This window comes from Stegostoma tigrinum, chromosome 18, assembly GCF_030684315.1.
Source record: "Stegostoma tigrinum isolate sSteTig4 chromosome 18, sSteTig4.hap1, whole genome shotgun sequence".
Classification (NCBI taxonomy): domain Eukaryota; kingdom Metazoa; phylum Chordata; class Chondrichthyes; order Orectolobiformes; family Stegostomatidae; genus Stegostoma; species Stegostoma tigrinum.
Window position 1 is genome coordinate 34,430,037 of NC_081371.1, and position 268,630 is coordinate 34,698,666.

Genomic DNA, 268,630 nt, shown 5'->3' on the forward strand with positions numbered 1-268,630 from the left:
TGTGTTGTACTGTTCTAACTGTAGTTTCGATTGTCCACATTCCTTACACTTTATCTGCGATTGGGCCTCATGAAGACTAACCTTGACGTGTCTAGTGGTTGCTCCAGCCAAGGTCTCGAGTGGATGCAGGGTGACCAGAACAGAGAGATAACATATCATTGTGAGAGATTGGATCTCATTCTCATCTCAGTAGGAGAGCCTGGAAATAATTTTTGTCAAGAGGAACTGAGAATCAGATTGTGCCCTAGAAGGTTGGGATGAGTCACTTCTCACCAATGTAATTTGGAATCATTCATTGTCCCTCTGAGACTGGCTAAGTTCCAGTCTGTGTTAAACCAAAAATCGAGATTGTGGCTTACAATTCTATGCAGAAATGTTCCCTTTTATTTGAACTGTTCTAACCCAACTCAATTCGGTGGAGATTATTGCATAGCGTTCCATTTGCAGCTTCAGTAACAAAATGTTCCATGCCCAAATGCAGCATGACTTGGTCTGATCAGTGCAAGCAACATTTACACCACAATGGCCATCTCCAACGAGAGAATTCCCCTTGATATTCAATGGTATTACCATGACTGAATTTCCCCATTATCAGTATCATGGAGGTTACTGTTGACTTGAAATGGAACTAAACCAGTCGTGTAAATTCTGTGTTCTCAAAAGCTGGGAATTCTGTGGCAAGTATCATTAGTGTCCCCTCACAAATGAGAATTACACTCCTTCACACAGGGTCAATCTATAGGTGGCTGTACAGACTATTGGAGCTACTGCAGGTGTGTTACACTTGGAGTAGAGGGTGATCATGAGAAGGTGTGGATGAGGCATTGGTGTGGCAGTGCACTCCTCTTGCTGTTTTCACCTAGCTCTGTGTTTTTCTGACAGCAAGCCACAGGTGCTCAACTCCTTCCCTGAAGCTGCTGTTCAATTGCTCTTGGGTTCGTGTTTCCCAAATGTCTGTGGTAATGCCACACTTTGACAGTGAGGCCTTAAGTGTATCTCTTATGCGCTTCTACCCACTGGGGCTCACCTGTTTCAAAACTGGGAATAGAGCACCTGCTTGGGGAGCCTCGTTGGTCATGTCAGTTTTTTGAGTGTGATTGTGAAAGATGCCACCACATTTCAGAAAGAACAGTCGAGTCCTTGACGAGATTTATCTCTAACACAAAATTGACTGGTCTTTTGTCTCATCACCTGGATTTTGCAGTGTGTGATTGCAGAACCATTTGGTCAAAACACATTGAAAGTCATCCTTTTGATTTTTAAGGATTTTGGGAAACTTCAAAGTGAACAGTCAGACGTAATTGCAAATCCATTTTTATTCTGTACTGAATAAGTACAGAATGCACTTACCAATGTAATTATCTAAAGTCTTAATCCTCATTGAGTTCTTCTATGGGAAGTGGATGTTGCTTGAAGGCCGGCATTTGTTACCTGTCCCTGATTTGGCCAGGCCAATTTAGAGTCCATTACACTGTGTAGACTTGTGAACCAGACCAGGTAAGTATGGCAGATTTTCTAACGTAAAGAACATTAGTAAACCAGATGGCTTTTCATGAAATTCAATGATAGGCATAATGATGATCATGAACCTAGTTTTCACATTCTGTTGTATTTAAGTTTCACCAGCGGCTGTGGTGTGATTTGAAATCCTGCTCCCCGAAGATTAGCTTGGACCTCTAGATTACTAGTCCAGTGCCATTCTCTCAACAAAACCGTCTCCCCTAATGGTGACAATGTATCTTGTTATTTGCCCTGCTGCTTTATTTATGCTGTCATAGTTTTGTATTTCTTGCATATTTATAGAATTTTGTTTATTTTGTGTGCATGTTAACATGTATACAATCTGAAATGTTTTGAGTCTAAAACCTGGATTTTATTTTATAACAACCATTCCATTTCCAGCCTGCGAAGTTCCTATTTATAATTGCCCATCAGTTTTCTATTCTCTATTGTCTATTGCTGTTGGTGGTTGATATGGAACCTTCTCTGACAGTTGAAGTAAATCTTCAGTGTAATTCAGAGTCCTGTTGTATTCTGGATTGTACTACATGGCTATCCAAATAAGGCATAACATCTCTCCATTTATTTCCTGGATTGTTATGTTCTAAATTTAAGTGAAAGATCAATGCTACAATTAAATTTGGTGGTTATTAAATCCATAGAAATGGATCATATGTTTTACTAACCAGAACACCCAGAAAGATACTCATATTGAAATCTGGTTTAACTAAAATAAATGGGCCATTAAGATGGAAGTTATAAATTCTAAATTTTGCTCTGTTTGCTTTAACTTAGATGGTGATATAAGAACTGGACCTAGTAGCATGTAGATGCCATAAGTGAATAAGGCGCAGTTTATTACAAACTTATATCAAACCAGATGAGGGAGAACATAAACAATCCAATTCTCTCTTTTTTTTATGGGATGCAGGCTTTGCTGGCTAGGCCATCATTTATTACCCATCCCTAATTGCCAAGTAGGTAGTTTAGAGTTAACGACATGCTGTGGCTCTGAAGTCAGATGTATGCCAGAGAAGGACAGCAGATTTCTTACCCTAAAGAGCATTAGCGAACCACATTTTCTTTTTAATGACAACTGACCATGGTCGTATTTCAGTTTTAAGTCATTTCAAATGTCAATATCTGCCATGATGGGATGCAAACCAGTGTCACTAGAATATTAACATGGGGTCCTGGATTGCTAGTTCAGATACATTGCCGCTGCCGCCAACACCTATGTTAAAGTAGTCTGCATAACTTGGTAGGTCAGATGACTAAAAGAACTAGGAAATAGCAACCACTTCTGAGTCAAGCAGGTGTACCAGTCAATTAAGTTGCCCCATGTATTTATTCTGTCTTTGAAAATGTTGTGGCATTCGTATCTCTGGAAGAATGTGGGTTGCCAGCACCGCCTTTTTACGTTTGTTCGAATAGTCTATTCAAATTGGGAGGTCAGGCTATTTTCAGGAGTTGCAATACCTCAGTTCTTTGTTATTGGGCTAGCAATATGGCTTTCAAATTTAATCAGAAAATGAATTGACATGTCAAGGGAATCTGGTTCAAGAGTGCTTAATCTTATAATGCGAGGTTGGCTGTTGCACACCAGCTGCCCAGTCAATTGAGCTAATGTTATTAGCATGGGTTCAATTTTTGCAGTGACTGAGGTTACTATGAAGGTTCTACCTTCTCAATCTTGCCCTTTCCCTGAAGTGTGGTGATGCTGAGGTCAATCTCACCAGCAGTTGTTTGCTTGCAGCTCTACGATCCCCTGGGATTGTGGTAACTTTATTTTGAGGCACAGAAACACTACATGTAGTAGAAATTTGAAATAACTTTTCACAAAAGACAAGGCTGAGAGAATTGAAATTTGAAAATTGAAATATTGAGATACCTCTGGTAAGGGAATTATTGGTGGACATAGGGTAATGGTGGCAAATGGAGTTGAGGTACAAATTAGGTGAGGACTAATAATGGAGCAGGTTTGGAGTGGTATATTCCTCCTGAGGGCACAGCTCCACCCTATGGTTTGAAAAGGAAATGTATAAGTTAATTAAACATAACTAAATAAATTAGCATTCTATAAGGAGAGTTATTTCCCTTTTAATTACAGCAATTTCTAATTTATTCCCATATATTATTGTATTCAATCTTCATTTTACTAGATCTTGGCAGTTCACTTACAGAATTACAGATGTGTTTTAAAAGCCAAAATCTTTAAATGCAGCTTTCTGGTGTTTGGAAAAATTGAAGGTTTGTTTTTCCTGATGTTCAACTGCTGGGTTCTTGCTCCCTAGGTTGCATTAAACTTGTATAAGTGAAACCAAGTAAGGAAATTAATCAGCTAAGGTTTTGTTTCTATAATGTACAAATGCTCCTTGCATTCATGGCATTGATCAAAAGTATTCACTAAATCAAGGGCCAAATACATTTCTAGAAAAACTAACACTTCAAATGTCCCCCGCAGAAGTTGACATGGAATCATTTTGTCTTTAACCCATTCAGTTACGTTTGAATCTTTCCTTGTTTGAATGGAAAAATGTCGGAAGAACTGAAATTTCAAATGAGTTTCTCCATTGAGTTGTGACCGTCGGGGCCCTCAATACGGCTTACAAAATATGATCTGGATGGAAGTCTGATTCTTGGGTATAAAATGATCTGGGAAATAATGAACCTGACTTAAGCCTATTTGACAATCAGTATACTGGAAATGATGGTATAGTGGTTAACACTGTCTCAGAGCACGAGTGACCTGGATTCATTTCCAGCCTTGGGTGACTCTGTAGTTTGCACACCATGCCACTGTATGTCTGTGAGAGTCTCCACAAGGTACTCCTTCCTTCCACAATCTAAAGATGTGCAGGTTAGGTGGATTGGCCATACGAAGTTGCCCCATAGTGTCCAGGGTTGTGTTATAGGACTAGCCTTGGTAAATAATAAGGTGCCACTTCTTAAAGATGTTAAGGAAAAGCCAGGGAACTGTAGATTGGTGTGCCTGACATCAGTGGTGGGAAAATTGTTGGAGGAATCTTGAAGGATAGGATTTGCATGTGTTTGGAAAGGTACAGACTGATTTTGGGATAGTCAGCATAGCTTTGTGTGAGGAAAACATCCCAGTTTGTGTTTTTTTTTTGAAGTAGTAACAGAGGATTGACGAGGGTAGAGTGGTAGACATGATCTGTATGGACTTTGGTAAGGTGTTTGGCCAGGTTCCTAATGGCAGATTGGATAGCAGGGTCAGATCACACAAAGTAGAGGGAGAGCTAGCTATTTTGGATATGGAACTGGCGACAAGGTGAAGGAGGGTTGTTTTTCAGACTGATGTGATCATCGGTGTGCCATAAAGATCGGCACTGGGCCTGTTGCGCATTGTCATTTCTATAAGTGATTTTGGAAGTGAACGTAAGAGGTATGGTTAGTAAGTTTGCAGATGACACTAAAATTGGGGTGTAGTGGACAGCAAAGAAGGTTACCTCCAGAGTACAAGGGGATCTTGATCAGATAGGCTAAGGAGTGGCAGATGGAGTTTTTAATTCAGATAAATGACAGGTGCTGCATTTTGGAAAAGTAAATCCAGGCAGGACTATACACTTAATGGTAAGGTCCTGGGGAGTATTGCTGAGCAAAGAGACCTTCCAGTGCAGGTTCATAATTCCTTGGAAGTAGAGTCACTGGTAGATAGGATAGTGATCTTGTCCTTATTGGTCAGGTGTACAGGACATCGGTTAGGTCAGGATGTTGTGAAACTTGTAAATCTTTTCTGACCCTTTTCAAGAATGTTGAGGGTTGGAGGGTTTGAGCTATAGGAAGAGACTGAATCAATTTGAGCTATTTTCCTTGGAGTGTCAGAAGCTGAGGGGTGACCTTACAAAGGTTTATAAAATCATGAAGGGCATGGATTAAGTAGACAAGGGCTGTTCCCCAGGGTGGGGAAGTCCAATACAAGAGGGCATAGATTTAAGCTGAGTGGGGAAAGATTGAAAGGGACTCAAGAGGCAACTTTTTCCACAGTGGTATGTGATAGAATGTGCTGCCAGAGGAAGTGGTATAATTACAGCATTTAGAAGGTATCTGGATCAGTATATGAATAAGAAGGCTTTAGCGGGATATGGCCAAATGCTGGCAAACAGGACTGATTCATTTAGGATATCTGGTCGGCATGGACGAGTTAGAAAGGGCCTGTTTCCATGCTGTGCATCTCTATAACATTAATTTCTCTAAACTGGCTGTTAAATGTGATTGTGCCCAATTTTTTAAATGTAGAAATTCAAGTTTTTTTCTCCTATTAAGACTGCATAAAACAATTGAGTGCTACAGGTTTTAGAAAGTTGAGATGCCAAATAAATTCAATTACGTGATACCTGTCAGAAGTACTAAAGGGTGGTCAGAGATTTATAGGCTGTCTGTGGTGATAGTGCTGCGTGCCAAAGCAGTTTACTCCTTGGATTAATTAAGGACCTGATTCAGGTTTCAGTTGAGAATGAGTGCTGTCAATATATGCTATGCTTAAATTAGCTAGACTAGTGGGGCCTGCAGAGGTTTCCACACCACTAACCTGAGTGTGAAACTGAGAAAGTGTTAATCACCCTGAACCTCATTCTTAATTAGCGCACTGTTTCTTGGAGAATAGTGCCATCTGCAAACCAACAGCATTCCTAATGGTGCCTCTCTAGCACAAAGTTGAGACTGCTGCCACTAGATTTAGAACATAGAAAGGTACAGCACAGTACAGGCCCTTCAGCCCACGATGTGCCGTGGAATAATCCTAATCCAAAAATAAAATAACCTAACGTACATTCCCCTCAATTCACTGCTGTCCATGTGCATGTCCAGCAGTTGCTTAAATGTCACTAATGACTGCTTCAACGACTACCCCTGGTAAACTATTCCATGTGCTCACAACTCTCTGGGTGAAGAACCTCCCTCTGACGTCTCCTCTATAACCTTCCTCCTAACACCTTTAAAACTATGACCCCTCGTGGCAGTCAATCCTGCCCTGGGGAAAAGTCTCTGGCTATCGACTCTATCCATGCCTCTCATTACCTTGTACACCTCGATCAGGTCACCTCTCTTCCTCCTCCTCTCCAGAGAGAAAAGTCCGAGCTCAGTCAACCTTTCGGCGTAAGACAAGCCCTCCAGTCCAGGCAGCATCCTGGTAAACCTCCTTTGCACCCCCTCCATATCTTTCCTATAATAGAACGACCAGAACTGGACACAATATTCCAAGTGTGGTCTCACCAGGGTTTTGTAGAGCTGCAGCATAACCTTGCGGCTCTTAAACTGGATCCCCCTGTTAATGAAAGCCAAAACACCATATGCTTTCTTAACAACCTTATCCACTTGGGGGGCAACTTTGAGGGAGCTAAGCACTTGAACACCAAGATCCCGCTCTTCCTCCACAATGCCAAGAATCCTGCCTTTAATCCTTTATTCAGCATTTAAGTTCGACCTTTCAAAGCGCATCACCTCACATTTACCCAGGTTGAACTCCATCTGCCATTTCTCAGCCCAGTTCTGCATACTGTCAAGTCTCACTGAAGCCTGCAATAGCCCTCGATACTATCAACGGCACCTCCAACCTTTGTGTCAAACTAAACATACTAACCCTCCCTCAACCACCTCAGTCATTTATGAAAACTACAAAGAGCAGAGGCCCAAGAACAGAGCCCTGTGGGACACCACTCAGCACTGACTTTCAGGCAGAATACTTACCATCTACAATACTCTCTGCCTCCTGTCAGCCAACCAATTCTGAATCCAGACAGCCAAATCACCCTGTATCCCATGCCTCCTGACTCTCTGAATGAGCCTGTTATGGGGAACCTTATCAAATGCCTTGCTGAAGCCCATGTACACCATATCCACTGCTCAACCCTCGTCAACCTATCTCGTGACCTCCTCAAAGAACTCCAGATTTGTGAGGCATAACCTGCCCCCCTCAAAGCCATGCTAACTCCCTTTAATCATGCTATGCTTTTCCAAATAGTCATAAATCCTATCCCTCAGAATTCTTGCCAAAACCTTGCTGACCACATATGTAAGACTGACTGACTGGTCTGTAATTTCCAGGGATTTCCCTATTCCCTTTTCTTGAAAAGAGGAACAACATTTGCCTCCCTTCAATCTTCCAGCATGACTTGCGTAGAGAGTGAGGACGCAAAGATCTTTGCCAGCAGCTTAGCAATCTCCTTTCTCGCTTCCCAGAGCAACCTAGGATAAATCTGGTCTGGCCCTGGGGACTTATCAATCTTAATGTTCGCTACAATTTCCAGCACATCACCTTCCTCAATCTAGATCTGTTCAAGCATGTTTTCCTGCTCCTCAAAGTTCTCATTCACAACAAGGTCCCTTTCCTTAGTGAAAACCGAAGCAAAAAACTCATTTAGGGCTTCCCCTATCTGCTCAGACTCCACGCACAAATTCCCTACGCTATTCCTGATCAGCCCTACCTTCTCCCTGATCATTCTCTTATTCTTCACGTATGAGTAAAATGCCTTTGGGTTCTCCCTAATCCTTCCTGCCAAGCCTATTTTGTGCCCCCTCTTGGCCTTCCACAGTCCACATTTGAGATCCTTCCGAGCAAGCCTGTAATCCTCGAAAGCTGTGCTGGACCCTTTCTTCCTCCACCTTACGTAAGCTGCCTTTTTCTTTTTGATGGGAAGCACCTCTGTTCCTGCCATCCAAGGCTACTTAATCTTACCCCTTCTTACCTGTCTCAGAGGAAGAAATTTATGCATCACTCACAACAACTGCTCCTTAAACAGCCTCCACATGTCTGTTGTGTCCCTTCTGTGGTACAATTGCTCCCAATCTGTACTTCCCAACTCCTGCCTGATAGTGTCATAGTTTCCTTTTCCCCAGTTAAATATCTTCCCCTTGTAACTGCTCCTTTTCCATGGCTATGGTAAATGTGAGGCTGTTGTGGTCACTGTCGCCAGTGTTCTCCCACCGTGACACCTGACACCTGCCCTGGCTCATTGCTGAGCACCAAATCCAAAATGGCCTCCCCCTTGTCGGCCTGTCCACATATTGAGTAAGGAAACCCTCCTGAACACAGTTGACAAAAACGGCTCCATCCAATCCATCTGCGCTAAGGAGGTTCCAATTAATATTGGGAAGAAGTTGCCCATAACAACAACCCTGCTACGTTTGCACTTTTGAACAATCTGCTGGCCGATGAGTTCTTCGATCTCCCTACTGCTATTTGGGGGTCTGTAGAAAACCCCCAATGAGGTGACTGCTCCCTTGCTGTCTCAGTCGACAAACCTTCCTCAGTAGATGAGTCCTCATCAAAAGATCTTTCAGCCACCATTATACTGTCCTTGATGAACAAAGCCACACCTCCCCCTCTTTTACCACCTTCCCTGACCTTAATGAAAGATCTAAACCCTGGAACCTGCAACCTCCATCCCTAACCCTGCTCTATCCATGTCTCCGAAATGGCCACAATATCGAAGTCCCAGGTACCTATTCAAGCTGCAAGCTCACCTACATTATTCCGGATACTCCTGGTGTTAAAATAGACACACTTCAACCCAGCTTGCTGTCTGCCAGCACACTCCTGTGACAGTGAGGTCCTGTCCATGTCCTCCCTACTCTCATCTTCCTGTGTACTAGGACTACACCTCAGTTTCCCATCCCCCTTCTGAGCTAGTTTAAATCCACCCGAATAGCACTCAAATTTCCCACCCAGGATATTAGTGCCCCTCTGGTTCAAGTGGAGACTGTCCTGTTTGTAGAGGTCCCACCTTCCCCAGAATGAGCCCCAATTGTCCATGTACCTGAAGCCCTCCCTCCTGCACCGTCCCTGCAGCCACATGTTCAGCTGAAATCTCTCCCTGTTCTTTGCCTCGCTATCACATGGCACGTGTAACAAACCAGAGATAACCACTCTGTGTTCTAGCTCTCAGCTTCCACCCTAGCTCCCTGAAATCCTACCTGACATCCCTATCCCTCTTTCTACCTATGTCGTTGGTGCCAATGTGGACCATGACTTGGGGCTGGTCACCATCTCCCTTCAGGACCCCAGAGACATGATCGGAGACATCACAGACCCTGGTACCTGGGAGGCAACACACCAAGCATGAGTCTCTTTCATTCCCAGCAAACGTTCTGTCAGTCCTTCTAACTATTGAGTCCCCAGTGACCATCACTCTCTTCCTATCCTCCCCCCCCCCCTTCCCTTCTGTGCAAGAGGGACAGACTCTGTGCCAGAGACCTGCACCCTACTGCATGCCCCTGGTAAGTCGTCCCCCTGTTGTGACCAAATTTTGGATGCAAGCCAAGTGGTAGACCAAAATGTCACAATACTCATTGGCTTATCCTCTATACCCAATTTACAAAGTTTCCAACAAGTTAAGTGCACAAAGCTGAACAGCTGAAGAATAAAATGTAAGATGTAGGAACTGAGAACATGAGGGGGATTGCACAGTAATTTGCTGAATAATTGGTGAAACCAGAGACAAAGCAATGGTGAGATGTTTTGGAGGGAGTCGTTCAAGGTGGAATGGGAAGAAAGAGAATAACAATGTTGGATGGCTTGAAAATTCAAGTTATTGAAAAATGAACAGACTAATGCAAGTTTAGACATGGAGAAGAGATAGTAGGAACGGCAGATGCTGAAGAATCTGAGATAACAAGGTGTAGAGCTGGATGAACACTGCAGGCCAAGCAGCAGCATAGGAGCAGGAAGCCTGATGTTTCAGGCCTTGATCCTTCTGGTGAAGGGGAAGTATTTTTTATTCTTGATGTATTTTTTACTTTTATGGAACACCTCTGGTAGAACATGTGATGGAACAATAAAAGTATCAGTTTGATTTATACATGCGAATAGACACATGTAAGGAACCTATTATCATGAGTCACTTTCTGGTCAACATTGCAATGCTTAAAATAGAAGTTTACGTGTAACCGTCCATAATTTAATGTGAGACAATTGATACTTACCGATCAAAACTTTGTCTCAAATCATGAAATCAACCTTTTTAATGGGGTTTTGATAGCTGACTCACTCTTTCTTTAGTACTTTCTAAAGACAGTAGATGTGCACAAAATTTTTATTACTTACATATATCATTACGCCTGACTCAGCTCAACCGTAGCACTCAGCCCTGAATCAGAAGTTTGAATTCAAGTCCACTAGGCTAACAATTCATGGCAATACTGCAGGAATACTATCTTTTAGGTTAGATATCAAACTGAGATCCTGTATACGCTCTAAGTGGCCACAAAATACCTGTCATTCCAAGGCCAAGGTATATACAATAATACAGTAATAGTGTTGAGTATGTCAGGTGTGGTCTTACTAAAGCTCTATACAACTGCGGCAAGACCTCTTTATTCCTATGTACACATCCCATTGCAATGAAGACCTTAAACAAGCAACAGCTTCCTCTCCTTCCCAAAATCCACAAACCTGCCTGCCCTGGTTGACCCACTGTCTCAGCCTGCTCCTGCTCCTGCTCCTACCCCACCAAACATCACCTATCTGGACTCCATTTTCTCCACCTTGGTCCAGGAATTCCCCACCTACGTCCATAACCCCATGAGTGCCCTCCATCACCTCAAACTTCCAATTCCCCAGTCCACAGCACCTCATTTTCACCTACACACCTGCTTTCCCCATGCAGATGGCCTAAAAGCCCTCTGCTTCTTCCTGTCCCACAGGCCTAACTGATTTTCCCCCTCCGCCAACACCCTCCATCTGTTTATCCGAACTCGTCCTCACCCTCCACAACTTCTCTTTCGATTCCTACCACTTCTTACAAACAAAGGGGGTGGCCATGGGTACCCGCACGGGCCCATGCTATGCCTGCCTCTTTGTAGGTTATGTAGAACAATCCCTCTTCTGTACCTACACTGGCCCTAAACCCCACCTCTTCCTCTGTTACATTAATGACTATCGGCACTGCCTCTTGTTCCCAAGAGGAGCTTGAACAGTTCGTCCACTTCACCAACATTTTCCACCCCAACCTCAAGTTCACCTGAACCATCTTCAACACATCCCTCACCTTCCTGGGACCCCCCTGTGTCCATCTCAGGCAACCACCTCTCAACCGATATCTATTTCAAGCCCACCGACTCCCACAGCTACCTACAATACACCACCTCCTATCACCTTCCTGCAAAAATACCATCCCCTATTCCCAATTCCTTCAACTCTGCTGCATCTGCTCCCAGGATGAGGCATTCCACCCCCTTACATCTCAGACGTCCTCGTTCTTCAAGGGCCACAAATCCTCCCCCTCCCCCCGCAGTAGTCAAGATCGCCCTCCACCGTGTCTCCCACATTTCCTGCAACTCATCCTTCACACCCCGTCTCCGCAATAACTGCCAAAAGAGAATCCCCTCGTATCGTATGCCACCCTACCAACCTCCCGATCCAACGCATCATCCTCTGACACTTCTGCCATCTACAATCCAACCCCACAAAAAAAGACATTTTTCCATCCCCACCCTTGTCTGCATTCTGGAGGGACCACTCTCTCTGTGACTCCTTTGTCCATTCCACACTTCACACTCCCCTCCAACCCCACCACACCCAGCACTTTCCCCTGTAACCGCAGAAGTGCTACACCTGCCCCCCTACCTCCTCCCTCACCCCCATACCAGGCCCCAAGAAGACTTTCCACATCAAGCAGATGTTCACCTGTACATCTGCCAATGTGGTATACTGCATCCGCTGTACCAGGTGTGGCTTCCTGTACATTGGGGAAACCAAGTGGAGGCTTGGGAACTGCTTTGCAGAACACCTGTGCTCGGTTCGCAATAAACAACTGCACCTCCCAGTCGTGAACTATTTCAACTCCCCCTCCCATTCCTTAGACGGCATGCCCATCCTGGGCCTCCTGCAGTGCCACAACGATGCCACCCGAAGGTTGCAGGAACAGCAACTCATATTCCGCTTGGGAACCCTGCAGCCCAATGATATCAATGTGGATTTCACAAGCTTCAAAATCTCCCCTCCCCCCACTGCATCCCAAAACCAGCCCAGCTCATCCCCGCTTCCCTCATCAGTTCTTCCTTTCACCTACCCTCTCGTCCCACCTCAAGCCACACTTCCATTTTCCTGCCTTCTAACCTCATCCCACCCCCTTTTTAACTATCCATCCTCCCTGGTTTGATCTATCCCCTCCCTACCTCCCCACCTACACTCATCTCTACAAGCTCCAGCCCTGCCCCTTTTAACTTGTCTGTCTCCTCTCCACCTATCTTCTCTATCCATCTGCAATCTGCCTCCCCCCTCCTGCTACTTATTTCAGAACCCTCTCCCCATCCCCCTTTTCTAATGAAGGGCCTCGGCCTGAAACGTCAGCTTTTGTGCTCCTAAGGTGCTGCTTGGCCTGCTGTATTCATCCAGCTCCACACTTTATTGTCTGAGCTTCCTTTGGTGTGTTTTGCATTGTTTGCAACTGGGTCCAAAGACTCTGGCTTTGACCTTACCCACTATTCAGTTGGAGGAAATTTCTGCTAATCCAGTACAGAATATTAGACAAACCATTTGATGATTTGACGGCAGTAGAGAAGTCACAAAATGGTTGTGTAATATCCAAATACTTGTGAAAAGTAATTCTTCTTGTGAATCCTGCCACTAAGGGGCAACATATGTAGGTCCTCGGGGATTACTGAAGAACAAATTGATCTCGGTGTACAAGTCCATAAACCCTTGAAGGTATCAGCACAAGTAGATTGGTGAAGAAAACATACATCAACAAACACACAGATCTCAATCCCTTATATGCTCCATTGAGAAGGAAAACCGGAAGTAAGGTAATCCAGCTCAACGGGCTCCAGAGTTTAAATACCAGGCGGGAATACACCACTGCACTTCATTGGAGGCTGCACTGATGATGTAATGAACTGTCTGTGGAACAACAAACCAGCTCGGTGAGCCAACCAACTACACCATCTTTAACAAAAGCTACAAGTCTACTCTAGAACCTTAGAGAAGACATATATGATCTTTTCCTTCATTAGCCAGGGCAAAGAATATAAGAGCAAAGAACTCTTTGTTACAACTTTATGAAATGTTGGGTAGGCTACAAATGGCATATTGTGTGCAGTTCTGGTCGATACACTGTTGGAAGGATGTGGTTGCACTGGAGAGGGTGTTGCCTGGGACAAGAAGTCTGATATGAGGGAGACACAGGATAGGCTGGAGTTGTTTTCCTTGTAATGCTAGTGACTCAGGGGCTACCTAATTTGAGGTATACAAAATTGAGAGGTGTAGACAGAGTAGCTAAAGAATCTCTTCCCCAGGGCAAACATGTCGAAGACCAGAGGACATAAGTTTAAGATGAGGAGAAAATGGTATAGAGGAGATGGGGGGATTTATTTTTTCCGCTCACAGAATATTAGAGATATGGAATGTGTTGCCTGAGGATGGAGGAGGCAAGAACACTCTCTGCATGTAAGAAGCATCTGGATGAGTGCTTTAAAATGCCAGTACGTAGGACTGTGAACCAAATGCAGGTATAAGGGATTTGTGCAGCGTGGTCTTTGTTGATCAATGTAGAAACAAGCCCTTCAAACCACCAGTCTGTGCTGTATTGATACTCCAAAAGACGCCGCTTCAAGTGATATGCTGGCTAAGATTGGAAAGGTCATGAAGCTGGTTAAATGCTTTTTTGTCTGGCTGGATGATCAGAAACAGCTATTGGAGGAGAATGGTGTAATCAACACTATCAAAGGGTGCTGACAGGTCAATAAAGATAAGGAGTGACATATACATTCATCGCAATCACGCAAGATATTGTTTGTCCAGGGTTTATTCCTCAACCAAAGCATTAAAATAATCTGTTTTACTTCCCTACCTTGCCACAATGACCTGTCTTGAAAATTATTTAATTGGCTGTGAAATGCATTGGACTACCTGAGGTCATAAAAGATCTACCATGTGTACACAAGTGTATGTCCTTTCCTTTATTACACCTCTTAAAAGGTCTGTAAAACGTGCTATATAAATATGAATTCCTTACACGCCAAAGTCACATTAAAAGTGACATGATTCACTTATATCTTGTTGGACATCAATACTAGTTGACAAATGACAAATGCACTTGATTGTAAGAAGGAAACAAAGTTAATTGTTCAGAATTGTCTTTCCCAATAATGGACATTCCACTTAGTAATAACCCCTGTCCTGTTGTTGATGCAAGGGTAAAGGTTTCTCTGACAGAAAGACAAACTACAGCAGATGCTAGAAAACTGAAATGAGAGGAGAAAATCTGGAAATAAAAGGACCTGACAGCAATGGTGGATAGAGAAAGAATTTACATTTCATGTTGACCATCTATCTTAAGAATTTATGAGATCTTACAAAAAGTCAACCTAAAACTTTGTTTCTCTCTCCCCACTGTTTAAAGAGAATTAAAGTTGCCCTGCTATCAGATTTGCAAAGTGATCATAAAACCTGACAAGATTTCACACGGTATTTAGTGTGTTCTGTATCAATCAGTAAAATAATTCTTAACAGAATTTTTCCAAACAACACAGTACATGAACTTTTTTAAAATTTACTGTTCTTCTGTTTTCTTGGGATGCTCAGATTTACTAGCATAAGAAGCTGCTAGGTAACTTGCAAAAATAAAATAATGAGCTGTGGCAATATTTGGTCCTGATGGTTTATTGAGACATTGGCTTGGCCAATGTGCTTGTAATGACATTACTGTGGTAGTTGCCAAAGTCAAATGGGTGTGGGAGAATAATCTTTGTCCTCAGTTCTTGAATGCTCAGACTTGGCTTACTTTGGTAAAGAAAAGAGCCTAGCAACAATGGCCAATCACAGGCGTGAACTTAATTTTACATTATCATGGAGCTTGTATTTATATATTTATGTTGAATGGTATGTAACCAGAAGAATTGAGACTTGATTTGTATGTTTGGGGTAAGTTTTTAATAGGAAAGAGGGAAATTGAGACAGGCAATTTAGGAAGGACTTAGAACTGAATGAAAGCAAATCAGGTAATACTGAAGAGGCCAGGTTGAACGAAAGGCGGATTCAGTGTGGACGTGGAAGTGGCATTAATAAAGTAATAGATTTATAGATGGGAATGTGGGTTTTGATGTCAATAAATAAAGGATGCTAATGTAGAACTGCAAGAATTGGCAAGTGGAGCTTTGAACAGGAGGGCTGGTGAAAGTTTGCATAAGTTTTCAGAAAGCAGAGCTTCAGAGCCTGCTGAAGAAGGCATTTGAAAAGACAAAAGAGTTTAAGCTGCACTGGAAGTTACGAAGATGTTGATATGTGTGGAGTTATAGAGAGGGAGGTTAAGATTTTAAGATGGTGAGGTATGGTTAGGGGATCTGATATTCTATCCTTGGGTTGAGCATCATTCCAAGGTTAAGCCTGGGTCATTAAGTATATTCAAAGCTGAGATAGCTTTTTAATCCATGAGGGAATCAAGGGTTATGAGGAAAAGGCAGGAATGTGGAAGCTGAGAGTTGTCAAATCAGTTGTGGTCCCTCCCAATGGCAGAGTAGACTCAATGGATTGAATGGCCTATTTCTGTTCAAATGCATTACAGTCTTATTTATGGTCTCATGAACTGGTTCACAGGGCCACAGCAGGGAATTTAGGGGGAAGATGGAATGAGTGCTAAGAGTTATTAGAGTTTTATGTACTGAATGTGATGGTTTCTGTCTTCCCAGTCTTCAGTTGAAGGTAATTCTGCTTCACTCATGAAAATATTCTGACAAAACATAAAGGTAGCTTTGGATCTAAGGCACGTGGTGAAAACATAAATGATGACTATTTTCAGCTTATAAATGGTAATTGAACTTGTCCCCACACATAATATCACTGCAAAGTGATACAGAGAAACCAAGGCAAACAAAAGGAGTCAATTAGCTACTCACTCTGTTTCCAACAACGTTATCATTTTCTGTTTGTAGGAAAGAACGATCTGAAGGCCATCAATATAAGATAGTCGAGAAGAAGTCAAAGATTCAGAAAAATTCTTTCACCTTGAATAGTGAGAATTTGAAACTTGTTGCCATTGGGAGTAAATGAATCCAATAGCACAAATTCTTTCATGATGAGGCTAGAGGGAGAAGGCATAGTAGGTTGTACTGATAAGAGTAAGCAGAGGAAAAATTAGGGGAGGCCGAGTGCACTAAAGTGTTGGTAAAGACTGATTGCATTGCTTCTTTGCTGTATATTCTACCTAATTCAAAGTTTTCAATTAACGTACACTTTTATTTCCTGTAAATTTATGTTTTGATGTCCCATTATGAGAGATGCTTTTACACCTGAGGGAGATACAAGATCATTATATTCAACGGCATTTGCTTTGTCTCACCGATCCGTAGAGCTCAAACTGAAAAGATGTCCGAGGAGTTTGGCATTTTGGCCCTCAGACAGATGATTATCGTGCAGAAGGCACAGTGATAGAAACTCACACAGGTCATGTGCTGATCTCCAAGTTTGATACCAGGGATTAGGAGCATTATTGGCTGGTCCATGGGAATGTAATTGCAGGAGGAGGGTGTTTTTAATCATTCTTCCATGAGATGTGGACATTGCTGACGTGGCTGGTGTTTATTACACATCATCAGTTACTTTTGACGTGAGTGACTTGCTAAGTCATTTTATGGGGCAGTTTAGAGACACAGCATTGTGGTTGACTGAGAAGCCGATATAGAAGCTCGAGAGGGAAGAATGGCAGATTGCTTTCCCTAAAGGACATTAGTGAACCAGGTGAATTTTTTTTTGGTAAATTGATGGTTTCTTGGTTTTAATTGTGAGGACTAATTTTTGATTCTCGATTTTATTGTTGAATTTTACATTCCATCAGCTGTGAGGGATTTGACCCAACACTCCCAGACCATTATCTTAGACCACTGGATTACTAGTCCAATGACATTAACATAACAGTTTCCATCTTGGAGATTGATGACAAAAATTGCCATGATTTGCGGCATTGTAGGGAACAGCAGAATATGAAAGGGTGCTGGGTCTAGGTGGCCATAGGTGCAGATTATAGAGATTTTGCTATTATTGGAGGGCACAATCACGGGAGCTAACAGAGAGGTCAGAATCAAGGATGGGATTAGAGATTTCAGGTCTGTGAATTTCAGCAGTCAAAGTGAGGTCCAATCCTCCCTCCACCCAACACTTCTTGCTACTTTGTGTTGGCTTTCCTGGAGGCAGTCAACACTGGTACTGGCAGCCTCTGGCCTAACCTGAAATAATAAAAGGGAGCAGAACTAGATATTAGACCCCCATTATTTGCAAATGTCAGTGACCTAATGCTTGGTTCTCATGGGTAAAGAACATTTCTCATTTATCCTTTACTAAAATCACTTTGGGATGTGTGCTGAGCCAGAAATGTGCATGTAAGGTGCAGATATCATCTGGTAAATCCAATACCGAGGCATTGGAAACCAGGGTGTTACAAAACATGGTTTCTAACATTATCTTTTGCAAAGCAATGCAATAAAAAGCAACATAAGTTATCTTTTTACTGAAATCCATATTAATGAGTTAAATTAATATACTTTGATTACTGGCAAACTGGATAACCTTTCAATTGCATAGAAATACAGAAGATAGTAGCAGGAAGAGGCCATTGAGCCCAATGAGCCTGCTCCACCATTCTTCACAATCATGGATGATCATTCAACTCTATGGCCTAATCCTACTTTCCCCCCATAACCTTTTGATCCATTTCATCCCAAGTGCTATATCTTGCCATCTCTTGAATACATTCAATGTTTTGTCATCAACTACTCCTTTTTGGTAATGAATTCCACAGGCTGACCACTCTTTATTGAAGAAATGTCTCCTCATCTCCATCCTAAATGGTCTACCCTGAATCCTCAGACTCTGGACACACCCACCAGTTGGAATGTCCTCCCTGCATCTGACCTGTCAAGGCCTGTTGGAGACTTTTTGAGATTCGCCCCTTACCCCGCCTCCTCTGAACTCTAGCAAAAACAATCCTAACCTAGTCAATCTCTTCTCAGAAGTCTGTCTTGCCATCCCTGGCATCAGTCTGATAAACCCTCATTGCACTTCCTCGAGCAAGAGCATCCTTTCTCAGAAAAGGAGACCAAAACTGCACTAAATATTACACTGCTGGTTAATTTTCCAGTATGTTGACATCATTTTCAAATCCTTAAGCTTCAATAAGAACTTACTGAACTGGTAAGTTTCAATCTTTTGGTATATTGAGAATCCTCAGACTAGTAAATGTGATGAAGTAGCTGAATGTACTAAATATCCAATGGTTGCTATCATTACAAATTGACTTTGCAGTAAATGCAATACTTATTACTTTTACTGGCTAAACCTTACACAACGTAGAAATGGGCCACTGCAGTGATTTCTGGTAAAAATTATCTGCAATACTTTGGTATGCAACTGCTTTGAAGTATGCAACTGAGCATGTCCAAACAGGAAATGATTCTTTTATGCCACTAATAATCCAGAACAAACAGAACTAGTTTCTTGACTCAAATACTACTTCCAGTATAATATGATCCAACTACTTCTCCATTAGTTAACTCCTATATGTTAACCCATGTAACATATACCACAAAGACTAGATCCTTGTTAAGACAGATATCACGAAGTTTATCAACCACACTATTTGTACTTTTATAAGATCTCAGTTTTACACACAGAGTTCTTTAGTTACTAATATTATGGCTGCATGTCATGACTGTATCAATGCATCTGGCTGTCTCTTTGACTATACACTGCAAAGACTTCACTGCACTGAACTGTGAAGATGAGATAAGGGCCTTTTATACCAGAATATTAAACATAGTGATGGCATCCACCTTAAAAGTGCACTGCCTGGCTGGTCAGGATTTTGTGCAATTATACAAATAACGCAATAATTGTTATTGACAGGAATTCTATTTGTAATTGTGGACTTTGAAAGGTTTATACTATTTGAAAATTAACTACTGAAAGTATTAAAATTGAGGATTTTTTTTGAGCATCAACTATCCATCTGAATGGAGGCAGGGCGACTCCAATTTGCCAAGACTTACAATTACTGTTATCAGTAAGTCCTTACTCAGTATAACATTTTCATTGAGAATTTACAAATTCGGTGCATAAAATCTGAGAAAAGCCAGGAAAGAAATCTGCTCCATATTAAAGAACAAGGATTCCATTGAGACAATTGTATAAATAAACTATATTGAAGGCTTTTTAAAAATAAAACTGGAATTGTGGGGAAAAAAAACAGTTTACATAATTAGTGTGTGCCTGAAACTAAATGTGATCTGAAAATGAGCAATCTGGGTTTGCATGATGATAATTAAAGTTGGATTGAAAATTACAGCTGAGCACTCATGCTTAATCACCATCTCAACTATGAGGTGCAAAAATATGATTAAAATAAACTCACAAAGAGGACATGCAGACTGGTCAACAGATTTGACTGATGACAGAAGCCTCTGAAAGTCACTAGGTTCATCAATCTTCTGCTAAGAGCTCTGTTAAAATAAGGCTTTTGCAATGCTGTGGAGTTCTCAAGCCAGTTAAACACTGGAACAGTTTGTTCTTTAAACTCATTGAAACTTGTTACTTTGGCTGACAAAGGTAACCTTGTTTTGCAGATGACAACAGTATATCAGTCAATGTGAAAACTTTAACAAAGTTTGGTTTGTTTTTATTGTTGGAGTTAAATGGAATGGACAAAAAGTCTGTGTGGTTTGCTCTTAACCACATCATTTCATTCCCAGTTGGCAAAGACAGTTCTAAAACTGTATTGACAAAGCTCCTTTGACTTTTCAATTTGTTCTATGGCTTGTCACATTTGACTCGGATCTAGGCATCAAATTGCAAACCAGCAAGTACTGTCAGATAACAATAAAACATGTTAATTTAGCTTTAAATTTGCAGAAAGCAGTTAATTTAGAGGTCCCTGTCTGACCTTATCAGTTTTCCGCTCCTCAGCTACTTACTAGCTTGATCAAAATATCACTCCTAACTAGTCGAAAGCAGTTCAGCGTTAATTTAACTAAATAACTGTCATGATGATAACTTGCAATTACAAAGACACAAATTACATTGTCAAAGTTTCCAAAAATCTTAAGTTAATAAAAATAATTTCCTCCACTAGTCTATGCCAGAATTTTAATCTTCTCCTTTTATGAATATGCACATATTTCTCCAGGTCCGCGGGAATCTGGATGTATAGACTCACAGATTATTGAAGGTGGCAGGACAGGTGGAAAGAGCAGTGAATGAAGCATACATTGTTCTTGGCTTTATTAATAGGTACATTGAGTACAAATGCAAGGAAGTGATGTTGAACTTGTACAAGATTGTTAGACCTCAATGGGAGTACTGTTTACAGTTGTGAGTGCCACCTTATAGGAAAGATGTAAATGCATTGAGAGTGCAGAAGCAATTTGCTAGAACAGTTCCAGGTATGAGAAACTTCAGCTTTGAGAATAGATTGGAGAATTTGTGCCTATTTTCCCGAGAGAGAAGGCTGAGAAGAAATCTGATTGAAAATTTCAAAACCACGAGCTGGATAGATTCAGTGGATCAGGTGAAGTTGTTTCTGTTCGTAAAAGAAGTAAGAATAAGAGGATGTATATTTATTGTGATGTGCAAATGAAGCAAGGGTGGTGAGAAAATAACTTCTTCACACATTGGGTCATTAGGGTATTGGAATATGGTGGACGTAGGTTCAATTGAAACACACAAGGGAGCATTGGATGGTGTTTAGGATGGTAATGGCATGCAGGGAGATGGGGAAAAGGCAGGAGATTGGCACCAGGTAATACAGCCAGGCTAGATAATAGAGTTGGTGCAGGCGTAATGAGCCGAACAGTGTCATTCAGCCATGTAATAATTCTGTGATTTCAATAATTTTCTGGCAGCATTTTAAGAGATAAAGACAATGTTGGAAATACTGAGCAAGTTGGGCAGCATTTTTAGAGTGAAGAAAAAGAGTCAATAATTTAGATTGATGGCTTTCAGCATGACTTTGACCATTTATTGCAATTACATACACAAATTCAAGGTGAGAATAGTCTGTTGAGTATAAATGTTCCTCCTAATCAATAATGCGTCTTCTTTTCCTATCATTCCAGAACAGCTCTTTATACAGGAATATTTAACAGCAAATTCTTATGTTCCTCAAGCCAGGTGGCTATCACTTAAACAACCATATTTCCTTGGGCTATCTGTATCTAAGAATTGATGAGTCAATGTGTTGAACACTGTGCAATCGTATATATGCAATGTTATTTTAAAAAAGTAATGAACTCTAAATTATGTGGCACTCATCAAATGCTGTTCTATTTCCTACTCCAGTCCTCCCAATACTATTTGACCTTGGTACTCCTCTCTGGTATTATCCCTGCCAAATTCATTTAAATCTTCCCTAATAGCATGAGCAAAACATTACAAGCAAATGGGTCCCAGCTTTGTACAGGTGCAACACATCTGGCCTGTAGAGTTCCCATCTCAACCAGGACTGACTCCACTATCTCAAGAATATAAAGCCTTCATCTTTTACCATCTATCCTACCTTCCAGTTTTTAACCCCTTTTTATACTTTAGTTTTACATTTAACTATGTCTGGTACCATGAGTAATCTGGATGTTACCTCTTTTGAGTTCCCGCTTGCTAATTCTTTCCCTGATGCACTGTTCTGTATTCACATTTGCAGCTGCAGATGTACAGTCTATTCACCTAACTATTGAATCTGCTATCAACAGTGCTGTTCCAGCCTTCTTACTGCATGCTGCAGATGAACTATCTCTTACATCAATATTCAGAACTGAATACTCATTAGAGAGTGAGATGTGTTCAGGGATCTTCTCATTACATGCTTACTTCTTCTTGACTGCCTAGTGGTTGTCCATTACTTTTCTCCCTGTACACTATTAAGCTGTGGAGTAGCCACATTTCTAAACAGAGCTTTCAATTGCATGGATCTATTACAGAAAAGCCACCTGCTATTCAAGTTCCAAAATCTGCAACTAAAAGTGCTTCAGCTGACAACACTTCCTGTACATATGGTTATCAATGGCACAGAAAATTTCCTGGAATTCCTACATGGAACATGATGTTCAGGGATTAGAGCTGCACAAAGAAGCATTTATAGCATGGCAAATTGCACAGATAAATGTAATGAACTCGTAGCCATTACTGAGATGTGATCGTCAGTGACAAGGGTTGTGAACTAAACAAGGCCGTGTATTTGAGTTTTAAAAAGATAGGCAACATGGAAAAAACATTGTGAGGTACTATCATAATAAAGGCAGGAAGGAGAAAGGATCTTGGTCCAGATAATCAAGATATAAGTTTGGTATAATGGATCTAAGAAATAACAGAGCCAAAAACACTGTTGGGATTGTGTTAGATGAAGAAATTAATAGAATATGTCATGTAAATCCTTGGAAACTTTAGCTTTCTGTATAGGATGGTGTTAACAATTGTGGTAAATATGGACTGTTGAACTTTAACATTCATCATCTGATTGAAACTCTTATGTACAACAATGAATAAAGTGGTTTTAAAGTAAGCAAAAATAACAAAATAGTTGTCATGACCACCTGACCACATATTGAGACAAGTCCTGGAATCATGTGAAAATATCTCCACTGAAATTATTACTTTATCTAAAGACAGACAAAAACCAGACAATTGTATCAGCCTCAAATTCATACTTTCTTTTTTAAATTCACAGTTTTATGATAATTTTGTAAAATGGAAACAAAATGTTGCCTGTGGGGTATCCAGTTTTGAGAGACAATTTGGTCAGACTCAGGAACCCACAAATGAATCCTATTTCAATTGCTACTTTTGAGCAGTGGAAAAGAAAGCAAGAAACATTAATTTGTGACAATAAGAACTACAATTCTTGCTCACTCCCTCCCTCCCTCCCTCTCTTTCTATTTCTATTTCTTTTGCTCTCTCTGCCCTTGCTTCTGTCAGTCACTCCAAAGGTGACACTTAATGAAAAAGCAAATTGACAAAACCAAGAAACTGAAAATATCTACAACTTGACCACTGCTAAGGATGCCAGTAGGGAATTAAACAACTGTGATTTTAGGGTAAAAATCTAACACACTTACCAAACCAAGGACTTTTAAACTGTATAACTTTTATCTTTCCTGTCTGTACCAGACACTCCCCTTTTCCAATTTAGTACTTGTGTTTGTGTGTGTTTGACATCATGTTTTATTCTTTTTCTTGGGATTAATGGAGAAGAACATCACTTTTTCTTTCACTTAATAAAATATTGCTCCTTCATTTTGTCCTATTTAACTTCACTTTGCATATTGGTAGCTGTGTACTGAAAAGATACATGTGGTGCCCAGTATGGGGGGGTGGGTTAAAAAGGGGTAGCTGAATCATTCCTCCTCACTTGATTGCACCACTGGGTAAATTAAATTGACAAAAAAGATTCTTGGAGGATGAATCCATGGAATACATCTGAGTGTCGAGAACAATATGCCAAACAACCAATTAGAAAACTACCTATTTCAGATCTAGTATTGTATAATGAAACAAGTATTAATAAATAACTTTACAGTAAAGGATTGTCTAGAGAACTATGATTGAAATATGATGAAGTAGCAAAGACTGCAAAACATATGATATCAAGTTAGTATCTTTATTGTGACAATTGAGTACTGCTTTAAATATTTGTTTATAGTTAGTAGTTTCTAGTTTCTATTTCTATTTTTATGGACTTTCAAAGAATCAAAACTTCTCAATCTGGAAAAGTTACACAAAATACTTTGCATAAAAACTGGCCTCTAAACATCAACAAAAACTTTATCAGAAGTCCAGCCATATAATTTGTTTACAGTCATACACGTATGAAAATTTATTTGGAAACTCTTGCCTCCTGACCTGAAAGTAAACACACTTTTTCATGGGAATCTTCCTGTTATAAATTGCAGTTTCCGAACTATCAATCTTTGTCATAACAAAGTCCTTGTTTAGGATTCTCATTTTGCAGCAACGTGCTAAGTTGTTTGCTTGAGTCTAGGTTTGTATGGTGCTATACCTATTGGAGTTGGATTGTTATCTTCTTCACCAGGAAAATTAATGTTGACCTGTTCATTTCATTCACTTGATAGTGGGGGATTTGGTTTAGCTGGTTGGGTGGTTTGTAATGCAGAATGATATTAACTATGAGTACAATTCCTGCAGTGCCTGATGTTACCATAAAAGGATTCTCCTTCTCAGTTTCTGTTCTTCCTCAGGTATGGTGATCCTTAGGTTAAGCCACCATCAGTTGTCTGTCTGTAATGGAATAGCAACTCTGTGGTCTGATAATACAATGGTGACTTTACATTTTAAAACAACTTCATTCAAATCTAATGATTCTTAATGTTTAGCACAAAATATATTTTGAATAATAAGTTGTATCAAATAATTGTTTTGGCCATTTTAGCAGCCTTAGCCAGTTCTATAAAATCTTCCACCTCTCTCATGCTATCTGCTCTGTCCTATGCGCTGCTCATTTTATTTCTTCCATATCACTCATGCCATTACATTTCCACTCTTTTCATCCCCATCATCTCATCAGTCCTGTTCCATTCCTCATGGAAACAATCTCTCCCGGCAGTTTTCACATGATTAAGAACAAAAAAAAATTGTGGATACTGTAAATCAAAAGCACAAACAGAAGTTTCTGGAAAAGCTCAACAGGTCTGGCAGCATCAGTTCTGAGGAAAGGTGACTGGGCCCGAAACGTTAATTTAGATTTCTGTTCACTGATGCTGCCAGACCTGCTGAGCTTTTCCAGCAGTTTACATCTGATGTTGGAGCCTCTTTACGTTCGGTTGGGTTTGTTCATATTATAGCTGCCAATTATTGGAATTTGCATCTTCATCAAGTGGTCCAGTTTTCTGCACATCCCATGTGCCTCCACATGCATCAAGTACCTCACATTAAAAAAAAAATCCATCAACCCCTTCAAGCCGTCAATCAAAGCAGTCTGCACAGGGAACAGCAGTATTACTATCATGTATAAGTTTCATATCGAACTTGAGAGCAACATGGTTAATTCCATAACTAGCATCTTCAAATTAACCAAACAATTTCTACGCAGAGGATGGTTTACAGTGAAATGAACTTCCTGAGGAAGCGCTGGATGTGGGCACAATTACAACATTTAAAAGACACTTAGATAAGTAAATGAATAGGGAAGGTTTGGAGGGATATGGACTAGAAGCAGACAGATGGGACTAGTTTGATTTGGGATTATGCTCAGCATGGACTAGTTGACCGAAGGGTCAGTTTCCGTGCTATGTGTCTCTATGACTCTAAGTATGACAGTGATTTGGTTGAGGCAAACTGGAAAATTTGCTTAGAGGATATAATGGTAAACTAGCAATTTCAAACATTTAAATAATTAATTCATAATGTTCATTGCATATATATTCTCCTAAGTAAAGAGTGGTAGAAACATGGTTAGCTCAGGAAACTAAGAATGGCATTAGAATTTGAAAAGTGGCTAAGTGTTGCTCAAGAGTGCAGTAATGCTGGGGATTAGGAGATTTTAAAGAAAAAAAGTCAGCAAAAGGTGGCAAAGAAATTAATAAAAACAAGAAAAAAGTGAGTAAACCAGCAAGAAATATATAAAGTAATTGCAGCAACTGAAATAAGTATGTAAAAATGAAAAAAGAACTAAATGTGGAATCCTTAGAGACTGGTGTTATTATAATGGTGAATGAAGAACAAGTCTAGATATTAAATGTCTTATGTCAGCCTTCACAGTAGAAGTCAAAATAATGTACTGGAAATTCAGGCAAACAAGGATTCTCATAGAGTAAGGATGTTAAAACAATTATTATTAGTAAATAGAAGGATCTGGATAAATTAATGGGACTAAAAACCAACAAATGCCCTGCGTTTTAAAAGAAATGGTTGCATATGGTTTATCTCTTGTGATGTGTTTACTGGCTGCTATAAACTAAAGTGAAACAGGAGCAGTAGAGATCACATTACTATGACATGTCAACCAGTGCAAATACTTCTTTAAAAAAATCCCACTTTTCATTAAAAACAAGTTGATATGTACTATTGTTTACAATTACAAGTTATTCAGTATTCATGCTCAAAAAAAACATTAATTAACCAACGTGTTAATTCTAATTAGTCCTACTTTCTTTAGTTTCTGCTGCTTTAAATCATGGAGTTTTCTAGTTCTATCACACTTTTGTTTGGTTGTCTGGAATTTGCTTATTCCTGGGGCGATGTTCTTTCTCCAGGAAGTTTTGTTCCCATGGTCAATGCATGATGTATGTAAGATGCTTGACTTTCAATTCACTGAGCAGAATCTTCCCAGAAGATGTGGATATTAACAAATCAGACCAAAAAATGTTGCAAGATCAGAAGAAACAAGCTTTACGGAACCATTAGAGTGTGGAAACAGGCCATTTGGCCCATCAAGTCCACACCAACACTCTGAACAGCATCCACCCAGACCTATTCCGCAACAATATTCCTGTAACTCTTCATTTATCATGGCTAATCCACTTAGCCTGCACATCTCTGGATATCAAATGAAACATAGCATGGCCAATTCACCCTAATCTGCACATCTTCGGTCTGTGGGAGGAAACCGGAGCACCCAGAAGAAACCCACACAAGCACAGGAAGAGTATGTAAACTCCACACAGACTGCTGCCTAAGGCTGGAATTGAACCCAGGTCCCAATCACTGTGATGCAGCAGCACTGACCCCTGAACCACCCTTCTTGATATTGAGTAAATATAGCCTGATTCTACAACCAAGTGTTGAACTTGAGGTCAGAATCTTGCTATTCAGTGGTGAGGCATTTGTTTGCATGTATTGTTATCTAATTTTGCCTCTTTGATATTCAGTTTCTTACTTTTCCAGGTGCTGTATAGAAATAGGCAGTGATAATTCTCAGTGTGAGAGTCAGAGCATGTACCTGGCAACTGCATCTTGTTGCTTGCACCTCAAGGCCACCATCTAGGATAGCAGTCACTAATATCTCAGGGCACGCTCGGGATCCAGCGACAGCTCACAGCCCCTTCCATGGAAGATGACTTTGGACACCTACCAGCTTCACCATACCCTCATGACACATCTTGAATATTGTGTGCAGTTTTGGTCTCTTTATTTATGAAGGATGTAAAAACTTTGGAGATGTTTCAGAAGAGGTTTTCTAAATTGAAAGCTAAAGTGACCGGTTCTGTATGAGGGTAGATTCGATCGGCTGGGCTTGCTGTCATTGGAGTTTAGAAGAGCAAGGGATGACTTGTTTGAAGAGTGTAAGATCCTGAATGATTTTGACAAGGTGGATGTGGGAAGGATGTTTCTACCTTTGGAACAATCTAGAACTAGAGGGCAATGCTTTAAAATGAGGACAAGGTTCTCTCTAAGGATTGTGTGACTCTGGAACTCCTCAAAAGGCAGAGATCTTAAATATTTTTAAGATAGAAGTGTTAAGATAGATTATTGTTAGGCAAGGGGCTCGGAAGTTATCCGAGGTGGATGGCAATGTGTAATTTGAAACACAGAGCAGCCTTGATTTTATTGAATGATGGAACGGGCTTGAACAGCCAAATGGTCTACTTCTACAACTATTTGAAACCACTTACAGAAGCTAGTGACATGACTATTAAGCCAGCCAGTACACTACGTACAAACACATTTCATCAAACGTAATGAATACATGATTTTTGATCTTCCAGAATTCCCTAGATTCTGTAACAGGCAATGCGTAGAGTCGCACTGTTTCGCTGCATCCTCTGCACCTTTCCTTTCCGATCTCTCTCTGCACCTTATTGCTGCTTATAGGCGCAGTTACACGCTTCTTCCTGGTCACTCGCACTTTTTGCATCTTACTGCTGCCTGTGGGTTGTTACACTGTTCTAGCTGCACTCCAGCTCTCTCAGTCTACATGCTGTGATGACAGTGTTGCTCTTGCATGATTTGAGTCATGAGGCAGGATTGATCCCAGAATACACTGTGGGTTGGAGTTGAGTTTGAGCTGACAGTAGCAGCTGGAAATGGCTGAAGTGGGCAGCAGTCTCTTAGAGCAGCTCAAATCCTGTATCGTCTGGTCCTGGACGTACTTGTGGACGCTGTGGTTTTTTCTGATGCTTTTCCTGGTTTACATCCTGCGGGTTCCTCTGAAAATCAACGACAATCTGAGTACAGGTAAAGGAAGGGGAAGGCTCTGCTACTCCGCTGGGGGGAAGAGAAGTTTAATTAGTTTTATTTTGTCCTTTTCTGGCAGTATTAAGTGTGAAATAGAACCGAGAAAATCGCGCCCACTTACTAAGCTATACCCGGTCATGCAATTCGCTAAATCACCCCCTTTGGACACAACACAATTTCACTGAAACTCTCGGCTTTCACAAAAACAAAATCGTGGTGAAGATTGATACAGTGCGCAGAATGCAACTAACTCGTCACTGGGTCCTAAAGCCTGCAACCTGAATGATCACATACTCTCTCCCTCTGTGTCCCTCTCCAGAAACAATGTAATTACAGTGAGGGGCTGAACCCACCCACTTTCTCTTTCACAGGACCTGGAAACAACACGGCACACACTGACTCTCAAACCTCTGCTCCGAATGCTTTTATTTCAGTTCAGGCTGACCTGAAATAATTTGCTTTGCAAAATGTGGATGGCAATTTCTCCTTTGTCAGTTATGTAGGAACTGGATACTATGTTTCAGGGTAATTTACAAGGGACTGCTGTGAATAGATTTTTAACCATTCACTGGAACCTCTGGTCCCCATTAAAAAAAAATTCTTCTTTCTTTTACCACTTTCTCACTTTGTGCCTTTGTTCCCTTGTCGACTTTTTCTGTACCCAGCGCATTTTTACATGTCTCCTCTTTTCTCATAATCAAATTTATTAATTCCCTCTTTTTCTAGCACGATTTTTATTTCATTCGTTCCTCTTTCTATTTTTGTCAGCCATTTTTATTGCTGATTTGTCTTTGATTAAGTTTTTTTGTTTTCATTTGTTTTTTTTTCCCTGGTTAAATCATATTTACTCTCTCAGGCTTGAGTTCATGTATGTTTGAATAACACTGACCGTTGTTGAGTTAATGTTTGTGTGTGAACATGATAAACTGGTACTGTGGGTCACAGACTTCTCAACATTAGAATTATGGAAAAGCTGGACAAAATGCCAGCAGAAATGTTGCAGTGCAGCAGAAGGGAAGAGGTGCGTGAAACAGTTACTGAGTGAGTGAGAGTGAAATTTTTCAGCTTGGCCTGAATCCCACATTTACAAGAAAGTGTTAGTGTACCTTATGTTCTACAGATATGTTGCCACATATAATGCACCAATCATAAAATCTAATTATGAGGATTATTGGATTTCCTGCAAGTTCTACATGGAAAGCCATATTGTGCACTGTTTGAACAGAGACATTATATCGTACCAGGCATTGAATTATGCTGCACACTCCTGCCAGGTTTTGCCAAATACAAAGCCTAATTCAGTTGAAACTGCTGCCTATGTATCATCCCAATAGTAATGACAGGTCATTCATCATCTCATCCTTATGCACATCCATGGATTCCATGACGTCAAATAGAATTACTAAATTCAAAATCCTTGTCCACATTTGCAGCTCCCTTCATGACTCATCTCTTTCATGTCTGTAACCTCTTCCAATCTCTTATAAACGTCCCGAGCACCTCTGTTTGCCACATTCTGAGCACCTGCTCCTCCATTCTTAGCGTTATCTACAACTCTGCTGTAGAGTTTTTATTCCAGTGATTTTTGCCATGTTACTTCTGACTTCAGCTGTAAAATACACCTTTTCAACTGAGCACTCAGATGTCTGATTTTATGCAATTGGTTTTCTACAGCAACTGTTTCTTCTCTGTGGAGTGTTCTGGGATTGATTTCTGCACAAAAGGCACATTTCTGAATTATTGCTGCTAAATTGGAACAGTATCAAACTAACCTAAACTTTTTCAAGCTCCAGAATCTAATTACAATACTATAAATGTTGTAGCCAATTTGAGAATAATTTTGTGTGATGGAGGTAGTGTTGGCAGTTGCTTGTAAATATCTGGGTTTGGGTCAGAAAAAAATAAGAATAAATGTTTCTTTAATGTGAAAGTTGACAGTTCAAAATACAGCAACTGGAGTGTGACACAAATAAATTGTAGGACATATTATCTAAACTGTATAAAATAAAAGTACCATTAGCAAAATGTTTTCAAAAACTACAAATATTTAAATTGTATGAATGTCTATGTTATTTCAATCAAAAAAGTCATGTTATTGTGTTGTGTTGATAATCTTACTGAAGATTCAAGATATTTTTGTTAAGAGTTGTAATGATTGTCTCACCATTGACTGTCCTTTCATAAAAAGCATGTTATGATCTTAAAGCACTGCTTTGTATTAGTTAGGCTTTGCGTTGAGAACCAATAAAGGAGAAAGTCTCCAAATTTTGATAAATGTGACCCTTTAGATCTCAGTTGGTATGTTATGGTATGATATCTAACAAAACGTGAGACAGACAAATTCCTTTCATACATGCATTTAAAGATGAAGAATACTACAATTGTAACAATTCCATTTAAAATTGCTTAGCCAACGGATACGTCTAGTTAATATTTTTTGATCAAATTATTTTTTAAATGAAAACAATGCTCGGCAATTGAACGGTGCTTTTGTTAAAGCTAATATAAATCTATGTTTCTGTAATTAAAATGAAGAGTGGAAATTGTTTTGTATATTTATTTCTCACATATGATACCAGATTACTTTAATGTATTATGTTGCATCATGATCCTTTCAGTAAGTTGACTCATATAATCATTGTCAATTACAGCATAGAGGAAGGCCATTTTGTCCACTGAGCTTGTGCCAACCACAGTGTATCCATCCAGACAAATCTCACTTTCCAGCTTTTGGTTGATTGCAGCAGCTCAATTATTTTTTAAATGTTACAAAGGAGTGGTAGAGGCTGACCTTATCAGCAGTGAGTTGCAGATCCCCAGCAAGCTCTTAGTGAAAAACTCTTCTTGAATCATCTGTAAACCTTTGACCTCTTACCCGAAATGTATGACCCTTAGTCATGGACCTCTGAACCAAGGCGAATAGTGTTTTCCTATTCTCTGTATCTTGAGCCCTTACAATTCACTCACCATTCTAAACTAGAACCGTATTGCCGTTCTTTCACTTTTCCTGTGCCAAAAGTCTGGAACTAGCTTCCTAACAGTGTGAGTGTACTTACACCAGAAAAACTGCAGCACATTAAAAAGGTAGCCCACCATCTCCTTCTGCAAGTATGGGCAATAACTGGTGACTTTACTGGCAATGACCCTAAGACATAGGAGCAGAAGTTAGGCCATTTGGTCCATCAAGTCTGCCGCACCATTCAATCTTAGTTGATAAGTTTCTCAACCTATTCTCCCGCTTTCTCCCCTTGATCCCCTTGATAACCAAGAACCTATTTACCTTTGTCTTAAATATAGCCAATGACCCAGCCTCCACATCCTTCTGTGGCAGTGAATTCTATCGATCCATAACTCTCTAACTGAACTAGTTTCTCCTTATCTCCGTTCTAAAGGGTCTTTCCTTTACCCTAAGGCTGTGCCCTCGGTTCCCAGTCTTTCCCACTAGTGAAACATCTTCCCAACATCCACTCTGTCCAGACTGTTTGGTATTCTGTAAGTTTCAATTAGATCGTCCCTCATCCTAAATTCCATCATATATGGAACTAGATACCTCAAACGTTTCCCATATGATAAGCCTTTCACTCCTGTGAACCTCCTTTGGACCAGCTCCAGGGCTAGTACATCCTTCCTGAGGTATAAGGCCCAAAATTGTCCATAATACTTCAAAGGTAGTCTGACCAGAGCCCTATAAAGCCTCAGCAGTACATATCTGCTTTTATATTCTGGTCCTCGGGAAATAATTGCCAACATTGTATTTGCCTTCCTAACTACTGACTCAACCTGAAAATTTACCTTGGAAGAATCCTGGACTAGGTCTCCCAAGTCCCTTTGCACTTCAAATTTCTGTGTTTTCTCCCTTTTCAGAAAATAGTCTCTGCCTCTGTTATTCCTGCTAAGGTGTATGACCTTACGCTTTCTCATGTTGAATTCCATCTGCCACTTCTTTGCCCACACTCCTAACCTATTTAAATCCTTTTGCAGCCTCCTTGCCTCCATTATACTACCTGACTCTCCACTACCTTTGTATCATCTGTAAACTTGGCCAGAATGCCCTTTGTTCCTTCATCTAGATCATTAATGTATAAAATGAAAGGCCATGGTCCCAACACTGACCCTTGTGGAACACCACTTGTCACTGGCTGCCATCTTGAGAAGGACCCTTTTATCCCCACTCTCTGCTTTCTGCCAGACAGCCAAGCTTCTATCCATGCTGGCGCCTTCCCTCTAACACCATCAGCCCTTATTTTACTTAGCAGCCTCCTGTGCAGCACCTTGTCAAAGTTCCTTCTCGAAGGCCAAGTAGATAACATCCATTGGCTTTCCTTTGTCTAACCTGCTGATTACCTCATTAAAAAGCTCTCTCAGATTTGTCAGGCATGATCTCCCCTCGATGAAAGCATGATGGCTTTTCCCTATTTTGCCATGTGCTTCTAAGTATCCTAATATGTCACTGCCTCCTAAGGTTTTCTTCATCTAAGCTCCCTTATCGACTCTGCCTCATTGCACATCACTAAATCCAGAATTGATTGTTCTCTAATGGGCTTCCCCAGAAGCTGCTCCAAAAAGCTACCTCATAGATATTCCACAAATCCCTTTTCTTGCGATCCACTACCAACCTTATTTTTCCCATCCACCTGCGTATTGAAATCTTCCAGGATCACTAACCTTGCCTTTCTTACATGCCTTTTCTGTCTCCTAGTTTGTCGTGTGTCCCACAACCTGACTGCTGTTTGGAGGCCTGTACGTAACTCACATTGTGGTTTTTTTTAACCTATGCTGTTCCTCAACACCACCCACACAGATTCTACATCATCTGACCCTACATTGTTTCTTGTAATTGATTTAATTTCATTTCTTACTAGTAAGGCAATCCCACCCCCTCTGCCCCTGGCCTGTCTTTTTGATAGAATACATACCCTTGGATATCTAACTCCCAGTCCTGATCCCCAAACAGTCACATCTCTGTGATGCCCATCACATCATACCTGCCAATTTCAATCTGTGCCACAAGCTCAGATACCTTATTTTGTACACTGTGTGCATTCAAATACAACACCTTCAGTCAGAATTTACTGTTCCACTTCTCATTTTCATCCCTTTATCCAGTGTGCTTGAATTTTGATTCCTAACTCTTTCCAATGCTCACATCTCACAAATGAAAATATGCAAAATATTATGCCTAGATCTGGTCAGACTGTCCTCACAGACTGCATTCAGTTTTGTTTAGACAGAGCACTGGCTCCAGGTCTGATCAAGTCCATCCCAGCACTGCATCCAGTTCTTGGTCAGACCAATTTTGAGCATTTTGTCCAACTCTGCTCGTAGAGATATCCACTGGATCACTGGAGGAAAAACAAGGTACAACCATGGGGCTAAAGTCTATTGACAGGAGTTATGAGGAAAGACTGGAGACACTTGTGCTGTCAACCAGGAAAGGCAACATGTAAGGCTTGATCTTGAGATAATATCTCATTGTAAATTAGATGGAAAGAATTGGGATAACAGATTAATTCTCCATCTGTCACACTGTGACAAGTGGTTCTCACCAGGTTATATGTACTGGCTATTCAGGTTTTCACCATAAGTGCTAAGAGGCATACTTCAGTTATATGGATGGGAGCAGAACATTATAAAAGAATGTAGACAGGTTAGGTGAGTGGATAAACTGAAGTAGATACAACTTATGTGGAGAACTGTGAAGTTCTACTTTGGGTTGAAAGAGATGCAATGTTTCTTTATGTGGAGGGACAGAACATAAAAGCTGTGGCAGAAGCAAAAGAATTTAGGTGTACATGTTCACAAATCACGAAAAGCCATAAAAAGAATTGGAAACATCTAATAACTGTTGCTTTTTATCTCAGAGGAGTTGGTGTACAAAAGTGAGGAAGTGATGCTTTAATTTTACAAGTCTTCAGTCCTGTCCCACCTACAGTACAGCTAATGTATTCAGTTTTGACCATTGAACTGCAGTGAAGGTATATTGGCCTTTAGGCATTTGCCAGAATGCTTCTAAGGCTGAGAAGGTTAAATTATGAGGCCAGTTCATGCATGTGTAGAATGAGGATAGCACTTACTTATGGCAAGAGCCTGTAGGTGTAGAGTCTTGTAGATATTTTCTAATTAACATGTTCAGGGGTGTTATCACATACCTCTGCAGCAGGCAAGATTTGAACCCCACTCTCCTGGCCCAGAGGTAGGGACACTGATGTGCCTCATCTGTGAAGTTAAATAAATTTAGTATCACTGAATACTTTAAACTGGAATGTATGAAATAAGGCAATATTTCTGAGAATCGTATTCCTTTTAATCTTTGAGCCAGTTGTTGAATCTGATGTAGCGTCAGCGAATTAACTCTGTTTAGATTTTCATAGTTCCAAAAGCAGTCTTGTGGCACAGTGGTAGCATCCCTGCCTCAGAGCCAGAAGATTTGATTTCATGTTCCATTCCAAGGCTTGATGACCATAGAAGATGCATTCATAATCCAGTCAAATGTGTTTGGTAAATTCTTCCAACATGTGCCAGTGACAGGTGATATAAGTGGGGGTGATTCCTGGTCAGTCATGTGGTAGAAAGATTGTTGGAACCTTTACCATCATTATCTGTAGCTTCAGAATACAGCATGTACATAAAACTCAAACTGCTTTGGGAGCCTGTTGACTGGATGGCAGATTGGATTCGATTGAGGCCAATAGAATTCGATCCCAACAGACTAGAATGAGGACCTGCCCCCTTGCCCTGTCTCTGCTGAAGGGGCAATGGCTTGGACCTACCTGCAGACAGGTAATTGAAACAGTTCCAAAAGTCCTGGAGCATGCAAATGAAAGTGCTTGCCATCTCTTTATTCAGGGTCCATTTAAACAAAGACTGGATGTCAGTCCTAGAGTCATACAGCACAGAAAGAGACCCTTTGGCTCAACCAATCCATGTCAAACATAATCCCAAACTAAACTAGTCTCACCTACCTGCTCCTGGCCCAAATCCCTTCAAACCTTTTCTATCCATGTACTTATCCGAGTGTCTTTTAATCATTGTAATTGTGCCTGCTTCTACCCATTCCTTCTTCATTCTACGCATGAACCACTGTCTGTGAAAAAAAAATTGACGCCTTTTTTTAAAATCTCTGTCCCCTCACCTAAAAAATATGCGCCCTTGTCTTGAAATCCCCATCCTAGGGAAAATATACCTACCATTAAACCTTTCTATACCACTCATGATTTTACAAACCTCTATGAAGTCACACCACAACCTCCTATGATCCAGTGAAAAAAGTCCCAGTCTGTCCAGCTTTCTTTATAACTCAAACCTCCCATACCTAGTAACCAACTGGAAAATCTCTTCTGAACCCTCTTCAGCTTTATAATATCCTTGCTGTAATTGGGTGACCAGAACTGGGTGATTTACCACAAAGGTGTTCACATTACTTTATAGAACAGCGAACATAGAACAGTACAGCTCACTACAGGCCTTTCGGCCCATGATGTTGCACCAAACTTTTACCATAATCCTAAGGTCTAGCTAACCTCCACCCTAACCTTATACTATCATCCATGTGCCTGTCAAATAGCCGCTTAAATGCCCTGAACAAGGCCGCCTCCACTACCCTCTCTGGCAATGCATTCCACACCCCAACCACTCTCTGAGTAAAGAACCTACCTCTGACATTTCCCCTCACTTTAAAACCATGCCCCCTCATAATAGCTACCTCCACCTTAGGGAAATGTCTCTGGCTGTCCACTCTTTCTATACCTCTGATCATTTTGAGCATTTCTATCAAGAGACCGCTCATCCTTTGTCATTCTAAAGAGAAAAGCCTTGGGTCTTTCAGCCTTCCCTCCATTCCAGGCAATATCCTGGTAAATCCCCTCTGCACCTTTTCCAATGCCTCCACATCTTTCCTGTAATGAGGTTATCAGAACTGTGGTCGAATCAGGCTTTTGTATAGCTGGAGCATAACTTCACAGTTCTTGAACTCGATCCCTCTGTGAATGAAAGCTAACACACCATATGCCTTCTTAACAAATCTATCCACCTGGGTGGCACTTTGAGGGAACTGTGAATATGAACCCCAAGATCCCTCTGTTCCTCCATGCTTTCAAGAATCTTTCCGTTAACTCTATATTCTGCTTTCCTTCCAAAATGAATCACCTCACACTTTTCAGGGTTAAACTCCATCTGCCACTTCTCAGCCCAGCTCTGCATCCTATCAATGTCCCTTTGTAACGTAAAATGCAGGTTACATTTATAAATGTCACTTATGTGGTAGTCAACATTAGCTTGTCATGTCAGGCTGTTTATCAGATATCCAATTTTCACTGGATAAACGTTGGAGAGACTTGATCTCGTCTTTTATACTTCTGCCATAAACTCTGTCACCCCGCTGTGGGTTTGATTCCCCAAGCCAGACAGTTTCGCGTTGATTCAGTGATAGTAGGAACTGCAGATGCTGGAGAATCTGAGATAACAGGGTGTACAGCTGGGTGAACACAGCAGGCCAAGCAGCATCAGAGGAGCAGGAAGGCTGATGTTTCGGGCCGAGACCCTTGCTTCAGAAAAAAATTTTCACATTGAATCAGGATTTCAGTGCTTTCGTGTCCTAATCAATTTTAAGATAAATTTCCATCCTCATGGTCTCCCTCATAAACACCATCTTCTTCCATTTCCATCACACCTGCCTTAGACTGTGGCCATCGCTTGTGCACTGATGAAATCCTCAGCTATAACTCCATTGCCCTCTTACACTGTCATCCCCTGTGTTACAGAAACATCAGTTCATCCTCTATCAGCTGCAAAGTATACTTTAAATACTTGAAGTGTTGGAAATGTTTTAAAGGAGGCTGATCCCTTATGTAAGTGGAACGCTGTGAATAAAAGGGGCTAATCCATATCCTATTTATTGTCATACTATTAATGCAGGATAATGGGACAGATGTGCATGCTTGTAAAAGACACTCTAGAGTTCAAGACTGTTAATTGTGTGGGAACATTGTTTCTCTCATAATTCAACATTCTGCTTTTGATCTGATTTTGTATCTCTTCAAAGTGAGATGTCGCAGATGGTCTCAAGATTTTAAGGTCAAAGACGTGAAATGCTAACTCTGTCCCTCACTCCTTATACGCTGCTAAACTTGTTGAGTTTTCTGGTTTTGTTTATAATCTCAAAGTTGCTTGTAATTTTTGAGCGAAACTCATCCACTTAGCTGCCCCAAGAGGCTAGTTTGGAGATTTAAGAGGATATTAGAGGGAAGGCAGCAGCGTCTCCTTATTATACGCTCTCAACCATCAAATGTCCTCTCCCGCCAAATAAAAAAGAACAAGCTGGAAAGTGCTTAAGTAAATCATTAGGAGAGTAGTTAAGTGGTAAATTGATAATTTGAAAGAGGCAGTAGAAAATGTGATGAAAAAAATCAAAGAAAATAAAAACATTTAATTATGAATAGCTGAAAACTTGAAAGTTATGATGCAGGTAGAAAGGGAAGCAGAAACAATTGTCAGAGTAGCACTGGTTCCAGGAATGTGGCAGAACAGAAAAGCAGCAACACTAAGGGTGAGGACAGTCCTGCAAATAAAACATTCCTTTGGGAGTCCCCACACAATAACAAATTCCTTTCCTCCCTGCAAAACACCAGCAAATCAACAGCAGTTTTATCCGACAATACAGAGGATGTTATTATTAAGGTTTGAATTTATTGAAATCTGTATTAAGTAGAAGGCTTTATCTCAGAAGATGAGATGCTGCTTGTTAATGTTTTTGAAATAATGTGTCAGAGAGGTCAAAATGGGTGCCTTTTGAGGAATTGAAGGGACAAGCAATGGTGCTCAGAGTTGTACTTGTGAAAACATTATCTGTATTTGGTTTAACTTTGGTAGCAGATACATTATGGAAGCCAAACAGAGACTGGGTGACCAGTTTTCAGTACTCCTTCATTCTGTTTGTTTTTTCATTTAAACAGTTCTGCACAATTGTATCAAAATAGAAGTAAAAAATAATTCGCATATGAAGTGGATTAAATTCTCGACTATGCCCTGTGGCAGCAAAACTGGTATGTGTAAAGTAAGAACCAAATATTGAAACTTACCTTTTTCATTGTCTTGAACCAATCCCAATAGCTGTTTAATTTTAGTCATTTGTATGTGGTACATCTTCCAAGAACACAATTTTTTAAAAATTCAATACCTCTTCCTTGCAGAGAGAGATGGAGACATCTTTGTGAATATTTATCCTGCCACTCAGTGGCACAGTGAGTTAGTCCATCTGGAAATTAACTACCTTCTGTGGATCAGGGAATATCCTTTAATTAAGCTGAGCCTATGACTGAAATTGAACGTCAATATATTTCAGTTTATCAGTTGATGCGTACCTTATAATAAAGGAAATTCAGCTCTTAGAGCATTCTGACCTAGGTTACTCATTCACAGGCAGAATCCTCTGGTGAGTTTTTAAGATCCATGGAGATGATGACGTGCCTTCAGTAATTAAATTGTGAACAGAATGAGATTAAACAACTATTATGAAAGACAAAGGAGGCAGAAAGCCAAGCAGAAGTATTTTCACTGTCAAGTAATTCCCCACACATAGTTTAAGAAAATTAGATCAAATTCGGAGACATCATTGATGACACATTTTATTTAGATTAGAAAGGGTCCATTTGAACAGCAAGCAACATGGATTACGTATGGAATTTGGAATCATTATCCAGCATTTCCATAGCTCGTAGAAGAAGCCTGGTAGAAGATCTTAGCTGCAGAAATACAGTAGTGTTGAACAGGTCTGAGGTGGACAGTGAGGCACTGTAAGTTGAACATGTGTTTGCTCATTGGTACGAAGCTGAAGGACAGGACAGAATGGATAGAAAAACTTAAAGAAAGAAAAGGGGCCCAAATGGCATCTGTGTTCACTGATAAATTACTGATAAAGATAGAATTGTATTTAAGATTTTACAACAGGAGCTAGGCGCCAGGTTGTTAAACAGAACCTCAATGGCTTGCACTGGATAATTTGGCATGATAGTATGAGCAAAAGGGAAATGGATCAATGGGACTTAGGGGATAAGTTATTAAGCCAGGGGCTGCTGACAGAAATCAGAAAGGAGTTAACAGAAGCTTTGGTCACAGTTTTTAAGAAGTCTCTGAATAAGAAAATTATGTGAGGGAGAGTATATATTGTTGTACTACCTACTTACTATACTTACATACTTATTATATTACCTACTTATTCAAGAAGGATTAACTTGGTAATATAGAGCACCAAGTCTAATGTCAACTGGGCAAAATTCTCTTAGAATCCACAAATCAGTGCCAGTTTAGGGAATTGACTGATGAAATGATAAAATTGAACAACAAAATAACTTCATTTAAAATTGGAAAGAGATATACTGAATAAATTAAACAGATTCAAAGAGCAAAAAGTCCCAGATGGATTGCAACTACTTATTTTAGAGGAACCTGGGGAGAAAATATCAAAGGTGTTGTCCTTCTAATTCATTAGAGAAAGGTGCACTGTCAGAAGCCCAGTAGATGTCTCATTTAATTCCCTAATTTAAGACACAGTGCTGGTCAGTCAGCTTAATGTCAGAGATGGGAATAAGAATGGAATCCCTCATAAAGAGAAAAAGTAGAAGAATATCGCTTGCTCCCCAGGTAATGTCCTGACAGTCCAATGATTGCTAGTTATGGCTTATGTCATAATATCACGATGGGGCAATGTGAGGAGGCAGGCCCTGAGAATTACCTCACTTGCTACAGGGTTTGACATGCAGGTCAATGCTGCATTTTTCTGCAGCACATTTGAACCAACTGAGCTAACTGATTCCATCAATTAAACATCAAAATGAAAACTGTAAAATAGAATCAGTATAGATTTCTAAATAAAAAGGTTTATTTGATCAATCCTCATTGATAATGGTAACAATCAGCAATCTCATTGAATGGTGGAGCAATATGGGTCAAAAAGCCTACTTCTGTCACCACAATAAGATTATAGGAGGAGCAACAGTAGGCCATTCAGCCCATCCAGATCTCTCTGCCATTCAGTAAGATAAGATCTGATCTGATAATTCTTGACTCATCTACCTGTCTTTTCTCTTTAACCATTACTGATTAAAAACCTGTCTACCTCAGCCTCGAACATACTTAACAACCCAACCTTGAAAACCTTCACAGTCATAGAAACGTAGAACTATACAACGCAGAAAAAGGCCCTTTTGCCCATTGAGTCTGTATCAATATTACTAACACGAAAGGTACACGAATGCCAATTTCCTGCACTGGTCCCATATCCTTGAATGTTATGATATTTGAAGTGCTAATTTAAATATTTTTTAAATGTTGTGAAATTTCTGGCATCCACTACTTTCTGAGGCAATACATTCCAGATTCCTACCACCCGCTGAGTGACAAAGTTATTTTTCCCAAATCCCTTTTGAATCTCCTGTCCCTTACCCTAAAACTATGTCTCCTTGTGAATCACCCCTGAACCCAGGGGATTAGCTGCTCTCTACGTGCTCTGTCCAAACTTCTCATAACCTTATATATCGCAATCACATCACCCCTCAGGCTTCACTGCTCGAAAGAAAACAATCCATTTCGACATCTTCTTATAGTTCAGTTTCTCCATCCCAGACAACATCCTGGTGAACCTCCTCTGTACTTCCTCTAGTGCTGTCACATCCTTCCTGTAGTGAGGTGACCAGAACTGCACCCAATACTCCAACAGCAACCTAACCAATGCTCTGAGCAATGCCAACATTACTTCCATGTTTTTATACTCCATGCCACAAGAAATAATGGCAGGTGTTCCATACACCACCTTAACTGCCCTAGTCATGTGCTTTACTGAGTTCGGGGATCTTTGAATAATTTCCCCAAGATCCCTCTATTCTTCTGAGCTACCCAGTGTTCTGCCGTTCATGAAATACTCCCTCATCTTGTTTCTTCTTCCAAAATGCATCACCTTGTACTTATCAGGGTTAAGTACCACCTGCTACTGCTCTGCCCATCTGACCAACCTTGCACCTGCAAGTGCACCTGTTTATTCTGGATGTGCCCATTCCTGCTGGTGCACTTGGTCTTGCTGGTGCTCTAGTTACTGCCGATCTTCCAGGTCTTCTTTTTCTCCTGTTCTTGCTGATGCTCTTGATTTTGCTGGTAATCTAGTCCCTGCTAATGTTCTAGCTCCTCCTCTGCTGTTTTCTTGCTGATGCTCCTGATCTTGCTGGTAATCCAGTCCTGCTGATGTTCCAGTTCCTCCTTTCCTCCTGTTCTTGCTGATGCTCCTCCTCTGTTCATGCTGTTCATCTTGGTTCTCATCTGAGAATCCAAACAAAATAACATTATCTGTTCCCATGTGGATTTGATGGATTGGAGCATCATGTGGTGAAAAGATATCCAGACCTCCAAAGTATGTGATGTAATCTCTCAGCAGAATCCTGTGAGCAAAGTCTTTCACACAATCATTGAAGAAGACAGTGTGAAGTTTCAGTACTCATTGACATGTTTCCCTGATGTGCTTGCAGCCCTCTCTGTTGCTCCATGCTCTTGTTTCAACTGACTAGTTCCAGGAAATCCCGGAAACCTGTGGGTACACAGTTAAATTTTATAATTCTTGTTTATGTTGCTGTAATTGAGCAATTAGCAGATTGAAATCAACAACCCGCCTGTCCTGAGGGACTTTCTCACATACAACTGGCGAGACCTGGCTTCCTGATGTTGTCCAATTTCCCTGCTTTTAAACCACCCCTCCCTACCCCAAACCTATGCACTCCAGCATATCGTTACAAATATTTGTGAAAGTAGGTAGGTAATATATTTTGCATTTTCTTGTAATGCCTCTGTGAAAGTCCTTGGCAATTATTTTTACATTCAAGGTGAAGTATGATTGCAAGCAGTTGTTTACAAATATATACAAAGAGAGCAAAGAATGAAAAATCATAATTTGCACAATACATTGGTCAGGCCATAGCTGGATTGTTCTGCTATTTTGGGCATTTATTAAAAAGAGCATTAAAGGTGTGGAGAATGTCCAACATGAATTCATCAAGATGATGCCAAGGATAAGACCTTATAGTTAGAATGAGATTTTGAGACACTGAAAGTTAAGGTTTGGGAGGTTTTTTATGATTTATTTTGTGGGATGTTTGTGGGTTTTATGACATTACAGAAATAATTTAGCAGTAAGACTTAAGTTGACTCAATAAGTCAGACGGCTGTGTGCAGTGATTGAAGGTTTGTAATCAATACAACCATTCTTAACTTATGATTTGGAACTGGTATTTTCACATTGTCCTATAATTATGTGAATTACTAACCAATAGCATTCCTATAGTTTGTTTTTTTATAAAAAAAGCATCACGGGATGTGAGCATTGCTGGCAAGGCTAATATTTAGCTCCCTTGAGAAGGTGGTGAACCGCCTTTTAAACCACTGAAGACCATTTGGATAAGCGCGCCCAAAGTGTTGTGAAGGGAATTTGATCTAACAGCAGTGAAGGAGCAGTGCTACACTGCAGCATCTTATAGGTGCCTGAATGCTGTAGGCTACAGCGCAAAATCTGTGAGAATTACACGAGAAGTCGAGTGAAGTCGAACTCATAGCTCCATAAGGAGTTCCAGATGTTGAGACACCGATTAAGGGGGATTAATTGCTTGTTTTTAGCCTAATTAGCTACAGAGCTTACCTTATTGATATGCAACCTCCCATCCTACAACCTGTCACGAACAAACTAGATGCTGAGAAAACTCAAAGTGGAAGTCTGAGTGGGTACCTGGTGACTCCAGCTTGCTGCTTGCCCTGCCTTGGATACCTGCTACCAGGAACTCAGGGCACGATCTTTGGGTAGTGGTTGCACGTAACCCACATCCGTAGAACTTGGCATTGGACACTTGCCGGCCCCTCTGATTCAGTATGGCACATTCCCAATTCACTTAAAGGAAGCTTCTGCACTCTACAGGCCAACTCGGGACACACTGGCAAGCCTCATTGAAAGATTGATGCAGGGACAGGCAGCCAGCTAATGGCTTGGACCAGGCTGTCACTTAGTGCTCAATCACTTTGTGCCTGTCTGGATGCTCACAGCATCTCTGTCTTGCCTTTTTGTGCCTTGGACTCTTAGCCAAAGCTACCTACCTGATAATACTTCTGCACTACCTTGTTATTTAACACAGGCACAAAGCTGGGGAGCTTGTCGTGGTTGTCAACATGCCTCAGTCAAATCAATGGAAACAGCCTTCAGTCAGGAGACCCTGCACAGCGAAGGACAGCTTCAGAAACCAATCCAAGAGCTTGAGCATTGTCAGTCAGCTGTTTGGTATGGTCAGGGTCAGTATCCTCTTGGTGTAGAGGTGAAGAGCTGAATTTTGGGTGGCCCTTCTCCCTAATGTTCTTTCTGCCCTATTGTGGGCTGTTTTCTCCCAAAATGAAAGACAGACAGATATTGAAGGAGATGAAAGTGGCTGGCACAGCTGGTATAAGTTGGGGGAAAGGTGGGAGTTGTCCTGAGTGAGTGAATAGGCAGCACAGAGACCATGCAAGGTTATTGGAATGAGGGTGAGTGACAGTGAATGAGGGAAGATGTTGCATGTAATAGTGAGAGTTATTCAGCATCAGGTTTGGTGGGAGGTCTTTATGGTTGCAGACAGAGAATGACATATTTGTGCTGCAGATCCAAGAACACTATTGACCTACTTCCTACAGTCTTGTGCTTTCCTTGAGATGGCTGGGACTGCACTGAGCAGGGTAGCAACTTCAGACCAGACTGGCATTGTCTGGTGTTGTCGTCTCCTCTGGTGGTTCTGGTGCAAGGTCCTTCAGGTCCCTGTCCGTAAGGCAAGGCATCTTGTTCCACATCTCTGCCACGTGCAGGCAACTGTCATGAACCATGCAGAGCAGCTCCAGACTGACAATGCTGAAGACCATAAGTTGTAGGAGCAGAAATTAGGCCATTCAGCCTATCAAATCTGCTCCCCCATTCAACCATGGCTGATAAGTGTCTCAACCCCATCCTCCCATGTTCTCCCCTTGACAATCAAGAACTGATCTATCTTTGTCTTAAATATACTCAATGACCTGGCCTCCACAGCCTTCTGTGGCAGTGAATTTCAGAGACTCACCACTCTCTGGCTCAAGAAGTTTCTCCTCATCTCCGTTCTAAAGGTCTTTCTTTTACTCAAAGGCTGTGCCATCGGGTCCTAGTCTCTCCTTCCAATGGAAACATCTTCCCAACATCCACTTTGTCCAAACTGTTTCGATTTGTGTAATTTTCAATTAGATCCCCCCATATCCTTCTAAATTCCATCAAGTATGGACCCAGAGTCCTCAAACGTTCCTCATATGTTAAGCTTTTAATTCCTGGGACCATTCTCATGAACCTCCTCTGAACCCACTACAACTTTCCTGAGATATGAGGCCCAACACTGCACACAATACTCCAAATGTGGCCTGACAAGAGCCATATAGAGCCTCAGAAATGCATTTCTGCTTTTATATTCAAGTCCTCTCAAAATAAATACCAAAGTTGCATTTGCGTTCCTAACGACTGACGCAACCTGCAAGTTTACCTTGAGAGAATTCTGGACTAGAACTCCCAAATCACTTTGCACTTCAGACTTCTAAATTTTCTCTACATTTAGAAAATAGTCCATGCTTCTGTTCTGCTTACCAAAATGCATGACTGAACACTTTACCACATTGTGGTCCATCTGCGATTTTGCCCACTATCCTAATGTCGTCCCGCAGCCTCCCCACATCATCAATACTATCTGTCCCTCTACCTATCTTTGTATTATCTGCAAACTTAGCCAGAATGTCCTCAGTTCCTTCTTCTAAATCATTAATTTATAAAGTGAAAAGTTGTGGTCCCAACACTGCCACTTGTCACTGGCAGCTATCCTTTTATCCCCACTCTCTGCTTTCTGCCTGACAGCCAATTTCTTATCTATGCTAGTACCTTGCACCTAATACTTTGTGTGGCACCTTGTCAAAGGCTTTCAGGAAGTCCAGGTAGATAACAACCATTGGCTCTCCTTGGTCTAACCTGCTCATTACTTCCTCAAAGAATTCTAGCAGATTAATCAGGTTTCACCTTCTCTTGATGAGGCCATGCTGATTTTGCCCTGTTTTACCATTCACTTCCAAGTATTTTGTTTGGGTATGCAATGGCCTTTGAAAGTTAATGCAGTTGACAGGGGTGCGCGTCCATGTTTTGGAATATCGTTATGATGGTGAGTTCTTCTGACTACAGTGCACGGGAGAATGGTCCTAGCATCAAACAAGAGGGACGGAATAGACAGTTATGATACGAAATGGGATGATATTGCAAGAGAAAACTCCCCAGACTTCACAGGGAGAAACTGACCATGAAACATGATGATATTCTCACTGAGTGAAGAAGATGAGATTCACTCCTTCATTCCAAATCAGGATGGTGTGTGATCTGGAGGGAAAGATGCAGGTTATGATGTTTCTATTCATCTGCTGACATCTCCTTTGAGATAGACATTATAGGTTTGATTGGTGCTGTCAAAGGGACCATGGTGAGTTACTGCAGTCCATCTCAAAGGTGGCACCCGCTGCTGCTCTTCTGAGCCAATGGTGGAAGGAGTGAATGTTTAAGGTGGTGGCAATGATTAAGCGGACTGCTCTGTCTCGGATGGTGTCAGACTTCCCAAGTGAGGTTGGAGTTACACAGATGCTGGCAGACCTGCTAAGCCTTTCTAGCATTTTCTATTTTTGTTGGAGCGGCATTCACCTGACAATTGGATAGTATTTTGTTGCATTCCTGAATAGTTGATAGTGGACAGGTTCGGGGGAATAAGGAGCTGAATTACTCGCAGCAGAATGGCTAGGCTCAGACCTGTACTTGCGTCACAGTATTAATATGTCTGGTCCAGTTCAGTTTCTGATCAATGATAATGCAAGGATTTTGAGAGTGGAGGAAATCAGCATTGTAAATGTCATTGAATGTTACGTGGTGATGGTTAAATTCTCCATTAAAAGAACATACCCTGGCTGCTTGAAATCTGACACAAACATAGAGATTGCTGAACAAACAGAAAGAAAACTCACCAGGTCTTATGAGGGGAGAGACACAAACAGAGTTAACATTTAAAGTCCTGTATGACTCTTCTTCAGAACCTGAAGTTTTGAACTGGACTCAAAGCATTAACTCTGTTTCTGCCTCGACAAATATACCCAGACCTGCTGAGTTTCTCCTGTGTTCTCTGTGGTTAAGTTCCATCTTGTTGGATGTGGTTACTGCCAGGTATTTGTGTGGTTTGAATGTTACTTGTCACTTAACAGCTCAAGCCAGAAGGGTCTAGGCCCGAAACGTCAGCTTTTGTGCTCCTGAGATGCTGCTTGGCCTGCTGTGTTCATCCAGCCTCACATTTTATTATCTATTAAGCCAGAATAGTGCCCAGGTTTTGCTGCCTCTGGGCATGGACTGCTTTCAGTATCAGGAGTTGCAAATGGCACTGAGTGGCACTGATGTATCCATCAGTGAACATCTCAAATTCTGACTTTATGATGGAGGGAAGTTTGTTGATGAAGCCACTTAAGGTGGTTGGCCAACAACACCACCCTGAACAACTCCTCTAGTAATTTCTTTCCATTATGGAATTTTATGCACCAGTGGGAGTGAGTGATGGAGTGTGAAGTTGGCTCCAGACCTAGTCTGTCCCATTGTTAATCTCAGTGCATGGTAATAGCTTCTGTAAAACTCTCAGTTATCTTTCACTGCCTTAGTACCGAATTGGTCTTACACATGAATTGTTGATGGGACTCTAAGTAGAGTGTGCCGCAGAGCAATATCTTGACCAACGCACTGCCCTGGATGAGACTGACAACACAAAGCAAGTGCCTGTTAGTCCGTGTTAGCTGCCACGTACTTCACATCAATTCAGCTTCTGAGGTTGCTGGAAATCTGCCACCGACATAGCTGGAATGCTTTGTGGTCTCGTTGCACTGTACATACTTGTGTGCTTTCAAAAAAAAACACACTGGGTCAGCGTATAGTCTGTGGTTCTTGAAGCTAATGGATGTCATGGCTGTCTCACAATTAATACTTAGCAGCACAGCACATTTAGTCGTGTTTCAGTGGGATGTCACGTAATTCTCAGAGGATTACAGGAGCTTCCGTAAAAGTGGGTGTTTTCAAGTTGTAACTGAAAATCCATACAGTAGATAAATATTTCCATTCTTAATATTCTAGAAATTTATTTACTGGAAATTTATTTACTGGAGATCTCCTTAATGAACTAGCACATCAGTATGTTAATGTTGAGCTATTTTTTAGCAGTTAAACCTCTTTTAAGTTTGCGCTTTTTACTGAGTTTGTTGATCTCAGCTGGTAATGGTGTTTTCAATGGCTTGTGCATTTCCATTTTTGGGGAGGGGGAGGAAAACCTTTGTGTTAATTACTACCCAGTGATGAATGAACCTTTTAGTTTTCGTTTTGCAGTTCATGGCCAATTTGGCTTAAGTCTGAATCCTTCATTTTCGTTTGCATACTCACTGACTTACAGACCAATATATGTGTGGCTTGTGCGGAAACTTTTCAGCTTGCTATGTGGCCACACAGCTCAGACAGAACATTACCCGACTTTGATGGGGGATTAGATGTTGATGTCAGGTAAGAACATGTCGACACGTGATGAAATTTGTCGTTAAATAATCTACCCGACCCTTGCTGTAGGAGATGAGGTCTGTGAGTTACCAGATACAGAAGAAAGGAAAACTAATCTCTCCTTTTTTTAAAAAAAAGCACATTATCTGTATTACTGTAAAATGTTGTGAATGCTATCAATGCATTTACTGCTCAGCTATTTGCTGGCTTGGCATTGGACATTTTACTTTGGAGAATGTTTAATATTAAAGCTGTCGATGTAAGCATCTAAAATAGAAATATCATGTTTCAGCCGTTGCCTGTAAAATTGTAGTTACGGTCCCTGACCAGTGGATGGTGGTGTGAAGCGATTTTCCTCAAGTCACAGTCCATTGCCGTCTCGTAGGTTATAAACTTTATATTTATTCAGTGAGCATGCAAAATGCCAAAGGCAATTTACAAATTATGACAAAATATACCCTGGAATGCACTGAGAGTGTTTGCAGATTTTTGTTTGTACTGCACTGTGCATTGGGTAACAGGAATAACCTGTGCATTCCGAGCAAAGCACTACCTCTTCAGCAACTTATGTCACTGTCTGCCAGGATACACGTTGTTACCACACACATCTAGTAGACTCTCCTGTATGACATGTTCGCTGTTCACTTGTACAGCCCTTCTCACGATCATGAGGGAGAATTTCTAAACATAAATAAAAAGGATTTCAAAGTACTTGGGCACTTGTGAGGTGCAGCGGTTTGGGTACATGTTACTGTTTAGAAAAAGTGTTAATATTTCTCAAGCATTTGCCAAACCCGAATAGTATTCTTCTGGGATAATGGGAACTGCAGATGCTGGAGATTCCAAGATAATAAAATGTGAGGCTGGATGAACACAGCAGGCCAAGCAGCATCTCAGGAGCACAAAAGCTGACGTTTCGGGCCTAGACCCTTCATCAGAGAGGGGGATGGGGGGAGGGAACTGGAATAAATAGGGAGAGAGGGGGAGGCGGACCGAAGATGGAGAGCAAAGAAGATAGGTGGAGAGGGTGTAGGTGGGGAGGTAGGGAGGGGATAGGTCAGTCCAGGGAAGACGGACAGGTCAAGGAGGTGGGATGAGGTTAGTAGGTAGCTGGGGGTGCGGCTGGGGGTGGGAGGAAGGGATGGGTGAGAGGAAGAACCGGTTAGGGAGGCAGAGACAGGTTGGACTGGTTTTGGGATGCAGTGGGTGGGGGGGAAGAGCTGGGCTGGTTGTGTGGTGCAGTGGGGGGAGGGGATGAACTGGGCTGGTTTAGGGATGCAGTGGGGGAAGGGGAGATTTTGAAACTGGTGAAGTCCACATTGATACCATATGGCTGCAGGGTTCCCAGGCGGAATATGAGTTGCTGTTCCTGCAACCTTCGGGTGGCATCATTGTGGCAGTGCAGGAGGCCCATGATGGACATGTCATCAAGAGAATGGGAGGGGGAGTGGAAATGGTTTGCGACTGGGAGGTGCAGTTGTTTGTTGCGAACTGAGCGGAGGTGTTCTGCAAAGCGGTCCCCAAGCCTCCGCTTGGTTTCCCCAATGTAGAGAAAGCCGCACCGGGTACAGTGGATGCAGTATACCACATTGGCAGATGTGCAGGTGAACCTCTGCTTAATGTGGAATGTCATCTTGGGGCCTGGGATGGGGGTGAGGGAGGAGGTGTGGGGACAAGTGTAGCATTTCCTGCGGTTGCAGGGGAAGGTGCCGGGTGTGGTGGGGTTGGAGGGCAGTGTGGAGCGAACAAGGGAGTCACGGAGAGAGTGGTCTCTCCGGAAAGCAGACAGGGGTGGGGATGGAAAAATGTCTTGGGTGGTGGGGTCGTCTCAGCCTGCTCCTGCCCCACCGAACTCATCTCCACCTATCTGGACTCCATTTTCTCCCCTTTGGTCCAGGAACTCCCCACCTATGTCCGTGACACCACCCACGCCCTCCACCTCCTCCAGGACTTCCAATTCCCTGGCCCCCAACACCTCATATTCACCATGGACGTCCAGTCCCTGTACACCTGCATTCCGCATGGAGATGGCCTCAAGGCCCTCCGCTTCTTCCTGTCCCGCAGGCCCGACCAGGCCCCCTCCACCGACACTCTCATCCGCCTAGCGGAACTCGTCCTCACACTCAACAACTTCTCTTTTGACTCCTCCCACTTCCTACAGACTAAGGGGGTGGCCATGGGCACCCGCATGGGCCCCAGCTATGCCTGCCTCTTTGTAGGTTACGTGGAACAGTCCATCTTCCGCACCTACACAGGCCCCAAACCCCACCTCTTCCTCCGGTACATTGATGACTGTATCGGCGCCGCCTCTTGCTCCCCAGAGGAGCTCGAACAGTTCATCCACTTCACCAACACCTTCCACCCCAACCTTCAGTTCACCTGGGCCATCTCCAGCACATCCCTCACCTTCCTGGACCTCTCAGTCTCCATCTCAGGCAACCAGCTTGTAACTGATGTCCATTTCAAGCCCACCGACTCCCACAGCTACCTAGAATACACCTCCTCCCACCCACCCTCCTGCAAAAACTCCATCCCCTATTCCCAATTCCTCCGCCTCCGCCGCATCTGCTCCCACGATAAGACATTCCACTCCCGCACATCCCAGATGTCCAAGTTCTTTAAGGACCGCAACTTCCCCCCCACGGTGATTGAGAACGCCCTTGACCGCGTCTCCCGCATTTCCCGCGACACATCCCTCACACCCCGCCCCCGCCACAACCGCCCCAAGAGGATCCCCCTCGTTCTCACACACCACCCTACCAACCTCCGGATACAACGCATTATCCTCCGACACTTCCGCCATTTACAATCCGACCCCACCACCCAAGACATTTTTCCATCCCCACCCCTGTCTGCTTTCCGGAGAGACCACTCTCTCCGTGACTCCCTTGTTCGCTCCACACTGCCCTCCAACCCCACCACACCCGGCACCTTCCCCTGCAACCGCAGGAAATGCTACACTTGTCCCCACACCTCCTCCCTCACCCCCATCCCAGGCCCCAAGATGACATTCCACATTAAGCAGAGGTTCACCTGCACATCTGCCAATGTGGTATACTGCATCCACTGTACCCGGTGCGGCTTTCTCTACATTGGGGAAACCAAGCGGAGGCTTGGGGACCGCTTTGCAGAACACCTCCGCTCAGTTCGCAACAAACAACTGCACCTCCCAGTCGCAAACCATTTCCACTCCCCCTCCCATTCTCTTGATGACATGTCCATCATGGGCCTCCTGCACTGCCACAATGATGCCACCCGAAGGTTGCAGGAACAGCAACTCATATTCCGCCTGGGAACCCTGCAGCCATATGGTATCAATGTGGACTTCACCAGTTTCAAAATCTCCCCTTCCCCCACTGCATCCCTAAACCAGCCCAGTTCATCCCCTCCCCCCACTGCACCACACAACCAGCCCAGCTCTTCCCCCCCACCCACTGCATCCCAAAACCAGTCCAACCTGTCTCTGCCTCCCTAACCGGTTCTTCCTCTCACCCATCCCTTCCTCCCACCCCCAGCCGCACCCCCAGCTACCTACTAACCTCATCCCACCTCCTTGACCTGTCCGTCTTCCCTGGACTGACCTATCCCCTCCCTACCTCCCCACCTACACCCTCTCCACCTATCTTCTTTGCTCTCCATCTTCGGTCCGCCTCCCCCTCTCTCCCTATTTATTCCAGTTCCCTCCCCCCATCCCCCTCTCTGATGAAGGGTCTAGGCCCGAAACGTCAGCTTTTGTGCTCCTGAGATGCTGCTTGGCCTGCTGTGTTCATCCAGCCTCACATTTTATTATCTTAGTATTCTTCTGGGTTGTTTCTGTAACTCAGTCAGTTCTTGCAACTCTACCAGTTTGCTAATTGATTTCTGGTGGGAGATTTTGTGGCACACTCAGTAGTGTCTGTACCTGCCTCGAAATAAAGGAGAGCAGATTTAGGACTGAGTTGAGGAGCAACTTCATCACCCAAAGGGCTGTGAATCTGTGGAATTCCCTGCATGGTAAGGAAGTTGAGGCTACCTTGTTGAATGTTTTTAAGGCAAAGATAGATTTTTGAACAATGAAGGAATTAAGGGTTATGGTGAACAGACTATTAAGTGGCTCTGAATCCATGAAAAGATCAGCCATGATCTTATTGGATGGCAAAACAGGCTCAGTGGCCAGAGGCCTATGCCTGCTCCTATTTTTTATGTTCTTATGTACATTTGAACCAGAAGCTCCGGGTTCAGAATCCCAGCCCAGGCCTTTTTGGCCAGGGTATGTTCATAAAACAGGTTGCTTTTCAAACGGAAAACCCTTTCATTGTGATGGAAAGAAATGGGAGCCTCCATCATCACTATCCACAGCTCCAGACTACACATGCAACACATACACACCAATTCATGTGAACCATAACCTAACAGGTCAGACAAAAGTTAAGTTGTGTGCAGTTTTGCTGGGAGTTTTCCTTGTGATTTGAACCTTTTTTTTGTCAGCCCTTTCCCATGCATGGAAACTTGAAAATAGACTGGCAGTGGCCATTTTATACCTGCTGAATTGTGTGCTTCTCCTTTTTAGGAGGGCTATTGGTCTGTGAGTTCTCCAAGATGTCACAGGCAACACACCTAAGATGGATTCATCTGCTGTGAGGTCACAGTTAAACTCACACCATGAATGGGATAATGGATCGACTTTGACTTAATTATCTTTTGAAAAGTGCCCCATTGAAATTGGCGGATCATGTGAGGGAACATAATTCCTGGGGAAATTACAAAACAAAACAAATCCAAGCACTTTCATAGGCAGATACAATATAACTGCTAATGGGCTGATCTATATTGACACACTCATTAAATCACCAGCAGTGTTGTGTTACAAGACATTAATAGCTTCACCCTTTCTTTAGCCACTCACAGGGTGTAGAGAGAGACAGCCCTACAGGCTCCAGTCAACTTGTATTTAACACATAAGGCACTTCTGCAATACCTTTCCTCACTCATATCAAAGCACAGCTGATGCTGAATGATTTAATATCTCCCTTCTAAAGGGATTACAGAGTGTCAGATGGCAACTGTAAATCACTGCCTTTAGGGACATTCTAGCCTTAGGTATGGTTCACATATGCAGTTTTTACGGGTTAGCTGGAATTGCGCCATGGGATTACCATATACACAGTTCCACCTTGGGCCGAAAGTTCCAGGGTGGATGGCTTTCCTACCCTAACCCATAGAAGAAAAGTCAGCAGTGAGTCAACAGACTAGGAACGAACCTGCACTGCAGCCCTGACACACTGCTATGGTAGATAGTAGGACCTCCAATTGTCACTGGGGTGCTGGATCTACTTGCCCAATAGTGCCAAAGCCCATTAGTGGACGCTGCTGGAACTGCAAGTAGTTCCAAGATAGAGACCCAATGGTCCAAAGCTGGGGGTCTTTGGGCAATGTGGGGGGCACTGCGATCCAAAGGAGGGGCATGATGGGGAAGAACGTTGAGTTTTAAAGGATGTGCTTTCAGAATGAAAAGCAATATTTTCTTCAAAAGGTACGAGAAAGAGAACACTCTGAAGATACTAGCATCCCCCTTTCTGCCTTTTTTAAAATCTTAAATAAAAACGGACTGCTCCCTCCTGTCTAGTTGCCCACACTAAAGGTTTTATGCCGACTCTCTTCAGGTGACTTTGCAACAACAAATATGTGCCACAACATTCACCATGAGCAGAGATGGGTTACTGCTGAGACATGTGCTGTGCGTAAGTCTGTAAACCAGAATGGCATGTCTTGATGAAACATCCAGATTCCATTCACTCCCACTAGGGAAAATGTTTCTCTACTGAACCTATCCCACATCCCTAAAGCTGAGAGGAAAAGAAAGAGAGAGAATGTTTACGCTGTTGCAGGAAGTTAATACATCAACACACAGCGACAACTCAATGCCTCGAATTGTTCTCAAGAGAAAGGCAGTTGTATGTTAGGAGGAGGAGAGGAAATGTTAGCTGTTCTCTGTTGCCTTAAATAATCAAATGCCCTATAAGACTGTTTTGCCTCATGAAATAAACTGAACTGGTTTCTTGCACAAAGACCACATGTTTATCTGGAATATCATTTTTATATCACTGAAGGTGTGCTGTTTTTGAAATAAAAGTGTAGAATGCTAAAAATACAGAATAGACTTGTAAATGTTTCATAATATTCTCTACATCATGTCCTTGTCGCTGATAGAAATTAGGATCAGAAGCAAACCACTTACTTCTCAAACCGTTCCTCCTCAATAAGATCAAGGCTGATCTCAGAAACTTGCGTTTGCCTGACAACCTTTTCACATCCTTGCTTATTGGGAATCAATCTATCTCTGCCTTAAAAACATGCAAAGACTGCCCCTTCACTGACACCCTCATCCGCCTAGCCGAACTCGTCCTCACCCTCAACAACTTCTCTTTCGATTCCTCCCACTTCCTACAGACTAAGGGGGTGGCCATGGGTACCCGCATGGGCCCCAGCTATGCCTGCCTCTTTGTAGGTTACATGGAAAAGTCCCTCTTCCGCACTTACACAGGCCCCAAACCCCACCTCTTCCTCCGTTACATTGATGACTGTATCGGCGCCGCCTCTTGCTCCCCAGAGGAGCTCGAACAGTTCATCCACTTCACCAATTCCTTCCACCCCAACCTCAAGTTCATCTGGTACATCTCCAACACATCCCTCACCTTCCTGGACCTCTTAGTCTCCATCTCAGGCAACCAGCTAGTTACTGATGTCCATTTCAAGCCTACGGACTCCCACAGCTACCTAGAATACACCTCCTCCCACCCATCCTCCTGCAAAAATTCCATCCCCTATTCCCAATTCCTCTGCCTCCGCCGCATCTGCTCCCACAATGAGGCATTCCACTCCTGCACATCCCAGATGTCCAAGTTCTTCAAGGATCGCAACTTTCACCCCGCAGTGATGGAGAACGCCCTTGACCGTGTCTCCCGCATTTCCCGCAACACATCCCTCACACCCCGCCCCCGCCACAACCGCCCTAAGAGGATCCCCCTTGTTCTCACACACCAACCCACCAACCTCCGGATACAACGCATCTTCCTCCGACACTTCCGCCATCTACAATCCGACCCCCCCCATCCAAGACATTTTTCCATCCCCACCCTTGGCTGCCTTCCGGATAGACTACTCTCTCCGTGACTCCCTTGTTCGATCCACGCTGCCCTCCAACCACACCACACCTGGCACCTTCTCCTGCAACCGCAGGAAGTGCTACACTTGTCCCCACACCTCCTCCCTCACCCCCATCCCAGGCCCCAAGATGACTTTCCATATTAAGCAGTGGTTCACCTGCACATCTGCCAATGTGGTATACTGTATCCATTGTACCCGCTGTGGCTTCCTCTACATTGGGGAAATCAAGCGGAGGCTTGGGGACCGCTTTGCAGAACACCTCCGCTCGGTTCGCAATAAACAACTGCACCTCCCAGTCGCGAACCATTTTAACTCCCCCTCCCATTCTTCAGATGACATGTCCATCATGGGCCTCCTGCAGTGCCACAATGATGCCACCCGAAGGTTGCAGGAACAGCAACTCATATTCCGCTTGGGAACCCTGCAGCCCAATGGTATCAATGTGGACTTCACCAGTTTCAAAATCTCCCCTTTTCCCACCGCATCCATAAACCAGCCCAGTTTATCCCCTTCCCCCACTGCATCACACAACCAGCCCAGCTCATCCCCTCCCCCCACTGCATCCCAAAACCAGCCCAGCCTGTCTCTGCCTCCCTAATCTGTTCTTCCTCTCACCCATCCCTTCCTCCCATCTCAAGCCGCACCTCCATTTCCTACCTACTAATCTCATCCCACCTCCTTGACCTGTCTGTCTTCCCTGGACTGACCTAACCCTCCCTACCTCCCCACCTACACTCTCCTCTCCACCTATCTTCTTTTCTCTCCATCTTCGGTCCGCCTCCCCCTCTCTTCCTATTTATTCCAGAACCCTCTCCCCATTCCCCTCTCTGATGAAGGGTCTAGGCCCGAAACGTCAGCTTTTGTGCTCCTGAGATGCTGCTTGGCCTGCTGTGTTCATCCAGCTGCACACTTTGTTATCTTGGATTCTCCAGCATCTGCAGTTCCCATTATCTCTCAAAGACCACCTCTACCACCTTTTTGAGGAAGACGATTCCAAAAGCTCATGATCTGCTAAGAAAACATACGAATTTCCAGAAAATTAACCTTTCATTGCTGGAAAAACAATGACATTGTTGAGACACAAAAAATGTCGCACATTTAAGTATGGTGGGAGCTGATCTGTGATAACAGCTGTCTTTCTTCAAATTTCACAATGGAGCCCAGCATGACCTGCCTGCAGGTAGAATGGAGAATGGCAGCTGAAGGTCTCTCAGAAGGAAGGGAATAATGAGGCAGTAGGAGAGGGTTCTTGTTAGAGAAATGTTAGATTCATATTTCAAGTTGACATTTCATCAGAACTGAACAGACCTTCATCAGTTTAGACAAAAAGTCAACTCTCGAAAATCTAACATGTTTCATTTCCTTTTTTTGAGATGATAGAAATGCTGTAAGCTACAACATTTCTCATAGATTCATGCACAGATAGACACCATTCAGCCTGTGCCATATTGACTCTCAGGAGAAGTTGCATCCTTCTGGTTTATCTGCAATTCTGTACATTCTGCAGCACTCAAACATTATTCGGTCTCTTTTAAGATGATCCCTTTTTAGATGCTAACAGCACTGTGAGAAAATATCTTCTCATCTTCCCTCTAGATCTTTTGCTAATAATTTTCAGTACGTGAACTATTCTCAAGAAGCAGTAGCTTTTCACAATCAAAACCTCTCACCACCTTGACAATCTCTAAATCACCTCTTAATTGAGGTATACAAGATAATGAGAGGCATAGATAGAGTTGTTAGCCAGAGACTACTTCCCACGGCAGAAAAGGCTAACACGAGGGGTCATAGTTTTAAGCTGGTTGGAGGAAAGTATAGAGGGGATGTCAGAGGCGGGTTCTTTACACAGAGAGTTGTGAGAGCATGGAATGCGTTGCCAGCAGCAGTTGTGGAAGCAAGGTCATTGGGGACATTTAAGAGACTGCTGAACATGCATATAGTCACAGAAATTTGAGGGTGCATACATGAGGATCAATGGTCGGCACAACATCGTGGGCTGAAGGGCCTGTTCTGTGCTGTACTGTTCTATGTTCTATGTTCTATGTTAAACTTCTCTGTTTCAAGAAGAAAAGTACTAACTTTTTTCACCGCCTTTCAAAGTGAGAGGAGGAACGTTTAAGGGAGATATGCGTGGAAAGTTCTTTACACAGAGGGTGGTGGGCGCCTGGAACGCGTTGCCAGCGGAGGTGGTAGACACAGACACGTTAGCGTCTTTTAAGATATATTTGGACAGGTACATGGATGGGCAGGGAGCAAATGGACACAGACTGTTAGAAAATAGATGACAGATTAGACAGAGGATCTTGATCGGCGCAGGCTTGGAGGGCTGAAGGGCCTGTTCCTATGCTGTAGGTTTCTTTGTTTCTTTGTTTAAGGAAGTCTTAATGTCTAACTTAGTAAATCACATTGTTTTACTAAAGGGAAATCACATTTGACCAATTATTAGAATGCTTTTAGGTTATAATCAGCAGGACAGATAAAAAAGATAAATGCAGTGTATATTTGAATTTTCATATAAGTGGTGAATACCCATTGTAAGGGCTCATTGAGTTCGGGGTTACAATAAATGGAGAACAGCAGATCAAGCAGCATCACAGGAACAGGAAAGTTGACATTGTGGGTCAACTTCAAAATTCTGAAGAAAGGTCCTGACCCGAAACGAAATTTCCTGTTCCTATGATGCTGCCTGGCCAGCTGTGTTTGTCCAGCTCCACGCTGTTTTATCTCTACAATTACATGTGGTTTTGAGTGAGATCGTGACTGACATACCCTGTGCAATTTGACTCCACAGCTAAGGGAAGAAGGATATACTTAACTTTGAGGTAGTTCAGTGAAGGTTTTCTAGCTTGGTTCCTGGGATGAGATGTTGACCTCATTGGACCTATACCAGAGCTTTCCAAATCTTTTCACCCGCAGTGATTCTGTTCAGAGAATAGAAAATATTCATAACCCGTCAGTGAGAATTGAGAGAGCAGCGGCCTGTTCTCGCAGAAGCACTGCTGTTGTAATTTTGTCCAAATTCCATGGCAACTATTAGTGCTTCAGATCTCATAACCCCAAATTTTCAGCTTGTGACCTCACCTGGAGTCCCGACCCCGACTTTGGGAAGGCCTTGCCTATGCTCTCTGAAGTTTAACACAATGAGATGTGGTCTTGTTGAAATATGCAAGATTCTAAAGAGGTTCGGAAGGATGGGCACTGGCAGATGTGTTTCTTGTTCCCGTGGATTCCAGAATACAGGAGCACAACCTCCGGATGAATATTTTGAACTGGGAGCAGGAGAGATTTCTTCACTCAGAAGGTTGTGGATCCCTGGAATTTTCTGCCTCAAAGGTTGTGGATATTTCACTGTTGAATGTTTGAAGATTGAGAGAGTCAGATCTTTGGTCTTTTGGAATTAAGGGACAAGGACAGTGGGTGAGAAAGAGGAATTGAGACAGGAGGTCAAACATGGTCAGATTGTTTGGCAGATCAGGCACACCACACCATACAGTCTCCTCCTAATACTTATGTTATTATTTCCTTTTCTCATAACTGAAGTTCTTCACTCTGGTGACATTCTGCTCAACTTCCTCTGAACCTTTTATGTCGTTCCTGATGTATGATGACCAGAATCTTGCTGCTGTTGCCTAACCAGTAATTTATAAAGCTCCTGCATGATCTCTTTGTTGTGACAGTCTGTTCCTAACCTTGTAAACTCAACTAACGTTCAGTTTTTTTACCCATCTTTTCGACTTGCCCTGCCACCTTTGGCTGTGTGGATATTCAAGCTCTCACTGCTCATATGCACTTTTCAAAATTGTGCTTTTTCTGGTGTACTGCCTTTCCACATCAGACTTTCTCGAGGGCACTACTTTTAATGATTTTTCAATTTTTATCTTTCTTTGAGCCCTACAATGGTTAAGAAAGCAATAAAGGCAGCGAATCTCCAACTGTTACTAGCAGTTTCTATGGTTTATCATGCCTGCTGTTTAAATGTATTTATAACTAAAATTCAAAAAATGCCTTGACTAATAAAAGGCCCTGTTCTTATTTCCTTCATGACAGAATTTGTTGGCAAATTAACAGCTACTTCTCTTATCGCATAAACTTGAGAAAATGCATGACCTTCATTTGTGAGGACAGGAGCCTGGCATAGATACATTGGATTAAAGAATGAACTGTCAAAGAGGAAAGTGAACAAGAACTACTGGCCTCATTCCTATTCCAATTACAAACTGTTTTAAACTACTGAATTTATAAAGCATGTACATCATGTTTTATTCAGTGTATGTGCACAGGCTTCCTGAAACGTATCAGTGAAAAGAAGGCTTGAAGAAGTGAGTAGTTAATGTTCTGAGCTGTTGACAGGCAAAAAAATGTTAAATACTGAGGTAGCGGATGTCAACGATGGTCACCTTCCATGTGCCTTTCACAATTTGTGAGGCAGGTCAGCATGAGTGAGCTTGTTGTTTTACTGGGACTCGACCAAACTGTCATTGACTGGACATACAGTAACCAAGATGTCTCCAGACCACCCTAGAATGTTCATCATCCAAAAAGGATTCCATGCTGTTAATGTACAACTCATGTGTAGCCACAGTAAGATCTGTATCCATGACCGTGCTCGAGTCCCAGCGAGCTGCCATGGTGTTTTCATTTGTAGCAGTTCAGACTCTTGGGCTCCCTGGAGATCAGGACTGTGAGTGAAAATGTAGTTGATGATACCTGTGAGGACCCCAAATAGTAACACCAGGAAAGGTACCACCACAGCATTTATACAGCAAGCAGTCAGAATGCTGGAGATGTACTTCTTAGTCAAGGGCAGTTTGGGATGGGTAAAATGGTGGACTTGCCAATGACACTAATATCCCATGAAAGGATATGGAAAATTCTGTGGTGTAACTACAAGTCCTTTTATCTTCCTTTCTTGATCATTCCATATCCTACATGGTTGCTACCTCTGTGATTTCAGCAGAACTAGAGGCAGTCTGTTCAAACACTATATTGAAAGGACATGAATAATCATATTCATCTTGGATTTTTGAGTACTTATGGAAATTTAGACAAATCCATAATGGGGTAAGCCATGAGAGTCTTCCTCTGTTTGTAATGGAGTCACAATGCTAGCTGTAACAAGGCTGAGATAAGCAACTCCTTTACAAATCAAGATGTTGATCTGGTAATATTTCATGTTTAATTTGTTTCTCTTGAATGTAAAGTATGAGAGGTCTCCAGATGGCCTGAACCTAATGCGGGCATGATTGATGCTTTTGGTATACGACTCTCGGCTTTTCTTGTCCAAACTTGCTTTCAGTTCCCCTTCTTGATGCACATCTGTCATCTCCTGTTACTTCTAATTCACTCAAACTTACTCACAGACAAATTTGCCTGCAGCGGTACTTCTGAAAAATAATCTGGCAAGGTTTTGAATAAATGGGCAGGGAACAGTCCTGATTTAATAGGGATTGCAAGAGTTCTTTGGATAACTGACAGTCAAGAGCTGGGGGGTAGCAACACGTCTGGATGGTAATTGACTAATTGAAAGGAATTGCCTTAGAGTTTAATTTCATTGATGATTTACAGATGATCTGATAAATTAAAGTTCATAGACCTTTCTCCAGTTGCACGTTTCAGCTGCTCTTTCCAATAACCAGTTTATCCATTAGGAAAGCTGTTGCAATCAGATTGTTGCTGTCGATCATGTTATGACTTCTTTTAATAAATCATGCTCATTAGTGAGAATGGCTTCTTTTCAGGCTTTTCATCTGAATTTAGTTGTGCAGGGAGTAATTCCATGTAAAGTATGCAGATTATTTATAGTAACTGTTTTGTTACTAATTCAAAATAAGTGTTCCTAAGTATAATTTTGGGGTGGAGGGTGGGGGGCAAGTTTGAAGTATTACACAGCATGCAATACCATCAGGATTGTTATATCACTGACTTTTCGCTTGAAAACTTATGGGGCGTTGTCATTCTCTTGTAGTATTTTGGACAAGCTCGAGTTGTGCTCCAGCTTCTTTCATAAAAGCAAGACTGCTCTTTGTGTTAGAAAAGCTTGCATGAGTGACAGGCTTTTTAAAAATTGTGAAATCAGTGGCAGAAATCATTGATGTGGCCACAGCCATCAAGGTGATAACTATAATTGTTTTGAAATATCTGGTACATTTATCGCTTGGAGGTGTTTGCTTTAATATGGAAAGATGGTTTGAATTTAGAGTATTAACTAGTACCCTTAGTTTCTGTCAGTTTATTAATCATAGGATCTAGCCTTGGTTCCAATGGGAAGTTTCAACACTAAAACTAGTTGTATTAAAAAAAATGGAAATTTAATATCCATTACCTGTTTTGCCATTGAATGGAATTACTTAGAAATGTATTAATTTGTACAAAAAACTATAGTTCATATTTGCACAATCACAGAATCACATTGACTGACTTTACCCTGTCTCAGCTTGTTTGCTGCTAAAGCCACTCATTTGTGACCTTGGCTCTAATCTGGTGTTGTGAGATTTTTTACCTTATTTTTTGAATTTGATTTAATCCACAAAGTCTAAAATGGCCTGGTCTTCCACGGTATGTCATGGTTTAGGAGCAGAAGTGTATGAGAGCTGGCACTCAGCCTCTGCAATGTAGAGGTCAGTATGCCAGACAACAACAGCACCACACTTATGAACAAGGCTTAATTACAAAGTCAGGAGTGCATCTGAGTACAAGGAGTGCAGTCAGTTGAGAGGTGGATAGGTTTGAATGGGTGAGGGCGGCTAGAGATGACTGATGTCACATTAGTAGTTCTCAGCGAACAGGTCGAGTGTGGGTAAAAGGACGATTAGTGCCACAGTGATGAGTAGTCATCTGCTTTTAAAGAAAATGCTGGCTTTAATCACAATTTTTGTTTTGAAAAGTAAACTCTTTACCAAAGTCACCAATATCCATCTGCCTCTATATTGAAGTCAAAATGCCACAAAATGAAATTAAGTATAAATTTTGCACCATTTATCACAATATAGCTGCCAGCTTTAGTTTGCATCAATTGAATTAACACGAGAGAAAAACATACTCGACCAATCCTTGTTTCTCTACTGCTTGGATTTACATCTCAATGTTGTGCAAAAGACTTGTACACCAGAACTAGTTGCACCATTGGCCACATTATACAATACAGCACAACACTGGCCTCAACCCCATAAAATGGACAACTGCACAGGTTTATCCTGTCTTCAAAAAGCAGGATCTGGTCAATTTCCACCTCATCCTCATCAATAAAGTGATAGAAGGTATCATTGACAGCTTAGATATTTTCTAAACAACCCATATAGAGACAGTATTATATACCTCCACAGCAGGTGGAACTTGAACCTTGGTCTCTTGGCTCAGGGTTATTACTACTGCAGCTCAAGAGCCTTGTCATTGATAATTTAATAGAGTGAAGCTCACACTCCAATAAACCGCTCTCCATGTATACTACCAGAAGCACTTAGCTCCAGACTTTATCATAGCATTATTTCAAATAAAAAAGCTTAATTCCGGACTTGAGGTGATAGTGACTGCCCCAACATCAAAGTTGCATTTGATCGAGTGTGTAACACTTTTATAAAATGGAAGTGAGTGAGAATCGGGACAAATGTTCCATTGGTTGGAGTCATTCCTAGAACAAAGAAAGATAGTTGTTGGAGTCAATCATATCAGCTCCAGAAAACCACTGCATAAGTTCCACAGCATAGTGACCCTTGCCGAACCATCTTCAGTTCCTTCGTCGACTTTCCCTTCATCTTAGGTCAGAAGAAGGAACGTTTACTAATTACCCAACATCCAGTTTCATTCACAACTCATCAGATTATTACAGGAGTAATGATGTTGGAAATCTGAAATAAACACAGGAAATGACAGAAATTCTAAACAGTATCCATGGAGAGGAAAAACACCAAATTCACATTTCAGATTGCTGGCTTTTCATCAGAGCTGAGAGGGAATATAGGAAAGCAGCAAAATGGAGGACTGTAACGAGGTGGAAAATACTTGTGATTCATTCCTGAAGGAGTAGGGCTAGAAAATTACAAGAAGTAAAGATGTGTTTTAGAGTAGAAGTACATGACAGAGTCCAGCCAGTATGGATTCAACCTGTTGCAGTAATCCAAAGAAGCTCAACATAACTTTGAGGAACATCTTTTCATCTTTCGATTAAACAGTTTAGTTTTCTGAGCTCATTGAATTTAACAACTTCAGATCATAATCAATGACTTTTTTTCCCTGTTTTCTTTGCTAATTTTGTTTTTCTCTTCTCTCTCTTTTGGATGGCAGTTGTTAATGATTCTGCCAATCGCTCCTCCAAATGTATTTCCATTTGTGCCATAATCAAGTTCTTTTGGCCTGGAATCATGAACTCTTCTGTCATTTAATCATTCCTGCTTTCCACCCTTGCCTAGACTTTCTATTCAATTCTTTTCAGGAGGGAGTGTGTTGGAGGTCTGTGGGATGGGGAGAAGACTGCTGTTCAAAGAGGACAGAAGAAGACTTCAATGTCATGTCTAGCCAGAAATTCATTTAGATGAGGGACAAAACTAAGTACGGTTTGATTACAGAATATTCAGCTATCCCAGTTGATACTTGGGTAGTTAAAGTCACCTACTATCACTGCTTTATTATTTTTGCACTTAGAACATAGAACATAGAACAGTGCAGGCCCATTGGCCCACGATGTTGTGCCAAACTTTTACCCTAAACCATAATTTCTCTCAAATTTGATTACAGTATGATTTCCTATATCTCCCTCACTGTTCGGGGGCCTACAGTACTCAGCCAAAACTGAGTTCATTAATCTGGAGTTTATTTTCATGCTACCAATGTCATCTCAATGCTGTTTTCTGCTGCTGAGATGAGTCCTAAACGTGGGGTTGTCTGCTCCATGCAAGGGTTAAGGACATCCCTCTGAACTGGAGAGGAACGTGGAGTGGGAGGGAAGTATCCAGTCATCAAGTTTCAAATAGTACTAATTGCATAAGTAGGACTGGGAAAGAGATTCCACAAAAGGAATATGAGCACGCAGGAGCAAAATTGAAAGACAGAACCATTAAAATAATTTTCTCTGGATTGCTTCCTGAGCTTCCATCACTTTGGCATAGGATAATTATCATTAAAGAACTGAATGAATGGCTCAAAGAGTGGATTGGATCAAACAGGTTTCAATTCTTGGGGCACTGGCTTTGGTATCATTGGTATGGCTTTCATCTGAATTACTTTAGAATCAATACCCTGGTGAGTTGTGTAACCACAGCTGTAGAAAGCACCTTAAACTAAATGCTGGGATGAAGGGAGTAAAAGGTTCACTTAAGAGGAAAATTGCAAAGGTCAAAAAGACGAGGCAGTAATGCAGTGTAGTGATATGTGTAATGACAACCAGAGTGTGACTGGATGGCTGAATGTAGAAGTGCCACAGCAACTATATTCAGAACAGGGAACGCGGTTATATAAAAAATAATTAAGGCCTCTTTATTTGAATGCACACATTTGGAAAAATATGAGTGAATTAATGGAACATATTGAAATAAATAAGTAAGGTCTGATAACTATTATAACACATTTTTTAAAAGAACAGGGAGAAAGGAAAAAGAGGTTGGATAGCTATTAATAAAGGAGAAGATTAGAACAATAGTGATAAATGATCTTGGTTTGGAGGTTCAGAATTTGAGTGAAGATAAGTAATATCAACTGGAAGACATTGGTTGCAGTTGTTGGTGGATCCCTAAGAGTACAAATGAGTAGGATTAAATTTAAATATAAAAGTGCTGCAACAGGTTGGATTAATCAAATTTGCAAAGGTATCCTGGAGGATGAGTTCATTGAGTGCATTCTGGATCTAACCAGAGCACAGAGTGTGTTAGACTTCTTAATATGTGATGAGAAAGGATTAGTTTCCTCATAGTAAAATACCCTGTTGGGAGAGTGGTCGTAATGTGATAGAAGTACGCATTCCATTTGAGAGCAAGAAATGTGGGTCTAAAACAAAGTCTGAAATTTCATTAAAGGTAATTACGGGAGTATGACGACTGGGTTGACTGTAACCTATGTCTAGGAAAATAGGCTAAAAGGTAAGATGGTAAATAAGCACTGACAGAAATTTAAGGAGATCATTCACAACTCTCAACAAGAGAAACACTCATTGAGAAGGGTGAACCATCTTTGATTATGAAAATTAAGAATGGTATCACTTTGAAATAAAAGGTTTACAATGTTCTAAATATTACTGGTGGGCCAGAAGACTTAGGAAAGTTTTAGAAACCAGCAAAAAATAACAAAGCACATAATAACAATGAAACAAGTGAGATTATGGGATAATTATAGCAATTTTTTTTTAAATGACAGTAAATACTTCTCCAAGTAAAAAGAAAATGAAAAGGAAGAGAATGGCTGAAGGAAGTGTTGGTACCTAAAAGGATGAGACAGGATAAATATTGGAAACAAGGAACTTGAACAAGTATTTTGCAGCAGTCTTTACAAAATGGACAAAGCATGTGCCAAGAATGTTGGAAAAACCAGGAGGAAAAGTGGTGGGAGGAGTTTGAAGCAATCATAGTAACCAGAGTAAAGCATTAGGAAAATGGGACTAAAAGTCATCATATCTAGCCATTTGCTGACTTGCTTCCAGGGTCTTGAAGGAAGTGACAGCAGAGATAATGGAAGCATTGGTTGTAATTTTCCAAATTCCCTAGCTCTGGAAAAATCCCAGCAGATTGGAAAAAGTGACCTCATTATTCAACAAAGAGGAAGACCAGAAAGTGGTAAATTATAGTCTAAATATCTTAACATGAAGCATTGAGAAAATGAAGGAAGTAGTAGTAGGTATGTTAGACAATCATAATTAATACAATCAAAGTAATATATTTTTTGAAAGGGAAATCATGCTTGACACGTTTATTGGATTTCATTGAGGATTTAACAAGTTGGGTTAATAACAGGGAACGAGCAGATGAAGTGTATTTGGATTTCTGAAAAGCATTCAATATGGTGCCACTTAAAAGGTCAGTACACCAGTTCACAGCACATGGTGTGGAGGTGATGTATCAGAGGATTTGTTAACTAACTGGAAACAGAATTGGGATCACCGGGTCATTTGAACTTGGTAAAATTTCACTAGTGTGGTGCTGAAGGGATCAGCACTGGATTTGCGACTATTCATGATTTATATTAGTCGGACACAAGAACTGAGAATATTGAAGCTACATTTGCTGATGATATGAAACTAGATTGAAAAGCAAGTTGTAATGAGGATGCAAAGATAAAAATGAAAACTTGGTAAGGCAATAAAGAAAAATTAGCTTTTTTTTTGCTTGATATAATTTGACCAGTTTTGATGAGCTGTCATTATGGTGGACCGCGCAACAAATACACATGATATAATGAGGTGTGGCATTTATGCTGTAAGAGAGTTTGGTCTTCTGTATAATAAAGGTCTTGTATTGTCACTTGCAAATTTACCACTCAAGGAAGGAAGAATAGCTGTCTGTGACTGATAGCCTGGCTAATTGAACCATTCAGTACATGTGCCTTTGCTATGAAAATATTTGTTTAAGAAATTGTAAAGTTGAAGCAGAGATAATCCCAGTAATTAAAGGCTGGTGAGCCTGATGTCAGTGGCTGGGAAGCAGTTGGAGACGATACTGACAGACCAGAATTATTCACTTTTGGAAGGGAATGGACTTGTTCATGATAGGCAGCATGAGTTTGTGTGGGGAAGGTCATAGCTCACCAGTGTTCTGAGGAAAGGACAGTCGACCCAAAATGTTAACTCTGAGTTCTCTCCACAGGTGCTGCCAGACTTGCTGAGCTTTTCCAGGAATTTCTATTTTTGTTGCAAGTCTCACCAATTTGATTGAGTTTTTTGAAGAGGTGACAAGAATGATTGATAAGAGAAGGGCAGTGGATGTTGTCTACATGGATTTTAGTAAGGCGTTTGATAAGGTACCTCATGGCAGGCTAGTATAGAAGGTAAAGTCTCATGGGGTTCGGGGTGAGCTGGCTAAATGGATACAAAACAGACTTGATCTTGGAAGACAGAAAGGGTTAACACAGTGTGGATCTGGAGGAACACAGCAGGCCACGCAGCATTAGGGGAGAAGGAAAGCTGATGTTTTGGGTCAGGACCTTTCTGAAGAAGCTGACCCAAAACGTCAGCTTTCCTGCCCCACTGCTGCCTGGCCTGCTGTGTTCCTCCAGCTCCACACTGTGAAATGTCTGACTCCAGCATTGCCAGTTCTTACTATCTAGTAGCAGAGAAGGGTACTTTTCAGAATGGCAATCAGTAACAAGTGGTGTTCTGCCAGTGCTGGGACATTTATTGTTTGTGATATAAATATAAATGATCTAAATGTAAGTGTAAGTGTTCTAATCAGTAAGTTTATGGATGACACCAAAATTGGCAGAGTTGCAGATAATAAGGAGGTTTGTCAAAGGATACAGTAAGATGTAAATAGATTGCAGGTCTGGGCAGAGCATCGGCAGATGGAGTTTAATCTGGACAAATGCAAGGTGATCCATTTTGGAAGATCAGATTCAGGTGCAAATTATAGAATAATGGCACAAGCCTCAGGAGCAGTGATATACAGAGGGTTCTGGGTGTACGAATCCATGAAAACACTGGTGGATAAAGTAAACAAGAGGCATACAGCACACTTGTCTTTATAGGCTCGGACATTGAGTATAAAAGTTGGGAAGTTATATTTTAGCTGTACAAAACTTTAGTTTGGCCACATTTAGAATATTGTGTGCAATACTGGTTGCCTCACTACCAGAAGGGCGTTGATACTTTGGACAGGGTGCAGAGAAGGTTTACCAGGGTGCTGCCTAGTCTGGAGGATTTTAGTTATGAGGAGAGGTGGGATAAACTCGGAATGTTTTCACTGGAAAGACTGAAGCTGAGGGGTGACCTGGTAGAGTTCTATAATATTATGATAGGCATGGATAGAAGGATAGTCAGAGGCTTTTTCCCAGGGTGAAAAGGTCAATTACAAGAGGGCACAGGTTTGAAGTGAGAAGGGGATAATTTAGGGGAGAAGTGCAGGTAAATTTTTTCACACAGAGGATGATTGGTGCCTGGAATGCACTGCCAGTAGCGATGGTGGAAGTAGGCACGTTAGCAACATTTAAGGCGTGTCTTGATAGACACATAAACATGAAGCAAACAGAAGGATAGAAATCCCATTTGGGCAATAAGTAGCTGGTCTAAATAAGACTAGGAATCGGCAAAGGATTGAGGGGCTGAAGGGCCTGTTCCTGCACTGTACTGTATCGCATTTAAAGAGATGGCATTGAAGGAATGTGCAGGTGCAAATACTGTACAAGCAGCATATGTAGAAAGAGAACCAGCTAACATTTCAAGCCTAGATGACTGTTCATCAGAGCACCAGTACAGATTCCAGCACCTGCAGTAATTTGCTCCTAAACAAGGCATGGTATGATATTTTGTTTCAGCTAAACAAACAACAAAACTCACAGCTTACAGCAATTCACTGTGACGGCATTGACTGGATTTTTTTTTTGTTTGATTGTTGTTTGACTGTCGATTTTTTTTAAGAGACTACCAGAAACAAGCATAAATGAAGCTTCGGCAGTTAGATAATGGGACAGTAACTGTGATTTAGTCAGTAGGTGTATCACTGAGGTGGTATTTGTAACACAGCCAAAGAGCTACCAGGAGACCACCACTCTATCACATGTTAAATGTTTCTTGTTTTGCCAGCTTTGAGATGTTATATGTGCTGTGATATTTGTATGTTTGTCTGTAGGCATGTTATAGATAAAATTTTAGGTTTGTGGAGAAATTGGGATTGTGGCCAACAAGGACTCCACGAATGCTGCCTGACCTGCCGTGATTTCCAACATTTTTTGTTTTCAGTACTGTGCCTTGTTTACTGTAACTCTGTGACTGAAAATCAAGTATTTAAAATATTTTAATCTGCATATTGGAGAGTAATATCAAAATATTAAGCAACCGAAATGAATTTGGTGATGTTTCCAGATTTTTTTTATTATAACTTAACATTTGATGACTGTGTCACCTATTTGTTTACTGGGTGGACATCTAGAAATGTGCCTGCTTTTTACACTGCAATTATATCCAGTGCTATCTCATTAAATGCAATACAGCACAGCACAGGAACAGGCCCTTCAGCCGACCAATCCCGCACTGATTCCCAGTCTTATTTAGACCGGCTACTTATTGCCTATGCATGGTGTCTGACTCGCCTCTCAAGCATATGGTGTTTTGCCTTTCATTAACAGGGGGATTGAGTTTAAGAGCCGTGAAGTTATGCTGCAGCTCTACAAAACCCTGGTGAGACCACACTTGGAATATTGTGTTCAGTTCTGGTCATCCTATTATAGGAAAGATGTGGAGGCTTTGGAGAGGATACAAAGGAGGTTTACCAGGATGCTGCCTGGACTGGAGGAATTGTCTTACGGGGAGAGGTTGACTGAGCTTGGACTTTTCTCTCTGGAGAGAAGGAGGAAGAGAGGTGACCTGATTGAGGTGTACAAGGTAATGAGAGGCACGGATCGAGTCGATAGCCAGAGACTTTTCCCCAGGGCAGGATTGACTGCCACGAAGGGTCATAATTTTAAGGTGCTAGGAGGAAGGTATAGAGGAGACGTCAGAGGGAGGTTCTTCACCCGGAGAGTTGTGAGCGCATGGAGTATTTTGCCAGTGGTAGCCGTGGAAGCAGAGTCATTAGTGACGTTTAAGCGACTGCCGGACATGCACATGGACAGCAGTGAATTGAGGGGAATGTAGGTTAGGTTATTTTATTTTTGGATTAGGATTAATCCACGGCACATCATCGTGGGCCGAAGGGCCTGTACAGTGCTGTACTTTTCTATGCTCTATGCTGTAAGATACACCCTAAATATTACAAGTGTGCCGGCTTCCACCACTCCACTGGCAGAGCATTCCAGGCGCCCATCACCCTCTGTGTGAAAAATTATACCCACACTTCTCCCCTAAACTTTGCCCCTCTCACCCTGAACCTGTGCCCTCTTCTGGTTGACCTTTCCATATGGATATGGTGGGAAAGTGTGTTTGGAATTGGAATGACTGCCAACATGACATCCCAGACTGAAGGAATGTGCAGCTGGAAATACTGTACAGACAGAATACGTACAGATATCAATGCAGTTCCTAAGACATTTAAACTTAACCCTTTTCAGCCTTATTCTCCCAATAAGTGACATTAAAGCTCCATTAAAATCCAGGTATTACATTTCTTAAAATGTGAAGCTTAACTTTGCTTAATACCTGACTAAAAATGCCAGATGGAGAATCACATAATTTTAATTCTTCTGTTTGATCCTGTTGTTATGGAACTTGTGCACAGATATTATTACGTCAAATTGAACAGAATTTAAATTACAGCTCCATGCTGGTATTTATGTGCTATACAAGCCTCCTCTGTCCTTACTTCTTCAAACCCAATCAAAGTATCCTTCTATTACTTTCTCCCTCATGCGTTTATCCAGTTTTCCCTTAAATACATCAATGCTATTCTCCTCAAACACTCATGTGGTGGCAAGCTCCACCTTCTCATCATTGAGTATAGCTATTTCTTCTAAATTCCTTATTACATTTGCTAGTGACTGTTTTATTTCCCATTCTCAAACTCCCTGTAAGTGGAAATAGTAGCCTCAATATGAACCTTGTTTTATGGTGGCAGGTATTGAGGCTGAAACAGTTAATTAACGTACCAGTAATCACAATGGAATATTTTCTTTGATTTATTCTTTTACAGTGGTTTGGGTGTAAAACAGGGCCAAAGTTTGTTGGCCATCCCTAATTACTCTTGAACTGGTGGCGTTGTTGTATAACTAAGAATGGCTGTTAAGAATCAACCACATTGACTCCAAAACCGCTGATAGGCCAGACCAGCTAAGATTGGCAACTTTTCTTCCCAAAGTTACATTCATTAACTAATTGCTTTTTGTAACTATCGAAATTAGCATCATGATCACCGACACTGAGACTAGGTTCTAAGTTTTAGTCCAGAACTATTAATTCAATTTAAATTCCACCAACTGCTAAAGAGGGATTTGAACCCCTGCCCCAGCGTACTAATCTGCTTACTAGCCCAGCAACATTCCCACTACCTCACCATCTCCCACTAAATTGGAATCCTTTTGTGAGATTCACTGCAGTTGTGCGGATTACCCAGAGGTTGGGAAACTGAGCAGGGAAAGGCAGACGGGATTTACTGCAACTGGCTTCACAAGGTGAATGCTGTTTTCAGCAATTGTTGTAGGCCAGGAGCGACGTGAGTCCTTCCCTGGCCCCTCCGAGGAAGCCCTTTGTCTCTCCTTGCAAACTGAAGCCTCCAACTCTTTATCTCCTCTCTTTTAACACTGATGACTGATATCTCTTTCTGTAATCGCAGCTTTCCCCTCCTCAAACTTTACCTAAATGAACCTGCAGATTCCTCCTACTCTTTACAGGACAATTTGATTGGCTACTGGACAGGAACTGAATTTTAAAAATGATGGTGATGTTACTTTCAGCAGGATCGCCATGTCACTGACATTTCCAGGTTTGGCAATTAGACTGAGCTTCCTTTGTATCTTTGCCCCTGTTGCATTATGGCATTGATTTCAGACTAGACAGGCCTACCCCTTTGGGACAAGTACATTATATGACATGTCATTGTGGTATAAAAGTACCTGCTTTGCCTGCAGTCACTGCAGCCATGTAGATAGTTAATGTAGTCTGTCAGTTGTATGTAATGTACAGTTATAGTAGTAAGCATGGAACCTATACTGTGTCTAAGTCTATGATATTGGAATCTTGTAAATAGTTATTGTTGAAGATAAATTTAAAGGTATGTGACTCAACAGATTCTGACCATCTGTGGTGTGTGTTATTTGGACCAACTTCCAGTAAACCACAAACTGCATATGGCAGCAGAAAGTGAACACTTAAAAAAAATCTCATTGTAACGGTGAGCTACTGTTAGTACATGGATGCTAAAGGCTGAAAAGGTGATAGCACTGTGACAATTGTGAAATACTGCCAAAAAGCATACTGTTTTTAAAGTGCAGCAACTGGGACAAATAGAAGGGAAGGCAAACAAAAGGAAAAACATAAAAGACGGAAGTAAACAGATAAACCAGCATTTCACTGAAACCAACTTACAGGAGAAAACAAAGAAATAGGACGAGAAATGGAGGGCAAATACTTAACTATGGATTGCCACACCATTAACATCCTCTCTGAACTTAAGTTGTTCAAGTGATTAATCAATCTTTATAGATCTGCAGATAACTGACAAAGAACAACAAGCAGTCAAGCATCATCTTGCTTTGGATACCGAAGGGTTAAGAAGAGTAAAAACCTGTGGTATTTCTGACAATGACTGCAAAGACCCTGACAAAATTGTTCATATTTTAGAAGATCAGCTTAATGTTTGAGTAAGTTTCAGGGTACAGTGGCTTAAAGATCATGGTACACTGCCTACGGTATTTGAAATAATCATCCAAGGGAGAGGCAGACGTTGAGACAAATGTGCACAATGTGATTTCACAGAAATCGACTCAGCGAATGGCTTATGGAACTCTTCATTGCTTCCACAATTATCAAATCTCCTGAAAGGCACTTCTGCACAAACCGAAAGGAAAGGAATATTTCATTGTTGCATTCCAGTAAATGTGTATTTCAGTATTATGATCTGACCAAGCTCACTACTTTGGAAGTAGCTGTATCCTGGAAAGGCCTTGGATTGTGCCTACTACAGGATGACAAGCCTGTTGCATTTGGTTCTAATGTCCGCATGATTGTTCAGGCTTAGTATAGTATCATTAGTAAGCACAGAACGTGGAAATTGGTGTTAGTACATGATATTAAAGCCTTGTAAATAGTTATTGTCATAAGTAAACTTTGAAATAACTGACAGAATAAGAACTTAAGCCTGCAGAATTTTTTAGTTGGGCCAACATACTGTAAACCACAAAGGGCATCACTTACTGACATAAATTTCACAGTCACCTTCTCTACATCTACTCTATCGAATCCCTTCATCATTTTAAAGATTTTTGTCAGGTTACGTTTTAGTCTTGCTTTAACAGATGAAAGAAAAACTGGAACTAATGCCTAGTAACCATATTTAACACATCAACCTAAACTGAAATGAAACATTGATATTGCTTTATCTTGTAACTCTCCTGCTAACACACACGAGGTGTGTTATATTTTTATAGTGCCACATAAGTAAGTTATGGTTAAGAAAATGGATACATCATTGTATTTGAATGTTAAGAAAGTAAATGTGATAGTCAATTAGTGACGAGAAGTTCTCAGAGAGCTCACAAAAAGGGAGAGATACGGTGGACTTACTATCTTGGTGAAGAGAATTTGAACTGTAGGATCCCTTCAGTGTAGAAGCAGGCTATTTGGCCCATCGAGTCCACATGAAAGAACATCCCACCCAGAACTAAGCCCTACTCTATCCCTATAAACCTGCATTTCCCATGGCTAATCCACCTAACCTACATGTCTTTGGACTGTGGGAAGAAACAAGAGCACCTGGAGGAAACCCAGGCAGACATTAGGAAAATGTGCAAACTCCACACAGACAGTTGCCTGAGGGTGGAATCAAATCTGAGTCACTGGTGCTGTGAGGCAGCTGTGCTAACTACTGAGCTATCATGTCACCCTTGTGCATAGCTAACTAGTTACTGTAAAAAGATTAATTCCTGTTCAGCTTACAGTTTAAAATACATATATACTTCAAGTGTTTGAGGAGATTGAGAGGTTTCTAGTGATAAGTACATCACACTGCACAGCCAAACCACATCAGATTTTCCTTTAAATGATGGCAGCTGATTAGAATGGAGTGGAATATGTTCCATCCTGGAAGATAATCTTTTCGCTCCAAGTTCCATTATGTTTTAGACACCTGCCCATCGATTAAAACTTTACAGAAATATCGATGAATTGGCTAAAATATTTATATCCATTACCACTGGGAAAAGATGAAATATAAAATGTATAGCATAGTGCTCAATGTCAGTTTGATTATAAACAAGCTTACGCAGTTATGTCGATCTGATTTTTGTTAATGAACTCGTCCCATTTTTCTGAAGAAACTTGCTCACCAACAAAATTCTTCACAAAAAAATCTCAAACCCCATTTTGTTTGCATTGTAAAGAATGTAAAATTTATTAATCACTACCAGGAGAGGCACCACTTTAGAGGGTTAGTATTATTTAGCATATGTATTGCTCCATATTTATACAAGATAGTAGCATATTGGTTATGTTACTGGACTATTAATCAAGAAGCTTGGACTAATGCATCTGGATATATTAATTTAAATTCCACAATTGGTATTGGGGAACTTAAATTTGGCTAATCACTCTAAATTTGGAATAAAATGATACGTAATAGATGGGCAGCTGAGGGGTCCTAACGTAAATTTTCTGACCCTGTTCCTCAGCCGTGTAATTATCAGATTGATGTAAGTTTCAACCTTGTTTGGAAGGAAATTGACCGTCCTCATCCAGTCTGGCCTTCATGTTCATTCTGAAAAGGTCGAGCAAATCACTCAATTGTTTTCAAGAAGATGGTTCATCATCGGCATCTTGAGGGCATTCAGACATAGGCAATCAATGTCGCAAAGCTGACCTCCTGTAAATGAATAAATATACTTTAAAATACTTGACTGAAATTTGGTTTGGAAAACTGTGTCCATTGAGATCGCTGATTTCAGAATTCAGAATTGCTAGCCTTATACAGACAAGTCACAGATAGATACATCAATACAATCCAAGGGCAAGATCCTTCAGAATTCTTTGAAGATGAAGGAAGCTGCATAGACTTCAGGTGCAGAAAGGGTGGGGTTGGTAGTATAACAATATTGCAAACTGGATTTCTTTCTCGCATATTTCTATCAATAATTATTTTCTGGAATACCTTTGATTAAATATCCACCCCACAGATTCCAGAATATTTGATTAAAGGGATTTTGGGTGTACACCACTAAATTCCATTGCCATTAAATAAAATTAAGTTCCTACTTAGGTAATATTCCTGACTATTGTTCTACAGCCAGTAGAGCTACTAATATTTTGACAACTAACAGCCTTCATAATGAAAGCACTGGAGCTGTCTCACAAACCGAGTTCTATAACAGATGGTTAGTTGGGCAGTTTTCAATACAATTTCTTCGACCCATTCCCCAGATGTTTGTGGCTGCACCACAAGCTGCAATAGGCTTACTTCACAACTGTGACATGAACTGACGCAGAAGGCTGACATTCTGGCTGGGTCTGGGAATTGAGTAATTAACTCTTATTCTTTCTAGAAAAAAATTACATTCAAAGCATAAGAATAAGTTTAAATTTACAGTTTGTAAATTGAAAGGAACTGTTTTTCCTAGGGTGGAGGTAGCTCTTATGAGGGGGCATAGTCTTGAAGTGAGTGGAGGTAGATATAGGGGAGACGTCAGAGATGGGTTCTTTACTCAAGGTGGTCGGGGCGTGGAATGCAATGCCGGAGTGGGTAGTGAAGTCGGCCCAGTTAGGGGCATTTAAGCGACAATTAGATGGGCATATGGATGATAGTAAAAGGTAGGGATAGAGGTTAGATAGACCTTAGGTTTAGGGTAAAGGTTCGGCCCAACATCGTGGGCCGAAGGGCCTGTACTGTGCTGTACTGTTCTATGTTCTGTGTTATGTGAAGGGATTGTCTGATGTTGGGAAGTTGGATAACTTGGGCCTGTACTCATTTAAGTTGAGAGTTGAGAAGTGACCTTATTGAAATATGCAAAATTGTTATGGCTAGGCAGGGTAGATGTGGAAAAGCTGTTTCCCCTTGTGGGAGACCCTAGGAACAGAGAGCATCATCTCAAAATGTGGATGAGGAGTTACTGGTGTTTTAATTTTGTATTAAGATCATAATTACTTCTATCCACTCTGAGTGGTTTAGAAAGCCGAATTTAAATTTGTAGGATGTTAAAGTGCTTCATTATAATGAAGAAAGAAAGCAGTTTTTTAAGGGAAGTGTGTATCTATTTGACTTTTAACTTTGAATCAAGCGGTAACATGTTTTCTCCCTCTGTAGATTGAAAACAATTGTGAAGGATAACGTGTTTTTAACTTGCTTCTTTGTGATTTGTGGGAAAACTTCAACGTGATTGGTTGATTATGCTGTTTGATGACATTGCTGGTGCTGGGTGACCTCATACCTTGTCTTGTTGTGAGATTTAAACTGTGCTGTTTGAAATTTGTTAAGATTGCTGAGTGTTTGAAGACAGGTTTCTTTAACTTCAGCAGTGAATGCCATTGCTTTTCCACTCACTGACTGTAAAGTTCAGTCAAATGAAGATTATTGAACAATTATTTTCAAAATTCATCAGCAATTTCCAGAGGATAATAAATGGAAGAGAATGAGATTTATTGCTAGTGCCTTTTCCTCTTAAATTATCACGTATTCATGACCTTCACTGGTTGATGTCACACCACACACAGGAAATGGTCGTGATTGTTAAGATGCCAAACATCTCAGCCCCAGGATGTCTCTGCAAGAGTTACTCAGATTAGTGTCCTAGTTCGAAACATCTTCAGTTGCTTCATCAATGATATTCCTTTCATCGTAAAATTGCACCACATTTAGTACCAATAAAGCATCTCAGTTGCTGAATCAATTGTGCGTAAATACAGCAAGATTTAGACTGCAATCAGGCTTGGACAAAATGAGGCAAGTAGCATTTGCACCACACAGCTGCTGGTCAAATACCATCTCTAACAAGAGAGAATCTTTCCATAACCTTTTGACATTTAATAGCACCACCAGTGCTAAATCCATGCCCCTAACCCCTGCCAAGCCACCACCACCCCATCAACATCCTGCAAGTTACCATTGACCAGGAACTGAAATGGACCAGCTGTATAAATGCTGTGGCTGTAAGGGTGAATCAGAGGTTTCAGACATTATATGTTGAGGTTTCACAGGACATTGGTGAGGCCTGTTCTGGAGAATAATGCCCAGTTCAGTCGCCCAGTTATAGGAAAGGGTTCAGAAGAGATTTACCAAGATGTTGATGGGTATGGAAGGTTTCATTTATAAAGAAAAACTTTTTTTACTGGAGCACAGGAGGTTGAGAGGTGACCTTATCGAGGTTTATAAAATCGTGAGGGGCATTGATCAGGTTAATGGCAATTGTCTTCTCCCCAGGATGTGAGATTTCACGATTAGAGGACAAGTTTTAAGGTAAGAAAGATTTAACAAAGACATGGGGGGCATTTTTTTGGACAAGGACGGTTTGCATGTGGAATGAACTTCCCGAGGAAGTGTTGGATGTGGGTACAATTAAAAAATTTAAAAGACATTTGGATAAGTACATCCAAAGGAACTGTTCGGAGGGATATCAGCCATACTTTCTGATGTACAGCGTCCACGGTTATTTTGGTTTTTATCATATGGAAGTGGTCTATGAAGGCAGCTCACCACCATCTTCTCAAGGGAAATTAGGGATGGGAAATAAATGCTAGCTCAGCTACTGAACTCCAGGTCCCATTAGTAAATTTAAAAACAGGTCCAAGCACATGGTTTTGACAGAAGCTCAATGTAAAGACAATGTCACCAGTGTATTAAAAGAGACGATTCAGTGGCTATTAGTTTTATGTTTGGTTTAATTCCTTTATTCGAACATCAGAAGTTTCAATTGCCGAGGAAAAAGTGTGATGGATGAAAGTTCCTTTAAGAAAGCTCTTTGAGTAATATTTGGGCAAAAGAAAATTCAGCACCACCTAGTGGTGTGACTACTTAGGGTTCCAAGTAAGTGTTTATGTCGTATCAAAGATAGTAGGAACTGCAGATGCTGGAGATTCTGAGATAACAAGGCGTAGAGCTGGATGAACACAGCAGACCAAGCAGCATCTTAGGAGCAGGAAAGCTGACGTTTTGGGCCTAGACCCTTGTTGTGTCATTGGACTTCCTATTGGATATATGTTTGATAGCAGGGTACAGTAGTGCATGGGCCTATGTCACTCACTTAGTGATGTTCTAGAAGGATAGATTTCTTATTCTCCCTCTGTCATGACCCCCTCCTTTCTGTGACCCCCCTCCCTTTTTCTGTTGCCTCACTCCCCTCTCGTTTTAACCCTATGTCTTCCCTTTCTGTGTCACCCTTATTTGTCAAATTTCTTGTTACCTAAGGAGTTCATTCCTAATGGTTAAAAATACAGTTTCTTAAAGTATTGAAAAACTAGATGAGGGAGATCAAAAAACATTGAGGCAGTGGAAACGGAAGCAACTGCTATTCAGAATTGGACACTTGAGCTAATGAACTTGTTGACCCAGTGGTAGTAGCTGAGATTGAACCTAGTGAAGGTAAGAGAGGAAGCCTGGATGGCAGAAGCTCTGAGCCTATTTGCAGTTAGTATCTTCCATAATCTTTGACAGTGAAAGCAGATTATGTGGCTCGCTTTAAGCATCTCTGTATGTCCATCATCCTTTTCTTGTACACCACTACTCAGTCAGAGTCCTCATTTGCATACTTTTTAACAGCTAGTGTGTGTCGCCTCACTTCCAGGGAGCAGGGAGTTGGACATGCATTGTTCATTCCCACATCAGCCCACTGTTGCCTGGTGACTCACTACATGCAGATCCTGTTTCTACATTACTGTCTAGAATGTGCATAGCGTTGTGCGAGTGTCAGATTCAAGTGACAAAAATTCTTTTGTTAGGCAATCCTTGGCCTTCACGGTAAGGCTGAATTTGATGCTGAAGTAGTAGGTCTCAGGTAGGTGGAAGTATAAATGCAGAAGGGATATGGAAAGAACTGCATGGTTTTACCATCTGCAACTTATTCATCATGTATCAAATTACACGATGATGATGAAGTGACATTTGAGAAGGAGCATAAGAAGGAACATATATTCAACTTGGGTGTTTTCAGCATACCCCTCAACATGCCTTCATCCAATAATTCAGGGCATTGTCTTTTCCAAGGGACTTGGATGATACCTTCCCATGGTCTCTACTATTTCTACTTGATATGGGCCACTTTGACCTGGAAAAGCAAGGGAGGAGTGCCAGTGGTCATGCTACAATATGATGCAATATGCAGTGTGTTCAATAAGGTTAACTTGGCTGAATAGTTGGAAATATGTGGAGACTCTAAACTGTGGCTATGAGTCTTAAAGTGTGTGAGAGTGAAGTGGCATATCTGTATGGTAGCCAAGAGTGCTGATTGCAAGAGATTATTGATGGGTGAGCGATGAGGATGATATGCACTAAGCAATGTGCGTGGACAGTGGTATGGTGATCATGGAGGTCACCTCGACAGAGCACTGGATCGTTGCAGGTCTGCGCCTGAGCCACCAAGCTTCTCCATGGTGTTTGTGTGAACTCTTTAGCCTCTTTCTATTGAGACTATATGCCATTTTTAAAAATCTTCTCACTCCCAGAATGTGTCAATGTATACTTATCCACATTAAGTGAGTGATATTGGGAACTGCAGATGCTGGAGAATCCAAGATAATGAAATGTGAGGCTGGATGAACACAGCAGGCCCAGTAGCATCTCAGGAGCATAAAAGCTGACGTTTCGGGCCTAGACCCTTCATCAGAGAGGGGGCTGGGGTGAGGGTTCTGATATAAATAGGGAGCGAGGGGGAGGCGGACCGAAGATGGAGAGAAAAGAAGATAGGTGGAGAAGAGAGTATAGGTGGGGAGGTAGGGAGGGGATAGGTCAGTCCAGGGAAGACGGACAGGTCAAGGAGTTGGGATGAGGTTAGTAGGTAGGAGATGGAGGTGCGGCTTGGGGTGGGAGGAAGGGATGGGTGAGAGGAAGAACAGGTTAGGGAGGCAGAAACGGGTTGGACTGGTTTTGGGATGCAGTGGGTGGAGGGGAAGAGCTGGGCTGGTTGTGTGGTGCAGTGGGGGGAGGGGACGAACTGGGTTGGTTTTGAGATGCGGTGAGGGAAGAGGAGATTTTGAAGCTGGTGAAGTCCACATTGATACCATTGGGCTGCAGGGTTCCCAAGCGGAATATGAGTTGCTGTTCCTGCAACCTTTGGGTGGCATCATTGTGGCACTGCAGGAGGCCCATGATGGACATGTCATCTAAAGAATGGGAGGGGGAGTGGAAATGGTTTGCGACTGGGAGGTGCAGTTGTTTATTGCGAACTGAGCGGAGGTGTTCTGCAAAGCGGTCCCCAAGCCTCCGCTTGGTTTCCCCAATGTAGAGGAAGCCACACCGGGTACAGTGGATGCAGTATACCACATTGGCAGATGTGCAGGTGAACCTCTGCTTAATGTGGAAAGTCATCTTGGGGCCTGGGATAGGGGTGAGGGAGGAGGTGTGGGGGCAAGTGTAGCATTTCCTGCGGTTGCAGGGGAAGGTGCCAGGTGTGGTGGGGTTGGAGGGCAGTGTGGAGCGAACAAGGGAGTCATGGAGAGAGTGGTGTCTCCGGAAAGCAGACAGGGGTGGGGATGGAAAAATGTTTTGGGTGGTGGGGTCGGATTGTAGATGGCGGAAGTGTCGGAGGATGATGCGTTGTATCCGGAGTTTGGTGGGGTGGTGTGTGAGAACGAGGGGGATCCTCTTAGGGCGGTTGTGGTGGGGGCGGGGTGTGAGGGATGTGTTGCGGGAAATGTGGGAGACGTGGTCAAGGGCGTTCTTGACCACTGTGGGGGGAAAGTTGCGGTCCTTGAAGAACTTGGACATCTGGGATGTGCGGGAGTGGAATGCCTCATCATGGGAGCAGATGCGGCGGAGGGGGAGGAATTGGGAATAGGGGATGGAATTTTTGCAGGAGGGTGGGTGGGAGGAGGTGTATTCTAGGTAGCTGTGGGAGTCGATGGGCTTGAAATGGACATCAGTTACAAGCTGGTTGCCTGAGATGGGGACTGAGAGATCTAGGAAGGTGAGGGATGTGCTGGAGATGGCCCAGGTGAACTGAAGGTTGGGGTGGAAGGTGTTGGTGAAGTGGATGAACTGTTCGAGCTCCTCTGGGGAGCAAGAGGCGGCGCCGATACAGTCATCAATGTAACGGAGGAAGAGGTGGGGTTTGGGGCCTGTGTAGGTGCGGAAGAGGGACTGTTCCACGTAACCTACAAAGAGGCAGGCATAGCTGGGGCCCATGCGGGTGCCCATGGCCACCCCCTTAGTCTGTAGGAAGTGGGAGGAATCGAAAGAGAAGTTGTTGAGGGTGAGGACGAGTTCGGCTAGGCGGATGAGGGTGTCGGTGGAGAGGGACTGGTCGGGCCTGCAGGACAGGAAGAAGCGGAGGGCCTTGAGGCCATCTGCATGCGGAATGCAGGTGTATAGGGACTGGACGTCCATGGTGAATATGAGGTGTTGGGGGCCAGGGAATTGGAAGTCCTGGAGGAGGTGGAGGGCGTGGGTGGTGTCACGGACGTAGGTAGGGATTCCTGGACCAAAGGGGAGAAAATGGAGTCCAGATAGGTGGAGATGAGTTCGGTGGGGCAGGAGCAGGCTGAGACGATGGGTCGACCAGGGCAGGCAGTTTTGTGGATTTTGGGAAGGAGATAGAAACGGGCCGTGCGGGGTTGGGGAACAATGAGGTTGGAGGCTGTGGGTGGAAGGTCCCCTGAGGTGATGAGGTCATGAATGTGAAGTGAGTACCTGTTTGTAACTTGCTCTAATTTGTTTCCTGAAATATTTGACCATTTTTCTTACTGTTTATCAAACTTCTTCGTTTTGTGACAAAGGCAAGTTTCAAGACTTTAGAACCAAAATCAGCTTAGTAGTAGCTCCTCAGTTTTTGCCACTTGCAGCTTTTCTCCAATATAACACCTACTTACCAATGTTGTCTGTGCCTTGCCTATTGAGTACAGAGTGTCCTCACTTAAAATTCAGGGTTGCATTCCTGAAAATCACAACTTTAAATAAAGCGACTTTAAGTGAAGCGTGGTTTCCCATTGTAATTGATGATAAAGCCTGAGTTAAGTTCCTGAGGACAACTCTTGCCCAGAAAAGCATATGTAAAAGTTAAAATACTATGCCTTACATGTACAGCACTATGCGTTCCTAGCTGAAATAACTTGCAAACCAAAACAAAGAAGACTTCAATGAAAAAAGCAGGCTTCTTGCTTACGGAGAAGTCTTTAATAAAACACACAGTATAGGTGCAGCACAAATTCCTCAACTGTTATATCTGCATAGGTGAACCACTGTGGAGGACAATACACCAGAGAATTCAGTTTAAAAAATTAAGTTGTAGCAGCACATGCAAACAACCGAGAAATAAATAAAAAAGAAATTAAAAACAAAGTTTACTTCAGTACTTGAGCAGAAACCATTAAAAATAGTAATGCAAGATTGCAAAGTGTGGAGCTGGATGAACGCAGCAGGCCAAGCAGCATCTTAGGAGCATGCTAAGATGCTGCTTGACCTGCTGTGTTCATCCAGCTCCACACTTTGTTATCTTGGATTCTCCAGCATCTGCAGTTCCCATTATCTCTGATCAAAAATAGTAATGCACTTTGGCTGGATAAAGACATAACTGCTCCAAGTCCAGCAGCACAGCCAGGAGGCCTCACTGATGAAGGAGTGATATGAGAGGCTCAATGATGCCAGCTGCAACCAAGAAGTAAGTAACAGGGAATGGTGCCTTAAATACGTAGAGAAGACATTTAAAATAAACTTTAAAACAAAACGACTTTGAAGGGGGAAATTTAAACTCTCCCTATCACTGTTGCTACATTTTCAGTTTCCTTATATGCGTGTTCTTCTTAAACAACTTCTACAGAACTATTTTCACTGCATCTACTAAATACCGTCTCTCTATTCAGTTTACCACTTCTTCACAAAACCCTGCGAATTTGCTGCACAATATTGTTTCATTGGGTCAGTTTGAGCTACTTGCGATTTTACTGATAATTTGTTAAGCCTTGCATTTATAAATTGCACATTATTAATTGTTTGAAACCATTTTTCACCCTGGGTCATGGCATTTATTTAGCAGTCTCTGCTTATTTGCAACATTTCTTTCGGCATCTTAACAAAGGGAGGCCAAACCATTTTAATAATATCTATATTATTGAATTGACAAGTAGGTCTGATTTACTAAAAGATGAACGTTTTTTGACATGCACATGCCCTTACACTGTACCATTATACCACACACTGTACAGCACTTTCAGTTTTCTTGCAAGTTCTCTTTATTTTAAAACTCATTTACATGTTCTCATAATAGTGCATTATTTTATACTTGCGTCTGGCTGACAAAACAAAAAAAACAATGGTCTCCAGTGATCCAGTATGTATATTCCCAGAGGAGAATATATATTTTTTCTCTCTCCTCTGTCTCTCTCTCTTGAATCTCATTTTCCATTCATTCTGTTTCTGCTGTTGGTCCTGGTTAACAGGAATCAGTCTTTGCAGTAAGTGCCTTTGACGTCACTCAGTGTATGCAGCCTGTGCTATTGTCTTACTCTGAGCTGTACTGTGTATCGCAGTGTCTGGGTTCAGCTCTTCATTCAGATCCACTGCAGCAAGACAAGAGAGTACTTGGTCTTTCATTTCAGCTGAATTTCCAGCAGAAGCTTTTGGCTTTTACTTGTAAGAGAAGCATAAACAGTATTTTGTTGAGGACTGCTGTGTGTTGTATCAGCTTTCAGGCTTGAACAAGGCAGCTGGCAGCCGCAGAGCTTGGGCTGCATTGTCTAGTCTCATGACCCCTGCTGTGTAGGTGCCTCATCTTTTTGCAGCATCTGAACCAGCCATGTTCGGCACGGAGTCTTCATGTAAGTACAGTACTGCAGCACTCCAATGATTAGTAGCATCTTTAGCGTTGTACCAAAGCTTTGTTCTATTTGCACAGAATACAGGCTTTAGTCAGGGCTACTTCAAACAATGATTTCACAGCACCTCTTACAGTGGGATTCTCTGTGAATCAGATCTGAAAGATTCATGCCACTATCTGTTTTTGAGGATTTCAGAGAATAATCATCTGAGCTTTGTTATTATTTTGTATGAATTATATTAATAACACAAATGTAATCAAGACACCAGAAATTAACAAAAACAAGGCCTTTCTGGCAAAAAGCAATAAATCCCAGAGCAAGGAGTGGAATGGATGAATTTGTTATAGAAGTGCACTGCGCAGAATTTACCCCGAGCTCAAAAATTAAGAAGTGAATTTATCAAAATATACTTTGTTGTACATTATGAGGCCTAGTGACAGGACTGAGTAGAGTTCATGAAGTTTTAAAACCCTAAAGGCTCCTCATGTGTTCTGGGACTTGTACCCATAAATTATAACAGTCTCAACAGAGAATTGTTGCCTGGGAAATGGGGATTAACCCCCACCAATTTTCTTTTATTGCAGTTGCTATTGACTGGAGATCTAGACATTGTGCACAGATTCTGAATGCTCTGGTGCTGTTATTTGTCTGTTTGATAAGATGGCACAGTGATGATTTACATGGAATCAGTTCAGCAGCTGGGTAAATGAATATGTGTGCTGTTGTGAGCTGTCCATCTTGAAAGAACATTGACATTTGTGTTTGGCTGGGGAGGGCCTGTTATCACAAAGTGAACTGTTAGTCACAGCGCTCCCTTGTTTAATAAAGCTGTCCATGGTTTACCCAATTCACCCTTATGTTTGCTGATATCTCTTGCTGCTGTGGTAACAAGATTGTGATAGCTGAAAATTGATATCTCCTGCAAACTGGCATACTAACTATGGATTTATAATGAAGTCTGAGGGTGTTTAAATGGCCCAAGTGTTCCATGTGAAGGGAGAGAGTTTGGCTGATTAGTGGCATTGCGGCTCACATTCAAAATAAAATCAGATTAGCTTACCACATAAAATATCATTTTAGATATTGTTCACAGCAAAAACGCCCTTCTCATGGGGCGTAATGATATTATATCATCAATTTCTTTTTGGACCTTTTTTAATTATGACAACCTAAATCAGTTAGGAGGATGTCTAGATATGGTTATATATTAACTGGTGGATTTTATCCAGTGCTAAATCCTGGTGGCCTCACCTTTTCTATCTTTAAGAGAGTCTAGAGCAATGAAACAAAACGGTAGTGCTACTTGCTTAGAGATTGCTGGAAAAGCTCAGCAGATCTGGTAGCATCTGTGAAGAGAAATCAGAGTTAATGTTTCAGGTCTGGTCACCCTTCCTCAGTTCTGAGCTTTTCCAGCAGTCCCTATTTTTGTTGCTGATTTACAGCATTTGCAGTTTTTCCGGTTTTTATTTGGGTTACTTTCTTGTTTAGTTCTGTGTTTGAGTTTTAATACATTTCTGTAATTCCGCTGTGGAATTTCATTTTTCTAGAAGGATGAGAATATCCATGTGTTTGAACTCATGCAGTGAGAGCTCTGTATTCACCATATTATCTGGACAGATTATTTAGACATAGTTCTTTGAACTGATGGCTCTAAATTTTAGCTTCTGTGACCCAAATAGGTATTAGGTACATCCTTTTCTAAACAAAGCAAATGCCAATAAAAAGTCTGTTCTATATATAGTTAATTCTTGCCTGATGTGTATGTGAAAGGATCATTAACAGTTAGAATTGCAAGGAAATGGTGCCTGTATTTTTGAGTTTTCACAAGTTTTGCATTCAGTCTGCTTTTATTCATCGAATGATAATAACTCTTCTGACCAGGTGAGGAGAGGTAGCGGGATGCCCCTCTTCTCTCACTCCTCAATGGATGGAAGATTTTTATCTTTTAAAAAGTCACATGCTTTCCAATTTTGTGAATATTTAACTGCTCATTCACTGTAACTATAAAAGACACAAATAAACAGGTTTCCTTGAGACAAATAGTATTTATTGCAGTTGGCCCAGTCTACAAAAGTAACAAAGCTCCAATTTTCGCTTTGAAGTTCACAGATAAACAGATAACTTGGTGGGAGGACAGAATAGGTAAAGTGAATGTGTGCGTAACTCCTGAAGTTAGGTGACTTGGTTATCTTTAAGCTACACTTGGTGGCCATTCTGAGTTTGGCACCCAGGAGGGTTAAAGATGAAGATAAATATTGTATCTATCCTTTTGAAGATAGCTGCTGCTGGGTTGAACCCATTTTTAAAAATCACTTTCCAGGGCATTATAAGAATTTTTTAAAAAATCAGCAGCGATGGTTTGAAACTTACAAGTTGTCTGGAAGTAGAGAAACCCTCACAGGAATCTTGTTTCTTCAGGGCCTCGTTTGCTTGTCCTGATCTGCAGACAATTCAAGTACTTAAACACTCACAGGTTTAGTCGGCTTGTGAGGTGACCCTCTTTCTCCAACTGCTCATTTACCCCAAGTATGGCCTGGCTATAATGGATTCCTTGTACATGGCTTATGTGTCTAGACGATGTCTAGACAAAGTACTTTCATAGCCAGAGTCCCAATGATCCATGAAATTATGGTTTCAGAGATTATAGGAACTGCAGATGCTGGAGAATCTGAGATAACAAGGTGTAGAGCTTGGTGAATACTGCAGGCAAAGCAGTAAGGCCGGCGTTTTGGGCCTAGACCCTTCTTCAGAAAATCTTTCTGAATTTTTCTGAAGAAGGGTCTAGGCCCGAAACGTCAGCCTTCCTGCTCCTCTGATGCTCCTTGGTCTGCTGTGCTCATCCAGCTCCACACCTTGTTAGCTCATGAAATTATGGCTGTTGGTTTATCTCCTTCCAGCTGAATACCCAGATGATTGCCTGGATGCTTTTCCGATGGGTAGGTGATGGCCCCAATTCTTAATCCTTCAAGGAGATGTTCATGGTGAGACTTTGCAAATAGTTGCCTCCATTTCAATAGCTTTGGAATGCAGGGGTGTGGTGACGCAAATGCTTGATCATCTTTGACTGAGAGTTCAAGTCCATGGAATGAGGTTTCAGACTTTTTAAAAAGGAACTTTGCAATTTCTAGCCAGTAAAAATTATAAAGTCTTTTTCATGCTTAACATTATTTCACTACAGCTCTGAGCCAATAAATTGTTCACTGATTTTACTTTTTATTTCCTCATATAAAATAATGTATTTTTGATATCATGGCTTAGTAAGTTATTCCTGTTGTGCTTAAACTGTTTCTGATAAAATATTAAAAATATAATGCAAGCGAGTGAAACAAGTGATGTAAAGGATTAACTATATCGATACACAAACTGTCGTTACTGAGCATGTGCATAAGGAGCTGTGTCATTGTGATACCAGATCACATGGGGCTGAGCTGTGATGGAGAACCCATGAGCAAAGGCCTGATTTACTCTGCTGAGCTATATAGTTCATAGGAATAAATGTTAACAGTTACATAATTCTTGTTTTTAATGTTGATGCGCCTCAAGCTCTAGAAGCTCCTAATGATATCCCTTCAATATTGAGGAGCATCAACTTGATTTGGGTTGCTGCATTTATTTAATGTTTATGATTTATATTTGTTTCAGCTCTGAGCAGAAGACCACACGGTGATTACTAAAATAGGTAGAAGTTAATTTGTTTGTGGACTCTGCCACAAATAAGCAGTTTAAACTTAGGGAGTTGAGCAAATAGTTATTTTATGTAGTGTATACTGAAAAGCCATCTTAACCTTAGACTAATCACATGGTTAAGCTTAAGAGCTGTAAGTGCTGGTTCTGTTGTTGGGATCAAGCAGCCAATAATTGATGTTCTGTAGCTGGTTTTCAAGAGAATCATTGTTAAAAAGATTACCTCCTTAAGTACTGAGGATATAAAGTTATATAAATGTAATGTCAAATAACTATGATTATAAATTAAGTAAACAAGTAAATTGAATGTAAGTTAATTTAAGTACACATTATTGTTTGCTGTTAGATATTATGGACCAGTCAAGAGGGTGAATGCACAGCATAATTTAATTTGTGTCAATACCATGCTTACAGTACAAAAGATTCACTGTTGATGAATCAGTGGATAAATTGTTGATGAATACATTATGACTAAACCAGAGAAAAGTATATAATATTGCTAGAGATTATGTTTATCAATTAAGAATATGGTGACGAGGAATAAAATCTGAACTGTAACACATCTCCCGTAGTTTACTGATTTTCAGCTGAAGTGTAGATGTTAAGTTAGGGAAGAAGAGTAAGGTTGGAGACATGCTCACCAAGCCGGTGGGTTTGGTTGCAAACATTTTGTCGCCCTGCTAGGTAAAATTGTCAGTGCATCTCCAGTGAAGCATCGGTGTTCTGTCACTATTTTCATTCATAAACATCAACCTAGCCAAAGAAACAATTGTCTCACTGCTGGATGAGTCAAGTAGACAGGCAATCCAGGACACCAGTGACATCAATAAGGACACCACCATGAAACTACTTGATCTGGCCTCAAAACGCACTTCACCTTCAACGACAGCATATGCAATCAAATCAACGGAACAGCAGTGGGATCCCTAATATCAGGATTGATTGCAGAAGTAGTAATGCAAAGGTTAGAACGGACAGCACTCCCCAATACACAACATAAACTTTGGGTCCGATATGTAGACAACACCTTTGTGATTACTAAATGTACAAAACCAGAAGAAACCCACTCAAACATAAACAACACCCTTAACGGGATAAAATTCATGAAAGAAGAAGAGTACAACAACCAGCTACCCTTCCTGGACATAATGGTAGAATGCAAAAACATCAGGGAACTCCAGACTAGCGTATACAGAAAGACCGCACATCCGGACCAGATACTCAAATACACCAACAACCACCCCAGTCCCCACAAACGGCACTACGTCAGGACACTATTTAAACAGGCTAAAACATATTGCAGCAACCTGGAACTATGCAAAGCAGAACAGGAGCACTTATACAGAGTCTTCGAAAGAAATGGATACCTGAAAAATACAGTCCACCGTTACTTCTGAGACAGACCACAACAGGAGCACACAACACAACCAGACTCACTAATTAGCTTACCATACATCAAGGACATTTCAGAGATGACCACAAGACTACTCACACCCCTAGGTATCAGAGTAGCCCACAAACTGACAATAACCCTATGAAGAACTTAAAGGATCCCATATCCAAAACCAGCAAAACTGGAGTAATATACAAAATACCATGCAAGGACTGTGAGAAACACTACATAGGCCAAACCGGAAAAAAAAAACTGACCATATTGACTCGCGAACACCAACTAGCCACCAAGAGACATGACCAATTCTCACTTGTCTCACTACGTACTGACAATGAGGGACAGGAATTCAATTGGGACAACACATCAATAATCGCACACGCCAAACAGAGACATGACAGGGAATTCCTGGAGGCCTGGTATTCCAACCGGAACTCCATCAACAAGCACATTGAATGAGATCCCATGTACTAACCACACCAAACAAAACCGAAGTAATACCAAACACCCCAGCAAGCTGAGACACATAAGTAACAGAACACCAGAGACACACTGACAATGTTACCCAGCTGAATGATGAAACATTTCCAATCAAATCCACTGGCTCGGTGAGCATGTCTACAACCTCATTCACAAACCGAGGAACAAATATTCCCAAAAACTTTGAAGAAGAGTAAAGCGTGGAATGAACATGAAGTTACCATTTTGTGATCTATGCATATGTTTAACCGTGAAGAGAGACACAAGTGAACACAGTCAATTGTGATATTCTTTACGGCCAATAGCCTGCTGACACAATTAGGCAAGGTGCATAAATGATAATGACTTCTTGGTTGAAATTTTAGAGGATTGATGGAGCCAGTGGAATTTTACCAAAACAAAGTCTTAACTTCAGGAACAGAAACAGGAGATGGCAGGAAAATTGATTGGACAAAACGACATAAATTGGAGGTGGCAACCTCGAAATTAAAATGCAGTTTTATGAACTTCTTCTGGTTCGGTTTTCCTTGTAGGTATTGAAAACACTATTCTGGCCATCATCTAATAGGAAAAGGTATTAAGAGGGGCTGCTGAGCAATGAATGTTCCATTTGGAATACTAAATTGAAAAGCAAAGCCAGAGATCAGGGTAGGATTGAGATAGGTTAAGTGAATAAGAATGTTTGTATTAGATGCTATGGGACTACATTGCTAGCCCTGTTTGCAAACATGTGTTGATGAAAAAAATCTCAAGGATTCCTCTTTATGAAACAGTAAGAAGGTAATGTGGGCCACTGGGGAAATTAAGCAGGATGTGACCAAGGTTATGCAACTTCTGTATTTGTCCCTGGTGAGATATGATTGCTGTATTTTTAATGGTTTTAACGTTCAAAAAGATAAATATCTGGATGGTTCAATTTAAATGACTAGCCATCTAACAAGATCTGCCAGAGTCACAAAGATGCTGCTTCACTGAATGTGGAAAGACGTTAATTGGAACTCTATTAAAAAATTAATGCACATTACAAAATTAACATCCTTAGGTTGCATTTGCGAACAATACTGTCAGTAAAAAGCCCTTCCAGTTTAAGGTGAGAAATGCATATTATTTACAAAGTCAGAAAGCCTGCTATCACTCAGAAGAGAGTCTTCCCAACTCTGTGGATCTTTTAAAATTGTGGGAAATGCCCAGATCTGACTTTTGCCAGTCACAGGAAAGATACTGGATGAGAAATCTGAACTCAACATGTTCATTTGGGGTGGCGTAGTGGCTCAGTGGTTAGCCTTGCTGCCTCACAGCATCAGCAACCTGGGTGCAATTCCACCCTCGGGTGACTGTGTGGAGGTTGCACATTCTCACCACATCTGTGTGGGTTTCCTCCGGGTGGTCAGGTTTCCTCCCACAGTCCAAAGACGTGCAGGCTGGGTGGATTGGCTAAATTGCCCATAGTGTTCAGGGATGTGTAGATTAGGAATGTTAGCCGTGGGAAATTAGGGGATACAAGGAGGGGGTGGGCGATGGGTTGGGTGGCATGCTCTTCGGAGGATCTTGTTGGGCTGAAGGACGCGTTTCCTCACGATAGGGATTCTGTGATTTGAACTCACTGCAGAGGTCAAATATACCCCATTTTGGGTTACAACAAGGGCCTTATCCCATTGTTTGAGAGACGGTAATCTGTGCCATGTTGCCTTACCAATTCTCCCATCTCTTGCCCAGGAGCCAGTTTAAGTATGTTAGACACTTAGAATTGGAATTTTGCTACTGGTGCAAGTTTGCTTGGATCAATGAATTTGCCAACTTGTTGGACCCAATTAGTAAAATGCAAAAGCTTAACTCTCACTCCACCATACTTCATAGTGAAAAATTCATCAACCTATTCAAAACATTTAGTACTTATCAAGTGGTTAATCTCTTGTCACTCAGAGTCATCAAACTCAGCTAAATCTTTAATAGCCTCTGAAAACTGTCAATTAGGTTGTGAATTCAGAAACCCATGCTGAGATAATTGTATAGCTTTTGAAACTCAGCTATTGCCCTTAGGTAAAATCAACAAAGCCAATTGAATCTAACCAGATGTTACTGTTTTTTAAACTACAGCAGACGAATTATCAATCAAAACAGTGCAGCAGAGATTTTTCTTTAAAAACAGTCAGTGATACTTTCAGACTTTTTAATATTTAAGTAATAGGGTGTTTATTAAGCTTCAGATCATCAGCCCTATACAGATGCTACTGACTTTTCTGAAGCATTTATTCAAGGGTTTCCAGGCAGTGGGCTGCACTAACTCTCAATGTCCTCCTGCCCACTGAATCTCCAACATTATCCTCCTCTCCAGGCTGAGTTCAATAGACAATAGACAATAGGTGCTGGAGTAGGCCATTCGGCCCTTCAAGCCAGCACCACCATTCATTATTATCATGGCTGATCATCCACAATCAGTATCCTGTTCCTGCCTTATCCCCATAAGCCTTGATTCCACTATCTTTAAGAGCTCTATCTATCTCTTTCTTGAAAGTATCCAGAGAGTTGGCCTCCACTGCCTTCTGGGGCAAAGCATTCCATATATCCACCACACTCTAGGCGAAGAAGTTTTTCCTCAACTCTGTTCTAAATGGCCTACCCCTTATTTTTAAACTTAAACCCCTTATTTTCCTCCCCCAACTCTACCACAATCCCCCACACTGCAGTTTTCATTCAAGCGTCACATCAAATCCAGAGCATTAAAATGAAAGCACATTGGGATGAAAGTTGAGAAGCTTTGCTGGAATCATCAATTCATGACTCCCAAACAATGGGTTAAGGCCCTTGTTGCAGCCAAAGTGGAATATATTTGACCTCAGCAGTGAGTTCAAATGACCCTGCTGAGTTCAGATTTCTCATCTGGTATCTTCCCCCTAATTGGGAAGAGTTAGACCTGGGCATTTCCTGTCATTTTTATCGGCCCACGAAGTTCAGAAGATTCTCTTCTGAGTGTTAGTAGGCTTTTTGACTTTGTGAATAATGTACATTTCCTACCTCAAGGTCATGGCCAGGGAGTATCCAACAGAATAGTGATCAGGAGTGGCACCCTTTCAGATCTCTGTCTTAGCATCTGTACAAAATCGGTGAAGACAATTCTGACTGTTCCAACCATATAACTGAGAAGTTTGAACTGGCAGCTTTCTAACTATATAGTTCATTATCACATTGCAGGATCTGCTTGAGCAGCTAGGATTTTAAATTTAGGTTGTGTGTTTTGTACTGTTATCATGAGGTGTATGTTAAAGCAATTGGCTTGACAGCTTCAAAGAGTGAATTTATGGAATAGCTTAGATGAGCAACATATAGCAGATATACCTCAGGTTTTCTGCTGAGTTATTTCTCATGTGAAATGGTGACTTAATCTACAATCAGCTCCCAGCACCCAGACAGAGAGCAGTTGCTCAGCAACCTGCCAAATACTATCTAGTAACTCTCTGGAAAGGTGTGTACCTGGGCATTGGACATCTCACTGCTATAATTATTGCTACTCTGTGGTCTTGAGCGCAGCTGGTAAATGCAGAACAGGTTAACAAGGAATCAAAACTGTCAGCTTGGGAAAGAGAAAATAACAAACAAGAGTTTACAAAAGCCTTTCCAAACCAGGATGTTTAAGTACATGAGTTGCAGAATCTTCAAATTAATTTCAACTGCCAAAATATGAATAACTCTGATGGGTTGCGCAAGCAATCTTTATTTAACCATTCAATTTTAAATGATTAAGCTCACGATGCTCATAATATATTAAATAGAGATTTTTAAACATTGCTTTTGAGCCATCATATTCCTTTGTCATAATAGTGTTTATAGATTAGTAATATCTGTGGAAAGTATTATTATAAAGCCAATTGACCTTGTTGCCCACCACTGCCCCCACTACCACCACTGTGTTTGCAGCTGTTTTACTTGCTTAGTATTTTCTTATAGGATTCATAGAACATACATAGAACACAGAAAAGTACAGCACAGTACAGGCCCTTTGGCCCATGATGTTGTGCCGTGGAATAATCCTAATCCAAAACTAAAATAACCTAAACTACATTCCCCTCAATTCACTGCTGTCCATGTGCATGCCCAGCATTCCTGACATGCAATTCCAAAATTTTTGTTACCTTAATTGTTTATTATTAAGTAATCCTTTGTTATTTCAAATGAGAATATGGCTGCTTGATCCACAGCTTTGTTCAGACCCTTGAAAAAACAAAATTACAGGGTAAATGTTCCAACTTGAATATATCTTGTCAGTGCCATCTGCTGATCTTTGCATCAGTGATAATGGGAACTGCAGATGCTGGAGAATCCAAGATAATAAAATGTGAGGCTGGATGAACACAGCAGGCCCAGCAGCATCTCAGGAGCACAAAAGCTGACGTTTCGGGCCTAGACCCTTCATCAGAGAGGGGGATGGGGAGAGGGAACTGGAATAAATAGGGAGAGAGGGGGAGGTGGACCGAAGATGGAGAGTAAAGAAGATAGGTGGAGAGGAGAGTATAGGTGGGGAGGGGATAGGTCAGTCCAGGGAAGATGGACAGATCAAGGAGGTGGGATGAGGTTAGTAGGTAGGAGATGGAGGTGCGGCTTGAGGTGGGAGGAAGGGATGGGTGAGAGGAAGAACAGGTTAGGGAGGCAGAGACAGGTTGGACTGGTTTTGGGATGCAGTGGGTGGAGGGGAAGAGCTGGGCTGGTTGTGTGGTGCAGTGGGGGGAGGGGACGAACTGGACTGGTTTAGGGATGCGGTGGGGGAAGTGGAGATTTTGAAGCTGGTAAAGTCCACATTGATAACATTGGGCTGCAGGGTGATGCCACACGAAGGTTGCAGGAACAGCAACTCATATTCCGCTTGGGAACGCTGCAGCCCAACGGTATCAATGTGGACTTCACCAGCTTCAAAATCTCCCCTTCCCCCACCGCATCCCTAAACCAGCCCAGCTCGTCCCCTCCCCCCACTGCACCACACAACCAGCTCAGCTCTTCCCCTCCACCCACTGCATCCCAAAACCAGTCCAACCTGTTTCTGCCTCCCTAACCTGGTCTTCCTCTCACCCATCCCTTCCTCCCACCCCAAGCCGCACCTCCATCTCCTACCTACTAACCTCATCCCACCTCCTTGATCTGTCCGTCTTCCCTGGACTGACCTATCCCCTCCCTACCTCCCCACCTACACTCTCCACTCCACCTATCTTCTTTTCTGTCCATCTTCGGTCCACCTCCCCCTCTCTCCCTATTTATTCCAGAACCCTCACCCCATCCCCCTCTCTGATGAACGGTCTAGGCCCGAAATGTCAGCTTTTGTGCTCCTGAGATGCTGCTGGGCCTGCTGTGTTCATCCAGCCTCACATTTTATTATGCTGATCTTTGCAGTTGACTTTTTAGTTATGTTTCTGTAGCTAACAGAAAGCCTGGGGCAAAGAGTGGAGGTCATTTGCAATAGCACAGCTTTGAAACTGAAATTGAATATCTTTGTGATAAATCCTGTAAGGGAAATCTTTGTTTTAATAATCTGACTTCCTTAGCATCTATCTATGTGATGGGATGAAGGGAAAGTGCTTTTCAATAATGAGGGGACATTAATGTGTTTTAAAACAGGAAGTGACAAAAAATGCCCAGGAATTACTTTGTGAAGCTTTATTCCATACTCTGAGTGTGGAATTTTCTCTTCCCCAGTAAAGTATTAGTAGTGGCAAACAAGATAAGAAAATCAGATTGTCATCGTCAGAAAATGTTCCTGATTTTCTTCTCAAATTGCATATGACAGTTTCAGAATCTCGCTATTGTAGGGAGATAATCTTATTTCCATGCATTTACATCTCATCAAAGCTCCAACTCAGTCTAGTTAGATACCACTTCTAATTACCTTCTCCTTCGCACAAATTCCCGACGTGTAAATTAGAACACCTACCTCGGTGGTCGCAACTCGCCCGAATACTTGTCCTGGCCAAGAGATACCTGCTTCTTCAGGACAATGTCTCTGCGTGCAGGGGTCATGACCAATATTCATGACCATTGGCCTGCACAAACTGGCATCAGAAACCCACCAACTTCACTACATAGTCATGCCAGTTCTTAGACCAAATCGCACACTTCTGCCATTCAACACTTTACTTGGGAGCCAAGGGACTGGCATGTCTCTGCCAGGTCACTGCATGCAGGTATACACATGCATCTACACAGATGGCGCTAAGCTTGACTCACTCACTTTGCTGCTGATTTGGAACCCATTAGCCTCTCTCTACATTACATTGCGATATTGGCAAACATTTCTTAACTTCAGCACTGACTTATGATATTCCAGCCTCTTGTGACATGCATTGCTTTGTTAATGCATAGGGTCTTTAGTGCTCAGTTACAAGCTAGCAGCCCCTATGGCTTGAATTAATTTTTTTAGCGCACAGGGAGAGACAGGCAGCTTGTAACAGTATGGAGAACTGAACAGATAGGGTTTGTGGTGCCATGCATCATCAGTGTCAGCTCTGCAGCATGTGCCAGCAGTTTATCTGTCAACATGCTGCATGTGCTTCAAGCAAATGGTCATGTGTGAAAACCATAGAGCAGTCCTTATAGGAGTAGAGGGGTTGGGGGGTTACTGCCACTGTTTATAAAGGGTCTTGTCTATTTCAAGTCCATTAGTTTGGCCGTGGTCAGGCCTACAGGTCAGGTGAAGGAGTGCATGGGTTACATGTAGGTCTATTGGGCTGCTGCTCAGACACCAGTCTGAAGGGGTGGGTCCAGTTCTACCTGCAGTGAGATAGGGGGAGGGATTGAGTGTCGAATGTGAATGCTTTGAGTAGTAAGTGTGATGTATGAGCAGGAGAGGTGGTGAGGTGTGCCCAGTGAGTGAGGAGGAAGAGTTAGTTGTTTGGGAAGTTGAGTTGGATGACAGCTGTTGAGTGAACATGATGCATTTCATACTGAGAGTTGTTGTCTGTGAGCCTTGGTAGGAGGGTGGATGCAGTGGCTGAATTAGAGCCAGTGTTGGGCCTGAGAATGTGAGGTAGCAGGGAAAAGATGGTGACACTTACATTAAAATTCATCCTGCATGGTGAGGCATTTCACTGGACTCAGGACTCAACAGTGATCCAGGCTGTAGTTTGGGTCCAGGCTGGCTGGGTCTGTTGGCATGTCTTCCTCTGGCAGCCATTTGGTAAAAGGAACACCCTCCACTTCACCATCCTGCCCACCAAAATCTCTAGGTCCCTGTTGGCAAAGTGGGGAAGCCAGCTTTTCTTTCCTGTGGGCCATGATGGGTTTGGACTTCATATCATGATGGCCAGTTCCTGGTTTGCAGTGTCTGAAGACCAATGCAACTGGGCTTTACATATGGCCCAGAAGTGTAAATGCTGGAACATCTTAGTATTGGTGAGTGCCTCCACCTTTCTTGCTGCATGACTCCTTGAGAAAAGTGCCCAGGAGCGTAGCAGCATAATTTACAAGATGAAGAGTGAAAGATTGCATGAGAAAAGTTGCTCTGAGCCTTAGTGAACTCAGCAGCATGAATCTCACTTGACAAAACTCAGCTGAAAATGAGAACATTTACCCTTAGGGCAGTTTAAACTGTAATTGTCAGGATCGGTATTAACTGATAAAAATGCTGAAATTGTGTTCCTTTTGCTATCTAGGTAATTGGATTGGATTTGATGTACTGGGAAAAGTTTTCATTTAATGTGTAATAAGTTCTCCCCTCCTGAAGTGACAAAAAAATTTCAGATGTTGGAATTCAAGGTAGACAAATGGGTCTGGAAGAACACAGCAAGATAGGCAGCATCTGGAGGAAAGAAGCAGTCAACTTTTCGGGCATTACCCTTCTTCAGGCCTGGGTGTTGGTGTAGGGGGAGCTGCGGTTAAAAGGGAGTGGGGAAGGGGTGGAGGCAGAATGGTGGTAGTAGGTACGACCTGATTGGTCGATGATAGGGATGAATCCCGTTGGTAGCTGGAAGGGAGGGTCAGTAGGTAGAATGGAATGGAAGAGTTGGGGCTGGAAGGGGAGCCAGGGGATGTGTGAAAAGTTCATTTGAAAATGGAGAACTCAATTGTGAGTCCTCTGAGCTTTAGATAAGGTGTTGTTCCTCAAATTTGCATTCCGAGTTGCTGAGACACTGGAGGAGGCCAAGGAGGGACATGTCAGAGGGGGAGTGGGGTGGGGAGTTGAAATGGATGGTGACTGGGAGTTTAGGCTGGCCATTACAGGACAGGTGGAGATGCTGAGCGAAAAAGTCATCTTGTCTACATTTGGTCTCACCAATGTAGGGAAGACCATTTTGGGAGCACTGGATGCAGTAGACTAGGTTGGAGGAGATGCAGGTGAAGCTCTGTCTCATCTGAAAGGGCTGTTTAGGTCCCTGGAGGGAGGTGGTGTGTGGGCAGGTGTAGCATCTTTTACAGTTACAGGGGAAGATATCGGGATTGGGAGTTGAGAGGTTTGGACTTGCTGGTGGGGAGTGTGGTGCAAACTACGGAGTGATGAAGGGAATAGTCCTTGCAGAAGGCAGAGAGGGGTGGGAAATGGAAGATGTCCCAGGTGATAGGGTCTAATAGGAGTTGATGGAAGTGTTTGAGGATGATACGTTGGATGCAGAGGCTGGCAGGGTGGAAAGTGAGGACAAGGGGGACCCTCTCTCTTTTATGTTTGTAAGGAGAGGTGGTTAAGAGTTGTGGAGCGGGGAATGGAGGAGGCATGGTGGAGGGCTGTTGAGATGACAGAGGGGGGAAAAAGAGTGTTGTTTGAAAAAGGCAGACAACCGCGATGCTTGGGAGTGAAACATTTCCTCATCAGAGCAGATGTGATGGAGAAGGAGGAATTGGGAAAACAGGATGGAGTTTTTGCAGGATACAAGGTGGGAAGAGGTGAAGTCTATGTAGCTATGGGTGTATGTGGGTTTAGTAAATGTAGGTTCTTAAGCTGTCACCACAAATGAAAAGGAGAGGTCAAGAAAGGCGAGGGAGGTGCCTGAGATAGTCCAAGTGAATTTGAAGTTGTTAGCAAAGTCAAGCTGAACTAGAGCAGTTCTTCCAGGTGAGACAGAGCTTCTTCTGCAAAGTCCTTTAACTTAGTCTACTGCATCCAGTGATCCTGATTATGGTCTTCTCCACATTGGCAAGACCAAACGTAGATTATTTGACTGTTTCGTTGAGCATCTTCACCTGGCCAGTACCAGTCAACCTAATCTCCCAGTCAACCCCCCTCGCCTAATTCAACTGCCCGCCCCATTCCCCCTCCGACACGTCTGGCTTCAGCCTCCTCCAGTGTTGCAGCGACTCGAAATGCAAATTTGAAGAATAACACCTTATCTTACTCATGGGCATGCTACAGCCCTGAGGACTCACTATTTAGTTCTCCAATTTCAAGTAACCTTCCCACCCATTCCCTGGTTCCCCTTCCAGCCCCACCTTCTGACCCTCCCTTCCAGACACAACTGGATTCATCCCTACCATCTACCGACCAGTTTGTACCTATTGCCAGTGTCCACATATCACTACCATTCCACCTCCACCTCTCCCCTACCTCCTTTATCTGCATCTCCCCCTACCCCCACATCCACCCCTGTAGAAGGGTAATACCTGAAACATTGACTACTCCTTTCCTCCAGATACTGCCTGGCCTGCTATGTTCTTCCAGCCTCCTGTTTGTCTCCTCTCCTGAAGCTAGCTTCTAAAGGAAAGACAAGATCTTGGATTTAAAAAAGCACCTTTCATATCTCAGGATGCCCCAATATGTTTTACAAATAATAATAAAATACTTCTGAAATGTAGTCATTGTGGTAGGGAAGAGAAAATGCGACAGCCCATTTGAGCGCAGCATGACCAGGTACTCTGTGTTTAGCTGTTAGATGAAGGATAAGTATCATCCAGGAACCCAGAAGAACAGTCTATTTTTCTTAAAATGGGAGCAAAATAGCACACATTTTATGTCCCTGAGAGCAAACCTGGAGCCTTGGTTTGATGTCTTAACTGACAGATGGCAACTCTGATAGTGCAGCACTTCAATATCAGCCTACAATACATGCTCAGGTCTCCAGAGTGGAATTTGAACCCACAATGTTGTGACTGTGAGGCAAGAACACCTCCACTGGACCAGGGCTGGCTGATTGCTCACTACATCACCAGTCTCTATTCCTCACTTACAAGGTCATTGTGATTTATTTGAGATGGGATAGTGAATGTTCACAACTCTCAATCCAGATAGGGTCACAGTTGAGTCTGAACCTGGGCTGAATTGAGATCTACTTACTTCCACTTTCCAGCAATTACTGGCTGGCAACAAAAAGTCAAAACCTTCACCTGTGCATATTATCACTGATGGTTAATAGCAGACCCACATTGCTTAACAGCTAGCAATTTGAATCTGGGACCTTCATGGTGTGATGAAGGTCCCCTTGCACTACGTGATGCTGTCATCTAATTAAAGGAATCCCATTAAACTTGATTTGGAGCAAGAGGAATAACTGGGAACAGAGCTCTTACAGGATTATGAATATTGCTTGTGGAGAATAAATATGTAGCAAGAATATTTGATTTGTATGTTAGTAGATATCATTATTTTTGACATGAGTAAAGATTTATTCCAATATAACAGATTAGCAGGCGATGGACGTCATGCACAATCCCCTCTCTAAGCATTCTTTTCATGAGTACATATTGTACAGTCAGGTAAGTAAACAACTCTAGGATCTCATGTATTTTTCTTTTGCAATATTATTTTTACATATTTGTGGGACTGTGGGAGTAAAACAAGTTTCTGCAACCATTAGAATCTGTTTCACCCTGAGTTTTTAAGAGAGCAATGAAGAAATGTATGTATATAATAATAAAGTAACGAACAAGTGAAATATATTAGGCGTGTATCCCATTGTAAAACTAAATCTGCTGAAGTTTGTCTTGCGATGTGAGGGTTGTTAAGAAGCTGAATTTAAAGCCAGAAAATCACTGCTCAGAATCAAAAGAAGCTTTGAATAAATCCATTTATATGTAAATCATGCTTCTCGATATAAAAGTTAAATTTGTATGGGATAGCTTGAATTGGTAGTATTCATAACCCTTTTGATCTTTTTTCTTTATTGAGTGCACAATTATTAGTTTCAGTAAAGAGTTGCTCCTTGTTTATATGTGGTGTTTCCACATGGGAATTTTGGGAATTAGCCCAAATCCCCTGAATTTTGTCCTAGGCAGCCACTCACCAACCAGCAAAGATGCTGCATTTAAAAATATTGTATTCAGTGGTGTGTCATCCCCGAACCTCATGTTACTATTCCCCAATGATCTGTATCCTCTCCAATTATCAGGTGAAGTTCTGATCGTGCATAAGTCAGCATTTCTGATGTCTCATGCTAGTTTTCAATTGAGGTGAAGAGAGGCTGTTTCAAACTAAGTTCTAGTGATTGTGAGTACGCATAAAAACTGCATAATACACAGAATGAAGTAGCAGTCATACCAGGCAGATGTGAGGATGACCATCTGCACAAAAGATAAATCAACCTCAGTCAATTTTAAATACGTTTTAATGAGGGATTTTAACTTCTCTTGCTTATGTGAATTTTATATTCAGAAATTTCAATATTTTATCAGGAAATTTGTACAGTAACTGAATCTATTTGATATGGAACAAACTGAATATTTTGTTTCTCCTCTCAGATTTGCAGTGAATATCTAATTATTATAAAAACAAGTTTTTTTTTGTTTTTAAGCATTGCTAAAGTGGACATTGGTTTATAAAATGGTGAAATTAGAAGAAGAGTTGGCATATTTTCTCAGATTCTTATGACAAGGGGAAAATGTTTCCTCCAAGAAATACAGAATAGCAATAATATTTTGGAGCCAAGCTTGAAAGAAAAGTAATAGTTGTGATATTGGAAAATTACTTTAGGAAAAGCCTATTTCAACACAAATTCACACACATTGTGCTTCAGTGCCAGAAGCAATTTGACAGCTGTCCCAGATAACAACCCTGTCAGTTTCATAAGTTTAACCCTTTTGACACAGACACATTGGTAATTTGTTTTCTTATTTCTGTTCTTATCACGTTATAGCTCCAAATTCTACATGATATAACTTTGTGATTTTGGAGTCAAATGAAAGCCAAATGCTGTGAAATTCAAACAGTCTTCCCTCTTGTAGGAGTGGTTGAACCCATGTGACATCAAGCCATGATTGATGTCCGAACATCACTGGCGTGACTCAGTTGCTGCCTTTCACTTACTTATAACATTAAAATGGCAGGCAGGTGATTCTTATAAATTGGAATGCTTCTGACCATTTTGCAGTTATTCCTCTAAAGATTGTTGACATTTTTCATTGTGAAAATCCTGTGTGCGTTTGTTAAGTCTTCAAGGGTTGATGAGGGCATTTGTAAGTGCAGCTATGTTGCATTTCATGCCTTTGTAGAAGTTAAAATATATTAGAACATAGAACATAGAACAGTACAGCACAGAACAGGCCCTTCAGCCCACAATGTTGTGCCGACCATTGATCCTCATGTATGCACCCTCAAATTTCTGTGACCATATACATGTCCAGCAGTCTCTTAAATGACCCCAATGACCTTGCTTCCACAACTGCTGCTGGCAACGCATTCCATGCTCTCACAACTCTCTGCGTAAAGAACCTGCCTCTGACATCCCATCGATACTTTCCACCAACCAGCTTAAAACTATGATCCCTCGTGCTAGCCATTTCTGCCCTGGGAAATAGTCTCTTATTGTTCTGTTTTCAATGACAAAGTTTTCTGATAAGCAGAACCATGGCCAGAATTTTTGTTTTCATACAAGGACAGATGTATAGCCCACTAAAAATTTAAATTTGCTTCAAATTTATAATTGTTTTAAATTTGAAGAAATACAGTCTGCAAGGTGTGGATTTATTTATATTCATGTTTGAATAAATTAAATGAAATCTCCATTTTTTTGTCCTGACTTTTCACTGACTAAATAACAAAGGAAATCAACTGACTCAGATTTTTATTAATAGCTGATATTTTGTGGGAAACATCTGAGAGGATAAGGAACACTTTGTATTACTTGTAATACTTTGAATAAATAAGAAATGGATCTGGTTTCTTAAGGTAGGTAAGAACTAGATAGAAGAATCTCTGGGACTATCTAATACAAGAAATTCCTTTGCCCACATTAATAATGGAAATGAATGTACAACATGATTTTGATTGTGAAATTCATTATTGGGACCCCGTAATTCATTCAAAATTCTACTGAATTTGTTTTCACCTGCCAAGTTTTAAAAACAATTTCACACTAAATGCTGTATTTATCTCTTGAACCATTTCTGAATTAATGTCTAAAAACCTCAGCCTTGCCTCGAAGCCTTTAGATTAGATTCCTTACAGTGTGGAAACAGGCCCTTTGGCACAACAAGTCCACACCACCCCATTGTGGTATCCCACCCGGACCCATCCCCCTATAACCCACACGCCCCTGAACACTATGGGCAATTTAACATGCCAACCCACCTAGCCTGCACATCTTTGGACTGTGGGAGGAAACCAGAGCTAACCCACACAGACACAGGGAGAACGTGCAAACTCTGCGATAGGGTTAGGGTTACCCAAGTCACCCAAGGTTGGAATTGAACCTGGGTCCCTGGCGCTGTGTGGCTGCAGTGCTAACCACTGAGCCACTGTGCTGCCCAGTAGCTGTTATGTGTAATGCTGTGTGCTGGATTTGAATTGTGCAGTGTGACCAATTTTCCAGGTAAACAAGGTAGAACTATAATAATAAGCAATTATCATAGTAATCATAGCCTGTGGGATAATATATATAATAACTTGTGAAAAGCGAAAAGGAAGAGAGTAGAATTGCTGTGAGAAATTTTACTTTATATATTAGTGGTAAATTGCAAACTAAACTGTGTGGAGTTATTAAACAGACAGAGTAATAAGAAATATGTGCGTGAACTTTCGAACAGAAGAGTGTGAGGTGTAAATAAGGATTTGTGATACAAACACACAGTGTAAAGTGTCAATGGACTGAATTGCAGGTACAAAATTAACTTGAAGGATATGAACAACACATCAACATTAGAGAGAGACATGGCTGCAAGATGGTCAGGGCTGGGAATTAAGTGTACTAGATTACAGGAAGGGGTAGATAAATGTTATAGTGATTAAGGATGAAGTCAGTGTAAGATTTAACGAGAGATGTGCAGGCAGTGGAAACCTTATAGGTGGAACTAAAGAATGGAAAAATAATTTGGGACTTCATTAGGAATTATGTACTGATGCCCTGGAATTGTCAACAGTGGTGCAAAGTGATTGTATATTTGCAGTGACGAGACAAACGTGCGGTAAAGGCAGAGTAGTTTTAATTGGAGGTTTTACATTTTAGTTAGTTTGGGATAGGCTAACTAGCAAGCTTTTTTTGTGTCAGAAAGGTGGCAAACATCTTGAGTTTGTACAAGTTAGTTTTCTGTAACCGTACATCTGAGTACTACAAAGGAGTCTAACAAACAATCAATGATGGCTACAGAAACAACATGAAGCTAACATGGAAAACTATACAAAAATAACACAAATCAGACCAAATAGGAGCAATTCAAAGAATAGTAAAAGATGAAAAGAAGAAAGGAAGAAGAATAAACAGGCAACTTGGAATAGAAATTTAAAAGGAATATAAACATTAGCACAAGCTTATTTTTAACAGATCTATAAAGAGAAGAAGGCGGATCAAGAACATTGAGGATATTTTTTGGTATTATCAACAGAAATAGGGAAATGATGGGTGTGTTGAATAATTACACCAGCATCAAAAGGAAGGAGTTAGCATGCCGGCCTAACTAACAGTGATGAAATTATTCTCAGATAGGATGTTATGAGAGATGCGCAAGCATTAGAAACTTAATGGGCAGAGCTAAGAAATAAAACAGAATTGTAAGACTTTAATGGAAGTTTTGTACTGATACCCCATATATAATGGGGGAATTATGATTTTGAATTGGGGACAAGGGGTTCATCAAAATTAATGTGATGAAAATGAGAGTAATTAAGAAGATACTGGGTTTAAAGAGTGACAGACATTTAGGACCAGCTGGTTTCTGTTTTAGATTTTTGATTCCTCTGAGTAAGGAGGCTATTGATTCAAGTCTCACTCCACAAGTTTGAGTGCAATAATTAAGACTGACTTTTGATTGCAATACTGAGGCAGAACTGCCTTGTCAGATGAGATTTTAAAGCAAGCTGCAATCTCTGTTTTGAAGAAAATGTAAAAAATCCTTTGGGCACTATTCTGAAAAAAAGCAGGGCAGTTCTTGTTGATGTTCTGGCCAGTATTATCCCTTAATCATTTTAAGAAAAACAGACTATTAGTTGTCATTATCACATTAGCATTTGTGAAAGCTAGTAGTGTGTTCCTACCGACAGTACTGACAATGCTTCAAGTAGTGTAAAGCACTTTGGTCCTGAAGTCATAAAACGTTCAATATAAATGCAAGTTTTCATTGTTGTGCTCAAAACTGGTGCTTCCAAAATGTGTTAAGTATAAGGATCTATTTCATCTTAATGTTGTTCAAAATAATAATTGTCCTGTTATATTCTGGTATATTTGTAAATTTGACGTGATTTTGAGTGTTTTACCTGCTGCGGCAATGCTCTTATTAGTGCCCATTACATCCTTTATTCATTTATTGCTGGCTTTGCAGCATTTACTGCTTATTCCTAATTGTCCAGAGGGCAGTTAAGAGTCAGCCACATTACTGTGGGTCTGGTGTCACATGCAGGCCAGACCAGGATGGCACTTTCCTTCCCTAAAGGACATTAGTGAACTAGAGGGGTTTATCCAACAATTGAGAATGGATTCAAGGCCACCATTAAATTCTTACTTCCGATATTTTCATTGAATTCAAATCCGACCATCTTCCATGGCGGGATTCAAACCCAGTTCGCCAGAACGTTTTCTGGTTCTCAGGGTTAACAGTTCAGTGATAATACCACTAGGCATTGCCTCCCCTACATAAGAAACTGAGAGTTGATATCTTGGCATTGATGAATCTAACAGACATCTATTGCACCTAAATATTATCCACAAGTATTACGTTTCTCAGACACCTAGGTGTCTGAATTGTTTTTGGATTATAACCAGTAACATGCTTGCAACAGCTTGTTATGCTTCATAAGATGTAAGATGGAGTATGAGATCTTCATGCCCTTCACATGCTATGATGCAATGGTAATAGATTGAGTATTTTTCTTAAAGGTATGCTCTCATAAAGTATCCTTTCAAGGTGCACCAACATACTGACCGTAAGATATAGAACATAATTGTCTTACATGCAGGCACTGGGTACATGAATAGGAATAGTTTAGAAGGATATAGGCCAAGTGATGGCAAATGGGACCAGATCAATTTCAGATGTCTAGTCAGCATGGATGTTTTGGAGCAAAGGGTCTGTTTCTGTGCTGTATGATTCTATGACTCCATGGCACTGACAGATATTAGCAGGTTTTTTTTCTCTCATACACTCATATTTATTCATTTTTAAAAAATAAAGGAGAAAACCAGGGAGACATGGGAGTTCAGGAGCCGTTGACCAGATGCAGAGAAAATGATGTATAAAAGGCAGAGAAGGATAAGAAGTTAGTACAAGTCTTTATTTAATCTCAATCTCAGTACAGACCAACAAATTTAAAAATAAATTTGAACTTCCATGTATAGCTGCAAGAATGATACAAGATTTCCTGTTTTGTGAGTACTATTGTACCAAATGACTGAAAGCACTGTCGACTAAACTATTTTTGTGTCAACTTATTTAACCAAGAGAGAGCATTTCCTATTTTTTTTGACATCACTGAGAACATACTTCACAGATACGTATCTCTCTGCCCTTAACGCAGACAGTAAATTCTCCCAAAACCAGTCCAAGATGATTCTTAGCTCCTGAGGGTTTACTTCTGTTCTTTTCCATTCTTGGCCTGGGAACTTTTAATTTCAGTGTTGTTTTTCACAGTGAGGTTTATTCCTGGAAGATTCTGGTTGTATAGCAACCTAGACAAATACTCCAGTCTCATTTTTAATGCTTCATGAAATCGGTCTTTGATTCTGACCTGGACTTTGGGAAGCCTTGAGTTGGAGTTCGTAGCAAGTCTGGAGAAGGATAAAAGTCTGTGATACCTTGGAATTCAAGGCAGATTGAATAATAGAAGAGTTACTCTTATAGGATCAAAGGAATGATGATAGTGCAAGAAAGGAAACAAAAATGCAAAAGGTCCACCTACAGCTGCTCTCTGAAAATGAAAATAAGAGAAAAGTGAAACATTGAAAGAAAAAGAAGCAAAATTGGGACTGTAGAGAATATGGTCTGAAATTATTGATCTCACTGTTGAGCCCAGAAGGCTGTAAAGTGTTTTGGAAGCTGAATTAAAATGTACTGCAAAGAGTCAAGATGAAGGAGACCATATTGTAAACAGCAAATACAGTATCCCAGATTGAAATAAGTGTACACAAATTACAGTTTTACCTGCAAGAAGTGTATAGAGCCTTGGAGAAAGGTAAGATAAAGGGGCAGGCATTAGATCTGTTGTATTTGCAAAGAAATGTGTCATGGGAAGGGAATGAGACATAGAACGTGATTGAGGGAAAGACCAGGTTATCATAGATGGAACGTGGTCCTAATGGAACGCTGAAAGGAATGGACAAGGAAGATCAGGTTTGGAATAACTTCATGCGGTGAGGGGCAGAAGTAGCAGAAAGTCATCACTCTGAACCATTAGAGGTAACAAGGTGTAGAGCTGGATGAACACAGCAGGCCAAACAGCATCAGAGGAGCAGGAAAGCTGACATTTCGGGTCTGGACCCTTCACTCTGAACCATTAGTTTTGTTTCTACCTCTAGACATGCTTTCCAGCCTGCTGAATATTTCTGGCATTTTCTGTTTTTAGTTTCAGATTTCAAACATCTGCTTTACAATAAGAAGATAGATGTGTTGAATGAATACTTTAGAAAGTTAAGGATAATGATGGGAGGAAGGTATTTGCATTTGGGAATTGATGAGTGATGAACAGAGGGAATGGTGTCAGTGAAGATCATATTTTCGTGGCTCTTTTTACCCACACTGTTCCAAGTTAGTCCATGTCATATGCCATCTTCCACCAGATAGAGAAAAGGCAATTAAAAACAATAGTTAAAAAAAGAGAAGAAGACATTGAAAGAGGTAGAAGGAAGTGAGGGCGAGAGATGTTTATGAATATTTCTTGTCAGCTTTTGTTGTAAATTCCTACTTTCACAAGCTGTTGTTACAGATTGCCTACTATTCGACCCTGTAGCATTACCTTTACCAGGGCAATAGCTAAATAGAAAGAACAATATGAAAGCAATCCATGCTGATGTTCAGACTCTATTTAAAATGTCAACCCAATTCTAAATGCTTTCTCTGTTTCCATAATTTTTTAGATGCACTTCCCATAATCACCTATTGACTGATTCTTAAATATTGCAATGTTTTCTGTTTTATTTAATCAATTTGGTTGTGTATTTACACAACTAATACTCAATGACATCCAACTATCTCTTACACTAACCTTATATCTATGAATTCCTCCCAGAACTAGTGTGGACAAGTTTGCACATACTGTTTCCATGCAGACATTGACAGAGAAAGTCACAATGCAAATCCAAAAGTAAGAACAGAATGTATGACTTTTAAAAGCATTCTAATTTAATTTTAGAACCCAGCTCTTTAATACAAAGTCCAATAAGTATCAACTACTCTTGACTCTGGAGCTGTTCTGGTTTACCCTCAAAGCTACCTGCATCTTAGATATTGTATCAGTGATAATGGGAACTGCAGATGCTGGAGAATCCAAGATAACAAAGTGTGGAGCTGGATGAACACAGCAGGCCAAGCAGCATCTCAGGAGCACAAAAGCTAACGTTTCGGGCCTAGAGGGGCCTAGGCCCGAAACGTCAGCTTTTGTGCTCCTGAGATGCTGCTTGGCCTGCTGTGTTCATCCAGCTCCACACTTTGTTATCTTGCATCTTAGATATTGTCAGTTGCTACTTCCATTGTTGGAAAGGATGAGTGCAAAATTGTGTGCAAGGTAGTGGACTATTTCGTTCTTCCACTGAGCACAAGCCCTCTGACAATCTTACCAATGAACCAAGGATTTCGTACACTGGTACACTTTTTGGTCTTCTGCAGTAGCCTGCTCCTTTGAGGACACATTAGATTTCTCTACCACAGAACTCGTGTGAATTTGCCCTTTGTCGAGAGGGCACATATGTTGTCCTAGGTGGCAGTGCACTGGCATGAAGTGTCCACCAGTATGTGGTTTCCTCCCACTCTAAATTATTAAAATGCCTACAGTGTCAGTAGCTGAGTTGGTGGCTTGCAGATGTGAAATCAAATGCGCTGTCTTCATTATCAGTGAAATCTCAAGTATTCCTCCATTTTGGGTCCACTGCTTTTCATCATTGATGTAAATGATTTGGATGTGAACATAGGAGGTATGGTTAGTAAGTTTGCAGATGAGATCAAATTTAGAGGTGTAATGGATAGTGAAGAAGGTTTCCTCAGGAGTACAACTTGATCAGATGGGCCATTGGGCAAGGGAGTAGTAGATGGATTTTAATTTAGATAAATGTGAGGTGCTGCATTTTGGAAAGGCAAATCAGGGCAGGACTAATGCACTTAATGGTAAGGCCCTGGATAGTGTGAGTGAACAAAGAGACGTTGGAGTGCAGGTTCATAGTTCCTTGAAAGTAGAGTTGCAGGTAGATATGATAGTGAAGAAGGCATTTGGTATGCTTGCTTTTCTCAGTCAGTGCATTGAGTATACGAGTTGGGAGGTTATGTTGAGGCTGTATAGGCTAAACAAGGATGTTGCCACGGCTGGAGAGTTTGAGCTGTAGGGAGAGCTTGAATAGATTGAGGCTATTTTCCCTGGAACATCATAGGCTGAGGGGTGACCTTAGAGAGGCTTATAAAATAATGAGGAGCATGGATGGTGTGTATAAACAAGGTCTTTTCCCTGGGATAGGGGAGTCCATAACTAGAGGGCATAGGTTTAAGGAGAGTGGGGAAAAGATTTAAAAGGGATCTAAGGGGCAAATTTTACACAGAGGATGGTGCATGTATGGAATGAGCTGCCAGAGGAAGTGGTGGAGGCTGGTACAATTACAACATTTAAAAGGCATCTGAATTGGTCAATGAATAGGAGGTTCTTAGAGCAATATGGGCGAAATGCTAGCAAATGGGACTAGATTTAGCAATAATAGCTGGTCTGCATAGGTAAGTTGGACTGAAGGGTCTATTTGCTTGCTGTAAATCTCTATGACTCAATGACTCTATCCTGACTAGGGTGGCCCTGGTTGTGTATCTGAATAGAAAAAGACAGAAGGGAAATTTTGTAGTATGGTGTGGGAGAAAGCAACAGCTGCATGGTTACACCACATGTAGTTTGTAAGTCTGAAGAGAATGTGGAATGCGGGGACAGAGGATGTGATAGGGAGAACAGTTGTCCTGTTATCTTCAGTGGATTCAGCATTGCAACTGGCCATGGCCACAGCCTCAGCAAAGACCCATCCCACTGCTCCAGAAGGATTAATTTGTGAAGCAGGCATTCTCTCCCATTCAGATAGCGCCTGCTCCATTAGGTTGTTTGCCAGTTTGACCTCGAAGAGAGATGTGTATCAGAATGCTGTGTATTTGCTCAGATCCAGTTATTGTTGTGGCTGGATAGCTGGTAGTTTCAGAATAGACCTAACTAATAGAGATTGTTGGTAGCTGAGTAATCAGATACTGGTGATTTGAACGTTGGCTGAGACTGGCGTTAGTGTTGTTATTGAAAATGCATTCAACGACTTTGATCACTTGTGTGAGGATCCTAAACTTGTTGCTGCATTTTACCACATCCTTGGGTTGCATTTGAGGCATTGATTTCCTTGGTATCTGTTCCCACTGTCTCTTCATGTAGGTTGTGAGAACCTCCTGTGGATACAGGCTATCTCCTCTCCATTTAGCCTTGACTCCTAGGACTTTCAGCATTGGAAAACAGGACTGTCCTTTTTCTCCTATTCAACTATTCTTCTCCTTCACCCAGGATCTGTACAGTTCTCAGAAGGTTCTTTGCGTTACTGCAACCACAGTGAACTGCGTCATTACATGCTAACAATTTACAGTTTAGGACCCCTGCAGATGCATGGTACGAAACAATAGCACAAATTACCTCTGATTGCTCATAGAAAAAGAAAGCAGATGTCGCAGTGTCTTCATCATATTTAACAAGTGCAGAGTATTTATCCATCTCACGCTCAAGCCTGTTTTGGGAGGTTAGATAATTTAACCTGGTTAATATTTACAGCATTTGCTATTTGCTTTTTTTTTTCTCACCGCTTTTTTTTAGTGCGGGTGGTCACCTAGACGCCTAATCCTCTGGGAGCAGTTTGGAAGGCAAAGCTGGAGTCTGTTTGAGTATATAACGGAGTAAACCTACTGCAAAACTAAAACAAAAACTAATTAATTTTATATAATTAACTAAGAGGAGATGGCAGGTCAGGTGATGTGTTGTAGCTGTATGATGTGGGAGCTGGCTGATCCCATTGAGAATGGCAGTGACCACATCTGCAGCAAGCATTGGCTGCTTGAGGAGCTCTGGCTCAAAATGTATGAGCTGGAATCCGAACTCCAAACACTGCGGCACATCCGGGAGGGGGAGAAATACCTGGATGCTGAGTTCCAAGAGGCAGTCACACTTGGTAGATTAAGTAATGTTAATTCGATCGGCGGGCAGGGACAGCAGTGTGTGACTGCGAGTGAGGCAGGTAGAGGGACCCTGCAGACAGGAGCACAGGAGCTGCAGCCCTTGATATTGTCCCACAGGTATGAGGCACTTGCTCCCTGTGTGGATGTGGATCAGGGCTGCAGGAAGGATAAGTCAGCTGACCAAGGCACCATGGTCCAGGAGGCCATTCAAGAGGGAAGAGCAAAAAGACAGATTGTAGTTGTAGTGGATTCCATCATCAGGAGGATAGTCAGTGTCCTTTGTGAGCAGGATAGAGAGTGCCGCATGTTGCGCTGCCTGCCCGGTGCCAGGGTGCGAGACACCTCTGACTGGCTTGAGAGGATACTGTAGAGGAAGGAGGAGGATCCAGTTGTTGATGTCCACATAGGTACGAACCACATAGGCAGGACTAGGAAAAAAGACCTGTTTTGGTACTATGAAAAGCGAGGAACAAAGTTAAAAAATAGGTTTTCAAGGGTCCTAATCTCTGGATTGTTGCCCGAGCCACATGCAAATTGGAAAGGGAAGTGAGGATCAGGGAAGTAAACACATGGCTAAAAGAATGGTGTGGGAACGAGGGTTTCCTTTTCATGGGGCACTGTCATCAGTTCTGAGACAGGAGGGATCTATACCGCTGGGATGGACTCCACCTGAACAGGGCCAGGTCCAGTGTTCTGGTGAAAGGGTAATTAGGGTGGTTAATAGGACTTTAAACTAGTAAATAGGGGGAAAAGGAGAAGTGAGCACAGAGTGAGAATAACAATTAATAGAAGGCAACTATCAGAAGAAGCATCAACTCCATTGAAAATTAGGAAAAAAGTTCAATGAAGGAGAACTCAAGAGCTGTTAGTAATGGAGGTAATAGCACCCAAAAAGAAGGTGCAAAAACTGGCATAAGGGCACTTTATCTGAATGCTCAGAGCATTCGAAACAAGGTTGATGAGTTGATGGTGCAAATCATGGCAAATGGATATGATTTAGTGGCCATCACAAAGACATGGTTACAGGATGGTGATAATGGGAACTACAGATGCTGGAGGATCCAAGATAATAAAGTGTGAAGCTGGATGAACACAGCAGGCCAAGCAGCATCTCAGGGGCACAAAAGCTGATGTTTCGGGCCTAGACTCTTCATCAGAGAGGGGGCTGGGGTGAGGGTTCTGAAATAAGTAGGGAGAGAGGGGGAGGCAGACCGAAGATGGAGAGAAAAGAAAATAGGTGGACAGTAGAGTATAGGTGGGGAGGTAGGGAGGGGATAGGTCAGTCCAGGGAAGACAGACAGGTCAAGGAGGTGCGATGAGGTTAGTAGGTCGGAAATGGAGGTGCGGCTTGAGGTGGGAGGAAGGGATGGGTGAGAGGAAGAACAGGCTAGGGAGGCAGAGACAGGTTGGACTGGTTTGGGATGCAGTGAGGGGAGGGGAAGAGCTGGGCTGGTTGTGTGGTGCAGTGGGGGAAGGGGACAAACTGGGCTGGTTTAGGGATGCGGTGGGGGAAGGGGAGATTTTGAAGCTGGTGAAGTCCACATTGATACCATTGGGCTGCAGGGTTCCCAAGCGGAATATGAGTTGCTGTTCCTGCAACCTTCGGGTGGCATCCTTGTGGCACTGCAGGAGGTCCATGATGGACATGTCATCTAAAGAGTGGGAGGGGGAGTTGAAATGGTTTGCGACTGGGAGGTGCAGTTGTTTATTGCGAACCGAGCGGAGGTGTTCTGCAAAGCGGTCCCCAAGCCTCCGCTTGGTTTCTCCAATGTAGAGGAAGCCACACCGGGTACAATGGATACAGTATACCACATTGGCAGATGTGAAGGTGAACCTCTGCTTAATGTGGAAAGTCATCTTGGGGCCTGGGATAGGGGTGAGGGAGGAGGTGTGGGGGCAAGTGTAGCACATCCTGCGGTTGCAGGGAAGGTGCCGGGTGTGGTGGGGTTGGAGGGCAGTGTGGAGCGAACAAGGGAGTCACGGAGAGAGTGGTCTCTCCGGAAAGCAGACAAGGGTGGGGATGGAAAAATGTCTTGGGTGGTGGGGTCAGATTGTAGATGGCGGAAGTGTCGGAGGATGATGCGTTGTATCCGGAGGTTGGTGGGGTGGTGTGTGAGAACGGGGGCGATCCTCTTGGGGCGGTTGTGGCGGGGGGCGGGGTGTGAGGGATGTGTTGCGGGAAATGTGAGAGACGCGGTCAAGGGCGTTCTCGACCACTGTGGGGGGAAATTTGCGGTCCTTGAAGAACTTGGACATCTGGGATGTGCGGGAGTGGAATGCCTCATCGTGGGAGCAGATGCGGCGGAGGCGGAGGAATTGGGAATAGGGGATGGAATTTTTGCAGGAGGGTGGGTGGGAGGAGGTGTATTCTAGGTAGCTGTGGGAGTCGGTGGGCTTGAAATGAACATCAGTTTCTAGCTGGTTGCCTGAGATGGAGACTGAGAGATCCAGGAAGGTGAGGGATGTGCTGGAGATGGCCCAGGTGAACTGAAGGTTGGGGTGGACGGTGTTGGTGAAGTGGATGAACTGTTCGAGCTCCTCTGGGGAGCAAGAGGCGGCGCCGATACAGTCATCAATGTAACGGAGGAAGAAGTGGGGTTTGGGGCCTGTGTAGGTGCGGAAGAGGGACTGTTCCATGTAACCTTCAAACAGGCAGGCATAGCTGGGGCCCATGCGGGTGCCCATGGCCACCCCCTTAGTCTGTAGGAAGTGGGAGGAATCGAAAGAGAAGTTGTTGAGGGTGAGGACGAGTTCGGCTAGGCGGGTGAGGGTGTCGGTGGAGGGGGACTGGTCGGGCCTGCGGGACAGGAAGAAGCGGAGGGCTGGGAGTTAAATATCCAGGGGTAACAAACTGTTTGGAAGGACAGTCAGGAAGATAAGGGAAATGGTGTTGCTCTGATCTTTAAGGATGATATCAGGTCGGTAGTGAGTGATGAGGTCATAGGAACTGCAGGTGCCCAATAATCCGAGACAGCAAGGTGTGGAGCTGGATGAACACTGCAGGCCAAGCAGCGTCTGAGGAGCACAATAGCTGATGTTTTGGGCCTAGACCCTTCATCAGAAAAGGGGGATGGGAGAGATGATATAGGTTCTACTGAACAAAAGGGTGAATCTATTTGGGTGGAAATTGGGTATAGCTGGGAGAAGCCGTCACTGGTAGGTGTGGTCTATCGGCCACCATATAATGACATTGTGGTGGGGAGGCAATAAGCATGGAAAAAGCTAATGCATGTAACAATGGTACAGCAATTATCATGGGGGATTTTAATCTATACAGCGATTGGTCAAACCAGGTCAGCCATGGCAGCCTTGAGGAGGGGTTCATAGAGTGCTTCCGCGATAATTTCCTTGAACAATATGTAATGGAACCTACAAGGGAGCAAGCTATCCTAGATCTAACCCTGTGTAATGAGACAGGAATAATAAAGGATCTCACAGTTAAGGATCCTCTCAGAAGGAACGATCACAGTACAGTCAGATTTAAAATACAGATGGAGCGTGAGAAGATTAAATTCAGTACCTATGTCCTGTGCTTAAACAAAGGAGACTATGATGGGATGAGGAAAAAGTTAGGTAAAGTAAAATGGAGCAAAAAATTCATGGTGGAGGACTTTCAAAACTATTTTTCACAGTGCTCAGCAGCAGTATATTCCAGTGGTAAGGAAGAACTGTAGGAAAAGAAATAGTCAGCCATGGAAGTGTAAGCAAATAAAGGAAAGTATCAGATTTTAAAAAAAGATACATACAAAAAAGCAAAGAGTAGTTGGAAACTAGTAGACTGGGAAATCTTTAAAGGCCAACAGAAAGTCACAAAAAAGTTATAAAGAAAAGTAAGATAGATTATGAGAGTAAGCTCGCTCAAAATATAAAAACAGGCAGCAAAAGTTTCTATAAGTATGTAAATTGTAAAAGAGTGGCGAAGGTAAACATTGGTCCTTTAGGGGATAAGACGGCCAATTTAATAAATGGGAATGAGAAAATAGCCGAGACATTAAACAGTTATTTTGTGTCAATCTTCACAGTGGAAGACACAAATAACATGCAGAAAACTAATGGGAAGAAGGTTATAGCAGGTGACGACCTAGAAACTATCATCACTAAGGAGGCAGTGCTGGGCAAGCTAATGAGGCTAAAGGTAGGCAAGTCTCCTGGCCCTGATGAAATGCATCCCAGGGTACTAAAAGAGGTGATGGGGGAAATACCAAGTGCACTAGTAATTATTTACCACAATTCACTGGACTCTGGGGTGGCTCCTGCAGATCGGAAAACAGCCAATGTGACGCCACTGTTTAAGAAAGGAAGTAGACGAAAAGCAGGTAACTACAGGCAAGTTAGCTTAACTTTAGTAGTGGGAAAAATGCTTGAATCTATCATTAAGGAAAAAGTAGTAAGACATTTGGATATAAATTTTCCCATTGAGAACACCAAGCATGGGTTCATGAAGGGTAGGTCATGTTTAACTAATTTGGTGGAATTCTTTGAGGATATTACTTTCATGGTGGACAATGGAGAACCTGTGGATGTGATGTATCTGGATTTCCAGGAGGCATTTGACAAGGTGCCACACCAAAGGCTGCTACATAAGATAAAGTTGCATGGTATTACAGGTAATGTATTGGCATGTATAGAGGATTGTTTGACCAGTAGAAAGCAAAGAGTAGGGGTAAATGGGTGTTTTTCTGGTTGGCAGTCAGTGGCTAGTGGTGTGCCTCAGGGATCAGTGTTGGGACCGCAATTGTTTACAATTTACATAGATGATTTGAGTTGGGGACTAAGTGTGGTGTGTCAAAATTTGCAGTAGAGCAAAGTGTGCAGAAGACGCTGAAAGTCTGTAGAGAGATATAGATAGTCTAAGTGAGTGGGCAAAGGTTCTGGCAGATGGAGTACGATATTGGTTAGTGTGAGGTCATCCATTTTGATAGGAATAACAGCAAAATGGACTATGTGTTAAATGGTAAAAAAAATGCAGCATGCTGCTGTGGAGAGAGACTTGGGAGTCCTTGTGCATGAACTGCTGAAGGTGGGATTGTAGGTGTGGCAGGTAATTAAAAAGGCAATTGAAATTTTATCTGTCATTGCTAGAGGGATGGAGTTTAAAAACAGGGAGGCTTTGCTGCAGCTGTATAGGGTCCTGGTGAGGCCACACCTGGAGAACTGTGTACAGTTTTGGTCTCCTTACTTGAGAAGAGATATTCTAGCACTGGAGGGGTGCAGAGAAGATTCACTCAGTTGATTCCAAAGTTGAGAGGGTAAGATTATGAGGAGCGACTGAGTAGGCTGGGATTATACTCATTGGAATTCAGAAGAATGAGGGGAGATCTTATAGAAACATATAAGATTATGAAGGGAATAGATAAGGTGGAGGCAGAGACGTTGTTTCCACTAGCAGGTGAAACGAAGACTAGCATCGCCTCAAAATAACGGGAAGCAGATATAGAACTGAGGTCAGGAGGAACCTCTTCACTCAAAGGGTTGTGAATCTGTGGATTTCCCTGCCCAGTGAAGCGGTTGAAGCTACCTCACTGAATGTGTTTAAGGCAAGGCTAGATAAATTGTTGAACAGCAAAGGAGTTAAGGGTTATGGTGTGCAGGCAGGTAAGAGGAGCCAAGTCTCAGAAAGACCAGCCATGATCTTATTGAATGGCGGGGCAGGCTCAAGGGGCCAGATGGCCTACTCCTGCTCCTGGTTCTTATGTTTTTATGTTCTTCTATTTATGGAGCAGCTTATTACTTTTTGCAAGACTAAGAAATTTTGAGAACTGTCATTTTGCATTTTATATCCAAATGCAGGTCAAGGTAAAGCCGCCATAGCAAAACAATTATCAATCAAACCAATAAAAAGAAATATGCTGATCAATATATTGTCGGTATTAATCACAAACTATAACTTCATACTTAGTTTAATTCCAAGTCGTGAATATCTCTTTCATTGTTTTGCAGCATGTTGTATTTGGACCATTCATTCTGGAAAATGGTGATGACAGAATTATTTATCAAGAGACAAAATGACAGACATCAATGTCAGGTTCAAAGCTAACATAAATGTTCTGTTCAGAGGTAATGGGAACTGCAGATGCTGGAGAATCTGAGATAACAAAGTGTGGAGCTGGACGAACACAACAGGTGCTCCATAAATGTTCTGTTGATGCTTTGAGATGCTGAAAGGTCATTAGCTCCTTCTGACATTTTTGGCACTTGATTCACAAGGTTGCAGAGTTGTGCTAGCATTGCTGACAGAATTTGAAGGCTCACAGACACATTGCAACCTTCAATATTTTTGTTGGGAAGGTAACAGCCAAGTTGCTGCTATTGTTTGCTGTTCTATAATAGAGGATGCGCATGCCAACACCATTTTTATTTTGAAGGAGAAACAGCATAGAACAGACTTGTGCCTTGCTTATGTTTTGCGCTTTCCTCTCCATTCTGTAGAGGTCTTGATCCTTTTTGGGTCTTTTTGGGATGTGAAAGGGGACTCATTGGGAGTCCCAGTTTACGTGGCGGTCTCAACCACAAAACTGTTGAAGGCCTTCCAAGATATATAAATCATGATTTATGGGCCAATATAGTCTCAACCTTGCATTTGGAAGTTGTACTGTCTCCATTAAAAAAAATGTTTCTTTTAGGTTTAAACACAGTCCATATTTGTCAATACGCCTTTAGCTGATGAAAGACTTCTATGATACTTGGAATGAAATGAAGCCGAAATTTTTATACTGCATTAAGAGGTCTTATGTTGGAACTAGTACATTTATGCTTGGTATAATTACATTGTTATCTAGTTGTGTCTGAAGCTGTTTCTAGGTATCTTTTCCAAACACCAAGTTTGCAGATAAGATGACCTAGTCTAGATAGATCCGTGTTTCGAAGATGTAGGTATAGGGCATTGCACTTGATGCTTCCACTACTTATTGATGTGAGCAAAGAGAATTACTTTCCATTCTTCAAGTGAGGCTGTTCTAGGGATTAGTATTTTACCTTCATTCACTTAGATAAAAACAGGACGTGCTGGAGAAACTCAGCAGGTATAGCAGCATATGTAGAGAAACAAACAGTTAGTGTTTCAGGACCAGTATAATTTATCTTCTTTGGACTCGATCATATGGTAGGCTCTATCGTCTGAAGGGTACTGTGGAGCTCATCCACAGAATTGACAGGGGTTCCCTGCTGGTTAACACATAAAGTTGCCATAGTCTTACCAGATCATAGGACTGCTTTCTCATTTAAAGGCCAGGCCAGGCTAGGCAACATCAGAGGAGTAGGAAAGTTGACGTTTCAGGCCAGGACTCAAACATCAACTTTCCTACTCCACTGATGATGCCTGCTGCGTTCCTCCAGCTCCATACTATGTTGAGAACAGTTTCCTTTCTTCTCCCTCTCCTTCAAAACTCCTTGCTTTTCTGATAATAGGCAGTAGGATATTTCCCTCTTGCATTACACTTAAGTGACCATTCTTCATGCAAATCTTAGCGGTAAGTTCATCCATCATTTCTTGCTCCTGTTTGATGCAGGTCAGTGTTGATGGCATGGATTGATACATTCAGTGGGGACCACTAGGATAGGCGTGAGCACCCTACCTGATTTACTACTATTTAGCTGAGATAAACCACCACAGCATAGTGCATGGATTATCCTGATCACTGTACTCAGGTTGATAACCAGCGCTGACTCTTAACAATTGTTATTTCAGCCAAGCTTAATTTTGTGTGAATCGATTGTATTCTCATTTATTGAGAATGATTTCTTCCTTGTGGATGATTGTGCCTCGAGTGGTGTCATTGTGTTAGTTGTGAGTTCCCAAAAGGTTTATGAAGCCAATCTTAACTTTACATATCCCCTCACAGCCAGGTTTTCGGTCGGGAGCTCAAGGGGTAGGGGTGATTTTTGAACATTTGCCCTCTATCTTTGTCTCCATCTTCTATGGTTCTCACTCAGTGGTTCTTTCTGTTGATTGAAAGTGTTTGACATTGTTTTTGACCATGTACCTCATATTGTGAGATTTTCAAGACCTCTGTGTTTGGAATGTTTGTGCCTACGAGGGTATTCATGTTTGTTCTTTAGATCTCCAATCTGATTTGCAATATATTTCTAGGAAGGAATTGATTAAGCTACTCCAGGGCCTTAACATATCATGTTTAAATTGTGCAAGCTTCAGCAAGATGGAAGAGCATGGGGGACAATGACTCCCAAATCATGAGTTAATGTCTGTTGTGATCTCTCATTTCACAAAGGCTCGGTTTTTAATGTATTGTAGGCTGAGCTAGGAATCTCTGGATTTGGAGAGCTACCTTTTCATCATGCCAGTTTGTTTTTTGGTTTGTATACTATTCTATATGTGGGAAGTTGGGAAGATTTATCAGCAAGAATCACTCGGAGCAGGTTATTGCAGAGTACAGTGGGACCTTGATCAGATGGGTCAGTGGGATGAGAAGTGGCATGCGGAATTTTATTTAGATAAACATGAGGTTGTAAATTTTGGTAAGGCAAACCAGGATAAGCCTTATATGGTTAATGGTAGGGCTCTGGGGAGTATTGCTGAACAAAATAATCTAGGGAGGAAGGTGCATAGTTCCTTGAAAGTAGCGTCACAGGTAGACGGGGTGATGAAGAAGGCATTTGGCACGCTTGCCTTCATTGGTGGAGGAGTTGGGACATCATGTTGCATCTGTACAGGACATTGTATTATAAAAGAGGTTTCACCAATGTGCAGTTCTGGTCTCCCTGCTATAGGAAAGTTGTTGTTAAACATAAAAGGGTTCAGCAAAGATTTGCAAGGATGTTGCCACGATTGAAGGACTGACTTATAGGGAGAGGGTGAATAGGCTGGGGCTTATTTCACTAGAGCATTGGAGACGAAGGTGTATCCTAATAGAGGTCTATAAAATCATGAGGGGCCTGGACAGAGTGTATAGCCAAGGTCCTTTTCCCAGAATAGAGGAGTCCAACCTTGAAAGTTCAGGTTCAAGGTGAAAGGAGAAAGATTTACAACGGACCTGAGGGGTAACTTTTTCATGCAGAGGGTCGTGTGTGTATGGAATGAGCTGCCAGAGGAAGTGGTGGGTGCAGGTAAAATGATAACAGTTAGAAGGATAGATACATGCATAGGAAGGGTTTAGAAGGAAATGGGCCAAATGCTGGCAAATGGAACGAGATCAGTTTAAATACCTGGTCGGCATGGACAAGGTAGACTGAAGGGTCTGTTGCGTGCTTTGTAACTGTGACCCTATGACTCCAGAATTGGATGGAAGAACACTTTGCACTTTCATCCTTTACCTTTCTTTTGGACACACGGTAAACTGCATTGACCCTGTAGTTGTCCTGGCCGGGATGACAACTCTGTACAATTTGAAAACCGATCCTTTTGTGATGTTCTGGCACGTTTTGTGTAGATCTATGCAAGATAGTTCTTTAGCCACTGATTAATATATGGTATAAAGTGAATATGATTTTTACAATGGTCTATCGAATATAATTATACCATTTTTTGATTCAGCTCTGCACTTTTGATGCACTTGTTAAGGGTCCCAATTCTCTGTAAATCCCCTAATGTGCCTGAAGGAGCTAATCTAATGGAGTAATTGGCTTGGTGTGGATCCGATTTCTGCGAATTAACTTTGATTATGCTTGGGGGTAAGAGTATTGAAATCTAAATAGCCTCTCTTTCACAGGCACAAATTCCTCCAGAACTGGAGTCTTGTTTGTCCCTCTGTATGTGTCAACTTAATTGAATAATTTTCTCAGTAATACGAAGGAAGTCCGTCACACTAGTATTCCTTGATAATAAAGTTATTCTTGAAAAATAACCAAACATGCAGCAAAAACAACAACCTCCATTCATGTAGTGCTTTTAATATAACAACATAGTCCAAAGCATTTTGCAGGAATGTTGTCGGATAAAATTTGACACCGTGTTACGCACATGGATATAAGAATTGGTCACTAAAAGCTTAGTCTAAGAGATAGATTTTAAGAAGGATAGAGAGGTGTATACACGACAGACACAGCAAGCAGTCAGATTGTAAAATTCATTCTGTTCTTTAATCGAAGGACCTACGCTCACAACTTTATTGTAGTTGTGAATTTTTAGTGATATTTGTGAATGTTGAAGACTTGATTGATTGTGTACGTGGAGGTGAGAGTAATCTCGTTTTTACTGAAGACTTTTAGAAACACGTAATGGGAAGTGTAAATCGTTGAGCACTAGACTTGCAACAACAACATGTTCAGATTAAATAGAAGCAACTGCTCCTGCTGACCTGTCAAAACATGACTTTAGTGTGATGTATTTGGATAAAGCAAGAAACAAAAATGGTGAGCAGTTAGCAAATGAGGCGTCAAAGGAATGCAACGGAGGTAAAAGTATTACTGAGGGAAAAATATATTAAAAATGCAACTGATAATTTTGGTGTCCATGGTACAATATGTTAACTATGAAGATCTCATATTCACCATACAGTAGCTCAATGGTTAACACTGCTGTTTCATAGCACCAGGGACCCAGGTTCAATTCCAACGTCGGGTTACTGTGTGGAGTTTGCACATTCTCCTCGTGGGTTTCTGCTGGGTGCTTCAGTTTTCTCCCACAGTCCAGAGCTGTGCAGGTTACGTGGATTGACCATGTTCAATTGCCCATTAGTGCTCAGGCATGTGCAGATTAGGAGGGAAACTATGGTAAATATGAGGATACAGGGTTCGGGTGGGATGCTCTTCAGAAGGCCGAATGACCTCTATCTGCACTTTAGGGATTCTAAACCCATCTAGTAAATGTAATAATGGAAAAAAAAAGTGAGTTTATGTTCCGAGACTGGTCATTTTACGATTTATTTTCTTGGTTTCACCTTTTTAATAATTATTTATGTCTATTTCTTAAAAAGTAGTTGGCATTTTCTGTAGTTTACTATGGCCATGCTTCATCCTGCCTTTGCGTACTATTCGGTTCTTGAAGCGTAGTGCAGTCTGTCTACTTTTCACTGTCTGGATTTTTGTGCATTTTCCTCTGCCATTCTTCAATGTTGATGATGCCACCATTCAACTTGGCCCTTTGTGCAGGAACTGTCTTCTAAACCATTTGTCCCCTTTCTATATCTGTCATCCATTCTTAATGTTCCTTCCAATCCTAACCTATGATTATCTAGTAGAGGAAGATTGAATCATAAACACTTCAGTTGTGTATGGGCATGTATGTAAGTATAATAGGGAGAATGTGACCAGTCTGAAGTTAACCACAATTTGATGGACACTATTCCGGATGTCTGAAAGATACAACAAGCAATGTTGTCTTTATAACATATTAAACTGTTGGTTTAGTCTGTAGGCAAAGCAGCCTAATTCAGTTCTTTGCCTGAGAATTCAAACTTCTACCTTACTGTGTGTGCACTTTGAGATGACCTTTTTAGGTGAGGGTGTTCACTTAACCATGAGGGGTAATGTTTTTGAAGTCTTAAAAACCATACATGTTCTTGAGATGCAGTTCAGAATTTTCCATTTACCCAGTTAGTGCCATTTGTTGTACTCCACGAGAATCCCTTTCTAATGGATCCTTTTGTCCACTCCTATCCTTTCCCATCAAACACCTGAGCCTACGCTCCTGGTGAATCGAGCTGTGGATGAAGCAGTGAACAGTTGGTAAGTAGAACAAGAATTTTTTTTTGACCAAATGTGGGGTTGATTTTTACATTCAGTGAGCTATTATTTGAGTAACAAGCTTTTTATGAACATATAAACTGTTGACTGTTTAGTAATATGAAACACCTTGAGTTATAAATTGAAGTTCTTGCTGTCTCAAGTTCATTATTTCCATATCCATATCCATATACTGTGAAGCAAATTATCACTTGAAAGGTTAGCAAGGGTACTTTTGTATTTGGATAACATTCTGATATTTTGACTTGGAGCCAATATCACAAATGGCAAACAGAATGCATTACTTGTAAGATGTAAAAGTAAGATGATTCGGAATGTAAAGCAAAAATGGGAAAAGTGAGAATTACAGAGCAAGTCAAACAGCGTCTGCGGAAGGAACTGATAAGTTCTTGGTTCAGGTGTAAATCTTCCAACAAAACTCTCACAGAACATCTACACCTGAAATGTTAATCCATCTGTTCTCTCTAAATATTCTGTTACACATGCTGAGTATGTCCAGATTATGCTTCACGTACAATTAGTTCCTTATGCTTGTGGAGTCACCTAAGTATGTTGGAGTCACAGTCATATAGCACAGAAACAGATCCTTTGGTCCAACCAGCCCATGCTGAACATAATCCCAAACTAGACTAGTCCCACCAGCCCGTGCCTTGCCCTTATCCTTCCAAACCTTTTCTATTCATTCCTTTTCAATGTTGTAACTGTGCCCACATTCACCACTTCCGCAGGAAGCAGAGAAAATATGAAATGTGCCAAATTCATCCAGTGGTCAAGTTAATATGGAATGACCATAACAGGAAACTATTAAAATTATGGGAAATAAGTGAGCGCATTTACACAATTACTTGCATGAATTTGCTTTATTGCCACATGCACTCAAATGAGTGCAGTGAAAAATTTGCAATGTTGCCGCTTTGGCAACATCTAAGGTACAGGGCACCTAAGTACAGATATTTAAGTATGTGTTACAGATTGCCCAGGCCACATCTGTCAACCATGCTGGGCCTCAAACCTCAAGGCCTCACTTCCAGTCCCTAGGGGTATTGTCTCGGGTCTGGGACTCACTTCCCCTCTGCCAGCCTCAGGTCTAGGACTCACTTCCCTGCGCTGGCCCCTGCTCTGGGGCTCGCCATCCGGTGCTGGCTTGGTCTGGGACACATCTCTGGAACTCAATGGCCCCATGTTAGTGGCTATCATGCTGATTTTCACAGCTTCCAGTATTTGCTGAAAAGCTTTCAAAGCACTTCTTGTATGTTAAAAGTGCGCTGCGTGGTATGATTTTGTTACGAATATTTAAATTTATGAACCAAAATAATTGAAGAGTGACTTGACCATGGAATTGATGTTTGTGAATTCTGTTCTGTAGATGCATGTTATTTTTGCCTCGAAGCTAGATCCAAGAGCAGCCAGCGCTTTTAACTAGTAAATATCGGAGAGCAATTTCTTACACCCTACCATGTTCATCTACAGGCATCCTGCTATCCAGCAACAAAGAGGAATGCACAACAAAGATTCAACTCTCTTCCTCAGCTAACAGTGCAGTAGTGATAATACACTGCCTTCCATGTATATACAATGTGGACATGAATGAGTGTATGCTCGATTTGTAAATCATGTACCCAGAGGGTGGTAGTCAACTGCATTGCCTTTGGGGCAGTTTGCAATTTTCAGAGGGCCTGCAGTTGGGAAGTTTGTTAAGGGTGCTTGTTTGGGACAGGATGGTATATTCAGTCCATCTCATGGGCTTTGCACTGATGGCAGATAGGCAGCTCCTGTATTTGAGCACCAAGTTCGCCTTTTGGCTGTTTTGCCCTTTCACATCCAAAAATAGAGTCCTTTTATGACAGGAATGGCTTTGGGACATGGGACTCATCCAGGTCTCCCGTTCCTGATCCCCTTTCAAAATCCAGACTCATGTCAGCGAGTTTACTTACTCACCCATTACAACAACAGTAGAAGATTGTAATGTTGCATTTATCCTGCTAGACACGGTCGTAATTTTGATCCTGTGTTTTGCAGTGGTTGTTTTAAGGCATTTTGAAGTCAAGCTAATCTGGCCCTGTCTTCATTACAGATGGGTATACATCTAACAAAAAAAGGGAAGAAAATAAAAAGATAGTAGCACAAAAAGATAAAATATATTTTGAAAGGGAGATTTACTTTCAAGGAAGCCTATCTATAAAATATGATTGCAGTCCAGTCCCTGTGTGCCTGGTGCAAATAAATTCAATGACTGTTTCATTAATGACTGACAACAAATGGAGTGAATAAGGTGTAGTAAAGAGAGGGGAAATGAATTGTAATTACGGTTATGTATTTAATTTCTCAAAAACAACCTTTTTAACTTTTTAATAAACTTAGATTTCCTTCCCTTCTGCATTGAAGAGGGTATTAAGGGTGAAGGAGCAAAGGTGACTTTGATTTAGAGCTATTTCTACGGTTATGGTTCAGAGTTTCTACTGAAAAACAATTTCACCACAGGAAGCACCAAAGTTAAGATGTTCCTGTCTATAGGCGAACATTAGCAAATGCTGCTAGGAAGGAAAGCCTGCTCTTTTTCTGTTTGGAGCTTTAGCTGCTAATAACAATTGTATTGTTCCCAAAGCTGCCTCAGTTGACTTGAACTAATTCAACACAAACGATTGATTGAATCTGAAACCTTCGTAGTCTGTTGACCTAATAACACCATATGCTGCTATTTTTAACTTTGACCACCAGGATATTTTTTCATTGTTATTGAACATTTTCAAGAAAGAAGTTCCTCATTTTAACCATACTTGTCTCCGGGGCTGCAGATCACTTTTCTTTTAAAACCAGTCTTCATAAATAAAAGGCAGATTCGGCAGGCAGAGCCATTATGCAGCTTTTCATGCATTGTTACTGATTGCTTTTTTTTCCCAAAAAAGAGCTGGACTTCCATGAAAAGCAATTGGCAGCCCTTTCTTCATTTGCATGCAATGATTTAATTTATATCGCAGTATGTGATTTTATGATCTCATTGATCCAGTGAAAATAATGTATGGCTCATCTTGACGTTCTCATTTGCTAAACAAAAATGTGTTTGAGTGTACTTTTAAAGAAAGATATTCACCTTCACTACCAGGGATATAATACAGAGAAATTAATCATACACCATTCACAGTACCTCCATGGTTTTCAGTCCATTGGAATACTCTGCCATATTATCACCCTGATGGTGAACATTTAAAATCTATAATCAAATTCTTCTTTCTTTCTCTTTCACAAAATAAATACAGATGATGAAGGCCATTTTGGTCCAACTTAGTTAATCCATCAGAGTGACCCCAGCTCACTGTCACTTCCAATTCAGGTTTGACTAATCTCTGTGTTTTGGCTTTATTTCTCTATTGGGAGCCTGTTCTGCATGTGTACACTTTGTATAAAGAAGAATTTTCTGGCAGCAGTTTTAAAGTTATTCTTTATTACTTTGCACCTGTGTTCATTGTTCCATGCATGCCTGCATTTTAAAATAAAATATCTGCATTAACCTTTTCTATACTGTAACAATGTTTTAAACTCTTTACCACCAGCTCTCATACATTGTGTTTTCCAAGCTTTAAAGAGATGTGTCTCCGTTTCTACTTCATAAATCAGATCCCGAATTAAGACTTCTCCTATTGACTTGAATTTCCTGCTGCCCTCCTGCCCTCACTTATCTAGAATTCCTTTCCATTTCACCTTTAGCGAATTCTTCATCAATCACAGTATATTAGTGGCATACATTTTTTTAAAACCCAGTATATGCCTTAGACCAATCAGAATCGGAAAAGTAAAGAGAAACTTTGTAACTGCTAAGCTTGTAAATCTGGCAAATTCGTCTTTGGTAGCATTTGTGATTGTAAGCACAGGCTTGTGACTTGTTCGTGGTTAGCATGGTAATTTTTTTTAATGGACAAGAATGCGTTTGCAACTGGCTGCACAAATACAATAGCAAGCAGCAACCGAAGCAGCATTTAGATGCTGTAACTGGGGAAAATAAACTGCCTGGACCAAATAACCTGAGTCTATATTTCTTGACCTTTGATGTTATACAAAGATTTAGAGCAAAGTTTGGTATATTTATAGATGTAGTTTCAGGAATCAGATTAAATATTGCTGTAGTGTAAACAATATAATATAAAAAATGCAAATAATGAAACGTGTCAATTATACTTGCCAGTTTAATAAGGACAAATAGATGGTGATGGCTGAATTTGATAAATAGCATCAGGAGATTTAGTTTAGATACTAAAAACTAAATTATCACCTATCCTTTAATTTGGAGCAAGGACAAAAGCCACAGATATCATATGAAATGTGAAAATTACACATAGTACAAATGCCAAGTTAGTGTGGTAAACTGTGTGAATATGAATTGATGAGATGAGAACAGGCCAACAGCAAACAAAAGGCTTTGTTGTCACTGACCAGTTAAACTGTTTCATTTATGACATGAAGTGGTTTGTCTGTCCAAAACACAGTTTATTAAGCTACTGTAACCGTGCCAACTTGCTCAACTGTTCTAATCTGTAAAATTCTCATGCATTTTGTTTGTTTTGTGCTGCCAGTTTTCCTTTGTCAGTTCACAGATAATTATAGTGTGTTCAGCTGGAGAAGATGAGTTTTCTGTTTGGCTTATTTGAAATCATATTGCTACACGAGCATGAAGATGTTCCCGCGTGCTTGTCATTTCTATTGCTCGAGCCAAATACTTGAAACGACACACATCTAGTGCATTGTTGCAGTAATTAGACTTTTGAGTCTTTTGTGCTTCCTGAAAGGCTTTTAGTAATTTGATTTCTGTGGACAGGGACTAAGTCATCTTCTCTGGCTTGTAGCGTTACAGAACTGTGAGGTATATAGTGGCTTGGATTAGAGTTAAGAGTCTGATTTTGTTGCAGCAAAGAAGCTACTGGCATCTGCCTTTAGCTAGAATTGGCCCAGACATCTTTGCCTATGAAGTTGCTGAATGTGTGAAATGATAATGGTAGCATGAAACAGACAGGGCATCTGAGGCTTGATAGAACCACATAAGCAATACAGTTCAAATTAACCAATGAGAATTAAGGATTGGAAAATCCTTAACAGAGAAAGGACTGATGTGGAGGGTGAATTGGATTGAACATTGGTTTCACTCAATCAGCTGCAGAACAAGGAAGAACGAGACGAAAAAAAGATTGGGTAAAGAGACAAAGAAAATGGGACAAAATAATCAGAAGTCAGAAAAGGATTTGAACTTTAATATTTTTAAAATCTGAGAGTATGCAGATTTGTGGGCTGATAAGTCGCATGCAGCATTCACGCCACACAATTGCTGGGCAATGACCATCTCCAAAAAGAAAGAAATTAATCATTGCCCCTTAACATTCAATGGTGTTACCATCACTGAAACCCTCACTATCAACAACTTGTGTGGGGTTTCCATTGATTATATACTGAACTAAATGAGGCATATAAGAACCGTAGCCTTAAGAGCAAGTCACAAGCTAGGAAGCCTGCAGTACGTAACTCACCTCTTGACTCTCCAAAGCCTGTCCACCACTTATAAAGCACAATTTGCTTTGATGAGTGTAGCTTCAACAAGATTCAATAAGCTTGACACAAAAAGAGAATTTGCTGGAAAAACTCAGCAGGTCTGGCAGCATCTGTGAAGAGAAATCAGAGTTAACATTTCAGATCAAGTAATCCTTCCTCATACCCTTCCTCTAGAAACTTGACACCATCCAGTATAAAGCAGCACTCTTGATTGGCATCATGTTCACAAACATCCAATCTGTCCACCACCGATGCTCAGCAGCAGCAGTGTGTACCATCTAAAAGATACACTGCTGTACTTCACCAAGACCCCATGAAAAGCTCATTCCAACCCACAACCACTACCATCTTTTTCATCCTACTACCTTTTCCTATTGCATTTGTCATAAAAAATGAATCTGATCCCATTCCATACAAAAAATGAAACACAATTAGTGCACCCTAATGTTGTGCCTTGCAGGAGTAGTAAAGCTAATTTACCTGCAGAGAAAAGTGCTGCTTTGCCAGAATTTTATTTTAAAGAGAAGAATTATTTCTTCCTGGTGATAGCGTTTGAAATAATGGGTGGAAAGAAAGAAATTTGTTTTTGTAAGGATTGATATTTTGAAAATTTTTTTTTCCTTTAGCAACAGCTTCATTTTTCATCGCCATTTTAATGTGGCAATTCTGAAATGGCCAAAGGATGAGTCAACTCTTAATGTACAAAACATTGCAAAGGAGCATTCATTGAGTGCTCCCCTTCCTCCACACCATACTGCTATGTGGAGAAAACACGGATTTCATCATATTTTTAAGTCATGACCTCTCAAGAACCATAAGTGTGATTTGCAACATCAGTTTGCATGCTAATTGTGAAATACTTAAGGACTTCTTGTTCTGAATATTGTTTCAATTTGTAAGATGCCTGAAATATTTTTATAACTTCTTACACATTGTAATCTGTGATAAAGCCATCAATTCCTGGGAAATTCCATGCCCCGATGTGTTGGTTTCCTCTTTTGCATTCCTCAGAAGTGAATCCCCCTAAAATTATTTCCAGTGGATTTTCTTTTAATCTTGTATATTATGAAGTAAGATCAAGAGTGCAATTTTTGCACTCCTGGATATTCTTACTGTCTGGAGTGTTGTGGCTCATTACCCTAGAAGCAGTGTGGAAGTAACTACAGCATTGTTTGAAAGCCTACCCTCAGTGATCAAGAATTTCACCCTAGATGTTAAAAAGACTTGCCCCTATACCGCTTCATCTCCCTGCATATTCTCCATGCCTCATGGCTCCTACCCATTCCCTTAGCCTCTAATGCACTCCATGCCAACCTCAAACAAAGCTACCTTTCTCAACCATTTACACAGTTTGTTGCTGCAGAAAGGCTGCCAACATCATCAAAGACCATCACACCCCGGTAGTGATCTCTTTCAACCTTTTCTGTCAGACAGAAGATACAGAAGCTTGAATACACACACCAGCAGGTTCTGGATCAGCTTCTTTCCGACTATTATTAGACTGATGCTTGGACTCAAATAACTCGGATTTGCGAACATTGATCTTGCCTAACTCACGCTCTGTGCAATGTAACCTGTATACCTGTGTCTAAGTTTTCTTATGATCTTTGATCTGTACATCCTTGCTTGTTATGATCTGCCTTACAGCTGGTAAACAAAGCTTTTCACTGTACTCCAGCACTCATGACAAACAATCAATCAACCATAGCTCCATGAAAGTATAGTTTAAATAATCTGTGTTGAATTAACAAAGAAACTTTGAACAAAGTGAATAATAGTTGCCTGAATATAATGATGGAGCCCAGTTCATCCAGTAAACAGTGCAATAATAATTAGGAATTATATGGTGTCTTTGTGTCTTATAAAGAAAGTAGACGAGGGAATAGATCTAGATTCATGAATTATGTAATTAATAAGGATTAACAAAAATATGGTGGATTTCAAGCAAGTTTTTAAAAGGTGGGTATACACAGTATTAGGTTGGACATCCCTGAGATCTTGTCAGTTAAAAGATCTACCTGTATTGTTTTGACGACAGAATTTGAGGACTGTAGGATACAGGAGATATGGAACTTGAGATTATAAAGACAAGGTGGATTGAGTTTGTCTAAGGATTTGTTTGCATGGATGTGGATATAGATTTTTATTCTTTAGAGGGCAGAAAGTCAACAAAGATCAGTGAAAATGGCAATTACAATCTGACAGCAATGGGCAACCAGCTTAGTAGAGACTGATTCCCAGCATTGAATGAGAGATAAGAAAACTTGCCTTCAAACACGATTATATACATATGTTCAGTGTTCTAACTCACTTTTTGTCAACATTTGCTTCCACCTCCTTCTGGCCAGATTGGTACGAGCCAATTGACAGAAGTACAAAGCAAAAGGATGAGAGCATTGCAGGCCCACAGATGTTAACCATAAAATTATATAAGTGGTGATTACATTGAAATTTGTGAGTAGGGAGCATTTTAGTAGAATTTAGTTGACTTTTTTCAGTCTTTAATGATTTGGTAATCAACATAATAAAAACAAAATTTCTCCCTCGCTCAAGACCTTTTCAGTTACCTACATGAGTCATTGAGAACTGAGATACTGTTGTTCATTTCACAATTTTCCCTGTCCTCGCTGCTGGAGAAATAAACATAATTAAGATCATCCACTGCACTGGTAAGAATGTAGTGATGGGTGTGCCAAGCCATGCATTTTATATGTTTTGCAGTAACTGTGAAAGACAAGATTGATCTTCTCCAGGTTCTGCATGACTGCATGGGTCCAAATGACTCCTGATGACCTTCAGGGTGATACCAATCTGGAGGAACCCTTGACTGGGGAATTTGAGCAAATAGCCATTGACGAGAAAGAATTGTATACAGTACAGAAGGAATTTGCTTTCAATTCCGAAGCGAAAGTATATGTCGCAGCTGTTTTTAATCTGTGCAACACACTGGAATGTAATTCCATGATTTTTATCAATTGAATTGTTCACATGATTTTCTAATCAGCATACGTTCAACTTGAAGAAAGCTTTTGCCATCTGTAATGCAGTAAGTAATAGTAATTTCTCATTGAATTACCGCATAATTTTAAGTGCTCACTTGTTTGAATCAAAATGTGCAGTTTGCAGTAGCTCAGCAATTGTAAATGATGATTGTATGCACATGGACATCTGCTATTGGCCGTGAATATCATCTGTTCATGATGTAAATCACAGAGGAAAAAACGGTATTCACCCTTAATAGGATTAAAGTTATATTTACTCTGTTGAATGGTGCTCGTTATGTTACTGGGTTTGCGAAATAAGTTTGGACTTATCTCATTTTCTCAGTATTCCCTTTCTCAGAACTTCTGCATCTCTCTGTTTTTCTCTTTTCTCTAGTTTCTTTTAAAATAACCCACTGTTCTCTTCTGCTTCTCTGTATATTTCTTTTTCTTTGCTTTTGGTTCGCAAAGAAGTACTGAAGTGGTGATATATGTCAATGCTGTATTTTCCTGCAAGAATCCTGAGTTACATGTGGTCTGCAGCTCTCTCAGAAGTTTTCTTTACATCGTTTTCCTATCCACTCCATTATTCAAGCATCCTTACTCCCATTGTCCACTCCACTCCCAAGTAGGAAAATAGGGATATTAGTCACATTCTACAAGTTGATAACTTAAACTGTTGATCTCAACTGCATCTAAAACATCATCTGGAAATATGCTGTCTACATTTTTGAGAGTTTAAATGCTTCGGTTTGGCCTGTGCAAAGTATTCTGTATCAATTGGGCTAAATTATTCTAACATTCACATTACCAGTGACTTACCCAATTCATTAAAGGAGAAAACTGAAATCATGAAACGTTGAAAGCATCTTGATATCAAATAGTACTCATATGGCTGGTATTTATTAACTTTCAGAACTAATGAGGCTCCCCAGTCAATTTACACACTTGATTAATATATATTCCTTGAAGAAAAATATCATAGTCTTTGTTTAACATTTTTAAGAATGAATTGTGAACAAAGAATTCATCTGCAGTTTGCTCTTTTATAAAAGTGCAAGTGGGTGAGAGATGTGCTGCAACACTCAAAATAAGCTGAGGGTAAAACTGAGCAAGTAACTGTATGTTACTCTGGATGCTGAAGAGTTTACCCATTAACGCTGCAGTTGGAAATAATGTGAGCAGTTGTCTATTTTTTATTGCACAAAATAGTTATGCATTTTGGTAGACTGCCTGGCACATTATCTACATACAGAGTATTCCCAGAACTGAAATTAATCTGAAGTTTGTTCAATTCTGCCACATTTGTATACATTCATTCTGATGAAGTCTGATCGTTATTTTGCTCAACTTGTACTGGTTTGTCAGTGCCCCCTGGTGTTGACAATGTGGTGGTGGATGTTTTAAATTCATTGTACAAACTTTGTTTCAGACTGCATTGCCAAATGGGAAGAATTGACTCCGAACTAAGTGTTAAAAATTTTGCTTTTAAAAATTCATCCTTTGAATATTAAACTTCAAAACATCACATTAAACACATGTACGATTTACCTTTATAGGGTTCTTCATTAATTCACGCAGTTTGGATCTTTTACCATTATGATAGTTCAGGACACACAATGAGATGGCAATGATCATCTATAGTTTTGAGAGAAAACAGAGAAGCAGGGCAATGTAACTGTGGCCAGCACCTGACAGGAAGAAACTTAACCAGGAGTTGCTGCTGCAGCACTTTAGTCATGCAATTGGTTTACCTCAACAGGCTAGTTGTTTTGTCTGGATAAATATTATAGTTGCTTCAGAGCAGCTGGTATCCTGCTCATGACCAATTTTTCTCAGGTCTTCAAAATGTTGCTTATCTATCAATGGAATTTCAGGAAGCCCATGTTAAACCATGAGTGGCAGAGTTTTGAATTACTTTATGTTTATGGAAGAGCATGGTAGATGGGAGGAAAGAAGTTAGATAGTCAAATAGAGTCCTGCGCAGGGAAACAGACCCTTCGGTCCAGCTCATTGCGCTGACCAGACATCTCAATCTGACGCATTTGGTTAATAGCCCTCAGCCCTTATGGTGGCTCAGTGGTTAGCACTGCTGCCTCACAGAATGAGGAACCTGGATTCAATTCCACCTTTGGATGACTGTGTGGAGTTTGCACATTCTCCCCTTGTCTGTGTGGGTTTCCTCTGGGTGCTCCAGTTTCCTCCCACAGTCCAAAGATGTGCAGGCCAGGTGGATTGACCATGCTAAATTGCCTGTAGTGTTCAGGGGTGTGTAGATTAGGGGGATGGGGTCTTGGTGTGTCGCTCTGTGGGTGAGTGTGGACTTGTTGGGCTGAATGGCCTGTTTCCACACTGTAGGGATTCTACGATTCTTATTCACGATTATAGATTTACAAAAAAATTAAGATCTAGAAGTTCTGCAAGTCTTAAAATCAAAAACTTAGCTGATCAGGCTCAAGAAAACAAATATCGTCCTTTTCTCCTGTAGTTTCAGGCAGTTTTTTTAAAATATAAGGTCTGCATTTGCAGCTATTTGCAATCTGGATTTCTGTTCCTTAATGTGAACATAAACTGCACTGGTTCAAGAAGTCGATGTGGTTCAAGGGCAGGCAATGATCTAATGGTATTATTGCGAGATTATTAATTCAAAGACTCAGGAAATGTGTTGGGGACTTGAGTTTGAACCCTGCCTTGGCAGGTGGTGGAATTTGAATTCAATAAAAAAAATCTGGAATTAAGAGTTTAATGATAACTATGAAACTACTGTGAATTGTCAGGTAAAATACATTTGTTTCAATAACGTCCTTTTGCTGAATGCTTGTTATCATCTGAATGGTTCGCATTTTGGGTGTATCATGCCTTTGTCTTTTTATTCCCATCATTGTCAATAACTATCAAAAGGAAATATTGTAAGTGTGGAGTTGCAGCCTGGCAGCTGACATTTAATTACTGCCCAATTAAGCTCTTCTTTAAGTTTTTGTGGGCTGTAGTCATCACTGGCACATTCATGATTTGTTACCTTAATTGCCCTTAAACTGATTACTTTGCTAGATCATTTCAGAGGGCAGTTAAGAGTTGAGCACATTGCTGTAAGTGTGGAGTTGCATGTTGGTCAAACCAGGTAAGAAATACAGATTGAAATTCGACTCGGTTTCTACTTCAGATTGTACTAATAAAATTCCACCAGGTGTCACAGTGGTATTTGAACCCATCATTATTCTGTTCCTCTGTCTCTAGTCATGTTACTGCTACACCAGTTAGTTTGCATTCAATAATTTTTTTGGCTTGCAAGCCCCTTTTAACTTTGTAAAGTTCTGACATGTGTTCATATTTCTATATGTTTTAAAAAAGCAAATGGTGTTTATATGCACATCTTTAGCAAACAGCAATACCAATACATACTTAGTTATAAGCAGTTTCTGGCTTTGCCCTTGTAAAAGCTTTTAAGCTGAAGATAGGCATGATACTTCAGTAGGGTTGAGTGTCTGCAAAAGATATTGTTGGGAAAAGAGGTTGAATCTTTCTGCTGTTCATTTGACTGATCACAACGGAAACTAAATTTTAAAAATAAAACTTAGGATCTGTCAGGCCAGGGTTCAGTTTGGGATTTCAATCCAAAATTACCATCAATTTGGATCATAACACAAGGTAATTCAATCAACCAAAAATAGCACTGAAGATTTCTGGAAAGCTATTCTCTAGATATGAGCATTACTAGCAAGACTTGTGTTTGTCATCCATCCCTGATTGCCCTTAGAAAATTAAAGTGGGATTTTTTCTGTAAGTTATTGTGATTTGATATAACTGAGTATGGTTTTATTGGCTACTTCAGACGGCAATTAAGAATTAACCAGTCATGTTTAAATCAGGTTGACTTCCTTACAGTAAGTGTATTGGTGAACCAGTTGGAATCTTACAACAATCTCCAGGGTCACAGTTTATTTTTGTTTCGGTTATTTTTGAAAAATAATACTCAGTTGCTCAAACAAAGATTTGTACTCAATTTGCCAGACTTACTCACCAGCCTGTCATTCAGCGGGTTTGATGAAAGAATCAGTACACCTTAACTAACATACCCAGTAATCAGACTCTGAGAAAAGCACTGTGTTTTGAAGAGTGTTCATAATTGTAAAAGCAAGATAATAAAATGAAATGTGTAATGCATGCAAATATATTCTGAGCAATGGTTGTTACATAAAATTGGAGAAATTGTTGTTCAAGACCCTTTAGAAGTTTAATTAGAATGCTGTTGAACTGTGCTTCTGCCTTTGAAGATGAATGTTAATGTGTTTTCTCCTTTTTTTCTTTTGCAGTGAGTATGTTTTTGAATACATTAACCCCCAAATTCTACGTTGCTCTGACAGGCACATCTTCTTTAATCTCTGGGCTTATTCTGGTAAGTAAATCTCATCATTGATCGTAGTATGGGCATAAATAATGATTGCAGAATCTGATGGGGGATAATCGAGTCTACTAGTGAGCATATACGATATGCTCAACCTTATCAGTTTTCCAACCTCTTGTAATTTCTTGGGTTTTTTTCCAAACATTTTGATGCTACAGTTTCTACAGACTGTATTACTGAACTTGTGTTTGAATGTCACCACATTAATAAGGTTGCCAGGCTGCAGTTCCAGAAGTACTTACTGCTGCTGAAATCAGAATGGTTTCCAGGTTGGATCCTTGCAACTCCTTCTTGACAAGAACTGAAGGGCCCCTGGATTTGGATTCTGTAGTCTCTTGCCTTTTTCAGTCACCTAGAAGCTTACATTTATATAACACTTCCCATGACGTTAGCATTACTCAAAGCATGTTACATATAATTACGTACTTTAGAAGGGTAGCAATGCAGGAAACAATACCCTGTTGCAGCATTGGAATTGCAGCAGCAAATGTGCATGCTCCAACAAACAATATGCACAACCCAGAGACTGACTGTACTCTGTTTACACAACTGCTAATTTCAAGGCACTCCACCTATTGCTTATTGAAACATGATGTAATGTTTTGATGTATTTCCTAACAATGCAGCAGTTCATCTGGAATTATGTTGTCTGTTTAATAGAAACCGAGGTCAGTCTTTAATGGATTCTGAAGCTTTCTGCCTAAACTGAAAGCTGTGTCATGCTGTTAAGCATTATTGTTAACTTTATCAATTTAGATAGAGTAGAGGAAAGGTGTTATTAGCACAATTGCCTGGGAATATTTGCTGTTTTGCTACACCAAACTAACCCTTGCTGAAATTAGCTGCTAATGGCACTCTGCATTTAGTCCAGGAGCTTAGCCCTTAATTCCTCACAGGTTTCAAATATCTGTCATACTGTCTCCAAGGCTTGGTATTGGATCAACTGTCATCATCTACTCAGATGTGATTATTCGTTGTAGTCTTGGTGTGGCACGGTGGCTCAGTGGCTGCTGTCTCACAACGCAAAGGACGCAGGTTCGATTCCAGCCTTGGAAGACTGTCTGTGTGGAGTTTGTACATTCTCTCTGTGTCTGTATGGATTTCCTCCAGGTGCTCTGGTTTTGTCCCAGAATCCAAAGATGTGCAAGTTAGGTGCAATAACCATGCTAAATTGCCTATAGTGTCCAGGGATGTGTAGCTTAGTTGGATTAACCATAGAAAATGCAGGGGTATGAGGCGAGGATAGGGTAGAGTGGTGGGTCTAGATAGGATGCTAGTCAGAGGGGCGAAGTGGACTCAATGGGCCAAATAGGCTGCTTCCACACTGTAGGAATTCTATGATTCCCTAACTTATTATGTGTTAACTCTATGTCCATAGATGCTGCTGGACGTGCCGAGTCCAGCACATTCTATTTTAAGATGAGATTTCCAGCATCTGCAATATTTTGCTTTTAAATTCTCATTGAGTTGTCTTATAGGATTTGCAATGCATTCACTTGTGAATTCCTGTTTGAATGTGAACATGGGCTAGAACATGAATCTGCGGAATTCCTGGCCTTTTTTCACTAATTGAATTGAGATGCACAAAAATAGCTTGAGTCAACCCTTCCCTAGACAAATGTCTTATGACATTGAGTGTGGGTTGAGCAAGATTCATGTTAGCAGAGATTTTTTTTCTGTAATATTTTAAAATCCAGAAACATGATTTGAGGTGGGTAATAGGTGAATGGAGAAACACTCTATATTGCTTTGTATTCCAAGGTAGTAAAGTGGGCTGTCAGACAGTAATGCACAGGCAGTTGTGAAGAATAGGCACAATATACACTATATGTTTGACCTGGGAAGGTGGAGGACTGGGAGTATGCCACATTCATCACTAATGAGATAAATACTTCATACCTAAAAGCAATGAATCAAAGATAGTATAGTGCTATCTGACAGACTTCATAACTTGTAGTCTTCTCAGCTTTATATGTCATGTTGATGATGTTCCAAGTGCTTTAATTTATGTAACTCACCATTACCAGCCTTGCTGGGTGTCCTTTGGTTTATACAGGATCCGTCAGGAAATTGCACATGAATCTTTTTAGTGTAAATACTTTTAGGAGTGATTTTGAAATGTCTGTTTAATTACAGAATCACAATTTGTCCTGAAATCCAGTGATATGGTCACAGTGTCAACACCCCTTCCTCTTTGTTTATGTTTTTCATGTTTATTGTCCAATTATTTAAGACATTATTGCAAAAGGCAGCAAAAGTCTACCTCCCACATTTTACGCTCTCACAAGCCAAAAAGAAATTTATTAAACATATTTTTACCTCGATGGTCCAACTTTAATTTTTTTTGAACAGTCCTTCTTTCTTTCATCCCCTTTTTGGTGTTTCAAACACAATGGTAAACCTAAGTGTAGAATTTGTACAGAGGTTCCCCAATCACTGGCTTTAAATCCCTGGGAAGCAGCATTAACTACCATTTATGTTGTTACCCCAGAGTTTCTGAGATTACAGTGAGAGTTTTGAAGAATTTCATGGCGGGTCCATGTCATTGCATCATTGTTACACCATTAGCTAAATCAGAATACTCATACACTGGGGTATTATAAATGCTGACTGATGAAGAAGGAAGTTACTTGTAAGCAGCGTTTTTATTTGATGAAATATTGAAATGCCCACTCTCCTAACTGTAAAAACCAAACAACCAACTTGCATTATCTAACACACAAAAGCAGAAATTGCTGGAAACTCTCAGAACTGAAGAGAGGTCACTAGACCTGAGACATTAACTCTGATTTCTCTCCACATTTTCCAGCAATTTCTGTTCTTGTTACAGATTTGCAGCATCAGCAGTCCTTTCATTTTTTTAAAATTATATAACATCTTTCACAACTTCAGGGCATCTCCAATTGTTTCACAGCTAATTAGATAATTTTGAAGTATGATCCAAATTGTAAATTAGGGAACTGCGACCTTTAAGTTGTGCTCAGGTAGGATGCACAAAAATCACTGAGATCAATGACCAAATAACCTGATCTGGTGGCGTGTGTTGAGGAATGAATATTGACCAGACAAATAAAATCACAGAACCCCTATAGTGCAGAAAGAGAGCATTCAGCCCTTCGAGTCCCTACTGACTGTCCAAAAAGCATCCCACCCGGACTCACCCCCACCCTATCCCTATAACCTGGCATTTTCAATGGCTAATCCACCTAGCCTGCAAATCCCTGGACATTACAGGGTAATTTAGCATGGCCAATCCACCTAAACTGCACAGCTTTGGGAGATAACAGGAGCACCCAGCAGAATCCCATGCAGACACAGGGAGAATGTGCAGACTCCATGCAGACAGTTGTCTGATGCTGGAATCGAACTCAGGTCCCTGGTGCTGTGAGGCAGCTGTGCTAACCACTGTGTCACCTACCAAGCCAACACTGACCAAATCCCAATAACCCTTAAGAAAAATGAGTGGAGCAGCGAAAAGTATGTTGTCGTTCTTAACTCTGTATTGTTTGGTCCAAATTATATCTGATCTGGAGCTAACCGGTTCTAAATTTTGTAGCTGCTTCTGACAGATCAGCGGGTGACTTACTTAACTTTAACCAAAGTATTGCATCTGTTATATATGCTATTAGAGATTTGCAAAACATTATGTGAGATTTTTGAGTTTCTGTTCCATGCACCCACATCCTGCCCTGCCACCTGCTTCATTCCATGCACAACCCACTCTATTCATTCCTCTCCTGTACCCTATCTTATCCCCCATACCATCCCCTTTTTGCCATCTTTAATTCCTATTCCATCCTATCCCCATTTTGCATCCCTGCTGCTGTCTCTCCTGTCCACTTTTGTGACACAGCTCTCTTTCCCTCCAATACGGTTCCAAACTCCCGCTTGAGTCATTCTCGTTCCCCCCCTTCCGTCTGTCCCCTACCAAACTTCTCCTCATTGTTCTTTTTATATAGAGTCTTCACAGTGTGGAAACAGACCATTCAGCCCAACAAGTCCACACCAACCCTCCAAAGAGCACCCTACCCAGACCCATCGTGCACCCTCTACCTGTAACCCTGCATTTCTCATAGCTAGCACACCTAACCTACACATCCCAGAATACTTTGGGCAATTTAGCATGAACAGTCCGCCTAACTTTGAACATCTTTGCGCTGTGGGAGGAATCTGGAGCACCGTGTAGAAACCCATGCAGACAAGGGAGAACGTGCAAACCCCATACAATTGCCCGAAGCTGGAATCGAGCCCAGGACGTTGGTCCCGTGAGGCAGCAGTGCTAGCCACTGAGCCATCTGGCTGCCCTAGGCACTCTGTTTTGTGCCCAGTGGGTGAGATACTGAGTGGCGCAATGTGGCGGATACAGTAACCAGGACATGGAGCAGCAGGAAGCAATGTCCAGTAACCTTCCTAAAGAGCAGTGAGATCTGGTGTCCGGGGTCCAATAACAAAGGCCCTGGAGTGACACTGCCAAGGTCTGGTAATTGAAGCTGGGAAGTGGCCAGAGCCAGGATCCAGTAATTGGGGCTGGGAGTATCCAATAACTGGGGCACGTGCATAGGCTGCTCCCATTCTATCATTAACCAATGAGGGAGTGCAGAAAGAAAATGGATATTAACAAGGAGTCATTGAGTTGAAAAGCTGACATGCATCTAAAGGGATGCTCATGGAACTGTAGGACTGAATGGTCTGTTGCCTGGCTGTAAACGCTGTGTAATCCTTTTAAAAGCATTAAATCTGTTCATTCAAGTTGTATCAGAGTTGATGACTGCACGGTCAGCAGAAACAATTGGAACCTCTTACCATTTCTCTCATCTTTGAAAAAAAAGAAGGAAAGCCACATTAAATTTATCGTGAACATGACTTCTTTCGTGCTGAAAATTTGCTTACAGTTGGTTTGAGTGTTTACTCTTCAGGTACAAACTTAATAGTTGTGCCAGATTTTCAGGTTTAATCAAAACGTTGGCTATTGTTCTTTTTCACAGATATTTGAGTGGTGGTATTTTCGAAAGTATGGGACATCATTTATTGAGCAGGTGTCAGTCAGCCACTTACGACCGTTGCTTGGTGGGGTGGACAACGCTGCCCCCAGTAACTCCACCTCCAATAACGGAGAGACTGATTCCAACAGACAAAGTGTATCAGGTAACTGCCGCATGATATTCTGCAAAAATTCCCTTTCTTTGAGAATGTTCCTGATTTGATTTTAAAATGATGTGTGCAGTTTCTGTGTCTCTTATTACTTTGGGTCAAATACTTTTCTTGGTGAAAAGAGCCTGTTACCTATTATACTGAAACAGGGGGCTGTACCTGAAGCAGAAACAGGCTGTAGATGTGAAATGAAGACATATAGTTGTGTCTGCTTCACCATATTAGCTTCTTTCTGAAGCATTATACTTTTTTTCTGACAACCTCCTGCTTTTAGATGTCTCCTTATCATCATTCTCTTTGCCTTTGCCTCCTCACCAAAACATTTCATCTATCTCCCTTTTGCTTAGGCTCCACTACTTGTCTACTGTGGTGATTATAATAAGGTCAGCCCGGCGGCCCTCATAGAATATGAGTTCCCTGATTGCAGCTGTTAATCTGGCCCAATCAGGGAGCCCTGGCTGACAGGAACAGGAGTGTCAGAGGTTCTGTTCACTCTTAGAGCTGGCACTGAGGGAGGAGGATCAGTGTCAAAGACTCTCCAAGTGTGAATAAAGGTGACTTGGTGGTGGATACCAGCCTCTGTTGAGTTATTTCATCCACTGTCATTTAAGACTTTGAAATGATTCCCTGTGTTTAGGAAAGCATTATAAATATGTAAGCTGTTGAGTGGTGGGTTGGAGCAAAGTAATGTTCACATAGAATAAACAGGCAGCCAAGTGAATTGTATGCATTCATTTAATGTAGCGGATGTGATATTAAAGTTGCTTACAGAATTAAGGACGTATTTTTAAGCAGAATGTTCTCCTAAGTGGGTAGAATGCAAGTCCAGTGAACTGATGCTGAACACCAGTGTGCTAATGTCTGTGGCATTTGACTGTTTTCACCTTCTCACAGTTTCTCTGAGCTTGATAAATTTAGGATGGGTAGAATTTATGAAAGATTTTAACACCTGACACTAATGTGATGATATTATGACTTAAAGAAATGTATTTTGTCCTTTTTTAAAAATATGAAGTAAGGTTTACACTGTCTGCTCAAATCAAATAAAGTAAACAGCTTGTGAGGCCTTGAGTATTTTTTAAAAGTTGGAATAATAGAAGAAACCTGAAAAGATGGGGTCAAGCTCCCATAGAACCATAATTTTCACTTTAGTTTTAGCCTTCAGTTGCAGTTGCTGGGATGTGAAGCTGGATGTGGAAACTTTAATTCCTCTCTCTAGTACATCTAAAAGCTGGGGTTCACTTCCCATTGCTAGAATAGCATATGAAACAATCCATTTTACTGAATTTGCCTTTGCCAAGGGTGTGTTTGTGGGATGTTACTATATTGGGACAGTTAATTAGTAGTAGTTTATATATATATATATATAATTTTGTTAAGCATTTCTAGTTACAGTTCAGCAATTTTATTTTTATTTGCTTTGTTTGTATTTTAATTATAGTGTGTGAATAAAGCATGTTTTATTTCAAGCCTGGTAGTTTCACCAATTGAATTGCATTCGGAACAAAACGTGTTACACTTAGTCTAGACCCTCTCATTTTCTTACCTTAAAGCTATCTTCATCATATATTTTGAGGGGCTTTAGTCTGGTCCATCACACTAATCATGACAAGTTGGCATTGCTGCAATTATGAGGGCAGATTGTAGATTTGTACATTTGATTAGTCTGAAGGGTTCATGAAAGGGATGATTCATAAATGAACAAGAGGTGGTGGGAGAAGGTCAGAAAATTCCTGAATCAGAATCTTAAAGAAGTGAACTGGAAATACATTGTTTTATTTTTATGTTTTTCAAATTATTTTATAGGGGTTTCACACATACGCATAAAAGTTGTCCAATTGAGAATAAAAGAATTTGATATGATTGCTCTAAATGCTTTACATAATATCTTAGTATTTTCAGGGCAAAGTCTTGCAAACATTCAGTAGCAAGAACACTGGCCACTGGTGCGATATCTTGTAGAATGTCAGAATATTGGATAAAAGAACTGTAATTTTAATGAAAGCTTTTCTTTTGCATTAAAATCAGAAGTACAATATATTTTATATCTCTCTTTGTAATAGTGTTGTTTTCTTTATATCTCTTTATATACTTGATAGTGTTGTTTTCTTTATTTCTTTGCATGTATGTTATGTAAGAATGTCACGATGCAAAGAAGTGAAGAACTTATTTAGTGTTCGATAAATCCCCACTGATCTTCCTTGATATAAAGAGGACATGGAACATTCCTTTAGTTCCCTCCTCTTTCTTTTTAAAGCTTTACCAGTAGGGAAACATTTGTATGATAGCAGCTAAATTCCAATAGTAGAAGTACTGTCAAAATAGACCTTTGCCTTTTAATCTTCTACAGACATGAATACAGTCTTGGAGAAACAGTGTGTATTTTACAGATGTTGGGTCATGTCCTGTTGTACTGTCTTGATAGTCATTAGTGAACAAATATTGGAAGAGTATTTATCTGGCGAAGTACTGTCTACAGAGTATGTGCTTAGCACATTTAGAAAGTAGCACCAGAATATTTATACTTTGGCTTATTTAGTGATTAAGCTAACACAGCAGACACCCTACCAAACTAGTTTTAGAAGTCTACCAAATGTGTGTTTTGTCACAAGAGGATTGCGAAAGAGACATGTTATGTAGACGCTCTGTCATTGCTAATGGTGTATCTGATATGTTATTTACTTTGCAGTGTAAACCAGCTGCATCAATATAGTTAGCTTCCATAGGCTAATGCTGTTTAACGAAATGTTCATTTTTCTACACTGGTCTAATTGCTGCAAATTCCTGTTAGAAGTGTAATTTTACCTGGTACCCTTGATAAACAAAGCAATGTATCTTACTTTCAGGTCCTTTTACCTTATGAATTCCAGTATGAACAGATTTATGCAGTTTAATTTGAGATGGTGAAAACTAGGTTCATTGTTACACTGCAAGTTAATTCAATAATCGGGTTAATTTACGGAGCAGCCTTCTGACAAAAGTGAAGTCAGCAAAACTGCCTTGAACAGGCTGCTTTATTGACATGTCTGCTACTTTAACTGGAAGCAATGATTTAAATGTTAATTGAATTTAATCTTCTAAAATTCAGATCTGTTTGCAATTGGAGTGAAGGAAAAGATCACTTAAGTGATTTTGATGAAGATTAAAAGTGGTTGTTTCAATGCCTTGGGTGCTTCTATTAAATAATAATTGAAAGCGAGGGCTGGTTGCTGAAGATACTAATTACAGATCTATTTTTAATATGTCTGGTATATGTTATCTGAGAAACAATGAATGTACAAGCCCCTAGAAGTAAATTGGGTTCTCTGTGCTGTAATTGTTAAGAGATTATCCTTAAAGAAGTTCAGGTTGTGTTGATGATAAGGCAGCTGACTGTGAGATTGTAAAGGAGCTAATTTTCTTGAACAATTGATGTCAACTCACCAGTCAGCAGCTGCATTTTTTGACTTGCACCTCTTGAACCAGAATTCAATGTTCCTTTTTTTTCATTCCTTCTCCATCCACGTACCCTCTTTATGTGGAAGAATATTGGTGTGTACTTTCTCCCCATTCTCAACAATATTCCATTTCCATTTAATACAAAGCACAAATGAATAAGACAGTTTCAGGAGACCTTGGAATAAAATGGCTTTCACTTGGCTTTGCTTTGTTAGTGAGGCTGTCAGTTGACACTAATCAGGGAAGGAAATATTCTTTTTAAACCTTTAGCCCATAACTGTAGCCCTAAACATACAATGAATTTGGCAGTAAAAATCAAGCCACTCCTACAGGGATAAAAAATAACTAGCTTAGAACAGAGAGGAGTGAATTTTCCTTGGGATTTCTCCCCTCATTTGCTAGAAATTCTTTAGTAGGGTGAATGGTACCTCCAGGAACTTGTGTAAATGGATTTACTATTGCTGTCTTGTCAGGAACATCGTTATGGTTTGTTCATGCCATTGTCAAGGGTAAGTGTGATTAAAGACGCATAAAATAGATTCTTGTATATAGAATGTGGATTTCTTCAAAATGTGGTGCAAATAGATTTGAGTTAATGCTTTGAGGATGATTTCTTTTTTAATGGTCAGCAAGTTAATCTGGAACAGTGACCTAAATATACTAGTTCAAAGAAGATAAGTGACTACCATTTAAAAACATAGGACAACCCCTGGAATGTTAATGCAACAAGACGTTTGTACTTCTAAGTTTATGACAAGCAGTGTAAACATACTTAATCATTAGTTTTTTTTCAGCTTAGTTCACGAAATATGAGAATTATTGTTGAGAAAAAAATCACAGTTGAGTTCAGAAGCAAGTTTTTAGTTTCTGTTCCAACATGGTTTGGTTCAGTTTAATTCTAATTAATAAAAGTTTATGCCATCACCCTTTGCAAGAAATTGCAACATTGCCTCATCAATTCAAGCGAAAGCACTGGAAGGAGTCAATTAATTAGAAATGTTTTGAGAACAGATAAGAGTAATATTTTCTCTGGACTTGGGTCTTATATCTGATAGCATTATGAAACAAGCTGAAACTCTGTTTTACATTTTGTGCTAAGATCTTACTAACTGCAGTATATCTATACAACTTATTTTCTCTTTTGTATAATATATCTGTTGTTAAAGAACATCTGCAGCTTCACGTGAATATGTTTCAGTGACCAAACACTATGTTAATTTTTTAAAAAGTGTATTATCTGTTAAAAGTATATGATCTATTAAAGCTGGTTTCATTCCAGGACTTGCCGTGTCAGGTAGTACCATCTTCAGGGATTGTAATATAAGAGATACAGGCGGTGGATGATAATCATTGAGCACTATCAATAAAGGGACAGTAGATCAGGGTAGGGAGGTGTGGTGCTAGATGACAGTTGTAGGACTGAGAACATCAGTAAACTCTCTCCACAAAGTAATTTGCCTTGGCTTCTACCTCACCGAGATTGGAACCTTTTAATATTTACATGAAATTCCAGGTATCCCATGATGCTTTCCCTGAAGTTGTGGTAGTTAGTTAGGAGACCCTACATGAAAATTCAGCCCGTTAATATTTAATATCGAATGCCATTGGGAACTTAAAACCAGATGTATCCATTCAGGTTTATTTCCAATAGATTGTCCAAGCTAGATTAGATATTTGGAGAGAGAACCAGTCTGAAATGAAGAGAACCTGCAATGTTGCAACCTGAATTGGATACAATGTATCAAAGTCCACATGTGGTGATCACCATTCTTCGCTGCCTATTCCAAATATTCATAAACACTGCAACCAGATCAAGGCATTCAGGTTAAATAAATAGTCAAATTTATTTTACAAGATTATTTTGCACATCCAGTAAAACACAGATAATAATGATGTAATTATTTAGGAAACAAATGCAATATAATCTTATAGCATTTATTACACTGCCTGATAGAGTGCAAAAGATTTGGAGGAAACAATCTTCAGTAAAATTCCTAATGTGATGTGAGTGAGGCAGTACTGCTAAACACATTGAGTCCAGTATTTCAGGTTGATTCAACTGAAACAAAATGCTAAATGTTGGGAAATGGCTGCATTAAGCCACAACCCAGAGACTTCTAAACAAGAGCTGTCAATTAAATGAGATCAAGCAAATAAGGTAAAATGTTGTGAACCTGGAAGCAAGAAGAGCATCTTATTAAGCTGGGTGATTACACACCTGAACCCTGCCACCTTCGAGTCGCTGCCAAAATTGGGTTCTGGTGGACCTTCTCAACCCAACACCAACTAAGGCTCTTAAATGGTCAGTTAAGAACCAATTAAGTCCCTCAGCCCACTGCTGCTAGGATTAACCTAACAACATGCAGACCTGGATGTGGAGCTAGCAATACTTCCTACTCTGCAGATAGCTTTTCATCCTATGGGAACATGGTTCCTCCATCAAAGCCAATCACTGCCTGATTGGGGTCTAAACATGGGGTTAAGGGTGGCCTGTAGGATCCAACCTTTCTTCTGACCACGTTACCCCAGCCTGAGAAATCACCATCCACCCCACATTTCTTACCTTTGTCCAGGGCTCACCCAATATCCTGGAACACCAGGGGTATTTTTCTACCTTCTCCAGTACTGAAGAAAAGTTACTGGACCTGACACATTAACTCTAGTTTCTCTCTACAGAAGTTGCCAGACCTGTTGAGTTTTTCCTGCAATTTCTGATTTTGTTTGTTTTTTTTTTAAAACCAGTAACCATGTCCATCTCTGCCTTACTGCTGGGTGTAAGAGCTACCACCCTCTGGCTAGCAGCTCTCACTGGGTGGGACACCCACCCCTGGAGTCTTGGGTCTAGGAGAAAGCCTGCCAGTGATCTTATCACAGCTTAATTGTTGTGAGCAAGAGAGTGCAGGTACATCACCAGCTCTCCTGCTGAGTGGTGACTCCTCCTACAAAACTTTAAGATTTTGCTCATTATGTTGCTTTATGTATATATAATCATTTGCATGGCAGTAGTTCATATCTCAAGTAAAACTTAATTAATACAAATGTAGAGAGATAGTAGGTACTGCAGATGCTGGAGAATCTGAGATAACACGGTGTGAAGCTGGATGAACACAGCAGGTCAAGCAGCATCAGAGGAGCAGGAAAGCTTGACCCTTCGGGTTGAGACCCTTCTTCTGAAGTGTTGAGTCTGAATGGGGTTGAGACCCCATTATAGATCGAAAAAATCTGTTGGATTCTTGTAGACAGTTAGGCTCCACTGTATCTTGAGTTTTTATTTGCTGTACAAGTCTGTATAAAATAAAACTGCAAAGCTGATTTTAATTGCAAATGTTCTTTGAAAGTAAGATGTAGATTTCTTTTCAGAATATAACTTTGAGCAAACTATAAGGACTAGGCCATGTGTATTTCCTTTCTTCTTCTGCCCTTTCTCATAGGGTTGATGCTTGTGTGATTTGTCCAGTAGAAGATACTAGTGAGCTGCGTGGCTAAAATTTAATTTTTCAGTTCATCCATTTTTTCTTTATCGTGAGAAATATGTGATCTCCTCAGCACCTCTATACAGAAACAGAGTTGACATCAGCAGCTGAACAAGTATGGAATTAAAGGAATGTGCCATTGCAAAGCCACCATCGATGACTTTTTCTCTCTCTCCCTTTTTCTTGTTTACCTGATAATGGACACCAATTATGAGAGAGATACTAATACAAAAAACAGTAGTTGCTGCAAATCTGAAAAAAAAACACAAGAAATGCTGGAGAAACTCAGCATGTCTTGCAATATCTGTGGAGAGAAAGTTCTGAGGCTGGTATACCTCAGAGATATTCCCGAAAATTCTGCACTGTCATTTCTGAATTGGCATCTGAGATGCACACTTCCTGTGAAGCATTTTCACAATAACAGAAGTGTTAATGAGTGCAAGTGGAGAATTGCAGATTTAAAGGTAGATCTCGTGCTTTTTTAAAAATTTAAATGGCAGAATTTTATAGTCCCTGCCAGTGGGTTTGTCGACAGCGACGTCTGTAAAACTTGTTTCGTCTAAACCAGAGAGTTTAGAGCCAATTTATTCAGCTTTTCATCGTAGGAAATATTTTCATTCCAGAGGCCAATTTAGTAAACTTTCTCTGTCCTGTTTCCAATACAAATAGTTCCTTCTTAAGATTTGGAAAGCTCAACACAATATCCCAGGTGTGGTCTCAGGAAGCTCTGTACAACTAAAGCAATACTTCTTTACTTTTCAGAGATAATGGGAACTGCAGATGCTGGAGAATCCAAGATAATAAAATGTGAGGCTGGATGAACACAGCAGGCCCAGTAGCATCTCAGTTTCGGGCCTAGACCCTTCATCAGAGAGGGGGATGGGGTGAGGGTTCTGGAACAAATAGGGAGAGAGGGGGAGGCGGACCGAAGATGGAGAGAAAAGAAGATAGGTGGAGAGAGTATAGGTGGGGAGGTAGGGAGGGGATAGGTCAGTCCAGGGAAGACGGACAGGTCAAGGAGGTGGGATGAGGTTAGTAGGTAGATGGGGGTGCGGCTTGGTGTGGGAGGAAGGGATGGGTGAGAGAAAGAACTGGTTAGGGAGGCAGAGACAAGTTGGACTGGTTTTGGGATGCAGTGGGTGGAGGGGAAGAGCTGGGCTGGTTGTGTGGTGCAGTGGGGGGAGGGTACGAACTGGGCTGGTTTAGGGATGCGGTGGGGGAAGGGGAGATTTTGAAATCGGTGAAGTCCACATTGATACCATTAGGCGCTGCAGGGTTCCCAAGCGGAATATGAGTTGCTGTTCCTGCAACCTTCGGGTGGCATCATTGTGGCAGTGCAGGAGGCCCATGATGGACATGTCATCTAAAGAATGGGAGGGGGAGTGGAAATGGTTTGCGACTGGGAGGTGCAGTTGTTTGTTGCGAACTGAGCGGAGGTGTTCTGCAAAGTGGTCCCCAAGCCTCCGCTTGGTTTCCCCAATGTAGAGGAAGCCACACCGGGTACAGTGGATGCAGTATACCACATTGGCAGATGTGCAGGTGAACCTCTGCTTAATGTGGAATGTCATCTTGGGGCCTGGGATAGGGGTGAGGGAGGAGGTGTGGGGGCAAGTGTAGCATTTCATGCGGTTGCAGGGGAAGGTGCCGGGTGTGGTGGGGTTGGAGGGCAGTGTGGAGCGAACAAGGGAGTCACGGAGAGAGTGGTGTCTCCAGAAAGCAGACAAGGGTGGGGATGGAAAAATGTCTTGGGTGGTGGGGCCGGATTGTAGATGGCGGAAGTGTCGGAGGATGATGCATTGTATCCGGAGGTTGGTGGGGTGGTGTGTGAGAACGAGGGGGATCCTCTTTTGGCGGTTGTGGCGGGGGTGGGGTGTGAGGGATGTGTTGCGGGAAATGCGGGAGACGCGGTCAAGGGCGTTCTCGATCACTGTGGGGGGAAAGTTGCGGTCCTTGAAGAACTTGGACATCTGGGATGTGCGGGAGTGGAATGTCTTGTCGTGGGAGCAGATGCGGCGGAGGCAGAGGAATTGGGAATAGGGGATGGAATTTTTGCAGGAGGGTGGGTGGGAGGAGGTGTATTCTAGGTAGCTGTGGGAGTCGGTGGGCTTGAAATGGACATCAGTTACAAGCTGGTTGCCTGAGATGGAGACTGAGAGGTCCAGGAAGGTGAGGGATGTGCTGGAGATGGCCCAGGTGAACTGAAGGTTGGGGTGGAAGGTGTTGGTGAAGTGGATGAACTGTTCGAGCTCCTCTGGGGAGCAAGAGGGGGCGCCGATACAGTCGTCAATGTACCGGAGGAAGAGCTGGGGTTTGGGGCCTGTGTAGGTGCGGAAGAGGGACTGTTCCACGTAACCTACAAAGAGGCAGGCATAGCTGGGGCTCATGCAGGTGCCCATGGCCATCCCCTTAGTCTGTAGGAAGTGGGAGGAATCAAAAGAGAAGTTGTTGAGGGTGAGGACGAGTTCAGCTAGGCGGATGAGGGTGTCGGTGGAGGGGGACTGGTCGGACCTGCAGGACAGGAAGAAGCAGAGGGCCTTGAGGCCATCTGCATGTGGAATGCGGGTGTATAGGGACTGGACGTCCATGGTGAAGATGAGGTGTTGGGGGCCAGGGAATTGGAAGTCCTGGAGGAGGTGGAGGGCGTGGGTGGTGTCACAGACGTAGGTAGGAAGTTCCTGTACCAAAGGGGAGAAAATGGAGTCCAGATAGGTGGAGATGAGTTCGGTGGGGCAGGAGCAGGCTGAGACGATGGGTTGACCAGGGCAGGCAGGTTTGTGGATTTTGGGAAGGACCGCGTCTCCCATATTTCCCGCAACACATCCCTCACACCCCGCCCCCGCCACAACCGCCAAAAGAGGATCCCCCTCGTTCTCACACACCACCCCACCAACCTCCGGATACAACGTATCAACCTCCGACATTTCCGCCATCTACAATCCGACCCCACCACCCGAGACATTTTTCCATCCCCACCCCTGTCTGCTTTCCTTTCACCACTCTCTCCATGACTCCCTTGTTCGCTCCACACTGCCCTCCAACTCCACCACACCTGGCACCTTTCCCTGCAACCGCAGGAAATGCTACACTTGCCCCCACACCTCCTCCCTCACCCCTATCCCAGGCCCCAAGATGACATTCCACATTAAGCAGAGGTTCACCTGCACATCTGCCAATGTGGTATACTGCATCCACTGTACCCGGTGTGGCATCCTCTACATTGGGAAACCAAGCGGAGGCTTGGGGACCGCTTTGCAGAACACCTCCGCTCAGTCCGCAACAAACAACTGCACCTCCCAGTCGCAAACCATTTCCACTCCCCCTCCCATTCTTTAGATGACATGTCCATTATGGGCCTCCTGCAGTGCCACAATGATGCCACCCAAAGGTTGCAGGAACAGCAACTCATATTCCGCCTGGGAACCCTGCAGCCTAATAGTATCAATGTGGACTTCACCAGTTTCAAAATCTCCCCTTCCCCCACCGCATCCCTAAACCAGCCCAGTTCGTCCCCTCCCCCCACTGCACCACACAACCAGCCCAGCTCTTCCCCTCCACCCACTGCAACCCAAAACCAGTCCAACCTGTCTCTGCCTCCCTAACCTGTTCTTCCTCTCACCCATCCCTTCCTCCCACCCCAAGCCGCACCCCCATCTACCTACTAACCTCATCCCACCTCCTTGACCTGTCCGTCTTCCCTGGACTGACCTATCCCCTCCCTACCTCCCCACCTATACTCTCTCCACCTATCTTCTTTTCTCCATCTTCGGCCCGCCTCCCCCTCTCTCCCTATTTGTTCCAGAACCCTCACCCCATCCCCCTCTCTGATGAAGGGTCTAGGCCCGAAACGTCAGCTTTTGTGCTCCTGAGATGCTGCGTGACCTACTGTGTTCATCCAGCCTCACACTTCTTTACTCCTGCTTTCAATCCCCATATAATGCAGGGCAGAATGTTATTTGTCTTCCTGATTGCTTACTGTACTTGCACATTCACGCATACTTTAAAAAAGTGTTGCTTTCCTTTTCTACCAAAATGAATAACCTCCCCACATCGTACATGATCTACACTTCTTTACTCCTGCTTTCAATCCCCATATAATGCAGGGCAGAATGTTATTTGTCTTCCTGATTGCTTACTGTACTTGCACATTCACGCATACTTTAAAAAAGTGTTGCTTTCCTTTTCTACCAAAATGAATAACCTCCCCACATCGTACATGATCTACCTCCTTGCCACTCACTCATGTAACCTGCGTGCCTGTCTTTTCAGTCTCTTTCTGTCTGCCTCATAGCTTTCATTTCCAGCTAACTTCATCTTTTGAGAACTCAATTGGTGAGAACCTGAGGCCTCTCAAATTCTCATTCATGAGAACCTTAAATGCAAGAATCAAATCAAACAAGTTGCTAATATTCCTGCCATCTCTAAATTTGCTGATTTGCATATTTTGCAATATTGCTTAGTTTCACATATCTTAGCTCATCTGCTGCTTGCTTATATCTACACATGACTATTCTGACATTCTCCTACCGGTCTCCTATCCTCTACCATCCATAAACTTGAGGTCATTCCAGAACTCTGGCCCGGTCTTAAGTGGCAGCATGTCCTGATCCCTTATCACCCAGTGCTTGTTGACCTAATTGCTCCTGGTCATGCAACATGTTGATTTCAAAAGTCTCATCCTTATTTTTAAATCCCTTCAGTGCTTCATCTTTTCTGATTTCTGTAAACACTTCAAGATCAAGATATCTGTGTTCCTCAACTTCTAATTCTGTTGCATTATGATTTTTAATTGCTCCTCTATTGTTGAATGTCCCTTCAACTGCCTAAGACCTAAACTATGGAACCCACTTTTCATACTTCTTTCCCTCTCTGCCTGGCTTTCCTTACTTAAGGCACTTCTTAAAATGTAGCCGTTTGACTAAAACTTTTTATCGTCTGACCCATATGTTATTATGTGGCTAGATGTCAGAATTTTTAAGATGGTTTCATTGTATAAAGAGTGCTATATAAATCTATGTTCTAATGCTGGGAATTGAGAGATTTTCAGCACTTTCTGTTTTATGCATATTAAGAATGTGTTATCCTCATTCCAGTGCAGATTACAACAATAATGATTAGTTTCTGTTTTCACTGACAGAATGTAAGGTGTGGCGGAATCCACTCAATTTATTCAGAGGAGCAGAATACAATCGGTGAGTAGTCCTGCATGCAGTGCTCAGTACCACAAGTTGTATGGAAGCTTTTCATTTTATGGTGTACAGTCATTAACTTTCAGCACGGCAAGTAACTTTGTCATGTACATGTTACCAGAGGCAGCTGTAATCTTCAGTTAAATTCTAAGTTGTTTTGCTTGTGGCTGGAATATTTAATATTACAAAGAATTCTGTTTGTGATATGGCTACATATATATATAGATGTAAAATGGTTCGAGAAGTGCAATACACTCTGAAACACTGACTTGGCAAATACTTTTTCATTTTGTCTATAGGAAAGAGTTGCACAGTTAACATTGTCTCCTCCATGGATTTCTTTTTCAGTTGTTGCAGCATTTTTGGATATAAGGCTTTCATTCTCAAGGAAAGAAAGAATAATTGGCCTTTATATTTGGGCCAAGGCTTTATATTCTATGCATTTGTGGTTGCTTTGAAATTTTATTTTCTGAAGCAACAGTTTCAACTCATCTTGGCTCTAGCATATAAATTCTTCTGTTCACTGTTTCTGTTTTGCTCTCTCTGATTTTTTTTTAAAGGTATACATGGGTAACAGGAAGGGAACCTCTGACATATTATGACATGAATCTTTCTGCACAAGATCATCAGACCTTCTTCACTTGTGAGACTGACCACTTGCGGCCTGCAGACGCTAGTAAGAAGGACTGTAAGATCGAAAATTCAGACATTTGTGAATATTGTGTTCTCTGTTTACTGTTACTCTGTATGATTTCTAATTCAGGATCATTTTTAAATCCTTAAAATCCCTATGTTTTCTGCTTAACCATTGAAAATTTATCATGCTATTCCTCTCATTTAATCTTTAAGAGGCACTGTACCCTAAAATTTTTAGAAGTAGGAACTTATTGTTTTATTTTAAAGAAAGACTGATTTCCCTGCAGCAGACTGGATCATAACCCAGAGTGGAAAACCTTAATAACTCTCTGTCTTTTCATTGTTGCCCTAACTGCTACCCTCAGTCCTAGACCTTGTAGCAAACCTGGCATGTTGCTGTTTTGTACAGCTCAATGCCATTCCAGTCTGTGCACTTATCAAGTTGCCATTGGCAATGCTCTTTACAAATATGAATCAATTTCTTAGTAACAAGTAACACTATGGAAGCGGAATAAAAATATGTTACTTATTTCAGTAAGAGAGTTAGACCTCATCTTTCCACAGTAGATTGTGTTAAAGTTATAACTGATCATTATATGAAGTTAATTTGTACACAAGAATAAAGAACTTAAATGTATAACTATACTGTGCAGTAGAACTCAATTAAGAGTAGTGTTGAGTAGTATTGTATTTTGCAATCACAGAGGCAGCCGTAGGAGTTCATTTTGATGGAAGAATAAATACAGGCCCTAAATGGGTATTGCACTGGTGAGAACACTTATTTTAAAGACCAGTTTTAGCATGTGATTTTGGGTCTTATTACTAGTTAATATTTTGACCTCTCCTCGAGTACAAATCAGAAACCTGCAGGTCTACCCTCCCCTCACATATTGATGTCAGACTTTTTTTGTGAAACTGTGTATGTGAGCTCCACATGTCATGCCTACCGAAGGTGCAAAGTGCACTGAAGCTCTCGCGCAACAGGAAGTTTCTCAATTACTCTGAGACCAAGGGAGAAGGCATACAGGATCAAGGAAGGAGCATTGAATGGCCTGGTTGGGGGGAAGTGTCCTGCACCCACAACAGGGAAAGAATTAATGTAGTGCTCCTGTCAGTCCCTTTCTCTTGCCTGACATTACGACCACCACCCATCCTAACTGCATGACAGGACAGTCTGTCATAAGATGCCAAAAACTAAGCACTTCTTTTTTTCTGGGTGATGCTCATAAAGACTGGGTAGCACAGCAATCATTGTTTTTAGTTAAGTCCTCTAAATTTTTCAGAATAAATCTTGCAGAGTGTTTGCGGTGTGTTGGCAAAGACTCCATAAAATTTCCTGATATATCGCTGATATCCTCTTCAAGCATCTATCCACAAGTGAATAACAAAATGTGATCTACCTTTTAGGTAGTGCTCCATTATCTATAGTGACTAGTTATTTTTTCCCAGTTTGCTGAGCACTGTTAAGAGAAGGCATATGGTTCAAGGACTAGTCACCAAAATATCATGAAGTTAATGAGCTTAATGAACATCGGGCCACAGTTCCTAATGCAAGTTCAGGTCTTTAACTAAGGTGATGCTTTGCACAAAGTGGAAGGCTTGTTAGTATCTGCAGTATCCGAGGTAATGCCCCACCCAACAGCTTCTTGTCTCCCAAATCTCTGAAATCAAACAGATTGCCTTGACCAATTAGAGTAGCCTGTCTGATTTAAAATTGAACAAAGCTTTGTAGTTAAATATATGTCTTCATCTAATTGATAGATTCACCATGGCAACACCTCCACCAATCAGAGTCCACTTAGTAACCAATCAATACAATTTGGTTTTACAGTATAAAGATGTTGTTCCCCTTACATCGGTTTCCTTGCTAGCTGTCGTATGAGCGCAAGACAAAAAGGTTAGACAAGATGTCTGTTTTTCGGCAATACTCAAATTCTGCATGACCAATTGATCAAATTCTATTGGAGTATGTAGTTGGATTGTTTTTACTGCCATTGTACCTATGTTGATTCTCATACAACTATAACAACGACTTACTACACAATTATGAATGATTGTGATCTTGTTTTCCTGTGTGATGGTTCTGAACAAATATTGTATTCATTGAAATGATCCATTTTGTGCATTTCGATAATTTGCCTGTAAATTGTATAAATATCAGTAACTACATTTCTGTAAACTGACTGGATGTTATAAACCCAGAACATTTCCCTGTCTGTCTTACTATGCTACTTTTAATCATTAAAAAAAGGCCAAAGATCTATGGATACTGGAAATCAGAAACAAAAACTGAAATTGCTGGAAAAACTCAGCAGGTCTGGCAGCATCTGTGGAGAGGAATCCAAGTTAACGTTTTGATCCCGGTGATCCAAAGAAGGTGATGTAAGACCTGCTGAGTTTCTCCAGTTTCTGAGTTTCTGTTTTTGTTTCTACTTTTAATCATGATTAGTAATAACTCCTGCCAAATGAATACATCCTTCCAAATTTTAAATGGTATATTTCACACAGCAACATTGAAAAAAAATTGGGAATTTAGAAAATCTGAAAAATGAAGCAAGTCTCTATCAACTTTTGAGAAATGCGACTGTTGGTCCAGATTTCATGACCAACAGTGAAGTGATAGTGCTAACTGCTGATTTCCCAGAAAACTTCCCACAGGAGTCGAGTGATCTGTGTGGCATACAGTTTCCCTTTTCTGGCGTTAGTTTGAATCAGGCACTGAGTCAAAAGCTCTGTAGCAATGATGACATTATCAATTAGGGTTAGCAGTAATTCACTTTGAAATCTTTTGACAGACAGCAAACCAGAAAGTTAAATGCATCGATTAATTTTTACTTCTAATTAACACCTATAAAGTGTGCAATAAATGATTGAGACATAACACAAGATTAAAGTAGAAGCTGAAATAACATAAATACGTGAAATAGTTTCGTCAAAGTACAGAAAATTGACATTGCAACAAATATAAAATCAGTTTCTTTAGAGCCAGCCCTTAGTTAGAAACTTAATACACCCTTAAAAATTCAGTTATTCAGTTCAACACAGTCATAAGTGTGGGAATAGAAGATAGAGCAGATGAATGCGTGACTGGAGAGATGATGCCAGAGGGAGGATTTTTTATTCCTGAGACAGTGGGCTGTTTTAAGGGAGTTGGCAACTCTACAATTTGGATGAGGTTACATCCGAATAGGGAGAACCACATCCTCATGGTCTGATTGGCGAATGCTACTGGGTCAGATTTAAACAGGATTGGCAGGGGTATGAAACTACCACTAATGGAAGTAGTTCAGAGAAGATAGAAGCTGAGATAGAATTAGAAGTTCAAACACAAGCAAGTGATTCTGCAAGGCAGAGGAAACATACTAGGTAAGAAAGGAGTGAGTTTAGCAAGACCGAATAGAATATATTTAATGCAAGGAGCCTGCCAAATGAAATATTTGAACTGCAAACCGAGACAGACGCATGGGGGTATGACATTTTAGCTATGGCTAAGACTTGACTGAAAGATTGGCAGTTCTGCATTCCTATTTATAGGGCATTGAAATGAGATAGAATGGGGGATAAAAGAGGTGAGATGGCAATAATGATCAAGGAATCAAACAATGAGGAGTGACAATATATTAGAAGGATCATCAAATGAGACCAGATGAACACAGAGGGCAAGCAGCATCTCAGGAGCACAAAAGCTGACGTTTCGGGCCTAGACCCTTCATCAGAGAGGGGGATGGGGAGAGGGAACTGGAATAAATAGGGAGAGAGGGGGAGGCGGACCGAAGATGGAGAGTAAAGAAGATAGGTGGAGAGAGTGTAGGTGGGGAGGTAGGGAGGGGATAGGTCAGTCCAGGGAAGACGGACAGGTCAAGGAGGTGGGATGAGGTTAGTAGGTAGATGGGGGTGCGGCTTGGTGTGGGAGGAAGGGATGGGTGAGAGAAAGAACAGGTTAGGGAGGCAGAGACAGGTTGGACTGGTTTTGGGATGCAGTGGGTGGAGGGGAAGAGCTGGGCTGGTTGTGTGGTGCAGTGGGGGGAGGGGACGAACTGGGCTGGTTTAGGGATGCAGTGGGGGAAGGGGAGATTTTGAAACTGGTGAAGTCCACATTGATACCATTAGGCTGCAGGGTTCCCAAGCGGAATATGAGTTGCTGTTCCTGCAACCTTCGGGTGGCATCATTGTGGCACTGCAGGAAGCTCATGATGGACATGTCATCTAAAGAATGGGAGGGGGAGTGGAAATGGTTTGCGACTGGGAGTTTGAGGTGAGAGAGTGGCATGTAAATGGAATGAACTGCCAGTGGAAGTAATAGAGGTGGGTACAATTGCATTACATAAAAGACATTTGTCAGGTGCATGGGCCAAAAGCAGGCAAATGGGACTGTTTAGTTCGGGAAATTTGGTTGGCATGGGCGAGTTGGATCAAAGGGCCTGTTTCCATGCTCTACAATTTTGAGTCTATCTATGGCTGTATGAGGTGTATCCCAGCCTGGGGATGTAAGGAAGATGAAGGCCTTGTTCAGTCATTTTCAAATTGACTCCGGCAACAGGTTATGTTCTAGTGAACTGGAGGACTGCTAGCATTGCAAAAACAAGGAAGGGACATTACATCAAATTACAGGCCAGTCAGTTTAACCTCAGTGGTTGGGAATGTATGAGAAAGAATACTGATTGACAGAATGTAACTGCACTTGGAGAGACCGGGCTTAAACAGGGATAGTCAACATGGATTTGATAGGGGATGGTTATTGAGGTTGGTTGGCTTGCCAAGCTGTTTTGTTGTTCCGGAGACGTTTCGTTACCATGCTGAGTAACATCCTCAGTGCAGCCTCCGATGAAGTGTCGGTGTGTTTTCCTGCCTGGTTTTTAAACTCTGGGGTCCGTTGAGCTGGATTGCCTCACTTCCGGTTTTCCTTCGTAGAGGAAAGTAAATGGGGTCGAGTTCTGTGTTTATTAATTGTTTTCTTTGTGGAGTGCCAGGTTTCTAGGAATTCCTGTGTCTGTCTCTGCTTAGCTTGTCACAGGATTTTGGAGTTGTCCCAGTTGAATTGGTGGCTTTCCTTGTCCATGTGGATTGAGATGAGTGAGTATATCTCTGAGTATTGGTTGTGTCTTTTTGTAGCCATTTGGTGTTTGTGTACTCATGTTGTTAGTTTCCTTCCTGTTTGTCCGATGTAGTGTTTCTCGCAGTCTCTGCAGGGGATCTTATAGATGACATTGGCCCAGTCCATGATAGGGAGTGGGTCTTTAGTTCAGTTGTTGTAGGGTTGATGTGGGCTTGTGTGGCACTCTGATGCGCCGTGGCTGTAGGAGTCTTGTGGTTAGTTCCAATGTGTTCCTGATGTAGGGTAGTGTGATGAGTATTTTGGCGTATGTGGCAACTCCCTGATGTTGTTCGTGTAGGCACCTTCTGATCCAGTTTTTTGGACACCCATTATCCTTGAACACTTGGAAGAGGTATTCTTCTTCCTCTTGGCGTAGTTCTGTATTGCTGCAGTGTGTTGTTGCCCGTTTAAATAGTGTTCACACGCAGCTTTGTTTGTGTGTGCTAGGATGGTTACTGTTGAAGTTCAGTACCAGGTCTGTGTGTGTGGCTTTTCTGTGTACTTCCATTTGCAGTTTCCCATTTGTCCTGCGCTCTACCATGACGTCCTGGAATGGGAGCTGTTTGTTCTTCCCTTCCTCTCTGGTGAATTCTATTCTGGTGAGGGTATTGTTTATAAGTTTGTGTGTCTCCTCTAGTTTTGTCCGTTTAATGATGACAACGGTGTCGTCCAAGTAGCGTATCCATAGTTGTGGCTGGATTAGCAGAAGGGCCGTCCTTTCTAGTCCTTGCATCACTGTTTGTGCTATGAGTCTGGAGATAGGTGATCCCATAGATGTCCCGTTGATTTGTTTATATGTTTGGCCGTTGAAAGTGAAATGGGTGGTCAAGCATAGGTCCAGTAGTTTGAGCATGTCGTCTGTGAAGATGATTTCACTGGGGTCTTGCTGTTGTTCAAGCAGTGCTGTCATTGTTACCCTCGCTATTGGTATGTCTGTTGATGTAAATAGGGCAGTGGCATTAACCGATATCATGGTCTCCTCGTCATCTATCCTTATGTCTTTGATAGAATTGAGGAATTCTTGGGCTGAGTGGATGGAGTGGGGTGATTTTTTGACTAGGTGCCTGAGCCTTCTTTGTAGTTCCTTGGCTAATCTGTGTGATGGACTGTCTGGTAGGGAGACTATGGGTCTGAGGGGGACTTTCGGCTTGTGTACTTTCAGGAGGCCATAGCAACGGGGTGTGTTGGCTCCTTCGGTTTTCGTTCTTAAGACGTCTGCTTTGTTGAACTGTCCTATCTGTTTGAGTCTTTTTAGTGTGTAGAGGATTTTGCTGCCTAGTTGTGGTGTCGGGTCAGTTTGTACTGGTCGGTATGTGTTTTCGTCGGGAATCTTCCAAGGGGATGGTCATGTTTGACAGGATTAATCAAATGTTTTGCGAAGACAACCAGGAGTAATGAGGGTAATGACCATAAGATCATAAGACATAGAAGCAGAAGTTGGTAATTCAACTCATTGAGTCTTCTCTGTCATTCAATGAGATCATGGCTGATCTGATAATCCTCAACTCCATTTTCCTGCCTCACCCCCATAACCCTTGATTCCTTTCATGTTTAGAAATCTGTTTAGCTCAGCCTTCAGTTTACTGAATGGCCCAGCCTTTACAGCTCTCTATTATTGATAGGCAGCATGGTGGCTCAGTGGTTAGCACTGCAGCCTCACAGCACCAGGGACCCGGGTTCAATTCCAGCCTCGGGCAACTGTCTGTGTGGAGTTTGCACATTCTCCCCCTGTCTGCGTGAGTTTTCTCTGGGTGCTCCCGTTTCCTCCCACAGTCCAAAGATGTGCAGGCTAGGTGCAGGCTAGGTGGATCGGCCATGCTAAATTGCCCATAGTGTTCAGGGGTGTGTGGGTTACAGGGGGATGGGTCTGGGTGGGATGCTCCAAGCGGCAGTGGGGACTTGTTGGGCCAAAGGGCCTGCTTCCACACAGTAGGGAATCTAATCTAATTCATCACTTTATGAGAGAAGAATGTACTCCTCATCTTTGCCTTAAATGAGCAACCCCTTACTCTGCGACTAGTTTGTCACATGAGGGGAAACAGGCCTTCCACATTGACCCTGTAAGGACCTCTAAAACTCTTGTACGCTTCCACAAGGTTTCCTCTTATTCTTCTAAACTCTAATGAGTAAAAGCCCAACCTATTCAACATCTCCTGAAAAGAAAATCCCTCTAGACCCAGGATCCACCTTGTAATCATTATCAAGATAGTCTCCAATGCTAGTATATCCTTCCCTATATAAAGGGTACAAAGCTGTTCATGGTATTTCAGCTGTGGTTAAGCAAGTGTCTTGCATACTTTTGGTAAGACTTTTTTTATCGTTTTTATAAGACATTCCCTTTGAAATAAAGACAAAAATTCCAGTTTCGTTCCCTATTACCTGCTGAACTTGGATGTTAGTTTTTGTGATTCTTGTGTAAGGACCTTTTAATCCCTTAGTGCTGCAGTCTCCTGCATTTTTCCCATGTTTGAATAATATACATCTATTCATTTTCTCACATTACATTCCAGCTGACAACTTTTACCCACTCACTTAACCCATTCCTCTGGAGGGTGCATGTGATGTGTCTATATGACTGTAGCACGGTTTTTGATAAGGTGGCTCTTGGCAGACAGGTCAAGTAAAAGTTCCAAGGCAAAGTGGATGAGAGGCAGGAGGGAAAGGATGATGGTAAAGGAATATTTCTATGTTTCCATTGGGATTCCACAGGGCTCAGTGCTGGGACACTTGCAGTTTCTGGTCTACATTAAAGACTTGGACTTCATATGTAGAAGTCATGATTAAGAAGTTCACAGATGCCAAAAAAAATTGGCATGGTGATAAATAGTCCCAAGCCGAACTCTAGCTGAGCATATTGGATATTGTTGAGTAAATGCCCCTTCATAGCACACTTGACATCTCTCCTTCTACTACTTTGCTGCTGAGAGGGTGGTGATTGGCTGACTTGGATTTGTCCTGTTCTTTGAGAATGTTATATAACTAAACGGCCTAAAATAGAAGCAGTTCTTTCAATGGAATTGCATTTATTAAATTTCTTGAACACAGCCATGATCATCTTTCAGTTGCTAACCTGCAAGACGTTGTTTTATTCTTTAGCGAGAGCTGCAGTTTTACCTAGGAATCGGGTGCTTGATTCAGTGAAATGCGGTCAATGGGGCAACATAGCTAACCCTGAGGTTAATTTACATTATTGTTTGCGAGAGATGTTTATTTCAGATTTTCATTTGCTGTGCTCCATATTATCATTTAGTATTCCACTGAGTTAAAAAGTATCAAAGTCATTTTGAGTTTATATAGGTCAGTGCCATCTTTGAAGTTCAACAGAAGCAAGCTTATAGATTAATGCCAGAGAAAGGCAGGAAATCCCAGCACTGAGTTCCATGTAGGAAATAATCTTGTTTAAAAAAGTACTCTTGTTCTGTTTGAACAGTAATGCAGAAAGCTTGGAGAGAGAGGAACCCACAAGCAAGAATTTCAGCAGCGCATGAAGCTTTAGAATTAAATGAGTGAGTGACTTTTTTTGTATTTGGTCTCAATTCCCTTTTCACTCAATCTGTTCCAGTGATTTGGTGTGTACTCCTAACACGTTCGTTCTACCTCATGTATCTATATACTTACTTTTTTCTAAGCAATGTATTTTACAAATACATAAAGGTGAGCAATTGTTTTATGCTGATGATCAACTTCTGTACAGTTTTATGTTTCCACTGTGTCTGTTCTGATCAGACCCCTGTCCACTTTTCATCCAGGGTATTTTACCATTGGCATCCACTGCTACAGCCGCTGCAAGCAAAGAGAAGGACCCAAAATGGAATAAACTTCACAATGTATGTTCTTAAAAAGTCACCTGGGAGTGATTTTAAGGCTGTGATCTTATTTCAAAAGGAGGATGGTGGCTATAAACTGCTTGAGGGCTCTGCTCTTGTGATTTGTTACATTATTTGAGCTACTCAAAGAAATAACTGCTCCTTAATCACTCCTTGGTGCCCATTATTCCCTAACTCACTTTATGTATCTTGGCATCACATCAGCCAGTCTGAGACTTATACAGTCTGGCACTCTGGTTTTATTCACTCGCTCTGGTCCTGTTCTGCAAAAAAACTTCTGACATCATTGCAGTAACCGAAACATTTCAGTATTTGGTTTCTCAGCTTCTCGTCAACATGCGTCCAATGAATAGCAAGCAACACCTTGTTCAGCATGACAACATGTTCCTGTGTGCAGGTGAAACAGAAGTTAATCGCTCTATAACTTGTTTGAGTAACCGTTTTACTTAAATAATCATTAAAACATTCATTGACCATTGCAGTTGGCAGAGCCCTACTGTTGAATATTATTCCACTTCATATTTCAAAGTGGAAACTCTCAAAATTGCCGATATCCTGTAATGCCAGTGTAGATGTAATGGGCCGAAAGGCCTGCTCCTGCACTGTAACAATTCTGTGATTCTGTTTTATTCTAGGATCAAACATTCCGCTGGTAGCTGCCATGGTAGATAATTCTTTCCCATTTAAATGATCACTTAGCATTCTTCAAGTGTGAACTTGGACAGTTAAACCAAGATTTTCAGATCGGAGTTGGAAACAAAGCAAAAGGAAAATCTTGCCCTGAGTTAATTAGAGACCCAGCAGAGTATTTGACTTCATATTTATCACATTTCCAAGCAAAGCTACCACGTACCAAGCTTTTAGAAGACTTAGCTATAATATTTTTCAGCTTCAGTTGCACTTACTCCTTTATAATATTTTGGAACTTTTGTAAACAGGGTGAACTGTCATTGTATTCTGATATGTAAACAGTAACTCTTAACAATTGTCCTGGATCTGAATATTTTTTGCCCTTGTTTTTTGAAAGAGAAAATTTAGCTTCATGGTGCCATATACCTTGTATCTCTGTATCTAATTTTACATAAAATAATGTACAAATATTTTCCTCACTGCCATCCTGATTGCCTTTTAATCTAACCCATGATGTCTCTGCTGCACTTGGCATTCATTTTATAAGAATTACAAATATTCTCAAATCAAGTTAGAGAATTTCTTGAAGTTGCTGTAATCTAGTGTTTATGATACTAAGTTAACAGCTCAGAAATCATGAGTTCAGATTCCACCATAGGAGGTTATGATGTGCATGCTGTAAAGTTTGATGATATTGGGGATGCTGGTTTGCACAGATGGCTAGTTCATGCTAATTCCAGCAGCAGGGATTTGATTTCCGATTTGGCTCAGGTAGACTTGGAACTTGCCGCCCCATCCTGTTTCTGACAGTGGAACACATTAGCAAACCATCCTGGTCAAAAGGCCACCAAGTAATGACCTCAGGATGAGGCAAGAGTCGAAAGTGAGCCAAACACCTGCCTTTGGGCAGAGCACATGAATTACAAACTAGGAAACCAGTCATTAAAAATGATGAAAATTCAGCCATGCCCTTCAAAGAAGGAACCTGAAATTTCTGTCCACTATGGATAGTCCTAAAATGTCATGCTTTCTGATGTGACCTGCACAGAGTATTCAGATGACCAGGATTTCATTATGAGTGCAGTGTTCCAACATTGCTACTGTTCTGGAAACAAATAATTATATTTTAAAAAGTAATTCTTGAGGGATTCAGTCACTGTTCAGAGAGGCTTAATTGAATCACTGTACTCCCAACTGTACTAAAAATTGCTATTAACTCTTTTTTGCCTGTATGGAATGTACTTCTCATTTGTGCTGTGATGCTGTTTTGCCTTAGCAGAAGCTGTTAAACTCTTAAAATTGCAATATATTCGAACTAAAGCCTGGATTGACCTTTACATAATAATATGTGCATTTTGAATCCATATCAAAATTTTTTTGGTCTCCATTTTTTAAGGAAGTTTTGCATTGGAGGCAATACGTTAGAGGTTCACTAGCTTGTTTCTGGTGATGAAAGACTGAGCAAATTGGGCTTATTATTTTTGGAGTTTAAAAAGACAAAAGGTGACTTTGTTTAAACATACAAGAAGGACCCTGACAGGGTGAACACTGAAAAATAGGTTTACTATCCTGTATGTTGTGACTTTGTATTAACTATAATTTTTAAAAAAGCACACACACTAATGAATGTCATACAGTACCTTATTCAGCATGTAGTTACAAGCCATGATGTGGATAATCGATTTATTCAAAAATCAATCAGGATTCCAAAACATTTTTGTTATTGTGATCGGCAGTTTTATATATAATGCTTCCAAATCCAAACAATTTGAAATGTTTTATTTCAAGGTTCCAACTAATGTACACTAGGGACAAGCTTTCCTAGGCCTGCATCAAGCAAAACCTCAGGTCTAAAGTGACAAGCTAATTGAATGCCATGGGTATCTTATGTTTTCCTTTCTTCATGAAGCTCATGATGTTTGATTGGCTTAAGGTCTTGTGAATGCGACATTCAGCTCTCAGTACTTTGCTCAAGTGACCATTTTGCTCTGTGGGTGTGTAGACAGTGTCAGCAAGCTATGCAATAGCAAGGGCAAATTCAGACATATGTGTCCCTGGAAGTGGTTCAGTGGTTAGCACTGCTGCCTCACAGCACCACAGACCCAGGTTTAATCCCACCCTTAGGCGACTGTCTGTGTGAAGCTTGTACGTTCTCCCCTGCGTGGGTTTCCTTTGGGTGCTCCAGTTTCCTCCCATGGTCCAAAGATGTGCAGGTTAGGTGGATTGGCTGCACTAAATTGCCTGTATTGTTCAAGGATGTGTAGATATGGGGGGACAGGTATGGTGGGATGCTGTGAGGGCCTGTTTCCACACGGCAGGGATTCTATGACATGGATTTTTGGTATTTTCCAGCAACTGGCCTGGATAATTGTTAGGAATGGGAATTGTGTTTCTTTGCCTTCTCCATTCAGTGGGAATTGAGGCTTTTTCAAGCATTACCAACAACTGCATTTTATTAACTCAGCATATACTTGGAATGGAAACTGACAGGTTTTGGCTGTACATAGTTAAAAAAATTAATTTAAAGATCGATGCATTCAAGTAAAAGCAAAGTGCTACAGGTGCTGAAATAAAAACAGAAATAAAAGAGTCCTCTTCTTAAAGAAGAGTCAAATCAAACTATTAACATTAAGTCTGTTTAATTCTTCACAAATGCTGCCAGACGTGCTGAATTTCCCAGCACTTCCATTCTTTTTTAAAGGCATTGGTGGTGCTATCGTGGCACTAATTTGCATGAACTCCTGTTTCTTATTTATATCCCTGAATAAATAATATCATCAACTTTCTACAGGGATGAATGTAGTGTTTTAGAAAGCCAACCACTGGACTTTCATTGGCTTATTTGCAGAAGTGTTACTTCTCATGGGAAGTGGAATACACTCTCCTGATGCAGAGAAATGAGCTACAATTTTTAATCAATGCCTAGGATGTTTGCATTTTGCTTAAGGGAAGAAAAACTATTTATGAATGTCGCTTTAAAACTTTATCGATGCTGTAGCATCAAGTAAGGCCATGTCGAATTAAAGTCTAATCTAATCTTTTTGTAGATGTGCCACTGCCTACATTCTTTTGGCTGAAGAAGAAGCCACTACTATTGTGGAAGCAGAAAGACTTTTTAAACAGGCACTAAAAGCAGGGGAGGTTTGTTATAGACGGAGCCAACAACTGCAGCACCATGGAGCTCAGTATGAAGCACAGCACAGTAAGTACCCTGCAACCAGTTTAAACCTCTTGTTTTGATGATCAGCAATCTTATTTGTAGCTTGCTTCACTTACTTAATTTCTTGGAGTTGATGAGTAGTTGTGGATGTCATTGTGTAAGGGCAGAGGTAAATAGGAGATGTAAGTCATTTCTCACAGATGAGCTAGGCATTATTACTTGTGGCCCTGCAGAAGATAGATTGCCCAGTCTCTTGGCAGCAGAGTCCTGAGGGCCAGGAGGTTGCTGAAAATGTGCAAAAAAAATTCTGTAGTAATTTTAATTTGAAAATACTTCATCAGTCTCGTGGCTTTCCATTTAGGTTTACACGTTTGCAGCCAGATCAATTACTGCTCCTACCATCTGTTACAGAGTTGAAAAAGACCAAGTGACTACTTTTTCTGTATAAATGTCAAAGTACACGTTAAAAGCACACCTTTCTATCTTTTGTTAAAAGGAAATCCACGGAAGTATAAACTTGAAGAGAGATTGGCTTTTTTAAATTCGAAGTGTGTGAGACTCCACCATCAATTTTTAAAAGTTCTTTCATGGGATACATGGCAATGCCAGTATTTGTTATCTGTCCTTGTTTGCCTATGGTGAAGGTGGATCACCACCACGTTCTTGAATTGATACGCTCCATCTAGTGAAAGCACACCCATAGTGTTGTAAGGAAGGGAATTTCTGCACTTTGTCTCAAGAACTTTGCAGGATCAGTGATTATGGTTTCACCTCAGGGGAACTTGTGGCTGGCAATATTCTTAGGCTTGCCCTTGTTCTTCTGGGTGCTAGTGGTCCTTGATTTGGAATGTGATGTTGAAGGAGGCTTGTCAAGTTCCTGCATTGCACCTTGCAGATGGCACACACTGCTGCCACTGTGAGGTACTAGTGAATGCTTAAGACAGGAATAGAAATTCAATCAAACAGGCTGCTTTGTCTTTGGTGGCATCGACTTTTTCAAGTGTTGATGGAACTGCAACCGTCTAAGCAAGAGGAAAGCATTCCGCCATACCCCTGCCTTGTGTCTTGTGGATGGGAGACAGGTTTTGAGGATTTGGAACAAAAACAAAGTTGCTGGAAAAGCTCGACAGGTCTGGCTGCATCTGTGAAGGAAAAAAACAGAGTTAACGTTTCGGTTCCAGTGACCCTTCCTCAGTGGAACCCTCTGAAGAAGGATCACCGCACCCGATATGTTAACTATGTTTTTTATCCTTCACAGATGCTGCCAGACTTGCTGAGCTTTTCCAGCAACTTTGTTCCTGATTTAAAGCATCTGCAGTTCTTTCAGTTTTTATTTGAGGATTTGGAGATGAGTTAATTGCTGCAAGATTTCCAACCTCTGACCTCTTGTAGCCACAGTGTTTAAATGGTGATCCAGTTCGGTTTCAGTTCAGTAGTAACTCCCAGGATATTGATATTGGAAGATTCAGCAATGATACTGCTCTTAAACACCACAGGGAGACGTTTACATTCTCTCTTGACAGAGATGGTCATTGCTTGAGACTTGTGTGGCACAAATATTACTTGCCACTGTAAGCCCAAGCGTGGTGTGCCCAAAGTCTTTCAGCATATGGGCATAGACTGCATCAGTATTTGATGAGTCATGACTGGTACTGAACATTGTACAATCATTCACAAGCATCTCCGTTTCTGACCCTCTGATGGAGGGAATGTCATTGATCAATTGAAGATGTGTGTGCCTCGGAATTTACCCTGAGGAACCCTTGTAGTGATGTCCTGCGGTTGAAATATTGCCTTACAACCATCTTCTTGTGTGCTGCGTTTGTCTCCAGCCACTGTAAAGTTGTCACCTGATCACATTGTTCATTTTTACTAAGGTTCCTTGTTGTCACACTCAGCCAAATATCACCTTGATGTCACCAGCAATCAAATTGACCTCACCTCTGTAGTTCATCTCTTTTGTTTATGTTTGGACTAAGGCTGTAGTGATGTCAGGAGTCGAGTCCTGGCGGAATCCAAACTAAAAATCTGTGAGCAGATTATTTATGAGAAAATGTCACTTGATAACATTGTCAAGGACCACTTCCATTTTTTGCTGATCATTGAGATTTGACTCATAGAATAGTAGTGGTCAGGTTAGATTATCGTACACTTTGTGTACTGCACATACATGGGTGATTTTCCATGTTGTCATGTAGATGTCAATGTTGTAGCTAAATTAGAACAACTTAACTAGAATCAAAGCATCCCTAAGGTGTGGAAGCAGGCCATTTGAGTCCACACCGACCCTCTGAAGAGCATCCCACCCAGACCCACCCCCTACACTATCCCTGCATCTCTCACCCTAGACACTATGGGAAATACAGCATGGCCAATCCACCTAACCTGCACATCCTTGGACTGTGGGAGAAAACTGGAGCACCCGGAGGAAACCCGCACAGACATAGGGAGAATGTGCAAACTCCACACAGACAGTTGCCGAAGACTGGAATCAAACCTGGATCCCTGGTGCTGTGAGGCAGCAGTGCCAGCCACTGTGCTGACTAGGGACGCCGCAAGTTCTGGATCACAAAACTTTTGCACTGCTGTCAGAATTTTGTCAGGTCCATTGATTTTGCAGCATCAGTGCCTTCAGCTGTTTCTTGATATCATCACATGGAGTGAAATTGCTGAAGACTGGCAGCTTGAACATTGGGGACCTCAGGATGAGGTGAAGACAGATTATCCACTTGCCCTTCCTGGATGATGATGACTGCAGATGCTTCCATTTAATCATTTGTATTAGCATGCTGGGATCCCTTCTTAATTGAAGATAGTGATACTTGTGAAGCCTATTCCTCCTGTTTTTTGTTTAATTATCCGCCACCATTCATGGTCAACGTGACAAAACTTAAGAGTTGTAATCTTATCCATTGATTGTAATAATATATGACTCAGTCTGTTGCATGCTGCTTCTGCTGTTTAGCATGCTTGTAATCCTGTGATAGTTCTTTGTTTGGGAAAGGATGAAGAAGTCTTTGAAATAAAAGCTTGGAAGATAGAGATCCTTCACTTAGAACAAAAACAAAGTTGCCGGTAAAGCTCAGCAGGTCTGGCAGTATCTGTGAAGGAGAAAACAGAGTTAACGTTTCAGGTCTGAGGTTCTGAGGAAGGGTCACCGGACCTGAAACATTAACTCTGTTTTTTCCTTCTCAAATGCTGCCAGACCTGCTGGGCTTTACCGGCAACTTTGTTTTTGTTCCTGGCTTCCAACACCTGCAGTTCTTCTGGCTTTCTTCACTTAGAAACTTGCTTATACATATTTTTGTGGGATGGACTGGAGCGTTATGTATTCTACTGCTTTTCATTAATATTTTATTGGAGCATGATTTGAGATACCGATATTCATGTTGGATTGGATACAAACTAAGTCTTATATTGTTGAATGTTTAAAGAGATGAGTCTGATCAAATGTAAGAATTACTTCATTCAAAAAATGCCTTACTACATTGAATCTCAACTGACTGCTCCTTATTAAGGAATCTGAGGTAGCTGCTCCTTTAAACATCTTTTAGGAGATTTGAAAGGACGTCATTGGACATTCCTTTTTAAAAATGAGAAGTCTGTTGTGATATGGAATATTAAGGCACCTGCTGTGCTGGTAACAGGCTAATTCAATAAGTCTTGTGTTAATTTGGAGCCATTGGTGTACTCTAAACTGAATCTGTAAAAAGATGGCAATAAATGTTTATCACTATTGTATATTACTTACATGACTCACTTGTGGAAATTATGCCTTACTTCATTTCTGTCTGTAGCATGTCATTTATTTATTTTATTTAGGTAAGTGTTTTCACAACAGCTCATAAGAAAATGCAGAGAAAGTTCCTGATTCTATCACATTAGGTTCTGTGGTACTTAGAAGAGAAAACTTTGTTTTCAAAATTGTCAAGTAAGGAAGCCTTGTTTCTAATAATAAGTTCCAACAACCAAATTAAAAGCAACATACAGAGGAGTCTGGACAGCAGCTATCTGTAGCAACCTTTATCAGGTAGTGGTTTGTAACACAGAACTATTTGAAGCAAGAAGGAAATGAGAAAAGACCAATTCCAAAAAAGGAGATATTGACAGAATGCAGGATAGAGTGTTCTGCAACATTGACAGATGTTCCTGGCTATAATCTCTTCCTTATTACATTAAGAAACACTCCAGCTTTCCCATTTTTTTCCCCAAGAAAATGTGTCCATGATTGCACTGAGATGTAATGCTGATGTACCAGATAGATAATGTGAAAATGTCCACATTTATTTATCTTGCTTTCCACTTCTACCTTGTCTAATCCTAGTAAGTTATCAAATGAATACACTTGTGAATAATTAGGTGAGAGAGTTTGTTAAATGGAAACCTTATAAATCCCTGGCATCCTGTCATGCCAGACTGGTTACCTAGCTCATGGCTGATAATTCCAATGAAGTGATAAGTGGGAAATGAAGTATATATACACTTGAGTATGGAATGGATTGTTACAGTCTTCTAGACAAGGCATGTTTTGTGTTCACTTTGACATAAGTTTTCAGAAATTTGTAATGGTATGCAAAAGGAAGAACATGAAGACAGCATGAACTCAGCTATAGTAATCTGCTAATGTAATTGTTCAAATCATTTTTTAAAAAGTTTAGACTGTGGTTCAAACGACTTCTGTAGTTGTCAGTTTAGCTAAACATAATCTTTATCCTTTCATGAAGGTTGGCAATGGCCTCGTAGTAGTATCATTGTACTGTTAATCCAGAGATCCGGGTAATGATCTGTGGATCTGAGTTCACATCCTGTCATAGCAGATGTTGGAATTTGAATTCTATGAAAGAAATCTGGAATTCAGAGTCTAGAGATGACCATGAAATCATTGTCAATTGTTGGGAAAAACCCATCTGGTTCACTTTTAGGGAAGGAGACTGCCATCTTTACCTCATCTAGCCTACATTTGATTGCAGACCCATAGCAATGTGGTTAACTCTTAACTGCCCTCTGGACTATTGGGGACAGAAAATAAATGCTGAACCGGCCAGTGATGTCATTGTCCTGTGCATGAATAATAACAAAAAATTCCCAAAAGTTTTTGTGTCTGCAGTATTGTAAAATCAAACAATTCTTTGAGAATGTTAACTATTTTCCAGGTACCCTAAGTACCCACTTACTTGGCAGAAGTTTAAAAGAAAAATGGTTTTTCTGCATTCTGAGTTTTGATGCAGGAAATTAATTGAAGGTCGGTAGCTTTGAGGCATTGGATGGCCAGTTTCTGCCTATAGAATAGATGAGTTGTTGTGCTGACTGCAGCAAACGTACTTGTTCACATAGGATTATCTGTCTTTCAGGGAGGGACACAAATGTATTAGTTTACATTAAGAGAAGATTGGCAATGTGTTCGCGAAAACTGGGAAGGACAAGAGAAGCGGTAAAAATGATGCGGGATGTGAGTAAGAGCTGACGTATCACAAATATCCAAGTGTGGCTGGTTGCACATGATCATCTGTTTAAAAGGACTGAAATGACAATTGCAAAGGTGAATTACCCCTACTCAATGTGCCACATTTTTTGCACAACCGTGGAGATGATACCAATTTGGCCAATAATTTTCTGCCTGGCTGTAGGCAGCTTCCTGCCTCTGTCCCATTCAGAATGTGTTGATTCAGTAGATAAATGGTAACCTACCTGTAATCAATATGTAGCTAATTTGGCACCAATATGGGCCTGATAAGGCCACACTGTCAATGACAATTGGAGTATTCCATTCAGCATGGGTGATCCCCTGTGCATGAGACTAAAGCACTGCCCAGAGATGGATGCACTCTATCGACCATTTTACCCCTCAAGAGTAGTGGACTGGCTCATTTTAATATCACTTTTTGAAAATGTCTTCAAAGGAGGCTTCTGATTTGACGCGTTTGTTCTCACCCATCTGCACCAGCAGCTTCAACCTGTGAAGGTGGTGCTGCCAAACACTGAGGGATGAAAGATCTTCTACTGGCCTTGCAGTATCAAGACCCCAGCCTCTGTGCTTAACTTGAGAGTGAGTGAGCTCCCTGAACAATAATGAACCATTGCAGTGGCCAGCAGGTGACTGTGCAATCTGAAGTTGGGACCCAGAAATGCATCAACGTCAGGGTCCCAACCCCAGAACTAAAATCCAGCCCAATGTGACTGGTCCCAGCAGCCATTCAAGACCGATATGAACCATGAACCCTCTAAGCCATATCCAATTGTAACAATCAGAAATAATGGGAACTGCAGATGCTGGAGAATCCAAGATAACAAAGTGTGAAGCTGGATGAACACAGCAGGCCAAGCAGCGTCTCAGGAGCACAAAAGCTGATGTTTAGGGCCTAGACCCTTCATCAGAGAGGGTCTGATGAAGGGTCTAGGCCCAAAACGTCAGCTTTTGTGCTCCTGAGATGCTGCTTGGCCTGCTGTGTTCATCCAGCTTCACACTTTGTTATCTCCAGTAGTAACAATATTGCTCCTAGAATTTGACTGAAAACACACAAAGACATTGTGATAATGTTGACACTTAAATCTCTCCTTTACTGTTCAAATTTAAGAATGCAAGCAAAGCAAAATGCGTATAACCTTAAATTCAAATTATACCTGACTGCTTATCAGTGCTTGTTGTGGTTCTATACAGAGCAACAAGATCTGCAAACTATAAGTCTTAACATTTTTTCCTTGCAATGTATTGCACCAGCCTCCTTTAATAAACCATTCATCTCTTATGTCAACATTGTGAGCTACAGCTTAACTATTTTCAAGAACTAGTTTAAAAATACACATCTCTTGATGGTAAATTCTGGAACATAAGCAAACCATTTGAACAATTAATCCAGCTTTATTAGCTATAACATAAAATTGCAAATGCACTGCAGGATCAGCGCAGAATCCAAAATCAAAATCACATATAAGATATCAATGCTTCATTATTAACGCACATTGACAAATGTTCTGATCTGTTGAAAGTGTGTAATCCAAATGTGTCATTATTGTTACTGTCTTTATTTTTCATTAATCTTGAACTTATTGTCTATGGTAGTTCTCGATGTAATTGTCAATTTGATTTTTGTTTACAGCTGATGAAGGAGTTTCCCCTTCTCAGTATGTTCAACATTCATGAAAATTTACTGGAGGCACTTTTAGAGCTACAGGCTTATGCTGACGTGCAAGCTGTTTTAGCCAAATATGACGGTAAGCCCTTGTTAAGTATTAAAATCAGAGGATTTTTAAATGCTTGAGGAAAGGCTGGAAATTATTTGGTTTCACAGCAACAACTTTACATACCCTGTGGTGCCTTTAAATGTAGCAAAATGACCCATAGCACTTCACTGAAGTTTTAATGAAATTGTCTGCTGTCAAATAAGCTTTTTGTCTGATTGTAGTCAGAAGGTGCTATTTCGAGTTTATATTTCTGCCCTAATTTCCAGAAAATATTTCTGAACCTATCCTTCTCAAGCAGCAGGGGGCATTGTTTCATAACAAGAGGCAATCTTTCAGTCCTATATCTGCTCAACATTTTTTAATAAATGGAACTAGACTGCAAGTACTGTAAGCTCAGAGATAGTAAGAACTGCAGTGATAACACAGTCTGGAGCTGGAGGAACACAGCAGGCCAGGCAGCACTGTACTTTAAGCTGCTCATTTATGGAGGGAATATCAGTTGAACTGATGACCATCCGCTAATGTAAAGCTTTCAGTCGGTCACTGAATCACCAGCAGGTTTGCAGAGGCTGTGCCTTTACTTTCTCTGTGCCCTGGGTGAATGGAAATTAACTGTGATGTTCCATTGCTGTTGGCTTAGGGAAGCCTTTGTACCACAAACAGAAGGTCAAGCATGGGAACTTGTATCTGAATGGCTTAATGTAGAATCATGTGTTCCATTCTCCAATTAGTTTGCTACACTCAAAAGTGAAAGTGTGCCTTCATTTACCTGAAACGTGGGTGGCTAAGAGAATGTTCTTCGGCTGTGATCTTCACAGCATGCTCATGCGGGAACCCAGGCTGGTCCACATAGTGCATTTAGATAAAGCCCACTTCCTTTATCACCTCTATCTTTGCGTATTCTTCCAAGGGAACAATACAAACTGTGACTTCAGTTTGGGACATAACCTACAGGGCATGGCATTCCATGAGCAGGCAAAACTTGTTGCAGGTGTGGTTACTATATCAACCAGATTTCTCATATTTCAACTGCAACACATCAACTGCCTAGTCGCCTTTATTCGATTTAACTTATTAATTTGGCTGTTAAATGTTTTAAAATGAATTTCTTAACTGTACTCTTCAGCTGTAATAAATGTCTTCTGATTTATATCATTTGGCCAATCGAAAGAGACATGGAGAAAATAGCCACAACCAGCCTAGCTGTTTTGCTGTGATATTACACATTGGCTCTGACACGGATAAGCAGTTTGAATGGATTCTCCTACCACTGGTGTCCTTCTCATAAGGCTCTGCTTCATAATGACAGGCTGTGCACTCCTCCTAGTCTGCCTCACTTGAATCACACAGTTCCACAGTTAGGACAGCTTGTTTACACAACAGCAGAAAGAACTGCTTATTCCAGAACCCAGGTGGGTCACTTTTGTGTATAGGCACAGGCAGTTCATATTTTGTGTAGGATTATAAATCATTACACTTGAAATTAGCAGTATATGGACTGCGGGGCTATAATTCCCCTCCTCTGTGTGAATTCATGCTGCTCCAAGTTCCTTTCACATTATACACCAACCTGATTGAATGTGTATTACAATTGTTTCATTGTGCTAGGTTGAAATCCTCAAATTCCTACTTTATGGCATGTTGTGAGCGCCATACCCACAAGGCCCACAACAGTGCAAGAAGGCAGTACCTTCTACTGATAGTAAGGAATAAGCATTAATTTCTTCCTTGCTAGTATAATATATATTCTGAGAACAAATAAAACTAAAATCCTAGTCCGGGTGGAGTCTAAATTTGTAATAATTCTGTTTATAAATTTTCAATACCAGTAGACATATCAGAGTACTTGACTTTTTGAGTTCAAACTAACCAAAGTTACATGGAAATATAGTTTTTATTTAATGAATTTCCTTGTATGAACACAAATTGCATCATGTTGTACATTAATTTCTGAAGTTCAGGTGCAGTCACTGAAGTCTCAGAAGAGCTAGTGAATGTCTTGTATTCATGGTACAGAACTGGGAAGATGTTTTCTTGTATGTATTCATGAAAAATCCTTTCATCATTGGTGAATATATTAAAAATGCAATTTAATCAACTTGCATTTTTTTAATACTTTTAAGATTTCCAGAACTCTATAAAGTAAAACAAGCCAATATAAAACCTGGCCATCAAACTAGTGTAAGGTAATCCAGGTTAAGAATAGATGGCAATATCTACAATCTTGTCTATAATGGATTATTTATTGGATTCTATCTACATGATGTGATGAGCTATCAATCAATCAAGAAGAAAGAACTTCTTTTCATAATATAAATAACACAGTATGGAGCTGGAGGAACACAGCAGGCCAGGCAGCATTAGAGGAACAGGAAAGCTGACGTTTCGGGTCGGGATGCTTCTTCAGAAATCTTACTACCTCTTACTATATCTGATTGAGTTACAAACCCACTGCAAAGCCAGTGTTCCTCCAGCTCCACGCTGTGTTATCTCAAACTCCAGCATTGGCAGTCCTTACCATCTCTTCCTTTCATAATGCAGCCTTGGCAGATAAAGCATTTTGTGGGAAAGTCATTAACTATCAAGTGAAGTAAGTGCTTTGATTTTTGTGGTCTACTGAGATAGGTTAATCATGACATCTTCTCTCTTTTGTGACAGATATTAGCTTACCAAAGTCAGCAACAATATGTTACACCGCAGCACTTCTTAAAGCAAGAGCAGTCTCTGACAAGTAGGTATTCTCTATCTGATTAATATGAATGCAATGCCAAGAATGACATTTCTGATCAAAGGAGACTGAAACAGATTAAAATTCTCTCGTATAATATCCAGAAAATGGGTGCGTTGGAGATCCAAAACGGCATCCATTGTGCATGTATTAACTTGTGGTATAAGTCACTCTGAATGCCATATTGGCGAGAGTGTGTCCATCAGAAGAATGCAGAGTACGCAGATCATAATGTCAGACAGCATATAATTTGATATCAGTTTGGAGATTGCTGCACAAGCTAAAGCAGTTTTTTGATTATTCACATCTGAACAGGATTTAGCAGCAGGAAAGACCTGACACCAGTGGCATTTATAGGCATCATTGACTTCCCTCTGGTTGGTTGCTAATTGATGCCATTTTTGCTAGAATTAGAGAGGTTTTTGGTGCTTTTGGAATTATTTAAAGTTACTAAAGCATGCACTGAGTGCTGTGGTACATTGTAAAGGATTTGGTCCTGCCTTAAGACTTCTGTTCAAAGCATTTACTGATAGACGTTCCACTTCAATACATTGTCACTGGCAGAATGAACAGTGGGCACAAAGAGCAGAAAAATCTGCTGGAAGCAGGAGGGTAAGATGGGCTCTCAGCAATAGCCCACATCTACCCAGGGTGTCAAGAGAGGAAATCCCATACCTGAAACTCAGCAAGGAGTGATACAGAAGATCCCTGTACTTCAGCAAGGCCACCCTTACTAAAATCTGACATCTGTTGCAGTCACAACTGTGATCTTAATAGAGGGCAAGAATTGCATTGTCAGTGTGGCTATGACAATATCCAATGATTGTGAACTTGCACACATTAGGTCCTTGGAGACTTTTGCAGGAGGTATCAAAAAATTCTTGCAGTTTCTTACCCACAGTTCAATGCGGACATTGCTAATGCTCTCTGTTCAAAGAACAGCTGACTACATTTCATTGTCTCTTGCCAGAGAACAGTAGATTTGAAGAACATGTGTCCTTCCATGACAATGACTGTCAGCTCTGAGCTGGATCCAAACTGGAAGGGATTCCATTCACTGGTTGACTAATGGATCTGCCACTGGCCTTGGTGCAGCTCAATGCTCGTTATCCTGGCAGTTGTTATAATGCTGTCATTCTGTGGCAGGCTGCTGTGCTGTCAGCATTTGAGCCACTAGAAAAGTGGATCACACAGCTGAGCACTCTGGAGCCTGGCTCTCTCAGTGCACAGCAAGCATATGATGAAGGCCATGCTGCCACATTAAATGCAACAGAGAAGAATCTTGGTCTGCTGAAATGGTTCCACTGCCTGCACTGCTCTGAAGGTATCCTGCAGTACTTAGAAGAGTGAGTGTCAAGATTCTTAGTGATCTGCTACTTGCTACATGAACCAGCCACAATGAGAGCACAGCCATTGCTACTAGTTGTATGGTGAGCAGGTGGAGGAAGAAGAGAGGAAGCAGAGAACCCAGTTCTGATGCATTGGTTCAGGAAGAACTTATTCAACTGCAATAGAAAGAAATGAATCTCCAATTCCCCATTCCATTGTCAGTATCTTCAGTAGTTGAACAGCAGTAGTCCCAGTTTGTCTTCCCTCTTTCACTAATCATAATCATTTAGCCACAAAGTAATAATAACAATAATGTCATTTTATTTAAGAAATGCCTTTATAGCCCAAAAGCTGAACTGCAGTGCAATCTACATTGATCAATTCATAGGCTAATTAATCAGGTTAAAACATAGAAATATGTACCAATCCAAATGGGAATGAGGCAGAGTCTAGTATCGCAAATGAAATAAATCAAACCTTAAGGTTGAACAGCACAAACAAATTCATAAGTCACAAACCACCAATAATGTATATAAATGTCAACTAATCACATTCATGTATTCCCTTAGTGTCTTCTATGTGTCTATCCTAGAGCTCCTACGCAGTGCAATCCCAGTGGTAACAGCATGGCTGGTTGTAGGCTGTTGATGTCCTTGGTGAAGTTTGCAGACAGGCTGGGATATACCAACTTGACAATTACTGCAGCAGTCTGGGCCGACTGGCTGGCAGGCAAAAGCAGGGCCACAGGCAGTTGTGAAGAAAGGACTGCTGTCGTCCAGAGAATGGACCGTGGGATTAGAACTCCAGCCCCTCCTCCCAGGTACCTCAGCAATCCTAGCAGTCTATTGAAAGACAAGTTCCAGACAGACGCGATTCTCTCAAGCCCTTTTGAACACTGGTGTCTGTGGCCTTGTTGCTAAGAGAAAGAACATGTACAGAGAAAGCTGAGCTGACATCAGTGAAATGTGCATTTCTACATCAACACCCACGTGTTGGGTTGCCTCTGATTGTTCTTTACTGGAAAGTTGAGAGGCTAGTCATCCCAGGCTGTGAGATAGCAAGAACTGCAGATACTTGAATCAGAGACAACACAGTGTGGAGCTGGAGGAACACAGCAGGCCAGGCAGCATCAGAGGAGCAGGAAAGGTGACGTTTCAGACTGGGACCCTTATTCAGAAATGGGGGAGGGGGAGAGAGCTGGGAAATAAGTAGTGGGAGGAGAGTGGAGCTAGGGAAGGTAGCTGAGATGGTGAGAGGTGAGTGCACGTTGGGAGTGGTGGGGATTGGTCAGTGAGGTGGGAAGGGCCAATAGGTAGGAGAGAAGTTGTGTCAAGTCAAGGAGGCAGGAATGAGAGGGAGTTGGACATGTGATAAGGCCGGTGGTGGAAAATTTTAAAACTGGTGAATTCCATATTTAGGCCATCGAGCTGTAGGGTCCCAAGGCAGAATATGAGGTGTTGCTATTCCAGTTTGCGGATGGTGTCATTGTGACACTGATGGAGGCCCAGGATGGACGTGTCACCCAGGGAGTGGGAGGAGCAGTTAAAATGGTTGGCGACTGGAAGGTGTTGTCGTTTGTCATGTACAGAGTGCAGATGCTGTGCAAAACAGTCTATGCTTGGCTTTACCAAGATAGAGAAGACTACATTCAGGAGGCAGCAGATAAAGTAGACCAAGTTGACAGATGTGGAGACGAACCCCTGTCTAATGTGGAAAGTTTGTTATGGGCCTTGAATGGAGGTGAGGTGGGGAGGTGCAGTACTTCCTACGGTTGCAGGGAAAGATGCTGGGGGTGGTGGGGTAAGTGGGATGTGTGGAGTGGACGAGGGAATTTACGGAGAGAACGGTCCCTACAAAAGGTAGTTAGGGGTGAGGAGGGAAATATCTCTTTAGTTGTGGGGTCGGATTGTAGGTGGTGGAAGTGACGGAGAATTATACACTGGATGCAGAGGTTGGTGGGGTGATATGTGAGGACAAGGGAGATTCTGTCATTATTTTTGTCGGAGGGAGGAGCGTGAGGGCAGAAGTGCAGGAAATGCGAAAGATGCGTCTGAGGACATGTTAGATCACCAGAGGGGGGCTGTTACGGTCCTTGAAATAGGAGGACATCTGGGATGCTTGGGAGCAGAATGCCCCATCTTGGGAGCAGATGCGGTGGAGGCAGAGGAATTGGGAGTAGGGGATCGCATTCTTACAGGAAGGTGGGTGACAGGAGGTGTAGTCTAGGTAGCTGTGGGAGTTGGTGGGCTTGAGTTAGTTTTGAGGCCATCACCAGAAATGGAGAGATTCGGGAAGGAAAGGGAGGTATCAGAGATGGTCCTAATCTGATGCCAACTGCGCATGATTTGGGACCCCTGGTGAGGCTTGCAGCCACTAAACAGCAGACTTAGCTGCACACTACAATCATGTCAGTGAACATACTACCTGCATCAGGAGCAACATGTGTTAATTCCACATCACAATCCCACATCTGGTTTCAAAATTAGGCACGGTTGACTCATTAGATATTGAGTTTATGGTTTGTGGCATTATTTGAAGTTGCGAATGAGATTGTATCCCTCATGTATCTAATATTTATTCTATACTTGAACCAGTCCAAAAGATTAACAATTAAAATGGTGACCTTCCCTCAAAATTGATCAAGACCACATAACCTCCTTTTGAAATAGAATAAAACAAGGAGTAGAGAGAAAAGCCAAAGTAAAAAGCCATAGTTTATGGAAAGGAAAAGTAAATGAGCAGTTGGGAGGCAACTTTTTGCTAACTGTATTCAAACTAAAAATCATCTGTTATCATTTAACATTCCACATTAAGCAGAGGTTCACCTGCACATCTGCCAATGTGGTATACTGCATCCACTGTACCCGGTGCGGCTTTCTCTACATTGGGGAAACCAAGCGGAGGCTTGGGGACCGCTTTGCAGAACACCTCCGCTCAGTTCGCAACAAACAACTGCACCTCCCAGTCGCAAACCATTTCCACTCCCCCTCCCATTCTCTTGATGACATGTCCATCATGGGCCTCCTGCACTGCCACAATGATGCCACCCGAAGGTTGCAGGAACAGCAACTCATATTCCGCCTGGGAACCCTGCAGCCATATGGTATCAATGTGGACTTCACCAGTTTCAAAATCTCCCCTTCCCCCACTGCATCCCTAAACCAGCCCAGTTCATCCCCTCCCCCCACTGCACCACACAACCAGCCCAGCTCTTCCCCCCCACCCACTGCATCCCAAAACCAGTCCAACCTGTCTCTGCCTCCCTAACCGGTTCTTCCTCTCACCCATCCCTTCCTCCCACCCCAAGCCGCACCCCCAGCTACCTACTAACCTCATCCCACCTCCTTGACCTGTCCGTCTTCCCTGGACTGACCTATCCCCTCCCTACCTCCCCACCTACACCCTCTCCACCTATCTTCTTTACTCTCCATCTTCGGTCCGCCTCCCCCTCTCTCCCTATTTATTCCAGTTCCCTCCCCCCATCCCCCTCTCTGATGAAGGGTCTAGGCCCGAAACGTCAGCTTTTGTGCTCCTGAGATGCTGCTTGGCCTGCTGTGTTCATCCAGCCTCACATTTTATTATCTTGGAATCTCCAGCATCTGCAGTTCCCATTATCTCTGTATTCATTCTCTCTCAGGTGTCAAGTTTCTCCTAATACATTTTAAGACTTCTATGAGGTTTGGGTAATACCGGACAGTGCAATGAGATGTACAGTGTCTATGTCCTTGATTACTAGGTTTCCAGGAGCCCAGCGTGTCCCTTTGTTATGTTCATTGCTGGCTAACAGAGTCATGTGATCTCAGGAAGTAAATTGTGATGAATGGTTTTGTTGTTGTTGTTATAGATTCTCACCAGAGGCTGCCTCAAGGCGAGGGCTGAGTACTGCAGAAATGAATGCTGTAGAAGCAATACACAGGGCAGTAGAATTTAACCCACATGTACCCAAAGTGAGTGGTTGTTCTTTTTGCAATTCGTTTGCAAGCCAATAGCTTTGCTTGGTTGTAATGATTAAATATAACGTTACCAGCAGATATAATTGGCTTCCAATCTCTTACAATGTGTCAGTGGTGAAGGCGTGAAAATCATTTCTAATTACAGGGAATTGGAATGTATGAGGGAAATATCTGTGTCTGACGTATGTCGAAAATTAACAGTTAAATTACATTAATTCTAAAATGGATATATTAATCAGCAATGCTGACAAATAGCAGATAGACTATTTAGTCAGTTATAAAACAACAATAATTTTGTGTGAAGCATGTTAAGTTTTTGAAAAAATAATCACTTTCATTTACAATCCATGGTCTTCCAATCATGTCCTTTTAAATTGTTATTTTTCTCAGTATTTATTAGAAATGAAAAGTTTAATACTTCCACCAGAACATATTCTGAAGAGAGGAGACAGTGAAGCAATAGCATATGCATTCTTCCATCTTCAACACTGGAAACGGGTAGAAGGAGCTCTCAACCTATTACATTGTACCTGGGAGGGAAGTAAGTGCCTTTAGATATTAGCAAACTGAGTTATTTAATCCTTCTTCTTCATTTGAATTTCACTTGTTCTTTGATAACGTCCTTCCTGGTAATATTGCTGTAGTCGTTTTCACTGAACTGAAAACCAACACAATTCTGGAATCAACATTAATTGCGATGTTCCATTGCATTCTCCAATTTTTCAACCTGTTCCTGTTGAGCAAAATAGATTGGAAATCAATTATTGCCTTGGAAAACATGCTCGGTGCCTTTCACCACTTTAGGACTTACTGAAGGATTTTACAGCAAATCCAATAACATTGAAGCCACTGCTGTGTCATGGGACCGCTGCAGTTAATTTGCACACAGTAAAGTTCCACAAACATTAACAAGATAGTGGCAGAGAATCATTTTTCAGCATCATTGATAGCCAGGTAGATATTAGCCAGGACACTGGGTGGAAATCTCCTGCTCAATTTCAGAGTATGGATTCTTTATATCCACCAGACAGGGCAGAAGGGGCCTCAATAAAAATGGAAAGAACTGTGGATGCTGCAAATCAGGAACAAAAACACAAGTTGCTGGAAATGCTCAGCAGATCTGGCAATATCAGTGAAGAAGAAATCGGAGTTAACGTTTTAGGTCTGGTGACCTTTCCTGAGTTCTCATTTCCAATCTACTTTTCTTCACAGGTGCTGCCAGACCTGCTGAGCTTTTCCAACAACTTCTGTTTTTGTTGCTGAAGGGGTCTCAATTTGGCATCTCATGAAAGATAGCTCCTGGTCAATGTAGCGTTTCCTTGGTACTTAAGGCACTGGCGTTGGATTTGACCCACATCATCGTTTATTCACTTGTGGAACCATTGGCTGGCCAATGCTAACTGCTTGCACCTAGCTGCCCTTGAACCAAGTGGCTTACTAAGCCAATTCAGAGGGTAGTTGAGAGCCAAGCACATTGCTACAGGTCTGGAGTCACATTTAGGCTAGACCTGGTGAAGATGGCAGATTTCCCTCCCTGAAGGGCATAGTGAGCCAGATGGGATTTTCCAACAACTGACAATAGTTTCAACATCATTAGTAGATTCTTAGCTTTTTCACTTGTTGAATTCAACTGAGTTTTTGGATTAATAGTTTAATGATAATACCACTAGGTCATTGCCTCCCCTTTATGATTCAAGGGTGACAGTGCTACTAAGAGTGATGTACAAAGTGCTACACTGTGATGTTTGCACAGTCTTAGATATTGCTGAACATATTTCTGAATGTCTATATCTCAGCTTGTAGGATTGAATTTCAGATGCTAACTTAAAGTTGCCTAGGTTTTTGCTCCCTTAGACATGAAATTGTTCGTAACAACAGTGTTCAAGAATTAAGATTTCTCTTTTTTTCCTATTTTGCTCAAAATACTCGCAGAAGCCTACAATTTTTCATTCTTTTAGAATCTTATATTATAGAGCTTAAAGAAATACAACTGACTGACCATTTGAAAAACTCGATCAAAATTGCTGCTCAGTTTGCTCAAAATGTCACGAACAGGGATCGGTACTGGATCCACCTTTGTTTGTCATTTATATAAATGATTAAGATGAGAATATAGATGGCATGGTTAGTAAGTTTGCGGATGACACCAAAATTGGTGGCATAGTGAACAGTGAAGAAGACAATATAAGAGTACAAAGAGATCTTGATAAATTAGGTCAATGGCCTGAGGAGTGGCAGATGGAGCTTAATTTGGATAAATGTGAGTTATTGCATTTTGACAAATCCAATAAGAGCACAACATATACAATCAAAAGTATGGCCTTGGGTAGTGTCATAGAACAGAGACCAAGGGATTCAGGTACATAATTCTTTGAAGTTTGCATCACAATAAACAGGATGGTTAAGAAGGCATTTAGCATACTTGCCTTCGTTGCTCAGACCTTTGAGTATAGAAGTCGGGACATCATGTTAAGGTTGTACAGGGTGTTGATAAGGCCTCTTCTGGAATACTGAGTGCAGTTCTGATCACCCTGTAGGAAGGACATTATTGAATTGGAGGAGGCTCAGAAAAGATTTACCAGGATACTGCTAAGAATCAAGGGTTTGAGTTATAAGAAGAGGCTGGATAGGCTGGGACTTCCTTCACTGGAGCTTGGAAGGTTGAGGCTTGACCTTATGGTGGTTTACAAAATCATGAGGAGGTGTAGGAAGGTAAATGACAGATGTCTTTTCCATAGGGTGGGGGTTTTCAAGATGTGGGGGCATATTTTTAACGTGAGAGGAGAAAGATTTCAAAAAAGACATGTGGGGCAATTATTTTACACAAGGTGGTTTGTGTGTAGCCCAATGGTATCAATGTGGACTTCACAAGCTTCAAATATCCCCTTCCCCCAGTACGCCCCAAAACCAGCCCAGTTTGCCCCCTCCCCCCACTGCATCGCAAAACCAGCCCAGCTCGTCCCCTCCCCCCACTGCATCCCAAAACCAGCCCAGCCTGTCTCTGCCTCCCTAACCTGTTCTTCCTCTCACCCATCCCTTCCTCCCACCTCAAGCCGCACCTCCATTTCCTTCCTACTAACCTCATCCCGCCGGCTCGACCTGTCCGTCTTCCCTGGACTGACCTATCCCCTCCCTACCTCCCCACCTATACTCTCCTCTCCACCTATCTTCTTTTCTCTCCATCTTCGGTCCGCCTCCCCCTCTCTCCCTATTTATTCCAGAACCCTCTCCCCATCCCTCTCTCTGATGAAGGGTCTAGGACCGTAACGTCAGCTTTTGTGCTCCTGAGATGCTGCTTGGCCTGCTGTGTTCATCCAGCTTCATACTTTGTTATCTTAGATAGGTGGACATGGGGGTTTTGCCCTTACCAGAGAGAAAGCAAGGCATTGGCATTGATGCTCTCTGACAAAAGTAAAATCAGAAGCTAAGCATTTTATGACCTGGATGTCCATCAGCTGGATTTTGAGGAAGGTTTGAATCTACTATTAAGCCAAATGGATGAAATTTACAATAAGAATTGTCTAATGGGTGCTTACAGGATGTAGTCAGATTTGGATAGATTTTGAAAGAGAGTCATTCCTTAAACAAATATAATACTTTACAGGACTGTATAAAAGATTGCAGAAATTCAGTTAGGGTATTTCTTATTCAATACTTGTGTTTAAGTTGCTGGAGTGTGCTAGTATATTACCTGTGAATAGGCTTCAGGTCTTAATGGACATTTGATTCTCTGAAAAAGACACCCAGTTTGATCAATTATCTCCTGCTTTTAACTCTGCAACAACTTTGATGGCATGAACAGGACATTTTGTGATGTTACAAAGGATGGAATACTTGATGATTGTGGCTCTCAAGATCATTCAGATAATGGAGAGCAGGTGTCAGTGCAGCAGACAAGCTACAAACAGATGAATGAGGATGAAGGCACTGTTAGCATTGCTTAGTTTCACAGCAAAAACAAGATTAAGGTAGTAATAATATGGACAAATGAGCCTCAGAAATGCCTGAGGAACTGTAAGCAGGTGCTTCAGAAGTGACACAACATGTCATTGGTAAACTTCCCAAAGTGGAACAGTGGAGTTTTGATGCAATGCATGATGCACAGAATTCAGAAGTCAAGGAAGATGTTAAGGATCAATCTGAAGGAATTGCACTGATAACAAGAGGCTTGAGTTTGCTAACAACTGTATTTATCAATGATTCATTAATTGTGCTATGTTAGATAGTGTTTGCATCTTAAGTGTATGGAAATAAATCTATTAAAATGTTACTTCGAGTCATTCAGTAACAAAGCTCGAAGTAACATTTTAGAGCACAAAAATTTGATTCGTTTCAGGGTTACAGATTACAACACATAGATGCCACTTAAAACTGAGGTGATTCTATTGCAAAATAGCTGAATTAAGCCACTTTGTTAGTATTGATTTGGTTGGAGACCGTTGAGATACCCTTTATGCATAGGAAACCTTCCATGAAAAAGCTCAAACAAAATTAGATGGGGACTATGCAAAATACGAAATATCAACGATTGTTCAGGGAACGTCTGCAGTTTATCTAATAACTTAGATAATTGCATCATTTTAAAAACACTGATTTTCTAATCAAAAAGTTCAAAAAATGTTAATGACTTTGAGTGATAAGAACTAAAAATAAAAAAGCAAATCATTTTAAAAGTCATGCCAACAATTTGATCACCCTTCTTGCCAATGATTTGGGGAGGCGCAGCAGCTCAGTGGTTGGCACTGCTGCCTCACAGCACCAGGGACTGGGTTCAATTCCACCGACGGGTGACTGTGTGGAGTTTGTACGTTCTCCCCATGTCTGCGTGGGTTTCCTCCGGGTGCTCTGGTTTGCTCCCACAGTCCAAAGATGTGCAGGTTAGGTGGTTTGGCCATGCTAAATTGCCAATAGTGACCAGGGGTCTGTGAGTTAGGTGGATTAGACATGGGATATGCAGGGTTACAGGGAAAGGGCAGGGGTATGGGTCTGGGTGGGATTCTTTTTGCAGGGGTGATGTGACTTGTTTGGCCGAATGTCCTGTTTCCATACTGCAAGGATTCTATGATGATAATTATGATTACAAATCTTATTAAATGATATATATGATTGATATGTACAAAGGCTCATTGAAGAGGTAAGTGAAAAATGTCATTTATGTAATGAATATCCAAGGGCACCACCATGAACAAATGTAAAAATTCCATTGGTGTGAGACTTTAGTAAGTTATTAATCTATATTTTGGCTAGAGATTTCAATGTTGATAACTAAGGGTGGCTCAGTAGAAGTGCCGCTGACTTAGTTGGCTGAATCCTGAAGGAAGTAGCTGCTGGGTTGACTCTGCGACATACAGTGAGGGAACCAACAAAAAGGAAAAGCTTACTGACCTCATTCTCACTGACCCATTTGTCCCAGGTGCATCTGTTCATGTCAGTAATGGTAGGAGCAACCACCACACAGTCCTTGTGAAAATAAAGTCCCATCTTCACTGGAAGGAAACTCCCCCCATTGTGTTGTGTGACACCGTCGCTGTACTAAATGGGAAGGGTTTTGGGTAGATCTGGTACTGAAGACAGGGCAGCTATCATCTGTAGCCACTGAATATGGCCTAGCATATCCTCCACTCTACCACTACCATCAAATCTGGCTCAACTAAGAGGGCGAGATGTGCATTTCAGAGGCAGCATCATGGATACCTAAAAATAAGATAACAACCTGCTGAAGTTACAGCATAGGATTACATGCATGCCAAGCAATGAAAGCAAGATGCAATGGACCGAATTAAGTGATCCCATAGCCAACAGACCAGGACTAAGCACTGTAGTCCTGCCACTTCCAGCCTTGTATGGTGACAGGCAGTTAAAGAACTAACATGAGGAGACGCTCCAAAATATCCCAAACCTCAATTGTGAGGGAGGCCAGCATATCAGTGCAAATGAAAAGGCTGAAGCATTTGCAAACATCTTCAGCCAGAGGTGATGATTGTATGATCCCATTTGGCCTCCTCCTAAGATCCCCAGAATCACAGATGCCAGTCTTCAGTCAATTTGATTCACACACTAGATACCACAAAGGCTGTTGGCTCTGAAAACATTCTGGCAATACGACTGAAGATACGCTCCAGAATTAGCTGCACTCGTAGCCAAGTACATGTACAACTCTGGCATTACCCAGCAATGTGGAAAATTGCCCAGATATGGCCTGTTCACAAAACCAGAACAAATCCAACCTGGCCAAATACCACCTCATTAGTCAACTGCCACTTATCAGCAAAGTCATGGGAGAGGTCATCAACAGTGTTATCTAGCAGCACTTGCTCAAAATTAACGTGTTCCCTGATGTTTACTGTGGGTTCCAGCAAAGTTACTCTGCTACCGACATCATCAGAGCTTTGGCCCAAACATGGATACAAGATCTGAACTCCAGATCTGTTGGAAGAGACAGTACCCTTTACATCAAGGCAGTATTTGACTGAGAGTGGCCTCAAGGAACTCAAGCAAAACAGAAGTGAACTTGAATCAGAAGGAAAACTCTCCACTGATTGGAATCATACCTGGGACACAGGAAAACTATTTGCGGTTATTGGAGACCAATCATCTTAGCTCCAGAACATCCCTCCAGGCGTTCCTTGGGCGACTACCCTCAGCCTAACTATCTTCAGCTGCTTCATCAATGACTTTCCCTCCAGCCTAAGGTCAGAAGTGGGGATGTGTGCCAACACTTATACAATGTTCAGCACCATTTGTGACTCCTCAGGTACTGAAGCAGACCATATCTTGGACAACATTTGAGCTGAGAATTGTGAATATCCTTCATGCCATAAGTGTCAGACAATGCACATCTCCATCAAGAGACAATCTATTCATTGGTCCTTGACATCCAGTGGTGTTACCATCACTGAATCATCCATAATCAACATCTTGGAAGTTACCATTGACCATAAACTGAACTAGACCAGCTATATGATTACTGTGGCTACAAAAGAGGTGAGAGGCTAGGAGTTCTGCAGCAACTAACATGCCTCCTACCTCACCCATGCCTATCCACCAACTATAACGTTACACGTCACGAGTATGATGGAATATACTACACTTGCCTGGATGAGTGCAGCCCCAGCAGCATCAAGAAACTCTACATCATCCAGGATAAAGTTGCTCACTTGATTTAACACTTAACTTGCACAACACCATAACTTGAATAGCCATCCTTACCTATGCATACTTGTGTCTTTTTGCTAATTCCTTCAATTTTCCATATAGCTACTGCCCTTTTAAAAACTAGAGACAGATCTTTAATAGCTCCTGGCTTGCTTGGTTTTGCAACTTAAGTCTGCCTCTTTCCTGTCTCTTAACTTCCATGATTAGTTAAAATATTAAGCTAAAGTGAAGTGTTTGCCTTGCAACTTTCAAGAAAGCAAAGCCTCCCTAATTGCTGATATGAATATAGCCTCATAGTGGCTGAAAATAAACTCAGTTTTGCCAGTATCTTGAACTCGGGGCTTTAAGTGTCTTTTACTATAAATGCTTCAAGGTAAAGATAGTGCAGCAGTTCCCCTGTTAGCCACTTGGTGGCATTGTAAATTGCATCATGGTTTTAAATATCAAAATTTTGTTTTGATGTTATTGACAAAACTCATTGAAGACAGGAAATAATCCTTGGTTAACATTTATTTTTAAAGAAAAATACATTTTAGTCTAGAGAGGTTAGTTTGCTTTCCAAGAAATTTGTCCTTGAGTTATATTTCTGAACATCAATTAATGCACTTCTCCACAACTCTTGCTCAATATGACATGCAAAAGTTATCATTTTATTTTGCAAAATTCAGTACAACAGCTGAATCACCCTGGCCTGGTCACATTACTAGATTGGCTATATACATAGTCCTTCTAAAGTAATCAACAATCAATGACATATAACTCACTGTCTCAACAAAGGTAAGACTCAATAGTAATAACTAAATACTAGCAAATCATTCTGGGTGTACTTACACTTAATGGACTAGACCAGTTCAAGAAGACAGTTCACCGCCATCTACTTAAGGGCAATTAGTGACAGACAATAAATTGAAAGCCATATCCCAGTGAGGATGGGCAATAAATGTTGGCCTAGAGATTGACATCCTCATCCCAATTAAAGTAAAAAATTAAAATGAATCTCAGCAGTTAATCCCATTTTAATTAAATGCGGACAGACCTTAAATAACTCCAAAACAGGTTTCTTTGCCATTTCAGCCTAGCTGTAACTTTGTAATGAGTTAAATTCCTATGTGCCGTAGAAATACAGTAACTTCACACCACTCAATGAATTTTAATAGTGAACCAGACAGTAAACATGAAGCCCCATTCATCAGTGCAATCCTTTCAAGATGTGAACTTTCTAAATATTGTATGGTTGCAATGACAAATACACTCTATTTCGAAAATACTGTTACTCTGAGTACTGAGCTATTGTGTTCAAAATCAATCATCCTCAAAGTATTAGGCTTAAATGGGTGACCAGCTGTGAATTTGTTTTAAAAAAATTGCTAAAATTTTCTTTGAGTGCCTGCAGTTCAATTTGCAGGTTTAAAGTCCAGACAACGTTTAAATATCCCACATACTTTCTTCCTTTTGTAGCATTTGGTATTTTATATAATTTATCAATTACTGGATGGAAAGGAGCTATAAATTCTTACTTATTGAGCAAACAGGGATTTTAAAAAAACTGTCTTCTTAATTTTTACAACTTGCAGTTAAAAAATAATGGAATAAAACATTTGTCTTTCTGCAGCTTTTCGAATGATCCCCTATCCCTTGGAAAAAGGTCATCTTTTTTATCCATATCCAATTTGCACAGAGACTGCAGACAGAGAATTGCTGCCATGTAAGTTAATGAAAGATATCACATCTATATTCACTTAGATATTCACTGTCTTAATTATTTCACTCTCTTTAAATTCCTGTTTAGAATTTACATGAAGTGCTTTGCTTTACAATTGGTGAACCTGTTCATTGTACTGTATCTATTCCTACTTTGTGTGTAGATTTGTAAATAAATAGATGCCCACTAGTTAGTTAATATAGCAAAAGAATGGACCAGTCCCTCTATTAATTCCATATTGTGCAACCTAAACTATTGTTCCTATTCATTCCCTAATCCAGTTGATACTCCTTTCAAAAAACTATCTTATTCCTTTTTGTAATAATATTTCACTTCTGCTTCAGCAATGATTTATAGAATTTCAATTTATTATTTGTGTTAATTTTTAAAAAATCTCCCTTAGAATCTGTTTTGTAAATTGTAATTTTCCCAAGTAGTTAACATTCTATCGCTAATTACTTTATCATAACTGTTCATGATCTTTAAGACGTCTGTGCATTATCTTTTGTCTTCCTGAACAAAGCTGAAAGTTTTTAATATTTTGTTTATACTTACAACTCCACATTCTAGTGAGTTCATATTACATTTGTCATTGTTTTCATTTCATTCTCTCAGCGGAAACTTAGATTTGCACATGATTGACCCATCAATGACTCAACCTAATGTTGTACACATTCACTGTTACCTTCGTGGATTTACATTTATGCCTCTAGAGTAAAAAATCAAAGAAATTCATTTGCCTGAAGTCTTTGTCTACATATGTTGACTTCACTATCATGTGTGCCTACACATCAAGTTTAGCTTTCAAATCCATGTAAATTGTTACCATTTTGTACTTCCTTCCCCTGTAATGCTTATGAAATGTACTGTCTCATATCTTCTGAAATTTTTATACCAGTCACCTATCAATCCATCTACTATTCATGTCCACCTGTTGTACATATTTCAATATGCTCATCAAATATTCCCATTTTTCCCAATTTATTTTGGGTCATTTATCCATCACTCTTTTCTCAAAATTAATAACTCCCTATCCAGCAACAATCAAAATGAAATAAATACTTGAAAGGGGAAAACTGGAGCTGAGTAGAGAAAAACCATGCCAGTACAACTAGTTGAATAACTGTTTCAAAGAGCTAGAAGAGGCACAGTTGGCTGAATGGCCACCTTCTGCATCTTTGAACCCCCAGTACATTAGGTTTAAAATCTCTGGCTCCTTCTTTGAATTCTCCACAGCTTTGCTCCAAACTACCTTGCAGTTTATTTCAGCTCCACTGCACCTCCACTCAACAATGCAATGCTCTGAATCTGGCTTTTTATACTTATCCCTCCGTCCCGTTACTTGAGGCAGAATTTGGATACCAAGCAACACCTCACACTTTGGAATTCATTACTAATCTGTTCTGCCTGTTCCTCTTGGAAGTTATATCAAAGCTATCCTCTCAAGCTAGTATTCTAATCACACACTCGCTTTTTCATAAATCTTTGTGAAGTGCCTTTACACACCCTGTAAATGGAAACTGCTTAATGCTAAAAGATGCTGCCGCCATCTACATCACGAAGTAACTGCACCAAGCAACATCTTAGCTCTATAGCTTCCTCCATGGCCTAAAGCCGCTCTTCAAAATCCCCCTGCAATCATCTCACTTGTGTCCTCTTCATTTTCTTACCAATCAGAACATGTGGGATCGCCAGTAAATCCAGCATTTGTTGCCCATCATTAATTGCTGTTGAGAATGTGCTGATACACTGCTATCTTGCGCACAGCCGAGTGGCTAACTAAGCTATTTCAGGGGCACATAAAAGTCAACTGCATTTGTGGTGGTAGCTTAAATCTCCAGACCTTTTAATTAATAAAAGAAGTAATGTAAGTACAAAACTGTACGGGAGATCGGTGAGGCCACTTTTGGACTACAGTTCTCCTCAAACTGCATTAAGAAAGTTGTTATGAACTGGAAAGAGGGCAGAAAGAATTTACAAGGATGCTACCAGGACTGGAGGATTTGAGCTATAAGGTGCGGTGGATAGCGTGGGACTTTCTTCCCTGGAGTGTAGGAGGTTGGTGATCGTATAGAGGTTTGTAAAATCATGAGAGGCATATATAAGGTAAATAGCCAGGGTCTTTTCCCTAGCATAGGGAAACTAGAGGGCATAAATTTAAGGTGAGAGAGTGGCATGTATATGGAATGAACTGCCAGAAGAAGTAGAGGAGGGTACAATTACAACATTTGAAAGACATTTCAAGAGGTGCGTGAATAGGAAAGGTTTAGGGGGATACGGGCCAAAAGCAGGCAAATGGGACTGTTTTAGTTTGAGAAACCTGGTCGGCATGGATGTGTTGGAGCAAAGGACCTGTTCCTATGCTGTATGACCCTATGACTGTACCATACCCTCGTTAACATCCCTTTTTGAATATCATTAGGATAGTTACCCTAACCTTTTCTTTTTGAATTGTATTTGATTCGTGGTCTGGATCCAAGGACTGCAATTTATTTGTCCCTGATTTTATAAAAAACTAACTTAAAACAGGAAGGCTTCAGAAGAAGAGTCATATTGAACTAGAAACATTAAATTTGTTTCTCTCTCCACAAATGCTCTTCAGATCTGCTGAGTTTCTCCAGCACTTGCGGTCATTATGTAATGATTCTATAACAGTATGCTATGTGAAAGTATTTAGTAAATATGTATTTTTATATCTATCATCCTTCCTATCTGTTTCTGCCTTGTTACCTCTTTATTTTTAACTTTCTTCCTCTCTTTGTGTTAATCATTGTTCCTGGGTACTTCTTTGGTTTTATCTTGATTCATTTTATTTCTGTCTGTTTCTTTCTTTTGGCCTATCTGATGCTATGTGTTCATATCCAGCATTTCATGAAGTTTCAGTGTATCCCAAGAAGGAGCTTCCATTCTTCATCCTGTTCACAGCCGGCCTGTGCTCCTTCACTGCCATGTTGGCTCTCCTCACACATCAGTTTCCAGAACTCATGGGAGTCTTCGCAAAAGCTGTGAGTAACTCTTCAAGTGAAGTATAATGCTGTAAACTAAGCTCCAGCAATACTTAAGGATGTTTCCTTGTATTCGTGCAGTTTTTTTTATTTTCGTATTCTAAAACCAGGTATAGAAATAGGTCGTTCAACCCCTCAAGCTTGACACTTCTGCCTAGGAAGTCATTTTGTCTATTCCTCTTGGAGTACTTTAGGAATGCAGTGCAATATTGTATTTGTTATTTTGATTGACTTTTCCTTTACTGACAAAATAAAGAGAGAACACACATTTATTTTATCTTTATCATTGCTTCAGGGTGCCACAAAACACTTTATAACTAACAAAGTAGTTTGAAGTCTAATCCCTGTTGTAATGTAGGCAAATCCGGTAACCAAACTGTGAACATAAACAGCAATTGAAATTAATACATAATCTGTTCTTAGTTGCGATTGTTGGGTAAGTATCCCAAATTCCAGCCTAACCCTTCAACACTCCTCAAACTTACTCTATTTTAGTCAATTCTACTGCCATTGACCCAAGTTTGACTTACTCACAGATAAGCCAACGTTTTCCCTCTATGCCTGTTGTGTCATTCTGTGAAGGCCCATCATCACCATCACTTTTCAGCAGTAACCTAACTGCCCCATTAAACTCTTTTACTGGTCTTTTCACCCACCAAGCCTGCTGGGGCCTATTCTGGCCAATACCTTTGCCATCCCCCTCTCCTCAGCTGATGCTGACATAGTGGATTCCATGAGACAATCTTACCCTCCTTGCTTTACCCTCCAGAACATCCATTCACTCGTAAGGCCCTTGCCATTCCTGTGGTTATTGTGGATGATTGGGTAATTCTGGCCATACCTTCCACAATTGTCCCGCTAAACCAGAGCACTGATAATGTGGATGTTATTACCAAATTATACTTTCAGCTGCTTTCCTGTACCTGTGGAGCATCGCCTACTTTGAGGACCTCACCTTCTTCTACCAATGTTCAGTGATTGAAAATCCATCTCACTAAGCATGCTGTCCCTCCTCTGTTGGTTCACTGCCCCCCTGTAATCTCTTGCTCTGTATAAACTCCCCTACATATATACACAGCCATCCCATTTACCTAGATATCTTACATTGCCCCTCAATTCCTATTCTTATCTTGCAAGGCCTCAATTTTTAAAAAAATGCTTTATTGTTTTCCATTTCCTTGCCTCTTCTGATCTATTTACTTCCTCCAGGCCTGGAACACCCTGCGATCTCTGCACTTCTTAGATTTTGGGCTCAATCCCAGTTTGAATAGCTCCACAACTTCAATTGAAATATAGCCCCCGAGATCCTAAATTCTGGAATTCCTGCTCGAAACCTCTCTGCCTTCATAGGAATCTCTAAAACTCTCCATGAATGTACCTGTTTGACCAAGTTTTAGCTCATCTGTTCTAATCTCAAAACGTTGCTTTGATAAAACTTCAATAATGCACCTTGAGCTGTTATACTTCTGGATGTGAGTTTGCTCGCTGAGCTGGAAGGTTAGTTTTCAGACGTTTCATCACCATTCTAGGTAACATCATCAGTGAGCCTCCGATGAAGCGCTGGTGTTATGTCCCGCTTTCTATTTATCTGGTTGGGTTTCCTTGGGTTGGTGATGCCATTTCCTGAGTTGGTGATGTCATTTCCTGTTCTTTTTCTCAGGGGATGGTAGATTGGCTCCAAATCTTTGTGTTTGTTGATGGAGTTCCGGTTGGAATGTCATGCTTCTAGGAATTCTCGTGCGTGTCTCTGTTTGGCTTGTCCTAGGATGGATGTGTTGTCCCAATCAAAGTGGTGTCCTTCCACATCTGTATGTAAGAATACGAGTGATAGTGGGTCATGTCATTTTGTGGCTAGTTGATGTTTCACTAGCTTTCTAGAAAGATAGCCACAAGAATACATGAACATCAACTAGCCACAAAACAACATGACCCACTATCACTCGTATCCTTACATACAGATGAGGAAGGACACCACTTTGATTGGGACAACACATCCATCCTAGGACAAGCCAAACAGAGACACGCACGAGAATTCCTAGAAGCATGGCATTCCAACCGGAACTCCATCAACAAACACATTGATTTGGAGCCAATCTACCATCCCCTGAGAAAAAGAACAGGAAATGACATCACCAACGCAGGAAATGACATCACCAACCCAAGGAAACCCAACCAGATAAGTAGAAAGCAGGACATAACACCACTTCGTCGGAGGCTGACTGATGATGTTACCTAGAATGGTGACGAAACGTCCGAAAACGAACCTTCCAGCTCAGCGAGCAAACTCACATCCAGAACCTCAACCTGAGCTACAAATCTTCTCAAAACTCGCTGGCTGTTATAGTAATTAAATTCATTATTTAAACACAGGTTGTTGTAGATGCTATTGTTGTGAACTTTGCTTTTCTTCAAATAATGCTGCGTTTACTTATTGACATTTACGGTTCACTAGGAGACCATTCAGCCTATCATCTCCACAAAGGTCAACAAAGATCTAGCTGCACTAATCCCATTTTCCAGCTTTTGGCTCAATTCTGGAAGCTATGGCAATGCAAGTGAATATCTAAATACTGTTTAAATTTTGCAAGAGTTTCTAACTCAGCTACCCGTTCAGACAGACTCTTACCACCCTATGGAAAAAATGTCTCCCTAACTGTCCTCTTAGCCTTCCATCAAATACCTTAAATCCATACGTCCTCTAGTTATTGACCCCTCTATTAATGAAAAGGTGCCTTCCTACCCTATCTCAATGTTTCTCATAACCTCAAACACCTCTATCCCCTCTCAACCTTCACAGCTGCTTAGAAAACAACTCTAGCCTATCAAATTTTTCCTCAGAACTTATACTCTGCAGCCCAGACAGCATCCTAGTATATTTCCTCTGCATCTTCTTTGGTCTAGTACCATCCTTCCTATACTTTGGCGACTAGAATTGCACGTAGTACTTCAGTTTTGGCCAAAGCGGCCTTTTATACAGTTCCAGCATATCCTCCCTGCTCTTGTATTCTCTGCCTTGGCTATTAAATATCCCAAGTGCCTTCTTAACCACCTTATCTACCTGCTGTGCTACGTTCAGTGTCTGATGTCTCTCTGGTCTTCAGTATTTTCCAGAGTCCTCCAATTCATAGTGTGTAGTCCTTTGGCATGTTAGCCCTCCCCATATGCTTTATCTCTTACTTTTCAGGACTCAGTTCTATTTACCACTGCTCTGCCCAGCTGACCAGTCTGTTGATATCCTCCTGCAGTTTATGGCTTTCCACTTCACAATTTAAAATCCAAATCCTTAATGTACGCCACAAGCAGCAAAGGCTCCAGTACTGGACCCCTGAGGAGCTCGACTAGAAACAGACCTCCTGTCACAGAAACATCCCCCCATTGCTTCCTCTGCTTCCTGCTTCTCAGTCAGTTTTTGATCCAACATCCCACTTTACGTAAAGTTCCATGGATTCTTACTTTCTTGACCAGTCTTCCATGAGGGACTTTATCATAAGCCTTGTTCAAGTCCTTGTAGAACACACCAAATGCATTAGGGGGCCCTCTTGTGGTGCAGGGTGGAAGCCCTCCCCCTGGACTCGGCGTCCCAGGTTCAAGCCCCACCTGCTCCAGAGGTGTGTAACAACATTCCTGAACAGGATGATTAGAAAAATAGGGTACATTACCCTGATTACAGTCTTCCCAAAATTTGATAAGACTTGTCAGTTACTACCTTCTCTGAACAAATCTGTGATGATTCTCCCTGATTAATCTATGTCTCTTCAATTGTAGATATATACAGTCCCTCAGAACTCTTTCCAGTAACCTCCCTACCACCAAAATTCAACAGAGTGACCTGTAATTTCCTGGTTAATAATGGAAAGTTAACGGTCTGTGACCTCTTTTACATCCATCATAATGGCTAGTTTTAAGGTCTTAGTTTAGTTGGTACACATTACCTCAGTACTGCATTGAGGCTTCAGCTATGCCAGGGCATCGCGGAATGGGGGTCACGAGCAGAAATTTGAGGGTCCCAAGCTCTGAGGCAGCAATGGCTACTTCAGAGTTTGGATTGAGTTAAAACAGTTGCATTGTGTCTCTGACAGATGGTCCCAAGCTATTACAGACCCCTGCCTCCACCTCCTCAGTTCTCACAGAGGGGTTACGACAATTTTTAAGCCTCAAATAAGGAAAAAGAGAAGCATTAAGCTAGATCAAGCCTCGAAGTGGAACTCCTAGAGGAGAGTATATTAGGCTGAATTTATGTTGTATGTGGTTCTCAAGGATTTTCTTTGCTCCTATGACTGGAGGTAAAAGTTCTTGTTTACTTTTTTGCTGCACTTTTTTTAATAAAGTCAGTATGGATGTTTTCTTTATTTGAATAAGGTAAACATTCTACACATTGCTTTGTCATCTCAAAGAAACCGAGAATTGTAGAAGGTGCAAAATGCAGAAGATTAAGATGAGAACCTATAATTCAGACAATCTTCAATTCAGCCTTCTGAGTAAATGCAAAGATCATTTCATGAGTTGAGTGTCGTGAAGCTAAGTTTGCTGAATAGATCATTTGGCAATATAGTTTTAAATAGTACACAAATTCTCAACAACACAATTGAAAATATGCGCGATAAACTATTTCAAACAGTAGTGTGGATGAGGACCTCTACTCACCGGAATTTAGACGAATGAGAGGCGATCTCATTGAAACACATAGGATTCTTAAGGATCTTGACAGAACTAAATGCTGAGAGGATATTTCCCCTAATGGGCCCACCTAGGACCAGAGGACACATCTTCTGAATGAAGGGGTGCCAATTTAAGACTGAGATAAGGAGGAATTTCTTCTCTCAGAGGGTTGTGAGTCTTTGGAACTTCTTGCCACAGAGAGCTGTGAGGGCAGACGGCTTGTGTATATTTAAGGCTGAGACCGATAGATTCTTGATCTGTAGGGGAATCATGGAGTATGAGGAAAGGGCCAGAAAGTGGATCAACCATGATCCTATTGGATGATAGGGCAGACTGAAGGAGCTCCACAGCCTACCCACATTCCTATTTCTTATGATCTTATAATTCATGATTCTGTACATAATATTTATTCGGGATCGTTGAATTTTCTTGCACATTGCACAAAGAAACATATGTGGTGTTATTTTGAAACTGGAATGGTCTTTTGGTGTATAAATGTTTCCGTATGGGGCAGACTTTTACAACACCCCACCAGCAAGACTGTAGGCAGAGACCTGTTAAATTCTGCAAGTGGCTTGTATGCTGCCTAGGTCTAAACGTCAGCTTTCCTGCTCCTCCGAGGCTGCTTGGCCTGCTGTGTTCATCCAGCTCTTGTTATCTTAGCTCCATCCTCACTGGGATTATACAGGTGTCAGGTGAGCTTCCTTACCTTGCTCATCCATTCTTGATCTACATCATACCCCAACACCCCTTCACAGCCAATTCACCATTCATCCTACTCCCACGCACGCTTTGTCTTGACCATACAACAGCCCCAGACTCTCCTGTATCCAGCTCCTGACTTCTTCATTGGGACTGGATGCACTCCCAATAGTGACCATCTCTCGCAAAGGTGTTGCTGACAGTGGAAAGCAGCCAGCCAATCAATTGGCCAGCAGGTCAAAAATTGAGACATCCTCCATACTTAAGGATGGGAGGCAGCTCCACTTTTTGACCCTTCTCGAAGTTACATGTGGGGCTGATTGGGAGCTTGTATCACTTTCTCTTAGATTCTTTTGGTAACATGGCATAGAACACTTTCCATTAAATTCTGCTCAAGATTTTCTTTTGCAGTAGTGAACTAATATCCTACAATGTCTCAGGCTATTTAGAGATCCCAACAGTATAGAAATCCATGTTCTAATAATTTCCTTATAGAATAGGGACAAAGCCAGCCAACATCGATTGCCAGTGTAGTGGCTCAGTCATTTGAGTTATGACTTCAGGTAGAACATTGCAAGTTTGAATGGTTAATGGCTCTCAGATTTTCACTTTATTTCCCAGAGAGATGCAGAGATGCACAATCACCCCAGTAAATGAAGGAACAAACTCTTGCATATTTGACAGTGGGTGGGCAGAGCAGGGAAGAAAATTGAGTTTTCACCCCTCGACAGTGAGCAACAGCATTGCAATAATGACAGTTCTGAACACCCCAGTTGAGTGCTTATACCAAATTTCCTCTTTAAGAGAGAATATTTTTTAAAAAGATTTTTAAAAATGCTATTGCACTTGAGTCATTGCAAAGAGCCGCTGGACCATTCAGCTCTTTAATTTTAATAATGTAGGTATATCATATGAGCCACAGAACCTTGAGCTGACAAATTTATTTTAGACAGTCCTCAGCCTCAGGTAACAGCTGTGCTCTGATGTCAAAGTTTTGTCAAAATCTGAACCCAGGTCACAACATGAAAGTCTGTGACCTTAACGCATTGAGCCACCTGAGCCCTGGTGCATAGTTTCTGACTTTCTTGTTCAGAGTAGTGCGTGTCCATTGTGTTACTCAATAAGTCTAATGATAGAAGTTCCCTTGACTCCAAAGTGATGATGTTTACGTGTGGGTGCCTAAAGGACCCCTGTGACTACTGTAGACATATCAAAATCACAATTCTTTGATCTTTCTCTGACCTTTACCTTGGCTGATAGGACGGGTTGCAGTAGAACTAAACTGAGTCAAGCACAAATACCTCTTTTGAGTTAGACAGGTAAGATCTGATTTGGCAGCAGTATGACTGAAGTGGTAGTTTACATTGACAGGTACTGAAAGATGGCTGTTGACTCACCACTACTGCCGTCAAGGATATATCTATCTAACAATTTTGTGGTATACAGAGTAATAAAGTGACGGCTTGAGAAATGAGATAGCTGTGTCATAGAAATCATTACACAATTTACTATGATGTATGTTATTAAATTCAATTTCTAAAAATTATTTTAAAATAATTTTTTTGCACCTGTCCTTATTGGTGATTTAATATCTTTGCAGATCAATGGTATTAGAACATAGAATGGGCAAACAATTCGGAATTACTTTTGAGTCCTTGAGGTGCAAGACCTTTTTGATCTTATCCTTATCTTTCTGATCGGTATTGCTAAGAAAGGAACAAGGTTTGTCATGTCACCCTTATATGCAAAAGGCTTGGACAAAAATAGTACAAAATCACCTGATTTGCACAAAATGAGATCACTTAATTGTTACTTTCTCATTTTTTTAACATGAAGGTGGCCGTATAAAATCCTGATGTAAAAGGGCAGTTGGAAAGATCAATGAAACTCAGATGAAAGGATTTTCACGTGTGCACCATGGTTGTCCTTAATCTGTGGTGTGAGCTTTGATTTGTAACCGCAAAATTGTTTAAAGGCTCAATAATACAAACTAGTTATTCTGGCTCTTTGCGTGCCTGCCAGTTCCTAACTTTAATCATGGGATATTAATATGGATCTGATGGTGCCAGATAAGGCCAGTTTTGCAACTCTTTCTCGCATAGCTTTTTAACTATCAAATTCAGGACATGACTAAAGATAGTAAGATGCCATGTTCAAGTGACTATTTACTCTTAATGCCAGCTTTTGAATGCCCTCAGTGCTCCCTCATCTGAGACGTGGAAGTCTATTTTAAGTCCCTGCCCCCTGGCCTGTGGAATTAGACATTTAAAATAGATTTGGAAATACAGGGCTGAATCTTACCACATTTTGGCAAAGCCTCTCTTTCATTACTTCACACAGGGTTTGTCTCCCCAAGGCCTGGCAAGTTCCTCACGCCATTGTCCCAAACTCAGCCATGAGTTATCTGCCACGCTCCTTAGGCATCCCTCTTGTCCAATGCTAGTGCAATTCCTGGATAAGCCCCAGGCAGAAGTACTCAGCACTGTTGAACACCATCTTTGAAATGCATTTGTGTATGCAGCCATATATTCAGTCCAGGGCTGCCTCAAACATGGCTGTTAAGAGAAAGTTGGCACTCGCATTGTGTAAGTGACCGAGAGGATGGAGTGGTGAAAGAAGTGTGTCCTCTTACCACTGAACTGTCATAGGAGGCCATGCCACCAGACCAAGCCTGATGCAAGGTCCCAAATGGGTCAGTGCAATCTCAACCATCTGGAGAAACACCCAGTAGTGCAGGAAGAGGCTCAGTGACATTCTTCATAATGCCCAGGGTAAGTCCCACCATCTTCTCTCTTCTCCTTTACATTCACTCTGTCTCTGATACTGCATATATCTCCTATCATTTCTCGTGCTCTACCACTTTCACTATCTCATGCAACATCTTCCCCCACTCGTGCACACACATCTCAAGCCCCTGCGTGCTACTAACCTGGATGGTGTCTGCAGTGTCTTCTCACTCACTCAGGACACCTCACCAGCTTTCACCCACCCACACCAGCGCTAACAGCTGGGCCAGACTCTTCCGGCTCACTCAGTCCCTCTCTTTTTCTCATTCCAGGTTAGAAGAGCTCATTACAGAACTGAAAAGGCCAGGGCAGTCAGTGGGGTTCTGATGTTCGTCTCCTCAACCCCAACAAGGAGAGGATCTTGTCCCTCACCAGTGAAGACCAGGGCAGCCCCTGTCAGAGGGTGGAAACCACCATGTTCCAGCAGTGAAATAAGATATATTGCTCATTTCCATGCTACCTTCCCAGTGCTCCCACTGTGCCTTTCATTTTAACATGCCACAACTTCCACCTCTTGGTCGCAGCATTCTTTCTTTTGCCCCCTGTAGGCACCAGTAGGATGTCCTCAGTGGCCACAGTCTGGCTCGGCACTTCACAAGATGTTCACTTCGTCACTGAGGAAAAAGACCCTGATCTCTCCGATGAAATGTTGACAAGGGTGTCTCCTGGGCCCTACATCAGCACAGTTACTGACATCTCAGTGACAGCGTTAGCTAGTTCAGAGTTGGGAGCACCTGCTGGTGAGCACTTCACTGCCACATCTCTGGTTCTGACTACGGAGGAAACAGCCCAGGTCGCTGCCACTTAGGAAATTGCTAAAGGTCAGGCACCTACTGAGCCCCAGGCAGGAGACGAACCTATAGCATCAGTAAGTAGAGACTACACATGTGCACAATTGGACACAGGAGTTGGTTTGCTGAAGGCACTAGGCAACCTAACTCAAAGGCTGCAGGATTGCACAAACACTGTTTGCATCATGCTCCCTCTGGCATGCGAGTGTCTGGCTGCCTCCCTGGACAGGTTTGCTTCTGCCAAGGAGAGCAAAGTCAAACAGTCTAAGATTCTGCCCGATATGCACGCAGCCCTGTACCTCATCACTCCAGTCATTAGTGGTCAGCACCAACAGCAAAGCAATAGCGGAATGAGGGAACTTGAGGGGCCCATTCATCACAAGGTGGCATGATAGTGCCCCAATCAGATAAGAAAGTATATACAGGTTCCCCAGAGGTCACCACTCAGAACAATCCGAATGTGGCTGGGCCTTCCATATCGACAAAAGAGCTGAATTCCTTACGTGAGACGAGAGTGACTTATGGTACCAAAGACCCCTAACAAAGGTGGAGTCAATGAGAGTCAGGGGAAAAACTCTCCATTGGGTGGAGTCATACCTGACACAAAAGAATATGATTGTGGTTGGAGGTCAGTCATCACAGCTCCAGTTATTCAGGACCCTGAAGAAGAGTCACTGGACCCGAAAAGTTCATTCTGGTTTCTCTCCACAGAAGCTGCCAGACCTACTGCACCTACTTTCTATGTTTCTATGACTGAATTGAAAAATACAATATTCATCAATTGTGATGTAGTTGCACAAACTATAGTTTTGTTTAGTGACTCTTCCTCTCTGTCCATCCATCCACCTCCCTGTCCACAATGCTGCTTACAGTAAAATAAAACGCATCTCCAGAATTTATTAATTATTAGATTTTCTTTCACTAGTTGCAGTACATTCGATTAAAAATAATAAACAAAGATTATTATCACCCTCTCTCTGGCATTTATATAATAGTTGTTGCCTCTGACAGGCTGATCTGTTCTGTTCATTGCAGCTGATGGTTGTTCTGTGGCATTCAAGTCTTTGGCAATGAGTGAAGATTTTCAATTCTGACATGCAGCTGATTGGCTTCAACTTTTTTCTTGCCTCAGATTTTAATTGATAGCTGCATAAGTGTTAATTACATTTTGAGTTTGAGGGAGAGAGAAAACAGATTGTAATTCTTTGGCAGACTCTCAGAAGCTTGTAGTTTTGATTCGACAGCCTGCCTTCAGAGCACTGGTCAGTCTGCAGCTGTCATGTTCAGCCTGGTCAAACGACCCAGTGGTTACAGTGGCCCGTGTCAGAAGTAAGAAACTGTGATTAGATGGTTCGTTTTATGTTAAACGTTTGGGTTAGCGCAGGAAACACACTTTAGTTGCTTTTAGGAATATAGAAGCAGAAGTAGGCCATTCAAGCTGCTCCACCATTGAATTAGATTAGGGCGGCCACAGTGTGCTACAATGTCACTTCCCTGCATTATTTCCATTATGCCTTGATGTCACCAGTTTGTATCTGTTAGAGGAGAGCAGTAAAAGTTTGTAATTTCTGCCCGTAGAACATAGAACATTACAGCGCAGTACAGGCCCTTTGGCCCTCGATGTTGCACCGACCTGTGAAATCAAACTGAAGCCCATCTAACCTACACTATTCCATTATTATCCATATGTTTATCCAATGACCATTTAAATGCCCTTAAAGTTGGCGAGTCTACTACTGTTGGAGGCAGGGCATTCCATACCCTTACTGCTCTCTGAGTAAAGAACCTACCTCTGACATCTGTCCTATATCTATCAGCCCTCAATATTCATCATTTACCTGCCACCTGACGCACCCTCAGTTTTCCAGCAAAAGTTGCTGCATAGTAGTTTGGAATAAGTCTCAGTTTATTTTAGTCCTTAATTCAGAGACGCTGCTGGAACTGGTGTTAACACTTCAGATTGAACTCGCTGATTACAGACTGAAATTCTTGCTGGCCTGTGTGGCGAAGTTAATCAATGCTGAATTGAAACATTGGAGATTATCCATGCTAATTTCAAATCAGTTTTAATTTATTGATTATGAAAAATATTGTTATGTTTCTTAGACCTTGCAATCAATTTAAATCTTACTCTAATGAGATGGTAAGTTGAATCAAATTATTAGAAGTTGTGATTACAACAGTTAATAATGCTTTGACAAACTTTTAACTGACAGTTCTAATTTAAAAATAAAACTCCAAGTAGACAAATTGTATCCAAATGATTTGTTTATAAAGCCATGCCATATTGCTGCCCGTAGGTCCAACTGACATGTCGAAATTAAAGATAATGTTATTTGAAATAGCCCCATTAGTAGACCAGGTACTTAATAATGAGTGAAAACGCCAGTTCTGAGGAAGAGTCACTAATCCCAAAACATTAACTCTGATTTTTTTGTCCACAGATGCTGCCAGACCTGCTGAGCTTTTCCAGCAACTTGTGTTTTTGTTCCTGATTTACAGCATCCATATTTCTTTTGGTTTTTACTGAATAATGAGATGTGCTTTAATTAGCAAATATCGTGACTCATTGGTTAAGAAATATAGTTTGAATCCAACTCTTAGGCGCTGGGATATTCCCACATTTACTGTGGAGTCATAGGCCATTATGTCACAGATAGAGGCCCTTCACCCCATCATGTCCAGGCCAGTAATCAAACCCCTATATACTCTAATCCCATTTTCCAACACTTGACCCATAGCCCTAAGTGCTGCTTTTCAAATTTTAATCTAAAGTTTAAATATTGTGATGGTTTCCACCTCACTGCTGCAATGTGTAGATCTGGCTTTGAAAATAAAAGTCCTTCATTTATCTTCAAAATTAAAATACATCCTTGACAACATTTTGCATCTGATTGTATTCAGCTTGCTACCTTTTGTGAAGGGCTTTATAAATAAATCATGCTAGCACAATGTGTCATTTAGCATCTGCTTTTAAAATGGGTTTGCTCAACTATGCCGAGCAGCAGTGGAGTAAATGTCAACACTGGCCCAAGGCTACATAAAGCAGCAAGACTGTTGGTCCAGCAATTATCTGATAATCTTACAGACTTGAATGGGATCTGAAGAGCTTTCCAACCTGCATGTCGTGCGAGGAAATAACAGTTGCTTTGAATAAGTGAACATTTCACACTGTCATATCTTATTCCCACTTTGGTGTCTGAATGGGTGTTTAATTTGCTAGAATTTTCTCACAAATCTGATACATACCTGTCTGGCTTATTTCCAAGCATTATTCTTATTTGCTGAACAGAGCTCAGAGAAAAATGTGGAGCCAATTTTCCTCTGCTTCATGTATGCATAATGCAGGTTTCCCCAGTGTGAAGCAGAGAATAAAATGGACAGATCCTCCTCTCCCTCTTCTGTATTTCATACACATTTCCAGCGATAAGTCTGGCTGTGGGTGGAATGTTTCTATAAGAAGCAGATGGATCATTCATGTGGAAGCCATTTTCCTGGGTTTCTGCCTCGCACAGGTCCAAACACACAAGATCAGATGAAAATGGATTTTTGGTGATGGGTTCCATCTCCTTACAAAAGTTTTGCAATTTCTTGACTTGCACAGACAATCAGAGGGTCTGGAGGCTGTTTGGATGATTATAAATAGCAGCCCTCGGGATGTAGCTGTCACTGTCAGGCCTGAAGGAGTAATTGTGTTTACAGCTTTTATAGAATTCCCATTGACATGGCTACTCCTGCTCTTGGCATCAAGCCAGAGTATAGGCATGACAGAAAACTGTGCACAGTGGGGAGGAGAAATATTTGCACCTTAGAGTTACTGTTACATTAAAGAGTGCACCTATAATGTGGGTCCACTCTCACATACTTGTTCTCCTCATATTGTACTTTTCCTTTAATGTTTACTCTTTATTTCTCTTCCGTGCTTTCCCAGTGAGGTTTTGTCGCAAGCCAAGGTCTGGTGGGTCTGGACCAGGCTGGTATTCTGTTGCAGTTGTAAATGTGAAAAATATAGGGCTCCAATAGTTGGATTCAGTACTCAGTTCTAATAACACTGTAGAACAGAGGAGGTATGGTTAGTAAGTTTGCAGATGACACCAAAATTGAAGGTGTAGTGGACAGCGAAGAAGGTTACCTCAGAGTACAGTAGGATCTTGATCAGATGGGCCAATGGGCGGAGAAGTGGCTGATGGAATTTAATTGAGATAAATGTGACGTGCTACATTTTGGAAAGGCAAATCAGGGCGGGACTAATACACTTAATGCTAAGGCCCTGGGGAGTGTTGCTGAACAAAGAGACCTAGGAATAAAGGCTCAGAGTTCCTTTGTAATGGAGTCGCAAGTAGATAGGATAGTAAAGAAGGCAGTTGATATGTTTGTCTTTATTGGTCAGTGCATTGACTATAGGTATTGGGAGGTCATGTTGCAGCTGTACAGGTCAAGCCACTTTTGGAATACTGAGTGCAATTCTGGTCTCCCTGCTTTCGGAAGGATGTTGTGAAACTTGAAAGTTCAGAAAAGATTTACAAGGATGTTACCAGGGTTGGAGAGTTTGAGCTACAGGGAGAGCCTAGGAAAATAGGCTGGGGGTATTTTCTCTGGAGCATTGGAGGCTAAGGGGTGACCTTGCAGAGATTTATAAAATCATAAGGGACATGGATAGAGTAGATAGACTAGGCCTTCTCCCTGGAGTGACGGAGTCCAAATTAGGAGGGCATAGGTTTAAAGTGAGAGGGGAAAGATATAAAAGGGATCTAAGGGGCATTTTTTTCATGCAGAGCGTAGAACGTGTATGGAACCAGCTGCCAGAAGAAGTGGTGGAGGCTGGTACAATTACAACATTTAAAAAGCATCTGGATCAGTATGTGATTGGAAGGGTTTAGTGGGATATGTGCCAAATGCTGGATATCTGGTTGGCATGGATTGGTTGGACCAAACGGTCTGTTTCTGTGCTGTACATCTCTATGACTCTATGGCAACAAGTAAAGTAGTAATGATGAATTAACAGCTACATCCGATCCTGTGACCAGTGAATTTATGAACTTGATTTGTGACCTGAAATAGTATGATATACTGCATGGGTTGCACTGTGACGATGCTACAACTAGCCATAATGACTAAATTCTCTTTACTATTATCCATTAAAGCATCAGATAAAGGGAAAAGATGAATTTGCATTTAAACAGCGGCTTATGACTTCTTCAGCTTCTTCAAACATCCTGAAATTTCACAACAATGAATTAGTTGTGGTGCCGTAATTCTTGCTTTTGAAGGCAAACGTGCACAACAAGGTCACATATATAATAAATAACAAATTAAGTGAGTAACCAGTTAATTTATTTTGGTGATGTTGCTTTTTATTATTCCTGCATGAAATGTGGGTGTTGCTGATTCTCTATCCCTAAAAGGATATGGTTGACCAGGATTATTGCGGAGGTAATGGCCTAGTGGTATTATCACTAGACTGTTATTCCAGAAACCCAGATAAAATTCTGAGGACCTGCATTCAAATCCTGCTATGGCAGATGGTGGAATTTGAATTCAGTACAATGTCTGGAAATTAAGAATCTAATGATGACCATGAATCAATTGTTGATTGTTAGAAAAACCCATCTGATTCACTCTCACGTCCTTTAGGGAAGGAGGCTGCCATCCTTACCTGGTCTTGCCTACATGTGAGTCCAGACCCCCAGCAATGTGGTTGACTCTCAACTGCCCTCTGGGCAATTGGGGATGGACAATAAATGTGGCCTAGCCAGTGATGCCCTCATCCTGTTAATGAATAAAGAATAAAGGATGCCAGACTACTAGATAACAAAGTGTGCAGCTGGATGAACACAGCAGGCCAAGCAGCATCTTAGGAGCACAAAAGCTGACATTTCGGGCCTAGATGAAGGGTCGAGGGCTAAAACGTCAGCTTTTGTGCTCCTAAGATACTGCTTGGCCTGCTGTGTTCATCCAGCTCCACACTTTGTTATCTCAGATTCTCCAGCATCTGCAGTTCCCATTATCCCAGGTAGTACTACTGACTGCTTTCCCTTGGTGCTAGCTCAGCCAAATTTACTGCCTCCAATGTTCACAACTCTTTGTACTACCTCAAAGAAGAGTTAGCATGGAATGAGGTATTGCGACCTTGTTCTCATTGAAATAATGTACGTAGAATTGCAATGTTTTCTGAAGAAGTGCTAAAGTCACAAAAGCCCTTTACTTCACATGTAAAGAAATAATCTATAATTCTTAAAATTAGATATGTTGCTAAAATATTGGACTTAAGTGTTGCTGAAGTTCAGTTTCTATATCCATTTTTTGAGCACCTGTTACTTGTACTTAATTCTAAAATCTTTCCTCCAGTGAGTTCTTTTTTCTCTATCATTTTTTCTCTCCAGTTTCTCAGTACATTGTTTGCTCCATTAAACTTTGTGATGGAAAAGGTTGAAAGCATTTTGCCTTCAAGCCTGTGGCATCAATTGACACGGATCTAAGAAGAAAGGAGTTGTGATAGACTGACTTACCATGACACCTGTGCCAAGCTCACATCTTGCAGAGTGCAAAACAGCATGAAAAAGGGATGAAAATCTATGACTTTAAGACTCTATATGCTATGTTTTGTTCTTACGTGGACATGTTTTCTGTTGTACCAAACAAAAGTTGTTGTTGTTCTATTTTATTATTTTGCTTTTCGCAAAATTCTACAAAAATAAACAAAAAAGGCCCGAAAATAAAATTTAAATTTTGTGTAATATAAGTGGAATGGAACATTTCTTTAATACTGTTATGAATTTTTTTCCCATTTTTATTGTAATTTCTTCCCAGTGAAATTGTCCCTCAATAAAGTAGATGAATTAATCATGCAAGTAGATTTAAATGGGTATTGTATAGCTGTGATGAAGGAAATGTGGCTGTATGATCACCAGATATAGGGATTGAATATGCAAGGCATTCAGATTTTAAAAATGATAGAGAAAGAGGAAATGGAGGTGGGGTAGCATTGCTGGTTAAAGAAGAAATTAATGCAATAGTGAGGAATGATATTATCTCTGGTGAAGTGGAATCTGTGTGGATAGAACTTAGAAGCATCAAGGTGCAGAAAATGATAGACCCTCTAAACAGTAGTGGTAATGTTGGGAAAGGCATGAAATAGGAAATTAGAAATGCAAGCAGTAAAGATACAGCTGTAATTATGTGTGACTTTAATCTGTATATAAATTAGGCAAATCAAATCCATAACAGTGCCAAAGAGGAATTCCCGGAGTGGATATGAGATGGTTTTCAATATGTTGAGGAACCAACTAAAGAACACCCATCCTAAACTGGGTATTCTGCAGCGAGAAAGGAAAATTGTAATTGAGCTGTGTCAAGACCTTCAGCAAGAGTAACCAATTCTTCAATAAGATGGAGAGTGCCATGGTTGATTCTGAGACTAGGATCCTGAATCTAAATAGAGAAAACTATGAACATGAGATGCCTATGATAACTTGGGTAGTATTACTTAAAGGGATGCTGGTGGACAGCCAATGGCAACCATTCAAAGAGCGCACGAAGGAACAGTGACTTTTACTACAACAGTGAACCGGCAAGTTGGCCTGTCCATGGCTAACAAGGAAAATTAGTGATCACATTAGATCCCAGGAAGGACCATACAAATTGCCTTAAAAAAGCAACAGACGCGAGGAATGGGAGCTGTTTAGATTTCAGCAAAGGAGGACGAAGGGATTGATTAAGACAGGGACAATAGAGAATGAGAATAAGTTTACAGGGAACATAAAAATTGATTGTAAAAGCTTTTGTAGATAGAGGCTCACAGTCTAGGATATGGGTTATGCCATTTAGGACTGAGATGCAGAAAAATTCGACCACCTAGATAATGGTAAGCCTGAGGAATTCTCTGCCAGTGAAGCCAGTTGAGGCAAAAATATTTAATGTTTTCTAGAAGGAGTTAGATACAGTTCTTAGAGCTAAAGGGATCAAAGAGTATGGGGTGAAAGATGGAATAGAATACTGAGTTCAATGAGCAGTTCGGTTCATGTAGAATGGTCGAACAGACTCAAAGGGCTGAAGGCTTACAATAGTTCCTATTTTATATGTTTCTCATAGGTACCTCACCTGATGGGAAAGACAGTCATTCCTGAGGACTGCCAACTTCATTTTTTTCAAGGAAATTACTCTCTTGGGTAGGTTGCATTCAGGAGCATATTGAAGTGCAAATGCCGGAGAGTGGGAGCACTTCACATTTCTGATTTTTAGTGGCAGGTGTCACCATCATCAAATGAAATTCTCGACTATGACTTTATCCTACTTCCACCACACAAACCCTACTCATGTGACTCAATATTGCCATTTATCACATAAATATTTTGAATTGTCTGTCTGAGTGAAACAGTATTTTGTGGAGTGATTTGTTTTGTAAAGCCATGATCATTGGAAACAGATTAAAACCAAAGTAGCACCAATTCTGTCATCATTGCAGCAGTTAATAGATGGCAGCCTGGTATGTTTACCAGTTTTGCTATTTGCTGTACCAGGATGACAATTTTGATCAGATTGGTAAAAGATTGGAAGAGTGAATCAGAATTTCTCACTCAAGACTTCAATTATTTACTTCATTTCGGTGAGGTAACATCCAGTTTCTTCTTCGCATACCATTGCTGAGATCAGTAACTCCTATGGGGAACCTAGATCTTTGCTTTATTATTTTAGTAACGTTCCAAAAGATTGGGCTACTGTATGGGTGTTCTCTGAAAGATGGATCTGTGAGATAGAATATTTATTGGAGATCATTAAAACGTTATTAGTCGAAGAGAGGTGAAACTTTAATTTGTAATAACAAAAATATTTGAGTTGTATTTCACAATAACATTATGTTTACATATTTCTTTTGAAAGGTAATAATAACCTTGGCTTTGCAGTGTATAAAGCTAGGAAATCCGGTGTTCATATTTGGTTCACTGGTGTCCATTCTGGGAGTGCTTTGAGGGTGGATCATATTGAGTTCCCAACAACAGTGCTATGACAGTTGTGTTAGTAAAACCCAGCGCAAAAGTTGAACGCATTGTCTGTGTGTCAAACAATGTGTACTGAAGAAGGGAAGATGGATCTTGTGATATTTGAGACTCTGGCTGTTGCTGTCCACAGATTCTGTTTTTAGAAGGTCTCTTTTTAGAAGGTGCATGTCTTCTTATCTTCAAATCAAGCCTCTGTCAAAGTCATCTTATCAGGTTTTGGAAGTGGCATAAGCAAGTGGGAAGCTGCTTTTACACAACACATGCAAAGTTCAGAATTTTAAATTGCTGCAAAGTATATTTTCAAACAAAAAGTAAAAACATAAAGAGTATAAATAGGAGCAGCAGTGAACAATACAACCAGATGAAAGGTCTGGGCCCGAAACATCAGTTTTTGTCCTCCTAAAATACTGCTTCGCCTGCTGTGTTCATCCAGCTTCACACTTTGTCATCTAGTTAATCCACTTTTTAAAGATTCATGGCTGATCTTTGATTTATTTTTGTTTTTGTGGTGCATCCACATAGCCCCAGATTTCCTTTTAAGTTATTGATCTCAACCTTCAATGTATTCAAGCACTAAGCATCCACAGCACTTTGGTGTAGAGAATTCCATTGATTAACAACTCTCGAAGAAGGCAGTTCACTCAAATGCTTACCCTGAAATTATGCCAGTAATTCCAGACTGTCCAACCAGGGGAGAAAAGCTGTTAGCTTCACTGGTAGTAGGAACTGCAGATGCTGGAGAATCTGAGATAACAAGGTGTAGAGCTGGATGAACACAGCCAGCCAAACAGCATCAGAGGAGCAGAGAAATTTCTGAAGAAGGGTTGCAGACCGAAACATCAGCCTTCCTGCTCCTTTGATGCTGCTTGGCCTGCTATGTTCATCCAGCTCTACACCTTGTTATGTTAGCTTCTCTCCTGGTTCCCTGTATGTTTACTTTCTCAAACTGTCAGATTAAGTACTTAAATATTTTGAATATTGGAAAAAGCATGAGACATGTTTCAGGAAATGAGTCAGCCATGCATAAATTAGAGTTAATTTTCACTTTTCAGGATCCTTTAGACTTGCAACGTTGTATTGCCCAATTACTGAAATGATAACAGTACAAATCCCATGTCGTTTCCAACCTGATTTTCTACGTAAATTACTTAACCAACGCTACAGTTTCAAAAACTAGTCCTGAGGCGTGTTGCTGAACAAAAACACCTTGGAGAGCAAGTTCATAGCTCCTTGAAAATGAAGTTGCAAGTAGACAGGATAGTGAAGAAGGTGTTTCAATGTTTAGATGGATATTGGCCAAATGCCGGCAAATGCGACTAGATTAGCTTAGAATATCTGGTCAGAATAGATGAGTTGGGCTGAAAGGTCTGTTTCCAAGCTATACAGCTCTATGACTGTTAATGTGAATGCCCTTTCTGCAGCATTGCTTTTGCAGTGAAACCATTTTCATCTCATGCCATCTGTACATCTTTTAAGTACAGAAGAAGTGGAGTTCTTGTGTAATCATGTGACTTTTCCCAGTTCTAAATATTTCACTTGGGAAAAACCGCCCCCAAAATGAGTAAAGGAAAATAAATTGGCTAAGTGTTTATTAATCTCCTTGTAGATGTTTTCTAATTAATCTGTAGGGACACTACCAGTACACAACAAGAGCCCCCTTCCACCCTCTTTGTATTGGGATTTGGAAATGATTGGAAGTATTCACTAAAGCATTTACAAACTATTACGTGTTTCTACCAGCTTCCTTGTGTGTTAATGCCTGTGTTCAGTTTAAACTATAGAGCTCAAAGAAAATGCTTCATTTCTGAAGAAGCGTCATTGAACATAGAACGTTAATGCTGTTTCTCTCTCCACAGATGTTGCCGGACCTGCTGAGTTTCTCCAACAGTTTACTTTTGTTTGTTTCAAATCTCCTGCATCTGTAGTTCTTTGTTTTGTCTTTTTTTTAAAATAATGCTTAGTTTGTTACTCGGGATGAATTAATGTGGGTCTAGCTCATTCACCGTGGTTTACGGAGGAGGGACTGAGGACGTGTTGGAAACAGTGGTCTCCCCAAAGATACCTCAAAGTGAATCAAAATGGTTGAGTGTAACTATGCATTTTATATTTTTAAATGTAAAACTGTACCTTCATCAGAAGCCTCTGATCCGAAGTTTTCCAGCCAGGAAAGATCATTCTGGGCAGGGGCTTGATCAACAAGTGATTAGGTTACCAGGCAGAAATATGATCTGCACAGCAATCGATTAAAGCAGAAGGGATGGCCTGAAAGCAAGGTTGCTCACGGCGGGGAGGGAATTGAAATCCGTGTGAGTGATCAACACTTTTTACACTCCTTGGACAAGGTAATTACTGAGCAACATTCACAGCCTCCAGGGAACAGGTTGATTTATTTTTTACTGCTCCTAAATCATTATGCCCAGTTCAAGAGAGCACACATAAAATGTATTAACTTTTTCTATAAAGCTGACACGGCCAAAAAAATCAGCTCAAAGCAGCCTTCTTGAGAATGATATTTCAGCGAAGGCTAAGTGTGTACATCAGAAGCAAAAATAAATTGTCAATAACAGTGCAGGTTTCCATTGAAAGGCCATTTACAATTTTCTTTGAAAAACAAATATAATAACTGTTTTTGACTCATCCAGCCCACTTCCCTGATACCATGTACAGCATACTTATATTAACTGTAGTATATCGTGAGAAAGTTCTCGACAACTACTCCATGATCTTGAAGGTAAATACTGATTAACAGTTTCCCTCGAAGAAATACAGGGATATTGTGTTTGATGCATGGTCAGTAACCCGACACAAGGATGAATTTCAGCTCCCAGCTTCGTGCCTGAGTTATGTCTTTTTCACAATATGATGTTCCAATATTAATGGTTTAATTGGCCAAGATAAAAGAACAACGTGTCTGACCATATTGGAAGCTGCTCAAGGTGATATGTGGCAGAAAGTGGCCATGGACAAGAATGTGGCATGAAGGATTAATAGTTACTATACTAATATCCAGAATGCATCATCAGTAATGTCACATCACATGGAACTGCAAATTCTTCTCCAAGTCACGCCGTCCTGTTTTGGCACAAGATTGCTGTCCTTCGTTATGCCTTGGCTTGGCAAAGCCTTTGAACTCTGTCCCTAACAACATTGTGGGTTACCTACAACACATTTGCCTGCAGTGGCTCAAGAAGGCAGCTCACCATCACCTCCTCAAAAGCAATTAGCATGGTCAATAAATACAGATGATGCATTCTGGATATTAGTATAGTAACTATTAATCCTTCATGCTACATTCTTGTCCATGGCCAATATAGGTGGACATACGTTAAAAAACTAAAGCATTTTGATTACAGCTTCAAGACAGAGTGCCACAGATTTGCAAGTTCACCACCTAAATGGAGGATTCTTACAAGCTCCCTTTCCTTCCCATATTAGTTGAGAAATCTGATAATGGTTTCTCCACAACTATCTGCATCAATCCACCTTTGCCAGTCAGTATACACATTAGGATTCCTGCAGCTGAATGGCCTGGTTGCCAATTGTTTAAATAGGACCAAGTCATTTGCTCAGTGTACAGATTTATTGGTGAGAATACATCCTGCTGGAAAATTGCTACCTGGATCAAATAATTGCTTAATTAAAAGAACTGCAGATTGGGGAGATCTAAAATAGAAAAAAAAACAGAACTTGCTGGTGAAATTCAGCAGGTCCGGCAACATCGGTGGGAAGAAAGCAGAGTTAATGTTTCGATCCTGTGATTCTTCATCAGAATGGACTGAAAATGTTAACTCTGCTTTTTCCCCACAGATGCTGCCAGAGCTGCTGAGTTTCACCAGCACTTTCTGTTTTGGTTTCAAATAATTTCCTGTTGTGTATCACTCATACTCACGAATGGATCTAAGGCTGCCATTTTCAACACTGAAAAGTTCACAATCTACCTTAAGTTACCCAGTAAGTGTAAGACATCTCAAAACATCAGGCAAAAGTTTGTGAAGCCGGCTATTTCACAATGCTGCTACATAGTAGCAACATGAAAGTTTCAACTGGAAAAGGACATCAGCCCTATTGCACAAACAAGTAGTGCATAACTTTCATAATAATATTGTGGTGTCATATTTTTATTAAAGTTTAAACTAAATCGTGTTCACTTGAAATTAAGAATTATAGAGGTATGTACAAAAAGATGCAATTAGCTTATTTTGGGGAGTGTAATAGTCATTAAAGCTGCGCAAAAATTATGTGAGCTTCTGCACATGCATTAATTTTCTCGATACGATGCTTTTTCCACAGAAGGACATTTAGTGAGAGAGGAATAGGAGTAGGTCATTCAGCCAGCCAAGTCTGTCACTATTTAGTCCAATCATGGCTCATCAAGCACTTCAGTGCCTTTAAGATACCCTAGCCCCATAACAGGTACTCGAGTACGTAAGACAAGATGCATGAGCCAGTGACTGATGGCTGCAGCACAACCTGCCCGCTTGCTTGGATGTGTCACTACATCACTTGCTAATGCAAGGCCCAGCAAGGCAAATTTTGCATACTGTGGGCGTACTGGGAGGTGCAAGGTGAATGCAAGCTGAGAAAATGACAGAGCAGCCTCAGTAGGGAACCTCTGTCCGTGCAGTACCCATACTAATGCAGCCATACACTGCTGGTCATCAGTGTGAGTGATAATGGGAACTGCAGATGCTGGAGAATCCAAGATAATAAAATGTGAGGCTGGATGAACACAGCAGGCCCAGCAGCATCTCAGGAGCACAAAAGCTGATGTTTCGGGCCTAGACCCTTCATCAGAGAGGGGGATGGGGAGAGGGTTCTGAAGTAAATAGGGAGAGAGGGGGAGGTGGACCGAAGATGGAGAGAAAAGAAGATAGGTGTAGAGGAGAGTATAGGTGGGGAGGTAGGGAAGGGATAGGTCAGTCCAGGGAAGATGGACAGGTCAAGGAGGTGGGATGAGGTTAGTAGGTAGGAGACGGAGGTGTGGCTTGAGATGGGAAGAAGGGATGGATGAGAGGAAGAACAGATTAGGGAGGCAGAGACAGGTTGGACTGGTTTTGGGATGCAGTGGGTGGAGGGGAAGAGCTGGGCTGGTTGTGTGGTGCAGTGGGGGGAGGGGAGGGTTCGCAATAAACAACTGCACCTCCCAGTCGCAAACCATTTCCACTCTCCCTCCCATTCTTTAGATGACATGTCCATCATGGGCCTCCTGCAGTGCCACAATGATGCCACCCGAAGGTTGCAGGAACAGCAACTCATATTCCGCTTGGGAACCCTGCAGCCCAATGGTATCAATGTGGACTTCACCAGCTTCAAAATCTCCCCTCCCCCCACCGCATCCCAAAACCAGCCCAGTTCTTCCCCTCCACCCACTGCATCCCAAAACCAGTCCAACTTGTCTCTGCTTCCCTAACCTGTTCTTCCTCTCACCCATCCCTTCCTCCCACCCCAAGCCGCACCTCCATCTCCTACATACTAACCTCATCCCACCTCCTTGACCTGTCCGTCTTCCCTGGACTGACCTATCCCCTCCCTGCCTCCCCACCTATACTCTCCTCTCCACCTATCTTCTTTTCTCTCCATCTTCAGTCCGCCTCCCCCTCTCTCCCTATTTATTCCAGAGCCCTCACCCCATCCCTCTCTCTGATGAAGGGTCTAGTCCCGAAACGTCAGCTTTTGTGCTCCTGGGATGCTGCTGGGCCTGCTGTGTTCATTCAGCCTCACATTTTATTATCCTGGTCATCAGTGTGACCTGGTAGACCGGTTTTCCATTGCAGGACATAGTGTCTTTCATTGAAGAATAGCAGAACCTTGGCAATGACTCCTTAAAAGTGGAGTGCCAATGCCTGATATGGAAGAGTACATACACCCAGTGCTGATCGATCGTGCCCTGCACTGTAGCTTGCCCCTGGGTAACATGGAAGACTTTTGGAGGAAGTAGCAAGTTGAAACCACAATGAACATGCTCTAGTTTCCATGTAAAGTTTTCCCAGTGGTTAGATTCTATGATGAGTTTGGTAAGATTGCAGGCCATGGTGAGCTGGGCTGTTAACAAAGTATTTAGCGTGCAACAATGTGCATCAATTGAAAGAATCTCAGCATGTCACTTGAGAACAACAAACCAGATATAACAAAGTGATCACAATGTTGAGATCAGTACAGACTCAATGGGCCGAAGACCTCTTTTGTACAGTATGATTCTATTGGCCTTGCCAAACATATCAGGATGTGGAAGTTTTAGAGAGAGTGCAAAGAAGGTTCACCAGGATGTTGCTCAGTCTCCAGGGCATTGGCTATGAGGAAAGGTTAAAAAAAGCCTAGGATTGTTTTCAGTGGAAAGATGGCGACTGAGAGGAGACCTGATAGATGTCTACAAAATTATGAGAGGCATAGATAAGATGGATAGTCAGATGCTTTTTCCTAAGGTTGAAGTTTCAATTACAAGGGGACACAAGTTCAATGTGAGAGGGTAAAAGTTTAAGGGAAATGTGTGAGGCAAGTTTTTCCAAAGAGATTAATAGGAGCTTGGAATGCACTGCCAGAGGAGGTAGTAGAAGCAGGCATGTTGGTGACATTTAAGGGGCATCTGGATGGTTATGCGAATGGGGCAGGAATAGAGGGATACAGACCAAATATGGGCAGAAGGTTTGTTTCTTAGTTTAGTCAGGACATGATGATCAGCACAAGCTTGGAGGGCTGAAGGGCCTGTTCTTGTGCTGTACTTCTCATTTGTTCCTTTTGTTCTTTTGTTCTTAACTTGCTTGACCAACTAATTTTTGAAAGGCATGGAACCAGATTTCAAGCTGCTGGTGACTCATATGAAGTACCATTATAAAAGGAGACCAAGAAATATGAGGGACACAATAAATTTAAATCTGTAAAGCCTTCCTTTCCAAGTTAGTCAGTACTGGTAGAAGTGATTGGAAGCACATACCTCTACATAGTGCTGCCTGCTCTCTTTTTTTTTAACTCATTCTCCCTATTCCTTCTGCCCATACTCCCATTGAAAACAACCTCCACTTGTTAGTCATGACCCAATCATATTGATTGGCTAAATTTAATTTGTGGTGTCATTTGTATTTCTTTACCGGTAGCATTGTCTCATTTGTCAGTGCCGCTTTAAATATTTCAGAGGCATGAGTCAAATTCAGAAGTGAAGGACATATAGAGCTTGGTCTCTTATTTTAAACCAATATTCCTGGGTGTTAATATCAGTAGTGATCTGATCTGTCCATAGGAAGACAGGCATCATTCATCTTCTTTAATTTTACTCTGTAACTGCATAATTCAGGGCATTCTGTATTCTGATAGAAGTATTTCAGCTTTTATCATTAATGAAGACTTGAGGTAGCTTTGAAATCAAAGTTATGTTCATTCTTTTTGATATCTATTACATTTCTTTTGAAAGCAGTAGACAAAATACAAGAGAAGATAGTAGCAAGTTAAACAATGAATAGCCGCTGATAGTGTGATAGTTCTTAGATTGATGCAGGATACCAAAACTAAGCATAATCTGAAAAGTATGATTTAAAGGAAGTATTTTGCTATTCTTCTGGATAATCCAGTTTTAATTGTTTCTTTAATGAATATTGTAAACTTTAGATAATCCTAATAATGTTAGTGATTGAACTTGTAGTGAGGTTCTAGCATTTGTCTGTAAATTCAAACCCTATGGTCAAGCTCATGAGCATATAATCCAAACAGAAATTGTGAAAAAATTAAGAAAGAAGGAAGTTTTGAATCACCGTCTACATTGACAGAGACATGTGTTCTTCGAGATGTGACATAAGAATGAGACCATTCCTGTCTGTTCACGTGGACATTGAGGATCCCATGGTACTATCTGAAGAAGAACAAAGGAGTTTTCATGTGAAGTAAAGCCACTTCAAGAAATTCTATGCCTCTGATTAAAAGGCAAGTCTTGAACCATGTGAAGTTGGTTCGATGTATCTAGAACACAGTAGGCTGTGTTTGATGAATCTGATTGCACTTTTTTCTGAGAAACTGTTGTAGCGCACAGGGGAATGTCTACTTATGCTATTTATTTGGAATTTCAGAAGGTATTTAACCATGTTCCTCTTAAGAGACTGTTCACTGAAGTTGAAATTCATGGAATTGCAAGCAACTTATTGACCCTTTATTTCTATTCATTTGTGGGATGTGGGCGTCGCTGGCTGGCCATTTTTTTTCCCATCTCTAGTTGCCCTTGAGATGGTGGTGGTGAGCTGCTTTCTTGAACCACTGCAGTCCACCAGCTATAGGTTGACCCACAATGCTAATAGAGAGAGAATTCCAGGATTTTGACCCAGCGACAGGATGGTGAGTGGCTTGAAGGGGAACTTGGAGGTGGTGGCATTCCCATATGCTAACTATCAGGACATAAAAGGGACACATAGAAACATAGAAGATTGGAGCATAAGGAGGCCATTCAGCCCTGTGAGCCTGCTGTGCCAGTCATTGCGGTCATGGCTGATCATCCAACTCAATAGCCTAATCCTGTTTTCTTCCCATAACCTTTGATCCCATTCACCCTAAGTGCTATGATAATAAAATGTGAGGCTGGATGAACACAGCAGGCCAAGCAGCATCTCAGGAGCTCAGCTTTTGTGCTCCTGAGATGCTGCTTGGCCTGCTGTGTTCATCCAGCCTCACATTTTATTATCTTGGAATTCTCCAGCATCTGCAGTTCCCATTATCTCTCACCCTAAGTGCTATATTTGGCCACCTCTTGAATACATTCAATGTTTTGGCATCAACTGCTTCCTGTGGTAACGAATTCCACAGGCTCATCACTCTTAGGCTGAAGAAATACTCTTCGTCTCCATCTTTAAATGGTCTACCACAAATCCTCAAACTGTGACACCTGGTTTTGGACACATCCACCATCAGAAATATCCTCCCTGTAGCTATCCTGTCTAGTCCTGTTAGAATTTCATAAGTCACTCTGCGATCCTCTCTCATTCATCTGAACTTCAGCAGAATCAATCCCAACCTAGTCAATCTGTCCCAATATGTTAGTACCCCAATGCCAGATTTAGCTTGGTAAACTTTTGCTGCACTCCCATAAGAGCAAGAGCATTCTTCCTCAGAAAAGGAGACCAAAACTGCACACAATATTCTAGGTGTGGCCTCACCGAGGTCTTATACAACCACAGCAACACATCCCTGCTCCTCAACTCAAAACTTCTCACAATGAAGCCAACATACCATTTGCCTTCTTTACCATCTGCTGCACCTGCATGCTTACCTTCAGCGACTGTTGCACAAGGACACCCAGGTCCCGCTGCACACTCTCCTCTCCCAATTTACAGCCATTCAGATAGTGATTTGCCTTCTTGTTTTTGCTTCCAAAGTGAATAACCTCATATTTATCCAAATTATACTACATCTGCCAATGATTTGTCCACTCACCCAACCTATTGAGATCATGCTGAAAGATCTCTGCATCCTCGTCACAGTTCACCCTCCCACCCAACTTAGTATCATCTGCAAATTTTGAGATGTTACATTTTGTTTTCTCATCCAAATCATTAATAAATATTGTGAATAGCTGGGGTTCCAGCACCAATCTCTGTGGCACCCCACTAGTTACTGCCTGCCGATTTGAAAAGGACCCATTAATTGATACTCTTTGTTTCCTCTCTGCCAATCAGTTTTCTATCATTCTCAATACATTTCCCCCAAAACTATGCACTTTTATCTTGCACAATAGTCTTGTATGTTTGTCAAACGCTGTCTGAAAGTCCAAATATACTATAGTGACTGGCTCTCCCTTGTCAACTCTACAAGTTAAATTTTCATAAAATTCCAATAGATTTGACAAGCATGATTTCCCCTTCATAAATTCATGCTGACTCTGATCCTGCCACTGCTTTCTATAAAGTCTGCTATAAAATCCTTGACAATGGATTTGAAAATTTTCTTCACTACTGGTGTTGGGCTTACTGGTCTATAATTCCCTGTTTTCTCATTACCTCCCTTTTTGAATAATGGAGTGACATTAGCTATCCTCCAAACTGCAAGGACTGTTCCTGAGAGTATAGAACCTAAAAGATCACCACCAATGCATCCACTATCTCTAGAGCCACTTCCTTAAGTACTCTGGGATGTAGATTATCAGGCCCTGGGAATTTATCCACCTTCAATCCCATCAATTTTCCCAGCACCATTTCTCCACTAATATTGATCTCCCCAGTTCTTTCCTCTCACTAAACCTTGCATTCTCCAACATTTCTAGTATCTGAATTGTATCCTCTTTTGGAAAGGCAGAACAGAAGTATGCATTCACTTGCTCAGTCATTTCTTTGTCTCCCATTGTACATTCCTCCATGTCTGTCTGTAAGGGGCCTACATTTGTCTTCACCAATCTTTTCTGTTTATATGCCTATAGAAACTCTTAGTGTCCGTCTTTATGTTCTCTGCAAGCTTACCTTCATACTGCATTTCATCCTTCTTAATTAATTCCTTGGTTCTTCTTTTCTGAGTTCTAAACTACTTCCAATCCTCAGACATATTATTTTTCTTGGCCAATGTGTATGCTTCTTCCTCGGATCAGATACTCTCTCTTATTTCCTTTGTAAGCCATGAATTGACCCTCTTACCCATTTTGCTTTTGTGCCAGACAGGAATAAACTGTTGTTTCAGATCATTCCTTGACTGTTTGCCACTGTCAACCCCATCCGTAACTGTCCCCAATCTATCAAGGCCAACTCACACCTCATATTTTCATAGTTTCCTTTGTTAAGATTCAGCAGCGCAGTCTCCAAATCAACAACCTCACTCTCCACCTTGATAAAAAATTCTATCATGTTGTGGTCACTCATCCTTAAGGGATCTCACACATCTAGATTGACAATGATTCTCTTCTCGCTACACATCACCCAGTCTAAGATGGCCTGCTCTCTAGTTGGTTCCTCACGTATTAGTCAACAAAACTATCCCATATACACCAAGGAATTCCTCCTCTACTGCATTGTGGCTAATTTGATTTGCCCAATCTGTGTGCAGATTATAATCACCCTTGTTCACTGATATTCCCTTATCAGCTGCATCTCTAATTTCCTGTTTAATGCCATTCCCAACATCACCAGGGCAGTTTTGGGGTCTATATATGACACGCACTAATGTTTTGTGCCCCTTGGTATTTCTTAACTCTACCCATACAGGCTGCACATTGTCAGAGGTAATATCCTTTCTCACTATTGTGTTAATTTTCTTGTTAACCAACAATGCCGTTCCACTACCTGTTCCTTTTTGCCTGTCCTTCCTAAATACTGAATACCCTGGGACATTCAGTTCCAATCCCTGGTTACCCTGCAGCCATGTAATCCTAATTATATCATACCTATTTACATCTATCTGCATGATTAGTTCATCCACTTTATTGCAAATGTTCTGCACATTAAGGCACAAAGGCTTTTAAGTTTGTCTTTTTAACATTTTTATCTTGCTCTTATTTTTCTCAAAGCCCCGTTTGATTTTTGACCTTGGTTTCTCTGCCTATCACTTGTGTTATTTTCTTTTCTAGTATTTTTTTCTTGTCGTTGCTCCCTTCTTCTCTGACTCCTGACCCCTGGCTTATTTGTTTATAGTCAAATATAGTCAAATTAACAGGCTGTGACTAGTGGTACCCCCGAGAGGTCTCTGTTGGATCTCAGTTAGTTACTGCAATTATTAATGACATGGATGATGGGATAGACAAATCATATATCCAATATTCCGCTGACGCAAAGATGAGTAGCACTATAAACAACGTGACTGGAGACATAAAATTACAAAGAGATATTAGTAGATTAAGTAAATGGGCAAAGCCATGTCAATGGATTATGATCGAAGATAAATATGAACTCATTCACTTTAGATGTATCATAGATAGAGCAGAGTACTTTCTAAAGAATGAAAATCTAGAAACAGCAGAAGTCCAAATGGACTTAGAGGCCCATGTTGATTATTAAAATGCCATGAACAGGTACATAAAATAATTAAAAATGTTTATGGAATGCTGGCCTCTCTCACAAAAGGACTTGAATACATAGAGATGAAAGTTACGCCAAATCTATACAGTGCCTGAGCTGGACCATACTTGAAGTACTGTATGCAGTTCTGGGCACAACATTTTAGGAAGGATGTATTTGCCTTGGAAGGAGAGTAACTGAGATTTACCAGACTGATATGATAAATCCCAAGGATTACACAAATAAAGGTTATATTTCTTTAAATTTAGAAGATTATGGGGTGATAAGATTGAAGAATACAGAATTAAAAATGGAACTGATGGAGTAGATGAGACAAGCTATTTCCATTAGTAATAACTGAAGGCAATTTTCAAGAAGCCCACATTCTTCCTGACCAGCCTGTGTTTCTTAATATAAGTATTTTTAAAACACTGTGTTAGTTTTGATATCCTTGAATATTTATTTTTATCCTCCCTTTTTGCAATCTTGCTATCAGTTTTGTCACCCTTCCCTGTTTTTGTATCACAGTTAACTAAACCAATCTCATTGTTGAATCCAATGTGGCCTATTCTCTTTTTAATTGCACTGTTGCAGGAAACTATCCTGAACTCACTCCAGACATTCACTGCCTCTAAAATGGACTAGGCTGCTTATCACATTTGCGAGAAAGGCCAGCATTCCATAAACATTGTTCATTATTTTACGTGAAGATTAAAATCCCCAATTATAGCCACTATGACTTTGCTACATGTTATCTAATCTTGGCATGTATGCTTCATATCACTCCATAGCTCCTACCTGGGATACATGCACGAGTTCACTACATTTTTAAAACTTTATTTTCTTACTTCTAGCTAAAAAGCCTCACTGCCAGCTAAGGTCTTATTACATCATGTTTTATCATTTAAATGATTTTGAATTTAATGTGTAGAACTACTCTGCCACCTCTGCATTTTCCCAGGCTTTCCTGTAGACTTTAGAAGTTGACATGCTTAGCTCTCAGCCCTGATCATCTTGTAATGTCTCAGTATTAAAGTGACATTTGTACATGCAATTCATTTAGTTTGTTCTTTATACTTTGACTGTTTTTGTAAAGAATGTTTATTTAGGCCACACTTTGCAAACCTTTCCTGTGCATATTGACGCATTCCTTAGCTCCCTCTCCTACTTTAATTACTTTGCATCATTCAGTTTTCCATTTACTTTAGAGACTAAAGCATAATTTCTGACTGACACTCTTCCTTTTCACTTGTTTTCAAACTATTATTCATACAACCTTTTGCACCTTAACCCTACCCTTCCCTGCACCCATTTACTAGTTTAAAATCCTCATCACAATCCTATTTATCCTGCCAGGACTCTGCTCCCAGCCCAGTTGAAGCAGAGCCTGTCTCAACAGTAGAGTTCCTTCCTGTCTCAGTACAGGCGCCAATGCAGTCCCATGAAGTAGAAGCACTTTTTCCGTACCACTCCTTGAGCCATGTGTTAACCTCTGTAACCTGATTACCTGATCTGTAAGTCACATCCATTTGAATGTGGTTTGTGTAATAATCCAGCGATCATAACCCTGATGATTCAGTTCTTTAATTCATCTCCTATTTCTTGGCACTCTCCAAACAGGGCAGCTTCTTGCGCATTCATCCTCATGTTGCTGGTCCCAACATGGATATTTTGACTAATTTCTAACTATGTATAGCTTGGAAATATTGCTTTTCAAAATACGTGCTAATTATTTGTGCAATGAAGCAGTGATTAACTGTGACAGCTGTTTTCCTATTTGAAAATTGATTCGTCTACAAGCAAATGTCTTCACGTCATTAGAAGAAGTTCAACATTTAATTTTTGGTAGAATCCTGCAAATATTAAAATGTTGTGATTTGATGTTTTTCTTTAAAACCGTATAATAAAGCAGACAGCGTTTTCCGTTTTATTAAAAGGGAGCTACACCATAAGTGCAAGGAAGTATTACTGAACTTGCACAGGACACTTGTTAGACCTCAGCTGGAGTATTTTGTAAGTTGTGGGCACCACATAATAGGAAAGATGCAAGTGCATTGGAATGTGTGCAGAAGCAATTTACAAGAATAGTTCCAGGAATGAGTAACCAGCTATTGGGATAGATTGAAGAAGTTGGGACTGTTCTCCCTGGAGAGTAGAAAGCTGAGAGATCTGTTTGAGGTTTTCAAAATCATCCGTGGGCTGAACAGAGTAGATAGGGTAAAGCTGTTTCTGTTTGTAAAAGAAAGTAGAACAAGTGGGTACAGGTTTAAAATGACATCCAGATGAAGCAAGGATGATGTGAAAAATTACATTTCCACACTGCGAGTAGTTAGGGAATGAAATGCATTACCTGGAAATGTGGCAAAGTCAGGTTCAATTGAGGCATTCAAGAAGGCATTGCATGGGTTTTCAAATAGAAATGGCGTGCAGGGACGTGGGGAAAAGGCAGGAGATTGGCACGAGATAATGAGGGTTGACTGGATAATAGAGCTGATGCAGGCATGATGGGCCAAATGGTCGGCTTCTGCACTAATAATTTTCATTCTGTGATAATAATAGCAAAATGCACACACATAGAACAAATTTAATTATTTATCACACATTTTTGCAGTCACAGTCAACCAGCATCCAGCAAGTAGATTAAAATATTCATAAAACAGATTTTTTTAATCACATTGATTTCTAAGTTACATACTAACCATAACAATTTTTATTTAGAAGACAAGTTGCAAAGTCCTATGTCTGGTCATCATAAACTATCACCACAGCAAGAGAAAACTGAAAATGACAGAAGTGTTTTTAAATAATACAATATTGATAATGGTTTCTGCATTCCAGTAACATAATTCAGTGCAGCACTTATACACTTAATGATAAGGTCCTGGGGAGTGTTGCTGAACAAAGAGACCTTGGAGCACAGGTTCATAGTTCCTTGAAAGTGGAGTCATAGGTAGAAAGGATAGTGAAGAAGGTGTTTGGTATGCTTGCCTTTATTGGTCAGTGCATTTAACTATGGGAGTTAGAGGTCATGTTGCAGCTGCACAAGACATTGGATGGCCACTTTTGGAATACTGAATTCAAGTCTGGTCTTCCTACTATGGGAAGGATGTTGTGAAGTTTGAAATGGTTCAGAAAAGATTCACAAAGATTGTCAGGGCTGGAGTGTTGAGCTACAAGGAGGGACATGGATAGGGTGAATAGCCAATGTCTTTTCCCCAGGGTAGGGGAGTCCAAAAGTAGAGGGCGTAGGTTTAAGGTGAGAGGGCAAAGATATAAAAGAGACCTAATGGGCAACATTTGCATGCAGAAAATGATGCATGTATGGAATGAGCTGTCAGAGGAAGTGGTGGAAGCTGGTACAATTACAACATTTAAAAGGCATCAGCTTGGGTAGAGGAATAGACAGTGTTTAGATAGATATAGGCCAAATGCTGCCAATTGAGACTAGACTAATTTAGGATGTCTCGTTGGCATGGACAAGTTAGACTGAAGGGTCTGTTTCCATGCCGTACAGCTCTATGACTCACAATGTGTCTCTTTGCAATATTAATCCAATGATTTCAAATACATTTAACCAAGTAAATTTGTGCTTTTTTTTTATGAATATTTTTCAACTCAAAGTACAGATTTCTGATGTGTAGAAGGTTTCTTTATTCAGCAGTACAAAATAACATGACATTATATAATGAAAAATTATCACTACAATTCCAAAAAAAAATTTCATTTGAGGAAACAAAGCAATAACACTTACTTCAACAAAACCCAACAGTCTGATTTAACTGTGCTGGAAATCAACTGGTACCTGAGAAAAATATTATCATTATTAACCATGCCCTATTGATGTGCGTACTTATACTTGATGACAACAAATCATGCAGAAATCCCTAACTTATAGTAGTTTTTGAAATTACTTTTTGAAAAGTGAAATGCAGAAAAGCCTTTGTATTTTTCAAAGATAATTCTTCCTCCAAACAAATCTCCCAATTTACAGTATCCATTTGGAACATTGCATTTAAAATAATTCCTACACAATGCAATGATTTCCTGAGTGAGTTTTTCGTTCATGTATGTTAAATATATGGCACCTACTGGAGTAGTCTAATGATGAACAGCTCTTACAACAAGAGTAATATTGAGGACGCATGAACGTCAGAAATTATCCTTTTCTAGATTAACTTATTGTTTGATCTACACCTTGTTATCTCTATTGAAGAAAGATTATTTTACAGTAAATAAGTATGAAATGTAAAGCTCTTCTCATTGGTTGACAGCACAGGACGAAGAGATAAAGAGACATGGAGCTTCTATTGTGTTAATTTCAGTTTCAGAAATTTGAGGGTGCATACATGAGGATCAATGGTCGGCACAACATTGTGGGCTGAAGGGCCTGTTCTGTGCTGTACTGTTCTATGTTCTATGTTCTATAATGCTTCTCAGGATCTGTCAATAAAATACACAGATTCGAATTTCTTAAATTCTGAATATGACATTCAGCCTTACAAACAGAGATCTTGGCACTACCACTTTAAATGTCAACAAAATTGATTCTATTATTCTGATTTTGTTTTGTGCAGTGATCAGAATTTGTGGAATTAATTTTTCAAAATTGCTCCCTTTCGTGGGATTGTGATTGAGGTTAATAATGGTTCCATGGACAGTGGACAGGTTTCCTGAATAGTGACTGCTCTTCTTGTACCAGCTAAGACAGCGAATGGGACTAAGCTACTTGGCCGCTGTGGGAAGAGGAAGAGTTGGGCCCCCATCTCATGTCTGCGCCAATGGCCAGGAGCTAAACAAGCAGAAAAATATTGAGGGAATACAGAGAATTGTTTACTCATTGCCTTCACGCTGCAATATTATTTTGCCAATGACAGGGAAGTTAGTGGACAACCCAACCTCCTCAGAGGCCAACTGAGCAGTTTAAGCTGACAATTAAGGTGCAGTTTACTAGCAGTTTGTGGCCATGTGCTATGTTGGGCTATTACCTGGTGAACTCTGGTAGTCTCTCTACGGGTACTTCTGATTGGACGCTGTGACAGCAAAAGCCACTTCCATGGCAAGATTCATCCTCTTCCCTCAAATAACACCATATCCTGTCCCTCATGGGCATGCCTGAATGGGCGTAGTGACTCCGAGCCACTTATCTTATTCCAAGGGAGGCCCACACACTGACTGTGCTAGGCCTGAGTGGCCACAATCCCTCTGATTGACTGGCATCACTTAAAGATGAGACCACCATCTCTAAAGAATGGGCACTCTGATGTCAGTCTGAAGTTCCCAGTTAATGGCTGTGGAGCGTTGGCCCCCAATTTTCCAGCTTGCCAATGCAGCCATCACCATTTTGCCAAAACTCCAGGCTCTTCTTTCCAACATTTGTCACTGGACAGCAATCAGTAACAAGAAGCCTTAATGATTTTACCTCTTCCTGGACAAGGAACATTGGGTATAATGAATTTGTCTCCACCATTGCCCTGACAGAAATCAATAGATTGGAGTGGATCAGTATGTTTATCCTATGAGCTACTTGGCAAGCGATGTATGCATCTGCCTGCCCACTGGAGGACTGTCTATTTAGCCAACCCTCAAGCATCTGGTGGAATGACATTTGGTTAAATACCAGGTGGGGGAATGTCCTCTGTGCTTTTAGAGCCTCCCTGCAATCCAAATTCAATCTAGGACCATTCTCTCTCTCTCTCTCTCTCTCACGCACACACACACACACACACACACACATGCCCACCATGATGAGCTTTCCAGCAGCATGGCTCAATGATCAGTGCTACGTTATCAGCCCTTGTCCCAGCTCCAAGTCTTTGCCTCAGGTCCTGATGTTTGTCCTGATTCCAGATGATCAGTATCAGGCTCCCCTGTACCTGCAGAAATTCTGCTTCAAAAGTGGAATCTGCATACGCTTGGATAGTGATGATAATACAAATGGAAGGCAGTGACATTGGCAGGGTTGGGTTGATAGCTCAGTTGGTGTTCAGTGCAGAGTGATACTAACAGTATGAGTTCAATTCCCACACCAGCTGAGGTTACAATGAAGGACTCTCCTTTTCAACCTCTCCTTACCTGATACATGGTGATTCTCAGGATAAATCACTAGCAGTCGTCTCTGTCTAATAGCCCTATGGTCTCACATGTGATAACTTTATCTTTAGTGACATTAACACATTCTAGTGTCAGGATGTCTGTTGCCTGTCGCCAGTCACCAGTCATCTGAATGTGCAGAAATGGCTATTTTGACAGGCCAAATTGTTCAGGCCAATGACTGTTAAACTAATTGGTCAGTGGGCCACCTGAACTATCAACAGACTGCTTTAGGATATGAAGAGCTTTGCTAAAAATTTAGTTTGCTTACTGAAGTCTTCCTAAACTAATACAGAAAACTATCAAAACTAAAACTATGATTTCACCAGTTGAATAAATGGTTGGCAAACATATATGTTTCTAGCAAGTATTATGAAAACAGATCATGGTAGGGAATAAAGACATACTGATTATTCTAAATCAAGGCTGCAATATCTTATGAATGCTATCGAAAACATTTACCTGCATTGAGATACGCACAAAATAAAACTTTCCATTTTTAATTTCTAAGGTTGGAGCAATTTGCTGTTCTCAAACACTTTTGACTTCACAACCAGAGTTTACATCCTGAATACATTTCATTACAATTTAATAGCAAAGGGCTTATCAGTTACTAAGAACAATAGGCTGCATTTCTGGGAAGGAAAGGGATATATCCTACTTAATCCTTTCATAACAAACATTCTGTTTATACAGCAAACAACATAAATTTTCAATATTTAAATAAATTAGGATACAAGGAAAAGTAGGAGCAGCTCTAAATGCAGAAGAAAAATAAAATTGAAGATGGTTTTGCCTTAGTCAATGATGAGATAAAAGGTAAGAGTGTTGACTGTCCCATGGTCCATGTCCGAACTGCCCCTTGCTGTTCATGTATGATCAAGCCAATCAGCATTCTTAGGAGCTTTGCAAGTGTGCACATCTGTCATTTCATGGCATTCCTTACAGCGGACCACACAACACCAATGAAATTTACATTCACATTTTGTCACTTGCATGACACGGGATGTGTCATAGCCCCGTCCACAACACATCACTTCACATCCATCCATTCCTCGAGAGGTCCTGTTACACACTCTGCCTGCTGTACCCAAAGAACCTGGCAAATAAGGATAAATATCACAGGTCTTTACAACAGTGAAAACATGTAACTGATAGTTGACATAACATTTGCTTTTCACATGAAGAACTTACAGTGTGTTTAAAATGCTGAACTATATGAACCATGATAAAGATTATATTTCTGCTGTTTCTTAAGCCAGTTTTCGGCATCTGACTAGCATGCAGCTGTCTGATATATGATAGCAAAGAACATCAAACTGTGACCTGTTATTCTATGTGGTTGCGAATGATTAATGAGGCAATTTATCTCTACGTTGCATTGTAATGTTAACGTTGATAGGTGATCCATTATGGAAGCTGAACATTTACTGAGCTTATTATAAAGTAAAATGGTACCTTCTCTGATCAATAACAATACACAATTTAATTGTATAGGAAAGCAAAGACTTTGATCAGTTGACAAAAATGTGCTCAAGGGCAAATGAGTTCAATATTTCCTTGAGTATATGTATATTTTCCCTGTTCAATTGTTCCCCTCCTCCCTGAAGTCATTGCCTCCTGCTGGATTGTACATCTGTGTTCTCCAAAGCCCTTTGGAACCTTAGCCATCTAGTTATTCTTCACCCTGGTGCCTAACCAGTGATTTACAGCAAGCTCATTATCCATTGAAATTTGAGACCCATCTTTCCCTTCACTGAACACATCACATGCACTTTCCAGTAAGTAGTCATTGGATGGTAATTGGAAGTGGCACCCCTGACTGGTCAGATTGGAATAGCCCTATTCCCTGAGGCTGAGATTCACAAACACAAGACAAACAGAAAGGACAGCCTGCAACTTCCCTGGCTTGCATGGATGTGCCTTTAGCACAAACAAATTCAGAAAGTCATATGAACTAGTTTAAAATTCTAGTTACCACAGAATTTGCACTAATTAGTTATTTAAATTCATACTCAGAGCGTTATAACCTTTTTGTGTCTTCACTCAAAATTCAGCAAAATTGTCATTCTGTTGTAGTCTTGGATATTTTATTCATGGGGTATGAAGTTGATCAACTTTAGCAATGTGAAATGGGCTCAAAACAAATTGGCAGATAGTTTTCACTGCTATGGCTTTGACTTTAATTTGGCAACGATTTTTAATTTCAACCCAAGTAAATATGACAGCACACTAGGAAATGCCTCCAAAAAGAGTTTAAACTATCATTTTGTGAACTTCAGTGGAAAAGAATCGGACGTAGCAAATAATCGATTGCCAATTTACTGTGTGCCCACTTTGCACTGCTGGCATAGATCAACTGCATTCCCAATATCTTATTACCTGCTTGACTGCGCATTTCTGATTGATAGATACTGAGGCAGGTACGACTGGTAACACAGCAGGACAAGAAGGTTTATAAAACTACTTTCAGTTGGTGATGAATCCACAATTCACAATTATGTCATCCCAATAGATTAGCGGAGAATATCTTATAAAGACATCATGGACGTTATCATGTTAAGTCGCTAGTAGAGGGTTCATTCTCAAATTTTACAAATATTTTTAATGTTAGCTGTTAATTATAGTTGACTCATATTCACTGGGACCTGGAAAATGGTTAAATACATTCAGTTGGAACATTTACATTAGAATTTGACAATAAACAGGTCTTTTTGGGCTGATTTTAACTCATCAGTTAAGGATATCTAAACTTTTTTTTCAATTTGTGCCTATTTTATAACTTTGTGATGTTTTTCTTCGTTACGTCATTGATCTTTTTGATCACTCCACTAATGTCTCAAAAGCAACATAGTCCACTGTTAAATGAGAGGGTTGGTCTAGCTTTATTCTTATGTACATTTCCACATATGTCATGTGTTAATTTAATACAATATGTCATCAACTGAGAAATAAATCAACAGAGATCTATGAAAACAGAGGTGTGAGAACAATGTGTTTCTAATCCATAGCAGCGCATCTAAGCCACTTGTACATAATTGAATAACATGAGTAATACAAACAATTTAAAATGCATCGAACTCTCGCAACAGAAATTCTGATTCCTCTTGAGACATATACTGCATGCAAGAATCAGTTCAAAACAAAAACTGAAGGTGAAATGTGTAAGAGGTCAATGACATCAGAAACTGATTTTGGAAAAGATACATTTCTGATTGTACAGTTGATTTTCACCAGAATCCAAGGTTGAAGGTTATTAGGATTAGAGTTAACTGAAGCAGAGCTCATTTCAGAAAATGTGTATTTTCTACTATAATATGCAAACATTTAAAGAAAATTCGAGTTGACTTGCAAGCCTCCATTAACAAAATGATTTAGTGCCATCAGAAACTAAAGCCTATTGAGATTCATATATGAAAACACAAGATTATTGGCAGAGGCAGAAATATGTCTATGTCAGGAATGCCGAAATGATCAATCTGATCACACATCATATAATATGGCAGTTTGAAGCTTTGACTAGAATCAGTGGATCTTCTGAGCAGAGAAATTTGCAGGACTTCATCTCTAAGATCCAAGCTATTTTTTGAACAGCTTTTAAAGTGTTAGATATCCTCTTAAAGAAACAGTTAGTCTCTGTGTTCAGAGAAGCTCAAAATATACAGAAACTGGTATTTGTGTAACTGATCTATGTGAAATAATGATTAGTATAGACCTGGTTGAAGTGCAAAATGGTCTTAGATAACTGAATAATGCATAAACGAAATTCAGGTTTCCTGTTTCTTTTACAAATATGTCACTGTAACGAGTATTATTATTCTTGTAAACTAAAATCAAAATGCCTTAGATGCTGGAAATCTTAAATAAAAATAGAAAGTGCTGGAGAAACTCCACAGATCTGGCAGATTTATTGAAGAGAGAAGCACAATTAATGTTTTAAATCGAATATGCCTTTTTTCAGGACTGAATGGGATTGGAAAAATTGTACGTCTGAGGCTGTAGATAGAGGAGTAGGAGGAACAAGTGGAACAGTTTGTGTGGATGATCAGAGCAAAAGACAAAGGAATAGCTAATGGCGGTGAAGCTCAGACACCTGCTTTAAAAGGAGTGTAATTGAAGGTGTTAAAAGGACAAAATGGGTCTGCTTTGCCAAGGCATACAGTAACTGTGTGTGTGTGTGTGTGTGTGTGTGTGTGTGTGTGTGTGTGTGTGTGTGTGTGTGTGTGTGTGTGTCTGTGTGTGTGTGTGTGTGTGTGTGTGTGTGTGTGTGTGTGTGTGTGTGTGTGTGTGGGGGGGGGGGGGGGGGGTTGGGTGGACAGGTAGCAGTGATTGGGTGTAGTTGAAGGATGTAAGAAAAATCAAGGATACAGAGGTGTCATGTTCTAACATTTAGAATTTCAATGTTAAAACCTTTATGATTCAAAGTATCTAAGCAGGAAATGAAGTGTTGCTCCTTGAGCTGGCTTTGTGCTTTGTTGGAACATTGCAGCAGGTCCAAGGCAGAACTATTTGCTTGGATTATTGAAATGGCAAACAAATGGAAGGTTGGGTCACTCCTACAGGCAGGGTAGAGGTATTCTGCAAGGTGGTCACCCAGTGGGTATTTGGTGTCACCAATGTAGAAGAGACTACACTATGAGCAGCAAATATAATAGGCTAGATTGAAAGAAGTACAAGTAAAAATCTGCTTCACCTGGAAAGTGTGTTTGGGCCTTGGTCAGTGAGGAGGATGGAAGTGAATAGTTAAGTGTTATACCCTCTGCAGTACAAAAGAAGGGGCCATGGCTGAGTGAGGCAGTATTAAGAATGATGGAGGAATTGACCAGAGGGAACGGTCCCTGTGGAATGCTGACAGTGGAGGGAAGGAGAAGACTTGTTGCTCATATCCTGCTGGGGGTGATGGAATTTATACCCTTTATGCATTTCTATCTTCCAATTGCCACCGTTTGCAACATCTTTTTCCTAGTTTCTGAGCACCTTATGAGCACAATCTGTTCCACTTGCTCCTAGTTGTCTTCTCCCCCAGAACCTGCACCCCCCCCCCGAGCTCTGTGTACTGCTGTAAAGAGACAATTTTTCAACCCTTTCAGTTGTGAAGAAGAGTCATACTAGCCTTAAACATTAACTGTCCCATTCTTTCAATTTTGCTGCCAGACCTGCTGTGTGTCTCCAGCACTCTCTGTGTTTATGTATAATATTCTTAGTTGGTTCTTCCCTGCCCTCATCAGATGCAGCATCACTTCTACAGTTTGTAAATGAAAACAGTCATTGTGGCACTGAGATTCGTTGTGGTTTTCCTGCACTGGGAGCCTGACAGGTACTAAAAAATTAGTCACCCTACTAAAATGCAATAATTCAAGTTTCAACCAAGCAAAACAAAACAAAAGTGATAAATCTCGAGCCTAGAGTAAATACATGAAGGAAACTAATAACTGTGGAACATTTAGGACTGTGAGAGTACAGGCTGCCTGCAAAACTCTCACCAAGCTAAGTCAAAGGTAAATGTTCAGGTTTTACAATTTAGACAGGGAACCAACCCAAGGCACTTTCTCTGGAAACTGATTTCTGAAGCATCTAGGGTTGAATTTTAAACTATACAGCCATGAAGCAGATTACAATATTCAACTAAAGCTTTTTAATAAGTCAAATATTTTGATTAAATTACAGAATGGAAACATTGAGTATAACTCTTGTAATTTTGATTAAAGCCTTTGACACAAAAAGCCTCAAAAATGATGCATTTCATAAATCTGCCAGTACTGAGTATGTTGGCAGTAGCTGTGAAAATGTGGTACCTGATTGGTTGTAGTATCTGAGTTTTGTTGTCAGAACCTGTCACAGAATTAGCACTTTACTATCATCCTTGTATAGGTAATCACCACTTGTAACTTCAGACAGCAGAGATACTCTCAAATTCCAAAGTAAGTGGTCAGGTTTGTGAACTCCATAAAATTAATGCTGCATTTTTTAGGACTAACCATAGTGTGAAAACATCAATTTAAAAAATGCAGCAAATAAAATGTTGAGCATCAGTGGAAAAGGACTGTTGGCTTCTCCTCTGAAGTAATTTCAGGAGCATACAAAAACCTGACCAATGATAGATATTCCATTGGCATTTCAAAGCACTAAAAGATGAGACAGCGACCAGAGAAAGGGTGTTTGAAAACTCAGCAAAGTAAGTCATATAGATAAAATGACTCATGTCTAACAGGCTATATGCTAGCACATTTCAAATATGCGTTGAGGTGAAAATCATCATCTGAATGGAGAATCAGTTTGATCTTATTGCACAGTCCAGTGTGAGATGAGGTATCTAAACAGTCGCACTGCCTGAAATTACTTCAGTCAGTACTGACCAGAAGTTGAACTTGAGATTTTGTAATTTGCATGGCTTAGTCCTCTTTAATGCATTCTGTATTTTTTTCCTGTAAGTTTTGATGCTAGCGGAGAGTGAATGGGCCTGCCAGTTCTGCCCTAATAATAAATGCTGAGAAGTGCTGTCTTCAAGTAGATCACAACCTGGGAGCTGGTTATATAAAGTAGAGATCTGTAGGTACTAGCTGGGGACTGGTACTGCAGTGTGTAAATGATATTACTATTACATTTATAAATCTGAATTATCGAAATCACTCCTGGGCTCAGAGGTCTGCTAAATGCCTACATGTGTACTCTGCTTTTTGAAATAGAATAGAAAACCATGCTGCGAATATTTGACCAGTGTGCTTTGTGGATCCAGAAGAGTTAGCTACATAATAAATGCTAACTGAATTAATTTCCTTTAATATTCACTAGCAATGTATGCTGAAACAAAAAGCATATATGCCAAGAAGATTCCTAACAATCACAACATCCCCTTAACCATTTAACACTCCTCCAGGATGGTTAATTGGCTGGAGGTGGGATTACTGAACCTCAGCACTACCTTCAGTGGTGTGCATTGCTGGTCATCTGCTGGAGCCTCCAGGATTAGTTATTGTAGGATCCCTAAAGTGTGGAAGCAGGCCATTCAGCCCTGCAAATCCATATTGACCCTCAAAAGAGCATCCCACTCAAATCCACACCCCCACTCTATTCCTGTAACCCTGCATTTCCCAATCCACCTAGCCTGCACATCCCTGGACACTATGGGCAATTTTGCATGGCTAATCCATCTAACTTGCACATCTTTCGACTGTGGGAGCAAACCAGAGCACCCGGAGGAAACCCACACAGTCATGGGAAGAATGAACAAGCTCCACACAGACAGTCGCCCGGGGTGGATCAAATCTGGGTCCTTAGCCTTAGCACTGTGAGGCAGCAGTGCTAACCACTCAGCCAATATGCCATCCCATAGGTTTGTCAGGATGGTGCCAGGTTTCCTTGTGAGTGCACAACGGAAGCACCAGGTATGGCAGAAAGAGTTTGGGGGTGGGAGCAGTGAGGAGTTTGTAATGGTAAAGTCAGGCATAGAGAGAGCACTCAGCTGGGGCAGACCTTGGGAGTAGGTGTAACTGACTTGGAAATGGCTGTGTGTGATGGATTTCGTTGTTCTACAGATGATCTACAGGTTTCTGCACACCACCACCACCATCCAATACTCTCTCATCCCTTAGCTCCTCACTCTGGCTGAGAAGTTGAAGCTGGGTGGAATGTAATCCAAAACTTAACTATATTTATAGAATCCTTACAGTGTAGAAACAGGCCACTCACCCCAACAAGTCCACACTGACCCTTCGGAGGTCATCCAACCTAGACCCGTCTCCCTACAGCTCCAATTTCCCATCCCTGAACATGATGGACAATTTAGCATGGCCAATCCACCTAACTTGCACATCTTTGGACTATGGAACGAAACTGGTGCACCCAACAGAAACCTACTCAGATGCAGGGAGAATGAGTAAACTCAACACAGACAGTCACCCGAGGGTGGAATCAAACCCAGGTCCCTGCTGCTGTGACGCAGCAGTGCTGACCACTGAGCCACCATGCCGCCCAAAATAATAGACCACTTCATGTTTTATTTAGATTGAGGTTGCCCTAGGTCCTGTAAAGTTGCAAACAGGTCAGGGTGAAGATGATGGCCAGGACAGAATTTTTAAAATGCCCCCACGCCAAATCCACAAATCCACTGGTAGGGGAAGGATTCTACATCTTATCTTATCTTCTTCAGTGTAGAGGTAGGCAATCATTTGGTGTGGAGGAATGGTTTGACATTTTGTGGACATTGGAAAGTTCAGTATTAAAGTTGACAATATTATTAAAGTAAATAGGTTTGCACTGAACACACTGTACAACCATTAGACATTCATTCTTTATTATAATTCTACCCATCTGTGCTCAATAATGATCAAAACTCTTGATTTCTGGTGCTTCTATCATGAGGTGGAATACTAATTTATACTTAGTAATTTGACATCCAGCTATTACTAGTCATAAAATCTTGGAATATCATTCTTACTCTTAGGACAGAAGGCTGAAAGATTTGTACTCTCTATCCTGTGCTATATTCAATTGCAATGCTGAAGGCTAACGCTAAGAAGAGTCGAGAACATTAGAACTTCCCAACATCAACATTTCTCATTTTCACCACAAGTTTCAATTGGATTTTTTAACATTGAAAGTGAATGCAATTTGACACCACATTGTAGACTTTTTCAGATATTTCAGTAGTTCATTAGATTATGAAGCAAGATGATAGTTTTTAAAGTTATGGAAGAATGGGAGATTGAAGCAGACAATGTCCTAGCATAGACACTGTCCTAGCAATTGAGGGGTCCAGAATGAGGGTGTCATAGATTTAAGGTTAGATGCAAGAGAATCCAAAAGAAAACAAGAGAAACGTCTTCACAGATGCAATTAGATTGCTGTAGGATTCACTTCTTGGAACAAAATTTGAAATAGAGCTATATCAACATTCAAGATTAGAATGAGACAACCAGGTTGTCTAAATTGTTAGACAAACTCAATTGTTGCCTCATGCACAATACTTAGGGTATGGGAAGAAGTTCAGAAATCAGCTATCAGCATCTTTCTTTCTGACCTTCAAACGCAAAAGACTAGCTTTAAAATTAATTGAAACTGTAAGATCTTCCACTATGTCATGGACTGTGAGTTTTTTTATGTTTACTGTTAGTAAAACTGAGAGTTGCTGAGAGCATGAACTGACTGCAGAGCAGTCAGAAAAGGAAACACAGAGCTGCCTCTGTAATCAGAGGTTACCTTTTCTCTTGGCCTTTCTGCTGTTCCTCAGGCAGGGTCTACAAGTGGAGGAACATCAAGGGCAGGTACCTGCAAACTGAAAGCTGCCATCACCCTGGAGGACGACAGGGTTGCTCTCTCTTTTAGAGAAAGAGATGATTTGTGGTGGTTTAACCTGATGGTTATCATGTTTCAGGCAAGGCATGAAGTTGAAAAAAACAGGGCCTTCATGTTAGTCTCAATTGCTAGAGGAATTAAATCCATGGTACTAACATCACTCAGCATCAAAATCAATCAACGATCAACTGAGCTGACCAGATTCAGGGAAAGACTCTCCAATTGGAAGTTTCTGAGTAGTTATTCTGGCCTGTCCTGATGTTAGTATTCACGAGATGTTCAATTATGCCATCATCCACCACTTTGACAAGATGCTGAAAGTCCATTCAAATCCATGTGACATTCTCTGGAATGCTGCAGACAAGAAGTTCAATAAGAAAAAAAAAGAGGAGGCCGAAACCTAAAGAGAATGCTTGTGGGAGCCTGTATCAGGCCAGCTGTTATCCTCAATGCACAAAGTTCTCTGTATTCAAGAGTGGGAACCCATCTTGGATTATCATGGCAACACTCTAGGGCTCTTCTCTGGTTTTAATAAAATCCTGTGCACAGTCTTTTAAGTGGGGATCTATGATAGGCATAATCATATTTATGATCGTAAATGAGGAATCTACTGTTGGAGAGCATGGTCACCTTCAATCCCATAATGTGGTATCAAACTGAAACTTGCATATGTTGATTCTTGGCACAGCATATAATTAAAACTGCAGAACTTTTTTCATCATACGTACAATATTCATCTTTGAAAGCTATGTGTGTGTGTGTGTGTGTGTGTGTGTGTGTGTGTGTGTGTGTGTGTGTGTGTGTGTCTGTGTGTGTGTGTGTGTGTGTGTGTGTGTGTGTGTGTGTGTGTGTGTGTGTGGAAGAGTATAGTTGAAGTTTCGCCTAGGATACCTGACACTCTTACTGTGGCCTGGTGGATAGCTGGAGAACAGAATATGGGAACTGGTGAGTAAATGTAATTACTGTATGTAAAAGTACTGACTTATTTTGAGGTAAATGGACTGTTTTGTAATGTATCATCTATATATAACTAAAATCATCACTTTTAACTGGTTTGCACAAACACTAATGTACATTTTGGTCGAGCATAGGGTTAAACCTACGATGTTTCATTTTACAATTACAGTTTTCAGGACATATGCAGTTTTTGGGGTTACACCAGTAGAACCTTTCATTTTATACCCACAACACATTGTTGCCAATTCTTGACAGTTCTTTGCATTTCATGGTTCACTCATTTGGTGTCTAGCTGATCTGACTGTGAAATCTGACTTTGACACATTAGCATTATGTCAGGTCAAGTGTAAGTATAAAGGAAAGGAAAATCATCAGCAGATGTTGTGGTGGAAATATTCCACAGACATTCTTCATTTTCAACACATTTACTGCTATTTGTAGGTAATGAAGCTAACAGATGTCACAAAAATACACTCAACATGAAGACCATGACTATCAAATGCTCGTAAATGTCATAAATTTCCCTTCAATCTTGTCACTATAATTTTTGTACCCTTATCCATTTTCACATTATCATGTACTACTTAAAAGCTTCAATATATTTTAACCAAACCAACTGTTACCTGTATCACTGAATAATTAAACTGTGGCAATGCTGTAAAACACAAAGTGTACATTTTAGTGTCAGCTAACCTTGGCAACACATTCTATTGCAGAAAAAGAAAAAAAAATTGTTGAGTGAAAAACTTATCTAATGAAGTAATATTTTCCTGCTATTCCTAAACTTGCAGCTGCATTCTGGCACAGTAGACAAAAGATTGTAATATATTCTGATGGATTACCACATGGACTTTAAAGAAAGCATGTGGGTGCCAACAAAATGTGTGAGTAAAACAAAAGCATGAATTTGTAAAATGTTATGCAAACATTTCCAGGGAACACCAATATTTGTTTTAGGACTGTAAAATTTGCAGAGAGGATTGAACACTGTATGTTTGCCAGGAGTTATGTAGATGTAACCTAGCGTTAGAAGTACTGCTCCCACTGTCAAAAGACTGCCACCCACAGTCATTTAGGACAATACATGATGAAAATACAAACCAATTCTCCTTTTTTTAAGCATTCACTATGTTTAAAATATTTAAAAGATAGAATTTTAGAAAGAGCAATAAAATGCCCTGGAAACCTATCGCAACTGGTCAAGTTCAATGACTACTTAGTTTGTCTACAAGAAAATGTTCTTTAGTGATAATGTGAAAGCTTGTGACTGACTCAGCATAGTATGATTGCTGAATCCAAATTCATGACAAAATATTTACTAATGTATTGTGAGATTGAAAGGACTATGCTAAGGCCATTGTTTGATCTTCATTTTCTATGTAACTCTCTCCTGTCTACCCCAAATCTTAGAATCCCTACAGTGTGGAAACAGGTCCTTTGGCCCAACAAGTCCGCACTGAACCTTGGAGCATCCCAGCCATACCTATTGCCTTGTAACCCCCCTAATCTGCACATCCCTGAACACTAAGGGCAATTTAGCATGGCCAATCCACCCAACCTGCACATCTTTGGACTGTGGGACGAAACTGGAGCACCCGGAGGAAACCCATGCAGACAGAGGGAGAACATGCAAACTCCACACAGTCAGTCACCCAAGGCTGGAATCAAACCTGGGTCCCTGGCGCTGTGAGGCAGCAGTGCTAACCACTGAGCCATCGTGCTGCCCTGCAAAATGATCTTACATTTCCCATATTGGCATAATATTATGGAAGTACAGTATATGCTTTCATAACAATAGGAATAGATATTTCAATGCTTCTCGTCTGTTAACTTATTTCAAGAGAATTGAGTCCAGTCAAAATTTGTGGAACACCCTTCCAACCAGCATTGTGGGAGTACCTACACCCTGAAGATTGTGTCATTTCAAAAAGACAGCTCACAACTATCTTCTCAAGGATAATTAGGGATGGGCAATAAATTTGACCTAGACAGTGATCACCATATCCCATTGACAAACTATATATATATATACTATAACATATGGCCTGTCTCCTGTCTTAATTATTTTATGTGATATCATGAAAATTAACTTTGCAGCTTGTTTTCCTTAAGGAGGCCAGAGGCCACATTCTTTGAACCAAAAGCACATCACCATTGCTACTAAATTATTTCTGTGTGCTTCACCCAATGGACAGTTTTGCCAATTAAGTCCAAAAAGTAAATCTGTAGTGAATGCTGAGATGTTCTCTTATTTTCTAGTAAATCCTGCAATCATGGGAAAAATATTAGCGCTAAAGAATGGAATGCCTTCTTACTAATGGCACTTTCTATTATTTTCAATGCTCATTGTTTGGGTATAGCATAGCTTAAATGCAGTGTGAAATGTTTTTTACTTTGTGTAATAGCACTCATTGCTCCTATCTCAGTGATCACTACTAGTGCACCAATGTAATTTTTCAGCTAGTGCTCTGGAACGGCAATGAATTAATATTAAATTGAAAGTCACAAAGCCATCAACTTTTATGTATTGTTCTACCACCCTGACAATTTGGGTTATATTCAAAATCAAGTCCCACAGGGAAATCAAATTGTTGAAGAAATTGTGGCACAAAAGGCAATATCTATGGAAGATATGTACTGTAATGTAAAAACAATGTTATGTTTTCATGATGGATACATATAAATGTCCAGTCCAGGTTTGCACTGTGATAGCAGCAAACAGAATGCGTTTATATTCAGTGAAAGTGTAGCGATAGATTACCTGCTTCTCTGTCCATGACACAATAATCTGGTGAATTCTCAAAATATACTAGGTCATTCTTTGTTGGCTTTTTAAAGTTCTTGTTTGCTACAGTGAAACCAGTCCCATCTTGGTTCATGATCACCTGGATAGCTCCATTGTATTTCCTCCGCAGGTAGTCACCAGTTTTTTGAAAGTCTGCCATGGCAAGCCAGCAAGTTCGCAAAGTACATGATCCACTAACTCCATGGCATTTGCATTCAAGTTTCAGGAAGCGTTTTACAGCCTGCCAACAAAATAATACAGTATCTTCAGTTCTCACCAACAATATCATTGAAACATCAGTTCACTGGAGACATCAGCAGCAATTATCGAGCCGTAATAAATAAATATTTGCCACCAGGTGAATCTGACTGCAAATTAGGCATTATATAACTTAATTGCTCAAAACTGTTGTGATTTTATTCCTGCCAAATCTCAAGGCAAAATCAAGGTAGAATGGTGTTCAATTCCTATTGAGTGTGAATGCATGTGTGAGAATTACAGTTTCATCTACTCTTATAAAGAGCTTAAAGTACAGTATATATTTTTATATGTCTGGTTCTCATTGGAATCCTGAAATATTGAGTAAGAGAAACAGGATGGTTACCACCAAGAATTGTTACTTTCACTGTGCTGATGTTCACAGGATTGTCAGCAACTTTCCTACCCACAATACTGAAAGGTAATTTATTTCAATGAACTGATCTCTTCTCTAACCTATGGGTGGAGAATTCATTGATTGTTATACTTGGCGCATGTCCTAAAAGTCAGTCACACACTCCATGCAAGAGCTCGGAGCACACTAATTCTGTTTTTGACACCAGTGTGTGATTTTAGCACTATACAGGTTTTAAAAAAAGAAGTATATTAAGTAAAACAGATGACAGTTTATTAACATCAAAAAAGATATAAGCAATTAACTTCGACCTTTCATGTAAACTGATAAAGGGGCTGCAAACAAAATAGCCTTTGTCTTTTCAACTATTAGCTTATTTTCTGTATTTAATGCTTTCATTTCAGATGTATAGTGTTTCAAGTTCACCCTTCCCCTCTGTTTTTATTTTGTGTTGCTAATTTACAAAGCTACTTTCAGTGAGGAAATGAAGTGAAGCAACTGCATTAAGAACGAACTTTCAATCTTTTTGAGTTTATGTAAAAGCTGTTGTAAAGCCTTTTACTGCAACAAATTCAAACTGAGATATAGAAGATAACATAAAGGATTAGTTAGACTGAAAAAGTAACAAATGAAGAAGCGCTGTAGAGTAAATGAACAAAGAAATTTGCTGAACACAAAAATGAAAAGATAGAGACTGGACAGGTCACGTATTAGGAGAAAATGGATTTGTAAGAAGTATTATCAAGAAACGATTTCAATAAAAAAATAGGAGGAAGGACTATGAATGCAGGGCAGTTTGAAAATTAAAGCAAGTTATTGGCAAATGAAAAGACTGACATAGCATAGACACCATGGAAAGACTACTATGAGCCAAGCTGCTGCTTTCAGGCAAGCACACACATGATGATAATTACTGTAGTAAATGTATTTTTCTGCCTAGTGCAGAACATTTACATGTTGCTGTCAATGTGATTAATGTGGGCTAATGTACATCCTGAGGAGTACCTTGCCAATCATTGGCAATCACGCCTTGACCGACCACAAATATGGCTGGTAGAGAACTTAGTCAAGGTCTATGGTTTGAATAAAGAAGGGGAAGCTTTACTTTTAATTTAATCTTTTTAAACCTAACATTGGATATTTGATACAGAGATAGTAGGAACTGCAGATGCTGGAAAATCTGCGATAACAAGGTGTAGAGCTGGATGAACACAGCAGGCCAAGCAGCATCAGAGGAGCAGGAACGTGGACATTTCAAGTCTAGACCCTTCTTCAGAAAATGATATTCGATATGTTATGTTGACTTTGGATGCCTGGAGTAGGGAAGATTTTGTTAAGCAATCAATTCTCAAACATTCTTTAAAATCACTTCATTTTTATAACATCGAGAATGTGTTGCATACCTTTTAGGAATTGAAATTAAAAGACATTTGCAAATATTTTTGATTATGAAGAAATCAGCCCATTACCAAAACAAGCATACAGTCTCTCTTTAAAAGAAGCTGAAGTGTAAGAATAAACAAACCTTTCTACCAGCCCGATTATTATGCAGGTTCATCAGTGCTCTGGCATCCTTTCCTTTCTTTTCCTTGGCATCCACAAATGCTTTCGCAAAACTAATACCATAGTCAATATTATCACTGCATCCTCCCCAGTCGAAAGTTCCTTTGTTGTCCTTGGATCTGCCTTTCTTCTGAGGATCACAGGAACAAGAGCTAAGTTCTCCCTGACTACAGGCTCTTGTTATGGCAAACACAACTCCAGCAGAGGAGATGGCATAAACAAAGGCGACTTCTCTGCTACCTGTACCAGAATAGCACAAGATTGGTTAAAATGTTTACTGATACAAGACAAGCCCACATAAACATAAATGCATACCTCCATAAAAGATTTTTTTAATCATCACTATCCCTTTCAAATTAGGACATGATTCCATTCTACATTAATATTCTTATTTTCCAAAATGGAGTTTAAATTGATCCTGTATTCAAAATAACTATACCTTCAAAAGAACAAATACTTGGTTTGGGAGATAAAGATTTTAAATACAGTTCAAATATGAGAACCGAGTGAACACAAAACCAAGTTGTATTTTTGTGCTTAATTATTCTTCAAGTTGGGACCCAGGTTCTCTCAATTATCTAATCTTTCTTAATTGAAAAATTTCATAATTCAATATTTTGAGAAGGTAGTCCTTAGTGGCTTATGGTTGCAAATGCACCAATTTACAACTTTAATAAAGGCATAGCAATAAATTAGGATATGATTCAAGTCTGCATATTATGCAGTTCTGAGGAAGGGTCACCGGACCCGAAAAGTTAAATCTGTTTTTCCTTCACAGATGCTGCCAGACCTGAGTTTTTCCAGCAACTTTGTGTTCTGCATTTTATAAACAGAATTGTATTAATATTTTATACTGTAATAATTATTGGTTAAATAATAATGATCAACAGCTCGTATTGTAACAAGAACACAAATTATAGGAGTGGAAGTACACCATACAGCTCAATGAGCCTGCTCTGGCATTCAATATGCTCTTAGCTGATCTTGGGCTTCAACTCTTTTTTCTGCCCACTCAACATATTCCTCGATTTCCTGAAATGTCAAAAATCGATCTATCAGAGCTTTAAATATTTCTAGCAGAGAGTACCAATGATTGGCAATCCTTTTATTAAAGTATTTTCTCCTCATCTCAGTCCTAAAACAGTCCTCATGTTCCCTGGCATTGCAGATTGTTAGCCTAATGAATCAATTTCTGTTCACACATATACCTATATTAACATGTGTTCATTTATGGTTGATCTCACTATGACCTAGGAAGATGCACAGCTAACTGTATACTTTTGACTTGCCAGTTCTTCACGTTGTTCAGTTACCATTGTAATGCCTATTGCTGGCAAATAAAATATAACTGCAGCCTAAAAACATCAACAAACTGAGTAGAACAATTTCAGCAGTTGTGAAGATAATCACATCTCAGGACACAGTGTGCCTTTAAGTTTCATATTTTACGTACTTCGAAGTATGACTCTACCAAAAAGCGTGTGATCTCGATCCAAGGTGTTGCAATTCCAGCGGTGATGGCGGAATTGATGCTGACATTCTGCAATCCACTCTTTGGCGCCATCTCCAATTGATTGCATTGTATCGGGATGTTTATGACAAAGTTGTCGCTGTCTGCTCACTAAGCCTGGGATATTGTCGCAAATCACTTGGGTTCCAAGGGCACCCATATACCTGTCAGAATTGGTAGAAATGGTAAAAGAATGCCATATTCGAGATGCATTTAAAAGGATAACACTGACAGAAAATAACATCTTTTTGCAAGTTGCAACTAAATATGATTTAATGCTGTTAAGCCACATATTCAAATCACCTCTCCACTCCTCTCCATCTCATACCCTCCCTGTTTCTTATTTTCCTATCTATTTCACAATGACTGCCTGATATGCAACCTCTCCACTAAATGAAAAGTACCCAGGTCTCAAAGTATCAATATAAATATGAAAATATCTAATGTGGTTTATTAAATTCAGAGTCAGAAATTCTGTTGCTGTGATATGTACTCACTGTAGCACCTCTTCTCTATAACATATGGAAAGCATGTTGATTGAAGTTGAAATATTGTCACCTATGCTGCATTCTAGACAACGGCAAGAAATTCTGAGAAGGGTCACCGGACCCAAAACGTTAACTCTGTTTTCTCCTTCACAGATGCTGCCAGACCTGCTGAGCTTTTCCAGCAACATTGTTTTTGTTCCTGATTTTCAGCATCTCCAGTTGTTTGGTTTTTATGGCAAGAAATTATTTGCCGTGATCATTCAAAAAAAACTCCAAACAATTACAGAGGTAATGGGAACTGCAGATGTTGGAGAATCCAAGAAAACAAAGTGTGGAGCTGGATGAACACAGCAGGTCATGCTCCTAAGATGCTGCTTGGCCTGCTGTGTTCATCCATCTCCACACTTTGTTATCTCTGAACAATTACATGCAGCTACCACAATTTATTGGCAAATAGAAATATTATTTCTATGAACCTGCTGTTATAGAGGATAAAAATGTCACTTTTTATTTCTCTTGTTAAATAAGGGATGGTATAATAGTCTCCATATTTTCTAGGCTGGAAAATAGGGCTTAACAATACTTCAACAATGTTTGCTGCTATATTTAGATAGAACCTTGGAAATCATTGATATATTTTTGACATTTATTACCTGTGGTTCTCATAGAACCTTGCCAATGGTAGTTAATGATGGGTGATAAATGCCCCAAACCAAGAATGCATATATTAAAAAATGACCCTATCACATCAAGCTGGGTCCCAAGAGTTTCAATCCTTCATGCTCCTGATGTGGAAAAATGTAGACAGGCTGATAGCTGGACAATAGTAGTACTAGTGCCTCAATATTTGGCTTTGTAGTAATCATTTAGGAACTGGTGCACTTAAAGACATTCACTGCAAAACAGATGGTGTCATTCAATTTCCTGACAACTCATTTAATCTTTTCTCCTGACCAGCCAGGTTGCTAATTAGCAGAACTTAAAAGTAACTCCATGTTGTTGTCTTTGAGAAAAATCCCAACTTCAAATTTGAACATTGAATCTGATGAGACAGCTATTTGCAGGTTACTATTCCATATGGGAATGAAAAAGTGGTAATTTGAGGTTTGAGCTTTGAAAATTTTAACTTCAGCAGCTAATGGCCTGATAATTTGAAGATAACTGAATCTGTTCTCTTAAATCATAGTCCAGGAATTTCTGCAACAAAACCTTAAATTAAAAGTAAATCTTCCATAAATAGAGAATGTAAGAATACAATCTTGAGAATCTATTTTTCTAACACGTTCAATGAGCCTAGATAAAATGATTTGATCCATTTTAATTTGATACTAGGAGTGCTCTCCTGAGGTGGAGCATGGGAATATGCAGAAAAAGCTTATCATTGGATGAGTTTGAGATTTCTCTTCTGCATCTAACTATACTGTAACTAAGCTGAATGGAACCACCAAGACTCTGTTACTGGACTCTCAATTTTCCTATTCTCCAGTATTGATTCTCACTTCCGTCATAAGTAGAAAGCAATGCAATACTCTGGAGTATTGGGCTGGATGGGATTTATCCTCGGATCCTCTGGGAAGGCAGGGAGGAGATAGCCGAGCCTTTGGCATTGATCTTTAACTCGTCATTGTCTACGGGAATAGTGCCAGAGGCTAGAGGATAGCAAATGTGGTTCCCCTGTTCAAGAAGGGGACTAGAGACAACCCTGGTAATTATAGACCAGTGAGCCTTACCTCAGTTGTTGGTAAAGTGTTGGAAAAGGTTATAAGGGATAGGATTTATAATCATCTAGAAAAGAATAAATTGATTAGGGGTAGTCAGCACGGTTTTGTGAAGGGAAGGTCATGCCTCATAAACCTTATTGAGTTCTTTGAGAAGGTGACCAAACAGGTAGATGAGAGTAAACTGGTTGATGTGGTGTATATGGATTTCAGCAAGGCATTCGACAAGGTTCCCCACAGTAGGCTTTTGTACAAAATGCGGAGGAATGGAATTGTGGGAGATATAGCAGTTTGGATTGGAAATTGGCTTGCTGAAAGAAGACAGAGGGTGGTAGTTGATGGGAAATGTTCATCCTGGAGAGCAGTTACTAGTGGTGTATCGCAAGGGTCGGTGTTGGGTCCACTGCTGTTTGTCATTTTTATAAATAGCCTTGATGAAGGCGTAGAAGGACGGGTTAGTAAATTTGCAGACGACACTAAGGTCGGTGGAGTTGTGGATAGTGACGAAGGATGCTGTAGGTTTCAGAGAGACATAGATAAGCTGCAGAGCTGGGCTGAGAGGTGGCAAATGGAGTTTAATGCAGACAAGTGTGAGGTGATGCACTTTGGTAGGAGTAACCAGAAGGCAAAGTACTGGGCTAATGGTAAGATTCTTGGTAGTGTAGATAAGCAGAGAGATCTCGGTGTCCATGTACACAGATCCTTGAAAGTTGTCACCCAGGTTGACAGGGCTGTTAAGAAGGCATACAGTGTTTTAGCTTTTATTAATAGAGGGATCGAGTTCCAGAACCAAGAGGTTATGGTGAAGCTGTACAAAACTTTGGTGCGGCCACACTTGGAGTATTGTGTACAGTTCTGGTCACCGCATTATAAGAAGGATGTGGACGCTTTGGAAAGGGTGCAGAGGAGATTTACTAGGATGTTGCCTGGTATGGAAGGAAGGTCTTACGAGGAAAGGCTGAGGGACTTGAGGCTGTTTTCATTAGAGAGAAGAAGGTTGAGAGGTGACTTAATTGAAACATATAAAATAATCAGAGGGTTAGATAGGGTGGATAGGGAGAGCCTTTTTCCTAGGATGGTGACGGCGAGCATGAGGGGGCATAGCTTTAAATTGAGGGGTGAAAGATATAGGACAGATGTCAGAGGTAGTTTCTTTACTCAGAGAGTAGTAAGGGAATGGGACACTTTGCCTGCAACGGTAGTAGATTCACCAACTTTAAGTACATTTAAGTCATCATTGGACAAGCATATGGACGTACATGGAATAGTGTAGGTTAGATGGGCTTGAGATCGGTATGACAGGTCGGCACAACATCGAGGGCCGAAGGGCCTGTACTGTGCTGTAATGTTCTATGTTCTATGTTCTATGTTCAAACATACCCTAAAAATATTCTGAAAGCAGAAATTGTTCTCACAGCCAGAGTAAATGTTTGGGACAGACCAAATGGTACTGTTGCATTTGACTGTATCTTACCGTATTGTCCTCCAAAGAACAAAAAAAACTATGCTATTATAAAACTCACAGTTTACTAAAAGAAACATAAAGTGAAAATCTACTGATGGACATTACAGCATATTTATCCTGGTACTTTGATGAAGAACAGTGAAACTCCTCCCAAGGCAAGCTCCTGAACCTGATCATTACATTATAGAGAGGTTACTGTCCTTCTTAGAAGATGTGGAGAAGCTGGTGTTGGGCTGGGGTGGACAAAATCAGAAGTCACATGACACCAGGTTATAGTCCAACACGTTATTTGAAATCATGAGACTTAATCTGACAAAGGCGCAGCATTCCAAAAGTTTGTGATTTCAAATAAACTTGTTGGAATATAACCTGGTGTCGTGTGACTTTGACTTCCTAGAAGAAGCGGGGTAATCGGAGAGGCAGTGGCCAAGTGTATAATGGCCGGACTATTAATCCAAAGGTTGAGGTAATGTTCTGGGGAACTGGATCTGAATCCCATCAGTGTAGATGGTGGAATTTCACTTTAAAATTTTGTAAGAGTTTGGAATTAAGAGCCAAATGTTTACATTGTTGTTGATTGTCAGAATAAAGTACCTAGTTCATTATTGTCCTTCAGGGAAGGAAACTGCATCCCTTACCTGGTCTGCCTTATATGTGACTCCAAACCCATATTAATGTGGTTGTCTCTTAATTGTCCTCAGCCAGCAACATCCATATATAAAGGGTGGAGAAGTTAACGTGTTAACATTTATACAATGAAACAAGATGCTGCGAGTTATGAAATAGAGCTTCTTTCTGCAGTTATTAGGTTAACATATTAGTCGTTGATTTCAGCATTCTTACTATCAGCAACATACAAGTCATTCATGCTGATCGTAAGAAGAAAAGCAAATATACCGTGTGAGTGCATTCGTGTAAGGTTGGGTCAGGAAGGGCCTTTCACATCAAAATAAACATTTGGAAAGCCATCCCTGAAATTGCTGGTTGCAAGCTAACCTTGCTTCTGACATAAAGAAGATAGAAAATGAAAATGAGCAGTGCAGAATGTCAGCTTTGGTGCTGTGAAATACTACGTTCATCTTTCTTCTATTTGTTTTGTTTCAGTTTTATATCTTGCACATTATGAGGCCCGTATTAAGGACTGACGCAAAGTATTTTATTAAAACGAAAAGGGATAGACAGGACAGACAGGGATACAAAATATTTAAAAGGGTAGACAGTTTTGCCTAGTTAGGGAGTCTATAACCAGGGGCCATCATTTTTTTTAAAATGAAAGAACTGTGGATGCTGTAAATCAGAAATAAATCAGTGTGCTGAGGACGCTATTTCGAAACATTAATTCTGATTTCTCTTCACAGATGCTGCCAGATCTGCTGAGCTTTTGCAGCAATTTCTGTTTTTGGCATTCTTTAAAAATAAGCCAATTAACAACAGGGAATGGAACAAAGAGCCATGCTGGTAACTTTAGATGAGAAAAGTTAGGAGATTGCTCCATAAACACCAGCACAGGTTGTTTTGGCTGAAACACCTGTTTCCACATAATTTTCCCTACACATAGCTTGGTATCATCAGCAAATGTGAAAAAACTACATTTGGTCCCTGTCTCCAAATCATTGATATATGTTATTAACAGCTAGCACCTAAATACTGATGTTCCCAGTACCTCACTTAGTTACAGCATGTGAAGGTGAGAATAACCCATTTAGAGCCATAGACTCATGCAGCATGGTAACAGGCTGTTCAGTCCAATCAGTCCATGCTGACCGCAATCCCAAACTAAACTAGTGTGACCTGCCTGTTGCTGGCCTATATCCCTCCAAGCTTCTCCTATGCATGTACTTGTCAAAATGTCTTTTAAATGTTGTAATTGTACCGCAGTTACCTCTTCCTCTGGAAGTTCATTTCACACACAAACCACACTGTGTAAAAAAATTTCCCGTCATGTCTTTTTTAAAATTCTTTCTCCTTTCACCTTAAATATATGGTCCCTAGTCTTGAAATCCCCCATCCTAGGGAAAGGACAACTAACCCCTCATTGTTTTATAAACTTCTATAAGGTTGTTTCTCAACATCCTACACTCCAGTGAAAGAAGTCCCAGCCCAACCAGCCTTTCTTTATAATTCAAGCCTTCGATACTGTGGTAAATCTATTCTGAACCTTTCCAGCTTAATAATATCCTTTCTATAAATGGACGATGAGAATTGGACACAGTATTCCAGAAGAGTCCATACCAATATCCAGTAGAACCTCAACATGACTTCCCAACTCCTATACTCAAAGGTCTGAGCAATGAAGGCACGTATGCCAAATGCCTTTTTAAACCCCCTGTCTGTATGTGACACAAACTTTAAAGAACTACGCACCTGAACCCCTGTTCTACAACATTACCCAAGGCCCTACAATTAACTGTATAAGATCTATCCTTGTTTGTTGTACCAAAATGCAATACCTTGCATTTAACCAGATTGAACTCCATCTGCACTTGTCAGCTCATTGACCCATTTCATAAGATCCCTTTGTAATCTTCAAAAACCTTCTTCACTGTCTACTATGCCACCAGTTTTATAAGTCTGCACACTTGCTAAATTTTACATTCTTCTACATTCCTTCCACATGCCTTCTACATTCACCTCCAATCATTAATGTCAATGGCAAACAAAAGAGGACCCAGAACTGATTACTTTGGGACACAGCTGGTCACAAGCCTCCAGTATGAAAGGCAACCCTCCACCATTATTCTCTGCATCCTGCCATTAAGCCAATTATGTTTCCAACTGGCAAGCTCACCTTGAATTTCATGTGATCTATCTTTGCTAATTAGTCTACCATACGGATCTTTGTAATAGGCATTACTAACATCCAAATAAACAACATCTCCTTCTCTACCATCATCAATCTTTTGGGTAACTTCCTCAAAAAACTCAATCAAGTTTGTGAGACGCACTTTTAATAGCACAAAACCACGTTAACCATTCCTGATCATTTTTTGCCTCTCAAAATGCCCATTAAACCTGTCCTTTAAAATCACCACCAACAATTTACCCACAACTGAAGTTTGACTCACAGGTGTATAGTTCCCCAATTTCTCCTTACAACCTTTCTTAAGCAAAGGTACACCATTAGCCACCCTCCAGTCATCAGGCACCCTACCCATAGTTATAGCTGATATGAATATTTCTGCAAGGGGTTTTATAATTTCCTCCCTTACTACCTACAACATTCTGGGATACATTAGATCAGTTCCTGGAGATTTATCCACCTTTTTCAATTTTCTAAAACCTCCCAAACTTCCTCTTCAGTGATGTGAACTGTTTTTAAAACATCAAAGTTTATTTCTCTGCATTCTCTAGCCTCCATTTTTTTCTCCACAGTAAAAACTGGCATGAAATATTCATTTAGAATTTCTCCAATCTCCTTTATTCTTATTATCTGTTTTATTTTTGTTACCCAATCATTAGTCAAGGCTGGTAAATTACCTCCTATGTGGAGCGATAAAATTGAGCTGTAGGGAAGTTATTCTAAACCTGTATGAAATATTAGTCAGGCTCTCTGATTAAGGGTCTAGGCCCGAAACGTCAGCTTTTGTGCTCCTGAGATGCTGCTTGGCCTGCTGTGTTCATCCAGCCTCACATTTTATTATCTTGGAATTCTCCAGCATCTGCAGTTCCCATTATCTCTGAAATATTAGTCAGACCACATTGGAGTACAGATTGCATTTCTGGTTACTCTGTAATAAAAAAAAGATTATCCAGGGACTGGGGACAGTGTAAAGAAAATTCATAAGGACGAATACCAGAAATTGACAGGCAAACTGCTCTCTTTCCTCTTAGAAAGAGGAAGGGGGTGCGGCGGGTGGGAGGTGGTGACCACATAAAGGGCTTTAAAATAATGATAAGTTTTGATGGAGTGGATCGAAAGAGAATGACTTTTCTTGTGGGGAAGGAAACAACTAGGGGCCATCATCACCAGGTAGTCACCAAGAAATCCAATAGACATCCAGAAAGTAAACCTTCTTTACCCTAAGAGTGGTGAGAATGTGGAATCTGCTATCGCAGGAGTGTTGAAGTCAATACTACAGAGATGTTTAATGGGGAACCAGTCAATTTACAAGAGAGAGCGGAATAAAGAACTATGCTGGTAAATTTATATGCCGAAATTTAGGACTGGGTTAGACGGGCCGAATCACGTGTTTCTGTGCCCTATGCAATCCTGTGTAATACCAAGTAACATATTTAAAATATCAAAACATTCAAATTCCGGTGCATAAAGATTGATATATTTAGCTGCTTGAAATGTTCTTTACAATTAGCTGTTCCCAATATTGATGATCTAACGTCTTGAGTTCGGTCAGACAAAAATAAATCAGATCTATTTAAGATATATTTTTAGAAGTTTCCAACTTTGTTTTATACCAGGTATTTGTAGAAATTTTGTACAGTTTGCTGAATTTTTTGCAAAGGCAAAGGGGTTAGGCTTACACATTGAATGACTTTACTTCTGACATTGCTATCAGTTTGTGGTTGGAACCAGCCTGTTGCTTATTGCTTTGGATGGGGCGAAATGTTTGCCATTGAGAATGAAACCGTCCGAGGGCAACACTAAATTAGGATCATAGAATATTTCGTATAAATTTTATTTTAAGATTTACCTCCTGTATATCTGCCGGCGTTTTTCTTTCAGAATCCCAAATGACCCATATTTAATTTGACAGATTCAAGTGAGCGTTTCGGGGGCTGAATTTGGATCTATCAGCTTTCAGCTCCGTTTATGTTGGCGGGGAGGTGAGGGAGCTATAGCAAACAAGTTGAAGAACAGCAGGAGAAAGAATTATGGAGATTTGAAGAAGTTCTTTGACGTGTAAATCATCTGCTTCATAATTCACAATATCAGAGTAGGGGCAAAAATTCACTCATTTATTTCTGTCTGGGCAATATTTTCTTAGGGGCTTTTGTACAGTCTTGAAGTTCAGTCTGCTCAAGTTGTCTATTCTGACCCGTGAAACGTGTCGTCTTTCTCCATATGTTCACTGAGACATATTGCTGACACGTTGCCACTGGTGTGCCATACTAGTGTACAGCCCCCACCTCAATCCCCAAACCTTCTGCTGGGAGAGGAGAGATAGTGGTGGAAGAGACAGTCCGTGACATTGCTGTACTTTCGGAATGAGGACACATGAACCAGCACTCGTGTGCCACAAACGCGCAGGTTTGGCGGCTAAATCCAATGTGGAAGTTTGAACTGGCTCTTATTTCAGAAACTGAGACAAATCATTGACTTTTCAAATAAAGAGTGGGAGAGATCGTAAAATGAGCTTCAAATACAGGAAGAGGTGGTTTTTGCAGGCTATTTCTGTTCTCTAGTTATTTTTGCTCTCAAAGCTCTCCAAATCGGAGAGCATTAGGACCGCGAGGAAATCGAGTGTGTTATAAAAGGCGTTAAAACATCAGGCTCCATCAGATTGCTGGGCAGGGACGGGATTTGGGGGCGGGGGGGATGTTTTGGGATATTATCTGCACTTCCAACACAAACACACTAAAAGTGAGTGACTTACCACCATGACGAGCAGATCCGAGGTGTGAACCACACGCAGATCAGAAACAGGGACCGCCAGAGCCCCCAGAGCAGGGAGTTCATATTAAAACGCTCAAGATCTGTGCCCGTTCAGACCACACATGGTTTGAAGAAGATGTTCCATCGATTGGCGTTTTCAGATGAGTAAGCGCCAGGAGCAAAGACTGGGCGAGTGTCAATTGCCCCGGTCTTGGTATAAAGTTCACCAACGTTATAAACAGGACGAGACGGACCGTTGCAGTGTTGTCGATGAGAGCATTTGGTAAAGCCTTGTGCCTGGTGCACTTTACAGATGGAATAATTGTGTGTGCTTGTTGTGAGACATAGCTGTGTTAATTTTTGTTGGCGTAGTAGAGGTTAGGGTTGGTGTGGGACTAGATTATGAAGGCTGCTTCCAGTCCTATGATTCCAAACGGGGTGGGGCAGGCGTGTTTTGATGGATGAAATGATTTAGCGGTAAAACCTCCCTAATCAGAGGCGTCAGCGCTTCATCATTTTCATAGGAGGAACCAAGCTCATCATCCTTCAACTGGACTGGACGGTCAGTCGGTGCACACCACATAAAAGCCTTCCAGTCAAAGCCAGAAATCAATAATATATTGGAGACGCTTGTCCGAATGCGATTGGGAAAACAGAATTTCTGATGGGTCTGATCGGGTGCGACCGACTGCAACGTATGGGGCAAAGGGGTCAGCGTGCTCTTTAAGCTTTATAGGGAGCTCACTGTAAACTGTTTGATCGGAGTAAATGGTTAAATGCTCACTCAGTTTTATGTCTCTATAGTTACTGATAATAATGTGTACTTCCAACTAACGGGGATTTATCAGTCCCTAAACTCGCGGGTGTTACATGAATTAAGATAACACAATAACTGGATTATTAAAAAGGACAGATATTAGCGGAGCACCCACAAATGAAGTAATTGCGTGCATTTGAAATCCTCGCATTGTTAACATTGATTTTTACCAACTCAAAGATGGTGTGTGTGTTTGTGTGTAAACCAGCTCGTCAGTGGTTGTCAAGTTCTTTGGCCTCGAAGAATATCCCGAGGTTTTGTCACAACTGATTCGATCAGTGACCACAATTTTGGAAAGAAAGGTCAAAATTCTGGGTTCTGGAGATGTGGTTCTTTAGTGCTGAGGGAAACCTGCGATACAGGGGTGGGTTATCAGCCTTGTTGAGCAGCCCGGTCAGTCAGTGCCCACTTCTTCCCAATCCAACAAAACCTACAGAGCAGACGCCGGAATCAGCAACATGACATCCACGACCATCCCAGACCACTTTCATGAAACAGCAGAACGATCGTGTCCAGAGGTGATTTATTCAACTCCGTGAGCAAGGATAGCAACAACCTCCACGTCAAGGATAGCGACATCAGAAAGATTATTTTTTTAAAAAATCACACGCAAGTGCCATATTCGATTAGTATTTATTTACTAACATTAGGATACTGTCACTCCTCCTCACCAAGTAGGACGCATTTTACAATCCCGAAACGTCAGCTTTTGTGCTCCTGAGATGCTGCTTGGCCTGCTGTGTTCATCCAGCTCCACACTTTCTTATCTCGGATTCTCCAGCATCTGCAGTTCCCATTATCTCGCATTTTACAATCGTCCATTTAGCGCCCATAACATTATTAAATCCTGGAGCTCTGATGTAATTTCTTCCCCGTTGCAATGTCTTAATCCGAAGCTAGTAAATCAACATTAGAACAAACTGACATTCTAGACAGGCCTGTTCCTTCGAAAACACCCATCTCTTTTCCATGTATTTGTAAGGGTATGACCGTAGACGGACCTGTGAATTCTTCCGTTCTGTTTTGACTTATGGCGATCAGAAATAACTCTCAGCAACAATATATCAGCAACAATACACACCAAGAGGCTTGTAGGTATTTTAAACAACCTGCTCAGGCACGCATCTGGAACAGGTGAGACTTGAACCCGAGTCTCTTATGGGAACAGTGCCACTACACCACAAGAACATCGGGGGGTGGGGGGGGGGGGGGTGAACCTTTTTTATGCACAACAAGTCGCAGATAAACTAGACAAAGGAGCCTGTATAAGAATAATTGAATCGGCGTCTCAGCACCAAAACCAAAGCAATCTGCAGCCTTTCTAATGGAGTTCATACAAGCATGGATTGTACGGCAGCTTTTCAACATGCATGAATAGACGAATATTTAAAATCCTATCTGCACCACTTATACGTCTCACTTGTATTACATATTGTAAAGTTAAATATGTCCTTAGGAGTGCATAGCTGTGTACTACATATACCATTCTGAAAATACAGATCTGGTAAATTTTACCACCAAATTGAATAGGAGACCGAATCGAATTATTTTGTACTTGGTATTTCTATCGAACAATCCTATCAATTTTTTCAAACTGGAAATTTTCATTGGCTGGAGTCTTATTTCTTGTTCTTTTAGTCTGAATGCTGTTAACATGAAACTAAAAACAAACATGTTGCTCGAGCGTTCAGTTCCTCGCTCGTATATTACTTTATAATTGTTACATCGAGATGCTTCCAGTCAGTGGAAAACAACCAAACTCTGCCCCTCGAATTACCATGCTATTACCGACATCGACGTTGGGCCGGTAGCAAAATTCTTCGAGTGAGATTTGCTGGCTTATTTACATTTTAAAGTGCCACATTAGGTCTCCAGTGTTTTCCCAAGTTTCCGTTGCGATTCCTAGCAGTTCAGAAAGAGGAAGTGAACCAAAGTAACTCTTGAAATGCCGTATTTCAGGCGCAAATCTCGATACACCTTGCCTACGGAAAGGCGAAGTGAAATCAATATTAGAATAAGTAAAGATTTGAGCCTCAAAATTCACAGCCTCATTTTCAGGGCGAGCCAGCAATTTCACATCCTTTTTCGTTAAACAATCATTTAAGCAAATGAAAGGTACATGAGTATGAATTTCGTGCCCCGATTTTTCGACACTTCAATGTTCGACCATTGATGTAACACCTGCACGATTGTGTTACAGTGCTCTATTTAAATTCCTGATGAAAATACCAGACAGCGAATTGTAAAAATAAGTCTACATTCAGGTATTTTCCAAATTGCACGAAGGAAAGCAACTGATACAAAACTCAATGAAAAAAAAAGACATCATTTCACTTTCAGTTGTAAATTGTGCCGTAACTTCTTCCTGGAGATCCAATCACTTTGTATGGTCAGTTGTATTCTGTTTAGAACAAAAACAAAGTTGCTGGAAAAGCTCAACAGGTCTGGCAGCATCTGTGGAGGAGAAAACAGTGTTAACGTTTCGGGTCCAGTGACCCTTCCTCAGAAGTGATGGTGGCCTGAAACTTCAGTTGGAATCTGCATGGGGTGAGTCTGAGCCGGAAGCAGTCACTGAGGAATGTGATATGGCTGTGGAAACGAGTTTTAACAAATACCTGGTCAAACGCCAGGAGTGACAGTGAAATTAATGTCGGTGGGCAAGAAGTGAGATTGGAACGGAAATCCCGTCGGAGGGAGGAGCACAACTTCTTCCAGGGCATGCCTGGAAGAGATATGGCAGTGAGTTAAATACTAAATAAAAACCAAAAGCACTGCGGAAGCTGTAAATCAGGAACAAAAACAAAGTTGCTGGGAAAGCTCAGCAGGTCTGGCAGCATCTGTGGAGGAGAAAACAGAATTAACGCTTCGGGTCCAGTGACCCTTTCGCAGAACTGCTGGTGTATTCTGTTTTGATCCTGGTTTCACTTTTCGTTGGGTTAATGGCAAATGCAAAGTTGGGGGCCTTTTCCGACTGGAAGGTCGTTGTTTTTGCGCGGAAACAAAAACATTGGACGCAGGGCGGTGATGAAGCTGAATGTGTTGCTTTTCAAGCGTCTAGTCCATGGAAATGATTGGATCGAGAGCACATTTCCGATAGGGACACATGGTTTCAAGGAAAGCAACAGTTTGTCACTTCCACCAGACCTTAGAACAGTTGTCAACCCCTGAAAATGAAGGGTAGGGTTTTGACAACGAGCCGCACAGAAACGCGGACAGGACCAGCACATTTGGGTCGGACGATGCATGAAGCGATTAACACTGAATGGGAACTGGGCAGGTTTTACTCCAAGCAGCCTCCAGAACTCCTAATCGCTCTGTGGACAATCGAAGCACCACAAACAACTTAACACGTTTGCAAATACAAATCCCGTTTAAAAAAGTCAGCACATTACGTATTTGAGATAATGGGAACTGCAGATGCTGGAGATTCCAAGATAATAAAATGTGAGGCTGGATGAACACAGCAGGCCAAGCAGCATCTCAGGAGCACAAAAGCTGACGTTTCGGGCCTAGACCCTTCATTACGTATTTGTTTGGTAAGAAAAAATATAGTTAATGACGGCAGAAACAACCGTTCTGTATTTCACCAAATTTTACGTTCATAAAGGCCTGCATATACATATTACACCATGAAGTTAAATAACGAGGTGGGTTAGTAATTATTTCATGGAAAGGAATGCGGTCAACATTAAATGCTGCCAAAAAATGGCAGTTCTTTTGGTTTGTTTAATTTTCACTAAGAACATGTCCCCGGATCGGTAACTGGGCGGATTGTCAGATTAAACAGCAGGAGAAAGTACTTGTCAAAAACTCCATTTGGTAACGGATTAAAGCTTTAAAATCTTATGAAGTATTTGGTCCTGACAAGAACAGATGAGGTTTGTGCCAACACCGGGGCTAATTAACGCTGCTTAAATCCCCCTGTCTGATCCAGTCGGACACACACCTCACACTCAGATCGTCCGGCACATCTTTAATTCTGCCATCAGACCTCCCAGTTCCTCGGTTCCACTAACAGTACAACACAAAATGTGCATTTTAGCGAAATAATCAAACGCACTATGAAGCAAGCACATTCAGAAAGTTTGCCGTAAGCGAGAAGGATAAATTCAGCAAGAAGATGCCATTTTGCACATAACCGCATTATGACATCAAACTTTAAACATATCAGGGAGCGTGAACGCTCTTATGCTAACCTTCGCTTTCAAACGCCTATCTATTTTACGACAATGATATTCTGTCATGGGCTCAACAAGGTGACGCCAGCAAGGATGGAACACAACTGCAAGGCCATGTCAGAAGCTTCTGTCAACTTTTTTTGCAAATAGGTATAAGTGAACACTGTTCTCATTGTAGATATTAGAGCCAGCTTGTCTACTGGACTGAACAGTCTTCGAAAATTACACTGTCGCTCATTGCCAATCTTTTCAGGTTTTGCATCTTTTAAACGCAAGCCGATGCCAAATTATAGTATGAGTTTGTCGTGAGGCCAATTCATATTGCATCTATTAAGCAGGGTCAAAATGGGTCATTTTCTCTGATCTTACAGCTACTAATCTCCCAAAATGTTTCTCTCTCTTAATTCGCGTAAATCTCTTTCACTTCTCGCGTTCTATTCCTTGATCTAATTTGACACCCAGTTAAGAATCGCTTGGATTCTAAAGCACTCATCTTGTTTCCAATTGATTCACGATCTTGACCCTCCAGTAGCTATACAGCCCTCCATACATGACTCCCTCCGATTAACCTTCACCACAAGTCTGCTACCCTGCAGGGTCCTTTTTAAAGATTGGCGAGCACGCGCGCTTCTTGAAGGAGCGAGAACCAAATGGAATTCAACCAGAAAAGGGAGGTAAGGAGGTGCGGGCATGGGGTACAGAAGTAGTGACCCTATTTTTGAACCATAAGGCCCAGGTTCAAGTCCCATCCGCTCCAGCAGTGTCCAGTTACATCTCTGAACTCGTTGATTAGTAAAATAGAAATAAGGTATGGACTAACAAGGCAAGGGATTGCACTATGATTGGTAGGATACTGAAAAGAAGATTTCGGAAGATCAGACAGAATTTGGAGTAGTTAATAAAATGTGAGGCTGGATGAACACAGCAGGCCCAGCAGCATCTCAGGAGCACAAAAGCTGACGTTTCGGGTCTAGACCCTTTATCAGAGAGGAGGATGGGGTGAGGGTTCTGGAATAAATAGGGAGAGAGGGGGAGGTGGAATGAAGATGGAGAGAAAAGAAGATAGGTGGAGAGGAGAGTATAGGTGGGGAGGTAGGGAGGGGATAGGTCAGCCCAGGGAAGACGGACAGGTCAAGGAGGTGGGATGAGGTTAGTAGGTAGGAGATGGAGGTGTGGCTTGGGGTGGGAGGAAGGGATGGGTGAGAGGAAGAACAGGTTAGGGAGGCAGAGACAGGTTGGACTGGTTTTGGGATGCAGTGGGTGGAGGGGAAGAGCTAGGCTGGTTGTGTGGTGCATTGGGGGGAGGGGACGAAACTGGGCTGGTTTTGGGATGCGGTGGGGGAAGGGGAGATTTTGAAGCTGGTGAAGTCCACATTGATACCATTGGGCTGCAGGGTTTCCAAGCGGAATATGAGTTGCTGTTCCTGCAACCTTCGGGTGGCATCATTGTGGCACTGCAGGAGGCCCATGATGGACATGTCATCTAAAGAATGGGAGGGGGAGTGGAAATGGTTTGCGACTGGGAGGTGCAGTTGTTTATTGCGAACTGAGCGGAGGTGTTCTGCAAAGCGGTCCCCAAGCCTCCGCTTGGTTTCCCCAATGTAGAGGAAGCCACACTGGGTACAATGGATACAGTGTACCACATTGGCAGATGTGCAGGTGAACCTCTGCTTAATATGGAAAGTCATCTTGGGGCCTGGGATAGGGGTGAGGGAGGAGGTGTGGGGGCAAGTGTAGCATTTCCTGTGGTTGCAGGGGAAGGTGCCAGGTGTGGTGGAGTTGGAGGGCAGTGTGGAGCAAACAAGGCAGACACGGAGAGAGTGGTCTCTCCAGAAAGCAGACAAGGGTGGGGATGGAAAAATGTCTTGGGTGGTGGGGTCGGATTGTAGATGGCAGAAGTGTCGGAGGATGATGCATTGTATCCGGAGGTTGGTGGGGTGGTGTGTGAGAATGAGGGAGATCCTCTTGGGGCGGTTGTGGCGGGGCCGGGGTGTGGGGATGTGTGGCAAGAAATGCGGGAGACGTGGTCAAGGGCGCTCTCGACCACTGTGGGGGGAAAGTTGCGGTCCTTGAAGAGCTTGGACATTTGGGATGTGCGGGAGTGGAATGCCTCATTGTGGGAGCAGTTGCAGCGGAGGTGGAGGAATTGGGAATAGGGGATGGAATTTTTGCAGGAGGGTGGGTGGGAGGAGGTGTATTCTAGGTAGCTGTGGGAGTCGGTGGGCTTGAAATGGACATCAGTTACAAGCTGGTTCCCTGAGATAGAGACTGAGAGGTCCAGGAAGGTGAGGGATGTGCTGGAGATGGCCCAGGTGAACTGAAGGTTGGGGTGGAAGGTGTTGGTGAAGTGGATGAACTGTTCGAGCTCCTCTGGGGAGCAGGAGGCAGCGCCGATACAGTCATCAATGTAACAGAGGAAGAGGTGGGGTTTGGTGCCTGTGTAGGTGCGGAAGAGGGACTGTTCCACGTAACCTACAAAGAGGCAGGCATAGCTGGGGCCCATGCGAGTGCCCCTTTGTCTGTAGGAAGTGGGAGGAATCGAAAGAGAAGTTGTTGAGGGTGAGGACGAGTTCGGCTAGGTGGATGAGGGTGTCGGTGGAGGGGGACTGGTCGGGCCTGCAGGACAGGAAGAAGCGGAGGGCCTTGAGGCCATCTGCATGCGGATTACAGGTGTATAGGGACTGGACGTCCATGGTGAAAATGAGGTGTTGGGGGCCAGGCAATTGGAAGTTCTGGAGGAGGTGGAGGGCGTGGGTGGTGTCACGGACATAGGTGGGGAGTTCCTGGTCCAAAGGGGAGAAAATGGAGTCCAGATAGTTGGAGATGAGTTCGGTGGGGTAGGAACAGGCTGAGACAATGGGTCGACCAGGGCAGGCAGGTTTGTGGATTTTGGGAAGGAGATAGAAACGGAATTTGGAGTATGTGAGGCCTATAGGAATACTTGCCTTATTAGCCAAGGTGTAGAATATAAGAGCAAATAGGTCACACTGGAACTGGGAAGAAGGCTGGTTGGCTACAACTACAGTACTGTGTACAATTCTGGACACCATGTTATAGCAGAAATGTGATTGCACGAGAGAGGAGATTTACAGGATCCTGCCTAGACTGGAGGGTCTGAGCCATAAGGAAAGATTGGAGACACTGGATTGTTTTCCATGGAGCAGTGGAGGATGAGAGGGGACTTCATACAGGTGTATTGATCATGAGGGTCATTAACAAGGGGCATAATTTTAAGATAAGAAGTAGAAGGCTTAGAGATGGTTACATATTTTCACTCACTTGGTGGCAGGACTCTGAAACTCACTGCCTGAAAGTGTGATTAATTCAAACTTTTGTATCAATAAGCAACATTTGGATATTCGCTTGTTTTACCATATTCTCCAGGCTACGGGCCTGAAGCTGGAAATGGGATTTGTGTAATCAGATGTTTTTTGAGTGGTGTGAACATATTTGGCTCATTAGCCCCATTCTGAGCTGTAAATATTTATGGGAATGGGTGATGACAGTTAGACCTCTTCAACTTCACAGGAATACCGCCTCCACAACATTTGACTCTTCAATCAGATCACTTCAGCGCATCTGATATCAACCCTCCCCACTCCCACTGCCTAAATCTTAAACTCTAGTGTTCTGCCTTCCCCAACTTCTATCTCTCTACATTTCTTTCCTCCTTTGAGACCCTCTTAAAACCTACTTCTCTGACCAAGCTTTTGGTTAGCTTACCTGATATCATAGTTGGCTGTGTCAATGTTTGCTTGGTAACATGCCTACAAAGGAATTTGCATTTTGCACCTCCATGATTGAGTTGATGTGGAAATGTTGTGAAGTCTTTTTGCACTGCAGCTATCAATGATACCTTACAACCAAGTCAATGCAAGAGCCTAAATATGGAACAGTGGAAATGATTATTCTTGGTATTGCATGGAGAAATAGGATAGTTCACACTCTGGGACCAGAAACCCACTAATGTTGTGATGTTGAATTTAGAATCAACTACTTTCAATTCTCCTAATGTCTCATCTAAGATGCATCACAATCTAGGCTTTGCCTTAAGCAAGGAGAGGGGAATGATGTAGTCAAAACAGAAAATGTTGTAATATTTAGTAGATCTAGAACCACCTATGGAGAGATGTAATAGGGTGAATATTCTTGGGACTAATTGCAAATAACAAACCCAAAAATGGTGTATGAGCCTATTGAAGCAATTATACAAAGCACTGACCAATTGTGTTTTTTCCCAATTGCTGCCTGATTAACAATAGCACATAAGTTCACTATATAGCCTCTGGGGTTGCATTGATAGCATTCCTACATGTGGGCCGAAAGGCCTCGTTTCAAGTCCCACCTGCTTCAGGTGTTATAACATGCTGGAACAAATTGTTTAGTAGCATCTACAAGCTCATAATAGGGCTCTTGTGAAACAGCAGTAGTGGCCCTGCCACTAAGTCAGTAGACTTTGGGACTTCGATGTTGTGGCCATTTCGGAGACATGGATAGAGCAGGGACAGGAATGGTTGTTGCAGGTTCCGGGATTTAGATGTTTCAGTAAGAACAGAGAAGATGGTAAAATGGGGAGAGGTGTGGCATTGTTGGTCAAGGACAGTATTACAGTTGCAGAAAGGATGTTTGGAGACTCATCAACTGAGGAAGTATGGGCTGAGGTTAGAAACAGGAAAGGAGAGGTCACCCTGTTGGGAGTTTTCTTTAGGCCTCTGAATAGTTCCAGAGATGTAGAGGAAAGGATAGCAAAGATGATTCTCGATAGGAGTGAGAGGGACAGGGTGGTTGTCATGGGGGACTTCAATTTTCCAAATATTGACTGGGAACACAAGAGTTCAAGTACTATAGATGGGTCAGTTTTTGTCCAGTGTGTGCAGGAGGCCTTCCTGACACAGTATGTAGATAGGCCATCAAGGGATGAAGCCACATTAGATTTGGTACAGGCTAATGAGCCTGGCCAGGTGTTAGATTTGGAAGTAGGTGAGCACTTTGGTGATAGCGATCACAATTCTGTTATGTTTACTTTAGTGATGGAAAGGGATAGGTGTATACCACTGGGCAAGAGTTATAGCTGGAGGAAAGGCAATTACGATGAGATTAGGCAAGATTTAGGGAGCATAGGATGGGGAAGGAAACGGCAGGGGATGGGCACATTAGAAATGTGGAGCTTATTCAAGGAAAAGCTCCTGTGTGTCCTAGATAAGTATGTACCTGTCAGGCAGGGAGGAAGCTGTAGAGTGCGGGAGCCGTGGTTTACGAAGGAGGTGGAATCTCTGGTCAAGAGGAAGAAGAAGACTTAAGTTAGGATGAGATGTGAAGTCTCAGTTAGGGTGCTTGAGGGCTACGAGGTAGCCAGGAAAGACCTAAAGAGAGAGCTCAGAACAGCCAGGAGGAGACATGAGAAGTTGTTGGCGGATAGGATCAGGGTAAACCCTAAGTCTTTCTATAGGTATTTAAGGAATAAAAGAATGATGAAAGTAAGATTAGGCCCAATCAAGGATAGTAGTGGTAAGTTGTGGGTGGAGTTAGATGAGATAGGGGAAGCGCTAAGTGAATATTTTTCAACCGTATTCACTCTAGAAAACAATAATGTTGTCGAGGAGAATACTGAGATACAGGCTACTAGACTAGGTGGGATTGAGGTTCACAAGGAAGAGGTATTAGAAATCCTACAGAGGGTGAAGATAGGTAAGTCCCCTGGGCCGGATGGGATTTATCCTAGGATCCTCTGGGAAGGCAGGGAGGAGATAGCCGAGCCTTTGGCATTGATCTTTAACTCGTCATTGTCTACAGGAATATTGCCAGATGACTGGAGGATAGCAAACCTGGTTCCCTTGTTCAAGAAGGGGAGTAGAGACAACCCTGGTAATTATAGACCAGTGAGCCTTACCTCAGTTGTTGGTAAAGTGTTGGAAAAGGTTATAAGGGATAGGATTTATCATCATCTAGAAAAGAATAAATTGATTAGGGATAGTCAGCACGGTTTTGTGAAGGGAAGGTCGTGCCTCACAAACCTTATTGAGTTCTTTGAGAAGGTGACCAAACAGGTAGATGAGAGTAAACCGATTGATGTGGTGTATATGGATTTCTGCAAGGCGTTCGACAAGGTTCCCCACAGTAGGCTATTGTACAAAATACGGAGGAATGGAATTGTGGGAGATATAGCAGTTTGGATTGGAAATTGGCTCGCTGAAAGAACACAGAGGGTGGTAGTTGATGGGAAATGCTCATCCTGGAGAGCAGTTACTAGTGGTGTACCACAGGGGTTGGTGTTGGGTCCACTGCTGTTTGTCATTTTTATAAATGACCTGGATGAGGTGTAGAAGGATGGGTTAGTAAATTTGCAGACGATACTGAGGTCGGTGGAGTTGTGGATAGTGACGAAGGATGCTTTAGGTTGCAGAGAGACATAGATAAGCTGCAGAGCTGGGCTGAGAGGTGGCAAATGGAGTTTAATGCAGACAAGTGTGAGGTGATGCACTTTGGTAGGAGTAACCGGAATGCAAAGTACTGGGCTAATGGTAAGATTCTTAGTAGTGTATATGAGCAGAGAGATCTCGGTGTCTATATACACAGATCCTTGAAAGTTGCCACCCAGGTTGACAGGGCTGTTAAGAAGGCATACAGTGTTTTAGCTTTTATTAATAGAGGGATCGAGTTCCAGAACCAAGAGGTTATGGTGAAGCTGTACAAAACTTTGGTGCGGCCGCACTTGGAGTATTGTGTACAGTTCTCGTCACCGCATTATAAGAAGGATGTGGACGCTTTGGAAAGGGTGCAGAGGAGATTTACTAGGATGTTGCCTGGTATGGAGGGAAGGTCTTATGAGGAAAGGCTGAGGGACTTGAGGCTGTTTTCATTAGAGAGAAGAAGGTTGAGAGGTGACTTAATTGAAACATATAAAATAATCAGAGGGTTAGATAGGGTGGATAGGGAGAGCCTTTTTCCTAGGATGGTGACGGCAAGCACGAGGGGGCATAGCTTTAAATTGAGGGGTGAAAGATATAGGACAGATGTCAGAGGTAGTTTCTTTACTCAGAGAGTAGTAAGGGAATGGAACGCTTTGCCTGCACCGGTAGTAGATTCACCTACTTTATGTACATTTAAGTCATCATTGGATAAGCATATGGACGTACATGGAATAGTGTAGGTTAGATGGGCTTGAGATCGGTATGACAGGTTGGCACAACATCGAGGGCTGAAGGGCCTGTACTGTGCTGTAATGTTCTGTGTTCTATGTTCTATGTTCTAAGCCTGCCAATAAAGGTGGTGCTGTTGTTGTTTGGCTACTGACCTCTACCTTGCAGAGGCTGAGCACCAGCTCTCAGATACCTCCTCCTACCTTACCCTGGACCATGATTCCACCATGGCACATCAGGCCATTGTATCCAGCGCGGTTATGGATCTCATTTCATCCAGTGATCTTCCCCTATCTACTTCCAAGCTAATAGTCCACCAACATCGCACAACTTGTTTCTACTTCCTGCCAAAAATCCACAAACGGGACTGTCCAGGTAGACGCATTGTTTCAGCCTGCTCATGTCCCACAGAACGCATCTCTTCCTACCTTGACTCAGTCTTCTCCACCCTGGTCCAATCCCTCCCAACATACATCTATAATTCACCTGACACCTTACATCGGTTTCAAAGTTCCAGTTTACCGGCTCCAGTCACCTCCTCTTTACCATGGATGTGCAATCCCTTTACACATCCATTCCCCACCAGAAGGGTCTTAGGGCTCTCGACTTCTTCCTTGAGAAAAGACTGAACCATCCCCACCCACCACCACCCTCCTCTGCTTGGCTGAGCTTGTCCTCACCCTCAACAACTTCTCTTTCAACTCCTCCCATTTTCTTCAGGTAGGACAGGTTGCCATGGGTATCTGCATGGGCCCTCGTTGTGCCTGTCTCTTTGTAGGGTACGTGGAACATTGCTTGTTCTAGTCCTATTCCGGCCGCCACCCATAACTCTTTCTCCGATACATCGATGATATCATTGGTGCCGCTTCCCTCTCTGGTCTAGAATTGGAAAACTTCATCAATTGCGGCTCCAATTTCCACCCTGCCCTCACTTGCACCTGGTCTATCTCTGACTCCTCCCTTCCCTTCCTCAACATTTCTGTTTCC

General features: G+C 41.2%; 2 protein-coding genes across 15 annotated transcripts; one reads left to right on the forward strand and one right to left on the reverse strand.

Moving 5' to 3' along the window:
• Nucleotides 1-28,369: 28,369 nt before the first annotated feature.
• Nucleotides 28,370-209,252, forward strand: LOC125461111 (suppressor of tumorigenicity 7 protein homolog). 14 transcript variants are annotated; one of them, XM_059652441.1, is made up of 18 exons: nt 28,370-28,624; nt 135,846-135,928; nt 140,923-141,082; nt 153,134-153,188; nt 153,746-153,861; nt 158,826-158,894; nt 162,347-162,422; nt 162,666-162,743; nt 166,421-166,575; nt 171,885-171,982; nt 173,631-173,745; nt 176,374-176,446; nt 178,365-178,592; nt 181,617-181,719; nt 182,116-182,266; nt 190,493-190,585; nt 193,460-193,587; nt 207,670-208,299. In XM_059652441.1, the coding sequence occupies exons 1-18, from the start codon at nt 28,474-28,476 to the stop codon at nt 207,778-207,780; spliced, it is 2,043 nt and encodes a 680-aa protein (XP_059508424.1). In that variant the 5' UTR covers nt 28,370-28,473; the 3' UTR covers nt 207,781-208,299. The 14 variants fall into 14 exon arrangements, with proteins under 14 accessions (XP_059508424.1, XP_059508423.1, XP_048405458.1 ...); XM_059652440.1 differs by having other exon boundaries at nt 28,371-28,624; nt 193,448-193,587; nt 207,670-208,297; XM_059652442.1 differs by lacking the exon at nt 207,670-208,299 and adding an exon at nt 208,909-209,252 and having other exon boundaries at nt 28,376-28,624; nt 193,448-193,587.
• A 21,069-nt stretch (nt 209,253-230,321) lies between these two features.
• Nucleotides 230,322-255,618, reverse strand: wnt2 (wingless-type MMTV integration site family member 2). Its single transcript, XM_048549014.2, has 5 exons — nt 255,511-255,618; nt 246,231-246,451; nt 244,740-245,017; nt 242,578-242,842; nt 230,322-230,664 (listed from the first exon to the last, which is right to left on the reverse strand). Exons 1-5 carry the CDS (start codon nt 255,591-255,593, stop codon nt 230,435-230,437), a joined length of 1,077 nt encoding a protein of 358 aa, XP_048404971.1. The 5' UTR covers nt 255,594-255,618; the 3' UTR covers nt 230,322-230,434.
• Nucleotides 255,619-268,630: the final 13,012 nt, after the last annotated feature.

Coding starts and splice junctions, on each gene's coding strand:
- LOC125461111 (XM_059652440.1), top strand. CDS start 28,474: ATGGCTGAAGTGGGCAGCAGTCTCTTAGAGCAGCTCAAATCCTGTATC. Junction 141,083..153,133: donor CAACAGACAAAGTGTATCAG/GTAACTGCCGCA, acceptor TTTCACTGACAG/AATGTAAGGTGTGGCGGAAT. Junction 176,447..178,364: donor GCAAGAGCAGTCTCTGACAA/GTAGGTATTCTC, acceptor TGTCTATCCTAG/AGCTCCTACGCAGTGCAATC.
- wnt2 (XM_048549014.2), bottom strand. CDS start 255,593: ATGAACTCCCTGCTCTGGGGGCTCTGGCGGTCCCTGTTTCTGATCTGC. Junction 246,452..255,510: donor CGGATCTGCTCGTCATGGTG/GTAAGTCACTCA, acceptor CAATTCTGACAG/GTATATGGGTGCCCTTGGAA. Junction 242,843..244,739: donor ATAATCGGGCTGGTAGAAAG/GTTTGTTTATTC, acceptor TTTTGTTGGCAG/GCTGTAAAACGCTTCCTGAA.